At 41.6% G+C, this 288358-nt stretch overlaps 3 protein-coding genes and 4 long non-coding RNA genes across 10 annotated transcripts; 3 read left to right on the top strand and 4 right to left on the bottom strand.

The window, feature by feature from the left end:
* Nucleotides 1-60222: 60222 nt before the first annotated feature.
* On the bottom strand, nucleotides 60223-62037 carry LOC149978066 (uncharacterized). The gene is made up of 4 exons (XM_090200189.1): nucleotides 61290-62037; nucleotides 61026-61202; nucleotides 60874-60935; nucleotides 60223-60791 (listed from the first exon to the last, which is right to left on the bottom strand). The coding sequence occupies exons 1-4, from the start codon at nucleotides 61351-61353 to the stop codon at nucleotides 60693-60695; spliced, it is 402 nt and encodes a 133-aa protein (XP_090056315.1). The 5' UTR covers nucleotides 61354-62037; the 3' UTR covers nucleotides 60223-60692.
* Nucleotides 62038-63361: 1324 nt separating this feature from the next.
* Nucleotides 63362-64058, bottom strand: LOC149978065 (uncharacterized). The gene is made up of 2 exons (XR_016486709.1): nucleotides 63918-64058; nucleotides 63362-63603 (listed from the first exon to the last, which is right to left on the bottom strand). It is a non-coding gene; the product is annotated as an uncharacterized LOC149978065 (long non-coding RNA).
* On the top strand, nucleotides 63775-64723 carry LOC110490117 (uncharacterized). Its single transcript, XR_002468662.3, has 2 exons — nucleotides 63775-64219; nucleotides 64332-64723. It is a non-coding gene; the product is annotated as an uncharacterized LOC110490117 (long non-coding RNA).
* Nucleotides 64724-68101: 3378 nt separating this feature from the next.
* Nucleotides 68102-130211, top strand: alcama (activated leukocyte cell adhesion molecule a). 2 transcript variants are annotated; one of them, XM_021563296.3, is made up of 16 exons: nucleotides 68102-70570; nucleotides 92847-92953; nucleotides 95908-96127; nucleotides 96820-96884; nucleotides 107852-107939; nucleotides 111022-111192; nucleotides 118461-118585; nucleotides 118889-119021; nucleotides 119717-119829; nucleotides 120290-120416; nucleotides 120776-120897; nucleotides 125285-125414; nucleotides 126950-126979; nucleotides 127768-127882; nucleotides 128196-128313; nucleotides 128488-130211. In XM_021563296.3, exons 1-15 carry the CDS (start codon nucleotides 70513-70515, stop codon nucleotides 128278-128280), a joined length of 1689 nt encoding a protein of 562 aa, XP_021418971.1. In that variant the 5' UTR covers nucleotides 68102-70512; the 3' UTR covers nucleotides 128281-128313; nucleotides 128488-130211. The 2 variants fall into 2 exon arrangements, with proteins under 2 accessions (XP_021418971.1, XP_021418972.1); XM_021563297.3 differs by lacking the exon at nucleotides 126950-126979.
* Nucleotides 130212-130395: 184 nt separating this feature from the next.
* Nucleotides 130396-281227, bottom strand: cblb (Cbl proto-oncogene B, E3 ubiquitin protein ligase). Of its 3 annotated transcripts, XM_021563293.3 has the most exons (20): nucleotides 280294-281227; nucleotides 279872-279938; nucleotides 278549-278726; nucleotides 277947-278197; nucleotides 233045-233191; nucleotides 215035-215191; nucleotides 212587-212708; nucleotides 203609-203746; nucleotides 194342-194429; nucleotides 185883-186014; nucleotides 177351-177554; nucleotides 168206-168394; nucleotides 162779-163144; nucleotides 153339-153430; nucleotides 145940-146083; nucleotides 145500-145564; nucleotides 145036-145143; nucleotides 135610-135759; nucleotides 134778-134906; nucleotides 130396-132463 (listed from the first exon to the last, which is right to left on the bottom strand). In XM_021563293.3, exons 3-20 carry the CDS (start codon nucleotides 278714-278716, stop codon nucleotides 132204-132206), a joined length of 2910 nt encoding a protein of 969 aa, XP_021418968.3. In that variant the 5' UTR covers nucleotides 278717-278726; nucleotides 279872-279938; nucleotides 280294-281227; the 3' UTR covers nucleotides 130396-132203. The 3 variants fall into 3 exon arrangements, with proteins under 3 accessions (XP_021418968.3, XP_090056314.1, XP_021418969.3); XM_090200188.1 differs by lacking the exon at nucleotides 280294-281227 and having other exon boundaries at nucleotides 168206-168391; nucleotides 279872-280211; XM_021563294.3 differs by lacking the exons at nucleotides 135610-135759; nucleotides 280294-281227 and having other exon boundaries at nucleotides 279872-280219.
* A 1550-nt stretch (nucleotides 281228-282777) lies between these two features.
* On the bottom strand, nucleotides 282778-283806 carry LOC149978064 (uncharacterized). The gene is made up of 2 exons (XR_016486707.1): nucleotides 283339-283806; nucleotides 282778-283021 (listed from the first exon to the last, which is right to left on the bottom strand). It is a non-coding gene; the product is annotated as an uncharacterized LOC149978064 (long non-coding RNA).
* Nucleotides 283207-284134, top strand: LOC118938802 (uncharacterized). The gene is made up of 2 exons (XR_005036093.2): nucleotides 283207-283634; nucleotides 283747-284134. It is a non-coding gene; the product is annotated as an uncharacterized LOC118938802 (long non-coding RNA).
* The last annotated feature ends 4224 nt before the right edge of the window (nucleotides 284135-288358 follow it).

The raw sequence follows: 288358 nt of genomic DNA, 5'->3' as shown, positions 1-288358 counted from the left end.
GTTGCCATGCAGGTATAACATTATACAAGGCACGCAGAGTTGTGGCTCACAAGGTACTGTCGTGTCTTTGGCATCATTAAATTGAAGACTGTTATTTTATCAAAATCACTTCTCTGTAATTATTACGTGATCAAACAAATCATGTAAATGTAATTAACTAGGAAGTCGAGGCACCAAGGAAAACCTTCAGATTAGTTATAATTTTCCTAATGTAACTTTTCAGATATTTTAATATCTGATCAACGAGTATTCTAATTAATGAATTATTCTTTACCTTGCGTTAGTCTCATTCCAAATATCGAAAGTTATTGGTTATCTGCACAAACCCAGTGTCACGCCCTGACCATAGTTATCTTTGTTTTCTTCATTATTTTGGTTAGGTCAGGGTGTGACGAGGGTGGTATGTGTGTTTTCGTCTTGTCTAGGGTTTTTGTAATTCTATGTGGTTTTGGCATGTCTAGGTATATGTAGGTCTATGGTGGCCTGAAATGGTTCCCAATCAGAGACAACGATAAACAGCTGTCTCTGATTGAGAACCAATTCCAATCCTATTTAGGTTACCATTTCCCATTTTGGTTTTGTGGGTTATTGTCTATGTGTAGTTGCATGTCAGCACTAGTTGTTTATAGCTTTGTTTTGTTAGTGTTCTTTGTTTTAATAAAATAATGTATTCCAACCACGCTGCGCCTTGGTCTCCTCGTTACGACGAACGTGACACCCAGCCTTCACTATGAATCATCCATACATCAATTGTCTTAATAATTTATTTACTAACTAAATAATCACAGAAAATCATAACAAACAAACAGATATGGTTACAAGGAAATAATAGGGGAGGTTCCTTAGTGGGCTAAGCCGATATGACGGCTTGGTGGACAAAGGGAAGTGGGTGTGGACTGAGAAGGGTGCGACAGACTAAAGTCACTACACAGTTGATAATTCTAGGGATAGAAATGCTAATCCTTTACACATGAACGCTCACTCATTCGGGAATAATTGTAATCAATATATACAGTCGTGGCCAAAAGTTGAGAATGATACAAATATACATTTTCACAAAGTTTGCTGCTTCATTGACTTTTAGTAACATCTGACAAAAAATATCTATGGAATACTGAAGTATAATTACAAGCATTTCATAAGTGTCAAAGCCTTTTCTTGACAATTACATGAAGTTGATGCAAAGAGTCAATATTTGCAGTGTTGACCTTCTGGGCCACATCCTGACTGATGGCAGCCCATTCTTGCATAATCAATGCTTGGAGTTTGTCAGAATTTGTGGGGTTTTGTTTGTCTACCCGCCTCTTGAAGATTGACCACAAGTTCTCAATGGGATCAAGGTCTGGGGGTTTCCTGGCCATGGACTTAAAATATTGATGTTTCGTTCCCCGAGCTACTTAGTTATCACTTTTGCATTATATCAAGGGGCTCCATCATGCCGGAAAAGGCATTGTTCATCACCAAACTGTTCCTGGATGGTTGAGAGAAGTCGCTCTTGGAGGATGTGTTGGTACCATTCTTTATTCATGGCTGTGTTCTTAGGCAAAATTATGAGTGAGCCCACTCAATTGGCTGAGAAGCAACCCCACACATGAATGCTCTCAGGATGCTTTACTGTTGGCATGACACAGGACTGATGGTAGCGCTCACCTTGACTTCTCTGGACAAGCAAACAATCGAAAAGGGGATTCCTCAGAGAAAATTACTTTACCCCAGTCCTCAGCAGTCCAATCCCTGTACCTTTTGCAGAATATCAGTCTGTCTCTGATGTTTTTACTGAAGAGAAGTGGCTTCTTTGCAGCCCTTCTTGGCACCTGGCCGTCCTCCAAAAGTCCTCACCTCACTGTGCGTGCAGATGCACTCTGCAAGCTCTGTAATGGTGGTGCCCCGATCCCGCAGCTGAATCAACTTTAGTGCTTTATCCGGATAGCCGGAAGTAGAGCATAGCAGTAGTCTAACGTAGAAGTAACAAAATCATGGATTAATTATCCGGCATCATTTTTGTACAGAAAGTTTGATTTTGCAATGTTACGTAGATGGAAAAAAGCTGTCCTTGAAACAGTCTTGATATGTTCGTCAAAAGAGAGATCAGGGTCCAGAGTAACGCCGAGGTCCTTTACAGTTTTATTTGAGACGACTGTACAACCATCAAGATTAATTGTCAGATTCAACAGAAGATCTCTTTGTTTCTTGGGACCTAGAACAAGCATCTCTGTTTTGTCCGAGGTTAAAAGTAGAAAGTTTGCAGCCATCCACTTCCTTATGTCTGAAACACAGGCTTCTAGCGAGGGCAATATTGGGGCTTCACCATGTTTCATTGAAATGTAAAGCTGTGTGTCATCTGCATAGCAGTGAAAGCTAACATTATGTTTTTGAATGACATTCCCAAGAGGTGAAATATATAGCGAAAACAATAGTGGTCCTAAAACGGAACCTTGAGGAACACCGAAATTTACAGTTGATTTGTCAGAGGACAAACCATTCCCAGCGACAAACTGATATCTTCCCGACAGATAAGAACTAAACCAGGACAGAACTTGTCCGTGTAGACCAATTTGGGTTTCCAATCTCTCCAAAAGAATGTGGTGATCGATGGTATCAAAAGCAGCACTAAGGACTAGTAGCACGAGGACAGATGCAGAGCTTCGGGCTGACGCCATTAAAAGGTAATTTACCACCTTCACAAGTGCAGTCTCAGAGCTATGATGGGGTCTATAAAACCAGACTGAAGCATTTTGTATGTATTGTTTGTCTTCAGGAAGGCAGTGAGCTGCTGCGCAACAGCTTTTTCTAAAACTTTTGAGAGGAATGGAAGATTCGATAAAGGCCAATTGTATTTTATATTTTCTGGGTCATGGTTTGTGATGACCCAGAGGCTTTATTACTGCCACTTTTAGGGAGTTTGGTACACATCCGATGGATAGAGAGCCGTTTATTATGTTCAACATAGGAGGGCCAAGCACTGGAAGCAGCTCTTTCAGTAGTTTAGTTGGAATAGGATCCAGTATGCAGCTTGAAGGTTTAGAGGCCATGATTATTTTCATCATTGTGTCAAGAGATATAGTACTAAAACACTTGAGTGTCTCTCTTGATCCTAGGTCCTGGCAGAGTTGTGCAGACTCAGGACAACTGAGCTTTGGAGGAATAAGCAGATTTAAACAGGAGTCCGTAATTTGCTTTCTAATGATCATGATATTTTCCTCAAAGAAGTTCATGAATTTATTACTGCTGAAGTGAAAGCCATCCTCCCTTGGGGAATGCTGCTGTTTAGTTAGCTTTGCGACAGTATCAAAAATTTATTTCAGATTGTTCTTATTTTCCTCAATTAAGTTGGAACAATAGGATGATCGAGCAGCAGTGAGGGCTCTTCGATACTGCAGGGTACTGTCTTTCCAAGATAGTCGGAAGACTTCCAGTTTGGTGTGGCGCCATTTCCATTCCAATTTTCTGGAAGCTTGCTTCAGAGCTCGGGTATTTTCTGTATACAAGGGAGCAAGTTTCTTATGACAAATGTTTTTTAGTTTTTAGGGGTGCAACTGCATCTAGGGTTTTGCTCAAGGTTAAATTGAGTTCCTCAGTTAGGTGGTTAACTAATTTTTGTCCTCTGACGTCCTTGGGTAGGCAGAGGGAGTCTGGAAGGGCATCAAGGAATCTTTGGGTTGTCTGAAAATGTATAGCATGACTTTTGATGCTCCTTGGTTGGGGTCTGGCAGATTATTTGTTGAGTTTGCAAACGTAATAAAATGCTGGTCCGATAGTCCAGGATTATGAGGAAAAACATTAAGATCCACAACATTTATTCCATGGGACAAAACTAGGTCCAGAGTATGACTGTGACAGTGAGTAGTGAGGAACGCTGTATATGGCCCAGGAGGCCTGTAAACAGTAGCTATAAAAAGTGATTGAGTAGGCTGCATAGATTTCATGACTAGAAGCTCAAAAGACGAAAATGTCTTCTTTTTTTTGTAAATTGAAATTTGCTATCTTAAATGTTAGCAACACCTCCGCCTTTGTGGAATGCATGGGGGATATGGTCACTAGTGTAACCAGGAGGTGAGGCCTCATTTAACACAGTAAATTCATCAGGCTTAAGCCATGTTTTAGTCAGGCCAATCACATCAAGATTATGATCAGTGATTAGTTCATTGACTATAACTGCCTTTGAAGTGAGGGATCTAACATTAAGTAGCCCTATTTTGAGATGTGAGGTATCACGATCTCTTTCAATAATGGCAGGAGTGGAGGAGGTCTTTATCCTAGTGAGATTGCTAAAGCGAACACCGCCATGTTAAGTTTTGCCCAACCTAGGTCGAGGCACAGACACGGTCTCAATGGGGATAGCTGAGCTGACTACACTGACTGTGCTAGTGGCCGACTCCACTAAGCTGGCAGGCTGGCTAACAGCCTGCTGCCAGGCCTGCACCCTATTTCATTGTGGCTATAGAGGAGTTAGAGCCCTGTCTATGTTGGTAGATAAGTGGAGAGCACCCCTCCAGCTAGGATGGTGTCCGTCACTCCTCAGCAGGCCAGGCTTGGTCCTGTTTGTGGGTGAGTCCCAGAAAGAGGGCCAATTATCTACAAATTATATATTTTGGGAGGGGCAGAAAACATCTCATCAGCCACCTAGTGGAAGGGACTTTGTGGATCTGAGGCTCTTTCCCCTGTTGCCTCCATCATCCTCCAAATCCCACCAACATCAGCCACCTCAGAGCGCGACTGGTCCTTGTTTGGGAACACACACACCAAAGCACACAACAGGCTGACCAATACAAGGGTTGAAAAATTGGTGGCCGTCCGGGCAAATTTGAGTCTTTTTGAGCCTGACAACGAGCCATCCTCAACAAGGTTGAAAAGTGACAGTGAACATGAGTCCTCAGAGTCTGATGTTCAAGAGGTGGACATTGAGGAGGTCCAGGGAGAAAACATGGAAGCCTGAGAGGAAGACAACTAAAGCTTTAGTTTCTAGACTATCATTTTACAGATGTAAGTTGAAAAGGTTTTTGGGAGATGTGATGGATCTTTGGGGATTATTCAATATTCCATTTCTTTTGTTGTTCAGTGAAATCATCCCATGTGAAGAGTCAACTCACTTAATTAAAGTTCAAATCGTAACAAAATAGTTTTTTTTTATTTCTATTGGAAGGATTTAATCATTTGCAATCATGCCTACTTATCATAAGGTAAAAGGTTAATGTTTCTGTCTCCATATGATATGGTAAATATATCCAATGCAAAAAAACATCTCCATTTAAACGGTATTAACATTAATTTGCATATATTTCTGTTAATTCACATACTGTTGAAGTCAGAAGATTACATACACTTGGAGTAATTTTTAAAAAAATCAACCACTCCACAAATTTCTTGTTAAGAACTATAGTTTTGGCAAGTCGGTTAGGACATCTACTTTGTGCATGACACAAGTCATTTTTCCAACTATTGTTTACAGACAGATTATTTCACTTAAAATTCACTGTATCACAATTCCAGTGGGTCAGAAGTTTACATACACAAAGTTGACTGTGCCTTTAAACAGCTTAGAAAATTCCAGAAAATGATGTCATGGCTTTGGAAGCTTCTGATAGGCTATTTGACATCATTTGAGTCAATTGGAGGTGTACCTGTGGATGAATTTCAAGGCCTACCTTCAAACTCAGTGCCTCTTGCTTGACATCATGGGAACCATCTGTACAAACAATAGTATGCAAGTATAAACACCATGGGACCAAGCAGCCATCAAACCGCTCAGGAAGGAGACGCGTTCTGTCTCCTAGAGATGAATGTACTTTGTTGCGAAACGTGCAGATCGATCCCAGAACAACAGCAAAGGACCTTGTGAAGATGCTGGAGGAAACGGGTACAAAAGTATCTATATCCACAATAAAACAAGGACTATATCAACATAACATGAAAGGCTACCCAGACTAAGGTTTGCAACTGCACAGGGGGACAAAAATCATACTTTTTGGAGAAATGTCCTCTGGTCTGATGAAACAAATATTTGAACTGTTTGGTCATAATGACCATCGTTATGTTTGGAACAAAAAGGGGGAGGCTTGCAAGCTGAAGAACACCATCCCAACCGTGAAGCACGGGGGTGGCAGCATCATGTTGTGGGGGTGCTTTGCTGCAGGAGGGACTGGTGTACTTCACAAAATAGATGGCGTCATGAGGAAGGACATTATGTGGATATATTGAAGCAACATCTCAAGACATCAGTCAGGAAGTTAAAGCTTGGTTGCAAATGGGTCTTCCAAATGGACAATGACCCCAATACTTCCAAAGTTGTGGCAAAATGGCTTAAGGACAACAAACCCAAGGTATTGGAGTGGCCAACACAAAGCCCTGACCTCAATTCCATAGAGAAATTTGGGGCAGAACTGAAAAAGTGTGTGAGGGCAAGGAGGCCTCCAAACCTGACTCATTTACACCAGCTCTGTCAGGAGAAATGGGCCAACATTCACCCAACTTATTGTGGGAAGCTTGTGTAAGGCTACCCGAAATGTTTGACCCAAGTTAAACAATTTAAAGGCAATGCTACCAAATACTAATTGAGTGTGTAAACTTCTGACCCACTGGGAACGTGATGAAAGGAATAAAAGCTGAAATAAATCATTCTCTATTATTCTGACATTTCACATTTTTAAAATAAAGTGGTGATCCTAACTGACCTAAAACAGGGAATTTGAACTAGGATTAAATGTCAGAAATTGTGAAAATCTGAGTTTAAATGTATTTGGTTAAGGTGTGTGTGTAAACTTCCGACTTCAACGGTATATTCCTGTTAATTCCCATATATTCCAGTTAATTCCCACGGAAGGTTTCCACCTCTGAATATTCCCCAGAATGTGCAATCCTATGTATGACTAATGCATTTTCTTTCACAAATTAGTTTTACTGCTTGATTAATAATGTGTTTGAGGTCATATTGTGGTTGGGTATAACCTGTCAACGGTAGAGGAAGTGTTTCCTCTGTTTCACCCTGAGGCAAAGACCTGTCTGTCCTGTCTGACTATCCTGTCTAATGGTAGATGTAGTGTTTCCTCTGTTTCACACTGAGGTAAAGGCCTGTCTGTCCTATCTGACTATCCTGTCTAATGGTAGAGGTAGTGTTTCCTCTGTTTCACACTGAGGCAAAGACCTGTCTGTCCTGTCTGACTATCCTGTCTAATGGTAGAGGTAATGTTTCCTCTCTTTCACACTGAGGCAAGGACCTGCCTGTCCTGTCTATCCTGTCTAATGGTAGAGGTAGTGTTTCCTCTGTTTCACACTGAGGCAAAGACCTGTATGTCCTGTCTGACTATCCTGTCTCATGGTAGAGGTAGTGTTTCCTCCGTTTCACACTGAGGTAAAGGCCTGTCTGTCCTATCTGACTATCCTGTCTAATGGTAGAGGTAGTGTTTCCTCTGTTTCACAATGAGGTAAAGCCCCTCAGTCTTCTTCTGGAGATGCCCTGTCTGACTATCCTGAAGTGTGGCTGTCAAACATAGGGCAAGTTACAAACATGACTCCAATGACATCAATGCAATTACAAAGTTGAGAAACAGAGAAACATTTACCTTTCTACCTGTTTGATTCTGACTTGAAATATACTTATTCCTGTCATTATTTTAGAACGTATTGATTACATTACATGTATAAGAAATGTATATGTTAGGGGTCAATGAAGGGCGAATAGGAACTTTGGGTATGGAAAGTTAGGGGAAGTGCAAAAAGTTCATATTCTGTTCAAACATGTTATTGATTAATATTTCTAAGGAAGGAGACAAAGGGTAGCAGTCTGGTTTCAGTTCCTGATAAGGCAGGCCAGCTTCTGTGGAACTAAGACAATGAGGGATGTGGAACTCAACTCAAGATAAGTCAACAGTTGAAGAGAGAAGACACTGCTGGGAGGGGGGCCATAGGGGTCCACCCTGAAGACCATCTGACTACAGTCCTATCCCATATTCACACACTTCCACGCCCATGAGGGTCCTAGACTTAGGCAGGCCATGACAATGCCAGTTAGAGGAACATACTGAGTTTCTGCCTAACAACAGAGAAGGAGTATTTATATTAGACATGCAAGGTGGCAACTTTTTCTGGTTGTCTGTTTCAGTTTTTGCTCTATTAGTTCAGAACCTACAGTATTTGATCCCCTGCTGATTTTGTACGTTTGCCCACTGACAAAGAAATTATCAGTCTATCATTTTAAAGGTAAGTTTATTTGAACAGTGAGAGACAGAATAACAACAACAAAATCCAGAAAAACACATAAAAAATGTTAGAAATTGATTTGCATTTTAATGAGGGAACCAAGTATTTGACCCCTCTGCAAAACATGACTTAGTACTTGGTGGCAAAACCCTTGTTGACAATCAGAGTTTAGACGTTTCTTGTAGTTGGCCACCAGGTTTGCACACATCTCAGGAGGGATTTTGTCCCACTCCTCTTTGCAGATCTTCTCCAAGTCATTAAGGTTTCGAGGCTGACGTTTGGCAACTCGAACCTTCAGCTCCCTCCACAGATTTTCTATGCGATTAAGGTCTGGAGACTGGCTACGCCACTCCAGGACCTTAATGTGCTTCTTCCTGAGCCACTCCTTTGTTGTCTTGGCCATGTGTTTTGGGTCATTGTCATGCTGAAATACCCATCCACGACCCGTTTTCAATGCCCTGGCTGAGGGAAGGAGGTTCTCACCCAAGATTTGACGGTACATGGCCCCGTCCATCGTCCCTTTGATGCGGTGAAGTTGTCCTATCCCCTTAGCAGAAAAACACCCCCAAAGCATAATGTTTCCACCTCCATGTCTGACGGTGGGGATGGTGTTCTTGGGGTCATAGGCAGCATTCCTTCTCATCCAAACACAGCGAGTTGAGTTGATGCCAAAGAGCTCCATTTTGGTCTAATCTGACAACAACACTTTCACCCAGTTGTCCTCTGAATCAATCAGATGTTCATTGGCAAACTTCAGACGGGCATGTATATATGCTTTCTTGAGCAGGGGGACCTTGCGGATGCTGCAGGATTTCAGTCTTTCACGGCGTAGTGTGTTATCAATTGTTTTCTTGGTGACTATGGTCCCAGCTGGCTTGAGATCATTGGCAAGATCCTCCCGTGTAGTTCTGGGCTGATTCCTCACCATTCTCATGATCATTGCAACTCCACGAGGTGAGATCTTGCATGGAGCCCCAGGCCGAGGGAGATTGACAGTTATTTTGTGTTTCTTCCATTTATACTGCATCATTTTTGTACAGAAAGTTTGATTTTTGCAATGTTATGTAGATGGAAAAAAGCTGTCCTTGAAACAGTCTTGATATGTTCGTCAAAAGAGAGATCAGGGTCCAGAGTAACGCCGAGGTCATTTACAGTTTTATTTGAGACGACTGTACAACCATCAAGATTAATTGTCAGATTCAACAGAAGATCTCTTTGTTTCTTGGGACCTAGAACAAGCATCTCTGTTTTGTCCGAGGTTAAAAGTAGAAAGTTTGCAGCCATCCATTTCCTTATGTCTGAAACACAGGCTTCTAGCGAGGGCAATATTGGGGCTTCACCATGTTTCATTGAAATGTAAAGCTGTGTGTCATCTGCATAGCAGTGAAAGCTAACATTATGTTTTTGAATGACATTCCCAAGAGGTGAAATATATAGCGAAAACAATAGTGGTCCTAAAACGGAACCTTGAGGAACACCGAAATTTACAGTTGATTTGTCAGAGGACAAACCATTCCCAGCGACAAACTGATATCTTCCCGACAGATAAGAACTAAACCAGGACAGAACTTGTCCGTGTAGACCAATTTGGGTTTCCAATCTCTCCAAAAGAATGTGGTGATCGATGGTATCAAAAGCAGCACTAAGGACTAGTAGCACGAGGACAGATGCAGAGCTTCGGGCTGACGCCATTAAAAGGTAATTTACCACCTTCACAAGTGCAGTCTCAGAGCTATGATGGGGTCTATAAAACCAGACTGAAGCATTTTGTATGTATTGTTTGTCTTCAGGAAGGCAGTGAGCTGCTGTGCAACAGCTTTTTCTAAAACCTTTGAGAGGAATGGAAGATTCGATAAAGGCCAATAGTTTTTTATATTTTCTGGGTCATGGTTTGTGATGACCCAGAGGCTTTATTACTGACACTTTTAGGGAGTTTGGTACACATCCGATGGATAGAGAGCCATTTATTATGTTCAACATAGGAGGGCCAAGCACTGGAAGCAGCTCTTTCAGTAGTTTAGTTGGAATAGGATCCAGTATGCAGCTTGAAGGTTTAGAGGCCATGATTATTTTCATCATTGTGTCAAGAGATATAGTACTAAAACACTTGAGTGTCTCTCTTGATCCTAGGTCCTGGCAGAGTTGTGCAGACTCAGGACAACTGAGCTTTGGAGGAATACGCAGATTTAAACAGGGGTCCGTAATTTGCTTTCTAATGATCATGATATTTTCCTCAAAGAAGTTCATGAATTTATTACTGCTGAAGTGAAAGCCATCCTCCCTTGGGGAATGCTGCTGTTTAGTTAGCTTTGCGACAGTATCAAAAATGTATTTCAGATTGTTCTTACTTTCCTCAATTAAGTTAGAACAATAGGATGATCGAGCAGCAGTGAGGGCTCTTCGATACTGCAGGGTACTGTCTTTCCAAGATAGTCGGAAGACTTCCAGTTTGGTGTGGCGCCATTTCCATTCCAATTTTCTGGAAGCTTGCTTCAGAGCTCGGGTATTTTCTGTATACAAGGGTGCAAGTTTCTTATGACAATGTTTTTTGTTTTTAGGGGTGCAACTGCATCTAGGGTTTTGCTCAAGGTTAAATTGAGTTCCTCAGTTAGGTGGTTAACTGATTTTTTGTCCTCTGACGTCCTTGGGTAGGCAGAGGGAGTCTGGAAGGGCATCAAGGAATCTTTGGGTTGTCTGAAAATTTATAGCACGACTTTTGATGCTCCTTGGTTGGGGTCTGGCAGATTATTTGTTGAGTTTGCAAACGTAATAAAATGGTGGATTATGAGGAAAAACATTAAGATCCACAACATTTATTCCATGGGACAAAACTAGGTCCAGAGTATGACTGTGACAGTGAGTAGTGAGGAACGCTGTATATGGCCCAGGAGGCCTGTAAACAGTAGCTATAAAAAGTGATTGAGTAGGCTGCATAGATTTCATGACTAGAAGCTCAAAAGACGAAAATGTCTTCTTTTTTTTGTAAATTGAAATTTGCTATCTTAAATGTTAGCAACACCTCCGCCTTTGTGGAATGCATGGGGGATATGGTCACTAGTGTAACCAGGAGGTGAGGCCTCATTTAACACAGTAAATTCATCAGGCTTAAGCCATGTTTTAGTCAGGCCAATCACATCAAGATTATGATCAGTGATTAGTTCATTGACTATAACTGCCTTTGAAGTGAGGGATCTAACATTAAGTAGCCCTATTTTGAGATGTGAGGTATCACGATCTCTTTCAATAATGGCAGGAGTGGAGGAGGTCTTTATCCTAGTGAGATTGCTAAAGCGAACACCGCCATGTTAAGTTTTGCCCAACCTAGGTCGAGGCACAGACACGGTCTCAATGGGGATAGCTGAGCTGACTACACTGACTGTGCTAGTGGCCGACTCCACTAAGCTGGCAGGCTGGCTAACAGCCTGCTGCCAGGCCTGCACCCTATTTCATTGTGGCTATAGAGGAGTTAGAGCCCTGTCTATGTTGGTAGATAAGTGGAGAGCACCCCTCCAGCTAGGATGGTGTCCGTCACTCCTCAGCAGGCCAGGCTTGGTCCTGTTTGTGGGTGAGTCCCAGAAAGAGGGCCAATTATCTACAAATTATATATTTTGGGAGGGGCAGAAAACATCTCATCAGCCACCTAGTGGAAGGGACTTTGTGGATCTGAGGCTCTTTCCCCTGTTGCCTCCATCATCCTCCAAATCCCACCAACATCAGCCACCTCAGAGCGCGACTGGTCCTTGTTTGGGAACACACACACCAAAGCACACAACAGGCTGACCAATACAAGGGTTGAAAAATTGGTGGCCGTCCGGGCAAATTTGAGTCTTTTTGAGCCTGACAACGAGCCATCCTCAACAAGGTTGAAAAGTGACAGTGAACATGAGTCCTCAGAGTCTGATGTTCAAGAGGTGGACATTGAGGAGGTCCAGGGAGAAAACATGGAAGCCTGAGAGGAAGACAACTAAAGCTTTAGTTTCTAGACTATCATTTTACAGATGTAAGTTGAAAAGGTTTTTGGGAGATGTGATGGATCTTTGGGGATTATTCAATATTCCATTTCTTTTGTTGTTCAGTGAAATCATCCCATGTGAAGAGTCAACTCACTTAATTAAAGTTCAAATCGTAACAAAATAGTTTTTTTTTATTTCTATTGGAAGGATTTAATCATTTGCAATCATGCCTACTTATCATAAGGTAAAAGGTTAATGTTTCTGTCTCCATATGATATGGTAAATATATCCAATGCAAAAAAACATCTCCATTTAAACGGTATTAACATTAATTTGCATATATTTCTGTTAATTCACATACTGTTGAAGTCAGAAGATTACATACACTTGGAGTAATTTTTAAAAAAATCAACCACTCCACAAATTTCTTGTTAAGAACTATAGTTTTGGCAAGTCGGTTAGGACATCTACTTTGTGCATGACACAAGTCATTTTTCCAACTATTGTTTACAGACAGATTATTTCACTTAAAATTCACTGTATCACAATTCCAGTGGGTCAGAAGTTTACATACACAAAGTTGACTGTGCCTTTAAACAGCTTAGAAAATTCCAGAAAATGATGTCATGGCTTTGGAAGCTTCTGATAGGCTATTTGACATCATTTGAGTCAATTGGAGGTGTACCTGTGGATGAATTTCAAGGCCTACCTTCAAACTCAGTGCCTCTTGCTTGACATCATGGGAAATTCAAATGAAATCAGCCAAGACCTCAGAAAAAAATGGTATATCTCCACAAGTCTGGTTCATCCTTGGGAGCAATTTCCAAATGCCTATAGGTACCACGTTCATCTGTACAAACAATAGTATGCAAGTATAAACACCATGGGACCAAGCAGCCATCATACCGCTCAGGAAGGAGACACGTTCTGTCTCCTAGAGATTAATGTACTTTGTTGCGAAACGTGCAAATCGATCCCAGAACAACAGCAACAGGGTACAAAAGTATCTATATCCACAATAAAACGAGTACTATATCAACATAACTTGAAAGGCTGCCCAGCAAGGAAGAAGCCACTGCTCCAAAACCTCCATAAAAAAGCCAGACTAAGGTTTGCAACTGCACATGGGGACAAAGATCATACTTTTTGGAGAAATGGCCTCTGGTCTGATGAAACAAATATTTTAACTTTTTGGCCATAATGACCATCGTTATGTTTGGAACAAAAAGGGGGAGGCTTGCAAGCTGAAGAACACCATCCCAACCGTGAAGCACGGGGGTGGCAGCATCATGTTGTGGGGGTGGCAGCATCATGTTGTGGGGGTGCTTTGCTGCAGGAGGGACTGGTGTACTTCACAAAATAGATGGCGTCATGAGGAAGGACATTATGTGGATATATTGAAGCAACATCTCAAGACATCAGTCAGGAAGTTAAAGCTTGGTCGCAAATGGGTCTTCCAAATGGACAATGACCCCAATACTTCCAAAGTTGTGGCAAAATGGCTTAAGGACAACAAACCCAAGGTATTGGAGTGGCCAACACAAAGCCCTGACCTCAATTCCATAGAGAAATTTGGGGCAGAACTGAAAAAGTGTGTGAGGGCAAGGAGGCCTCCAAACCTGACTCATTTACACCAGCTCTGTCAGGAGAAATGGGCCAACATTCACCCAACTTATTGTGGGAAGCTTGTGGAAGGCTACCCGAAATGTTTGACCCAAGTTAAACAATTTAAAGGCAATGCTACCAAATACTAATTGAGTGTGTAAACTTCTGACCCACTGGGAACGTGATGAAAGGAATAAAAGCTATTATTCTGACATTCCACATTTTTAAAATAAAGTGGTGATCCTAACTGACCTAAAACAGGGAATTTGAACTAGGATTAAATGTCAGGAATTGTGAAAATCTGAGTTTAAATGTATTTGGTTAAGGTGTATGTAAACTTCCGACTTCAACTGTATATTCATGTTAATTCCCATATATTCCGGTTAATTCCCACGGAAGGTTTACACCTCTGAATATTCCCCAGAATGTGCAATCCTATGTATGACTAATGCATTTTCTTTCACAAATTAGTTTTACTGCTTGATTAATAATGTGTTTGAGGTCATATTGTGGTTGGGTCTTACCTGTCAACAGTAGAGGAAGTGTTTCCTCTGTTTCACACTGAGGCAAAGACCTGTCTGTCCTGTCTGACTATCCTGTCTAATGGTAGAGGTAGTGTTTCCTCTGTTTCACACTGAGGTAAAGACCTGTCTGTCCTGTCTGAATATCCTGTCTCATGGTAGAGGCAGTGTTTCCTCTGTTTCACACTGAGGAAAAGACCTGTCTGTCCTGTCTGACTATCCTGTCTAATGGTAGAGGTAGTGTTTCCTCTGTTTCACACTGAGGTAAAGCCCCTCAATCTTCTTCTGGAGATGCCCTGTCTGACTATCCTGAAGTGTGGCTGTCAAACATAGGGCAAGTTACAAACATGACTCCAATGACATCAATGCAATTACGAAGTTGAGAGACATAGAAACATTTTATTTTCTACCTTTTTGGATTCTGGCTTGAAATATACTTATTCCTGTCATTATTTTAGAACGTATTGATTACTTTACATGTATAAGAAATGTATATGTTAGGGGTCAATGAAGGGCGAATAGGAACTTTGATATGGAAAGTTATTGAGTGAGACAAGGGGAAGTGCAGAAAGTTCATATTCTGTTCAAACATGTTATTGATTAATATTTCTAAGGAAGGAGGCAAAGGGTAGCAGTCTGGTTTCAGTTCCTGATAAGGCAGGCCAGCTTCTGTGGAACATAGGCAATGAGGGATGTGAAATTCAACTTAAGATAAGTCAACAGTTGAAGAGAGAAGACACTGCTGGGAGGGGGGCCATAGGGGTCCACCCTGAAGACCATCTGACTACAGTCCTATCCCATATTCACACACTTCCACGCCCATGAGGGTCCTAGACTTAGGCAGGCCATGACAATGCCAGTTAGAGGAACAGACTGAGTTTCTGCCTAACAACAGAGAAGGAGTATTTATATTAGACATGCAAGGGGCATGTATGTTGCCCCTGTACATGTTGACGGCCTTGAGGAGCATGCCGTGTTGGCAAACTGCTATCTCAAGGCCTTCCTCGTCTCCATTGGCAGATGATGTTCCTGACGTCTCTTAGGCCGCTGTCCAGTCTAACATGCCACACACTCCTTTGCCTGGCTTCTACAACATGAAATGCACAATGAAGTGCAGAGATGAACTTAAAATAAACCATTTTTAAACTTGATGGCATTAAGCTATGTTAAAGAAACTGAGAATAATTACATGATTGGTCTTTGTATGGACGGATGACACATCATCTTCTTTCGCCAGGAAGACAGTCATAGAAGCCCTGAGTCAGACTGCAAGACGACATCACACAATTATACATCAAACCAAACCTCCAAGGTGTGGCAAGTAGCCTGAGATTAGAGAGCTTGGTTGCTGGTTCAAATCTGACTTTGTTGCTCCAACCTCTCTGTGTGTCTCAGAGGGGTTTGGACAAAGCAAAACGACAAATCACTGTCCCACAATTTTTCTTAATGGAAAATCCCCTTCTAGTTGACAATTAATCCTCTTCTAAAAAGAAGACCAATTTCAATGTAACATCACAAACATATACTTCATAACAAAATGACCAGCATGCACTTTAAAAAGGGTATAATTATACCCTGAAGAAAACATCAGCACATAAGAAGGTAATACAAACCCTGAGGATTTCCGGAAGCAGCATTGTTAGAGAGGTTGCATCTGTATTTTTCCTAGCTGTTTACATACAACCGCAGACTGAGGCTGGCACTAAGACCGCATTGAATGTATTCCGCCATAGCAAACAAGAAAATGCTCACCCAGAGGCGGTGCTGCTAGTAGCCGGGGACTTTAATGCAGGGAAACTTAAATCTGTCTTACCAAATTTCTATCAGCATGTTAAATGTGCAACCAGAGGGAAAAAACTCTGGACCACCTTTACTCCACACACAGGGACGCATTCAAAGCTCTCCCTCGCCCTCCATTTGGCAAATCTGACCATAATTATATCTTCCTAATCCCTGCTTTCAAGCTAAAATTAAAGCAGGAAGCACCAGTGACTCGATCAATAAAAAAAAGTGGTCAGATGAAGCAGATGCTAAGCTACAGGACTGCTGGCAAGCTACAGACCGATGGCATTGAGGAGTACACCACATCAGTTATTGGCTTCATCAATAAGTGCATTGAAGATGTCATCCCCACAGTGACCGTACGTACATACCACAATCAGAAACCATGGATTACAGGCAACATCTGCACTGAACTAACAGCTAAAGCCTCTTTCAAGGAGCGGGATTCTAACCCGGAAGCTTATAAGAAATCCCGCTATGCCCTCCAACGAACCATCAAAAAGGCAAAGTGTCAATACAGGACTAAGATCGAATTGTACTACACCGGCTATGACGCTCGTCGGATGTGGCAGGGCTTGCAAACCATTACAGAATACAAAGGGAAGCACAGCCGAGAGCTGCTCAGTGACATGAGCGTAGCAGACAAGCTAAACTACTTATATGCTCGCTTCAAGGCAAATAACACTGAAACATGCATGAGAGCACCAGCTGTTCTGGAAGACAGTGTGATCACGCTCTCTGCAGGCTAATGTGAGTAAGACCTTTAAACAGATCAACATTCACAAGGCCCAGGGCCAGACGGATTACCAGGATGTGTACAGTGAGCATGAGCTAACCAACTGGCAAGTGTCTTCACTGACATTTTCAACCTCTCCCTGTCAGAGTCTGTAATACCAACATGTTTTAAGCAGACCACCATAGTCCCTGTGCTCAAGAACACTAAGGTAACCTACCTGAATGACTACCGACCCATAGCACTCACATCTGTAGCTGTGAGGTGCTTTGAAACGCTGGTCATGGCTCACATCAACACCATTATCCCAGAAACCCTAGACCCACTCCAATTTGCATACCGCCCCAAAAGATCCACAGATGATGCAATCTCTTTTGCACTCCACACTGCCCTTTCCCACCTGGACAAAAGGAACACCTACACTACCGTTCAACAGTTTGGGGTCACTTAGAAATGTCCTTGTTTTTTAAAAAACAGCACATGTTTTGTCCATTAAAATAACCTCAAATTGATCAGAAATACAGTGTAGACATTGTTCATGTTGTAAATGACTATTGTAGCTGGAAAGCACCAGTGATTTTTTATGGAATATCTACATAGGTGTACAGAGGCCCATTATGAGCAACCATCACTCCTGTGATCCAATGGAACGTTGTGCTAGCTAATCCAAGTCTATCATTTTAAAAGACAAATTTATCATTATAAGACCCTTTTGCAATAGGACAAGTACATTAGTGTGTCTAGTTTGAGAAACCGACGCCTCACAAGTCCTCAACTGGCAGCTTCATTAAATAGTACCCTTAAAACACCACTCTCAACGTCAACAGTGAAGAGGTGACTCCGGGATGCTGGCCTTCTAGCTAGAGTTGATAAGAAAAAACCATCACTGACTGGTATGACACCTGCTCGGCCTCTGACCGCAAGGCACTACAGAGGATAGTGCGAACTGACCAGTACATCACCGGGGCCAAGCTTCCTGCCATCCAGGACCTCTTTACCAGGCGGTGTCAGAGGAAGGCCCTAAAAATTGTCAACGACTCCAGCCACCCTAGTCATAGACTGTTCTCTCTGCTACCGCACGGCAAACGGTACTGGAGCGCCAAGTCTAGGTCCAAGAGGTTTCTAAACAGCTTCTACCCCAAGCCATAAGATTCCTGAACATCTAATCAAATGGCTAGCCAGACTATTTGCATTGTCCCCCCTCTTTTACACCATTTTGTGGAAAATCTTGAGTCAAGTATTTGCACAGAGCCGAGCAATTTCATGAAACAGCTAAAATCTCTTATCACAGAGCCCTGCCTTTATAGTATTCTGTCTTTGCATAACGTATAGAGTCCCTCCCTCTATATGAAAATAACTCCCCTTGACCTTTCGCCACCATTGTCTTTCAGTCTCAGTTCTTGCTTGTTAACGCCCACATCTGACATCTGTATAGGTTATAATGGTAGCAGGGCCCTGGTCCTATATGTTCCATTCCTTATACAGCCATTCTGTCTCAGCACTTTACAGTGGACAGTCTAGATGCTGCTAATAACGGAAATGTTATCATAGTCATGAGTTTAGCTCCCACAACCACTGCTACTCTCTGTTGTTATCATCTATACATAGTCACTTTAATAACTCTACCTACATGTACATATTACCTCAACTAACTGGTGCCCTCACACATTGACTCTGTACCGGTACCCCCCTGTATGTAGTCTCGCTGTTGTTATTTTACTGCTGCTCTTTAACCTCTAGTGACTCCCCATCCCGCATGAGGGAGCGTAATCATCGACTGACACTAATTAGCATAACGCAACGGACATAAATATTCCTAGAAAATATTCCTATTCATGAAAATCACAACTGAAATATATTGGGACACAGCTTAGCCTTTTGTTAATCACCCTGTCATCTCAGATTTTCAAAATATGCTTTACAGCCAAAGCTAGACAAGCATTTGTGTAAGTTTATCGATAGCCTAGCATAGCATTTTGTCCAGCCAGCAGCAGGTAACTTGGGGGGGGGGGGGGGGTCTAAAAATACATGTAGTCCTGCTTTGTGACATTTCGTGAAGGCTCTATGTTATACTGATCAAACTACAGGTCTTTGTGTGTAGATATGGTTGTCCTTGTTCGATAGAGCCATTGGACGTCTTTCCTATCAACGGATTCAATAGTAGATATACAAGCAGAGGCATTTTTTTCCTGTCTCTGAAAGACTACAACTTGTGTTGGGTAGTGCTTCATGCTCTGGCCCAGTCCCCCCCCCCCCCCAAAGTCAGGCTTTTTTTTAAATAAGGCTCAACAACAGCCAGTGAAATTGCAGGGCGCCAAATTCAAAACAACAGAAATCCCATGATTAAAATTCCTCAAACATACAAGTATTATACACCATTTTCAAATCAAATCAAATCAAATTTTATTTGTCACATACACATGGTTAGCAGATGTTAATGCGAGTGTAGCGAAATGCTTGTGCTTCTAGTTCCGACAATGCAGTAATAACAAGTAATCTAACTAACAATTCCAAAACTACTGTCTTGTACACAGTGTAAGGGGAAAAAGAATATGTACATAAGGATATATGAATGAGTGATGGTACAGAGCAGCATAGGCAAGATACAGTAGATGGTATCGGGTACAGTATGTACAAATGAGATGAGTATGTAAACAAAGTGGCATAGTATAGTATAAAGTGGCTAGTGATACATGTATTACATAAGGATACCGTCGATGATATAGAGTACAGTATATACGTATGCATATGAGATGAATAATGTAGGGTAAGTAACATTTATATAAGGTAGCATTGTTTAAAGTGGCTAGTGATATATTTACATCATTTCCCATCAATTCCCATTATTAAAGTGGCTGGAGTTGAGTCAGTGTCAGTGTGTTGGCAGCAGCCACTCAGTGTTAGTGGTGGCTGTTTAACAGTCTGATGGCCTTGAGATAGAAGCTGTTTTTCAGTCTCTCGGTCCCAGCTTTGATGCACCTGTACTGACCTCGCCTTCTGGATGATAGCGGGGTGAACAGGCAGTGGCTCGGGTGGTTGATGTCCTTGATGATCTTTATGGCCTTCCTGTGACATCGGGTGGTGTAGGTGTCCTGGAGGGCAGGTAGTTTGCCCCCGGTGATGCGTTGTGCAGACCTCACTACCCTCTGGAGAGCCTTACGGTTGAGGGCGGTGCAGTTGCCATACCAGGCGGTGATACAGCCCGCCAGGATGCTCTCGATTGTGCATCTGTAGAAGTTTGTGAGTGCTTTTGGTGACAAGCCAAATTTCTTCAGCCTCCTGAGGTTGAAGAGGCGCTGCTGCGCCTTCTTCACGATGCTGTCTGTGTGAGTGGACCAATTCAGTTTGTCTGTGATGTGTATGCCGAGGAACTTAAAACTTGCTACCCTCTCCACTACTGTTCCATCGATGTGGATAGGGGGGTGTTCCCTCTGCTGTTTCCTGAAGTCCACAATCATCTCCTTAGTTTTGTTGACGTTGAGTGTGAGGTTGTTTTCCTGACACCACACTCCGAGGGCCCTCACCTCCTCCCTGTAGGCCGTCTCATCGTTGTTGGTAATCAAGCCTACCACTGTTGTGTCGTCCGCAAACTTGATGATTGAGTTGGAGGCGTGCGTGGCCAAGCAGTCGTGGGTGAACAGGGAGTACAGGAGAGGGCTCAGAACGCAACCTTGTGGGGCCCCAGTGTTGAGGATCAGCGGGGAGGAGATGTTGTTGCCTACCCTCACCACCTGGGGGCGGCCCGTCAGGAAGTCCAGTACCCAGTTGCACAGGGCGGGGTCGAGACCCAGGGTCTCGAGCTTGATGACGAGCTTGGAGGGTACTATGGTGTTGAATGCCGAGCTGTAGTCGATGAACAGCATTCTCACATAGGTATTCCTCTTGTCCAGATGGGTTAGGGCAGTGTGCAGTGTGGTTGAGATTGCATCGTCTGTAGACCTATTTGGGCGGTAAGCAAATTGGAGTGGGTCTAGGGTGTCAGGTAGGGTGGAGGTGATATGGTCCTTGACTAGTCTCTCAAAGCACTTCATGATGACGGATGTGAGTGCTACGGGGCGGTAGTCATTTAGCTCAGTTACCTTAGCTTTCTTGGGAACAGGAACAATGGTGGCCCTCTTGAAGCATGTGGGAACAGCAGACTGGTATAGGGATTGATTGAATATGTCCGTAAACACACCGGCCAGCTGGTCTGCGCATGCTCTGAGGGCGCGGCTGGGGATGCCATCTGGGCCTGCAGCCTTGCGAGGGTTAACACCTTTAAATGTCTTACTCACCTCGGCTGCAGTGAAGGAGAGACCGCATGTTTTCGTTGCAGGCCGTGTCAGTGGCACTGTATTGTCCTCAAAGCGGGCAAAAAAGTTATTTAGTCTGCCTGGGAGCAAGACATCCTGGTCCGTGACTGGGCTGGGTTTCTTCCTGTAGTCCGTGATTGACTGTAGACCCTGCCACATGCCTCTTGTGTCTGAGCCGTTGAATTGAGATTCTACTTTGTCTCTGTACTGGCGCTTAGCTTGTTTGATAGCCTTGCGGAGGGAATAGCTGCACTGTTTGTATTCGGTCATGTTACCAGACACCTTGCCCTGATTAAAAGCAGTGGTTCGCGCTTTCAGTTTCACACGAATGCTGCCATCAATCCACGGTTTCTGGTTAGGGAATGTTTTAATCGTTGCTATGGGAACGACATCTTCAACGCACGTTCTAATGAACTCGCACACCGAATCAGCGTATTCGTCAATGTTGTTATCTGACGCAATACGAAACATCTCCCAGTCCACGTGATGGAAGCAGTCTTGGAGTGTGGAGTCAGCTTGGTCGGACCAGCGTTGGACAGACCTCAGCGTGGGAGCCTCTTGTTTTAGTTTCTGGCTGTAGGCAGGGATCAACAAAATGGAGTCGTGGTCAGCTTTTCCGAAAGGGGGGCGGGGCAGAGCCTTATATGCGTCGCGGAAGTTAGAGTAACAATGATCCAAGGTCTTTCCTCCCCTGGTTGCGCAATCGATATGCTGATAAAATTTGGGGAGTCTTGTTTTCAGATTAGCCTTGTTAAAATCCCCAGCTACAATGAATGCAGCCTCCGGATAAATTGTTTCCAGTTTGCAGAGAGTTAAATAAAGTTCGTTCAGAGCCATCGATGTGTCTGCTTGGGGGGGGATATATACGGCTGTGATTATAATCGAAGAGAATTCTCTTGGTAGATAATGCGGTCTACATTTGATTGTGAGGAATTCTAAATCAGGTGAACAGAAGGATTTTTTAAAGATAAACGTCTTGTAAATCCAACCACAGTGTCTGATTTCAAAAAGGCTTTATGGCGAAAGCACACCAAATGATTATGTTAGGTCAGCGCCTAGTCACAGAAAACCATACAGCCATTTTCCAGCCAAGGAGAGGGCTCATAAAAGTCAGAAATTGCGATTAAATTAATCACTAACATTTGAATGTCTTCATCAGATGGCACTCACAGAACTTCATGGTACACAATAAAAGTGTGTTTTGTTTGATTAAGTTCATCTTTATGTCCAAAAACCTCATGCATTATGTTCAGAAATGCATTATCACAAACAAACATCCAGTGAAAGTGCAGAGAGCCACATCAAATTACAGAAATACTCATCATAAACATTGATAAAAAAAATACAAGTGTTAAACATACGATTAAAGATAAACTTCTCCTTAATGCAACCCCTGTGTCAGATTTCAAAAAGCCTTTACGGCGAAAGCACACTTTGCGATTATGTTAGGGTCAGCGCCTAGCCAACCATTTTCCAACCAAGGAGAGGTGTCACAAAAGTCAGAAATAGCTTTAAAATGAATCACTTACCTTTGATGATCTTCATCTGGTGGCACTCCCAGGTCTCCATGTTAGACAATGAATGTTTGTTTTGTTCGATAATGTCCCTCTTTATGACCAAAAACCTCCTTCTTCTCGTGTTTAGTCCAGTAATCCAAAATGCACAAGGCGCGGGCACTAAGTCCAGGTGAAAAGTTTTGAAAAAGTACAATAAAAGTTTGTAGAAACATGTCAAACGCTGTTTAAAATCAATCCTCAGGTTGTTTTTGTCATAAATAATCAATAATATTTCAACTGGACAAAAGCTTTGTCAATAGAAAAGGAGAAACAAGAAAGGCGCGCCCCCGATCACGCGCTTGGCTCATGTCTAGAAATTTCCACTGTCCACTCATTGAACGTGCTGTATCTTCCTCATTTTTCAGAGTAAAAGCCTGAAATAATGCCTAGAAACTGGCCACGTGTAGAGGAAGCCATAGAGATAGTGTACTGGGTCCTAAGTCTTTGTATGGTGGATAGGCTTTCAATGGAAAAACAGCCTTTCAAAATAATAGTACAGTGCCTTGCGAAAGTATTCGGCCCCCTTGAACTTTGCGACCTTTTGCCACATTTCAGGCTTCAAACATAAAGATATAAAACTGTATTTTTTGTGAAGAATCAACAACAAGTGGGACACAATCATGAAGTGGAACGACATTTATTGGATATTTCAAACTTTTTTAACAAATCAAAAGCTGAAAAATTGGGCGTGCAAAGTTATTCAGCCCCCTTAAGTTAATACTTTGTAGCGCCACCTTTTGCTGCGATTACAGCTGTAAGTCGCTTGGGGTATGTCTCTATCAGTTTTGCACATCGAGAGACTGACATTTTTCCCATTCCTCCTTGCAAAACAGCTCAAGCTCAGTGAGGTTGGATGGAGAGCATTTGTGAATAGCAGTTTTCAGTTCTTTCCACAGATTCTCGATTGGATTCAGGTCTGGACTTTGACTTAGCCATTCTAACACCTGGATATGTTTATTTTTGAACCATTCCATTGTAGATTTTGCTTTCTGTTTTGGATAATTGTCTTGTTGGAAGACAAATCTCCGTCCCAGTCTCAGGTCTTTTGCAGACTCCATCAGGTTTTCTTCCAGAATGGTCCTGTATTTGGCTCCATCCATCTTCCCATCAATTTTAACCATCTTCCCTGTCCCTGCTGAATAAAAGCAGGCCCAAACCATGATGCTGCCACCACCATGTTTGACAGTGGGGATAGGGTGTGTTCAGGGTGATGAGCTGTGTTGATTTTACGCCAAACATAACGTTTTGCATTGTTGCCAAAAAGTTCCATTTTGGTTTCATCTGACCAGAGCACCTTCTTCCACATGTTTGGTGTGTCTCCCAGGTGGCTTGTGGCAAACTTTAAACAACACTTTTTATGGATATCTTTAAGAAATGTCTTTCTTCTTGCCACTCTTCCATAAAGGCCAGATTTGTGCAATATACGACTGATTGTTGTCCTATGGACAGAGTCTCCCACCTCAGCTGTAGATCTCTGCAGTTCATCCAGAGTGATCATGGGCCTCTTGGCTGCATCTCTGATCAGTCTTCTCCTTGTATGAGCTGAAAGTTTAGAGGGACGGCCAGGTCTTGGTAGATTTGCAGTGGTCTGATACTCCTTCCATTTCAATATTATCGCTTGCACAGTGCTCCTTGGGATGTTTAAAGCTTGGGAAGTCATTTTGTATCCAAATCCGGCTTTAAACTTCTTCACAACAGTATCTCGGACCTGCCTGGTGTGTTCCTTGTTCTTCATGATGCTCTCTGCGCTTTTAACGGACCTCTGAGACTATCACAGTGCAGGTGCATTTATACGGAGACTTGATTACACACAGGTGGATTGTATTTATCATCATTAGTCATTTAGATCAACATTGGATCATTCAGAGATCCTCACTGAACTTCTGGAGAGAGTTTGCTGCACTGAAAGTAAAGGGGCTGAATAATTTTTCAGTTTTTGATTTGTTAAAAAAGTTTGAAATATCCAATAAATGTCGTTCCACTTCATGATTGTGTCCCACTTGTTGTTGATTCTTCACAAAAAAATACAGTTTTATATCTTTATGTTTGAAGCCTGAAATGTGGCAAAAGGTCGCAAAGTTCAAGGGGGCCGAATACTTTCGCAAGGCACTGTACTTCCTGGTTGGATATTCCTCAGGTTTTCGCCTGCCATATCAGTTTGGTTATACTCACAGACATTATTTTAATGGTTTTGGAAACTTTAGAGTGTTTTCTATCCAAATGCAGTTTAATTTGGGTACGCTTTTCATCCGGAGGTGAAAATACTGCCCCCTACCCAAGAGAGGTTAAACGAATTCCTGCCTAAATCTCCTCCATTCCTCTGTCACCTGAGCCATGACCACCTATTCACCTTCACTGTTGTCAGTCATCCTATCTGTCCAGCTACCCACACAGATTCCAATAATCTTTCAAAGGTCCTTTAAGCCAGATTTTTTATATTACTAGTTCCAAACTGGAGCAGTGGAAACGCGTTCTCTGGAGTGATTAATCACGCTTCAGCATCTGGCAGTCTGACGGACAAATTTGTGTTTGGCGGATGCGAGGAGAACGCTACCTACCCCAACCCATAGTGCCAACTGTAAAGTTTGGTGGAGGAGGAATAATCATCTGGGGCTGTTTTTAATGGTTTGGGCTATGTTCCAGTGAAGGGAAATCTTAACACTACAGCATACAGTGACATTCTAGACTATTATGTGCTTACATCTTTGTGGCAACAGTTTGGGGAAGGCCCTTTCCTGTTTCAGTATGACAATTCCCCATGCACTAAGTGAGGTCCGTAGAAAAATGGTTTGTTGAGATCGGTGTGGAAGAAATTGACTGGCCTGAACAGAGACCTGACCTCAACCCCAACCCATAAGTTAGCTAGCTAAAAAACTACTGGTAGCCATATCTATGACTAAACATAGAAGAGGTTTTACAATCTGAGATCTTTTGTATCTCAATTGTAAAACCTCTTCTCTTTTTAGTTGTATACATGGCTAGCTACTAAACAGCATGCTACAACATTACAACCAGCCACCTAAATGTAGGCTTACCAGCAAACAGTAGCACATAACTGGAGTTATGCGCATGCTAACTTGTTATGCGCCACACCTTGCACTTTTAACTTGTTAGCAAACAAGTGTAACATCAGAAACTGTAAATCATTGTACTAGCTAGCTACGTAACATAATTGAGGGTTGACATTGGTTATCATCAATCTCACAAAACTATGGGCATTAAGTAATATAGTATTCCAAACAGATGTAAATAACAAGTATTGCATATGCAGCAATCTAGCTAGCTAAGTTTACTACCAAAGAGTGTGAAACAATGGTGCAACAATTTAGTGTTGTAAATCTCTAAAACGGAAGATTTTTTACTATACAAATATTTGCCTAAGCATTCCTGATAGACATGGCTGTAGGCAGATACTGTCTGCTTACCTGCACAGGCTCATTTGTAAGGTCTGGTCACTGTGCAACAGTTGAGGGTTATTTCTTTCTGTTTGGCTAGATAATGTTGTAAATGTAATCTCTGTGCCAGTATGCATGTTCGTTCAGGCACAACTCTTCTTAAGTTGGACAACTGACTAGATATCCCCCTTTCCCTTGCTGTTGCTGCCCCATGATTTTTCCACAAGTCCTGACTATCTTGCCCAACCTATTTTTCTGTGCTACCTTGATATTCCCAAACCAGCAGGTCAAGTAGTAGGACAGAATTCTCTCAATTAATGATTTATAAAAGAGAACCATGATGGTTAGATCAATATAAAAAAGTGCAGTTTCTGTAGGAAATACAGTCTCTGTTGGCCTTTCTTAAAAATAGTGTCAGTGCACTGATCCCAGGACAGCTTGTTGTCAATGACTAGCCCAAGGTATTTGTACTCCTCCTCTATTTCAATGGGCTCACCTTTTATCAGTGATGGTGTGTGCATGGTAGTGTTCTTTCCAAAGTCAATCACCATGTCTTTTGTTTTTGATGTACTTAATATTAGACGGGATGACTGACACCAGAAAGTAAAATCATTCAGAGCCAGTCCGTGCTCTGTCTCATCCCCTTCAAGACGACTGCCCAAAGCAGTATGGTCAGCATATTTGATCAGGTAGCGCCCTGGGAACCTGGCTCCGGCAGCTGTCTGTATACAGTATGTACAGTACTGGTGAAAGAACACTGCCCTGTGGGGTTCCAACTGAGAGAGTGTTGCCAACTTGTACCTGCTGAGACCTATCAGTTAGGCGGTTGGTGTCCCATGTGATAAGCATAGCATCAAGTCCCAAGTCTCCTTTCTCTGTCCGCGAGGACCAACGGATTGATTGTGTTAAATGCTGAGGAGAAATCTGTGAACATGATACGCACATGGGTCTTACTGCCCTCCAAATGCATGTACAGCAGATGTAAGAGCGAGAGGATGGCATCATCTGTCCCTCTCTCTGATCAGTATGCAAATTGCAGGTGGTCAAGAAGGTGTCTGGTGGTGTTGATAATGTATGCCTTGATGATAGTTTCAAGAGATTTAATCAAGAGAGAGGTAAGAGTGACAGGTCTGTAATCATTTGATGCAGATGGATGAGAGGTTTTTGGGACAGGTACAACAATAGATTTTTTCCATAAAGATGTAATTTCCAATGTATCCAGGGACCGCTGAAAGAGAGATCAGAAGACACCTCTCAGCTGAGTGGAACAGTGTTTCAAGACACGACCACTGATGTTATCAGGCCGCGAGCTCTTTCGTGCTCTAGTGCTTTTGAACACTCGTTGTACCACTTCCTCATTGATGACAAGCACGCTCTTGGTTGCCATGACATCCTCCTCCAGACAGACCAGGGGAGCGTGGGCGACCAATGTTTCAAAGCGGGTTTAGAACTAATTTAGTTAATTGGCTGAAGGGAGGCACCACCCCATCCAGGCAGGGATCGATACGTTGCCTACCTTTGAAGGGGTTGTTTGTCATATTCTTAATTCCTAACCTGGCAGACCGAGAGTCTCCCTGTAACATTATCTGTTGCACCTTATCCTTGTACTGGCATCTCGCCTTTTTTATCCCTTTGTTCGCATCTCTCTGTACCTCTTTTCTTTCCAGTGGATTCCCGGAGGCTTCTGTTTCTTCTTATTAAGCACCACTTACAATTCTTTGGTCACCCATGGTTTGTTAGGAAATATCTTACATGTTTTTTTGGAGATCACCAAACCAACACAGAATTCAATATAGCCAGATATTACGTTAGTCAACTCATTCAGGTCAGCTGATGATTCTTCAAATATACTCCAAATCAAATCAAAGTTTATTTGTCACATGCGCCGAATACAACAGGTGTAGAACTTACAGTGAAATGCTTACTTACAGGCTCTAATCAATAGTGTAAAAAGGTATTAGGTGAACAATAGGTAGGTAAAGAAATAAAACAACAGTAAAAAGACAGGCTATATACAGTAGCGAGGCTATAAAAGTAGTGAGGCTACATACAGACACCGGTTAAACAGGCTGATTGAGGTAGTATGTACATGCAGATATGGTTAAAGTGACTATGCATATATGATGAACAGAGAGTAGCAGTAGTGTAAAAGGGGGGTTGGTGGGTGGTCATTAAATCTGGAAAATTTCAAGAACTTTAAAAGTTTCTTCAAGTGCAGTCACAAAAACCATCAAGCGCTATAATGAAACTGGCTCTCATGAGGACCGCCACAGGAAAGGAAGACCCATAATTACCTCTGCTGCAGAGGACAAGTTCATTAGAGACTCAGAAATTGCAGCCCAAATACATGCTTCACAGAGTTCAAGTAACAGACACATCTCAACATCAACTGTTCAGAGGAGACTGCGTGAATCAGGCCTTCATGGTCGAATTGCTGCAAAGAAACCATTACTAAAGGACATCAATAAGAAGAAGAGACTTGCTTGGGACAAGAAACATGAGCAATGGACATTAGACCAGTGGAAATCTGTCGTTTGGTTTGAGTCCACATTTTATATTTTTGGTTCCAACCGCTGTAAGACTTAGAGTGGGTGAATGGAAGATCTCTGCATGTGTGGATCCCACCGTGAAGCATGGAGGAGTAGGTGTGGGGGTGCTTTGCTGGTGACACTGTCTGGGATTTATTTAGAATTCAAGGCATACTTAACCAACATGGCTACCACAGTATTTTGCAGTTATACAACATCCCATCTAGTTTGCGCTTAGTGGGACTATCATTTGTTTTTTCCACAGGACAATGAACCAACACACCTCCAGGCTGTGTATGGGCTATTTGACCAGGAAGGAGAATGATGGTGCTGCATCAGATGACCTGGTCTCCACAATCACCCGACCTCAACACAATTGAGATGGTTTGGGATGAGTTGGACCGCAGAGTGAAGGAAAAGCAGTGAACAAGTGCTCAGCATATGTGGGAACTCAATACTGTTGGAAAAGCATTCCTCATGAAGCTGGTTGAGAGAAAGCCAAGAGTGTGCAAAGCTGTCATCAAGGCAAAGGGTGGGTACTTTGAAGAATCTAAAATCAAAAATATATTTTGATTTGTTTAACACTTTTTTGGTTACTACATGATATGTGTTATTTCATAGTTTTGATATCTTTTTCACTATTATTTTACAATGTAGAAAATAGTAAAAATGAAGAAAAACCCTTGGATGAGCAGGTGGGCTTTACTCAAGGCCAGTGGCATGTCATTAGTAAAGATTGATAAATGAAGGGGCCTAGACAGCTGCCCTGGGGAATTTCTGATTCTACCTGGATTATGTAGGAGAGGCTTCCATTAAAGAACAGCCTCTGTGTTCTGTTAGACAGGTAATTGTTTATCCACATTATAGCAGGGGGTGTAAAGCCATAACACATACGTTTTTCCATAAGCAGACTGACTGATAATGTCAAAGGCTGCACTGAAGTCTAACAAAACAGCTCCCACAATCTTTTTATCATCATTTTCTCTCAGCCATTCATCAGTCATTTGTGTGCCGTGCTTGTTGAATATCCTTCCCTGTAAGCGTATTGAAAATCTGTTGTCGATTTGTTTACAGTGAAATAGCATTGTATGTGGTCAAACACTATTTTTTCCAAAAAGTTTACTAATGGTTGGTCGGCTATTTGAGCCAGTAAAGGAGGCTTCACTATTCTTGAGTAGAGGAATGATTTTTGCGTCCCACTTATCCTGAGGGCAAACACTTTCTAGTAGGCTTAGAATATATGGCAAATAGGATTGGCAATATCGTCCACTGTTATCCTCAGTAATTTTCCATCCAAGTTGTCAGACCCTGGTGGCTTGTCATTGTTGATAGACATAAAAAATACACCCATTCCACACTCACTTTGTGGAATTCAAATTTACAATGCTTGTCTTTCACAATTTGATCAGTTATACTTGGATGTGTAGTGTCAGTGTTTGTTGCTGGCATGTTATGCTTAAGTTTGCTAATCTTGCCAATTAAAAAAAATAGGAAAGTAATTGGCAATATCAGTGGGTTTTGATTCATTGAATGATCGCGCTGAGTTTTTCCTCAAATGTAATTTAACGTGCTCCAAAGCTTTTTACTATCATTCATCTTTGTTTCATAGTATAGTTTCTTCTTTTTATTCCGTTTAATGACGTGATTTCTCAATTTGCAGTATGTTTGCCAATCAGTTGTGCAGACAGACATATTTGCCATTCCTTTTCCCTCATCCCTCTCAACCATAATATTCCTCATCAATCCATGGGGATTTAAATGTTTTACAGACATTTTCTTAATGGGTGCATACTTATTAGTAACTGGAATAAGCAATTTCATAAACGTGTCAAGTGCAGCGTCTGGTTGCTCCTCATTACACACCACAGAACAACAAATATTATTTACATCAAGAACATAGGAATCACTACAAAACTACTTGTATGACCTCTTATACACTATATTGGGCCGAGCCTTTGGAACTTTGGTTTTCCTAGGTATGGCTACTTGTGATCTATATTGTGATCAATGGATTTGGATACAGCTTTAAAGCATGTGATCGACGCATGTTGATGATTTCATTCCTTTCATGACTAGCTAAGTTATAAAGTACAATATTACAGTGTTAGACTTTCACAATGCAATTCAGGGATACCGATCATAATTTTGGTGCAACTAGAAAGGAGTCATGAGTGCATTCAGGTGTGTCATGGCTCTCCTTTGAGGATCCAAAGTGTCTATTTTGTGATGTCATTAAAAATGCTATAAAAGTGATATAACAATAATATTGTAACTTGAAGAGCTTTCACACTGTGCATGTCAGGTTCACATCCTTTACGTTGTTTAGGAAATATCAAGGATGAAGAGGATATTTCTGTTAAGATAGGAATGTGATTTCAGTTTTCGAACGAGATCATAGTTTTGATAATACTTTTCCAGTAAGTGGCCATGCCCGAGGGAGCTCAGAGAGCGTGTCAGCATGACAGCATCTAGTTTGTGCTCTCACTGTCACACCCTGATCTGTTTCACCTGTCTACGTGATTGTCTCCACCCCCCTCCAGGTGTCGCCCATCTTCCCCATTATCCTGTGTATTTATACCTGTTTGTTCAAGCCTACCAGCGGTTTGTCTCAGCTCCTGCCTTTCCCCAGTCTCTCTTTTTCTCGCCCTCCTGGTTTTGCCCTTTGCCTGTCCTGTCTACTAGCCCACCTGCGGACCACTCTGTCTGCCCCTGAGCCTGCCTGCTGTCCTGTACCTTTGCCCTACCTCTGGATTACCGACCTCTGCCTGACCTGACCCTGAACCATCCTGTACCTTTCCCCCACTTCTCTGGACTATTGACCCCGACTTACTGTCTATTTGCCTGCCTCTGTTGGATTATTAAACAATTGGTTATCTGACGTGGTCTGCATCTGGGTCTTACCTTCATATCTGATACTCACTGTCTTTATGGAGTGAAGTGACCTGCCATATAGCGTGCGCATGGCACTCATGCAGATGGACCCATGGCCTCTAAAAGGGTGTTTTAATAAGAAGCCTCTCCAGAACAGTACATAGTGAGTGATCCCCAGTGAGAGGGGGTGGGGGAATGACAGGAGAGAAAGAGAAAACGGTCACTCCTGTCGCCTCATGGGTCTGGCAGATATTGAAATTCATTGAACGTAGTATCTGAATTGTTTAATTCAAGTGGCAATCTGTAGTTGGAACAATAACAAAGCCATTACCCAATCACTGTTTTAGTAAACAGCTGAGCTGCCCTGTAATTAATGTGCATCCATCCTTCAATTACCAATAGTTATCTCCATGATATGAAAGGAATCCTACTGTTTGTAAAACAGCCTATATCCAAATATGAGGATGCACAATGTGCAGAATTCCCAAAAGCAACTGCTTCGAAAGACAACTCCACCATCACTTGTGTGTTTTTCAGATTATCCTTGGGAAAGTATTTATAAACAGCATAGTTTTTAGTTTTTTTGTACTTTTACCCCTTTTTCTCCCCTGAATTGGTAGTTACAGTCTTGTCCAATCGCTGCAACTCCTGTAAGGACTCGAGAGAGGCGAATGTCAAGAGCTATGTGTCTTCTGAAACACGACCCTGCCAAGTCACACTGCTTCTTGACACACTGCTCTCTTAACCCGGAAGCCAGCTGCACCAATGTGTCAGAGGAAACACTGTACAACTGGCGACTGAAGTCAGCCTACAGGCACCCGTCCTTCCGCAAGGAGTCGCTAGAGCATGATGGGACAAGGACATCCCGGCAGGCCAAACCTTCCCCTAACCCAGACGACGCTGGGCCAATTGTGCGCCGCCTCATGGGTCTCCCGGTCACGGCCGGCTGTGACACAGCCTGGAATCAAACCCGGGTCTATAGCGACACCTCAAGCACTGCAATGTAGTGCCTTAGACCGCTGTGCCACTCGGGAGGCCAATAAACTGCATTTTAGAAGAAATTAAAGTCCAACCAACTGAGTCCTCTGCACTCCTTGATATAGTTTGGTTCTAACGGCCTGAGGTAGACCATAACTTCAGATAAGACCTTGTTTGATTAAATATATAATTTCAGTGGCAGTGCATGTTGGTGCTCCACTCTAAATTGTATTGGCACAGAAGAGAAAAAAAATGTCATTGTCCTTTGCTCTCCTTTGATTTTGGGGCTCTCTGTTACACTAGAGAGGACAGATTCAAAGCATATCTCAAAATCAATCTAATCCCCTTAATCATCTACTGCAACACACAGGTCCTCAGTCCTTTTTTCTAACCCTCGGTACAGTTTGCAGCACTGATTTATGGAAGTATGGAGAGGATTCCATTTGTGACATACAGGACACCATAGTAACTGACTTTCTAAAGCCTATGATAGTTCAATGATGATGGAGAGTTAGAATATATGAGATGGGAAAGGATCCTTGGGCTAGCCAATTGTACTGTTTGGAAGGTCACACCTAGGTCTGAGCAGAGAGATATTTGTTGGGCTTTTGATTAAGACTATAGTGTGTTCTTTGTAGCTGTATTGCAACTCTACTGAATGAGTTTGCAAAGATGCAGTCCTGAACATGCTCTCGATATCAAAAGAAAGCGGTGCCTTCAACAACTAGTCATTACATTTTCTGTCTTTCTGTAAAACATTTTTATGAATCTTCCCTCATGAATCATTTAACTTCACAGCACAATTATTATGGCCCAAATCCGGCCCAAATGTCCAAGGTGGATGCGGTGCATTTACCACTTGGAACTATGGGGTAATGCAGGAACTCAGCAGTACTATTGTTGAAAAGACACTAACTCAAACTACACTGTATCAGTCAAATATTAAGTTAATTAGGCTGCAATGCAAATTTGTGATTGGAATTGTAACACCTCACAGTATTAAATGTAACACGTAATGAATTATGTGACCCACCGAAATAGTGTTAAAATTACCACAAGAGTGTTGGGTTGGGTGTTGCAAATTCTGATTTAAATGAACACTTTATTAGAGCTGATGCTGTTACACTTTCTCAGTGTTAGGGGATTAACACCACCTGGTGTTACAGTAACTTGCTCTTCAGTGTTGTTTTAGAACTGTAGGGTGCGGAGCCTTATTTGCATATTTATTTCCAAGGGTGCCTTTCAAGTGAATTTTAGAAGTACTAGTAACACCAATGACTGTGTTTGCTAGTGACAGAGACATGGTGTCACTGGTGTAGAGAGGAGTAGGCAGGAGGCAGGTTTAGAACTACTGACATTATTTAAGCACCATAGAGCAAAGTGGGACGAACCTCAAACGCTGTTGTGCTCAAAATGTATCTTCATAAACAAAAAGGCACAGGGCGAACCCAAGGTGCAAAATATAAAGTACTCAAGAAATAGAGAGATTCCTCTCGGGAAAACAAGTAACATTTACAATGACCGACATATACAAACGGCAGAGGGAGTATATGTACAGTGATTAAGTGGGGATTGGAACCAGGTGTGTGTAATGATGATGAGACAAGTCCGGGGGTTGATGAAGTGAAGGTTTGCCAGCAGTAGGTTCGGCAGCAGGTAGAAGGCCGGCTACACCGAACGCCTGAGCTGGTCAGGGGGGGGGAGCCAAAGTGAAGACGGGTGTGACACATGGTAGTTGCATTTGATGGCTTTCAGTCCTGTAGCCTTCACCAACTGAGTGCCTAAGTAAATATTTTATCATAAAATTGAATTATTTATGACAATACATAACTTTTTTTATAAATACCTGCAACGTGTACGCTAAGAATCGGGAAGCAATTACAGGGAGTGAATTTAATAAATAACAGAACAAAAAAAGACACAAGTAGTGTACAGACACGAAACACAGGAACAGAAATGCCTGAGGAAAGAACCAAGGGGAGTGACAGATATAGGGGAGGTAATCAGGAAGGTGACAGAGTCGGGTGAGTGTCATGAGGCGCAGGTAACGATGGTGGCCGGTGTGAGCACCGGAGAGGGGGAGCGGGAGTAAACTGACACTACCATACTTCAACAGCCTAACACAGTGGTCTGAAATTCCTGGTTTGCAGGCCACATCAACAAGTCATTTTATTCTGGCTTGAAAAGTATTATATAATTCCTATTGGAATCCAGCCAGAGTATAGATAGATATCCAACAATGAATTACCCGCAATCTGTGGTGGAAAAAGTACTCAATTGTCATAGTATAAGTAAAAGGTAAATGCTATACATCAAATGTCTTACATTAAGCAAACCAGACAGCACGATTTTCTTGTTTAAAATGTTTATTTACAAACAGAGACGGGCAAACCCCAACACTCAGACATCATTTACACACACAGTTTTTGTGTTTAGTGAGTCCGTCAGATCAGAGGCAGTAGGGATGACAAAGCGTTATATTGATAGGTTTGTGAATTGGACCATAATTCTGTCCTGTCTATGCATTAGAAATGTAACAAGTACCTTTTGGTGTAAGCAGCCGAGCAGCCGCACACAAGCCTAAGATCACTATACGCAATGCCAAGCATTGGCTGGAGTGGTGTAAAGCTCGCCGCTATTAGACTCTGGAGCAGTGGAAACAGGTTCTCTGGAGTGATGAATCATGCTTCACCATCTGGCAGTCCGGCGGACGAATCTGGGTTTGGTGGATGCCAGGAGAACGCTACCTGCCACAATGCATAGTGCCAACTGTAAAGTTCAGTGGAGCAGGAATAATGGTCTGAGGCTGTTTTCATGGTTCAGCATCCTTAGTTCCAGTGAAGGGAACTCTTAACGGTACAGCATACAATAACATTCTAGACAGTTCTATGCCTCCAACTTTGTGGAAACTGTTTGGGAAAGGCCCTTTCTTGTTTCAGCATGACAATGCCCCCATGCACAAAGTGAGGTCCATACAGAAATAGTTTGTCGAGATCGGTGTGGAAGAACTTGACTGGCTTACACAGAGCCCTGACCTCAAGCCCATCGAACACCTTTGGTATGAATTGGAACACCGACTGTGAGCCAGGCCCAACATCAGTGCCAAACCTCACTAATGCTCGTGGATGAATGGAAGCAAGTCTCTGCAGCAATATTCCAGCATCAAGTGGAAAGCCTTCCCAGAAGAGTGGAGGCTGTTATTGCAACATTGCCCATGATTTTGGAATGAGATGTTCATCGAGCAGGTGTCCACATACATTTGATCATGTAATGTATTTTCTTTGGGAATGTAGTGGATGTTGTACAAAATATAAACAGTAAAGTAAATAATTTTTTCTGAAGTACTTTACCCCATTGCCCGCAATCTGCAGTTAGAATGACTGCAAAGGTAGGAAAGGTTGATAAATGAGACTAGCTAAACCATCTAAACTGGCACAACCATCTCAATAATGACTGAAATAAGTCCAACCACTTAAAGATTGGATTAGTTTATGTTATTTATCTTTGAGTAGTTAACGATCAATTCATTGATCAATGTGCATGCAGAAACATAGACATAAAAACAAACCTGCAACAGTTAATGCTGGGAAATATGATAATGAGGCCCCACCCATGTCTTTTTCACTCTCAGAAAGTGAACAGAAATTAACGCAACATAGTAGAGTAATAACAACCACTGATAAACACTTTGTTTATTCACCCCTGGTGGAGTGAATTTCAATCCCGCAGGTGTTAACTCCATTAGAATCAACACTCAGATATAACACTCACAACGCTTTTCAACACAGAGATTTTAACATCCGCAAAATTGCTGTGTGGTGAGTTTTGCGTTAAACATATACAGTACCAGTCAAAAGTTTGTACACACCTACTCATTCAAGGGTTTTTCTTTATTTTTACTATTTTCTACATTGTAGAACAATAGTGAAGACATCAAAACTATGAAATAATACATATAGAATCATGTAGTAAACAAAAAACTGCTTTAGATTCTTCCAAGTAGCCACCCTTTGCAATGATGACAGCTTTGCACACTCTTGGCATTCTCTTAACCAATTCAATTAACAGGAGTGCCTTGTTAAAAGTTAATTTGTGGAATTTCTTTCCTTCTTAATGCATTTGAGCCAATCAGTTGTCCTGTGACAAGGTAGGGGTGGTATACAAAAGATAGCCATATTTGGTAAAAGTCCAAGTCCATATTATGGCAAGAACCACTCAAATAAGCAAAGAGAAACGACAGTCCATCCTTACTTTAAGACAAGAAGTCAGTCAATCCAGAAAATTTCAAGACGTTTGAACGTTTCTTCAGGTGCAGTCGCAAAAACAATCAAGCGCTATGATGAAACCGGCTCTCATGAGGACCACAACAGGAAAGAATTACCTCTGCTGCAGAGGATAAAGTTAATTAGACTTACCAGCCTCAGAAATGGCAGCCCAAATAAATGCTTCACAGAGTTCAAGTAATAGACTCGTTGCAACATCAACTGTTCTGTCACGCCCTGACTTAGAGATCCTTTAAATTCTCTATTTGGTAGGTCAGGGTGTGACTTGGGTGGGAAATCGTTGTTTATATTTCTTTGTTGGCCGAGTATGGTTCCCAATCAGAGGCAGCTGTCTATCGTTGTCTCTGATTGGGGATCATACTTAGGCAGCCCTTTTTCCCACCTTCAGTTTTGGGATCTTGTCTTTGGTTGTTGCATGTGTTTGCACTCCTAGCTTTACGTTCGTTGAGTTGTTTATTGTTTTTGGTGGAACATTTATAATGAAAAGAAAATGTACACCTACCACGCCACACCTTGGACTTCATTTAACGACGGACGTTACATGTTCAGAGGAGACTGCGTGAAACAGGCCTTCATGGTTGAATTGTTGCAAAGAAACCACTACTACAGGACACCAAAAAGACGAAGAGACTTGCTTGTGCCAAGAAACATGAGAAATGGACCTGTGGAAATCGGTCCTTTAGTCAAAAAAATTTTGGTTCAAACCTCCGCCTCTTTGTGAGACACACAGTAGGTGAACAGATGATCTCCACATGTGTGGTTCCCACCATGTAGCATGGAGGACAGAACAGCGATTAATCACCTCGAACTGGAAGAAGCTTTTTTCTTTAACGAGCCCGACGAGATGGATATACTACTGGGAGCAGGCCCAAATCCCCATCATTTGCATGAAGAAAAAATGGGGGCAGCCTTCTGAGAATTCGTGGGCGAGCGAGTTAACTCCCACTGCCGTCCGTTCTATTGGCCAACATGCAATCATTGGAAAATAAAATCGATGACCTACGATCAAGATTATCCTACCAACGGGACATACTGTAATATCTTTTGTTTCATCAGGTCGTGGCTAAACTACGACACAGATATTCTGGGAATTTTCCATGCACCGGCAGAACAGAGAAGCTACGTCTGGTAGACGAGGGGTGGGGGTGTGAGTCTATTTTTCAGTAACAGCTGTTGCGCAATGTCTAATATTAAAGAAGTTTGGAGGTATTGCTCACCTGAGGTAGAGGACCTTATGATAAGTTGTAGACCACACTATCTACGAAGAGAGTTCTCATCTATATTATTCGTAGCAATCTATTTACCACCATAAACCGACACTGGCACTAAGACCGCACTCAACCAACTCTATAAGGTCACAAGCAAACAAGAAAATGCTCATCCGGGCACCACTCCTAGTGGCCCGGGACTTTAATGCAGGCAAACTTAAATCTGTTTTACCTCATTTCTACCAAAATGTCACATGTACAACCAGAGAGGAAAAACAACTCTAGACCACCGCAGAGGGAGGTGTTTAGTCCCAGGTTCCTTAGCTTAGTGATGAGCTTTGAGGGTACTATGGTGTTGAACGCTGAGCTGTAGTGAATGAATAGTATTCTCACATAGGTGTTCCTTTTGTCCAGGTGGGAAAGGGCAGTGTGGAGTGCAATAGAGATTCCATCATCTGTGGATCTGTTGGGGTGGTGTGCGAATTGGAGTGGGTCTAGGGTTTCCGGGAGGATGCTGTTGATCTCAGCTTTGACCAGCCTTTAAAAGCATTTCATGACTACCGACGTGAGTACTACTGGGCGATAATAATTTAGGCAGGTAACCTTCGCTTCCTTGTGCACAGGGACAATGGTGGTCTGCTTGAAACATGTAGGTATTGCAGACTCGGTCAGGGAGAGGTTGAAAATGTCAGTGAAGACACTGGTCAGTTGGTCCGGAAATCCATCTGGCCCCGCGACTTTGTGAATGTTGACCTGTTTAAAGGTCTTGCTCACATTGTTTACCGAGAGCGTGATCACAAAGTCGTCCAGAACAGCTGGTGCTCTCGTGCATGCTTCAGTGTTGCTTGCCTCGAAGCAAGCATAAAAGGCATTTAGCTTGTCTGGTGGGCTCACGTCACTGGGTAGCTCGCGGCTGAGTTTCCCTTAGTAGTCTGTAATAGTTTTCAAGCCCTGCCACATCCGACGAGCGTCAGAGCCGGTGTAGTAGGATTCAATCTTAATCCTGTATTGAAGATTTACTTGTTTGATGGTTTGTCAAAGGGCATAGTGGGATTTCTTGTAAGCTTCCGGGTAAGAGTCCCGCACCTTGAAAGCGGCAGCTCTACCCTTTAGCTCAGTGCGAATGTTGCCTGTAATCCATGACTTCTGCTTCCCAACCGCACTGCTTCCCAACCAAGCTGCACTGCTTCTTAACACAGCGCGCATCCAACCTGGAAGCCAGCCGCACCAATGTGTCGGAGGAATCACCGTGCACCTGGCAACCTTGGTTAGCGCGCACTGCGCCCGGCCTACCACAGGAGTCGCTGGTGCGTGATGAGACAAGGATATCCCTACCGGCCAAACCCTCCCTAACCCGGACAACGCTAGGCCAATTGTGCGTCGCCCCCACGGACCTCCCGGTTGCGTTATTTTCAGGTAAATGTTCCACTTCTTCAGCCATTCCTGGACCTGTGACCAAAAACAAGCTACATATGGACAGTACCAGAACAAATGATCCAATGATTCTGTATCTTTGCAGCAAAATCTGCAGAGCTGGGATGGTTGTATCCCCCATATACAACATTCCATTGGTTGCAAGAATTTTTGTATAATTTAATTTGAAAAATTCAACATTTTGAGCCCGGCGTTGTTTTGCGTATCAGTTCATAAACCATATGCCATGGAATCAGAACATCGAAAATCTCCAACTATTTTTTGCAATCTATATGGTAGAGCTGTCAATTCTTTGGTCCTTAAATGAAACTGGTGTACTTTTTTATTTATCACAATTTTCTTTGACCAATTTTGGTCTTTAATGCAGAACCGAAAGACAATATACTTACTTTTTCCCACTTCCACTTGCCTCTTACATGTTTGCAGTAATGCTGCAATTAGTTGGTTATCATTTTGGGTAACGCAGACATTTCCATATATTTCTGTTAGCTGCATGTGTGACAACTCCACCAGTCCTATTTATGATATAGTTTACAAATATCATTATTATTATTATTATTATTTATATAATGGTTTCTTTTCAATTAGTATATTTGAGTTTAAAACTCTTTTGGCTGAGATCCCGCTAACGGGATCGATATGACAACAGCCAGTGAAAGTGCAGTGCGCCAAATTCTAAACAACAGAAATCCCATAATTAAAATCCCTCAAACATACAAGTATTTTACACCATTTTAAAGATACACTTCTTGTTAATCCCATCACAGTGTCCAATTTCAAAAAGGCTTTACAGAGAAAGCAAACCAAACGATTATGTTAGGTCAGAGCCAAGTCACAGAAAACACAGCCATTTTTCCAGCCAGAGAGAGGAGTCACAAAAAGCAGAAATATAGATAAAGTTAATCACTAACCTTTGATGATGTTCAGCAGATGACACTCATAGGACTTCATGTTACACAATACATGTATGTTTTGTTCGATAAAGTTCATATTTATATATAAAAAAAACATTGGCACGTAACGTTCAGTAGTTCCAAAACATCCGGTGATTTTGCAGAGAGCCACATCATTTTACAGCAATACTCATAATAAACATTGATAAAAGATACAACTATTATGCACCGAATTATAGATAAACTTCTCCTTAATGCAAGCCCTGTGTCAGATTTTTTTTAACTTTACGGAAAAAGCACACCAAGCACACCATCTGAGTACGGCGCTCAGAGACCAAAACAACACAAACAGATATCCGCCATGTTGTAGTCAACAGAAGTAAGAAATAGCATTATAAATATTCACCTACCCTATTGATCTTCATCACAATGCAATCCCAGGAATCCCAGTTTCACAATAAATGTTTGTTTTGTTCGATTAAGTCCATTTATGTCCAAATACCTTTTGTTAGCGCATTCAGTTCACAAATCAAAATTCATGACGTGCATTCACTAGGAGCAGACGAAAATTCAAAACGTTCCGTTACAGTCCGTAGAAACATGTCAAACAATGTATAGAATCAATCTTTAGGATGTTTTTAACATAAATCTTCAATAATGTTCCAACCGGATAATTCCTTTGTCTGTAGAAATTAAATGGAACAGAGCTCGCTCTCACGTGAACGAGCGTGGTCCGCTCATGGCACTCTGCCAGAGCCCTGACTCACCCCCCCCACCTCACAGTAGAAGCATCAAACCAGGTTCTAAAGACTGTTGACATCTAGTGGAAGCCTTAGGAAGTGCAATATGACCAAAAATTCCCACTGTGTATTCGATAGGCCAAGAGTTGAAAACCTACAAACCTCAGATTTCCCACTTCCTGGTTGGATTTTTTCTCAGGTTTTTGCCTTTAATTTTTTCTGGCTTGCCTTTCCAAATAAATGTCATATTCTTTACTCATATCATTTTTCAAACCAGATAGCTAGGTGTAGGCAAGACCATAAGCAAATAGGTAAACTGGGATATGACTAAAGAGTTCATTAGGGGGATTTTTCCACAAATGGACAGGTATTTTTCCTTTCCATGGTAGCAAAAATCGTATCTATTTTGCCAACTTTCTATTAAAATGTATTGTAGTACGATCATTTCTTTGTACGGAGTATGTCCACATCACCGTCATTGTAATGTAAAAGTATTTTTTTTTGTGATCCAATACGTAATATAGTACATTCATCATAATTTGGTTGTAATCCAGAGAGGTTAGAAAAAGTATCTAGATCCTCTGTGGAGGGGTCCAAATTGTGGAGGTCAGTGACCTGACAGTGTGGTGCCGGAGCAACAACCTCTCCCTCAAATGTCAGAAAGATGAAGGACCTGATCGTGGACTAAAGAAAACGGGGCGGCCACATCGACAGTGGAGCAGGTAGATAGCTTCAAGTTCCTCTGTGTCCAAATCACTAAACACTTAAAATTGTCCAAACAGTCGTGAAGAAGCCTCTTCCCCCTCAGGAAGTTGAATTTTGGCATGGGCCCTCAAATCCTGAAAAGGTTCCACAGCTGTACCATTGAGGGCATATTGACTGGCTGCATCACTGCTTGGTATGGCAATAGCACTGTCCTCGATCGCATGGCGCTACTGAGGGTTGTGCGGACAGCTCAGTACATTACTGGGGCCGAGCCATCCAGGACCTCTATATCAGGCGGTGTGAAAAGAAGTCCCGGAAAATAGTCAAAGACCCCAACCACCCAAAGACAAATACTCTTTTTTTTGCTGCCGCAAGGCAAAAGGTGCCGGTGCAGAAGGCTCTTGAACACCTTCTATCCCCAAGCAATACGACTGATAAATAGCTAACAAATTAGCTACACGGACCCAGTTTACCTTGTATCTCTATTGACCTTTAATTTCTCTATGCAAACTCACAGGGCCCTACACACAGACACACACACACTGTCACGCCAACACACACACAAACATTCACTCCATCATTTGCTCACTCACACATAATATGCACATACATTTATATTGACTCTACACACCCACTCACATACAAGCTGCTGCTACTCTGTCTTATATCTTGTAAATTATATATAGCCTTGTCACCTTACATACCTACCTCCATCACTCCAGTATCCCTGCACATGTAAATATGGTATTGGAACTGACTTTTTAAATATTTCCTTTATATAGTATGCTTATTTCACTTTATTGTGCATTTCTCATTCTTATTTCTCGTATTTGTTTTCTTCTATTAATACGTTGTTATTGATTATTGCATTGTTGGGCTTTGAGTTAGCAAGAAAGGCATTTCATTGTATTTGTGCATGTGACATAAAAACCAATAGCCCCACAGCTTACCTCTGTGTGACCTAACAGCAGCACTCTGACCTCCTTGCCGCATTCTTGCTGCTGGTTTTCCATTATATCCACAGCCTCCTTGGTACACTTTTAAAAAAGAAGTCACAGAGGGCCGGAGCAGTAAATAGCCTCACCAATGTTAAAATAACCGGACCCCCTACAAATGGGCTGACCAGATTTAATTAACATAAGCCTGTTGCTGTTAGAGTAATTAACTAGTTCTACAATGAATCCACTTGTGTGTCATTAAGCCTCATGGAAACAAAGCCAGGAGTCACACATTCCTCAGCTCACCCTTTTTGCCTCCCATCTCCCTTTGTGAAATACACTTGACTGTATAAGGCAAGTTCTGTCATCCTCCCACTCACCAAATCACAGAGCAGCACGGGCTGACCTTTAGCTAAGTCGAAAACGGCAACTTGCCTCTTCTGCATTCCAGTCCATGTCTAAGCACTGCTGTCTCTTATCAAATATGACAACGCCCCAGGTTTGTATCCAAACCATGGATCCTGTGACCAGCAAGCAGACCCCTCCTCCCTTCACCCTGATAGTCTCTCACACACCCCCACGCACACACACACTGGTTTTCATGGTATATGGGGGGACAATTTGTTCAAACAACACACCAACACACAGACACCCTAAATACCCCTGGCTGACAGCTGAGACAACAGGGTTTAAGCTTTGATGGGAAAAATTGTCCACATTGCCCTAGGATGAGCTGCTTCTGTATTCCCTAACACGCCTGCTAAATATCAGTAGGAATTTGCAGAGAGAGAGCGAGTATAGCTACAGTAGGGCCATTAATCAACCATAGTGGACCAGACTAACTACTCTTCAAACCCTCCTCTCTTTCCTGAGTCTCTCCGCTGTGGGGGAGAGATGAGAGCTCTGTTTTTAATTAGTCATCTAATCAAAAACAAGGCCCATAGAGATCTATTTTCAGAGAGGGGTTGAGGAAATTAATACAGTGGCATACAAGATGAGATGACAAACCACACATCGGCAGGTAAGCTGTGTGGCGTGATGAGATGGCCAGATTTAATATGAGCTAAATAAACTGGCTGCCAAACCCTTGTGAATGTAATCAGACTGCTGGAATTGATTGGGAAATGTTATAATTACCAACATTTTACCCATTGCACAATCTCCTTGATTTCAGCTCATTGATTTGTAACTTCTGAGGCTCTTCAGGAAAGTGGTGAAGTTGTATCTATGTTATTTGAAACAATGCAACTAACTGCATGGGAAAATGTTCCAGCCATGAATATAAACTTGGTTCCCGGAAGGAAGGACCAACAAATAATATGTACTGAGTGTAGGAAACATTAGGAATACCTGCTCTTTCCATGACAAACTGACCAGGTGAATCCTTGTGAAAGCTATGATCCCTTATTGATGTCACCTGTTAAATCCACTTCAATCAGTGTAGATGAAGGGGAGGAGACGGGTTAAAGAAGGATTTTTAAGCTTTGAAACAATTGAGACATGGATTGTATATGTGTGCCATTCAGATGGTGAATGGGCAAGACAAAATATTTAAGTGCCTTTGAATGGTAGTAGGTGCCAGGCGCACCGGTTTGAGTGTGTCAAGAACTGCAACGCTACTGGGATTTTCACGCTCAACAGTTTCCAGTGTGTATCAAGAATGGTCCACCACCCAAAGGACAACCAGCTGACTTGACACTGTGGGAAGCATTGGAGTCGACATTGACACCTTGGAGAGTCCATGACCCAACAAATTGAGGCTGTTCTGAGGGAAAAATGGGTGCAACTCAATATTAGGAAGGTGTTCCTAATGTTTTCTCCACTCAGTGAAAGTGTAAAGTACTCTTTGTCATTGGCTGAAGTAATAGCCTTTTAATAGAAAGGGAGACCCAAAATGAGAAATCATTGCCACAATATGGGAGAAATGGTCACAGCTTACAATTGAATTGACTTATAAGGGACCAGACCCAACGGTGCAGTTCTGTTTTTAAATATATTTATTTATTCATTTATTAGGGGTTTAGGAGCGAAGCTGGTGAAACCCTGTTGTGTTTGTTGGCATTGATTATTAGGGGTTCAGCAGCATATGCCAAATTTGATACCAATTGGTCCAGCGGTTCTGGAGAAGAAGACGTTTAAAATAGTCCACAGCATTGAAAATGGTCCAAAATACATTTTTAAAAAAGCATATTGCATATCTGTTCAAAGTTCTAATATTTGGCAATTGTGGTGAGGAATACAGGAGAAGCTCATCCTAGGGGAATGTATCCAATTTTTCATGATGGTGGCGCTTATGGGCAATTCCATGCCAAGTGGCCACATGTTAGCCCCATAACAGTTGATTTAAAATGCTAACTTTGATAGTTCACACCCCTCACCCCTGTGCCTAGAGTAAACAAATTACATAGGTCCCTCTCCTCACAAGAAACAAATTTGCCTCCAGGACCCGCTGTGATAGATTTTCCACCATTTTGAATTTGGTGTAAAACACATCTCCTCTGGAACCACTGTGACAATCTGTATAAAACTTGAGAGTCCTTGATCCATAGCTATATATCAACGCAATATGTTCCACGCTAGTATCTCAAATAACCCCAAGAAGTTCTGGAAAACAGTTAAAGATCTGGAGAATAAACCCTCCTCCTCACAGCTGCCCATGTCACTTAATGTTGATGATGGTTGTTACTGACAAGAAACATATGGCTGAGCTCTTTAATCACCACTTAATTAAGTCAGGATTCCTATTTGACTGAGCCATGCCTCCCTGCCCATCCAACATTTCATCATCCTTCACCCCTTCTAATGCGACTATCCTCAATGCTTCTCCCTCTTTTTCCCCTGCCCCACTCAAAGTTTCCCCCTGCAGGCAGTCACTGAGTCCGAGGTGCTCAAGGAGCTCCTTAAACTTGACCCCCAAAAAACATCTGGTCAGATGGTTTACACCCTTTCTTCATTAAGGTTGCTGCCCCTATCATCGCCAAGCCTATCTCCAACCTTTTTAACCTGTCTCTCCTTTCTGGGGAGGTTCCCATTGCTTGGAAGGCAGTCACAGTTCGTCCTTTAGTTAAAGGGGGAGAACAAGCTGATCCTAACTGTTATAGGCCTATTTGTATTTTGTCCTGTTTATCAAAAGTGTTGGAAAACTTGTCAATAATCAACTGACTGGCTTTCTTGATGTCTATAGTATTCTCTCGGGTATGCACTCTGGTTTACGCTCAGGTTATGGATGTGTCACTGCAACCTTAAAGGTCCTCAATGATGTCACCATTGCCCTTGATTCTAAGCAATATTGTGCTGCTATTTTTATTGACTTGGCCAAAGCTTTTGATACGGTAGACCATTCCATACTTGTGGGCCGGCTAAGGAGTATTACTGTCTCTGAGGGGTCTTTGGCCTGGTTTGCTAACTACCTCTCTCAAAGAGTGTAGTGTATAAAGTCAGAAAATCTGCTGTCTCAGCCGCTGCCTGTCACCAAGGGAGAACCCCAAGGCTCAATCCTAGGCCCCACGCTCTTCTAAATTTAAATCAACAACATAGCTCAGGCAGTAGGAAGCTCTCTCATCCATTTATATGCAGATGATACAGTCTTATACTCAGCTGGCCCCTCCCCGGATTTTGTGTTAAATGCTCTATAACAAAGCTTCCTTAGTGTCCAACAAGCTTTCTCTACCCTTAACCTTGTTCGGAACACCTCCAAAACAAAGGTCATGTGGTTTGGTAATAAGAATGCCCCTCTTCCCACATGTGTTATTACTACCTCTGAGGGTTTAGAACTTGAGGTAGTCACCTCATACAAGTACTTGGGAGTATGGCTAGACGGTGCACTGTCCTTTTCTCAGCACATATCAAAACTGCAGGATGAAGTTAAATCTAGACTTGGTTTCCTCTATCATAATCACTCCTCATTCACTCCAGCTGCCAAACTAACCCTGATTCAGATGACCATCCTACCCATGCTAGATTACAGAGACATAATTTATAGATCGGCAGGTAAGGGTGCTCTCGAGCTTCTAGATGTTCTTTACCATTCAGCCATCAGATTTACCATCAATGCTCCTTATAGGACACATCACTGCACTCTATCCTCAATTTTTTTCTTCCATCTGCGGTGGAAGGTGGCCGAGCTACAGGTCAGAACATGAGACATCCCGTAAATTGGGCTTCTCACGAAAATGTATGTAGCGTCGGAACAGGTTGGCCTACAAACTAATATGACCAGTCTATGGAAGGGTAAAACTCTCACAAACACGTCCAATTGCTCCAGGACACCCATAAGCCTCACAAGACTCGTCTGAAGGTAGCCCGGTACTAGATAAGAAAAAAGGAATGGAAGTATGTATTTTAGTGAATGGAAGTCATTTGGTGTCAAATATATATTTTTTTATATATGGGCAAAGAATTATAATAATATATATTTCCTGATCTTTCTTATATCTCTCAGATATAGTACAGACACTTTAAAACATACTTCCTTTTGATTTATTTTTGGACTTTCTGTTTTTCCATGTATGAATCTGTTATTCAGTGCGTTTCTATGGACTAATAGCAATAAGGCCAAATTCAATGTTTCATCAAAGAATATATACATATTGTTTTTTTGTACCTTAAAAGGTTCCAAAAACTCTAACTCAAATGCCTAAGTGATCCTTGGTATGACCATCTTAAAACAATTCCATATGTTAGCTTAGAAGAACCCCTCCCATAGATCAATTAATTACCTCCTTTTTGTTAACAAAGCCCTACTCTTATTGAAGCCACCCCCGGACTACAGCTCAGAAAATGGAAAAAGGGTTAGGGGACAGCCTTTATTTTAACTAATGCTCTCAGCTGTAAGGTCATTTCATTTGGTCTTTTGAGCATCATGCTATACTGTTTAAATGTCAGCCACCATTGCTGGCCATAGCCCTGAAGCACTGCCCCACTTTCATTACTGATTTATATGAACTATTATATTTTGCACTTGAGAACTACAGTATGATAAAATCATTGTGTTGGGAGATTTAAATATTCATGTTGACAAAGAGACTGACTCCAAGGCCATTGAATGTATGAATATTTTGTGCTCTTTGGACTTTTTCCAATATTGTACTGGCCCCACCCATACCCGCGGCCATACTCTGGACCTGGTTTCTATTGACACACAGTGAAACTCACACACAGTGAATTCTCCTCCACACACAGTAGAGCCCTCCTTGTCACTAATACAAGGTCTTCTTCACGCACAGTGAAAATTCACCCCTGTCTCTGACAAGATTATCCCTGCCCCTACAAAGATCCTAGTCAGAGATGTCCCTGCCCCAACAGGGCAACTCGTCCCAGAATTTCTCGTTTAACCTGTTGTGACTAGGGGGCAGTATTTTCATTTTTGGAAAAATAACGTTCCCAAAGTAAACAGGATATTTTGTCAGGACAAGATGCTAGAATATGCATATAATTTACAGCTTAGGATAGAAAACACTCTAAAGTTTCCAAAACTGTAAAAATATTGTCTGTGAGTATAACAGAACTGATATTGCAGGCGAAAGCCTGAGAAAAATCCAATCCGAAAGTGACTCATGTTTTGAAAGCTCTGCGTTCCGATGCGTCCCTATTGAGCAGTGAATGGGCTATCAACCAGATTACTTTTTCTCCGTATTCCCCAAGGTGTCTACAGCATTGTGACGTAGTTTCACGCCTTTATGTTGACCGATCGATTTCACAGCCAAACGTGAAGACCAAACGGAGCTATTTCGCCTACAAAAATAATATTTTGGGAAAAAAGGAACATTTGCTATCTAACTGGGAGTCTCGTGAGTGAAACATCCGAAGCTCATCAAAGGTAAACGATTTAATTTGATTGCTTTTCTGATTTTCGTGACCAAGTTACCTGCTGCTAGCTGAACATAATGCTATGCTAGGCTATCGATAAACTTACACAAATGCTTGTCTTGCTTTGGCTGTAAAGCATATTTTGAAAATCTGAGATGACAGGGTGATTAACAAAAGGCTAAGCTGTGTTTCAATATATTTCACTTGTGATTTTCATGAATAGGAATATTTTCTAGTAATATTTATGTCCGTTGCGTTATGCTAATTAGTGTCAGATGATGACAATAATCCCATTCACGGGATGGGAGTTACAACAAGTTAATGAAAGATATCCCTGTTCCAACAGAGTTTCCCCTATCAGAAATAACTCTGCTACAACAAAGTTACTAACTAGGGGTGTCTTTGCTTCAACAAAGACCTAGTGTGCACAACCTGTTCCCAGAACAGGATTTTCTATAATGTTTGAAAGAAAATCAGTCTCACCCTTATTTTATTTTGTCTGTTTGGAATGGTGTATCTGCACACTGACGCTCCCTGCCGGGTCATAGTCGGGTCCCTTCTGCACCTTTGAGTGGAGTGGGGGCCCCCTGAGTCACGCATAATGTAGCCCCTGTGCACAGTTAACCTCAGTGTCCCCGAGATCAATCAGAAAGCGAACTTAGCCATCCCATCCTCGTCACCAAGAATTGTCGTGGAAATTCTAATCAAAAGGAAGAGAGACTGCAGATTCTTCAATACAACAACTTTTTATTAGAAGATTTGCAAATCTGGAGCTGGTTAACCTCTCCAGGGTACGTGAGACGGTAGCGTCCCACCTCTCCAACAGCCAGTGAAACTGCAGGGCGCCAAATTCAAAACAACAGAAATCCCATAATTAAAATTCCTCAAACATACATGTATTTTACACCATTTTAAAGATACACTTGATAGGACCTCATGTTACACAATACATGTGTGTTTTGTTTAGTAAAGTTCATATTTCTATCCAAAAATCTGAGTTTACACTGGCGCCTAACGTTCAGAAGTTCCAAAACATCCTTTGATTTTGTAGAGAGCCACATCAATTTACAGGAATACTCATAATAAACATTGCTAAACGATACAACTGTTATGCATGGAATTTTAAATCCACTTCTCCTTAATGCATCCGCTGTATCAGATTTCAAAAAAGCTTTACGGAAAAAGCAAACCATGCAATAATCTGAGTCGGCGCTCAGAGCCCAATCAAGACACAAATATATCCGCCATATTATGCAGTCAACAAAAGTCATACATAGCATTATAAATCTTTACTTACCTTTGCTGATCTTCGTCGAAATGCACACCCAGGATGCCCACTTCCACAAGAAATGTTTGTTTTGTTCGGTAATGTCCATCATTTATGTCCAGATAGTTACTTTTGTTAGCTCGTTTGGTAAACAAATCCAAAGTCACGAAGCGCGTTCACTAAAAGCAGACAAAATGTCAAAAAGTTCCGTAACAGTCAGTAGAAACATGTCAAACGATGTATTGAATCAATCTTTCGGATGTTTTTAACGTAAATCTTCAGTAACGTTCCAACCAGAGAATTCCATTGTCATCAGAAGTGCGATGGAACAGAGGTCCCTCTCATGTGAACGTGCATGGTCAGCTCATGGCAGACCTTACTCATTTCCTTCTCCTTTGCCCCCACTTCACAGTAGAAGCATCAGACAAGGTTCTAAAGACTGTTGACGTCTAGTGGAAGCCTTAGGAAGTGCAACATTACCAATACCCCACTGTATATTCAATAGGAGCTGAGTTGAAAATCGACCAACCTCAGATTTCCCACTTCCTGGTTGGATTTTTTTCTCAGGTTTTTGCCTGCCATATGAGTTCTGTTATACTCACAGACATCATTCAAACAGTTTTAGAAACTTCAGTGTTTTCTATCCAAATCTAATGATATGCATATTCTGGCTTTTATGGCTTTGTAGCAGGCCGTTTATTCTGGGCATGCTTTTCATCCGGACGTGAAAATACTGCCCCCTACCACAAAGAAGTTAACAATCAGTCAAACAGTGCAGTGTTAAGAGCCCAACTAACAAGAGATGGATCTCAGCCTTTATTGGAAAATACAACCTCTGTCTATGAGGCAGTTTAGCAGGTGTGTAAGATCATAGTGTACAAAGAAGTGATAATGCCAGTTTTGTCACTCCTTTCTGCTGATAGAAATGTCACTGCTGCTCAAGCTAGCCTCTGTTCTCTTCATATCTCCACACAGCTCTGTGCCCTTGAAAGATACAAACATAACAGGATAGACCAAAAACTGGTAACTCTCAGAGGCTCTCTGTCTTTGGTCGCGTGACCAAGTTACATAAAGACAAGAGAGGAAAAATACTAGCTTGACAGAAACAGACAGTAGAAATGCACATGAGGACGATAAACTTCCAATTTGCGTTTTCCCCATAAGTTTGCGCAGAATTGAAATTTGCTTGCTAAGGAAAGCCACCTCATTCCTGTAATCCTCCGCAAGCATTGCCGCATTGGCACTCCGGATTGTCAATATTTTCCTGGACAAACTAGCTAGCTAGTTGGTAGCAGGTGTTGACACAAACAATTATGAACAATATACAACTAAAACTTCAGAAACAACAGGCTGAAACAACAGGTCGAGGCGCAGGAGGTATTCAAGCTCATGACAATAAAGCTTCTGAGCGAGCGAAACAACGTGTGTTGTGTGCCAATCAGATTAAAGATATCTAAAATTAGAAATGTGTTAATTGTTCATATTTAATTGTGTAGTCTTGTGTGTGTGTGGGGGTTTGTAGAAATCTTCTAAATAAAAATTGAAATATGTTTTGTTTACTTCATGCATCCTTATGAGAAACATTCAAGTAATTTTAAAGGGGAAGTTAACCCCAAAACACTTATGAGCCCTTTATAACACTTCCCTGGCCGTTTGTCAGTACCCCTAACAGTTTTTAGGTCCGTTGTTTGAGTTTTTAGATTTCTGTATTTTTATATAAAAATGCTGACTTTCTGAAATGACCTAAAATGTATTAAAAACAATGTACTTATTGTTGCATAAACAACAATTGGTGTCTTGCCACTGAATTTCCAAATAAGTTTTTTTAAACAAAGACCTTTAAGTTTTCCAAATCATCTGTAATCCGGTAGATACTGTTCTTCGTGCTTCTAAGATTGATCATTACAGGAGGTGGGACAAAGGAGGAATATCTTACTATTGGTCTTCAAGAAAAAAAGTCAGAATGAAAAACGCAAACAGAGATGATAACTAGCTAGACTAGTGGTTAGTAATCGCTGAAGAAAAGAAAGGCAAATAACGTTAGTAGTCGAGTAGCTGAGTAATGTTGGCCAAAATGAAGTGCCTTGTAACCGGGGCCAATAATGTTGCGGTCAGATACAAATAAACTGCACATTTACACTTTTCCAGACCATCCTGGAAACGGTCTGATGTGCATTCTCTGCATTCCGGCGGATGTTATTAATTGTCAGTGGAGCAGTCCACAACGCTACATTGGGGGTGCCGCACTAGGCTGAGTTGCGTTCTGAGGACAGCATTGCTTTTTTTCTAATCAAACTCGAAAATCTAATCAAACTCTTCATGAGAGCCCATGAGCTCATGTTGCGCAGCATTTCTATAGGCTATTCAAAAGCGGTAGAAAACAGAGTCAGGGCTGTTAATAAAAAGAGGATCCCATCAGCTTTCTATAGGCTAAGCCTACTACAGCTGAAGTCGGAAGTTTACATACACCTTAGCCAAATACATTTAAACTCAGTTTTTCACAATTCCTGACATTTAATCCGAGTAAAAATGCCCTGTCTTAGGTCAGTTAGGATCACCACTTTAAAAAATGTGGAATGTCAGAATAATAGTAGAGAGAATGATTTATTCATCACATTCCCAGTGGGTCAGAAGTTAACGTACACTAAATTAGTATTTGGTAGCATTGCCTTTAAATTGTTTAACTTGGGTCAAACATTTCAGGTAGCCTTCCACAAGTTTCCCACAATACGTTGGGTGAATTTTGGCCCACTCTTCCTGACAGAGCTGGCGTAACTGAGTCATCTTTGTAGGCCTCCTTGCTCGCACACGCCTTTTCAGTTCTGCCCACACATTTTCTATGGGATTGAGGTCAGGGCTTTGTGATGGCCACTCCAATACCTTGACTTTGTTGTCCTTAAGCCATTTTGCCACAACTTTGGAAGTATGCTTGGGATCATTGTCCATTTGGAAGACCCGTTTGCGACCAAGGTTTAACTTCCTGACTGATGTCTCGAGATGTTGCTTCAATATATCCACACAATTTTCCAGCCTCATGATGCCATCTATTTTGTGAAGTGCACCAGTCCCTCCTGCAGCAAAGCACTCCCACAAAATGATGCTGCCACCCCCGTGATTCACAGTTGAGATGGTGTTCTTTGGCCTGCCAGCTTTACCCTTTTTCCTCCAAACATAACGATGGTCATTATGGCCAAACAGTTCTATTTTTGTTTCATCAGACCAGAGGACATCTGTCCAAAAAGTATGATCTTTGTCCCCATGTGCAGTTGCAAACCGTAGTCTGGCTTTTTTTTATTGGTGGTTTTGGAGCAGTGGCTTCTTCCTTGCTGAGCGGCCTTTCAGGTTATGTCTATATAGGACTAATTTTACTGAGGATATAGATACTTTTGTACCTGTTTCCTCCAGCATCTTCACAAGGTCCTTTGCTGTTGTTCTGGGATTGATTTGCACTTTTAGCACCAAAGTACATTAATCTCTTGGAGACAGAACGCGTCTCCTTCCTGAGCGGTATGACGGCTGCGTGGTCCCATGGTGTTTATACTTGCGTACTATTGACTCAAATGATGTCAATTAGCCTATCAGAAGCTTCTAACGCCATGACATAATTTTCTGGAATTTTCCAAGCTGTTTAAAGGCACAGTCAACTTAGTGTATGTAAGCTTCTGACCCACTGGAATTGTGATACAGTGAATTAAAAGTTAAATAATCTGTCTGTAAACAATTGTTGGAAAAATTACTTGTGTCATGCACAAAGTAGATGTCCTAACCGTCTTGCATAAACTAGTTTGTTAACAAGACATTTGTGGAGTGGTTGAAAAACGTTTTTTAATTACTCCAACCTAAGTGTATGTAAACTTCCGACTTCAACTGTATATTTATTTCTTAACTTTCCTAATATTAAGCACATTGCTCATATTTACAACAGGAGTATAGCCTGCCTGGCTGGCATGAAAATAAACCACGTAGAAAAGCGTCCTCCGTTCGCTATTTAAGTGCATAGATGACATGTATTTTTTTCCTCTGTCCCGGTTTCGTGCATGATAATGGTCAATTCTAAATCAAAACAAATGTCACACCTATATTATTTTGTATATGTAAAGAAAATATTAAATCAAGAATAGTCTGATGGGTGACAATATTAGCCTATCACTTGTGAATGATGCCCAGAATAAGAAACAATGTTTTTTTTTGCCACTTGTACAAATCAGTTGCACACCTCATGTAGCCTAGCCCATAGGCCTATATGTTTTGATAAGGTTTGTATCACAACTAAATTGGCCAAATAACTTCTTAAAATTAAGCACATTAATCTGCTTTACAAGGGGTGTAGAGCCTAACTGGCATACCTACACAGCGCGTGAGATTCAAGTTTCAGGAAGATAATTTTCACCTAAAAATGCACCTTCATTTTTCTTATTTGACCTTCATTTACAGTGCCTTGCGAAAGTATTCGGCCCTCTTGAACTTTGCGACCTTTTGCCACATTTCAGGCTTCAAACATAAAGATATAAAACTGTATTTTTTTTGTGAAGAATCAACAACAAGTGGGACACAATCATGAAGTGGAACGACATTTATTGGATATTTCAAACTTTTTTAACAAATCAAAAACTGAAAAATTGGGCGTGCAAAATTCAGTTAAGAACTTTTTTTTTTTTACAATGACGGCCAAACCCTCCCCGATACCAGACAACGCTGGTCCAATTGTGCGCCACCGTATAGGACTTCCGATCACTGCCGGTTGTGATACAGCCCGTGATCGAACCAGGGTCTGTAGTGAAGAATCTAGCACTGATATCCAGTGCCTAAGACCGCTGCCCCACTCGGGAGCCCAAATATATAAGCAGCGTGTGAGTTTCAAGTTTGGGGAAGATAATTTTCACCATAAAAATGCACATTATAATAAAATCATGACATTTTGATAACGGTGTTGTACGCTAATGGAACATTTGTGCTTATAGCGCTTTGCTGCGCTTATAATGTGAAGAAATAGTTTAATAGTTTATCAACATTTTAAGCTAAATGTTCTGAACTGTTGTGTCAGCCACATTGCATGCTAGTGGTTGTGTTAATTTGGGATCTATCACATCCCACAACTGTCCCAGACTATGTTTGGAATACTTGACTTTTGGTTGACTTTTGTACTACGGGGGATAGTAGATTGACATTGGCTAGTGCTTTTGCTGTTCGTTAGGCCTACTCATCTTGTTGGCTGACAAAAAGTAAATGTGGACGGTTCTTCCAATATCTTCAATATGCACCTCGGAATTGGATAAGGACGTGCGCAGTTGTGTCCCTGATGTGTCTGTCTTCACTTGTAGCCTGTAAGAAAAACCTGACAGAGAGCTGTGTGAGTGAGAGACATATCAGATTGCGCAGCACATTCAGGGAGAAGGGCACAACGCAGCACTATAATTGCTTGACAAACACTGGCTGACGAAATGTTGTGACCGCCACAGCCCTACTTTTTATTAAAAAGCTTGATCTGCTTTCCCAATGAAAAGTATTTTGAAAATTCAAACATATAATTTATGGAAAATATGTTTCCGGATGATGCACCATGCTGCTATATTCCGGTGCCCTGGCTCAGCATATTCGAATCAGCCCACTCTATCTCTATGACCCCACGGTTCTCAAACCTTAAACCTAGAGCTCTACCGTCCCATAGGTTTTCACTCCAACCCAACCCTAAACAAGCTCACCTGTTGGAGTGAAAACCTACAAGACTGTAGCTCTCCAGGAACAAGTTTGAAAATCCCTGGTCTAACTAATGCCGAGTGAAAGTGTGATTGGCATAGTAACTGTGTAATTGTTGTGTTTATAATAACATTTTTAAGTGTTTATAATAAAAACTACTAAAGAAATAACGTTATTTCTTGAAAATGTTATTCGTATAAGATGCTATGAGCCTCCTCAACTTCCTGGAATCCAACATAGCTGTAGTTGGGATCAGGGTAGTTAGATCTAATTGCTGCCACCAAACAGACTGGGAGTACCCGTCTTTGGCCTCGACTTAGACGTTCTCCCCTCAGCATCCACTCCAGAGTCATCCGATAAGAGACCAGTCTGTATCGTCTAGAGAGACAGAAAATAAATACATGACAATGACAAATACAAAAATCAATAAAATAAATAGGCCTAAGCCTATACAATATAAAATATAACAGGCTCAGGCATCATTAATTGGTACTATCCCCAAGTTTGGAAAGCGGCCAATGTACTCCCCCTTCACAAAGGTTGTGACCCTTGTGACCTAAATAATTATTGGCCTATTTTAGAAGCTTTCTTTCCTAGCTAAAAATATTAGAATTTTTGATTAATTCTGAACTAAGAGCTTTCTTATCTGTGAATTTTTTTCTAAATGTACATCAGTCGAGTTTTCGACCAGGCCATAGCACTATCTCTGCCTCATCCCTGGTTAACTTTATGGATAAAACATTCTGCTGCCATCTTCATTGACCTGTCAAAGGCTTTCCATACTATTGATCACTCACTGCTATTTCAGAGGCTTTACTTTTTTCTGGTTACTACATGATTCTATATGAGTTATTGCATCGTTTGTATGTCTTCATTAAACAGAGTAAAAACTCAAACCAAGTTTATTCACCCACTGGGTCACACAGTTGCGTAAGACAAAAACATATTTACACAAGCACTGGTGTTTAAACCTACCTTCTATGCTGAGTCTCCTCCTTACACATCGGGATAGCCACTATATCTCTGTTGCTAGACATAACTTTAGTGTTGCCTGTTCTTTCTCACTTCATCTAACCTGACCTCTGCCCAAATTCCCCACTCCTCCCCAACTCACGGCTGTCCTTGTACCAGACTGTGACCCTTCTCCTTTCCATAGGATACCTGATGTCTAACAATAACATGTTCTGACGGAACATAAACATTCTACAATCCCCTCTCTCCCTCAGTAACATGAATAAAGATATTTCAAGTTTAGAACTCATCAGTTCCCCCTTTGAACATTAACTCCATGCTGTTCAACATTATATAAACTTGGAAATGACTTATAAATAAAACAAAAAAATATGATTAATATTCACAGTTGATGATCTATAATCACACTATGTACACTCTTATTTCCATCTCTCGTCAGACAACTGATAATGACATTTCAGCTGGAGCTTTTGACTTCCTCCATTTCAGCTGGAGCTTTTGACTACCTCCATTTCAGCTGGAGCTTTTGACTTCCTCCATCGGGTTCCTAAGAGATTGAAAGCACAAAACTTGAAAAACAAAAAGAAATACAAAACATAACGAGTATTGCCCCTGTCAGGCCACAGTTTCCATGAGGTGTTCCCAAGCCATATAATTTTCACTTTGTTCCCTTTCCCCTTCTTCCTCCATAGCCACTCAATATACACGTGCGGTGGCTTTAATCAACTTCACCTCATCTTGAGGTAACTCAACACTGTATATATGTTTCACATCAATGCCCTCAGAAGATGATATCCCAACAGTGCTACCAAGGTAACCCCTGCTACTACTAACACTGCCCTCAGAAGATGATATCCCAACAGTGTTACAGAGGTAACCCCTGCTACTACTAACACTGCCCTCAGAAGATGATATCCCAACAGTGCTACCAAGGTAACCCCTGCTACTACTAACACTGCCCTCAGAAGATGATATCCCAACAGTGTTACCAAGGTAACCCCTGCTACTACTAACACTGCCCTCAGAAGATGCTATCCCAACAGTGTTACCAAGGTAACCCCTGCTACTACTAACAGTGCCCGCAGAAGAATATGTGTGGACAGGTGTCTTTTATACAGGTAACGAGTTCAAACAGGTGTAGTTAATACAGGTAATGAGTGGAGAACAGGAGGGCTGTCACGCCCTGGTCTTAGTATTTTGTGTTTTCTTTATTAATTTGGTCAGGCCAGGGGCCTGTTGCACAAAACTAGGATAAGGGATTAAGCCAGGATATCTTGGTGATCCTGGCTCAATTGATCCGTAATCCGGTTGCACTAAAGATGGATAGGGGGCAGGAGGATATGTTATGGTATAAATTACCATGGAGATTTATTCTGTGGAGCTAGCCTGCTCCAGACCAGGCTAAATTCCAGGATCTATTTAATCTCATCCCTAATGTCAGTCAGCAGTCACCACAAATGGAAACCAATAGTTATTTCACTGCTCACTATACATTGTTATCACATATAACTAGACCCACTGTTATTTAAACGTTTGTGATCATTAATTTCAATGATTTTGGATAAAAAATGATTTTTAGATGTTGCTATCATTAGATAATTTACAGTTTCCCATAGACTATAAGGCTATATATAAAATGCTAGAATATTAGGGCCACAGAGGGGAAAAAAACACAAGTCATAATATTGTAACCAGTTGTTTTAAAGGAGGACAGTTGTTAAAATGACAGATGTGGGGCATTTCGTGAAATTGTACTTCAGTATGGTTTCATAAACAAAGACATGCTGATGTGCCAGAATATTAAGTATCACATTGTCATAAGTATCAAAACTGTAAAAACAATATGTAGCTTTTCTGCAGAAAGAACCAGCCTCATAAATTTATGACTTTATCCTTTTTCTTCAGTGTGGCCCTAGTACTCTGTCATATAAACAAATACACATTCCATATGAATATAAAAACACAATGTGTAACATTATGTTCCTTTATTGAATAAGGACAAAACAAAGCAGGTAAACCATCAGCTCCTTTCAAAACTGAAGTCACAGTGACTCTACAAGATGGAAAGCACAGAATCTAAGCATATTATACAAAATGATACATATACAGACCTTTGAATGTGTATAACACACCCTGCATGTCTGCACACTAAAATAAATGCAGGACAAATCCATACACATCAACTGAACAGACAAATGAATGGATGCAGTAGCCTCCCTGCAGCCTTGTATTACACACAGTATACCGCACAAACATCATAAGAGGCCAAATTCGTCAAAAAACAAACCCAAAAAAACCCAAATTCCTCTGCCACCGCAGGACATATTTAACCAAAATTGAAAGCACACATACTAACTAAAATAATTCAACACATATTGGTCCCTCAGCAGCCGACCACTGTCGTCATCAGGGAAGATTGCCGGATTGTCCCAGTCCATGGCTGGTGGCACTCTGGGGGCCCTCTCCTTCCTCAGGCAGGCCACATTGTGGAGGACAGCACAAGCCACAGTAATATCACATGCCCTAACAGGGCTGACCCTTAATTTGTGAAGGCAGTGAAAGCGTGCCTTCAGGAGGCCAAAGGTCATTTCAACTCTGGCCCTGGTCCTGGCATGGGCATGGTTGTAGGCCTGCTGTGCTTCCTGGGGGTCTGTGAAAGGTGTCAGGAGAAAAGGCTGGCAGCCATACCCCCTGTCTCCCAGCAACACACCAGAGAATTCACCTGTCAACACAAAATCTCATCATTACTACCTCATAAACACAGTGATATTCTTGACACAGCCATGATGGTTATAAATAGGGGTTGTGTGGCTTACCTTGTGATAGGCACTGATAGATTTCAGAGGCCCGAAAGATTCTGGAGTCATGGACTGAGCCAGGCCATTTTGCCACAACATTGCTGATCACACAGTCAGCATTGCAGACCATCTGAAATCATAAGATGAGGAATATTACACCAATCAATGCACATCACTGGCAATGCAGAGTGTTCGTCAATGGACAATATCAAAAAGTTATGTTCACCTGAACATTAATGCTGTGAAAGGATTTCCTATTCACAAAATCGGCCTCATGGGCACCTGAGGGGGCTTTTATCCTTATGTGTGTGCAGTCCACTGCACCAATGACATTGGGGAAACCTGTCACACAAAGTAATGAGTATCCTACTATGTGTTAACAGTTGTCCTGTAATTTGTAGATCCTCTTACCTGCAATCCTATAGAACTCCTCTTTGATGTCACAGAGTCTTCTGTGGCCAGGGAAGGAGATGAAGACATCTGCTAATGCTTTGATAGCCAGACACACACTCCTTATTGTGCGGCAAATTGTGGCCTTGTTCAGCTGTTCTGCATCCCCCACTGAGTACAGGAAGGCTCCACTAGCAAAAAAGCGCAAGGCCACACAAACCATTTGCTCCACACTCAGTGCATGGCTCCGTGCAGTGCGGTGCTTAATCCTGGGACCCAGTAGTCTGCATAGATACCTGATGCCATCTGCAGAAAACCTGTATCTTTCATATAGATGGTCATCAGGGAAGGCCAGTGGGTCCAACCGGTCCCTGAAGACCCTTTCTCACCTGAAGGCTCTCCTCAGCACAAGTGCTTCTTCATCCACCACATCTCGCACGAATGGGCATGCCATTGTCAGAGCAGAAAGGAACACACAATTTTGGGCCTTCATATAGGCTAGTGGCCACACCTGGTGCTGGGGGGGGTGGGCAAAAGAGGGCGATGCCTTATAACGATGACTTGGTTGTACTGATTGCTGGGAAAATAAAAAAAACCTTAGAAAGATGCCACCGTCCTGTGTGCTCACAATAAGAGCTCATATGTCATGGCTCACTTGACTTTACGAGAATATACCTAATTTTTATTTTGAGCTGTGTCATCTTCTTGGAGCTGGGGGAGGAAAGAAAAATAATGATTAATACATTTGTGTTACAGTTAGCATACAGTGTACATTGAAGGCATATCTCACCTCCCTCTCAAGTTTTTTTATTTCAAGGTCCAGTTTCCTAATTGTCCTCTTTTTTATTTCGAACTCCAGTGCAAGATTTTCCATCTTTTTCTTCTTGTACTGAATGTCTATGTCTGCCAGTTCTATTTGGCACCGGAGGTGGTTGCCATACAACTTTCTGATAGCTTGTGAGCTCTGTGAACACAATACAATTAGCGCAGCTGGAATTTGGCAGGATGTGGTGTCCTTTTATTAATACGCACTATGTTGCCAGGCTGGTTTTCCCACTGTATAGCATCTGGGTCCTGTAAAAGAAATTAGATTTTTTGATTTTGATGAGGACTCCTCACCATTGTAGAGTAAATAGTACTTTCACAGTCTTAACATGATACCTCATGCCTTCTGGAATCCAGAGAGATGGTCTCCTCCTCATCATCGTCTCCATCATGTGCTGTTGCTGCTGCACTGGGGCCTTCACCCTATCACATTTAATCGGATTCATATTGAAGCTAGTAGACAAGACATGCCAGGCCTACAGTATGCCTTTGATGGAGTACTCACTGGATCAGCATCGTCTGGTGCTTGTGCTGGTGGCTCTAACAGGAACACAGTGCTGCCAGACACTGCAAGGCAATAGGTAAACCAAAGTCAGACAGTCCAAATTGATTCAATATGAATGTGGTTGTATCCCATGTAGAGATGGAAGGACATACCTTGAATGAAGCGGGTGGCATCTTGGGAGGAACCTATGCTCGTCTCTTTCCCCCCAGGGATCCCCTCTAAGACGGGCCTGCCTTTATTTAGCTCCAAGGCCATGTCCTCTGCTGGGGTAAGGTCAGCCTTTGGTGACCCACCACCCGTGCCTTGTCTGTGGGTATTCTTTTTCACTGCTAAAACAGTACAGACAATGTGTGAGCAGGCACCTTCTGGGTACAATATATGCTTGTGCTTTGTTAAATATTAGTCAGGGACCATACCATTCTGCAGAATGTTCTTGTATTTGATTTTGACCTGCTGCCATGTCCGTTTTGGCCCGTTCATGTTTAATCTACACACACACACACACACACACACACACTTAATGGAGTCACACTGCAAAAAATTACTTGGTATTTTTGTCTTGTTTTCAGTAAAAATATCAAAAATTTTATCATAGCTTTATACAGTGTGATGGAGTTACTTTACACAATTTCACTCATATCTGCAGTGCATTTCAATAAAAAAAATTAACCGTTTCATAATTACAGTATAACTGCATTTTTGGAGATGTGAATTAAATATTTGAATTGTAATTGTGATGTTTCAGCGGAGCGGTGAGTGTGTAATTGTGCACTACTTACGCATTCAGGCGGTCTGCAATACTTTGCCACGCTTTTTCTCTTTGCTTTATCACTGTGGCGGTGTTGCCTTTCTTCTTAATTATATCTTTTACCTCCTCGTATGCCTCCATGAGGATTTGTGCTTCCGACGGGGAAAAGTACGCGGCTCTAGTTGCCATGGTAAATCAGTTAATCTGTGATCTGTGGCGGGGTCTATTTGAGTGAGCCGTGAGCGCGCACCTATCCAGGATTGGTTTCACCTGGCTTAATGAATCCGTGTCTGCTCATCCTGGCTTGGTCTTTGTGCAACCAATTAAGCCTGGACGCACATGTTTTGGCTTCATTGAGCTCAGCTGAGTCATTTATCCCGGATGTCTTAATTCTACTTTTGTGCAACAGGCCCCAGGGTGTGACATGGGTTTTGTATGTGGTGTGTTTTGTCTTGGGGTTTTTGTTAGGTATTGGGTTTGTATTATAGTAGGGGTATCTAGCATAGTCTATGGCTGTCTAGAGTGGTTCTCAATCAGAGGCAGGTGTTTATTGTTGTCTCTGATTGGGAACCATATTTAGGCAGCCATATTCTTTGAGTGTTTCTGGGGGGGGGGGGATTGTTCCTGTCTCTGTGTTTGTGCCAGATAGGGCAGTTTTGTTTTTTCACATTTCTTGTTTTGTTAGTTTATTCATGTATAGTGTCTTTATTAAAGTACCATGAATAACCACCACGCTGCGTTTTGGTCCGCCTCTCCTTCACCGCAAGAAAACCGTTACAAGGGCTTCTTAAAAAAAGACTTACAGGTCTGTGAGCTGGAATTCTTACTGGTTGGTAGGGGATCAAATACTTATGTCATGCAATAAAATGCATATTAATTACTTAAAAATTATACAATGTGATTTTCTGGATTTTTGTTTTAGATTACGTCTCTCACAGTTGAAGTGTACCTATGATAAAAATTAGACCTCTACATGCTTTGTAAGTAGGAAAACCTGCAAAATCAGCAGTGTTACAAATACTTGTTCTCCCCGCTGTAGTAGGCTACTTGGCTGCTACGTTGTGTTTGACACTTTCTCTCAATGTGTTCCAGTACCCAGAGCCCCCGGATATTGATAAAAGTTACCTTGTCTTAGAGAGTTAGACGGTTATCAAAACGTCACGACAGGGTAAGCCTACACAAAACACAGCCCTTTAAGTGTTTCTAAAAAACCCTATGGGAAAAATAAATGGTGGAAAAAAGATTGGAATGATATTCTTGTTTGGCCGTTAGGTTTTATGGGTATTATGACTCATACTATGGCCTTTCATTTCAAGTTGTGGGCACAGACATATGAACACCAACGGGGAAAAGACAGACAAACAAACGCCAAAGAGGAATATGCTGCTGAAATGAACCAGAATGAAGTAAATTCAAAGACGGATCACTTTAATTTACACCATACACTTTTACAACATTCATTTCATTGTAATGTTGAAGTACTCGAACTAACAATGGACTGTTCCTCAATAAAAATGTAAGAAGATTTCAAACGGTTGGCCCACCTCTGGTCACTAAAGAGGTCCCATGAGGGATACAGTGTATCAAACGGTATTCCTATCATGTAGTAATGTGTATACAATATCATGTAAAGGTTCGCATTTTCCGCTGGCTGCCCCACCACCACAAAAAGCACTGAACTAGGCTGAAACACCTGCATTTTGGAGCTGCCTTACTCAAGAAAGCAAAAAAGAGACCAAGTTTGTATGTGGCTATATTAAGTCAATTATTTTATTCATGTTTTTTTAAAGCTGATATGTGACAGGTATTGATGTCAGAATAACATGCAAAACATGTTGGGCCTCCCTCAAAACAGGTGGAGCTCCGCCCCACCTGCCTAGATTGACAGGTCACAGCTGGATGTGACCAGGTACCAGGATGTCCGGTCTGTCCCGATCGTCCTCTCATCTTCACTGGAGGATGGCTCCTTGTCCTCATCTGAACTGAGGTGTTGAATAAAAGGGACCCTCAGTCAGAAACTTTACAGGTCAGAAGCGACACACTCGGTCAGAATCGTTATTCTTAGTATAGAGCTCTTTATAAACCGGGTAGTTTGCATACTGGATGCTGATTGGCTAAAAACAGCATTTAGCCGTGTGTATGTGAGACTGTTTACGTTCACCATGATATCATTGCGCCTTTTCACCTCTATAAAATGGCTACAGCAATAATAGTTCCACATGCCGATGTAGAAAATAAAAGTTAAAATGAATTTGAGGGAAACTGAAACGAATTGTGAAACAAAGTGGGCACTTACCCGCTTCACTGACTGGTGCACCGAACAAGGGATACATTGTGAGTTTGTGAATACAACCAAAATGGAGCTGAAAGTCATTTTACGGGACTGTTATGGTTAAGTGAGAAACATGAATGGCGAAAAAGATGGGATTAGCAGCTAAACTGCCGCTGGACTTGAACCGAAAGATCAATGACCCCCTCTCAGTCTGGCATGGAATATACAGGACACCGAAATCACAACGCGCAACAATGTGTCGTCTCTCAGCGTAATTAAAAAGTTGAGGAAGAGGGGTGCGACAAAGCAGTGAATGGATACGTATGGTATGTAACTGTTAGTTAGCTAGTTACATCATTCTAAATGTACCCTGACAATATAACCGGTAGTTTTGTAGTCCTAACTATTAGCTAACGTTGTTTTCCCCTGTGTTTCAAGGTACACATGTCAAGAGCCGATAGGAGTGAACACCCTCGTAACAATGCTGCCAAAATCCTGAAAAATAGCTGGCTCGTCACAGATGTACACAAACTACTACCTCCGTCATCCATTTACAGTAGCGTGGAGCCAACAAACATGGAACATTTGTTTCATTTGTGCACAATAAATGACAACATTCAGATCAATGTTAATAAATAATTGTCATGTGTTAGTCATTCTATAAAGGGGCGCTAATGCTCGGTTTTTGCATACATGTAATGTAGGTTTGCCATCTTGCCTGTGGTTATGTTGCATAGCAACCAGTTTAGCGTTGATACTTTTGTCCGGACTACTTTTTCTGGCAGTATGTATTTATTGTGAATGTATTTATTAAAGCAACATTTTCAATATAGATGTGTAGTTTCTTGCCTTACTTTGTTGGCAACCGGTTTATAAAAGCAATAAGGCACTTTGGGGGTTAGTGGTATATGGCCTATGTACCACGGCTAAGGGCTGTATGCAGGCACTCCGCGTTGCGTCGTAGAAAGAACAACCCGTAGCCTTGGTATATAACCCATATACCACACCCTCTTGGGCCTCATTGTTTAAATAGACGCTCAGCGCTATATCAAATCGCAAAGGGCCTACACTGGAGCCGGTTCCAAATTTTCAACCGTAAACAATCATAACATTTTGTTCATCGTTATAATTGGTCATGGGAACATATCCATCGATCTAACTGTTGTATATAATGACCCTCGCTTGGTTAGCTGCCGAGACTCAATAGCGCCCCACGTCATGTGCCAGTACCACACCGCAGGTCTGGCATTGTAAATTGACCTTGTTTTTGTTCCTGAGGGAATACGCTAGAAAATAGTTAGCTAGCTACGTTACTTCAGCTGCATTCCATTGCAAATGTCGGCGGGAAGCGGTGAAAAATACAAACTTTGGACAACTATATGATTATCCAGAAATTATTAGAACATACAATGTTACATTCACTCCAGAGGAGTATCAAATGTAATAACATGTATATAAGGAAACTATGTCAATATGTTACTATTCCCTCTGCTAAAATGTACTGAAATGCAGCCCTCGGACAAGTGAACTGGAACAGTTTCGTTATCTGGTAAATATTGTACATCTAAGGTGAAAGAGGTATCATACAAACTCATTCATAGAATCTACCCTGAAATGACCTTTATTATACACAGATTTAAAATAGCTATTGATAACAAATGTGTATTTTGTGATTGTGACCCAGAGACTCTTGACCATTTATTTTGGGACTGCTCTTATGTCAGAATATTTTGGTGTGAGTTAGAATATTTTATTTTAAAAGAAACAACTATTAATGTTAATTTGAAAGACAATTTGAAAGACTAGATATTGTGTTTATTTTGAACCAAATGATATGGACCCTGATTTAACTTTCATTGTTAATTTGTTTATCTTTCATGGAAGATTATTTGTCCATAAAATGCAGTGGGCAGAGAACAAACCCCTTTTCACATTATTTAAGATAGAATTGAAATATTATTTTGAAATTCTCGGTAAATGAAAAAACAAAAAAGCAATTACGCACCATAAAAGTATTTAACAAATTGAAAATGAATCTGGATATGTAATACCCCTGTCTGTTAGGTTTATGTACTCTTGTTTGTATATTTCTGTTTTTTGTTGTTGTACTTGTGTTCATAATAAAAATAAAAATCACCAGCGGCGACGACCAATCATATCGAGTGATTCCCATGACGAAATACTGGGACGGGGGCAAGTGTAAGTGATTACAACGCTATAACGAAGCAGGCAAAACGTGACAGGAATATGTTAGTTAATGTGGAGACAAACGATTACGCATATTTTGTTGTCATGAAGTTAATTTAGGAAAATCGCGATTTAGCAAACTAGCTGACTAGATAGCCAGCTAGCTTAATGGGTGTTGTGACATGAGTATGAAATTGTAATTCTGGTTGTTTTAGGGACTCCTGAAACAACCAGCAACCCAAGCTGTTGTGAAATAGTGGATGTGAAGAATCTAGCTAGCTAAAGCATTTACTGCAAATGTAAGGTACAATTTTGTGATCTTGCTTTGCTGATATTTGCCATGCAATGCAGATAGATGAAGTAACGTAGCTAGCTACTGTAACTTTTTTCTTGCTTTTTGTGCACTGGAGGATACAAATGCCTGTATGCCTATGGGTGTGGTGTGTAGCTAACGTTAGCTATGTAGCCGATCTGTGTATGGACCGTAAAACGTTTGGCATCAGAACCTAGTTATGAACCTCAGCTATCATAGCCAGTTGTATCGACTTCAAACCTGTCTGAATGGCATTAATGAAGCCTATGGATTGAGTAGAATATAATATAACTTTGTGCCAAGGATGCAACTCGTATATGTATATATATACATGTAGTTATTACCAAGCATCCCCACATTGTAGCCTGTACATTTTATACATTCACTGATCATGTACTCTACTTTGGTAAATAAAGGTGCAGTTCAGGTATCAAATTCCAGTCTTTGATTGATGCTGTATCTGCATGTCTGTATTACAATTTAACACTTCAACAGTGTTTACCAATCTTGGTCCTGGGACATCAATGGTTACACATTGTAACTGCAATAGAGACAAGAAATATGATTTAACTAGTTAAAGGCTGATTTGTAATTCATATATACAGAAATGTAACTTAAAAAACAGTACACTACACTTCCTATGCGTCATGTAAATACTCTAAAACCGGTTCATCTCAATATCTAATTTCCTTCATCTGCATTGATCTGTGTTACGTACCCCAGTTTCTGTGTTGTGGTTTTGTTTGTATGTGTGTGTTTCAGGATGGCTTCCTGAAATTCCCCCAAGCAGCTGATTGGTCAGCCCCATTGATGATTGGAGCTGACCGCGCCCTCTTGTCAGAAACAGCTGTCTTCAATTACCGACTCCTTCTGAAGCTATATAAGCCAGTGTTCTGTTGCTTAGAAGAGCGATGATTAGTGTGTTCTGTGTTGATTGTTGTTATTAAGAGAGCTGAGGGTGATAGCCTGTGTTGGTTGTTTCTTAGAAGGAGCTTATTGTTATATCTTGTGTTGGTTGTTGCTCAAATAGTTTGTGTATAGTATTTTGTAGCCGGTTCTGCAAAGGTATGTGTATGCCAAAAGGACTCTGTAATTATTCTGCTTTTGTTCCTAGGGGGGGAAGGCACCTAGGGAGTGCTTAGGCAAGAGGCCTGTGGGCATACATAACCTGTAGTATTCACTGTCTATGCACACTAGGTAAGGCCTGGGTGGACCACCCCCTGTATTTTGGTTAGTGCACCAGGTGGTGCTGAGTTAAGTAGTGGGTAGGCAGGTAAGGTAGGAGCGGGGGACTTTGACATTTAGTTTCTTTGCTTTGGTTCCGTCCAGCCCCTTTTCCCCAAATTTACCATGTGAAGGAATCAATAAATTCCCTGTAAGCGGTACATTCTCTGCCTTTGTCATCCTTACTCGCACCTACAGTCCTGTACCTCTTCCACACCACGGGGAGTTGAGTTGTAGCAGGGTGTTGCGTTCCCTCTTCCTAGAGGCATATGTAACATAATGGGGGCTCATCCGGGATAATTCCTTTAAACCCACCGGACCCTGCTGCTCTGAGCTAGCTGTGGTTAGTGATTGAGGTGGGATGGTAGGTTGTGAGTTTGGATGACTTGTATAGTTTGTGTTCAGTAGACTGCAGTGTACAAAATGGCTGCCTCGGCCATCTCCAAATTTATTGAAGCGCCATCTGTTGATCGTTTGGTGGGGTTGCGGAAAGTAGACCTTGTCGCTATAGCTGACCATTATGGACTCTTCGTCCCTGCGAAAGCCCTAAAGGCTGAGCTTTTGGTGCTAGTCAGGGAGGGTTTAGTAAGATAATGAATTCTCCCGTTGAAAGATGAGGGAGGCTTCAGGAGAGGAGACTGATAGACCTTCTGATGCCAAGTCGGAGGACAGGGCGGAGGAAGGAGTTGCTCGTACCCCCTTTACATTGCCCCGATTTGACCCTTTATCTTCTGCTTCGGGTCGTTCAGACAGGACCGCTAGGCTGACTAGGCAAGTCAGTTAAGAACACATTTTTATTTTCAATGACGACCTAAGAACGGAGGGTTAACTGCCTCGTTCAGGGGCAGGACGACAGATTTTCACCTTGTCAGCTCGGGGGATCCAATCTTGCAACCTTACAGTTAACGCAATAACGACCTGCCTCTTGTTGCACTGCACTCCACAAGGAGACTGACTGCCTGTTACGCGAATGCAGTAAGCCAAGGTAAGTTGCTAGCTAGCATTAAACTTGTCTTATAAAATCAATCAATCATAATCACGAGTTAACTTCACATGGTTGATATTACTAGATATTATCTAGCGTGTCGTGCTTTGCATATAATCTGACTGAGCATACAAGTATCTGACTGAGTGGTGGTGGGCAGAAGCAGGCGCGGCGCGTGAACATTCATTCAAACAGCACTTTCGTGCGGTTTGCCAGCAGCTCTTTTTTGTGCGTCAAGCATTGCGCTGTTTATGACTTCAAGCCTATCAACTCCCGAGATGAGGCTGGTGTAACTGGAGTGAAATGGCTAGCTAGTTAGCGCGTGCTTATAGCGTTTCAAACATCACTCGCTCTGAGCCTTGCAGTGGTTGTTCCCCTTGCTCTGCATGGGTAAAGCTGCTTCAATGGTGGCTGTTGCTGGTTCGAGCCCAGGGAGGAGAGGGACGGAAGCTAAATTACACTGGCAATACTAAAGTGCCTATAAGAACATCCAATAGTCAAAGGTATATGAAATAAATGGTATAGAGAGAAATAGTCCTATAATTCCTATAATAACTACAACTTCTTACCTGGGAATATTGAAGACTCATGTTAAAAGGAACCACCAACTTTCATATGTTCTCATGTTCTGAGCAAGGAACTGAAATGTTAGCTTTCTTACATAGCACATATTGCACTTTTACTTTCTTCTCCAACACTTTTTTTGCATTATTTAAACCAAATTGAACATGTTTCATTATTTATTTGAGGCTAAATTGATTTTATTGATGTATTATATTAAGTTAAAATAAGTGTTCAAGTATTGTTGTAATTGTCATTATTACAAATAAAATAAATCGGATGAATAATCGGTATCGGCTTTTTTGGTCCTCCTATAATCGGTATCTTGGAGTTGAAAAATCATAATCGGTCAACCTCTACTCCTAATATTGGATATGACTGAAAAATTATGTCTCAAAGACATTCATATCTGAACTGCACCTTTATTTACCAAAGTATAGTACATGATCAGTGACTATATTAAATGTACAGGCTACAATGTGGGTATGCTTGGTAATAACTACGAGTTGCATCCTTCGCACAAAGTTATATTATATTCTACTCAATCCATAGGCTTCATTAATGCCATTCACAGGTTTGAAGTCGATACAACTGGCTATGATAGCTGAGGTTCATAACTAGGTTCTGAACTAATATGTATGCCAAACGTTTTACACAGATCGGCTACATAGCTAACGTTAGCTACACACCACACCCATAGGCATACAGGCATTTGTATCCTCCACTGCACAATAAGCAAGAAAATAGTTACAGTACCTAGCTACGTTACTTCATCTATCTGCATTGCATGGCAAATATCAGCAAAGCAAGATCACAAAATTGTACCTTACATTTGCAGTAAATGCTTTAGCTAGCTAGATTCCTCACATCCACTATTTCACAAGACAACAGCCTGGTTTTCTGAGGAGTCCCAAAAACATGAAACAGCACGAATTACAAGTTCATACTCGTGTCACAACACCCATAAAGCTAGATAGCTGGCTAATTTTAGCTAGTCAGCTAGCTTGCTAAATAAGGATTTTCAAAAACATATGCTTCATCATGAACTAACATGTTTTGCAGGACTCGTTACGACGTTATAAACAGGTACGTTTCCTTCCATGCTAGTATTTTTGTCAGACTACTTGGCTGAAGACATCTATCTAGCGTCAATTTCGTCATGGGAGCCAGCCCTCCCAAAACACACAGCCCTCGTACTCTCACCTGCTCATTCATACGTGTATCAAGCGCTTCTCTTTTCGGGTGTAGAGAAAACCGATCCTAAGCGACGAAAAACCTAGTCTTATTACTATTATAGCGTCAAGCTTATCACACACAGGTAAATTCGAGAGGAAGAAATCTTTCGAAGGATGGATTCGACTGGCCGGTTCTTGCTTTCCCTCGTCACTGCTGCTACTTTTCTACAAGGTATGTAGAGCGACTTACACAAGTTTCATATTTGATGTAGCCTATCTGAACACAAACAACATGGTGTAATACGTTTTTGTCCAAAGTGACACATCACACGTTGAATCAACGTTTTGTAGTCGGACCATTAAAAAAATATTGCAATATAAATTTGAATTGACATTTAAAAAAAAATCACATTCGTTTCTGAACTTTTAAATGAAACATTGTTTTTGGCCTAATAACGATGATTATAATAGACAAAGTGATACATAGCAGAAAGTCGACCACAATGAACACCAGCGGGAGTGCACGTGTGTTGCCTGTAAAGGAAGCCTATGTACACTAGGCTACAGTCGACTGATGAAATAAACTTCTGAAACGACACACTCGTCACATTTTGTGGTAGGGTCTAATTGTTGAACGTTACCGTTAAGTGGACTGAATGTTAAATGTTACGTTAGAGGGCCATGAACAGTACCTAGTAATGCCTAATGCGACTTAATTCCTGGTGAACTGCTCTCATTCATTGTTTATCGCTATGTGAACGTACAAGAGTTGGCTAGCGAATCTACTGATTCGTCTCGATCTCAGCTTTCATCTAATATCAAGTTTGTCCCTCCTGTAATGAACACGGGTTTTGTTTCACATCTTAAAATTGTGTGCGTTTTATTTTTAATTCGAAATAAAACGAAGGGACGTCTTCCATATCGCTGTGTTGACTCTTGCCTTTGAAGCTTGTTTTCCTGATATGTACCGTTTCGTCACAAATGTATGGACTCCCGAGCCTCCCATGGCTGTACATGTGTAACCCGATACCGCAGGGAAGCGGGGCTGTCAGTCACTACTGTAGTGAAGCGAGTTGGCCTAACATACGTTCATTTATAAGCGAATCACCTTGATACGCCTTGATAAAACAATGACGTTATAATGAAAGAATCAACATTTAAGGTTTTACAATCAGACGTGTATATAGGCGCACTCTGTTCTAACGCAAACCTACTTTGGGATGTTGATGTGAGCAAATCAACAAGTAATTTAGAACTTTATTTCAATCTGTCGATAATTTATCGTTATTTATACATTTTATTAAGTGTGGCTATTTTTGGTTGCGGCCACTTGTGCGTGTTCATATCTCCATTGTGTGCGTGTTTTTGGAAAGGAGGATATATATATTTTTAATAGCATTCAATATGATGAGGCATGTGATGTAATTGAAATGCAATGCTTAAGAATATACGTTACTACAGCAACATAGTGTGTCACGGAGACGAATTCATTTGAATACGTTAGCCCTAACCCATTTGTTTTGTGAAAAAAAGAGTTACAGCACCTATTTTCCATCCCTTATCATTGGCATCATCTGTCATTCCACACTCCTGCTGTTAACAGCACTGCTCTTTGTTAAAGGGAGAGGGGGTTGTCTGGACATGTGACTTATCAGGTTAACCAACTGACCCATGAAAGGTGGGCACCAGAAGTATTTTGGTTTGATTTAAGCTATGCTGAAAGCCACACCAGGCCACTGATGACACGATGGATGATGTTTGAAGTTGTTTGAAGTTGAGCCTCTCAAGAATAGTAATAGAAAAAATGTCACTTTCTTTTTTGTTGTTGTTGCTGAGAAGTTTCATGGCATACTGGCCTGATCTGTTAAGTTAGAGTTGCGTAGTGCCTTACAGTATTTCTAAGTTCAAATGACATTTGACTGACATGACATTTTATGTTACACTGAGGTGGTTGCATTTTCCATTGAAACTGGAAAAAGTATAACTACAATTCCTTTGGGATGTGTGTTAGTGGAAATATGTTACATAACCGTCACAGATGTGTCTCGTTGAATGTAATGGAATAAAACTTCACTTGACAAGGCTGCTGGTGATATGTTGTAGCTGACAAGATAATGGGTGTGTTATCCGGCTGCGTTTTACTGTACCGCCAATTGCTTTAGCCTCAGGTGGAAAGAGTGCTGGTAACGCCAGCCACCTCGCCCAGACATGTAAAATGGCATTGGTTTTCCGTTAAATAAAATCAAATAGTATTAGTCACACGCGCTGAATACAACCTTACAGTGAAATGCTTAGTGAGAATATATACAGGGAGTTACTGGTACATAGTCAATGTGCGGTGGCTTCCCTTTGTAGTCTGTAATGGTTTGCAAGCCCTGCCACATCTGACGAGTGTCAGAGCTGGTGTAGTGCGATTCAATCTTAGTCCTGTATTGACAATTTGTTTGATGGTTCGTCGGAGGGCATAGTGGGATTTCTTATATATGCCGGGTTAGTCCCGCTCCTTGAAAGCGGCAGCACTAGTCTTTAGCTCAGTTCGGATGTTGCCTCTAATCCATGGCTTCTGGTTGGGGTATGTACGTACAGTCACTGTGGGGACGACGTCATCGATGTACTTATTGATGAATTCAATGACTGAGTATTAATGCTAAACAGGACAGTGGGGGAGTTTCCATCAATCACTGGGGCAGTTCATGTGATGGTGTTGCTGGTATTTTACCTTAAACTCCCAGCACCTCTAGGAAAGTTTAGTGTCTTTTTGAAGCACCCTCCTGTCTGTCACAGGACTTAGAAATAATAGTTTCTGGCCTCTCAAATTGTTCCATGTTCTTAAACAATTGGGGAACCACAACCAACTTGACCACTATCTTGTCGAAACACCACTATTGATGTCATGTTCCTGGTAAGAATGGGGAATAACTAGAGGCATGGGCAACCCTCCCTCTTCCCTTCCCTTCATGTGAGCAAATGCATGATTCACCAGTAGCAAACTAGGAATGCACTTTGGTCTTCCATTCAGAGCGACAGAAAGTTTACTTTTGGTGATGTCATGGGTAAAATGTAATTTGACTGCCTGGGAACATGTGATTGTATCAAAGTGGGGAAGTGAAACACTTTGTTTGCTCATGTCTCTGGAGACTAAGCTTTGCTTAAGTCCACCATGCCAAGAAGCGACTCCGTGGGGAAATACAGGCTCCAGCAGCAGAATGGAGGCAGTGGAATGTACTCATGTTTTCATGCCACCTCATTTTGATTTGAGTATTGAATTGCTTCTGGGCAAAAAGGGACATGGAGTGAAACCCCTGGCCATCAAAGGCTTTTATAGTGAATTTCTTTGGCCATGTCACACACTCATCTGCGGTGATGCTCAACCGGTACCCCCCCCCCCCCCCCCCCCCCCCCCCCCCCCCCTCCGTTTCCATCAACGGCCAACCTGGCAATTAAAACAATGTTTTCAAAGTTTATAATACTTTTTCTTCACAGAGTCCATTGCTGTTGTACAGAAGAGGCTTAGAAATAGTTCTTGGGGGCAATTGGATTAATAGTGCTTCTTGGTGGAGCATTTTAACAGAGTCAGCGTTTGCTGAGTATTGTTCTCGAACTCTGAAGGTGCAAGGTTGTTCATCCATGGCTCCTCAAATCACACAATGGACAGAAGTGTGTTGCAATATTAAATGGGAGCAAGACTCATCTGAGTCCTACACACGCAGTGCTTTATCAGGTATTGTGGCCATCAATGACAGAAGTTTATAAAGTTTGCAGCCTTCCTACTTGCAGCTGTCACCACACACCTTCTCGGACTGCTGTTATTAGAATTGGATTGTGAAAACCTCAGGGCGACCTGTCAACGCACTTAAAAGGAAATCAATAGCCATCAACGAAATCTAAACTGGACATGGACTCCCGTGCTGTCGGGGAGGGAAAGGGCGTTTACTACTTCCTGGAGTGAAAAAAGTGGTGATTATCACAGTCTTAGACGTCAATCAACGGGTGAGCTTGCTATGAGCTGTTCTTGAACTGAGTGGGATTAATGAGGCACCTGCCACACACGGATCCTAACGAGAGACTGACAGGCAGTCAACAGTACTGCTCTCTCTGTGTTCCATGTCATGTTGTCAGTCTCAGCAGGCCAGCGACGCACACGTTTCCAGACTCAGGACTGGAGTTCAGTTGAAAGCTTCCTACATGGAAATTTCTAGTCAGTGGCTACATACTTAAAGTGCCCTGCATACAGGCTTTTAAAAGCATCTTTTAGCTCATTACAGGCCAGGTAATATAAATGTATTGATGTGGTTGGGTTGGAGGATTACCATTAATCAACTCAATGACCCTCTGGCACCGTCTGTTTGCTATTTTACCTAACCATTTCCTTGGCTCTCTTATAGTGTATCCATTGTTTTCAGTGTCATGATGTCATTGAGGAGCAGATTCAATGCATGAGCAGCACAGCCAATGAGTGTGATGTGAGGGTAGGACTCCACCACTCATCCACCACTCCACCTCTCATTTTAAAGAAAATGTATTTACATCGGCGTGGTAATTAGTCATGGTGCGATTGGACCAGTCAGTACAATTCAACATGTCTGAAGTCACCTTAGAACACAATTGTTTTTGTTCCTCTCTTTATGACTGTTAAAATGAGATTACTTTTGATTGCTTGATTTTTACATGGTCGGACACATCATAAATTATACACACTGTCCACATCCGCTTCTCTGAGCAAGAGACCATATGTCTGTAAGACCGGAAAGCCAATGAAGTGGGCACCTTTTACACCACATGCTTGTTACGGCCTCATTATGAGTGTGTTAAAAATTCACCAAAGTCAGAAATTCTTTACTCGTGAATTTCTTGTCAATTATTCATGAAATTTGATGAATCGTTGCTGCATAATTTTCTCAGAACTCCTGTCTCAGTCCTGTCTCTGTAAATAGCTGGACTGAAACGAGCGTTTTTTTTATCAGAGGCTGTGTGTGACTCATTATCCTGTCATATTACTGTTGCCAAAGTCTCTATAGGGTTGCAGCCAGGCACATTCAGCCACAAGTCTTGAAACAAGTCTACATTGTCAGACATTTGCCTTGAGCACAATTTTTTGTTTCTAAGCTGTTTTTGAGCAAACCCTTAAGTTTTGTAAACCTGTCACGCAGAAGAGGCATTTTGAAATAAGTGTCGTCACCTCAGAACCCTTCTGGAAGTACCTTGGATTCCCTCATTGTCTTCACCTTCCTGTCATGAGTCATGCTTTAAATGTGTTCTCTAACCAGAAATACCAATACTGCTACATTCTTGCCATCGTAGCCATGCACTCCTATCTTGTTGCACATTTTACATGCCACTGGTCCTCTCTCACTTTCTGACTAAAATGGTCTTTGTTAGAATGTTTAAGTACCAGTGCTATTAGAGAAATGACTGACAGAGTTATTAAATGCAGGGCCAAAAGGGACGTGTTCTGGATACGATGCATGGCACCTTATTTGCAATGCGGAAAATTAGATGTGCCTTTTGCCGATCTCAATCCCACTTCGGGCCTTGGCAACCATTAACTCCGCTATTGACTGTGTTGCCCTCTTATGGGAGTGCCTGGGTGCCGCAAAAGACTCACGCCAATGCCATAACCTCGGTTCAGCCCCGACCATGCGATAACAAATTGGATGGAACATGTTGCTCCACACAACATTCCACTGAATACATTTTGGTGCATAGGAAATGGCAGCTCAATATGAGAGAGAGCACAGCATAAATCTAGAAAAGTACATTTCCTGAAGAAATTGAGGTATGCTTGCTAGCTTGTTTTTAAAGTATTTATGGTTGTGAAATAAGTTGTAATGGTAGTGACTGATTTTTATAGTTGGAAAAAGTAGGTAGATGAAAAAGATGGTTAAGGTTTTAAAGAATTGGAAGTTAGGATACCTAAACGTTTGAATGTCGGTCTTGTAGCTTAAATGGCAAAGAATAGATGGATGGAGTGATCGATTGATTACTCAGCAAGCACACCTAATAAACCTTTGGGCATTTCATATTGAGTATTGGATGTGCCACGAGCCATTACAAAATCATTCCTTTTCCCGTCTTTCCTGTTGCTTAAGGCTGGAGGAGAAATTGTGGGCAATAAACTGTCTGATTCATAGATACCTCCACCGTTGCACATTTCATTCCAAGTGAGGGGTTTGATTATCTTTAAGTCTCATTGGTTTTCCTCATCTTTTTCCAAAGAATCCTGGAGTGATGAGCAGAGCTGTGAACTGGCTCTGCTTTTCTCCAAAGAGGTATACTACAAAGCTGGACTTATGCGTTAGCCAGCTAAATTGCCCAAATATTCTGAAATATATATTTTTTTTAAAGATAAGATTGAACTGGGGATGTTCTAATTGACTCAACAACCAAAACGCATATCAAAGTTGATCTTTCTTAATGAACCAGAAAATCAATAGTTTAATTCTGGTTTATCAAAGTTAGTTGACTAACTCATTGATCTTGCTTTGTAGTATACCCCTCTGAGCCGGTCTTCCTGTCTTCCCAAGCTAGTTTGCTTATAAATAGTCCTGGCAGAGGCAATACATCAAACTGTAGTGTGTGTGTGTGTGTTAGTCATCACACATTGGAAAGCCAAACACTCATGCTTTCAGATGTCTTCACACACATTGACATGGGAGAGCCAGCTCTGTCGTGGAATAATATTCTGGTCAGCGTAAGAATGTTTGAGTCCCATATCAAAGGCCGAGGCGCTCTGTTATTTTTTTACACCTTATTATCTGTGACCTAATCCTTTGTTGCACCAAATCGACATGGCCTTGTTGTTGTGGGGAGATACTGCAATCAGTTTGAGGACATGCATGAATGAAGAACGGGTTCTGGGATGAGATAAGAAGGTGATGGATGGTCAAAGGGGGATTATTGGTGAGTGTGTGTGTGTTTGTGCATGGTTCTAAAGTAAGTATGAACTACTGCTAGTGAAGGCTTGTATTTCCTCTAAAAATGTTAGCAATAATTCATTCATGCCAATAGTACCTCTTTTGATCCAGTGTCATTGTCTTCATATCAAAAATAGCTCTACCTTGGATCTATGTTGGTGTGCCACCAGTTTTATTAATGAACTCAATGCCACTTCACTACTCATGTTATCACACTCCGAGCATATCTTCCCAGCTCTCCCTGTCCTTGACTCACATTGTAAGATTCCAGGGAGTTTTTCTTCACTGGCGGGTCAGCAGCAGACTCTCCCTGGTGCTCCGTCGCTAAATCCTGTTTGCAGACCTAGAATTTAAAACGTGTTCCCGTCAACTAACAATGACTAGTGTTTTTTTTTTCCCCCACAGCTTCCCGAGGGTTGATTCATGTCGCTTCTCACTTTCACAATCTTTCATTGGGAATGACGCTCACCTGTATCAGGTATAGGTGTCTTTTAGGATTTTATCTTGGACTCAATGAGTACTGTTACTTGCACACGATAATGTGATTAGTCAGGTTAATATAATAGTTTGTTTAAAACGTTTACATGCTTTGCAAGAAGAAGGATTTCCCTAATAATCCTGTTTCCATGGACACATCTCAAATCAGGCTACTGAAGGGACTTTTGATAAAGGCTGTTTAAGCTGTTTATAGGGGCGGCAGGGTAGCCTAGTGGTTAGAGCGTTGGACTAGTAACCAAAAGGTTGCAAGTTCAAATCCCCGAGCTGACAAGGTACAAATCTGTCGTTCTGCCCCTGAACAGGCAGTTAACCCACTGTTCCTAGGCAGTCATTGAAAATAAGAATTTGTTCTTAACTGACTTGCCTAGTTAAATAAAGGTAAAATAAATAAAAAAATATGCCCAATTTTTTTAAAGATTGCTCAGAAAATCAGGTGTTTTAATTGGTGTATGCTAACTTCGATTATGACCTTAACACCAATTAAGAAAAGCAGAGGAAGGTGACTATTGCCATACTTGGCCTTAAGCCATAATCAGTTTAATATCGAGTTATTAGTGTGCATGTAAACGTAGTCAATGCATCTGAGGTTAAATGTCCAATGACAAATGCCCCATAATGAAGACTGTTTAGGCCTGAAGGCCAAGTATGGCAATAGTCACCTTCCTCTGCTTTTCATTTTTGAATGTGCACTCTAATTTAATAAATGCAACACTTTTGAGTGAGTCCTGTTGTAATTTATCGCAGGCTGTTGGGGAAACAGTCCTTCTTTTTAATTGACTCAGGCATGTTTGATATAAACATCTCATTAGCATATTTTTATTATATTTGGGGGAGTGCCTTTGCATAGACCCTGAGTCATTCAAGAGTGGGAGCTCAAATATAACCCCACCCCTCGTTACCCAAAACACAAACTCTCTCCACTTTACCTTAACGCCATTTCATGGGGCGTTGGCAGAGCTTTTTCTCCCCATGTTCTCAAGTACAGTCCCGTGTGGCTCGGTTGGTAGAGCTTTTTCTCCCTGTGTTCTCAAGTACAGTCCCGTGTGGCTCGGTTGGTAGAGCATTGCAATTGCAATTCCCATGGGGAACCAGTACGAAAAATGCAAGTCACTCTGGATAAGAGCCTTTGCTAAATGACTAAAATGTGGTTGTGAAGTTTGCATTGGGTGGTAACAGAGGCTATTTTCCCAGGGTCCCTGGGTCCCCCAGGGTCTTTTCCCAGGCCTCCATGGGTTTGTCTTTGTCAGCGTGAGCAGATGGCCCATTCTGATGGACCTCTGTCCCCTGATAAGTTATCGTCAGTGGGACTGGGGTAGGGGATTTGTATACTTGGGTTGGGTGTGAGGTTATGGGGATTCAGGGAGGTGGGTGCCGGTACTTTGCGATTGGATGACCTCTGTCATCAACATGTGCGCACACACACACACAGGGCTGCTTTGGCCAGTGTCAGTCACACCTGTCCCCTCAACGCCCCTTGTCCAGACAGAGGTGGGCATCTGAACTTAGAACTGAAGCCTGGACAACTATCAGCTGGCCCTGACAACCCCGCTCACCTCCCAATACTGATTTCATTCATGGCGTCCAGGCAAGGCCTCCGTCAGTCACACACCTCTCATTGTTCTGTCCTTGTCTTATCCGTCCCTCTCAAAGGCTCCTTTATGGGCCTCAGTGACAGCACTGTCTGGGGCAGGGGTCATATTCCCCTCGTCACTACACCCTCCCTCTCCCATTTGACCTCTCACTGTAAGCATGCCCTTGCTTTTAGATTGAGGTGTGAACAGACAAACGCACCCTGAAATAGATTGAGATTGCATTTCTGGGTATAGATACGAATATTGTCTGCTTTTTCCCCAGCTCCATTAGTTAATTTGATACAGGGAGTCATCTGATTAATCTGTGGTTCTCATGTCAACGTTGGTGTGAGTCCGGATTTTTGACCTTGGCCGCACGATCATAGGGGTTGGCTTTTGGAATCGTTAACTGTGGGGACTGAGTGATATCCTTGCTCGTACATTTTGTCAGGGTGGGATCTCATTCTGACATGGTCATCGATGCTAATCTTCTACCAGGGAAGCAGGGAAAAGACTGCGGTTCTCTCTGCAGTACTTTTCATTCTGCTAAGATTGATGTGGTCTCCAGGGTAAGATTTCTCAAAGTAACCCTCCACACTCAATTTGGTATAAAAATAAAAGAAACCAACAGACACATTTTTTTCCCCCCCGTAGTCTTTCAAGTCCCTTGTTTGTTATCGGTTGTCAGGTCCTAAGGGCTGGAGCTTCTTGCCGAGTTGATTTGAAGTCTGAGTGGGAGTTCTGAGGAGAACCATCCACAGTCCTGTCCGCAATGACAAGCGCTTGTTCCTCAACATGTAGGCTCTGTTTAGGCTCTTTAACAACTGCACACAGCTCAGATAGGTCAAGTAGACTGTTTGAGCTCCCCCGTATCTCCCTCCTCCTGGCCAGGGGCCCAGTGTCTCTGACGATGAACATGTCAGCGGCTTCAGCGCTCCGCCAGTGCAGGAAGCACTTTCACCTCTTGCTCGTTTGCTGGAAAGCATCACTTGGCAGCCCATTGCCCATTAATATCCACTCAGATTAACATGGAGCGCTAGCGTGAGTGCTTTGGACCTCTCGATGCGCTCTCCCCTTCCCGTAATGGCCCCTCCCCTGGGCGGATGCCCATGCGTACACATACAAACACATACACACACTTAAATGCATGCACACAAACAAACTAACCCTAGTGTTCCCTGAGGAGAAGTTTCCAGGGTGTATATGACTAATTAGAAGTCACCACAGAGACAGTGTATATATGGCTCTCCTTAGAGACTGTTTGGGTGGCTTCTAAGGTAGATAGTAGGAAGGTTATGTAGCTGGGTATCGAGTTCATAATTATAGCTCCAGATCGAGGCACTCACGGCTTTTTCTACACCACCTGGACGGTATATATTAATCACATCCTGATATGGGCTCCTCTGCTTCGAACTATCCTGACAAATCTGCGAACTGCATGGTGCCATGAGTGTTTGCATGTCCCTGTGTCTCGAGGTGATAAACCAAAATAAATGCTCAGTGTGTTCAACCTTGTTTTCCCCTCTCCTGTCTACTCCTCTCTCCTATCCTTTGTGTCAGTTTCAAACACTCATTGAAGAATAAGAGGCCGTTTCATCTCTCCGAATGGTAATTAGAGAGCATTCAGGTTTCACTTTCTTTTTTTTTCTTCTAGTAAATGAAGTGCAGAACGTGTCCCATTGCAGATCCGCATTAGTGTCCAGACATTTTGGTGCCTAGACATTTGAAGGCAACTTGCACTTGGCAGAGTATAAATGAACGTGCCATCTCCTGGGTATTCTACTACTCCTCAGGGCAGGGGGAAAGGACCGAGGAGGTCACATCTGTGTGTGTTCTCTTAAGGTGTGGTGAAAGTAACCGCAGCATTCCTACTTCATTCATGTTTGTATGTGTGTACATTTGCATATCCTGTTAGACACCGATTAGTCATACATAGCAGCACCTTCTCGATGTTCCTGGCGGTGGAGAAAAGGACTGCCTTAAAGTCCCCCCCCCCCCCATCTGTATTGCCAACCAGATGGAAAATAAGGAGGGTGAGCTGATGTTGTCTGAGTAGATGCTCGTTGAAAACACTGTCAGACAGGGGCACTTCACTGCTGCCGTTGGTTATTTTTTTTATTGTTGACCTTGTTGTTTTATATGTCCTGGGAAAGGTAACACGCCAACTTTAAATTAAATCCCAAGTTCAAGAACATTGGGAAACGGCGGCATTTCAAAATGAAAAAAATAAAAATAATAACACTAAAAGATGTGACCTCATTCACCTTTTTATTTTCGTCCAGGCATGCTAACACGCTTCATCAGAGCATTCAACGCGCCAGCTGTTTTCTAAACTATACCTGTCATTTTTTTTCTCCCTTTTTATAAATGCATTTCATGCAATTCTGTGTAATTTTACATGACTGCTGATGTTTTTAAATATCGCACTAATGATCAAAATGACAGGCTACTTTGACACTGTCACACCGAAAAGCTTCCCAGTTTCACTGACTCACCCAATGATACGCAGCTCACTCTCTGGCAATGCGCTCGTGCCAAAAGCCTACTTCTTTTTGCGCAATCGGCCTATTTGGAAGTATGTAAAAATATTTAGTCTTCACTTTTCATCAGGGGCGTTTTGCTTTCCAACCTGTGTTTTCTGGCTATTATATTTTAAATATGGCAAAAGCCTGGTTTTGTCTGCATGCTGTTCACTGACAGATTTTCTGCACGTTCCCGACTGTAGGCTATGTCTTATTGGCTATACACGCAATCCACAGCTCTGCATTTTTTTTAACAGACAGCAGTAGTTCTGTAACTTCAGCAAATGTATTTACATTTATAAAGGGTGCTGTGATTCTATAAGAAAATAAATGAGTGTTGCTGCACGTAGGCCAACCAGACAGAATATTGATGATGTTAATCAAATGTTATGCTGAAGTTGTAGTAATGTTCATATTTAAACTAGGTAGCGTGCATGTTTGGATGCCGGGCGGGCGTAATCTCCGTACAGGGTAGACTGGGGAAATAGGCACAACCGGCTGCATGCAAGCTCAGTACAGGGCAGTTGGCGAACTATATTACTATAACCTCTCTAGGGTATGTGGGACGCTAGCGTCCCATCTGGCCAACATCCAGTGAGATTGCAGAGCGCCAAATTCAAATACAGAAATACTCTTTATAAAAAATCAGAAAACAAAACACATTTTACATGGGTTTAAAGATGAACTTCTTGTGAATCCAACCACGGTGTCAGATTTTAAAAATGCTTTACGGCGAAAGCATACCTTACCATTATTTTAGAACATAGCCCAGTTGACAAATTATTACAAACAGTAACCAGCCAAGCAGAAGCGTTACAAAACTCAGAAATAGAGAGAATTAATCCCTTACCTTTGATCTTCATATGGTTGCACTCAAGACATTAATTTACTCAAATGTTCCTTTTGTTCGATAAACTCTCTTTATATCCAAAAAACTCTGTTTTGTTCAGTAATCCACAGGCTCAAACGCAGACAAAAAATCCAAATTGTATCTAAAGTTCATAGAAACATGTCAAACGATGTTTATATTCAATCTTCAGGTTGTTTTTAGCCTAAATGATCTATAATATTTCAACCGGACAATAACGTCGTCAATATAAAAGGTAAACAAGAAATGCACTCTCTCGGGGTTGCGCATGAAAAAGCTCTGTGACAAGTCAGGGTCCACTCATTCAGACTGGTCTTACTCCCTCATAAGAATACAAGCCTGAAACAATTTCTAAAGACTGTTGACATCTAGTGGAAGGCATAGGAACTGCAAATTTAGTCCTAAATCAATGGATACTGTAATGGCATTGAATAGAAAACTACAAAAGAAAATACTTCCTGAATGGCTTTTTCTCAGGGTTTCGCCTACCAAATCAGTTCGGTTGTACTCAGACACTTTTTTTTTTTTTAACAGTTTTGGAAACTTTAGAATTTTCTATCCATATCTGCATATAACGGCCCGAGTAGCAGGCCGTTTAATTTGGGCATGCTTTTCATTAAAAATTCGGAATGCTTTCCCCTACCCTAGAGAAAATAAACTATATTATACCCTTATCTGTGCGCGTGCCTGTTGACGGGTAAAGCACCAAACCAGGGGGGTGGTATACCAATCAAACCCCCCCTCAAAACATACAAGGAGTATCCGTAGCTAACAAACAGAAAATCATTCAGGAGCCATTGTGGTCCTGGTAATGGGGGTGGCTGACAGTAGTTCACCATTATCCAGATTTATGGCGAAAGGTAGAGAGAGTGGCGCTGACGCAGTGACCCTATATGACTCAGCTCTTTCTAGTGCTTGGTACCAGTCTACAGCAAACACCATTTTTTTTCAGCACTATCCTTCCCCCACCCATGTCCTCCTGCTCCTCTGCCTCGGCTTCTGTGGATCCCACCAAGACAGAGCTCGCTTGGTGCTAAAAGAACTGCAAGCTCTCTCACAATTACGAACGGCACGGTCTTGACAATGCACTTATAAACCTATCTACTCTTTTTAACACTCAGAGTGCCGGAATTCTATAACTACTAGAATGGCCATGTCGGTCATTCTGACTGTTAATCTTTAAATTGTGTATTCCATAATAATAAATTACAAAATGTTTGCATTTGTGTTAAAATATTTCATAAGAAACCTCAGGACACCAAATGTAAATTCTAATCAGTCCTAAAATATATTGATTGATCCAGAATCGCTTAGACTGTAAATTCTAAAATAAGACCATAGTGTATTTTATGATTTGTATAAGACAACAGTTGCCTGCCAAGCTAATCAAATGTATTTATATAGCCCTTCTTGCATCAGCTGATATATCAAAGTGCTGTACAGAAACCCAGCCTAAAACCCCGAACAGCAAGCAATGCAGGTGTAGAAGCACGGTGGCTAGGAAAAACTCCCTAGAAAGGCCAAAACCTAGGAAGAAACCAGGCTATGAGGGGTGGCCAGTCCTCTTCTGGCTGTGTCGGGTGGAGATTATAACTGAACACGGCCAAGATGTTCAGATGTTCATAAATGACCAGCATGGTCATATAGTAATCACAATCAAGCCTCCCTTCCAACTCCAAACTACACCTAAATTATAGCCTATTGAAACGAATTTCACACAAATAATAAGAATAGATGTGGCCTAAATGAAAATATAAAATTGATAATAGTCTGATGGGTGACTTGTTAATTGAGAATGAAGAGACTGATGACCAGCCGTGCGTTGGTAAAGAAGGGAACGGAGCTTACCAAAAAGCATCCTACAGAGGTCCATGGAGGCCAAACGTTTTGATTGCAGGCTTTAAGGTTCCTAATGAACCTAGTTTTGCCAATGAACAAAATATAACTTTTTCCTAGAATAACTGTGGCTCCACGTGTTCCTCATGTACTGGCTACAATCAGCAATAGCCATTTGGGGAAAATATCCGTTCTATTTTATGTTATATTCTTACAGTAAAATACTGTAGGCCTATTTTAAATGTGTATTGATGTAGCATCACCATCTATTTTGCAAAAACAATTACAAACATATGTTTAGACTACATATTCATTTGACAGAGGTAATGAACTGGGAATTGATAAAACAGGACCATGTTTACAAAACAAGTGGTTCTGAGCTTATGCCAGTATTACACAGGTAAGCTAATGGTTACAGAAATAAGCAATGCAGACAGGCTCTATAGAGTTCTATTATCTATGTGAGTGACTGTCCAACACACCACCACCTGTTGGTATGTTGGGCACCTACTGACCCAAAACATGTTTTTTTTTCTTTCTCAATAACTACGTTTCCATCCACAGTTTTTCTGTGAGAAAAGTCAGCAGCACCACCCTGCATTCCACTGTATTGTAATGTTTTTAAAATTGTGTAACTGCCTTAATATGGCTGAACCACAGGAAGAGTAGCTGCTCCATTGGCAGCAGCCAATGGGGATCCATAATAAATACCAAGATCCAGCAACCTCGCACAGCCATTGATATCCAGCAACTTCGCACAGCCATGGAAGAGGAGTGGGACAACATTCCACAGGCCACAAGCAACAGTCTGACAACATTATGTGAAGGAGATGTGTTGCGCTGCATGTGGCAAATGGTGGTCACCTCAGATACTGACTGGTTTTCTGATCCACTCCCTTACCTTTTTTTTTCAGGTATCTGTAACCAACCGATGCATATCTGTATTCCCAGTCATGTGAAATGCATAGATTAGGATCTAATGAATTTACTTAAATTGACTGATTTCCTTATATGAACTGAAACTCGGTAAAATCTTTCAAATTGTTGCATGTTGCTTTTATATTATTGTTCAGTGTAGTAACAAAAAGATCAGATTTTGAGGTCTCCAAAACACGTACCTTTGCCAAATGAAAATGGAAGAGATGAGCTCTGTCAAAATATCACAACCGCTGTTCCTTTGCGACCCATGCGTGAGCACGCAGCAGCATCACCTACAGTAACATAAACTAATTGAAATACTATTGTGTTCTGTGAAAGCTATTTTTTTTTTCATATTCTAATGTTACCGAAGTCTTTCATAAACACAACCAAAGGACAATTTTTCTGATAGCAGATATAAAATAATTGTTTGACTTTTAGAATGTTGCAGTCAAATGGCTGCTCATTGATGTAGTAGTAAGGGTTGTAGTGAGGCCCGGCAGTTTAAGTGTTAAAGCCTACATTTTGAATTCAGAAAATCCATGGCCCATAAGTTAAGACATGCAGGAAATGAGTCATTCTGTTTTTTCATTAACGCATGTTCATTTTGTGTGTTTGTGTGTGCTTGTGAGCATGTGTGTGTGCATGAGCATCCACATTGCTAAGTGCACATATTAAAAGACAAATACCAGACACTATGCAGGGCACCGGGCAGGTTCTGTGCATTTGGAGGGAGAAAATGTAACATTCTTACCCTCGTGGTATAGACCTTGTTATTTTTCCTCCCCTGTCTCTGGTTATGAGGGCTAGACTAAACAAACAGTGGGGATCATGACCTTCTGTGCCATTCGGCTACCAGCAATAAGTCGGGGCTTGATCACTGCAAGGCAGTCTTCTTCAGATGGTGCCCACACACAATTGAGGATGCCTGGTCATTCTTTAAAAGTAACTTCCTCACCATTTTAGATATGCATGCTCCGTTCAAAAAATGCAGAACTAAGAACAGATATAGCCCTTTGTTCACTCCAGACCTGACTGCCCTTGACCAGCACAAAAACATCCTGTGGCGGACTGCAATAGCATCAAATTGTCCCCGCGATATGCAACTGTTCAGGGAAGTCAGGAACCAATACACACAGTCAGTCAGGAAAGCAAAGGCCAGCTTCTTCAGGCAGAAATAGTGCATTCCTGTAGCTCTAACTCCAAAAAGTTCTGAGACACTAAAGTCCATGGAGAACAAGAGCACCTCCTCCCAGCTGCCCACTGCACTGAGGCTAGGTAGCACGGTCACCACCGATAAATCCATGATTATCGAAAACTTCAACAAGCATTTCTCAACGGCTGGCCATGCCTTCCTCCTGGCTACTCCAACCTCGACCAACAGCTCCGCCCCCCTCGCAGCTACTCGCCCAAGCTTCTCCAGCTTCTCCTTTACCCAAATCCAGATAGCAGATGTTCTGAAAGAGCTGCAAAACCTGGACCCGTACAAATCAGCTGGGCTTGACAATCTGGACCCTCTATTTCTGAAACTATCCGCCGCCATTGTTGCAACCCCTATTACCAGCCTGTTCAACCTCTCTTTCATATCGTCTGAGATCCCCAAGGATTGGAAAGCTGCCGCAGTCATCCCCCTCTTCAAAGGGGAGACACCCTGGACCCAAACTGTTACAGACCTATATCCATCCTGCCCTGTCTATCTAAGGTCTTCGAAAGCCAAGTCAACAAACAGGTCACTGACCATCTCGAATCCCACCGTACCTTCTCCTCTGTGCAATCTGGTTTCCGAGCCGGTCACGGGTGCACCTCAGCCACGCTCAAGGTACTAAACGATATCATAACCGCCTTCGATAAAAGACAGTACTGTGCAGCCGTCTTCATCGACCTGGCCAAGGCTTTCGACTCTGTCAATCACCACATTCTTATCGGCAGACTCAGTAGCCTCGGTTTTTCTAATGACTGCCTTGCCTGGTTCACCAACTACTTTGCAGACAGAGTTCAGTGTGTCAAATCGGAGGGCATGTTGTCCGGTCCTCTGGCAGTCTCTATGGGGGTGCCACAGGGTTCAATTCTCGGGCCGACTCTTTTTGCTGTATATATCAATGATGTTGGTCTTGCTGCGGGCAATTCCCTGATCCACCTCTACGCAGACAACACCATTCTGTATACTTCTGGCCCTTCCTTGGACACTGTGCTATCTAACCTCCAAACGAGCTTCAATGACATACAACACTCCTTCCGTGGCCTCCAACTGCTCTTAAACGCTAGTAAAACCAAATGCATGCATTTCAACCGTTCGCTGCCTGCACCCGCTTGGTGCTTGTTGCTGTCATTATGCCAATGGTCAAATGGGGGCCAGAGGAGGATTTTCAGATCTTCTGAAGTTAATTTGGATTGAGTGTTAGATATGAGTAATTACAGAGAGGACTGCAGGCTAGATGGTTGACTGACTTGCTAGAGTCTATCCGAACTAGTGTCAGGACACTGAAATGTGGAAATACAGGTAACTATCAAAAGAAAGGAAAGACCAGCATCAAGTGTCTTAAGGGCGTTGGGCCACCATGAGCTGCCAGAACAGCTTCAATAGATTCTACAAGTGTCTAGAACACTATTGGAGAGATGGTGGTGGAAAATGCTGTCTCAGGCCCCGCTCCATAATCTCCCATAAATGTTCAGTTGCGTTGAGATCTGGTGACTGACACACACACCATTTAAACCCCATATGCTCCTTTGAGAACCCTCTTTCAACATCACTGAGATCTCTTCTAACCATGGTAGCCAAAATAATGGGCAACTGGAAATGTTTATAAATGTCCCTTGTTGATGAGATGTTAATTGCTTAATTAACTCAAGATCCCACCTGTTTGGAAGCACCTGCTTTCAATATACTTTGTATCCATAATTTACTCATGTTTCTTTTTATTTTGTGACCAACCTTAGCAATCCTCCTCTCTCTTAGTTTGATCAACAAAAGCATGGCAGGGAAGAGGGTCTTTATGTCGGTAATGGTCTTGCAACCTTTGCTGAAAGATTTATCTTTGTGGAACGGTTTGACCCAGCATTATAGAGGGCATTCTGTGAGTCTATTGGCGGCATGCAAAGGAAAGTGATTGAAACTACTTTGAGTGTTGGAGGACAGGGAAAAACCCTTAGGAATTTACATTTTATTTACATATGTGACTCACCACCTGGATTCGGTCTTATGTAGTACAATTTGAAATGGTGTTTTTTACATTATATAAAAGTAGAGACTCAGAGCTACAAAATGGAATATAACGCACTGCATTGTTGAGGAACAATGGGAAAGTAATTCTGCTTTGAAGGTTGATAAATTTGTAAACTCACTTTTGAGAAAATGGCCTTTGAATGTTTTGGGATCTGCTGAAGAGCTCTTCGTTGTCTACACTCATTCAGCATCGTTCACACCCTCTTAAGCTTTAGCCCCACCCATCTCGTTTCGCCCTCGGAGCGTTCAGAGCGCACACTTGATTTGTGTACCTATGGATAACACGAAAACAGCCTAACCAGCTCTGCGGGCACATTATTCCATTTCTGTTAGTCACATGTCTGTGGAACTTGTTCAGTTTATGTCTCAGTTGTTGAATCTTGTTATGTTCATACAAATATTGACCTTTTTTTGCTGAGTTTATATGGCATACCAATCTGAACTCCTTTCTCGGCATGTCCAGCCCACTCATTATCTCAGCCAATCATGGCTAGTGGGAAGATTGCCTCCCTTGTGCAGCTAATCCCTTATTCCACATAGAGACACATTTTTATTTTGACAGGTGAAATCATTGAATTTGTTTTTAGTTATTCGCACACCTGTACAACCACATGAAGGCAAACTTCCATCATATTTTGAGCCTGTAATTAAATTATTCAAAAGCTGTCAAAGTACATTTCTCAGTATCGTCAACCTGAATAAGTTCTAAGAAATCACGAAACATTAATATTAGATGTGCGTGAAGCATGGAATGAGTTAAACTCTAGTTCTTTATACAAATCCATATAGTTTACTTGTAGTTTGACAGCAAAGAAAGATTGTCCACCGACACTTTCCTCATAGTACAAGTATAGTATGCGCTTGAGGAAGTAGTTTAAAGGGTATAGGCCATGGAAATAAACATCTGTTCCCAGGTCAAAAGCATTCAATCACCTGTACAAGATAACAACCATAGCACTTCTCAGCCAGAGCAAATCCGTTGGGCACAGACATCAGTTCAACGTCTAGTTTTGATTTACATTTGGTTGAGTCGTCAACTAACGTGAGTTCAACGTGAAATGAACAAAACACTTCACCAGGTCATTGGATTTAGTTAAACGTTGGGTAAAAAAAAAAAAAAAAGACAAATGCCCTTACGTTTTGAGTTTTTACAAATCCTATTAGTTTCCCACGTTGATTTAACGTCATCACACGTGGAAATGACGTGGAAGCAACATTGATTCAACCCGTTTTAAACCACTGGGAACAACCCCATTGCTGCAGGTCAGAATGAGTTGCCAGGGTTTGTTTTTGAGGAAGGGCAGTTACTAGTCGGAGAGTATTTTATTTTTATTTGAATGCACACACTTTCATGGGCTTACATGGAGCACTAGGCTGACTGCACAAGCTGCTCCTATCATACTTGGAGATTTTTCCCTCCAATTCCAGACAGCTCAGCATGGGGTTATCAGAGGGCAGCTTCATTTAATTCTCGGATGAGACTGGGCTGTTCAAACCAGACCAGCATTCCCGGTTCGCTACATTCATCAAGTGCACCTAAAGTATTTCGAAAGAACATTTTGAGCCAGGTCTGGAAAATGTCAAGGTCTTCTATTTTGTGAAATACGTTTTATTTTGTGTAAGTGGAATTAGGAGAAAAACAGTTGGTTAGAATCCATTTTGAGTCCCTCTCACATACTCACTTTGAAAGGTTAGCGTCTTCTCAAATTCCAAGCAATAAAGTTTGATGTATATCTTTGACTCAAACAATGAACTTATTGAAGGGACCTTGAGTCAGACACTCACACCACTTCCTCAATTGGCTCTTGTGCATTTTAGCAGTTATATTTAGAGTACTCTTAACTATAAGCTCTGTGCTGAATTGTCTTGTACCTCATGTCTTATATTAAGTGACCAAAATCACATGCGCCTATTTTCTTCATCAGCACCGTAATACACTTATGCATGGGATATTGAGAGTGTAAATAGAATGGGAACATGAGGCTACTTAGGCAAGTGCAAATGCCACTTTGTCTGTGTACTGTTGATTTGTGTTGGGATTTCCAATAGCTTATTGCTTTGGTATGACCAGAATTTGAACTCTGCCTTGCTCTGCTTCTTTGGCATAAAAGCAAGGAACCTATAGAAGTGGTTGGAGCGAGAAGATCCCTCCAGTCCTGCTCCCTGTGACCTGTGCCATTCATCTCCTCTCCTAAAGCTGTCCAACTCACTGCCTGGCGGGGCCTCATTGTCACCATGGCAACCTCTACCATAGGGCCTGCTGTTTTCCTGGAAAGAAATGGTTACGGATGGCAGTGTGGCTCAGCTGCCTCGTCGGGGTGTTGGACCCTAGCTTACCACTGTCACATATTACTCACAGAGAAGCACTTTGAAATGGGAACTGTTTGGTTGGGAAGGTGCTACACATAGGATTTGCACACACAATTTTTGCATTAAATTATATTGTTTCACAGTAATACTTACCAGCCAGTGTACTGTTTGACTGTGATATTTGCCTATTGATTTCTACCGCTGGAGTGGCATCTGTTGTCAATCTGGGAGCAAAACGAAAGTTACCTTCGGTTTAGGTCCACCAGCTTCCATAGTGGTTTTTGTCCATCAGCTTCAAACAGCTGTTAAAACTATATTTGTTATTGTAAAGATATTTTACAGGAATCTAGATGGTACAATGATTCCCTTCACTATTCAGTGCTTGTTTTCTCACATAAACTGAAATTGAGCGAACAGTGTAGAATTTTTGCAACCAGGAAATTAGTGATTTCCACTAGATAACACAGCCCCAAAGTCAGAACAGCCTTCTCAGTTTGACAGCAGATGCCGCTCCGGCAGGATAAATCAATAGGCGAATATCACAGCCAATCACAACACTGGTGGGTAAGTAATACTGTGAAACACTATCATTCCACTATTCGCGCCAGATACGCTACATGACCAAAAGTATGTGGACACCTGCTTGTCGAACATCTCATTCCAAAGTCATGGACATTAATATGGAGTTGGTCCCCCTTTTGCTGCTATAACAGCCTCCTCTCTTCTGGGAAAGCTTTCCTCTAGATGTTGGAACATTGCTGCAGGGACTTGCTTCCATTCAGCCACAAGAGCATTAATGAAGTTGGGCACTGATTTAGGTGATTAGGCCTAGCTTGCAGTCTGCTTTCCAATTAATCCCGATGGGGTTGAGGTCAGGGCTCTGTGCATACCAGTCAAGTTCTTCCACACCGATCTCAACAAACCATTTTTGTATAGACCTCGCTTTGTGCACGGGTGCATTGTCCTGCTGAAACAGGAAAGGGCTTTCCCCAAACTGTTGCCACAAAGTTGGAAGCACAGAATTGTGTTAAGATTTCCCTTCACTGGAAGTAAGGGGCCTAGCCCGAACCATCAAAAATAGACGCAGACCATTATTCCTCCTCCACTTAACTTTACAATTGCCATTATGCAAAACCCAGATTTGTCCGTCAGACTGCCAGCTGATGAAGCACAATTCATCACTCCAAAGAACGCGTTTTCACTGCTCCAGAGTCCAATGGAGGCAAGCTTTACACCACCCCAGCTGACAGTTGGCATTGCGCATCGTGATCTTAGGCTTGTCTGTGGTTACTTGGCCATGGAAACCCATTTCATTAAGCTCCCTACAAACAGTTATTATGCTGACATTGCTTCCAGAGACAGTTTGGAACTTCGTAGTGAGTGTTGCAACGGGGGACAGACAATGTTTTACGCACTACGTGGTGGTTCTGTGAGCTTGTGTGGCTTACCACTTCGAGGCTGAGCTGCTGTTGCTCCTAGACGTTTACACTTCACAAATAACAGCACCTACAGTTGACCGGGGTATCTCTAGCAGGGCAGAAATTTTACAAATTAAATTTTTGGAAACCTATGACGGTGCCACGTTGGAAGTGACTGAGCTCTTCAGTAAGGCCATTGTATTGCCAATGTTTGTCTATGGAGATTGCATGGCTTTGTGCTCGACGTTATACACCTGTCAGCAAGGAGTGTGGCTGAAATAGCTGAATCAGCTAATTTGAAGGGGTCCCCACATGCTTTTGTATATATAGTGTATGTATATTATGGACATTTTCTGAAATTACAATGCCATTTTTTGTGGAAAATCCTGTGTTGCACTTTCAACATATTCTTTAATTTTTTGTTTTTCAGTTCGTAGCACAGTAACTGTGATAGGCTTGTACGGAGAGACGATCGAAGTGCCGTGCAATAATGGAGCTGCCAAGCCAGTGGATCTTATCTTCACTAAATGGAAATATGTAAGTCGTCTTTTTACTGTCATTTGTCTCCCATTGTCTGTTCCAGATACAGATGTAGGTCATCCAAAAGCTGAAGTCAAACAAACAGATTTTAAATCAGCACATTTAACACACACACATTCCACATGATTATTATCCAAGAGAACATGACAACAACCGTAATGAATCATTAATGAGGCGGTCTAGACAGCGCCTAGAGACTGAACACGTTTTTGGTGGTTGAAACCCTGTTCCACTCCCCAAAAAACTATTTAAAAAAAACGGTTAAATCTCATATGTTGTAATTCAATCCAATCCACATACATATTATTTTTTTTTAATTCATCCAAAGTAATTTTTTATACACCTATTTATATTGAGAAGTGGCTGTCCCAAACCCTAACTCCTAAAATTCATAATTGAGAATGAATCAATTCATTATATATATATTTTTTATTTCAATAGAACATCTTGAGTTCTTCTATTATTACATTGAATGATAATGATCTAATTAGTAGTTTATTTTTAAACATCTTTCTCAAAAAAATGTACTGTACTTTACTGTGCTGTACTGTATTATACTCAAGTTTACTCTACTTGAGTTTCTTACAATTGAAGAAAGGGCCGATGGACTCTTGAGACCACATCAATTTAGTATTTAACTTGTCATGGTCTCTACTCACTGAGTCTGGGTTTGTATTTTGGGACCAATATCCTGGTATAAATCTTGGTCTTGAAATGTTAGATTCTGTGATAGAAATGTGAAGATCATTTCCGATTTAGCCGACATGCAGTGTTTATTGTGAATGCAGTCTGCCTTTAAATTTAATTGCGGATTAAATAAATCTCCTAGCCCCTATGCTCTCTGAGTGCATTGTCTGAGCAGTTCCAGCCCATAGGAATCCCCACCCAGTTGACTTTTAAATATTGGAAGACCTAAATGGCAATGTCTGTGCTAAAAGTAATTATATCCATCTACAGTCAGGGAAAAAAATATTTGATCCCCTGCTGATTTTGTACGTTTGCCCACTGACAAAGAAATGATCAGTCTATAATTTTAATGGTAGGTTTATTTGAACAGTGAGAGACAGAATAACAACAAAAAAATCCAGAAAACCGCATGTCAAAAATGTTAAACATTGATTTGCATTTTAATGAGGGAAATAAGTATTTGACCCCTCTGCAAAACATGACTTAGTACTTGGTGGCAAAACCCTTGTTGGCAATCACAGAGGTCAGACATTTCTTGTAGTTGGCCACCAGGTTTGCACACATCGCAGGAGGGATTTTGTCCAATCCTCTCTTTGGAGATCTTCATCAAGTCATTAAGGTTTCGAGGCTGACGTTTGGCAAATCGAACCTTCAGCTCCCTCCACAGATTTTCTATGCGATTAAGGTCTGGAGACTAGCTAGGCCACTCCAGGACCTTAATGTGCTTCTTTTTGAGCCACTCCTTTGTTGCCTTGGCCGTGTGTTTTGGGTCATTGTCATGATAGAATACTCATCCACGACCCATTTTCAATGCCCTGGCTGAGGGAAGGAGGTTCTCACCCAAGATTTGACGGTACATGGCCCCGTCCATCGTCCCTTTGATGCGGTGAAGTTGTCCTGTCCCCTTAGCAGAAAAACACCCCCAAAGCATAATGTTTCCACCTCCATGTTTGACGGTGGGGATGATGTTCTTGGGGTCATATAGGCAGCATTCCTCCTCCTCCAAACACGGCGAGTTGAGTTGATGCCAAAGAGCTCCATTTTGGTCTCATCTGTCCACAACACTTTCACCCAGTTGTCCTCTGAATCATTCAGATGTTCATCGGCAAACTTCAGATGGGCATGTATATGTGCTTTCTTGAACAGGGGGACCTTGCGGGGGCTGCAGGATTTCAGTCCTTCACGGCATACTGTGTTACCAATTGTTTTCTTGGTGACTTTGGTCTAATCCCAGCTGATCCTCCGTGTAGTTCTGGGCTGATTCCTCACTGTTCTCATGATCATTTTAACTCCACGAGGTGAGATCTTGCATGGAGCCCCAGGCAGAGGGAGATTGACAGTTATTTTGTGTTTCTTCCATTTGCGAATAATCGCACCAACTGTTGTCACCTTCTCACCAAGTTGCTTGGCGATGGTCTTGTAGCCCATTGGAATCTGATTGATTGTCTGTGGAGCATTTATTTGGGCTGCAATTTCTGAGGCTGGTAACTCTTAATGGTAACTCTTAATGAACTTATCCTCTGCAGCAGAGGTAACTGGGTCTTCCTTTCCTGGGGCGGTCCTCATGAGAGACAGTTGATGGTTTTGAGTCTGTACTTGAAGAAACTTTCAAAGTTCTTGACATTTTTCAGATTGACTGACCTTCATGTCTTAAAGTAATGATGTACTGTCGTTTCTCTTTGCTTATTTGAGCTGTTCTTGCCATAATATGGACTTGGTCTTTTACCAAATAGGGCAATCTTCTGTATACCACCCCTACCTAACTGATTGTCTCAAACGCATTAAAAAGGCAAGGAATTCCACAAATTATCTTTTAACAAGGCACACCTGTTAATTGAAATGCATTCCATGTGACTCGCTCATGAAGCTGGTTGAGAGAATGCCAAGAGTGTGCAAAGCTGTCATCAAGGCAAAGGCTAGCTACTTTGAATAATCTTAAATGAAATATTTTTTTATGTGTTTAACACCTTTTTGGTTACTACATGATTCCATATGGGTTATTTGATAGCTTTGATGTCTTCGCTATTATTCTACAATGTAGAAAATAGTAAACGTAAAAAAAAACTAGAATGAGTAGGTGTCCAACCTTTGGACTGGTACTGTACATAAAATACATTAAAACAATTACAGTGAAGGCTACTCTTGACTCAAGGTCAACACAAATCTGTGTACAAATCTGGCTCAAGATGAAAGTGTCTGATGAATTGCTGAAGTCTGACTGTGAAACTTAACGTGACGGTCCTCTGTGGCTTTGCTCAAATCAGAAGATGGATGACGGCACCTCCGGAGACCTCTTGGTTAAGCAGGCGCACAAGGAGCAGGCCCAGATCCAGGCCATGGACGGCTACAAGGACCGAGTGACCATCGCGGCCAACTCCAGCCTCATGATCCAGGGGGGTTCCCTGGTGGACCAGAGGACCTTCACCTGCATGGTTGTGTACGGCTCCAACCTGGACGAGCACCCTGTCGACGTCTTGGTCCACAGTAAGTAGTAGCTACATCTGGGTTCATTAGGTACAAAATAAAATGGATGTATCTTAAAGCTTCCCCTTGTTGTGGCGAGCTTGAGAAGCCTTTGAAAAGATTCAAAATAGTGGGTGGATTGAAATCAACATTTAATCTCAGACCTAAAGTGGAAGCTGTGATGACACTTAATGTAAAAACATGTCTCCCTAGGCACTGGATGACATATTCAAAGTCTAGAAAAGTTACAAACTTTTTGATGGAGATGCACAGGTACAAGGTTTCGCTTCACTTAGACAAACCTGTTCTCCCTTGGGAGGTCACTTCTGCTTCGGGGATAGCCTATAGGCGCAGGCAGAAAAAACAAATATATACGATCCTGATCGAAACATTGTCTTATGTGTGTGTCTCAGTGAATCACAGGGGAGCATTACAGAGTTAGGGACATTACCTTTTTCAAGGGAACCTTCAGGCCTGGTTTCGTGGGGTTGTCAGACACCACACTGAAGGCAGGATGAGAGTGTATAGATGGATTTATTTCCATAGAGAATGTAGTACTAATTCTATGCAACTTGTTGCCATATTGCCAACCAACCATAAGTCCAGCCTACGTCATCCACTCATTACACTATGTAGTAGTATTACTGGTTAAATTTGAGCATTGAGTAGAGCATTTACATTATTCACGGGTTTATTGTTTATCGTTTTTGCAGAGAAGCCGTTGCCACCACAGATAAAAGACAAAGCCAAAGAGCTGGAGAACGGCAAACTGACGTCGGTAAGTAGAACACATTTAACACAGAACATAGCAGACTTTTTTCCCCAACTCACCAACTATAAATACTGAACGAAATATCAACACAACATTAAAAGTGTTGGTCCCATGTTTCATGAGCTGAAATAAAAGATCCCATTAATGTTCCATATGCACAAAAGCTTATTTCCCTAAAATGTAAACACATTTGTTTACATCTGTTAGTGAGCATTTCTCTTTTGCCAAGATAATCCATCCACCTGACAGGTGTGGCATATCCAGAAGCTGATTAAACAGCATGATCATTACACAGGTGCAGCTTGTGCTGGGGACAATAAAAGGCCACTCTAAGATGTGCAGTTTTGTCACACAACACAGTGCCACAGATGTCTCAAGTTTTGAGTGAGCGTGTAATTGGCATGCTGACTGCAGGAATGTCCACCAGAGCTGTTGCCAGAGAATTTAATGTTAATATCTCTACCATAAGCTACATCCAAAGTTGTTTTATTGAATAAGGCAGTACGTCCAACCGGCCTTACAACTGCAGACCACATGAAACCACGCCAGCCCAGGGACCTCCACATCCAGCTTCTTCACCTACGGGATGGTCTGAGACCAGCCACCCGTCTCGCTGATGAAACTGGGTTTGCACAACCGAAAAATTTCTGCACAAACTGTAATGTGTGCTCTCCTTCTGTTCTTGATCAGTACCCTTGCTGCAGTATTCGGTATGTTTTGCAGTTGACCAATGGCTTGTTTGAGTAGACCAAACAGGAGAGCATTATAGTAGTCAAGCCTGCTGTAATAAAAGCATGGAGGAGTTTCTCTGTGTCAGCCTGAGAGAGAAATGACCGCACCTAGGCAATGTTTCTCAGGTGGTAAAAAGCTATTTTGGTCACATTCCTAATGTAGTTCTAAAATGTTCTAAAATAACACCTCGTTTTTTTACCTGGTGTTTTATCTTTATTGCCCGTGAATTAAAATGTGCTGCCAGATTCTCTCTCTGTGCTTTGGCTCCAACAATAAGTACCTCAGCCTTGTCTTGATTTAGCTGGAGGAAGTTGTGAGCCATCCATGTATTTAAATCACTAAAACAGTCTAATCATTTATCCGTGGCGCTAAAATCCTCAGGAGACACAGAAACGTAAAGTTGTGTATCATCTGCGTAGCAGTGAAAATCAATGCTCTGCTTTCTGATAACACTGCCAAGGGGTAACATATATAAACTGAACAGTACCCAAACCAAAATCAAACCTTATGGAATGCCACATGTGATATGCATTTTCTCTGAGTTATGTTCACCAAAGGTGACAAAAGACTCAACCTGTTAAATAGGTCCTAAACCAATTTAGACCAACCCACCTCTCCAGTCTGTCCAGATGGACATCATGGTCAACAGTGTCAAATGAAGCACAAGGACATAGAGCTGTTTGGCATCTGTGTTGGCTTAAAGATAATTTACTACTTTAACTAAGGCTGTCTCTGTGCTGTGGTGGGCCTGAAAACCAGATTGGGAATTTTTAAAAAATACAGTTGGCACTTAAAAAATAATTTTGCTGTATGAAAACCAATTTCTCCAGAATTTTGCTTAAGAATGGAAGGTTGGAGATTGGCTGAAAATTGCTAAGAGCTGAAGAATCAAGATTAATTTTCTTCAGAAGGGGTTTCAAGTTAGAAGTTTTTAGTGCTGTGGGCAAAGTGCCTGTGAACAGGGAATGATAAACAATAGCTTGCACTTATTTAGATATGTAAAAACTGTTTTGAAGAAATTGGTGGGGATCGGATCGAGAAGGCAGTTAGAAGGCTTAAGTTGTGAATGTGATATCACTTTCCCGAACATGTTTGTGTCAACCAGGGACAATAAATCCATAGCGCCTTTGCGTGGTAGGCTAGGGCACATATCATCAAACTTCTCATCAAGTCTTGCTTGACTGATACCCAGCATAATGTTTGTTATCTTATCTCTGAAATATGGGGTAGGATTTATCAGATCATCAATGGTCGAGAAGAGCACTCTCAAATGATTCTGATTAATAGTGATCAAGTTAGAAAAATGAGCCCGTCTGGCATTTCTAATTGACTTGTTATATATGCCAAGTTGCTCTCTCAGAATATGATAATGGTCCTGCAACTTTGACTCTATCCACTTCCTCTAAATAGGTCCTAAACCAATTTAGACCAACCCACCTCTCCAGTCTGTCCAGATGGACATCATGGTCAACAGTGTCAAATGAAGCACAAGGACATAGAGCTGTTTGGCATCTGTGTTGGCTTAAAGATAATTTACTACTTTAACTAAGGCTGTCTCTGTGCTGTGGTGGGCCTGAAAACCAGATTGGGAATTTTTAAAAAATACAGTTGGCACTTAAAAAATAATTTTGCTGTATGAAAACCAATTTCTCCAGAATTTTGCTTAAGAATGGAAGGTTGGAGATTGGCTGAAAATTGCTAAGAGCTGAAGAATCAAGATTAATTTTCTTCAGAAGGGGTTTCAAGTTAGAAGTTTTTAGTGCTGTGGGCAAAGTGCCTGTGAACAGGGAATGATAAACAATAGCTTGCACTTATTTAGATATGTAAAAACTGTTTTGAAGAAATTGGTGGGGATCGGATCGAGAAGGCAGTTAGAAGGCTTAAGTTGTGAATGTGATATCACTTTCCCGAACATGTTTGTGTCAACCAGGGACAATAAATCCATAGCGCCTTTGCGTGGTAGGCTAGGGCACATATCATCAAACTTCTCATCAAGTCTTGCTTGACTGATACCCAGCATAATGTTTGTTATCTTATCTCTGAAATATGGGGTAGGATTTATCAGATCATCAATGGTCGAGAAGAGCACTCTCAAATGATTCTGATTAATAGTGATCAAGTTAGAAAAATGAGCCCGTCTGGCATTTCTAATTGACTTGTTATATATGCCAAGTTGCTCTCTCAGAATATGATAATGGTCCTGCAACTTTGACTCTATCCACTTCCTCTCTGTCTTGCCATTCATCCGCCGCCATCATCTCATGTTTCAGCATAATGCACAGAAAATTGCCCAGTTTTTAGCATGGCCTACATACTCACCAGGCATGTCACCCATTGTGCAATCAATCAATCAAATGTATTTATAAAGACCTTTTTACATCAGCCGATGTCACAAAGTGCTGTACAGAAACCCAGTCTAAAAACCCAAACAGCAAGCAATGCAGATGTAGAAGCACGGTGGCTAGGAAAAACTCACTAGAAAGGCCAGAACCTAGGAAGAAACCTAGAGAGGAACCAGGCTCTGAGGGGTGGCCAGTCCTCTCTGGCTGTGCCGGGTGGAGCTTATAACAGAACATGGCCAAGATGTTCAAACGTTCATAGCAGCAGCACGACCAGGTGGACTGGGGACAGCAAGGAGTCATCAGGCCAGTTAGTCCTGAGGCATGGTCCTAGGGCTCAGGTCCTCCGAGAGATAGAGAGAGAGAATTAGAGGGAGCATACTTAAATTCACACAGGACACCGGATAAGACATGAGAAATATTCCAGATATAGCAGACTGACCCTAGTCCCCCGACACAAACTATTGCAGCATAAATACTGGAGGCTAAGACAGGAGGGGTTGGGAGACACTGTGGCCCACCCGATGATAGCCTCGGACAGGGCCAAAGGCAGGATATAACCCCACCCATTTTGCCAAGGCACAGCCCTCACACCACATGAAGAATATCTTCAACCACCAACCTACTATTCTGAGACAAGACAGAGAATGACACACGAAGACCTCCCCCACAGCACAAACCCGAGGGGGGCACCAACCCAGACAGGAAGATCACGTCAGTGACTCAACCCACTCAAGTGACGCACCCCTCTAGGGACGGCATGGAAGAGCACCAGTAAGCCAGTGACTCAGCCCCTGTAATAGGATTAGAGGCAGAGAATCTCAGTGGAGAGAGAGGAACTGGCCAGGCAGAGACAGCAAGGGCGGTTCGTCGCTCCAGTGCCTTTCCGTTCACCTTCACACCCCTGGGCCAGACTACACTCAATCATAGGACCTACTGAAGAGATGAGTCTTCAATAAAGACTTAATGGTTGAGACCGAGTCTGCGTCTCACATGGATAGGCAGGCCATTCCATAAAAATGGAGCTCTATAGGAGAAAGCCCTGCCTCCAGCTGTTTGCTTAGAAATTCTAGGGACAGTAAGGAGGCCTGCGTCTTGTGACCGTAGCGTACGTGTAGGTGTGTACGGCAGGACCAAATCGTAAAGATGGGTAGGAGCAAACCCATGTAGTGCTTTGTAGGTTAGCAATAAAACCTTGACATCAGCCCTCAACAGGAAGCCAGTGTAGGGAGGCTAGCACTGGAGTAATATGATCCAATCTTTTGGTTCAAGTCAAGATTCTAGCAGCTGTATTTATTTACTGCTTTATCCGGGTAACCGGAAAGTAGAGCATTGCAGTAGTCTAATCTAGAAGTGACAAAAGCATGGATGAATTATTCTGCATAATTTTTGGACAGATTTTTGCAATGATACGACAATGGAAAAATGCTGTCCTTGAAATATTCTTGATATGTTCGGCAAAAGAGAGATAAGGGTCCAGAGTAGCGCCAAGGTTTTATTTGAGATGACTGTACAACCATCAAGATTAATTGTCAGATCCAACAGAAGATCTCATTGTTTCTTGGGACCTAGAACTAGCGTCTCTGTTTTGTCCGAGTTTAAAAGTACATTTGCCGCCATCCACTTCCTTATGTTTGAACACAGGCTTCCAGGGAGGGCAATTTTGGGTCTTTCATCAATGTACAGCTGTGTATCATCCAAATAGCAGTGAAAGTTAACATTATGTTTCCGACTGACGTCACCAAGAGGTAAAATATATATTGAAAACAATAGTGGTCCTAAAACGGAACCTTGAGGAACATCGGAATTTACAGTTGATATGTCAGAACACAAATCATCCACAGAGACAAAATGATATCTTTCTGACAGATAAGATCTAAACCAGGCCAGAACTTGTCCATGTAGACCAAGTGCAGTCTCAGTGCTATGATGGGGTCTAAAACCAGACTGAAGCGTTTTTGTATACATCGTCTTCAAGAAGACAGTGAGTTAATGCGCAACAGCTTCTTCAAATTTTTTGGAGAGGAATGGGAGATTTGATATAGGCCGATTTTTTTGTTTTTTATATTTTCTTGGTCAAGGTTTGGCTTTTTCAGGAGAGGCTTTATTACTGACACTTTTAATGAGTTTGGTACACATCCGATAAATAGAGAGCCATTTATTACATTCAACATAGGAGGGCCAAGCACAGGAAGCAGCTCTTTCAATAATTTAGTTGGAATAAGGTCCAGTATGCAGCTTGAAGATTTAGAGGCCAAGACCATTTTCATCAATATGTCAAGAGATATAGTACTAAAACACTTGAGCGTCTCTCTTGATCCTAGGTCCTGGCAGTATTGTGCAGACTCGGGACAACTGAGCTTTGGAGAAATACGCATATTTAAAGAGGAGTCCGTAATATGCCTTCTAATGATCATGATCTTTTCGTCAAAGAAGTTCATGAATTTAACACTGCTGAAGTGAAAGCCACCCTCTCTTGGGGAATGCTGCTTTTTAGTTAGCTTTCTGACAGTGTCAATAATACATTTGGGATTGCTCTTATTCTCCTCAATTAAGTTGTAAAAATAGGATGATGGAGCAGCAGTGAAGGCTCTTCGGTACTGCACGGTACTGTCTTTCCAAGCTAGTTGGAAGACTTCCAGTTTGGTGTGGCGCCATTTCTGTTCAAATTTTCTGGAAGCTTCAGAGCTCGGGTATTTTCTGTATACCAGGGAGCTAGTTTCTTATGACAAATGTTTTTTGTTTTTAGGAAGCGACTGCATCTATGGTATTACGCAAGGTTAAATTGAGTTCTTCAGTTAGGTGGTTAACTGATGTTTGTACTCCGATGTCCTTGGGTAGGTGGAGGGAATCTGGAAGGGCATCTAGGAATCTTTGGGTTGTCAGAGAATAGTAGAATATTATCTGCCATGACTACAAGATCCGATAGGAATTCAGGGAACTCTGCGAGGAACGCTGTATATGGCCCAGGAGGCCTGTAAACAGTAGTTTACAAAGTGATTGAGTAGGATGCATAGATTTCATGACTAGAAGCTCAAAAGACGAAATACAGTCATTTAAAAAAAATGTTTTATTGAAATTTGCTATCATAAATGTTAGCATTGCAGGCTACCTGGCCTGCACCCTATTCCATTGTGGAGCTAGGGGAGTTAGAACCCTGTCTATGTTCATAGATAAGATGAGAGCACCCCTCCAGCTAGGATGGAGTCCGTCACTCCTCAACAGGCCAGGCTTGGTCCTATTTGTGGGAAAGAGAAAGAGGGCCAATTATCTACAAATTCTATCTTTTGGGAGGGGCAGAAAACAGTTTTCAACCAGCGATTGAGTTGTGAGACTCTGCTGTAGAGCTCATCACTCCCCCTAACTGGGAGGGGGCCAGAGACTATTACTCGATGCCGACACATCTTTCTAGCTGATTTACACGCTGAAGCTATGTTGAGCTTGGTGACCTCTGACTGTTTCATCCTAACATTGTTGGTGCCGATGTGGATAACAATATCTCTATACTCTCTATACTTGCCAGTTTTAGCTTTAGCCAGCACCATCTTCATATTAGCCTTAACGTTGGTATCCCTGCCCCCTGGCAAACAGTGTATGATTGCTGGATGATTCGTTTTATGTCTAATACTGTGGGTAATGGAGTCACCAATGACTGGGTGTTAAATTTGTCAGAGCTAATGGTGGGAGGCTCAGACCCCGTAACGGGAGGAGGAGAGACCAGAGAAGACTCGGACTCTGACTCCGACTCATTGCTTAATGGGGAGAACCGGTTGAAAGTTTTTGTCGGCTGAATGAGCGACACAGGTTGAGCATTCCTACAGCATTTCCTTCCAGAAGCCATGAGAAAGTTGTCTGGCTGCGGGGACCGTGCGAGGGGATTTATACTACTAATCTGTACTGGTGGCACAGACACTGTTTCATCCTTTCCTACACTGAAATTACCCTTGCCTAACGATTGCGTCTGAAGCTGGGCTTGCAGCACAGCTATCCTCGCTGTAAGGCGATCGTTCTCCTGTATACTATGAGTACCGCGAATTAGAAGGCATCATGTTAATGTTACTACTTAGCTTCGGCTGTTGGAGGTCCTGACGAACCATGTCCAGATAAAGCATTCGGAATGAAAAAGTTGAATGAAAAAGGTTGTTTAAGTTAAAACCGTAAAGTTGGCAGGTAGCAAAAAAACATTAGCAACAAACCGCACAGCAGCACGTCAACAAGTCTACAAGTTGTGACCTGAAATGACAGAGACAGGAACACAATGGTGAGGCAGCAATTACACTTCCTGCAATTCTAGGACGAGCATGTTTGTGATGCTCTGGATTGACGTGTACGACAGCGTGTTCCAGTTCCCGCCAATATCCAGCAACTTTGCACAGACATCGAAGAGGAGTGGGACAACATTCCTCAGACCACAATCAACAGCCTGATCAACTCTATGCGAAGGAGATGTGTCGCGCTGCTTGAGTCAATGGTGGTCACATCAGATACTGACTGGTTTTCTGATCCACGCTCCTACATTTTAAAAAAGGTATCTGTGTCCAACAGATGCGTATCTGTATTCCCAGTCTTGTGAAACCTATAAATTAGGGCCTAATGAATTTATTTAAATTGACTGATATCCTTATGAACTGTAACTCAGTAAAATCTTTGACATTTTTGCATGTTGCGTTTATTTTTGTTCAGTGTAGATGTAAACTGTTGGGAGTCAATCCACCAGAATGCAATGTACATTTCTTTTGGATCTCGAGTCGCCTTTTTTATTACTATTCTCGCCTAACAATTGAAACATTATTGAAGAGCTTATTGCACTTTTGGTCTGTGTGTGAGAGACGGAAAGCGAGAAAGACGTCTACACTGATAGCCCGTGAAAGGGATGAGGTGAGGCATGCGTGGTTCATACACCAATCTAATTACAGAAGTTAGAGTCAAAATAGGACTTTGAATGATGTAGAAATAGGTACTGTACTTTGCAACACCTGAATTAAAAGAGGTTGTCCTTTTGTCTAAGAAACTTAAGAATGGAATGAAATTGTAGTGCCTAGTTACTATGTCTGATAATAATAGATAATATTATAATGTGCGTGTGTGCATGTGCCTGTGAGATTTGTGTCTGGTTTCAGTGGTGTTGGAGATTTCCATTTGGTTGCGGAGGCTTACTGGTTCCAGACTCTTTTTCGTTGTAGTTCCACTTCTTGCAGTATTTGTATTAGCAGAGACTGAGGGATGGTATCCAAGGAGAGGAAAAGGTGGGGGGGACTCTGTTTTGAGACAACGCCCACTGAGGTATGTCATGTTCAAAGGGCTCTCTCTCTCTCACGCTCTTTCTTTCACTTGCTTTCACACTCGTTCTCTCTCTCTCTCTCGCTCTCTCTAACATGCACATGCATACGGAATGGAGCGCCTTCTCAGACAGCTCACTTCGAGAGCAGTGAGTCACTTCAAAGCCAAAACACTCCAGTTTCAGACTTGATATACGGTGTTACCATGTGCGTGCGTGTCATCAAAAGATGTCTGCCATGTGAGGGTTCACAGCCTTGACTTATTGCTGTCTAAAAACCGATCGTTTTTTAGTGTCACAGAAGACGGAGATCCCCACTGCCCTGTATAATGTCTGTTATTTGTTAGTGTCTGGTTTGTGTGAGTGTGGGTTTCTTTAGGACAGACAGACACATTTAATGAAGTTGTGAACAGCAGCTCTGCCACCAGTGGTGGGGGGTGTGGCATGATGTATTGTAGCAGGATTATTTCCTAGGGCCTTGTCCATTATCTGCTGTTGACGGCCCGCCCAGTGGGCCCCCCGCTTCCATCCTTCTGCCTCGCTCCTCTGGAGGGGGGTTCGATTCCTCATGCCACCCCACACGCCCGAAACTATGCATCATCCGACATATTTACACTGCCTGTGGCTCACACAGCCTGCAAATACTCCTCAACCCACTTTGAGCTTTATCCCCCTGCCTAGCGGATGCACGCACACACACACACACACACACGGTTGCCTGCACATCACCAAATGTGTCACATCTTTATTGATGAGGCTCACACTTTTCCTGTGATGGACTTTTTGCGCCTTCATTTTTCTCCATCCGATCCAGGTTGGCAGTGTTTGTTTGGGGATGCGTTGCTAAAATAAGGCCTCTGCAGTCCGGTGCCAACTGTCACGGTGAAACTTTTAGAACCTTCATGGTTAGACCGGAGCTAGCTGTACCTGTCAGGTATACAGCCCATCCCATTTCCAGGAAATGACATGTCCTTAGATCAGTCCGACAGGCCACTTTCTTCCAAAATGGAATGTAATAGTAGGGGAGTCGATCGAAAAGGTAATCACAGCCTTATGTTGTCATGATAACGATAAGGATTGTTATTATAGATCTACAGTGAGCTCCAAATTGGGACAGTGACCATTTGTTTTGGATTTGTCAGCTTTAATTTAAAGTTATTGTCTTACATCGGATGAACCGTTTAGAAATTACAGCACTTTTTGCCCATCGTCCCCCCATTTTAAGGGACCACTTATATGTGTATTAAAGTAGTAAAACCTTTATATCATAAGTAAAAAATGCTAATCTCCCCTGTCATTGTAATGGTGAGAGGTTAGCATGTCTTGGGCATGATATTTGTGCGTCTAACTTTCTCACTCATTATTATTCATGATTCATTGAGGATTATCCGTGATCATGGTAGCATCCACATTAATGTAGAAGTGTTTCGAAACATATTCTTATTTACAATGAAAGTGACTCCAAAATGGCACAAAAGATTATTTACCATTCTATTCTATTGGGCACAAAATAATCTGAAACACAACCAAAACAAACAGGAATGGCATCCAACACATTTTTAGAGTAACAAGCTTGATGCGTGCTATCAATATGGGATCAAATACTTAACTTTTTATTACACATATAAGTGAATTTGTCCCAATACTCTAAAAGAGCTGTACATTTCTTAGCGGTTCACCCGATATGGATGAAAGAATCCTCAAATTAAAGCTGACAGTCTGCACTTTAATGAGTGGCACAGCTGTCTAAGGCACTGCATCTCAGTGCTAGAGTTGTCACTACAGATCCTGGTTCGATTCCAGGCTGTATTACAACCGGCCGTGATTGGGAGTCCCATAAGGCAGCGCACAATTGGGCCAGCATCATCCGGGTTAGGGTTTGGCCGTTGTAGGCCGTTATTGTAAGTAAGACTTTGTTCTTAACTGACTAGCCTAGTTAAATAAAGGTTAAATCATTTTTTAAATGTTGTTTACCTCATAGTCATTGTATAATTTAAAATCTAAAGTTCTGGAGTACAGAGCCAAGACAACAACAACAAAATTCACTGTCCCAATACTTTTGGAGCTCACTGTATAAATGCATACAGTCATAATCAACATTCCTACCGTGGTCGATTACCAGGAAATGTTCCAAAGTACTACAAACATTTCAATGGGCAGATACACAGGTTCTACACAGGTATATGCAGATTATAGACTGATATATAACAACCATATAACGTGGAAAGAATCTGGCTATCTGGACCAATGACTCAGCTTTTATCAGTGTGGTAGGAAATGACACATGACACCAGTATTTAAAGGGCACTAGTCTCCTTTGTTCTCTCGGTTTCTCTAGTCATGCCCCTGAATGCTGTTTACTCTGACCGTCATACAGTAACCACTGGGCTCCAGGAATAGAGATTCAGCAATGAACTCTCAGTGCATCCATATATAGACTGTACACTTTCACTTTAGTCTCTTAGGGCTGGTTCCCCGGACACAAATGTAGTAGCCTTGTCCTGGATTAAAAAGCATTCTCAATCTCCAAAAGATCTCCAAAATAATCTGTGTCTAGGGAACCAGTTCTTAATAACGGAGCTGCTTTTGGTTTGATTTGTTATGTTGTTTTTTGTCTCTTTCAGCTAGGCGTGTGTACGGCCGCAGATGCAAACCCTGCCGCCGTAATCATGTGGTCCAAAAACGGCAAGCTGCTGGTGGCTGATGGAAAGAGTATGTCATCACGTCTTGTCCCACCAACAGCCGCACAAACAGTCAGACAACAGTCTTTGAATCTTTGTTTTCATTTCAACAACTCCCTACTTGTGACACCTTTTGCTAGATTTATGTAGAAATATCCACTGGGGCTGATTTGCTTGATCCTTTCTTGCTGCAGCTTTCTGCTCCTCTGATTGTAGTATTTTTAAAACATCTGTTTAACCTTTCAATTATTTCTGGTACCAGTGTGACCTAAATAATTATCGCCCCATTTCCAAACTCTCTTGCCTAGTAAAGATTCTACAATCATTGGTAAATACTTAACTTAGATCCTTTTTTAACTACGAAATGTATTCTAAATGTACACCAGTCAGGTTTCAGACCATTTCATAGCACCATCTCGGCGGCTACTTTGGTTTAAAATTATGTTCTTAATTGTTTGGATAAGAAGAATCACCGTGCAGCCCTTTTTATTGACCTGTCTAAAGCCTTCGACTCTGTGGGTCCCAAATGACTTATTTCTTAATTCTGGACATAACAAAGGGTGTCATACAAGGGGTGTGGTGTATGATATTGCCCCCACAGCTGACCAGGCTCTGTCAAAGCCTTTTGTTGAACTGAAATTGGTACTTAATGCAGGTAAAACTAAGTATATGTTATTTTCCAAATCACAAACATTTATCTGATGATTTATGCATGATAGTGCTTTCAGAAAGTATTCAGACCCATTTACTTTTTCAAAATGGTGTTGTGTTACAGCCTGAATTTAAAATGGATTAAATGTTTTTTAAAAATGTCACTGGCCTACACGCAATACCCCACCCCATAATGTCAAACTGGAGTCATGTTTTTAGAAACGTAAAAAAATTCATCACAAATGGAAAGCTGACATGTCTTGAGTCAATAAGTCTTCAATCCCTTTGTTATGGCAAGCCTAAATAATTACAGGAGAAACGATGTAAATAGCTTGCATGGACTCACTGTGTGCAATAATAGTGTTTTAACATAGGCAATTATCTGTAAGCTCCATCAGTCGAGCAGTGCATTTCAAACACAGATTCAGCCACATCGACCAGGGAGGTTTTCCAATGCCTCGCAAAGAAGGGCACCTATTGGTGGAGAGGTAAAAAAAATTTTTTTTACAAAAGAAACAGACATTGAATAAACCTTTGAGCATGGTGAAGTTATTCATTTCACTTTGGATGGTGTATCAATACACCCACTCACTACAAAGATATAGGCGTCCTTCCTAACTCAGTTGCCGGAGAGAAAGGAAACCGCTCAGGGACTTCACCATGAGGCCAATGCTGACTTTAAAAAAATACAATACAAAATATTACTGAGTACCACTCCATATTTTCAAGCATAGTGGTGGCTGCATCATGTTATGGGTATGCTTGTAATCGTTAAAGACTGGGGAGTTTTTCAGGACAAAAAATTAACGTAATGTATCTAAACACAGGCAAAATCCTAGGGGAAAACCTGGTTGTGTATGCTTTCCACCAGAAACTGAGAGATGTATTATCCTTTCAGCAGGAAAATAACCTACAACACAAGGCCAAATCTACACTAGATTTGCTTACCAAGAAGACAGTGAATGTGGTTGAGTTTTGAGTTAAATCTACTTGAAAATCTATGGCAAGACCTGAAAGTTGTCTAGCAATGATCAACAAACAATTTGACAGAGATTTTGAAAAGTATAATGGACAAATGTTGCACAATCCAAGTATGGAAAGCTATTATAGACTTACTTCTAAATATTCACAGCTTTAATCACTGCCAAAGGGGCTTCTACAAAGTATTGACAGGGGTGTGAATAATTATGTAAATTAGATGTTTGTATTTAATTTCCAATACATCTGCAAACATTACAAAAAAATGCGTTTTCACTGTCATTATGTGGTATTGTTTGTAGATGGGTGAGGGGAAAAAATGCTTTAATTCATTTTGAATTCAGGCTGTAGCACAACAAAATGAGTCAAGGGGTATGAATACTTTCCGACGGCACCATACGTACACTGAACAAAAATATAAACTCAACATGTAGTGTTCGTCCCAGGTTTCATGAGCTGAAATAAAAGATAGCAGAAATGTTCCATACACACAAAAAGCTAATTTCTCTCAAATTCTGTGCATGTGGCAGGTAGCCTAGTGGTTAGATCATTGGACTAGTAACTGAAAGGTTGCAAGATCAAATCCCCGAGCTGATAAGCTAAAAATTGGTTGTTTTGCCCCTGAACAAGGCAGTTAACACAATGTTCCTAGGCTGTCATTGAAAGTAAGAATTTGTTCTTAACAGACTTTCCTGGTTAAATTTTAAAAAATGTACATCCCTGATAGGGTGCATTTCTCCTTTGCCAAGATAATCCATCCCCCTGACAGGTGTGGCGTATCAAGGAGCTGATTAAACAGCATGATTATTAAACGGGTTCACCTTGTGCTGGCCACTCTAAAATGTGCAGTTTTGTATTATAACACAATGCCACAGATGTCTCAAGTTTTGAGGGAGTGTGCAGTTGGCATGCTGACTGCAGGCTGTATAGGGTGGCGCACAATTGGCCCAGCTTCGTCCAGGTTAGGTGAGGGTTTGGCCGGGGTAGGCTGTCATTGTAAAATAAGAATTTGTTCTAAACTGACTTGCCTAGCTAAATAAAATAAATTAAACAAACATCTGACGTTGATTTTCCATTAGAATTTGGTTATGCTTTTAGATGGTTGAAAGCATAGTGATAACACTTCAGAAATTCAACAAACTTTTAACTGTCTTTTTGAGGGGGTGAAAATAGATTGTAATCTCATTGATCAACATATCAACCAAATATGACCCAATTCTTCTTGTTGGAATGAGGTGGAAAAGGTCAAGGGGTCTGAATACTTTTCCGAATGCACTGTACATACGAAATTAATAGGATAAAATATTCACCACCTATTGACAGTTGTAAATCTCAGTCTGGATTCAGGCTATCCCATATTGATACACTTCACCTTTAGACTGTCATTTGCTTCATCTGTCTCTCCTCTTCTGACCGTGACAACTCTTACCACCAGTGAGTGACTCATCCTCTTATTTGTTTGCTCTGTTTGTTTGCACTCTCAGCCATCATCATCACGCCCAGTGTGAAGATGGATCCGTCGACGGGCCTGTCCACTACCACGTCCGGTCTGCAGTACACAGCGGTGAAAAGCGACGTGGGAGCCAAATTCACTTGCACCGCCAAACACAGCCTGGAAACACAGGTGTCCGCTCCCGAGACCTTCATCATTCACTGTGAGTGGACCACACTGCCCCCTGGAGGTCTTTGACCTGCAGTAGATGTACATGAACCTGTCACAGAATGAGTGATAATCATGTATTAATATAGTCTGTTTTAGGATATTCAGCACATGCTTTAATCAAACCTACAGCCCTTGGACGTATCCAGTAGGAACAAAATGGACGAAAATTGAGTATAATGGGAAAAGACCCATACGGTAGAAGAAAAAAAAATATATGTTTAGATTAATGTCTTTAGGTTACATGTGAAGTATTTAAAATCGGACAGATAATGTATCTTTTCAAAACTATTTAATACATTATTGAATGTATTTAAAATACATAATTGTACGTACAATTTATATCACAGTATATGTTAACTGCATCCCAAAAAGTATTTAATGTATTTCAAAAATGTTTTCTGAAATGCATTAAAGAATATATTTTCACATGTATTTATCAATATACACTACCGTTAAAACGTTTGGGTTTACTTAGAAATGTCCTTGTTTTTGAAAGAAAAGCAATTTTTTTTGTCAATTTTTAAAATAACACCTAATTGATCAGAAATACAGTGTAGACATTGTTAATGTTGTAAATGACTATTGTAGCTGGAAACGGCTGATTTTTAATGGAATATCTACATAGGTGTAGAGGCCCATAATCAGCAACCATCACACCGGTGTTCCAATGGCACGTTGTGTTAGCTAATCCAAGTTTATCATTTTAAAAGGCTAATTGATCACTAGAAAACCTTTTTGCAATTATGTTAGCACAGCTGAAAACACTATTGTTCTGATTAAAGAAGCAATACAACTGGCCTTCTTTAGACTAGTTGAGTATCTGGAGCATCAGAATTTGTGGGTTCGATTACAGGCTCAAAATGGCCAGAAACAAAACTTTCTTCTGAAACTCTTCAGTCTATTCTTGTTCTGAGAAATGAAGGCCATTTCATGTGAGTAATTGCCAAGAAACTGAATATCTCGTACAACGCTGTGTACCACTCCCGTCACAGAACAGCGCAAACTGTCTCTAACCAGAATAGAAAGGAGTGGGAGGCCCCGGTGCACAACTGAGCAAGAGGACAAGTACATTAGGGGGCGGTAGGTAGCCTAGTGGTTAGAGCGTTGAGCCAGTAACCAAAAGGTTGCTAGATCAAATCCCCAAGCAGACATGGTAGAAATCTGACTTTCTGCCCCTGAAGAAGGAACTTAGCCTAGGAACAGTGGGTTGTCATTCTAAATAAGAATTTGTTCTTAACTGACTTGCCTAGTTAATAAATAACATTTAAGAGTACAGAACTGTCAGTGTACAACCTTGAACTTTAACCTCAGAACACAACATTACACATTAACTGGCGAGACAATCCGTCTCATGGGATGCCAAAAAGCACTAAGATAAAGCCACGCTCCCCAACAAGCCACGCATCCAAGGCCTTTAATATGCTGCCGCCGCAACAATATATTTTGCCAAAATGCCCTTTTATTGTGCTTGGCACATACCAAAAGCACTAACATGCATTTAAATGACTACAACAATGACTACAAACATGATACATTATCAGTAGTGGCCCCTACATCATGTAGTGACCCCATGTCTTTCATGTGCATGCTCTCGTCAAGTTTGTTTATTCATTTGTCATATTATGAGCATTGCAACCAATGTTCAATGGGGAGAACTTTACGTGTACTGGGTTGTTCCATGAAACGAGCGCCTTTGCATACCTTTTGATATGTTAAGTAGAAATTATGCACCAATATTGCATTTTAAAATCCTGTTATATGAAATGTAAGTACCCTTTAATATAGACCACATGGAAAATTCAATACATTTTTGTGCATTCTCTGTGACTTACAGGAAGATTTTAAGCCACTAACCCCCAAAAATACTATTTCATTGCTTTGACTAAGTTATTTCTCAAGATCATGATTTATTAGTGATTCATGTCCCTCATTTTAAGGTCAACCTTGAACTGAACTGTTTTAATATGGTGAAACTATTCCTTCTTAAATATTCCTTTCAAAAGACACATTGAACATCTAATGGTCAAAAGTAGGTGCGCTGGTTCTACTCTTTGTGGCAGTTCTCTGGCGCCATAACACATCCTGTATACACATCGATAGATAGACTAGACATGTTTTAAGAATAAAATAAAAAAATGTGTACTTGTTGTGTGTGAAAAGTACAGTAAATGTAAAATGCACATAAAATCAACAGTGTAATGTTTGGATTCAGTCTTGTCAAGTATTTCTATTTATTAGGAATCCCCAGCAGCTACTCTTCCTGCGGGTCCAAACACACCAAAGCACCCACATTAAATATAAAACAAAATAAAAAACAGTGAACTATGTTTGTACTGAATGAGCTAAAGATAAAACAGTCCATCATATAACATCCTTACACCACCACATGTCCACAACACAAAATGTTCAATACCACCATACAACAATATCACATTGTATGTGTATGCATGTGTCCATACCTGTGTGTGTCTCTTCACAGTCCCCGCTGTTCCATAAGGTGTATGTATTTTTACCTGCTTTTTAAAATCTGATTCTACTGCTTGCATCAATTACCTGATGTGGAATAGAGTTCGATGTAGTCATTGCTCTATGTAAACTCAGCAAAAAAAGAAACGTCCTCACTGTCAACTGCGTTTATTTTCAGCAAACCTAACATGTGTAAATATTTGTATGTACATAACAAGATTCAACAACTGAGACATAAACTGAACAAGTTCCACAGACATGTGACTAACAGAAATGAAATAATGTGTCCCTGAACAAAGAAGGGGGAGTCAAAATCAAAAGTAAGTCAGTATCTGGTGTGGCCACCAGCTGCATTAAGTATTGCAGTTCTTGCTGTGAGATGTTACCCCACTCTTCCACCAAGGCACCTGCAAGTTCCCGGACATTTCTGGAGGGAATGGCCCTAGCCCTCACCCCCCGATCCAACAGGTCCCAGACATGCTCAATGGGATTGAGATCCGGGCCCTTCACTGGCCATGGCAGAACAATGACATTCCTTTCTTGCAGGAAATCACGCACAGAACAAGTAGTATGGCTGGTGGCATTGTCATGCTGGAGGGTCATGTCAGGATGAGCCTGCAGGAAGGGTACCCTATGAGGGAGGAGAATGTCTTCCCTGTAACGCACAGGGTTGAGATTGCCTGCAATGACAACAAGCTCAGTCTTATGATGCTGTGACACACCACCCCAGACAATGACGTACCCTCCACCTCCAAATCGATCCCGCTCCAGAGAACAGGCCTCGGTGTAATGCTCATTCCTTCGATGATAAACGTGAATCCGATCATCACCCCTGGTGAGACAAAACCGTGACTCGTCAGTGAAAAGCATTTTTTCGCCAGTCCTGTCTGGTCCAGCGACGGTGGGTTTGTGACCATAGGCGACGTTGTTGTCGGTGGTCTGGTGAAGACCTGCCTTACAACAGGCCTACAAGCCAGTCCAGCCTCTCTCAGCCTATTCCGGACAGTCTGAGCACTGATGGAGGGATTCTGCGTTCCTGGTGTAACTCGGCAGTTGTTGTTGCCATCCTGTATCTGTCCCGCAGGTGTGATGCTCAGATGTACCAATCCTGCGCAGGTGTTGTTACATGTGGTCTGCCACTGCGAGGACGATCAGCTGTCCGTCCTGTCTCCCAGTAGCGCTGTCTTAGGCGTCTCACAGTACGGACATTGCAATTTATTGCCCTGGCCACATCTGCAGTCCTCATGCCTCGTTGCAGCATGCTTAAGGCACGTTCACGCAGATGAGCAGGGACCGTGGGCATCTTTCTTTTAGTGTTTTTCAGAGTCAGTAGAAAGGCCTCTTTTAGTGTCCTAAGTTATCATAACTGTGACCTTAATTGCCTACCGTCTGTAAGATGTTAGTGTCTTAACGACCGTTCCACAGGTGCATGTTCATTAATTGTTTATGGTTCATTGAACTAGCATCGGAAACAATACTTATACCCTTTACAATGAAGATCTGTGAAGTTATTTTAATTTTTACGAATTATCTTTGAAAGATAGGGTCCTGAAAAAGGGATGTACATTTTTTTGCTGAGTTTAGTACTGTGCGCCTCCCATAGTCTGTTCTAGACTTGGGTACTGGGAAGAGACGTCTTGTGGGGTATGCATGTGTGCTAGTATTTTAAACAGACAGCTTGGTACATTCAGCTTGTCAACACCTCTTACAAAAACAAGTAATGATGAAGTCAATCTCTCTTCCACTTTGAGTCATGAGAGATTTGACATGCATATCATTGTTAGCTCTCCGTGTACTTTTAAGGGCCAGCAGTGCTGCCCTGTTCTGAGCCAACTGCAATTTTCCCAAGTCCCTCTTTGTGGCACCTGACCACACGACTGAACAGTAGTCCAGGTGTGACAAAACTAGAGCCTGTAGGACCTGCCTTGTTGATAGTGCTGTTAAGAAGGCATAGTAGCGCTTTATTATGGAAAGACTTCTCCCCATCTTAGCTACTGTTGTATCAATATGTTTTGACCATGACAGTTTACAATCCAGGGTTACTCCAAGCAGTTTAGTCACCTCAACTTGCACATTTTCCACATTAACAATTACGAGACGTAGTTGAGGTTTAGGGTTTAGTGAATGATTTAGGCCAAATACAATGCTTTTAGTTTTGGAGATATTAAGGACTAGCTTATTCCTCGCTACACATTCTGAAACTAACTGCAGCTCTTTGTTAAGTGTTGCAGTCATTTCAGTCGTTGTAGTAGCTGACATGTATAGTGTTGAGTCATCTGCATACATAGACACACTGGCCTTACTCAATGCCAGTCGAATGTCGTTAGAAAAGATTGAAAAAGCAAGTGGCCCGAACAGCTACCCTGGGGAATTTCTGATTCTACCTGGATTATGTTTGAGAGGCTTCCATTAAAAAACACCCTCTGTGTTCTGTTAGACAAGTAACTCTTTATCCACATTATAGCAGGGTGTGTAAAGCCATAACACATACGTTTTTCCAGCAGCAGACTATTATCGATAATGTCAAAAGCCGCCATGAAGTCTAACAAGAGCCCCCACAATAGATTTATCATCAATTTCTCTCAGACAATCATCAGTCATTTGTGTAAGTTATGTGCTTGTTGATTGTCCTTCCCTATAAGCTTGCTGAAAGTCTGGTGTCAATTTGTTTACTGTGAAATTGTATCTGGTCAAACACCATTTTTTCCAGAAGTTTACTAAGGGTTGGTAACAAGCCGATTGGTCGGCTATTTGAGCCAGTAAAGGGGGCTTTACTATTCTTCGGTAGAGGAATGACTTTTGCTTCCCTCCAGGCCTGAGGGCACACTTTCTAGTAGGCTTACATTGATGATTTTTTTTATTATTTCACCTTTATTTAACAAGGTAGGCCAGTTGAGAACAAGTTCTAATTTACAACTGCAACCTGGCCAAGTTAAAGCAAAGCAGTGCGACAAAAACAACACAGAGTTACACATGGGATAAACAAACGTACAGTCAAAAACACAATAGAAAAATCTATGTACAGTGTGTGCAAATGTAGTAAGGTTAGGGCGGTAAGGCAATAAATAGGCCATAGTGGCAAAATAATTACAAAATAGCATTAACACTGAAGTGATGGATGTGCAGATGATAATGTGCAAGTAGAGATACTGGAGTGCAAAAGAGCAACAACAACAAAAAATAGCAATATGGGGATGAGGTAGTTGGGTGTGCTATTTATTAATGGGCTGTGTACAGGTACAGTATTCGGTAAGCTGCTCTGACTGCTGATGCTTAAAGTTAGTGAGGGAGATATAATTCTCCAGCTTCAGTGATTTTTGCAATTCTTTCCAGTCATTGTCAGCAGAGAACTGGAAGGAACGGCGGCCAAAGAAAGTGTTTGCTTTGGGGATGACCAGTGAAATATGCCTGCTGGAGCGCGTGCTACGGGTGGGTGTTGCTAAGGAGACCAGTGAGCTAAGGCGGGACTTTACCTAGCAAAAACTTAGATGACCTGTAGCCAGTGGGTTTGACGACGACTATGTAGCGAGGGCCAGCCAACGAGAGCATACAGGTCGCAGTGGTGGGTAGTATATGGGGCTTTGGTGACAAAACGGATGGCAATGTGATAGACTACATCCAATTGGCTGAGTAGAGTGTTATTTTGTAAATTACATTACATTGCGATATCATTGATAAATACAGAAAAAGAGTAGGCCCGAGAATTGAACCCTGTGGCACACCCATAGACTGCCAGAGGTCCAGACAACAGGCCCTCCGATTGGACACACTGAACTCTATCTGAGAAGTAGTTGGTGAACCAGGCGAGGCAGTCATTTGAGAAACCAAGGCTATTATGTCTGTCGATAAGAATGCAGTGATTGACAGAGTCGAAAGCCTTGGCCAGGTCGATGAAAACGGCTACACAGTACCGTCTTTTATCTATGGCGGTTATGATATCGTTTAGGACCTTGAACGTGGCTGAGGTGCACCCATGACCAGCTCGGAAACCAGATTGCATAGTTGAGAAGGAACGGTGGGATTCGAAATGGTCGGTGATCTGTTTGTTAACTTGGCTTTCGAAGACTTTAGAAAGGCAGGGCAGGATGGATATAGGTCTGCAGAAGTTTGGGTCTAGATTGTCTCCCCCTTTGAAGAGGGGGATGACCGCGCAGCTTTCCAATCTTTGGGAATCTCAGACGATACGAAAGAGAGGTTGAACAGGCTAGTAATAGTGGTTGCAACAATTTTGGCGGATCATTTTCGAAAGAGAGGGTCCAGATTGTCTAGCCCAGCTGATTTGTAGGGATCCAGATTTTCCAGCTCTTTCAGAACATCAGCTATCTGGATTTGGGTGAAGGTGAAGCAGGGGTCTTGGGAAAGTTGCTGCGGTGGGTGCAGAGCTGTTGGTCGGGATAGGGGTAGCCAGGTTGAAAGCATGGCCATCCGTAGAAAAATACTTCTTGAAATTCTCGATTATCGTAGATTTATCGGTGGTGACAGCATTTCCTAACTTCAGTGCAGTGGGCAGCTGGGAGGAGGTGCTCTTATTCTCCATGGACTTTACGGTGTCCCAAATCTCTTTGGAATTAGTGCTACATGATGCAAATTTCTGTTTGAAAAAGCTAGCCTTGGCGGTCCTAACTGACTGTATATTGGTTCCTGACTTCCCTGAAAAGTTGCATATCGCGGGGGCTATTCAATCTATCTTTCTCTTCCCCTCTCTCTTTCTCTATCCTTACTCTGTCTATCTCTCTTTTTTCTCTCTCTCTGGTCTCTCCACTCCCTTTATACCTCTCTGAATCTGGCTTTTAGATCCAACAGAGAAGTTGAGCCTCCAGGTGCTGGCGAAGGCTCCCATCAGAGAGGGCGACAACGTGACGTTGAAGTGCAATGCGGACGGCAACCCCCCTCCAACCAGCTTCTACTTCAGCATCAAGGCAGGTTTCCCTCTGTAGTGTCTGGGGGAATCAAGGATTGAGATACCAATATTTATATAGAAAATCTCTGGGTTCAATTTAATTATGTGGGGCCAAGCCATGTGGACAGTACCCCACTGTTTGTGACAGAATCTGTCACCGTTACCTTAACCATCCTTCACCCACCTCTCCCTGTATCTCTCCACTCCTTCTTCCTCTTTCCCTCACCACTCCTTGTCCCTCTACTTTCTTTCACTAGTGGCTGTCTGCCTGTCACTTTTGGTGTGGTAACACAATGCAAACCTTTCCCCCTACCCTCAACAGGGCCAGAAAGTGACGGTGAAAGATTCCGACACCTTCACTCTGACTGCCGTTACGCGCAACAGCACCGGAGACTACAAGTGCTCGCTGGTCGACGATGACAAAATGGAGGCCTCGGAAAAGGTTGTCGTGAGCTGTGAGTATAGACAACATAATTGTTGCACTGTGGATTTAAACAAAGCTTCAAGGATAGTGTTGTGAGCTCTCGCTGAGACTTGAAAGGAGTGGGCAGACAACATCTTCAGTGTTTCAATATTTATTTTGCACTTTCTTAACAAGCTCCTTTATCCACTGTAAATGAAGTCACAGGAGCAAGGGAAGGTAATCAAATATATCTTCAAGAGGATTAGCTGGGAGGGGAGTGCAGTTTGGGTGGGCAGTGGGAAGAACTAATAACCTTAACCCTAAACCTAACTCTAGCGCCAAACCTTAACCCTAAAATTAACCCTAAACCTAATTCTAATCCTAATACTAATTCTAACCTTAACTTTAAACCCCCTAGAAATAGCATGTGACCTTGTGGGGACCAACAAAATATCCCCAGTTGGTCAAATTTTGGGACTTCTGGTCCCCACAAGAATAGTTAGACACTCACTCACTCACTCACTCACTCACTCACTCACTCACTCACTCACTCACTCACTCACTCACTCACTTCTTCTGAGGTGTGTTTAGTTCTTAGTTCAAAAGGGCCTTAGTTCAAAATGGCACTGGGACGTGAACCCATAACCTCTGCGGTTTTGTGGGGGCTTTGTTACCAGTGATAGGCACACAAAAAAATGAGTGTACAGGAACTCTGAACAATCCTTCTCTCTCTCTCCTCTCCCCTAGACTTGGATCTCAGTCTCAGCCCAACAGGAAAGGTCCTTAAGATGGTCAGGGACACCTTGCTGGTGAAAATGGAGCAGGACGCCTCCGGCGATGCTAAAGTGTCATGGACCAAGGTAAAAAAATAAAAAAAAACATTTTGCTAGAAGGCTGAATAGTTACTGAAATCCAATAACATCATACTAACAATGGCATCTTCTGTCGACAAAACAGCCTTTGCAGTATTCAAATTGCCCCCCAAAAAAGGTCTTCATTCAATCTGTGTCGCGGAAGATCCACGGTGTAGTGTGATTGAAACGAAAAGGTCCTTTCTGATTGAGCTGACATATACAGCGTTACCGTGAATGCTTGGGAATATTGCCTTTAAATTTAATCACCCTATAGCACGGATCTTCCGCGATATGGATTGAATCGAGCCCTAATTAACATTTAAAACAAAAAGACAACGCAGTGAGTTTCGAATACTACCCATGATTATGCCCAGTGACATACTGCATATATGAAGTAAATGTGTGTATAAGCCAGGATTTGACTGTTGCTTGATCTAATGAGTCTGGGTTCACTTCACTCTACCAGGACAACAGAAAGCTGGACGAAACGCCTAGGTTTGACAATGTGACGTACGCTGATGCAGGGTTCTACGTTTGTGAGGTGTCCGTTGCAGGCATCAAGCGCAGCCAGTCCTTCCAACTGGTAGTAGAAGGTGCGCATCCCTTTTCTCTCCCTCTTTGATATTGGTTCCCAGGTTCACATTGCCTCCAGTTTGAGTGATTGATCTCTCACATGTTTTCAGGCCTCGAAGGTGGCCTAATGTCAATCTGTTATGAAGTTTCAACTGTATGCCTCAGTGCCAAAAATGGAAAGATAGGCACTATTGAAAATTATAGAAATGCTATGGTGTCTAAAATGTTATTGTCATGTAAATGAGCCATATGCTGTAAGTCAATTTACACAACAGAACTTGTGGTGACATCTCAACATTTAACCACTTTCTGGGACTGAACTGAAAGCAAGTCATTCAGTAAGCTGTGCACAACCAACCTGGTGCTGTGTGTCCAACAGGCACACCAGTCATCAAGAAGATGACCGAGCACCATAGCGAGGATGGCAGACACAAAGTTCTGACCTGCGAGGCCGAGGGTGTGCCCCGGCCCAGTGTCCAGTGGAGCGTCAACGGCACAAATGTAAGTCTGCCGTGTGTGTTTTGTAATTTACAGACACGCTTGTGCCTCTGTAGTGATGTCCCACTAAGTGAAGCCGGTAAGGAAGCCTTGTCTGAGACAAAACGGCCCATAGGGGCAGGAGCCTATCTCTTGTTTCTGTAGCATGAGGCAGCTTGATGTACAGGACCGCTAGTGCCAAGAAAAGAGGCATCAGGTCCCATTTTTAAAGTCTTTGGTACGACTCGGCCGGGGATCGTATCCCCAACTTTTCAATCTCTGGACATACACTCTAACCACAAGGCCACAGAGTCTGACACAACTCGCTTATTATATCATATTGTACAAAAATATAAATTCAACATGCAACAATTTCAAAGATTTGAGTTATCTGTGGCATTGTGTTGGGTGACAAAACTGCACATTTTATTGTCCCTAGCACAAGGTGCAATTGTGTAATGATCATGCTGTTTAGTCCGCTTCTTGAAATGCCACACCTCAGGTGCATGGACCACAAATTTGTGCACAACATTTGAGAGAAACAAGCTTTTTGTGCATATGGACAATTTCTGGGATCTTTATATCAGCTCTTGTAACATGGGACCAACACTTTACATGTTGTGTTTATATATTTTTCAGTGTATATGATATGATAAGCAAGATGTGTCAGACTCTGGTATCATTACTGACAAAAATGAAATACAGTGCCCCCAGAAGTATACCCACCCCTTAATGTTTTTTTCACATTTTGTTGTTACAGCTTGAATTTAAAATGAATTACATTTAGATTTTTTTGTCACTGGCCTACACACAAAACACTGTAATGTCAAAGTGGAATTATGTTTTTCTTAATTTTTACATATTAATATAAAACGAATAGCTCAAATCTTGAGTGAATAAGTATTCAACCCCTTACTCCTGAACTTATTTAGGCTAACAATTTGCTTAACAAGTCACATATTAAGTTGCATGGACTCACTGTGTAATAGTGTTTAACATGATTTTTTCATCTCTGTGCCCGCCACATACAATTATCCGTAATGTCCCTCAGTCGAGCAGTGAATTTTAAACATAGATTCAACCACAAATCCCTGGGAGGTTTTCCAATGCCTCGCAATTTTTGTTAAAACCTTTTTTTTTTAACCTTAGTTAAGAACAATTTGTTATTTACAATGACTGCCTAGGAACAGTGGGTTAACTGCCTTCTTCATAAGCAGAATCTCCAATCTAACAACCTTTCGATCACTGGCCCAAGGCTCTAACCACTAGGCTACCTGCCGCCCCAAAGAAGGGCAACTATTGTTAGTCACTACAAAGATACAGGTGTCCTTCCTAACTCAGTTGCCAAAGAGTTGCCAAAGAGGTGACTAAAACAGTTAGAGTTTAAAGGCTGTTATAGGAGAAAATTGAGGATGGATCAAAACTTTGTAGTTACTGTACAATACTAACCTAATTGACAGAGTGAAAAGAAGGAAGCCTGTACAGAATATAAATATTCCAAAACATGCATCCTGTTTGCAACAAGGTACTGTTAGGTTCTAATTTTCAGAGTAAAAACCTCAACGGGCACTATGAAAGTTTAACCAAGTTTATTCTCCCAGACAAAACATGTTTCCACCAACACAAGTATATATACTCCAATTTAGATGCACTCCTCCTTCTCTCCAACCCTTACCCATCCATGTGGCATGAGTCCTCATAAACTGATATCCCTACAATGCTACTAAAGTAACCCCTGCTACTACTAACATGGCCCATGACTATAACCTCCTTCAATTACTGTCCCTACAGCGACTGCCATGAGAATAACTACTGCATGTAATCTGTCAAGTGTTCGCTGGCTGTTAGGTTGGATATTCTTCCAATTTCTAACAAAACTCTGAGTCACAGTTGTCTTGAAATCTTATCATAGTGTCTGAAATGCCACCACTATCTCTTCTACTCACCATGATCTGGGTATGAGTAATGTTCAATTTCACTTTATAATAGTCCCTATATTGTGCACAGTTAGCTGTCCTCCCTCTCCTATGAGCTATCTCCTGTAACAATCTACATAGTGGTATCATTCCCAGACTATCACCACAACCTTAATTTATGAGCCCCCACAGATCTCCACCGCAGTCACGTTCCATCCCACGTAACAACCTTATGTAAACATTCTGTCTCAAACACAGGCCTCATGTGTACCTCACCTCCTGCTACAGATACATTTACACACATATCATTCCATCTAACCCATAACACACTAGTCACTACTCCTAATGCACTTCTACAGTTATAAACATACTAACACATTCTCAAATCAGTTAGTCAACATACATCAGTCCCTCCTCTGGAACAATGATCACTCTGATGTTCCACGGAACCTAAAAACATATTGACTTGAAAAGGAAAGAGAACAAAAGTACATGTTTTAGTAACTTCACACTACCCTTGATGCAACTAAAACTGGGAAAGAACCGTCCATCCGTTATGTTCTATACCCATGTTATGCTGGTCTCCCATGCCGTCTCCTTCATTTTCATCCTTGGGTGTTGTTACAAAACACAGACTATGAGCCGTGTATGCAATGAATTATACCGCGTCATCCAGCCATCTCTATGCATCGATGTGATTTAACATAAACATTCTGATGACATAGTAAAACAAAAGAGAACAAAATAAAACCTTCATGGTTGACCCAAGCTATCATCCAGTGAGTTCTCTAATAACCTCCCTGTCGGAGGAGAGATAGAGATAAGGTTTCTGGAGCCTCCCTAGGCCTAATAACTTTTAGCAGTGCCCCCACCTCTCATCGTATGAAAGCAAGTCTCTCTCGCTGTATCCGAATCATAACTAAAACATTTTATAAATGATCCAACCCAAATTTAGAATGCCAGTCCTTAGTGCTTACTTTGAGTATGACTCAGATTCCAGCTTCTCAACCTGGCACACATCATCCCGGTTAGAAGGTACATTTATAAAAGGAACCTTTTATAAAAGCAATAACTCTTCTCATTACAACCCCCCTTTGTCCCTGTTTTCCTGTCGCGAGTGGCCTGGTAATGAAAGATCGGTATCTCAATGCACTCTTAGTCTAAATTGTTTGCCGTGTGTAGACCAACCCCCCCCCCCCCCCCCCCCCCCCCCTCCCAGCACTTATCATTCTAGCGTGTCTTCTTCGGATAGCGTTACAGTTCATCTTCCCAACGGCACATATAGCTTTTGCCTGTCACATTTGATGGCCCTTGATCATGTCCCGATTTCAATATCCAAATGGATACATCCGTTTCTCCCACGTACACAAGTCTCTCACCTGAGCCATTATCTCTCTCCACACTGACTCCATACGCGCGGTCTCAGCACTACTGCCGACTGTACCCAGTTTTGGCTCAGACTCAGATGGGAGAGTTAAAAGTCACTGTCGCATTGAATGCCTTTGTTGCTCTTTCTTCAGCCGGTTAGGGAGGGTTTTGAGGTTCACATACACTGTTTGTTTGTGGTCAAATTATTCCTACCATGCATTAAGACGCGATCTGACATCACCTTCCATGATAACCTCAAGAGAGGACAGATCAGAACAACAGTTTAGTTCAATTCATTTCTGTTTCAGGAAATGCAGACAAGCATTGACATTGCAAATCCTCTAGCTCCGCTTGGAGAATCGGGCCATATGTCACCATATCAGTAGTTATTATTCCCAAACCTCTCTCATCGGTGTCCAGGGTGTTTTAGATTTCTTCACTCCCGTCTCTAATAGACACCTTCTATTAACTATTTTCCAAGGTAGCGACTTTTTCAGGATAAAAAAAAAGAAACGGAATGGAGCCAAGCCAAGCATGGTGAAATCCCAGAGCAGTTTCCTTCCTCTCCAGCAACTGAGTTAGTAAGGACTCCTGTATCTTTGTAGTGACTGGGTGTATTGATACACCATGCAAAGTGTAATTAATAACTTCACTATGCTCAAATAGATATTCAATGTCTGCTTTTTAAATTTGAGCCCTTCTTTGCAAAGCATTGGGAAACATCACTAGTCTTTGTGGTTGAAACTTTTCTTGAAAATCACTGTTCGACTGAGGGACCTTACTTATAATTGTATGTGTGGGGTACAGAGTTGAGGTAGTCATGTAGGTAGTCATGACTTGTGAAGCACATTTTTACTCCATAACTTATTTTAGGCTTGCCATAACAAAGGGGTTGAATACTTATTGACTCAAGCTTTTCATTTTTTATTAATTTGTGGTGCCAATATATTTGACCACAGCTGTAGATTTAGACATTTGTTAAAAGTTTAAATGCGTATGTTTTAATGTGGTGTAGGCATACGTGTGTACATGTTAGAAAAAGCGTGACCGAGGGTCTATTGTTGGACTTTTGTTCATATGCCTGTGTGTGCTCCTTCTAAACGCCCCAAATGGCTTTGTTCTATCAGGAGGAGAATTCCTATATCAATGGCAAGGCAACTCACAAGATCACGGTGGTGCCCACAGGAAACCTGACCATCACCTGCATTGCGACCAACAAGCTGGGAAATCACTTCATGGCCCTCAACGTCTCCTCCTGTGAGTGCACCTATGGCGACTGCAGCTAACAAGTGCCAAATGCTAACCTACAGTAGCGTACTGTACCTACACTAACTCCTGGTCACTTGTCTGTAACTGCTTCTCTCTAACACTAAATTACAGCCCACTTCCCTCTTAACTGCTAACCTACAGTAGCGTACTGTACCTACACTAACTCCTGGTCACTTGTCTGTAACTGCTTCTCTCTAACACTAAATCACAGCCCACTTCCCTCTTAACTGCTAACCTACAGTAGCGTACTGTACCTACACTAACTCCTGGTCACTTCTCTCTAACACTTAATCACAGCCCACTTCCCTCTTAACTGCTAACTTACAGTTGCCTACACAACACCCTTCCCACTTGACTAGTGCAAGCCTACAGATGAATGTCAACTTTCCTCGTGGCTACTTCTCTTTTAAAAGAGTATAATACATCAGTTAATTCAATGCCTGTAAACTGTTCATGGTTCTTATTGATATGCATTCTTATTTTGACTTTATCCATAATGAAGGCTAGTGACGTGAAAGTTTAGTGAAACTAATCACATGGGAATCGTCCATTTGAAAAACGGACATGGTGGGGTAATAATTACATAACCGATGTTCTATAGTAATACTAGTCCTGTGTAAAGGGGGCTTTATGGGGCCCTATGATGTTGGATATTTGGGGATGATAGAAGTGGAAAAAGTCACATGACTTTCCACTTACCTTGGTTGTCAATTTGTAGATGCATTGGCCTATACAGAGGGTAAATAAGTAAAAACCAATCAACAACCGCCAAGTAAAGCGAAGTATAATTTAAATGTTGTTTTTTTTTGCTCTTTAAACATAGATGATTAGATTAATGTCACCATGGTAGGTATGCTGAAGGCTAATGCTGGACTTTACAGATTAACTTCATCCACTGAACATTGTGCCATTGGCTGTTCCTTTCTCATCCCTTCTCTCTCTTTCCTTCACTGTCTCTCTTTCTGCTCTGCATCGGTTTAGTTTGGTTTGGTTTGTCTTTGTCGAGCATAGAGAATGATAGAGGCCTCTAGTGGCCAAAAGACAGTTTTAGCATGGGCAGTGCCATCGAGGGCTTCCACCATTTTAAAATAGTCAATGTAGTCAACTGGGTGGGGATTCCTATGAGTTGTAACCTCAATGGCACTGCCCATACTGTATAAATAGATGAGTCCTCTATCTATCTCTATGGTGTCAAGGTGCTGGACTGTCCCCCCTTATCTCTTCCTCTCGGGGTCAAGCTGCATTACATTTCCTTCTCACTACTTCTGACAAAATGGACTACTGTTAGAGTATACAAAGCAAAATAAAAGTGCCTAATTTCCACTTGCTTGCTCACCAAATCTACACTCTTCTGGCTGATTTGGAATGGTTAGGGTTTGTTTGACTTTTTTATATAGCAATTTCAGCTGTTACAGTTTTTCTGCTTTTCAACTCATGGAAACAGTACCCAGTTTAATTTCTATATATAATTAATAATGTATATTATTAATTGGAAGTTAATTTCATTTTATATCTGATTTCAGTAATTAAGGACGAAAAAATACCAGGAAAAGGTAAGATATCCCCCTAACCCCCCAATTTGAATTATTTGGCTTGAAAATGGCTGCCCAACTAATATAATAAATAATAATAATAGGTACCGTTTAGCAGACGCTGTTATCCAAAGCGACTTAGTCATGCATACATACATTTTACAAATGGGTGGCCCTGGGAATCAAACCCACAATCCACAAACTGAACCATACAGGGCCACCAACTACCAGGGTTGGTGTGAATTATATATTTTTTCCTTTTAAAGCCCATCATTTTCTATGAGTATTACTTAATTTGAAGCGATAACAACCCTGTTGACTATTGTGTAGAGGTGAAAGCATCTGGTACTGGATTACACTGTATCTTCTGATACCTAGACTCCCGAGAGCCTTTTATTTATTGATTTAACCTTTTATTTAACTAGGCAAGTCACTTAAGAACAAATTCTTATTTATGGGATCCCAATCACGGCCAGTTGTGATACCACCTGGAATCAAACCAGGGTCTGTAGTGACGCCTCTAGCACTGAAATGCAGTGCCTTAGACCGCTACGCCACTCGGGAGCCTTGGATGGCTTTGTTGACGCTCTTGGGGATTGAACAGCCCGGCATGACAAACCCTTCTCAAATGTCATCCCCATAAACAACCAAACTAACAGCAGTAGTGCTCATACAAACATGGCTCCCACATCTTCATTTAGTTTTGCTTGCTCACTCATACAGTACTATTCATCTTTGTGTGTGTGAGAAAGAAAGAGTAGACAGTGTTTTTGCTGGTGCACTGTTTGACATGTTGTTTTTGTTTGTAGGGGCACAGGATGACAGTTCGGACCAGGCTTTACTGATTGTGTTCATTGTTGTTGGGCTCATCATAGCTGCTGCTTTTGTTGGGCTGTTCTATTGGCTTTACATTATGAAATCAAGGTACACACTTACACGTATCATTATATTTTAGTTGTATAGTATGATCATATTCCTGCCCAAAACAAAAAGGGACAGATTTATTAAGCATATGCACTTATCTTTTACAAACCTAAATCTTGAGGGACGTAAACGTTGAGGGCAGAATAAAAAGGTATATTAAAGATTGAGAACGTATAAGACATTGAAGTAAATGCAAACTTTGCTCCTGGTGCATTGGCTTAGTAAGTCTAGCCCAAAGTGTAATAAGTATATTACAATCAGGGAAGAATTACATAAAAATAGGAGTTTTAAGTAAAGTGAATCTCTTCTTCAGACGAGGGACCTGGAAAACAGGAGAGAAGGAAGCCGGAACGTCCGAAGAGAGCAAGAAACTGGAGGAGTGCAATGCTAAGGTGTAGGGACAGCCGGGCTGTACTCGAGAGACGAAGAAGGTATGCACTGACTTGATCATTTTTTAAATATAATTTGACATTTACCTTGCCTTGTTGGTGGCGAGACAAGTTTTTCTGTTTTGATAAGAAATCTTGTTTTTATAGGACTCAAATATACAGTTCGATGCTTGATTATTTTCCTGTTAAAAATGAGTGCATTGATTTCTGTTTCAGGAAATAAGTAGAAGAGCCCTAGACTTTTGGAACGACACCGAAACGCAGGCATTTGATTGGCTTCCAAATGAGCAGCATGTATTGCAGAATGCTTCCTAATCCAGATTAACAGTCCCACCCACAGTCTCAGAGGAAAAAAAGATAAACATTTTGTGTTCATTGATTTTCAGTCAGCACTGAAGATTGCTTCTCATTTTCTTTTTGTGTTCCTGGTGAATGCTCAATTGTTTAGCGTATTGTGATGGTGTGGTGGGTTTATGTCTTCTCTTTTTTTTTTCCTGTTTTAATTTAGTAAAATAATGTCAAATTCACTGTACACTTTTTAGGTGAGCTAGCTGCTCTACACTGCGGTTACCCTTCTGTTCCTCGAGGTTACATTTCAAATCTTTGCACTCAATTTTTTTTTTGAAGCTGCACCTTTTTTTGTTACTCCCCTAAATGTTCTTTGTAATCCCCCTGGGGGAAAGTGGCAAATGGAAATATCTGGACATTCTTCTTTTAGTGTGGCGGCCAATTGCAAGTCTCACCAATTCAATTATTGGGGTTACACTTTTTGTTGTGCTGGACAATCAGAAATTGGCTGAATCACAATTACGAGTTTTATTTTAGAGCAACTTGTCTTAGCGTAAGCCATTGGGTCTCACTGACTAGCTACAAACTAAATAAGGTGAGGAAAATGTCTCATCCCAATTTCTAAGATACAGAATAATATATATATATTATGACTGTTGGTTGTCGGTGTAAGTTTGGAACCAATAAACTGAATGACGCTAGCCTCAAACATCTCCACAAAATGCAAAATCAGCTCACTTTTATCTAATTGGTTGATGGAGTAACCATGCAAGACATTTGCAGGTCAGATTTGCCAGCCGTTCTGCACAAAAATGTAGCTACCTTTTTTTGTTTTTCTGAAAAGTTTTGCCTGACTTGAGTTACACATGTTGTTGTGAACTGTTATAAATGTGAGAAATGGAGCATTCATATGAATCTGCTGACGTTGCCCCTTCTTTTAGCTGTTCAATCAGATAGTCATAACACTAATATATTTTATTGTGCATCTCTCTCAGATGTCAGTTAAAACGGTGTTGTCTCCGGTGTCATACTGTAGTGAAAGGCCATTTACTAGTGTATTTATTCATGTTTCTGTTTTGCCGTTTGAAGGGGTTCACTGTAAATACGTCAGGTGTGAATGTCCAGCTTGTGTTGTGCTCTATTTATACTGTGTGAGACATGTCAGGTTAGCTGCACTTCGGCTTACTAGAACCACCACATTCTGATTTCAACCTCAAACGTGCATTATTTAAACGGTTGAAAATGTACTGTATGGTGGAATGAGTTTCATGGAAAGAGAGGCGTATAAAAACAGTAGAGATTTTTGTGTGTTTTGGTTTTCTTTTTAGGGTCTGAAGGACTGTAATTGAAACGGTGAGGATGATGATAGGAAAGTATGATAGGAAAGTTGTTTCCATGCATTTAGTTAATTTAGTATAATCAGGTCAGTGAAACCAAAGAGGGTAAGATGAGAAGGCCATAAAAGTATTGTGAATACTGAATTTTGTTTTTGTACTTTTGTTGAGAATAAAGTGTACATTTTTAAGTAGTGTTTTTTTCTCTCCAAGGTATGTCAGCACCAATTTAAACAAAACCACATTTCCATCATGTTTTGTTGTTTGAGATTCTTGCTGTAATGAAAAGCGCTATGCAAATTAAATGTATTAAAGCTACACTGGTTACACGTTTCATATATGTTCAAGTCAGACAATCACAGCAAATTTAAGCTTCAAGTCAGACCTTCCAATATTATGCCAGCGTCGTTTGGCCGGGGTAGGCCGTCATTGTAAATAAGAATTTGTTCTTAACTGACTTGCCCAGTTAAATGTAAAAAATGAAAGACATGTTAATACTGGCTTTTATGAAAAAAACTTTTTTTTTAAACAAAACAAATCACTGGTTACTTTCATTACTGAACAATGACAATAATCATGAAGTGAAGGCTTTCATAATGTATAAGTTAATTGCACACATCACAATGCTTAACACGTTCCACAATTCATTTTCATCAAACAAAATTTATGGCAGGAGAGAGAGAAACAGAATGAGAGAACCTCCCCATCTAACCTAATGAAGGCCACTTCACTTCCATTTTTAGGAACCAGATGGAATAAAACATGTTCAGTTTGAGACTTTCAAGTTTAAAGATGAAAAAAGAATTAGACCAGTGCAAAATGAAGCTTTGAAGAGGAGAGGAGAAATAATGCAGTTATTGTATGGAAACTGACAAAGCCAGGGTTGGTACCGTAATAGGTAGTTGACACAGGGGAGTGAAGGGAAAATGCCTCCTTTGTTATTAATGGCTTTTTGGGGCATTCCTCTTGATATCGAATTGAAGCCCTTTAAAATTCCTGATTGTGGCTAACGACGCAAGAGTCACATTAGGAGCAGTGTAGTTGCTCAGAGGTTTTCTCTGAAAGACACCCTTGTCAAAGCAATGCACCCTGGAATTCGGACGTACAGTTTGTCTCCGGTTGTGTGGGAATGCGTCTACATATTTCAGCGTATAATAACTAGGCAACAAAAGGACAACGGGATTTCAAAATAATATTGGCTAACACTAACAACACAATGTATATTAATTTGTAGAACCAGTCAACGCAAAGGTATTGGCTCGGTGGTATCATTATCTTAATTTTTTTCACATAAAAAAACAAATACGTTTTTTAATAATCTAAGAGCAAAAGTGTACTGATAACGGTTTGTGCCTTGAGCGGAATGTCTCGGGAATGCATGTGCCCCCTCAAGTTAACATACTTTCAGTGAGGTTGTTGTCTTTCACTGAAGAAATCAAAACAAACACACACGTATGCACATGCACGCACACAAGGCTGCATCTGGTTTCACCTGTGGTTCTGAGACGAGAGGAACCGTTAAGGGTCATGTTACTGTCCCGCCAGGTTGCTTCTGGAGGAAGGAAGTGGAGAAGGTAATAGTTGACCTCCAGAGTGGCTTAATGGTGCCTCTGCTACCGACCTGGGAGCTTCTGGGAGTCAATAACAACACTCAAAAGCCTCCCTCTCCCAGCCTCTTCCTATAACAACAACAACTGCAGCAGCTCATTAAGGGAGAGAATTCAGCTAGGGCACCAGGAACACCATCATTACTGGACTGCACACTAGAATACCTCTCAGAGAGATGGAGAGAGAAGGATAGAGAGAGAATTAGGGGATTGAGAGAGATGGATGGGTCTTTAGGTGTGTTTGAGACAGATGGAATAAGGACCATAGGCAACAATGGCAATAAACATAGAAGAACATAAGCCAAGGCCAGTTTGTTACAGACACCCCACCCCTGATTGGCTGATTATGAAAGGCTGGGAGGTGGGGAGGGGGATCAGCAGCAGTGGTGGCAGGAGCAGAAGGGTAACGCAGAGGCCAGCACTGGCAAAGCTCGCCTGAATTCTTTCCTTCACAGGATTAACATGCTGGTAGACAAACTCTGTTCTCTGTCTCTCTGATTCGATTTAGCTTCGAACAGATAGTTGTGGATGGACTCCCGATCTGTGGAAAAATGCAGTCCACGGATCAGCGTTTTCCAAGCTTACCATCTTTTTTTGGTCAGAACGAGCTAGCGAGGGATAACAAGGTAAAATAAGCCCTTTCCTTCTACCCTAGCGCACACAGAGGCACAAGTTGTCTCCTATTTGGGTCCCCTTCTCAGAGTTATAGTTTGAGTCTAGGGGCCACTAAGGCAAACTCTCTGAGAATGTTCCTTGCCACGTCCACTTTGTTCTGAGCAATCATGAGTGCCCTCTTCACATCCTCGAAAGAATAGCCCTCTCCCATGAGTTTGGCGATTTTGGCGTCTGTACTCTCACTGGCTGAGTCCTGCCCATGATTCTTCCTCTGATGGATGTCCGGAGGGGTCTTCCGAGGGAGCGGCTTAGGCGGCCTGGCAGGTGCCTGCAAATAATCTACGTCCACTGCAAAGAAAATTGAATGGATAAGTCAATGGATGAATGGTAGGTAAAAAGCTTCTTTCAAGTGGCTTTTAGCATAAGTGGTTTTAAGAGCTATTCAAAAAAGTTTAAATAATTATCAATAATAGATTCATGCATATGCATTTATTATTTACTATGCCAAGGCAGCAGCTTCTCTTCCTCGGCAGTAATATACACTATAATACAATTTTGAAACATTAAAATACATTTTACAAATGATTTCACAATACATTAAGTGTGTGCGCGCCCTCTGGCCACTACCCTACTACAACACAATCCAGGTGTACACGTGTGTATAGTCTGTATGTTATGTGTGTTTGTATGTGTGTGTTTCACAGCCCTCACTGTTCCATATGGTGTATTTTTAATCGGGTTTTTAAAAAATCTGATTTTACTGTTTGCGTGAGTTACTTGAAGTGGAATAGAGTTTCATGTAGCCATGGCTCATAGTCTGTTCTGGACTTGGGGACTGTGAAGAGACCGCTGGTGACATGTCTTGTGGGTTATGTATGGGTGTCTGACCTGTGTGCTAGTAGTTTAAACAGACAGTTTATTAGTTTAAGAAGTATCAACATGTCAATATTTTTGACGAAAACAAGTAGTTTGAGTCATGAGAGATTGACATGCATATTATTAATGTTAGCTCTCTGTGAACATTTAAGGGCTAGCCGTGCTGCCATGTTCTGGTCCAGTTGTAATTTTCCCAAGTCCTTCTTTGTGGCACCTGACCACACATGTGACTAAACTAGGTCATGTAGGACCTGACTTGTTGATATTGTTGTTATGAAAGGAGAGCAGTGCTTTATTATGGACAGACTTCTCCCCATCTTAGCTACTGTTGTATCAATATGTTTTGACCATGACAGTTTACAATCCAGGGTAACTCCAAGCAGTTTAGTCACCTAAACTTGCTCAATTTCCCACATTATTATTCATTACGAGATGTAGTTGAGGTTTAGGGTTTAGTGAATGATTTGTCCCAAATACAATGCTTTAAGTTTTTGAAATATTTAGGACTGGCGTATTTCTTGCCACCCATTCTGAAACTAACTGCAGCTCTTTGCAATCAATTCAGTCTCTGTAGTAGCTGACGTGTATAGTACTGAGTCATCTGCATACATAGACACACTGGCTTTACTCAAGGCCAGTGGCAGGTCATTAGAAAAGATTTTTTGAAAGTAAGGGGCCTAGACAGCTGCCCTGGGGAATGTCTGATTCTACCTGGCTTATGTTGGAGAAGCTACCATTGAAGAACACCCTCTGTGTTTTGTTAGACAGATACATCTCAATCCACAATATAAGAAGGGGGTGTAAAGCCATAACATCTACGTTTTTCCAGCAGCATACTATGATCAATAATGTCAAAAGCCACACTGAAGTCTAACAAAACAGCTCCCACAATCTTTTTATTATCAATTTCTCTCAGCCAATCATCAGTCATTTGTGTGAGTGCCGTGCATGTTGAATACCCTCCTATAATCAGGCTGAAAGCCTGTTGTTCATTTATTTAATGTAAAGTTTACAAAGGTTTGGTAACATGCTTTATTGGTCAGCTATTTGAGCCAGTAAAGGGGGCTGTACTATTATTGGGTAGCGGAATGACTTGTGCTTCCCTCCAGGCCTGAGTGCACACGCTCTCTAGTAGGCTTAGATTGAAGAGATGGCAAATAGGATCGTCCGCTATCATCCTCAGTAATTTTCCATCCAAGTTGTCTTACCCCGGTGGTTTTTTATTGTTGACAGATCACAAAAATGTGTTCACCTCTTCCACACTCACTTTATTGAATTCAAAACGACAGTGCTTGTCTTTCATTATCTGGTCAGTTATACTTGGATGTGTTGGTTCGGCGTCTGTTGCTGGCATGTCATGTCTAAGTTGCCAATGAACAAATCATTAAAGTAATTGGCAATATCAGTGGTTTTTGTGATGAATGAGCCATCTGATTCAATAAATGATGGAGCTGAGTTTGCCTTTTTGACCAAAATTGTATTTAAGGTGCTTCAAAGATTTGTACTATCAATCTTTATATAATTTATCTTTGTTTCATAGTATAGTTTCTTCTTCTTTTTGTTCTGTTTAGTCACATGATTTCAAAATGTGCAGTAGGTTATGCAGCCAGACTTATTTGCCATTCCTTTTGCCTCATCCCTCTCACCCATAACATTTTCTAACAATTCCTCATAAATCCACAGATATTTAACTGTTTTTTTTCATATATTATTGTTTGTTGTATTTTAAATAATTCTAAAAGTGAAACTATTAAATAATAAAAAATCCTACAGTATTAAATTGTACCTTGGGTGGGGGGTAATGGGTCGTACTCCTGGGACTGTGATGTCCGGATAGGGCTCTTCATGTTGTCCCCCGTTTGTCTCCTCACAGGGGGCAGAGGGGCCACAGCGCTCAACATATCAAACACAGTATCTGAAACCAAACCATTTACAACTGTGAGGGGAAAAGATTGTCTACACTTCAAACAATAACTGCATGTTTGTCATCTATTCACGTAGAATTGTGGACTTTCATTTTTTAAATTACAGTGTATGAGAGTGATAGATGCACAGACCTGGCAGATGTGCAGACCAGGTGGCACAGCGAGAGGAGCTGTGACCCACTGGTCTGGACATGCTGTCGCTATAATTCCATATTCCGTTCTCATCCAAAGCGAATGCATATATTGGTTCTCTCAAATGTTATTTTTTTCCTGGGGAGTTGAGAACGCTGGTTGTTTAGATTTGAAAATCAAACAGTTGTAATGAACGGGGGGGCTGTGTGTGTCTGTGTGTGGGTGTTTGAGTGAGAAAGACAGGGAAGAACCAACCAGTACAAGCAGAGCCCCATTCAGTATTGGGGCTTCGTGCCGACAACATCAAAACTAACTCCCTAGACTCTGAAGTCAGGAGAACTTCCGAGTTTGGTATCAGAGATATGCATTTTGTAGAATCAAGCTTTTTTAAAGGACAGTGGAATAGGGAGGTGGCAGATTTGTGGCCATCTGATGGATCTAACCCTTGCCACTGAGGGTATATGTGGTTCAGAGTTGGTAGTTTTATCACTAGACCAGATTCTGGCACTCAAACTGCTTTTCTATTGCTATTCTCGAGTTTGGAGGGAAGAAACAGCTCACCGGGGGTTAACAGGAAATGGTCATGCCCGGAGGCAGGCCGGGGAGCTCGTGAGCAGGAGGGTGACGAGGAGAGGCCTGTGAAGCTGTGTCTGACGAGTGCAGGGGGCGAGGGCTGTGAGGGAGGCAGGTTGTTGAACAGCTCCTCTGGTGCTGAGACACAATAGTGAGAGGACAAGCAGATAATGGGCTAGGGTTAAAAGGTAATGTTACCATCTTGGTAAACACTGCATATGTTGGCTTAATCGGAAATTACCTTTAAAAGGAGCATAGACGACAAAGCGAGATCGTATTGAATCGGCCAAACTTAATTCCTGGAGGGCCGTCTGTCTGCTGTTTTTGTTATTTCCTCCCAATTAATGTAAATTAAGACCTAGACAACCAGATGAGGGGAGTTCCTTACTAATCAATTACCTCAATTGAAAAAACAAACAAGGAGCGAAAACCCGACTCGCTGAGACATCAGTTTGACACCCTTGGTTTATGCAGTTACTTTCCAGTGAAGGCTTGTTCAGACCTTAGATAATTTAGTTTTACCAATGAGAAGGGAAATGTACACAACAGTGTGACAGATAATCTAAAGATGTCCCGGGGGTAATTAATATATTTCCCAATTTTACACATTTACTGTCACAGATACATTCACTACTATGGAAGCACATTTTGGGGAATATTCAGAGGTGGAAACTTTCCAAGGGAATTAACGGGAATATATGTGATCTAATACCATTTAAATGTTGATGTCTTTTGCATTGGATATTTTACCATATCATATGGAGACAGAAACATAAACCTTTTACCTTATCATAAGTAGACATAATTGCAAATGATTAAATCCTTACAATAAAAATCTAATAAAACATTTAGTTACGAATTTAACTTTAACTAAATAAGTTGACTCTTCACATGGGATGATTTCACTGAATAACAAAAGAAAGAGAATATTGAATGATCCCCAATGATCCATCGCATCTCCCAAAAACATTTTCAACATACATCTGTAAAATTATAGTTTAGAAACTAAAGCTTTGGTTGTCTTTCACTCAGGCTTCCATGTCTTCTCCCTGGACCTCCTCAATGTCCACTAGAGGTCGACCGATTATGATTTTTCAACGCTGATACCGATACCAATTATCGGAGGACCAAAAAAACCGATCCCGATTAATCGGCCGATTTGTATATATATATTTGTAATAATGACAATTACAACAATACTGAATGAACAATGAACACTTATTTTAACTTAATATAATACATCAATAACATCTATTTAGTCTCAAATAAATAATTAAACATGTTCAATTTGGTTTAAATAATGCAAAAACAAAGTGTTGGAGAAGAAAGTAAAAGTGCAATATGTGCCATGTAAAAAAGCTAACGTTTAAGTTCCTTGCTCAGAACATGAGAACATATGAAAGCTAGTGGTTCCTTTTAACATGAATCTTCAATATTCCCAGGTAAGAAGTTTTAGGGTGTAGTTATTATAGAAATTATAGGACTATTTCCCTCTATACCATTTGTATTTCATAAACCTTTGGCTATTGGATGTTCTAATAGGTACTTAAGTATTACCAGCCTAATCTCGGGAGTTGATAGGCTTGAAGTCATAAACAGAGCAATGCTTGAAGCATTGCGTAGAGCTGCTGGCAAACGCAGTAAAGTGCTGTTTGAATGAATGCTTACGAGCCTGCTGCTGCCTACCACCGCTTAGTCAGACTGCTTTATTAAATCATAGACTTAATTATAATATAATAACACACAGAAATACGAGCCTTAGGTCATTAATATGGTAAAATCGAGAAACTATAATTTCGAAAATAAAACATTTATTCTTTCAGTGAAATACGGATTCATTCCGTATTTTATCTAACGTGTGGAATCCATAAGTCTAAATATTTTTGTTACATTGCACAACCTTCAATGTTATGTCATAATTCCATAAAATTCTGGAAAATTTGTTTGCAACGAGCCAGGGGGCCCAAACTGTTGCATATACCCTGACTGCGTGCAATGAACGCAAGAGAAGTGACACAATTTCCCTAGTTTAATATTGCCTGCTAACATATATTTATTTTAACTAAATATGCAGGTTTAAAAAAAGATTATTCTGTGTATTGACTTAAAAAAAATGTATGTCCTGTAAAATATATTCACCCCAACCAGTATTGTAATCAAAACTTACCAGAAGGCATGTAGTGGCTCAGACAGTGTAAAAGTGTGTGCTCAATACCGTGTGCTCAATAGCATCTGGTTCCTGTGAAAGATCTTGACAATCAGCTGTACATGTGATGGAAGAATGCACTGCACATGTGATGGAAGAATGCACTGTGCCTGCAGAGGGTGGCAATTCCATTGATTTGGGGTCAGTTGAACCAAAATATGCCGCAAGACATGTATATCCCACAAAAAAGGTTCACTGTCCCCAAATTCCAGGGCTTAACCTTTTGCGTGTAGGGGGCAGTATTTTTGTTTTTGGCTACAAAACGTACCCATTTGAAACTGCCTATTTCTCAGCCCCAGAAACTAGAATATGCATATAATTGTCAGATTAGGATAGAAAACACTCTAAAGTTTCCAAAACTATAAAAAATATTGTCTGTGAGTATAACAGAACTGATATCACAGGCGAAAACCTGAGGAAAATCCAATCAGGAAGTGCCTCTTATTTTGAAACCTCTCTGTTCCTATGCATGCCCATCCTCCATTTAAAGGGATATTAACCAGATTCCAGATTCCTATGGCTTCCCTAAAGTGTCAACAGTCTTTAGACATAGTTTCAGGCTTTTATTTTAAAAATGAGCGTGAAAGATCACATTGCGTAAGTGGATAGGTGGGGGCTCTCAGAGTGAGTTTTGCGCTATAGAGTAAAGCGGCCATTGTTTCTCCCGGTGTTATTGAAAAACCTACCCCCCCGGTTGATATATTATCAAATATATATTTTAAAAACAACCTGAGGATTGATTATAAAAAACATTTGACATGTTTCTGTGGACATTATGGATATTATTTGGAATATACGTCTGCGTTGTCGTGACCGCTCTTTCCTGTGGATTTCTGAACATAACGCGACAAACAAACAGAGGTATTTTGGGTATAAAAATACTCTTTATGGAACAAAAGGAACATTTGTTGTGTAACTGGGAGTCTTGTGAGTGAAAACATCCGAAGATCAAAGGTAAACGATTCATTTGATTGCTTTTCTGATTTTTGTGACCTAGCTACTTAATGCTTAGTGTACATAATGTTTTGTCATGCGATCGATAAACTTACACAAACGCTTGGAATGCTTTCGCTGTAAAGCACAATTTCAAAATCTGAGACGACAGGTGGATTAACAAAAGGCTAAGCTGTGTTTTGCAATATTGCACTTGTGATTTCATGAATATGAATATTTTTTAGTAATATTTGACTGTGGCGCTATGCTATTCAGCGGTTGCTGACGAAAATGATCCCGCTAACGGGATGGGTAGCGTCTAGATTAACTTCCCATGGAATATATCCGGAAAAGTTCCGGAACTTTACTGGAAAGTTTCCGACCCTTTGCAACCCTATTCACTACACATGATATTTTCCTTTACAAAACTGAAGGCCGTTCAAACATTTCTAGCTGTGCAGTTATCTGCTGTTCTCATAATAATTACATTACTCATATTGTTGATATAATATCACTACTAGATATACATCAGGGCCGGCGCCAAACCAAATCTGTTGGACAGGCCTTGGATTTCCTTAGGCGGACATGTTTTTGCAATGGGAGCAATGAGAGGTGAAAATCATTTGAATGTGAGTGTCCGGAAAGGGCAGCATTTTACGACATTCCAATGTCATAGTCTTGTGAATCTCTCATGCATATCATATTTTTTGATTGAAAATGGGAACAAATGGGTGAGATGGACAAATACTGATTTCAAAGCAAAATTGACTAAATTCTCATTCATAAAAACATGAGGTGAGTATCAAAATAGTTTTAAAAGATGCTCATTACTTAAAGTTGAATCTTAAGTATAATATCCTTTACAGTCAACTCAAAATATGATATTTTGTTCTTTTGAACTAGCCTACATTTTTCATATCATAATGAGACTAAATGAAATGACATAGGCCAAATGAATTTTGTGATGTTTTCTAATTTTGTTTTGTATTTTAACGCCACTTTAAACGTGTACATGACACTGCAACAAAATTTCCCCATGGGGACAGTTAAAGTCAGTAAGTAAATTGATTTAGAAATTCTATCTTTCTTTCTCTCTCGGAGGAGGACCTGAGCCATAGGACCATGCCTCAGGACTACCTGTTATGATGACTCCTTGCTGTCCCCAATCCACCTGGCCATGCTGCTGTTTCAACTGTTCTGCCTGCGGCTATGGAACCCTGACCTGTTCACCGGACGTGCTACCTGTCCCAGACCTGCTGTTTTCAACTCTCTACAGACAGCAGGAATGGTAGAGATACTCTGAATGATCGGCTATGAAAAGCCAATTGACATTTACTCCTGAGGTGCTGACCTGTTGCACCCTCGACAACCACTGTGATTATTATTATTTTACCCTGCTGGTCATCTATGAACACTTGAACGTCTTGGCCATGTGCTGTTATAATCTCCACCCGACACAGCCAGAAGAGGACTGGCCACCCCTCAGAGCCTGGTTCCTCTCTAGGTTTCTTTCTAAGTTCTGGCCTTTCTAGGGAGTTTTTCCTAGCCACTGTGCTTCTACACCTGCATTGCTTGCTGTTTGGGGTTTTAGGCTGGGTTTCTGTACAGCACTTTGAGATATCAGCTGATGTAAGAAGGGCTATATAAATACATTTGATTTGATATGTCGCTCTGACATTGCTCACCCAAATATTTATATATTCTTAACTCCATTCCATTACTTTAGATTTGTGTGTGCTATGTGTATTATTGTGAAATTGTTAGGTATAAGTTGTTAGATATTACTGCACTATTGATTTGGCCTTGTGTTTTAGGGCATTGTCCTGCTGAAACCTGAACATGGTTTTCTTCTAGGATTTTGCCTGTGCTTAGCTCCATTACTGTAACGCAGCGTGGTAAGTGTCCATATTGATATTGATAATTTATTATCATGAACACAAAACAAAATAACGAGAACGAAACGAAACAGTCCTGAACGGTGAATACAAAAAACACTGAACAGAAAATAATCACCCACCACTCAAAGGTGAAACCAGGCTACCTATGTATTGTTCTCAATCAGGGAAAACGATTGACAGCTACCTCTGATTGAGAACCATACCAGGCCAAACACAGAAATCCCAAATTATAGAGAAAATAACATAGACTGCCCACCCCAACTCACACCCTGACCATAATAAAACAAAGACAAAACAAAGGAACTAAGGTCAGAACGTGACAGTACCCCTCCCCAAAGGTGCGGACTCCGGCCGCAAAACCTGAACCTATAGGGGAGGGTCTGGGTGGGCGTCTGTCCGCGGTGGCAGCTCTGGCGCAGGACGTGGACCCCACTCCACCATAGTCCTTGCCCGCCTCTTTACCCGCCTCCGTGGCCTCTTTAGAGGGGCGACCCTCGCCGCCGACCTCGGACTGGGGACCCTAGAAACGGGTCCCGAATGGACGGGAGATTCCGGCAGCACCAGACAGGCGGGAGACTCCGGCAGCTCCGGAGTGAAGGGCGATTCCGGCAGTGTCGGAGTGACGGGCGATTCCGGCAGCTCCGGAGTAACAGACGGCTCTGGCAGCACCTGACTGACCGGCGGCTCCGGCAGCACCTGACTGACCGGCGGCTCCAGCAGCACCTGACAGACGGGCGACTCCGGCAGCTCAGGACAGACGGGCGACTCCGGCAGCTCAGGACAGACGGGCGACTCCGGCAGCTCAGGACAGACGGGCGACTCCGGCAGCTCAGGACAGACGGGCGACTCCGGCAGCTCAGGACAGACGGGCGACTCCGGCAGCTCAGGACAGACGGGCGACTCCGGCAGCTCAGGACAGACGGGCGACTCCGGCAGCTCAGGACAGCCTTTGGTTTCCTTGTGCCTTGCATGTGGAATGATCTACAATGCACTTTAAAACTGGAGGAATTAGTGCATCTAGGGCATTTCAGACGGTTAGGAGACCTTTTTACTGAATCATTTTTTATCATTTTGTTTTGCGTATTGTTGTGCATAATAACGTGTATTTGAATGTGTATATAAATGTGTAGTTTAATGTGTTTATTGTACTTTGATGTGTATTTTGGTGCTATACAGAGCTCATCTGGAAAAGAGACCTTGGATCCTGGACTTCCTGACCGGCCACCCCCAGGTGGTAAGGGTAGGCAACATCACATCTGCCACGCTGATCCTCAACACTGGGGCCACTCAGGGGTGCGTGCTTAGTCCCCTCCTGTACTCCATGTTCACCCAGGACTGCGTGGTCAATCACAACTCCAACACCATCATTAAGTTTGCTGACGACACAACAGTGGTAGGCCTGATCTGAGAGCCTATATCGAGGAGGTCAGAGACCTGGCAGTGTGGTGCCAGGACAACAACCTCTTCCTCAATGTGAGCAAGACAAAGGAGCTGATCGTGGACTACAGGAAAAGGCGGGCCTAACAGGCCCCCATTAACATCGATGGGGCTGTAGGGGAGCGGGTCAAGAGTTTCAAGTTTCTTTGTGTCCACATCACCAACAAACTATCACGGTCCAAACACACCAAGACTGTCGTGAAGAGGGCACAACAACAGCTTTTCCCCCTCTGGAGACTGAAAAGATTTGGCCTGGGTCCCCAGATCCTCAAAAAGTTATACAGCTGCACCATCGAGAGCATCTTGACCAGTTGCATCACCGCCTGGTATGGCAACTGCTCGGCATCTGACTGTAAGGCACTACAAATGGTAGTGCGTACGGCCCAGTACATCACTGGAGCTAAGATTCCCGCCATCCAGGACCTATATACTAGGCGGTGTCAGAGGAAGGTCCAAAAAACTGTCAAAGACTCCCATCACCCAAGTCATAGACTGTTCTCTATGCTACCGCATGGCAAGCGGTACCGGAGCGTCAAGTCTAGGACCAAAAGGCTCCTTAACAGCTTCTACCCCCAAGCCATAAAACTGCTGAACAATTAATCAAATGGCCACCCAGACTATTTACATTGATACACCCCCCCCCCCCCCCCCCCTTTGTTTTTACATTGCGGCTACTCGCTGTTTATTATCTATGCATAGTCACTTTACCCCGACCTACATGTGCCCCTACCTCGACTAACCTTTCCCCTCGCACATTGACTCGGTACCGGTACCCCCTGTATATAGCTTCGTTATTTTATTGTGTTACATTTTTATGTATATTTTAAACTTTAGTATATTTTGTAAATATTTGGTTGTTATAGTTGTAGTTATAGTTGGTTAAGAGCTTGTAATTTGTCACGTTCTGACCTTTATTTCCTTTGTTTTGTCTTTATTTAGTATGGTCAGGGCGTGAGTTGGGATGGGCAGTCTGTGTGTGTTTTTCTATGTTTGGTTTCTGTTTCGGCCTAGTATGGTTCTCAATCAGAGGCAGGTGTCGTTAGTTGTCTCTGATTGAGAATCATACTTAGGTAGCCTGGGTTTCAATTTTGAGTTGTGGGTGTTTGTTTCCGTGTGAGTGTTTGTTGCCACACAGTACAGTTTCGGTTTTCGTTCATGTTTATTGTTTTGTATTTCATAGTGTTCTGTTTATATCTTATAATAAACGTTATGGACATTTACCACGCTTCGCATTGGTCCTCCGATCCTTCTCGCTACTCCTCGGAGGAGGAGGAGGAATGCCGTTACATAATTAAGCATTTCACGGTAAGGTCTACATTGTTGTATTCGGCGTGTAACAAATAACATTTGATGTGATTAGTATATCTGTATAATCACATATTGTTGCCCTATTGTGTGGTCTGAACGTAGTAAAAAGAGGATATTTTAAAATTAGAAATCGTACGTCCTGCCGCTTGCACAGCTTATTACAGCTGTGAGATTTATGTATTTATGTATTTTGGAACACTAATCAACATGGCAATGCTTTTACTGATGGCACATAAAGGAAGATACATGATAGAGTGCCTGCTTTGTTATCCAACTGAACCCCCGATCATTGCTGCTAACAGCTATGTTTTATATTTGCCATACAGTTTCATAAAACTAAAATATATTTCTTACAAATACATTTAAAAGCATATTGGAATATATTGTACAAAACATTTCAAATACATTTAAAAATATATTTACCAAATATGTGGATAAATGTAAAAAATTCCGGAGGCATTTAACATATATTGTGATCAATGTCCCCTCTAAGCTGAGCGAGTGTGCGAGCGCGCAGTAGCCTGAGGCTGCAGTGCAGCTCCCAATATCAGCCCATGGAGAGAAGCACCAGATTGAACTTCACTCAATTTTCTAGAGTTTTCCCTGTTAGTTAACCCTATCAGCGTTTCCCTTTACTGTGGCAATTGTGATCAAATCAACACAATATTACCCACTTTCAATGCAAAATACACGAAACAAAACAAACTACGTAAGATATTTTGTTGTAGGCAGAACACATTGAAGTAGGATTCTATTCCATTGAAGGACAGATTTAACCAATCAGAGCTGTAGTAGGCCTATATGCAAATGAACCATTGCCATATACAGTATGGATCTGTGCCATTTACTTTGAACTGGACTGTGTTTCCACTACAGCATGGGCGGTCATGAGTAGATGTGCTTGTTTTGAGATCAAAGTGAGGGCTGCATGAAGCCAGGTGTGTACATTTTGTTAATATCCTTTTACTAGTTAGTGAGTTATTAGCCCAGTCATAGATCATTTGTAGTCAGCAACAGGGGAGTGATTGCTTCTTACAAAAGCACAAAACGTGTACATTTCTAGACTTTTAAAAAGCAAGGAAGGTAAATAGCTTTGTTTTGTCTTAAAGGGACAGTGTTGTATTTTGAGAGAGGCTTGAATAAGCTAAGTAGCCAATAGGCACATGGGGGCATAATTTGTCTGATTCTCTGTAGAAATAGTATGGGAATAATAAAGCATTTTAATTTGTAAGTGGTTTCTTGCATCAAACAACACAACAACATTTTCAGTCACCTCTGTGTCTGAAGGACAAGTGGATAAACAGGTTAATGTGAAGCCCTGCATGTTTTTTTTTTCAAAAGTGTCATGGAATGTAGGCCCATACTGAACACCATACATTCATTGGCTGCTACTGTAGGCTGAATGACAGAACAGCTATTTCCATGATAAATGTTATGAGATGCATTTTCTCCTTTGTTTTTGATGGTAGGCCACTCTGGTAGACCTACATGATGATCAAATAGCCACAGAAGCCTACTTGGCCACTGTTAAAACTGTAACTTAAATTGTGTACAGCCTCAGGGTTCACCGTAAATACGCGCGCTGGAAGTTGCACAGAATTTTCATAACGTTCAAGTTTGCCCTCAGCTTACCTTGAGGGGGAAGTAGAATGTCGTAGTCTGAGGGCGTCCTGTTGTGGAAGGGACAGAGGGCGGCACGAGCTGCCCCAGAGAGCAACACCCCCGATTCAAAATGCCCACCTGAGAATCACAAGGACAGGTTAACGTGATCGGGAATGGCAGGCTAGGCACCAACTGCTCATAAACCGAAAGCACACTGCAGCAAAACTATTTTAGGCCAGTACCTCCTCTTTCTATGTTTAAGATTGTACTCTGTGGGGGTATTGGCCAATGTATGAACACAAGAACGCATTCGTGGATCGCACACACATGCACACACTCGTGGGGATGATGATGATAATGAAGATGACACTGAGCCCTAAGTATTAACAACAGTGTCAGCTTTGATTTCTTTCACACAAAACACTTCCAGTAACAAGCAGAGCCAACTACTGGTAGATCAGGTCCAGAACGTGACATCACCACTTCAGCCTTACCATACTCAAAGGGCTTGTGCTTGTTTTCCCCTGCAGAGGACTCCGAGGACCCATTCTCCAGATTTCTGATTAAAAAAAGGCAAAACATAGAGAGATATTACATTTGTTCCCCATTAACATTTGTCCATACATTTGTCCATATATTTTGGGCTTTTTACCAACTCAAGACTGTTTATACTGCACAGCACCCGCAGGTTGCACTTTGCTGAGTAACAGTTGAAATCCAGCTTGATCCAGGAATTCATTCTTCCCTTTCATGCAACTCCTACAAGTTTGACCAAATCTACATTTGGCAGCCTTTTCACTTATTTATTGTATCTCTATTACAGAATAAAAAGTTACGTCCCAAATGGCACACTATTCCCTATGGGCCCTGGGCAAAAGTAGTACATTATTTATGGAATAGGGTTCCACTTGGGATGCATCGTCTGTGCTGGTACCTGTTAGGGATCCGGACGGAGACACAGACTGGGGAATGGGATAGGCACACCGGGTAGGATGAAGGGATCTGATACTCGTCTTCAACATGCTCGGTTGTTCCTCTTGCTCTCCCAACACCAGGTGTGGTGAAAGGATTGAGGTGTCTGGAAGACATTTTTAGACCACACAGGTTTTAACGATAAAGTATAGATTTTTCCAAGCAAACTTCCATTGTGCTACAAATAAAGTATCAGTCAAAAGTTTGGACATACCTACTCATTCAAGGGTTTTTATCTTTATTTGTACTATTTTCTACATTGTAGAATAATAGTGAAGACATCCAAACTATGAAATAACACATATGGAATCATGTAGTAACTTTTTTTTTTTTTTTAAACAAATCAAAATATATTTTATATTCTTCAAAGTAGCCACCCTTTGCCTTGATGAAAGCCTTGCACACTCTTGGCACTCTCTCAACCAGCTTCATGAGGAATTATTTTCCAACAGTCTTGAAGGAGTTCTCACAAATGCTGAGCACTTGATGGATGCTTTTCCTTCACTCTGCGTTACAACTCATCCCAAACCATCTCAATTGGTCAGGTGATTGTGGAGGCCAGGTCATCTGATGTAGCACTCCATCACTGTCCTTCTTGGTCAAATAGCCCTTACACAGCCTAGAGGCGTGTTGGGTCAATGTCCCGTTGAAAAACTAATGATAGTCCCACTAGGCGCAAACCAGATGATGGGATGACGTATCGCTGCAGAATGCTGTGGTAGCCATGTTGGTTAAGTGTGCCTTGAATTCTAAATAAATCATTGACAGTGTCACCAACAAAGCAACCCCACACCATTACACCTCCTCCTCTATGCTTCACGACGGGAACCACAAATGCAGAGATCCTCCGTTCACTTACTCTGTGTCTAACAAAGACACAGCGGTTGGAACCAAAAATCTCAAATTTGGACTCATCAGACCAAAGACAGATTTCCATCGGTCTAATGTCCATTGCTCGTGTTCCTTGGCCCATGCAAGTCTCTTCTTCTTATTGGTGTCCTTTAATAGTAGGTTCTTTGCAGCAATTCGACCATGAATGCCTGATTCACGCAGTCTCCTCTGAAAAGTTGATGTTGAGATGTGTCTGTTACTTGAACTCTGTGAAGCATTTGGGCTGCAATCTGAGGTGCATTTAACTAAAATAACCTATGCTCTGCAGCAGAGGTAACTTTGGGTCTTACCTTCCTGTGGCGGTCCTCATGAGAGCCAGTTTCATCATAGCGCTTGATGGTTTTTGAGACCGCACTTGAAGAAACTTTCAAGGTTCTTGAAATGTTCTGGATTGACCGACCTTCATGTCTTAAAGTAATGATGGACTGTTGTTTCTCTTTGATTATTTGAGCTGTTCTTGCCATAATATGGACTTGGTCTTTTACAAAATAGGGCTGGCTCTTCTGTATACCACCCCTACCTTGTCACAACACAACTGATTGGCTCAAATGCAATAAGAAGGAAAGACATTCCACAAATTACCTTGTAACAAGGCACATCTGTCGATTTAAATGCATTCCAGGTGACTACCTCATGAAGCTGGTTGAGAGAATGCCAAGAGTGTGCAAAGCTGTCATCAAGGCAAAGGGTGGCTACTTTGAAGAATCTCAAATATATACACTACAGTTCAAAAGTTTGGGGTCAGTTACAAATGTCCTTATTTTTTAAAGAAAGCATTTTTTTGTCCATTTAAAATAACACCAAATTGATAGAAATACAGTGTAGGCCTTGCTAATGTTGTAAATGACTATTGTAGCTGGAAAAGGCAGATTCTTTATGGAATATTTACATTGGCGTACAGATGCCCATTTTCAGCAACCACCACTCCTGTGTTCCAATAGCAAGTTGTGTTAGCTAATCCAAGTTTATCATTTTAAAAGGCGAATTGATCATTAGAAATCCCTTTTGCAATTATGTTAGCACAGCTGAAAACTGTTGTTCTGATTAAAGAAACAATAAAACTGGACTTCTTTAGACTACTTGAGTATCTGGAGCATCAGCATTTGTGGGTTCGATTACAGGCTCAAAATGGCCAGAAACAAAGAACTTTAGACTCGTCAGTCTATTCTTGTTCTGAGAAATGATGACTATGCAAGAAATTGCCAAGAAACTGAGGATCTCGTACAAAGCTGTGTACTACTCCCTTCACAGAACAGCGAAAACTGTCTCTAACCAGAATAGAAAGAGGAGTGGGAGGCCACAGTGCACAACTGAGCAAGAGGACGGTTTGAGAAACAGATGCCTCACAAGTCCTCAACTGGCAGCTTCATTAAATAGTACCCGCAAAACACCACTCTCAACGTCAACAGTGAAGAGGTGACTCTGGGATGCTGGCCTTCTAGGCAGAGTTCCCCTGTCCAATGTCTATGTTCTTTTGCCCATCTAAATATTTTATTTTTATTGGCCAGTCTGAGATATGGCCTTTCCTTTGCAACTCTGAGTCAACTCTTCACTGTTGACATTGAGACTGGTGTTTTGCAGGTACTAAACTTCACGACTTAAACCTGCTGTGTCAGCTTTTATTGCTGCTTATTTGGGAAATGACCTCAACAGTTCCATGGCTGTGTGTGAGAGTGAGTGTTTTGTGTGCCCAGATGTGGAGGGAGACAAAGCTTCACCCTGTGGCCTCACTGTTCAGTGTCCAGCAGTTGCCATTATAGCTTCACTGCACTATTGCCCATAACATCCACTGTGCAACACAATAGAAAAATACCAAATCAAATGTCTTTGTCAGCTAAAAGGGAATTGGATATTCTGCCGCCAACATTCACAGAACCACTCTCAATCATGACAGGACCCTTCAGCAACCATATTACATTATTGGTACAAGGCCATGTGTTTCAGCTGCAAAACACTAAGAGTGGGAGGGGAAGAGGATGTAAGAGAAAAGGCCTGGAATTTGATGGATTTCCTGACTCCTCGATTAGGATCAAGTTTTCCCGACATACACTACATGACCAAAGTATGTGGACACCTACTCAACCAACATCTCATTTCAAAATCATGGGCATTATTAATTTGGAGTTGGTCCCCCCTTTGCTGCTATAACAGCCACAACTCTTCTGGGAAGGCTTTCCACTAGATGATGGAACATTGCTATGGGGTCTTGCTTTCCATTCAGCCACGAGCATTAGTGAGGTCGGGCACTGATGTTTGGCGATTAGGCCTGGCTCGCAGTCAGCATTCCAATTCGTCCCAAAGGTGTTCGATAGGGTTGAGGTTAGGGCTCTATGCATGCCAGTCAAGTTTATTTTAAAGGTACTTTTTTTACCCCCTTTTCTCCCCAATTTCATGATATCCAAATTGGTAGTTACAGTCTTGTCCCATAGCTGCAACTCCTGCACGTACTCGGGAGAGGCGAAGGTTGAGAGCCATCTGTCCTCTGAAACACGACCCTGCCAAGCCGCACTGCTTCTTGACACACTGCTCACTTAACCCAGAAGCGAGACACACGAATGTGTCGGAGGAAACACCGTACAACTGGCGACCGTGTCAGCATGCATGTGCTGGCCCACACAGGAGTCGCTAGAGCGCAATGGGACAAGGCCATCGAGGCCAGCAAAACCCTCTCCTAACTCGGACGACGCTGGGTCAATTGTACGTTGCCTTATGGATTTCCCGTTCGCAGCCAGCTGCAACACAGCCCTGGATCGAACCCGGATCTGTAGTGACGCCTCAAGCACTGCAAGTGCCTTCGAATATTGCGTCACACCGATCTCGACAAACCATTTCTGTTTGGACCTAGCATTGTGCACAAGGGCATTGTCATGCTGAAACAGGAAAGGATCTGCCCCAATCTGTTGCCACAAAGTTGGAAGCACAGAATCGTCTAGAATGTCATTGTATGATGTAGCGTTAAGATTTCCCTTTACTGGAACTAAGGGGCATAGCCCGACCATGAAAAACAGCCCAGGCCATATTCCTCCTCCACCAAACTTTACAGTTGCCGCTAGGCATTGGGCAGGTAGTGTTCTCCTTGCATCCGCTAAACCCAGATTTGTCCATCGGACTGCCAGATGGTGAAGTGTGATTCATCACTCCAGAGAACGTGTTTCCACAGCTCCATAGTCCAATAGCGGCGAGCTTGGCATTGTGCATGATGATCTTAGGCTTGTGTGCGGCTGCTCGGCCATGGAAACCCATTTCATTAAGATTCAGTAAGATTTCATTAAGATTTCATTAAGATTCAGTTCTTGTGCTGACGTTGTTTCCAAGGCAGTTTGGAACTTGGTAGTGAGTTTTTGTAACTGAGGACAGACAATTTTTACTCGCTACGTGCTTCAGCACTCAGCGGTCCTTTCTGTGAGCTTGTGTGGCCTACCATTTCGCGTCTGAGCCGTTGTTGCACCTAGACGTTTCCACTTCACTATAACAGCACTTACAGTTGACCGGTGCAGCTCTATCGGGGAAGAAATTTGATGAACTGACTTGTTGGAAAGTTGGCATCCTATGACGGTGCCACGTTGAAAGCCAGTGAGTTCTTCAGTAAGGCCACTAGAACAGACTGGAATTTGTTCTGGGATTCATCCGATGGCATTGAGGAGTTTACCAAATCAATCACTGGCTTCATTAATAAGTGCATTGATGACATTGTCCCCACAGTGACCGTACGTACATATCCCAACCAGAAGCCATGGATTACAGGCAACATCCGCATCGAGCTATAGGCTAGAGCTGCCGCTTTCAAGGAACGGGACACTAATCCGGACACTTATAAGACATCCCGATACGCCCTCAGACAAACCATCAAACAAGCAAAGTGTCAATACAGGTCCAAGATCCAAGATAGAATCCTACATCGGCTCTGAAGCTTGTTGGATGTGGCAGGGCTTGCAAACTTTCATGGATTACAAAGGGAAACCCAACCGCGAGCTGTCCAGTGACATGAGCCTACCAGACGAGCTAAATATCTTGCATGTGCGCTTTGAGGCTAGCAACACTGAACTGTGCCTGAGAGCACCAGCTCTTCCAGACCATCACGCTCTGCATAGCCAATGTGAGCAAGACCTATTCATCGGTTAACATTCACAAGGCTGCATGGCCAGACGGATTTCCAGGACGCGTACTCAGAGCATGCGCTGACCAGCTGGAAAGTGTCTTCACTGACATTTTCAACCTCTCTCTGACCCAGTCTGTAATACCTACAGTACATGTTTCAAGCAGACCATCATACTCCCATCATACTCCCTGTGCCCAAGAACGCCAAGGTAACCTTTCTAAGTGACTATTGCACTAAAGGAACACCTATGTGAGAATGTATTTCATTGACTAAAGCTCAGTGTTCAACACCATTGTGCACTCAAAGCTCATCACTGAACTAATGACCCTGGTATTAAACACCTCCCTCTGCAAATGGATCCTGGACTTCTTGATGGGCTGCCCCCAGGTTATATATCTCTGTGCTCCATTTAGTTAGTACGCAACAACACATCAGCCATGATGACCCTCAACACGGGGGCCCATCAGGGGTGCGTGCTTAGTCCTGTACCACGACTGAGAGGCCGGGCATTTGTGAAACACCATCATTAAGTTTGCAGATAACACAACGGTGGTAGAACTGATCACCAACGACGATGATTGTGGACTACAGGAAACGGAGGGCTGAGCATGCTCGCATAAACATCAACAGGGATGTTGTGGAACAGGTTGAGAGTATCAAGTTCCTTAGTGTCCACATCACTAAGGAACTATCATGGTCCACACACATCAACAGTCATGAATAGGGCAAGACAACGCCACTTCCCCTTCAGGAGGCTGAATAGATTCGGCATGGGCCCTCAAAAATCTCTGCAGCTGCACCATTGAGTGTTTTATGAATTATCCGTAGAGCTCCGAGACAGGATTGTCTTGAGGCACAGATCTGGAGAAGGGTACCAGTAAATGTCTGCAGCATTGAAGGTCCCCAAGAACACAGTGGCCTCCATCATTATTGAATGGAAGAAGTTTGGAACCACCAAGAGCTGGCCACCTGGCCAAACTGAGCAATCGGAGGAAAAGTGCCTTGCTCAGTGAGGTGACCAAGAACCCGATGGACACTGACAGAGCTCTAGAGTTCCTCTGTGGAGATGGGAAAACCTTCCAGAAGAACAACCATCTCTGCAGCACTCCACCATTCAGGCCTTTATGGTAGAGAGGCCAGACGGAAACCACTCCTCAGTAAAAGGCACATGACAGCCCGCTTGGAGTTTGCCAAAAGGCACCTAAAGGACTCTCAGACCATGAGAAACAATATTCTCTGATCTGATGAAAGCAAGATTGAACTCTTTGGCCAGGATCGAGGGAAGATTAACGGAGCAAAGTACAGAGAGATCCTTGATGAAAACCTGCTCCAGAACACAGAAGTGGCTTCGGGACAGGTCTCTGAATGTCCTTGAGTGGCCAAGCCAGAGCTTGAATCCGATTGAACATCTCTGGAGAGACCTGAAAATAGCTGTGCAGCCTGACAGAGCTTGAGAGGATCTGCAGTGAAGAATGGGAGAAACTCCCCAAATACAGGTGTGCCAAGCTTGTGGCGTCATACCCAAGAAGACTCGAGGCTGTAATCGCTACCAAAGATGCTTAAACAAAGTACTGAGTAAATGGTCTGAATACTTGTGTAAATGTGATATTTCCAGGTTTTATAATTTATTATAAATGAATTTATAAATCTGCCAAATAATTTTAAAAAACTGTTTTTGCTTTGTCATTATGGGGTATTGTGTGTAGATTGATGAGGAAAGAAATATTGAATAAATTGTAGAATAACGCTAACTAACAAAAGGCATATATACCTCAATTATCTTGTACCCCTGTACATCGACTCAGTACTAGTACACCCTCCCTGTATATAATCAAGTTATTGTTACCAATTGTGTATTTATTCCTTGTGTTATAACTATGTGTTTCTCTCTCTGTATTGTTGGGATGGTCCTGTAAGTAAGCATTTCATTGTTAGTTTACACCTGTTGTTTAGCTTCTTAACAAAGAGCAATTTCTCAAGCAAGAATTTTGCTAGAACTGTCTGGTAGTGGTCTAGGAGGGGAAAACTGAAAACTAGCTGTTATTGGCAGAGGTTTGGAACTCTCTTTCTTATTGGTATATTAACAAATTTACCACCTGGTGATGTCAGCAGGCAGGCCAAAACTTCATCCCACCAAAACAGGCAGAAATTTCAGGCGGTGTTTCAAACAGCTCTTACACTAAAAGGGCATTATTATAATTTTCATAATTTTATAGTATTATTCCAACCTCATAGTGTGAAAATATATATAAAACACATATTGTACACCCATTCATAAAGCTTGCCCGCAACAATTAACAGACTAACAGAAAATCAATAGTCCATCTTTCAACGTATGTGTGTGTGTGACAGTATTGCGGGAGAGACTCACTTGTGGCTGCTGTTGAGAGCGGGCAAGGGAGCGGAGTGTCGGAGAGGAGGAATGTCGTACTCATCACTGACATGGAGACCATTTGAGTAAGGCTGCAGACAGACATACAGACCAAGAGAGACACACAGACTGACAAGGAGGAAACATCAGTATACAAAAGTGCACAAGAACAAAGTCTACGGTAATCCACTTATTTTCATTCATACAAGCAATCTCCATAGACAAACATTGGCATTAGAATGGCCTTACTGAAGAGCTCAGTGACTTTCAACTTGACACCATCCAACAAGTCAGTTCGTCAAATTTCTGCCCTGCTAGAGCTGCCCCGGTCAACTGTAAGTGCTGTTATTGTGAAGTGGAAATGCCTAGGAGCAACAATGGCTCAGCCACGAAGTGGTAGGCCACACAAGTTTACAGAACGGGACCGCCAAGTGCTGAAGCGCGTAGCACGTAAAAATAGTCTGTCCTCAGTTGCAACACTCACTACCGTCAGCACAAGAACTGTTGTCCGGAGCTTCATGAAATGGGTTTCCATGGCCAAGCAGCCGCACACAAGCCTAAGATCACCATGTGCAATGCCAAGCATCGGCTGGAGTAGTGTAAAGCCTGCTGCCATTGGACTATGGAGCAGTGGAAACGCGTTCACTGGAGTGATGAATCACGTTTCACCATTTGGCAGTCTGACAGACAAATCAGGGTTTGGCAGATGCCAGGAGAACACCACCTGCCCCAATGCGTAATGCTGACTGTCAAGTTTTGTGGAGGAGGAATAATGGTTCAGGGGTAATGGTTCGGGGTAAGCCCCTTAGTTCCAGTGAAGGGAAATCTTAACGCTACATCATACAATGACATTCTAGACGATTCTGTGCTTCCAACTTTGTGGCAACAGTTTGGGGAAAGTCTTTTCCTCTTTCAGCATGACAATGCCCCTGTGCACAAAGCGAGGTGCATACAGAAATGATTTGTCGAGCTCGGTGTGGAAGAACTTGATTGGTCGGCACAGAGCTCTGACCTTAACCGAGGACAGACCCCATCGAACACCTTTGAATTGGAATGCCGACTGCGAGCTAAGCCTAATTGCCCAACATCCGTGCCTGACCTCTCTAATGCTCTTGTGGCTGAATAGAAGCAAGTCGCCGCAGCAATGTTACAACATCTAGCAAAAAGCCTTCCCAGAAAACTGGAGGCTGTTATAGCAGCAAAGGGGGGGACCAACTCTATATTAATGCCCATGATTTTGGAATGAGATGTTCAACGAGCAGGTGTCCACATACTTTTGGTCATGTACTGTCGACACCACTTTAGCTTCCAAACCTACTCAGCCAGGATTCAATCCCATTGCAGGTTATAGCCATTGCGGCTTTGAAAGACCATATCTGATTGAGCTGACATATGCAGAATTTACCAGGAATGAGATCTCCGAATTGAATCCCGGCCTTAAACTGCAGGCCACAGTCCCTCGTCAAAATGAATGACAACAAAAATTTGCTTTTTGGTGTTAATTTAAGGTTTGTGTAAGGCATAAGGTTATCAGTGTGGTTAAGGTTTAAAAGATTTTATGACTTTGTCTGTGCCAGCTAGTGACTACCCTGCAGAGCTGTCCTCCCAATAAATTCCAACCTGCCAATCCTTTCCACATTGGGCTGGGTTGGCATGCCCCCTGCAGACAACCACTTGGACACTGTGCCCACCTCATATCCCACACATATCCCACACTACCCCAGAGGACGCTATTTTCCATCCATGGGTTCTGAGTAACCCATCTGGCATGTGCTCACCTGGGTTGGAGTCAATGTTGAATCATTACAATTATATTTTCAAATTGATATTATGCCATTATTTTCTATGAGGTTTTTTCAATTGATGAATTTATCATAGTTCAAATGGAATTGACCTAGAGATCTTCTTGGGTCTAAAAAGTGAAACCCGAACAGACCAGAGGACAATCAGACCCGGACCAAAACAGACCTGAGAATAATCAGACCCGAACCCAAATGGACCCGACGACAATCAAATTGACCAACCCTGGTCTAAATTGACCAACCATTCTGCGAATGATGCCAGAACTCTACACTGCAAAATTGGCTGTAGGTGGACTTCAGTCACTCTGGCACAACCTGCATGGATAAGGCAGTATCTGGCTGCCATCCACACCGGTTCAGTTAGGGCAAGGCTAGCAGAGCGGGGCTATGAGGGCAGTAAATAGAGATAATATGAGAGAGAGAGAGAGACATATCAGACCTATGCCCCTTCTTCCCACCCCACGCCCCCCGACCCTGTGGCGAGGACCTCTATGACAGCAGGACATATGACCAGGCCGTGAGAAGAGCAACAGGCCCAACCCCCACTATTACATCCGCCAAAGCCCCGTCCTGCGACCTAAGAGGTATGTATCAGATACTCAACATGCTCTGCTCACACTTACAGTAATGGTCCGGGCCTAAACAACACAAAAACACTATGGACACTATGGAACACAAAGCTTTCACTATCTCATCCTGGAATATACAAGGTCTGAGGTCATCTGCCTTTGCCCTAAAGAGCAGGAACCCAGATCTTCAAATACATTAGATACATTAAATACATTAGAAAGACATTGTCATCCTACAAGAAACATGGTATAAAGGAGACGGACCCACTGGTTGCCCTCTAGGTTACAGAGAGCTGGTAGTCCCATCCACCAAACTACCAGGTGTGAAACTGGGAAGATACTCAGGGGGTATGCTAATATGGTTTTGAGCAGACCTAACCCACTCTATTAAATTAGTCAAAACAGGAACATTTTACATCTGGCTAGAAATTAATAAAGAAATGATCTCAACAGAGAAAAATGTCCTCATGTCTGCTACCTATATCCCCCCAATAGAATTACCATACTTTACCGATGACAGCTTCTCCATCCTAGAGGGGGAGATCAACAATTTCTAGGCCCAGGGACATGTACTAGTCTGTGGTGACCTAAATGCCAGAACTAGACAAGAACTTGACACCCTCAGCACACAGGGGGACAAACACCTACCTGGAGGTGACAACATTCCTTCCCCCATATGACCCTCTTTGAAAAGCAGATACTTAGATTGAATATGTAACCAAATTGCACCAACATTTTATTTACATTTTTTACTAACTTCCAAGGCTCCGTGAAGTCCAAACAACTGCTGGTTGATTCCCCACTGGACCAGTGAATGATCTAGGAGGCCTAAACCTACCCCCTACCAGTTTGATTACAATGTTGGAATTCAACCCAGGCCCCCAAAACACATCCCATTCAAAACCGTTTCAACAGGCTGTCCTCGTCCACATACATTGTGATGTGAAGAAGGGCTGTGGCGATCACGGAATTTCGTCAGCCGGTGATTGTCAAGCAAATAACTGTCTGTCTCACGGTAATTGATCACTAATTAACATAAACACAATTAGCATCTCCTGCCTTCCACACATAGCCTACAAGCCATTTTAAAAAGTATTATAAATTCATGTGATATAGCCTACTGTCACGCCCTGGCCTTAGTATTTTGTGTTTTCTTTATTATTTTGGTCAGGCCAGGGTGTGACATGGGTATTTATGTGGTGTGTTTTGTCTAGGGGTTTTTTGTAGGTTATGGGATTGTGGTTAGTGAAGTAGTCTAGGAAAGTCTATGGTTGCCTGGAGTGGTTCTCAATCAGAGGCAGGTGTTTATCGTTGTCTCTGATTGGGAACCATATTTAGGCAGCCATATTCTTTGAGTGTTTCGTGGGTGATTGTTCCTGTCTCTGTTGCACCAGATAGGACTGTTTCGGTTTTTCACGTTTATTGTTTTTGTATATTGTTTGTATTTTCATCTTTAATAAAGATGTTTATAAATAACCACACTGCATTTTGGTCCTCTCTTTCAACAGAAAACCGTAACACCTATACTTTCCCAATAAATCCATAATTTATTTTAGACAGGTCTAAAGAAGCATGATATAAAGAAAATGTAGTCTATTTCAGAAGAAAAGAATAGCATACTCTGAGTTGTCCTTATGTTAGGTCCTGATGTGGCTACGCCAATTGGCTGTGGGCTACACTAGTTCATTTAGCAGACAAGATTAGCGTATAATTCCATAGCATTATTTTACAGTATGAAGAATACAATTGAACAAAGCTGAATAAAATATAAATATTTTCTCCAAACGATTTGAGGGAATGCGCATATGCGGTGAACAAAGAAATCGGTATTCCTATATGCTTAATGTAGAGTTAATGTAACTTCAGTTATTCTACAAACGCTGGGCTATATGTTTGGATTTTTAATACATTGTAAAGCTGCATGAGATTCTAATGATTTGAAAACATATATGTTTTTTTTTGCGCAGGCTTTACACACTCCAATAGTCTCTCATTCACAATTTGACAAGCACTTGATAATGCCTCAAATTTCACAGTGGGATCCATGTCTTTTGTGGGCATGCGTTGTGCCCTTCTCCCTGAGTGCTGCACAATCCGAAGTGTCTCTCACTCACACGGATATCCTTCAAGTGATCGGGTCTTTCTCACAGGCTACAAGTTAAGACAGACACATCGGGGACTGCATGCGTCCTTATTTTTATTTCACCTTTATTTAACCAGGTAAGCTAGTTGAGAACAAGTTCTCATTTACAACTGCGACCTGGCCAAGATATAGAAAAGCAGTGTGACAAAAACAACAACACAGAGATATACATGGAATAAACAAACATATAGTCAATAATACAATAGAAAAAGTCAATATACAGTGTGTGGAAATGGCGTAAGGAGGTAAGGCAATAAATAGGCCATAGTAGCAAAGTAATTACAATTTAGCAAATTAACACTGGAGTGATAGATGTGCAGATGATGATGTGCAAGTAGAAATACTGGTGTGCAAAAGAGCAAAAAAGTAAATAAAAACAATATGGGGATGAGGTAGGTAGATTGGGTGGGCTATTTACATATGGGCTATGTACAGCTGCAGTGATTGGTTAACTGCTCAGATAGCTGATGTTTAAAGTTAGTGAGGGAAATATAACTCTCCAGCTTCATCGATTTTTGCAATTCGTTCCAGTCATTGGCAGCAGAGAACTGGAAGGAAAGGCGGCCAAAGGAGTGTTGGCTTTAAGGATGACCAGTGAGATATACCTGCTGGAGCACGTGCTACGGGTGGGTGTTATCGTGATCAGTGAGCTGAGATAAGGCGGAGCTTTACCTAGCATAGACTTATAGATGACTTGGAGTGGACCTGGCGACAAATATGTAGCGAGGGCCAGCCGACTAGAGCATACAGGTCGCAGTGGTGGGTGGTATAAGGGGCTTTGGTGACAAGACGGATGGCACTGTGATAGACTGCATCCAGATTGGAAGCTATTTTGTAAACGACATCGCCGAAGTCGAGGATCAGTAGGATTGTCAGTTTTACGAGGGTATATGTTTGGCGGCGTGAGTGAAGGAGGATTTGTTGCAAAATAGGAAGCCAGACACCTAGGTATTTGTAGTTGTTCACATATTCTAAGTCAGAACCGTCCAGAGTAGTGATGCTAGTCGGGTGGGCGGTTGCGGGCAGCGATCGGTTGAAAGCATGCATTTGGTTTTACTAGCGTTTAAGAGCAGTTAGAGGCCATGGAAGAAGTGTTGTGCGGCATTGAGGCTTGTTTGGAGGTTTGGTAACACAGTGTCCAAAGAAGGGTTAGATGTATGTAACAGATGTGAAACGGCTAGCTTAGTTAGCGGTGCGCGCTAAATAGCGTTTCAATCGGTGACGTCACTTGCTCTGAGACCTTGAAGTAGAAGTTCCCCTTGCTCTGCAAGGGCCGCGGCTTTTGTGGAGCGATGGGTAACGATGCTTCGAGGGTGACTGTTGATGTGTGCAGAGAGTCCCTGGTTCGCGCCCGGGTATGGGTGAGGGGACGGTCTAAACTTATACTGTTACATGTATACAGAATGGTGTCGTCTGCGTAGTGGTGGATCAGGGAATCACCCGCAGCAAGAGTGAAATCGTTGATGTATACAGAGAAAAGAGTCGGCCCGAGAATTGAACCCTGTGGCACCCCCATAGAGACTGCCAGAGGTCCGGACAACTGGCCCTCCGATTTGACACACTGAACTCTGTCTGAGAAGTAGATGGTGAACCAGGCGAGGAAGTCATTTGAGAAACCAAGGCTGTTGAGTCTGCCGATAAGAATACGGTGATTGACAGTCGAAAGCCTTGGCCAGGTCGATGAAGACGGCTGCAAAGTACTGTCTTATCGATGGCGGTTATGATATCGTTTAGGACCTTGAGCGTGGCTGAGGTGCACCCATGACCAGCTCGAAAACCGGATTGCACAGCGGAGAAGGTATGGTGGGATTCTAAATGGTCAGTTATCTGTTTATTAACTTGGCTTTCAAAGACTTTAGAAAGGCAGGGCAGGATGGATATAGGTCTATAACAGTTTGGGTCTAGATTGTCTCCCCCTTTGAAGAGGGAGATGATCGAGGCAGTTTTCCATTCTTTAGGGATCTCTGACGATACGAAAGAGAGGTTGAACAGACTGGTAATAGGGGTTGCAACAATTACGGTGGATCATTTTAGAGAGGGTCCAGATTGTCTAGCCCGGCTGATTTGTACTGGTCCAGGTTTTGCAGCTCTTTCAGAACATCTGCTATCTGGAGAAGCTGGGGAGACTTGGGCAAGTAGCTGCGGGGGGTGAGGAGGTTGGGCTAGCCAGGAGGAAGGCATGGCCAGCCGTAGAGAAATGCTTATTGAAATTCTCGATTATCATGGATTTATCGGTGGTGACAGTGTTACCTAGCCTCAGGAGGTGCTCTTATTCTCCATGGACTTTACAGTGTCCCAAAACCTTTGGAGGAAGAGCTAGAGGATGCAAATTTCTGTTTGAAAAAGCTAGCCTGACTGAGTGTATTGGTTCCTGACTTCCCTGAAAAGTTGCATATCGCGGGGACTATTCGATGATAGTGCAGTCCGCCACAGGATGTTTTTGTGCTGGTCGAGGGCAGTCACGTCTGGAGTGAACCAAGGGCTTATCTGTCCTTAGATCTAAATATTTTGAAAGGGGCATGCTTATTTAAGATGGTGAGGAAATTACTTTTAAAGAACGACCAGGCATCCTTGACTGACGGGATGAGGTCAATATCCTTCCAGGATACCCGGGCCAGGTCGATTAGAAAGGCCTGCTCGCAGAAGTGTTTTAGGGAGCCTTTGACAATGATGAGGGGTGGGTGTTTGACCGCGGACCCATAGCGGATGCAGGCAATGAGGCAGTGATCCTGATTGAAAATAGCAGAGGTGTATTTGGAGGACAAGTTGGTCAGGATAATATCTATGAGGAGGCCCATGTTCGTTGATAATTTGTGTGAGATTGAGGGCATCTATTTTAGATTGTAGAACTGAGTGTTAAGCATATCCCAGTTTAGGTCACCTAACAGAACGAACTCTGAAGATAGATGGGGGGCAATCAATTCACATATGTTGTCCAGGGCACAGCTGGTAACTGAGGGGGGGGGGGGGGGGGGGTCTATAACAGGCGGAAACAGTGAGAGACTTATTTCTGGAGAGATTCATTTTTTTAATTATGAGCTTGAACTGTTTGGGAATAGACCTGTTAAGTATGACAGAACTTTGCAGGCTATCTCTGCAGTAGATTGCAACTCCTCGCCCTTTGGCAGTTCTATCTTGACGGAAAATGTTGTAGTTGGGAATGTAAATCTCAGAATTTTTGGTGGCCTCCCTAAACCAGGATTAAGACACAGCAAGGACATCAGGGTTGGCAGAGTGTGCTAAAGCAGTGAGTAAAACAAACTTAGGGAGGAGGCTTCTGATGTTAACATGCATGAAACCAAGGCTTTTTCAGTTACAGAAGTCAACAAATGACAGTGCCTGGGGGCACGCAGGGCCTGGGTTAATCTCCACATCACCAGAGGAACAAGGGGGAGTAGGATGAGGGTACAGCTAAAGGCTATCAAAACTGGTCGTGTGGTGCATTGGGGTCAGATAATAAAAGGAGCAGATTTCTGGGTGTGGTAGAATAGATTCAGAACATAATGTATAGACAGGGGTATGGTGGGGTGTGGTTACAGTGGAGGCAAGCCCAGGCACCGAGTGATGATAAGAGAGGTTGCATCTCTGGATGGGCTAGTTAAGCTGGGTGAGGTCGCCGCATGTGTGGGAGGTGGGACAAAGGAGGTATCTGAGGCATGTTGAGTGGGACTAGGGGCTACGCAGTAAACTAAAACAATGATAACTATGCTAAAACAACAGTGTTCAAGGCATATTGACATTTGAGAGAGACATAAAGCGAGGCATAAAGCAATCACAGGTGTTGATTGGGAAAGCTAAGACAACAACGGCTAAGACAACAACAGCTAATCACCACGACAACAACAACAGGTAAAATGGCGATGAATGGGCAGAGGGTCAGTTAACTACACACATGGCCTGAGTTCGAGGCTGGGACCGACAGATAAACAAAAAATAAACAAAATGGAGTACCATGATTAATGAACAGTCCTGCAGGCATCAGCTATGTAGCCAAGTGATCCAGCAGTGGCTAACAATGACTAAATAGCTAGTAGCTAATTAGATGGTTAGCTTCTGATGGCTAGCTTCTAATGGAGGTTCTGGCTATAAGGTCTAAAAAAGAATTGCGGATCCGTGTTACATTGGGTGCGGCGGGTTACTGGAAGGCATATTTAATTTAAAAATGAAAAAAATTGAAATGTATACAAAAAAGATGAAAAACACAAAGTAAACGAGAGGACGACAAACCACGTCTGCACTGCTACGCTATCTTGGAGTAATTCCGAGGTGCATATTGAAAATATCGGAAGAACCGTCCACATTTACTTTTCGTCAGCCAACAAGATGAGTAGGCCTAATGAACCGCAAAAGCACTAGCTATGTCAACCTACTATCCCCCATAGTACAATAGTCATCCTATTCTATTTTTGTGGGTGTATTTGAGAAAGAGAGTTCAAATGAGTGAGCGAGAGACACACAGAACAAATGTGAAAATCAGCTAATATTCAGCAAACCACTTTTCTATGTAGCAAATGCATAAATCAACTCAATCATCTCACAAACCCCAACACTTGCAAGAACAGTCACTGTTGTGGTGAATGGCGCACAGTACTACATAGAGCCATGACAACATGGAGCTCTATTCCACATCAAGTAACTGATGCAAGCAGTAAAATTTGATTTAAAAAAACAGATACAATTACACATTATGGAACAGCGACTGTAAATAGACACGAACACAGGCACAGACACATGCACACAACCCCACGATAACATTTACACTATACACACACGTACACATGGATTTTGTGTTGTAGATATGTGGTAGTAGAGTAGTGGCCTGGGGGCACACACTTAATGTGTTGCGTGAAATGTGTTGTGAATGTATTGTAATGTTTTAAAAATGCTGTATAGCATGTGCGCTAACAGAACCCTAGTGATTCTTACCTTGGGGTTCTCCATGAGGGCCTCTATTCTAGGATGCGAGCTGCCAATGCCTGCATCCGCCAAGGGCCAGCTGAGTGGTCTACCGTTGCCATCAGAGGGGGCAGAGTGGGCCAGCTTGGAGAAGCGGTCAGCCCCTGTCCCCGTTTTGTGGGGGTCCACCAGGGGGCTCTCTTTGGGACACCAGGCCTCAGGGGGCAGCGCGGGGTCACAGGGCACACCGTTGGTGGACGAGGGGACCAAGGAGACACATCCATCTGGTGGGATGGGTGGTGGGCGCTCAGGAGGTGGTGGGGGTGGAGGGTCCCTCTTGGGGGGCGGGGGAGCAGGCAAAGGCTTGTCTTGTTTTCTGGCCAACCCTGGAGAGGACTTGGGGAGGAGGGCATGTGTTCGTTTTACACTACACAGAAATAAACTGTGTTGAAGCAGGCTGACATATCAATCAAATGCATTTTATGAAGGAAGCATGTTGTTTTACTTCACACACACACATGCCTGCACACACACACACATCCTTTGACAGTCTACTGTTGTATTTGTGCTGTTGCTAGTGTCTTCTGTCTATGTTATTTCTGTCTTACATTGTTTTTTGACGTTTTTATATCAGCGCCTGTTCCCACAAGAGGCCTTTTGCCTCTTGCTAGACCATCATTGTAAATACAAATCTGTTCTTAACTGACTTGCCTGTTTAAATAAAGCCTTTTTATATCAGCAGTTATCTCAAAGTGCTAACCCCAAAAAGTCTGGGGGGGCGGGGGGGGGGGTGTTCTACTAAGCTAACATATGGAATTGATTTGAAAAAATCATACCATGGATCATTTAGCTATTGATTTACAATTTTAGGACCCCTTTAGGTTAAAAAAAAACAACATTTTGGGGATGAAACATTGATTTAGCCTTACTGCTATTAGCCCATAGAAACGCACTGAATAACAGATTCATACATGGAAAAACAGAAAGTCCAAAAATAAATCAAAAGGAAGTATGTTTTAAAGTGTCAGTCCTCTGTCTGAGGTGGGAAGGACCATTTTTGTGATGTCTCCTGGTATGGCAAACACGGCTGTAGCCTTGCCACCTTCCACCGCAAATTTGCAAGGCCGATATCGGCGGATGTGGTAGATTGAAAAAAAAAAAAACAGATATCACTAGTTTTAAAAGACAGATTTTTCTGGACATTTTTTATTATGCTAATTCAATGTCTGCCCGGGCGCACACATCGATTCTAGGGGATACCCAGCCTGAAACCCCAAAGAGCAAGCAATGCAGAGGAAGAAGCTCACTGGCTCGGAAAAACTCCCTAGAAGGCAGGTACCTAGGAAGAAACCTAGAGAGGAACCAGGCTCCGAGGGATGGCATCAACCAGCACCAAAACATTTAACTTTAGAGATTTCTGGAGATCATTCCACAAGTTGCAAAAAAACACAACGCAGATCTACCTAACTTAGTGGAGACTGAAGGGATCTCCAGAGTTAGCCATCCCTATGATCGGGTCAGGTGACGCATATGTCTGAAGTGTGCACAAGAGGGCTTTATAAACAAAAATAGAGCAGAGCATTTGTATTTATATTTGTATTTAAGGATACTCAGTAGTGATAAAGTCAATCTCTCGTCCAATTTGAGCCATCGACATGAATATTATTCATGTTACCTCTCTGTGTACATTTAGGGGCTAGCCGTGCTGCTCTGTTCTAAACCAGGACCTGGATTGTTGATAGTGTTGTTAAGAAGGTAGAGCAGCACTTTATTATGGACAGACTTCTCCCCATCTTAGCTACTGCTGTATCAATATGTTTTGACCGTGACAGTTTTACAATCCAAGGTTGCTCCAAGCAGTTTAGTCACTTCAACTTTCCACATGATTTATTACAATATTTAGTCGAGGTTTAGGGTTTAGTGAATGATTTGTCTCAAATACAATGCCACCCATTGTGAAACTAACTGCAGGTCTTTGTTAAGTGTTCCAGTGATTTCACTCTCTGTAGTAGCTGACGTGTGTAGTGTTGAGTCATCCTCAGACATAGACACACTGGCTTTACTCAAGGCCAGTAGGCATGTCATTAGTAAAGATTGAGAAAAGTAAGGGGCCTAGCTGCCCTGGGGAATTCCTGATACCACCTGCATTTATCTATGAGATTGAAGAGGGCCAACATACTTTCTGATACAGAATGCAGTGATGTGTAATGAACCTATCACACGTAATAAAATGTGATAAACTTTTCCTATAAAAGGAAGGCCACTTGTTAACTAACTCATCAATATGCTTTTTGAAAGATAGCTTTTCGTCAATCCAGATACCCAGATATGTATAAGCAGGGACACAATCAATCCAATATACATAAGCATAAATCATTAGATAAATGTTTAAGCTTTTTGAAAAATAACATATAATTAGTTTTACCTGAAGGAGGAGTCATGAGTGCATTCGCGTGAATTTACTTCACAATAAAAAAAAAACAGGCTCATTCTATTCAGAACATCAGGGTATGATGCCATGTCATCTTGTAACTGTACATAAAACATAGTGATAATAAACATTAACACTGTATATGACATGAGTTTTATGATTTGGAAATGTGAAGTGCACATCTGGACTGACGGGTGTTTGACTTTCTTGTATGTATGAGATCAAAGCAGCATTTATAATCCTCAACGTCTCATCTTACAAAATACATCCTGTCATCTAAATTTGCAGCATTTCCCTCATTCAGACAGCAAACGTTTTTCAAAATGTCCTCAATTACCGCAAAGGATGGGGTATAGTGTTGTCCTGCGCGGTGCTCAAGTTCAGAACGGGTGTCAGTCAAAACCCATATAGCGCTGATGATGCGTAGAGCCAGAGCACTGACGTCACGTATAGCATGTTACTGTACAGCCACTACGTTCAAATTTAAAAGTGGCCAAATCTGCCATTTTCAACGTGTATACAGGTACGAGTGTTAGAAATATAAAATATATAGCTAAGTGAAAAATTCCAATCTGGTTTTCATGCCCACCACAGCACAGAGACAGCCTTAGTTAAAGTGGTAAATGATCTTTAAGCCAACACAGATGCCAAACAGCTCTCTGTCCCTGTACTCTTTGATTTAAGTGCTGCATTCAACACCGTTGACCGTGGTGTCCTTCTGGACAGACTGGAGAGGTGGGTTGGCCTCTACGGTCCAGTTCTAAATTGGTTTAGGACCTATTTAACCGGTCAAGAGTTTTTTTGTCACCAATTGTGAACATAACCCAAAGAAAATAGATATCACACGTGGCAAGGTATCGCAAGGTTCAATTTTAGGGCCCTTGGCAGTGTTATCAGCGTGCATGACATTGACTTTCACTGCTACACAACTTTACATTTCTGTGTCCCCAGAGGTTTTCAGCTCCACGGATAAATTATTAGACTTAAATTATTAGACTGTATTAGTGATCTAAATACTTGGATGTCTCACTTCCTCCAGCTAAAGGCCGAGGTACTTATTGTTGTAGCCAAAGCACAGAGAGAGAGAATCTGGCAGCAGATTTTAATTCACAGGCAATAAAGATAAAACACCAGGTCAAAAACGTAGGTGTCATTTTAGATTCTGAACTCTATTTCGAATCCCACATTAGGAATGTGACCAAAATAGCTTTTTACCACATGATGAACATTGCCAAGGTTCGGCCGTTTCTCTCAGGCTGATACAGATAGACTTATCCATGCTTTTATTACAAGAAGGCCTGACTACTGTAACATGCTGACCAGACCGGACACGTCACGTGCGTGAGCATTGCAAAATACATGTAGAAATCCATGTTATTCAATTATTACGTCTGCGTTGCCAAGGGCTAAAATATAAGCCATTCCTATTTCTGATGCAGATCGCGCTGCAAGTCCTGCCTCTCCCATCTCCTCATTGGTTATACCCACGTGGGTGATTGAAAGACAAACTGTTTTGCCGGTCGTTGTGGCAATACTATGAAAGTTTAGATGCCAATCACCATACAAGTTCAAATATGAAAAAGCCTGGAAGGAGGAGAGATGACTAGAAACAATTTGGTTGTCCGTTTTATGTGTGGATTAATTGTCGGAGTACAGGTCCTTGTGCATTTCAGGTAAAATAACAACTCAATGTTTATATCCCATGACAAATTAGCTAGCAACAGCAAGCTAGCTAAATAGGACAAATTAGCTAGCATGTGCAAGCTAGCTAGCTAAATTGCCATACATGTTTAATGCTTTTCAACCTGTCCCCAAATTAATGTAATTGGTTCAGAGTTTGCTTTGATATATTAACCTGTGTGTCGTGATCGCGTTTGGTGTGGGGGGACAAAACAAATTTATGCACGATGGCGCACGCACGCTGCCGGTTTGGGTTCCGTGTAATGCTCTCCTGTCTGGTCTACCCAAGAAAGCCATTGGTCAACAACAAAACATACAGAATGCTGCAGCAAGGGTACTGACCAAGACTACCAGAGAACCTGAGGGGGCCCGAAACTGTGGACATTTTTAAAAGAGATCTTAAAACAAACCTCTTTAGCGTTGTTTTTGTTAGGGTGCCTTTTTTGTCTTTCAGTTTTTGTTATTCTTTTGTGTAGTAAATATTTCAGTTTTTTATTTATGTATTTTCCTGTGAAGTGCATTGCGTTGCATTCATGTCTGAAATGTGCGCTATAAATAAAGCTTGATTTCAAGTGTTTTAAAAAGTATAAAACACTGAAGCACTGTATCGTCAGTCCAAACTTTCCGGTTCCTACTTCCTGGTCAAATTCTGCTAAAGTGAACACAAAAGTGAGCCAAAAGAGTTTGGGTCAGCACAATAGTATGAAAAGGGTGTCGATGTGGAGTGCAAACCTGCAGTTTCAGATTTTCACTGTGCCCTACAATCACACCTGCAACCCTGTACATGTGACTATTAAACAATCTGAATCTGAATCAGTACCTCTTTGGTGTGCTGAATGAGAAACAATAGATCACACCAAACCAGTTTGAAAGGGGGTTTAGGCTGTACACCCCATAGACATATGGTACATGCTGATGGGTTCTGAGATCTAAACTTGAAAATATGAAGTATCCTTATTCATGTCACTGAGGGAGAGAGGGGAATGTAGAACGTTTACATTCTGCCAGGATATATTATTGTTAACCATCAATGGGAGGAGAATGGCCACAGTCTGGTACAAGTCAACAGGACAGCCGGGAGTTGGGGAGGAGTGAGAAATTTGGGCTGAGGTCAGGTTAGATGAAGTGAGGAAGAACAGATATCACTAAAGTTCTGAATAGCAACAGCTGTGTATTGGCTGTTCAGATGTGTAAGGAGAGGGCTCAGCATAAGAGAAAGGGTTAAATACCAGTTCTTGTGTGAATATGTTCTTTGTCTGTTCAGCTGTCTGACCCTTTGGGTGAATAAACTTGGTTTGAGCATCGGTTTGTACCCTGTTATTTAGAACCTAACAACCCTGACCCACCTTTGGGGAGCTGGAGGGGCTGGCAGAGGGGGATCGGATGACGCCCTTCTGGATGAGGTCCAGGCGAGGGGGTACGGGGGGCAGGCTGAGGTGCTGGATGCTGAGGGCCTCACCATGGGCTTTCCTCCTCTGGGCCACCGGGGAGGAGTTTGGCGACATCACGGGGGAGTTCTGCTGTTCGGCACACTGCTGATATGGAAAGAACAAAACAAGTTCAGGTTTTTAATAATACCCATGTGGCAGTCATAGACACTGAAATACATGGATGTAACATTTATAACAGGGTTTCCGGTAGCCGGATTTTGGCCTATAAAATGATGAAAAGTAGATTTTAAAAAAACTGCCGCTGGCCAATTGTCCCCAAAAAAGAGGGGAAAATCATGTTACAAAATAATTTTCATTGATGGAAATAACAGTTGATGGAAATGCATTTGACCGGTCATGCTTATCGGTCTACAGGTTAATTTGCATCATTTAGTGGAATTAAATTGGTGCGTGTGTATTTTCGTTAGTCGTTATGTTTATATAATGTGCACGAGAGCTCCTGCTACAGCTTGCTGCTGGAGTGAAATGTGCTTTTATGCCATTCGTTTTGTCACCAAAGCCCCATATACTACCCACCACTGTGACCTGTATGCTCTCGTTGGCTAGACCTCGCTACATATTTGTCGCCAAACCCACTGGCTCCATTGACATCTATAAGCCTTTGCTAGGTAAAAGCTCCACCTTATCTCAGCTCACTGGTCACCATAGCAACACCCACCCGTAGCACGCGCTCCAGCAGGTATATTTCACTGGTCATCCCCAAAGCCAACACTTCCTTTGGCCGCCTTTCCTTCCAGTTCTCTGCTGCCAATAACTGTAACGAATTGCAAAAATCACTGAAGCTGGAGACTTAGATCTCCCTCTCTAACTTTAAGCATCAGCTGTCAGAGCAGCTTATCAATCACTGTACCTGTACACAGCCAATCTGTAAATCGCACATCCAACTACCTCATCCCCATATAGTTATTTATCTTCTTGCTCTTTTGCAATCCAGTATCTCTACTTGCATATCATAATCTGTACACCTATCACTCCAGTGGTAATGCTAAATTGTAATTATTTCGCCACTATGGCCTATTTATTGCCTTACCTCCCTAATCTTCTACATTTGCACACACTGTACATAGATTTTTCTATTGTGTTATTGACTGTACATTTGTTTATGTGTAACTCTGTGTTGTTGTTTTTGCTGCACTGCTTTGCTTTATCTTGGCCAGGTCGCAATTGTAAATGAGAATTTGTTCTCAACTGGACTACCTGGTTAAATAAAGGTGAAATTTAAAAATAATAATAATAATAAACCAAGCGTGTGCAAAGTTGTCATCAAGGTAAAGAGTGGCTACTTTGAAGAATCTCAAATATAAAATATATTTTTATTTGTTTAACACTTTTTTGGCTACTACATGACTCCATATGTGTTATTTCATAGTTTTGATGTCTTCCCTATTATTCTACAATGTAGAAAATAGTAAAAATAAAGAAAAACCCTGGAATGAGTAGGTGTTTCCAAACTTTTGACTGGTACTGTAAGTGCTGAGGCAAACTCGGCATTCCGGGGTTGGACGACACTTACTCTATGGCTAATCAGCAAATTGTAGCATTATCCACTTAATCACCAGAGTCTGTAGCATTGAACAGGATTCTTTCCCTTCCTGGCACAGCATGATGTTTCATGACATGACAAGTACTGTTTTGAATCCTGAAATGTGGCATTTCTGAGATTGCGCTGACTTTACTTTTTTTTTAATACCAGAGAGCAATTGAACTGACGCTACATTTTTTTAATACCAGACAGCAATTGAACTGACAGAATGCTTAGTAACTCATCGAAGTTTGACCAGACCTGCATAAAAAAACACAAAATACAACTATCCTCTTCTGTGATTCTGACACACAAGTTCAACGTCCTGCATATTTAGTTAGTAGATACGTAGATAAATGGCAGTAGTCCATTTAATTAATCGCTGGGTAATTCTACTTGACAGCATGTGAGTTAAGTTGACTGAGCACAGAGGCCATAGTCACACTGTCACGGACGTAAAATGTAGACCAATGCGCAGCGTGGTGTGAGTACATATTCCTTTTTATTAGGATGACGCCGACAAAAAAAATAAACAATACAAAAACAACCGTGAAGCTTAATTAAGGGCTATGTGCCACAAACAAAGTTAACTTCCCACCCTGAAAGGAGGGAAAAGGGATACCTAAGTATGGTTCCCAATCAGAGACAACGATAGACAGCTGTCCCTGATTGACAACCATACACGGTCAAAACATAGAAATACACAATCATAGAAAACAAAAACATAGAATGCCCACCCCAAATCACACCCTGACCAAACCAAATAGAGACATAAAAAAGACTTTGTCCAAGATCACACTTTTAGACCGTTTCACATTGGCGATAGCAAAGGGCCATTTTCGAGAGGCTCTCGAGAGTTATCAGTTCTGGAGAGACAATACCGTTGTGTGAACTTGCGAAATGATCACGTCTTGAGCGCCCCCCTCCAGTGTAAAAATAATTGTGTCAAACGCAATACTCTTACAGTATAAATGGTAATAGCAGAGCAATGTTTTTGAACCAGCTAAAATAGTTTTACCTGAAAGTGCAGTAACAGCCTGTTACATTCTGAAATTGTCACAGTAGCTGCTGTCAGTAGGCTTCACCGAGATACGTAAAACTATGGAAGCCCATATTCCCCCACCATTTTTTTAAAATGCAGATACTATCTAAAAATGTTTAGATACGTAAGCCAAAATGGTGAATATGAATACAATAGAATATAATATGTTTTTTAATTTCTAACATTGTCTGGTAATTTCAGAGGTGGCACAACAAGTCCCAGAGTGGTGGGGGGAAATGTTTTTCCTGGGGCCCAGAGTTTCTCCTTATCTGGGAACCTAACCTAACCAAGTAAAACTCCAAGTATGCCATAGGAATAAATCACCTGTAAAAAACTGTTTTATACAGGCTGTGATGGGATCAGAATTGTTCTAATGGTTAAAAAAAAATCCTGGAAAGGATGAAAACATAAAAATCTAAACAACATTACCTTGTCTCTCTTTCCAACGCTTTTGTGTCAATATTTTTTATTAAACCAAGTCAATTGTGGTGGGGCAAATGCCGGCACGCCACACGTTTGCCGGCGGCCCTGCTGTGCTTGTTACTTTTACCCTAATAAAGTTAAGCGACCTTTGTGAAGGTTTGGTGTGGTATGGCTATTATTAGGCTTAGCTACTGCAGGCCTATGAAGGCAGTGCATACTGGCACTCCAACTGACTCTGGTAGTTGAACTTAGCCTCCTGTACGCCTGCCTATACAGTGGGGCAAAAAAAGTATTTAGTCAGCCACCAATTGTGCAAGTTCTCCCACTTAAAAAGATGAGAGAGGTCTGTAATTTTCATCATAGGTACACTTCAACTATGACAGACAAAATGAGAAGAAAACAAATCCAGAATATCACATTGTAGGATTTTTAATGAATTTATTTGCAAATTATGGTGGAAAATAAGTATTGACATGACAGCCCGCTTGGAGTTTGTCAAAATATGCAAGTTGCAAGTTGTTGTTGGAATGGGTGTGTACATAGGCAAGTTGTCGTTGGGATGGATGTGTACATAGGCAAGTTGTCGTTGGGTTGGGTGTGTACATAGGCAAGTTGTTGATGGGATGGGTGTGTATATAGGCAAGTTGTCGTTGGGTTGGGTGTGTACATAGGCAAGTTGTCGTTGGGATGGGTGTGTACATAGGCAAGTTGTTGTTGGGATGGGTGTGTATATAGGCAAGTTGTTGTTGGGATAGGTGTGTATATAGGCAAGTTGTCGTTGGGTTGGGTGTGTACATAGGAAAGTCTTCGTTGTGCATTTATTCCTTTTTCTATTTTTTATTTTATTTATCTCTCTGTATTGTTGGGAAGTCCCACATGTTGCTTAGTCTACACAAGTTGCTTACGATGCATGTGACAAATACAATTTCATTTCATTCTTGTGTATTTTATTCTTGGTGTTACTACTTTTATTTGTATCATTATTTTTCAACTTCTTTCTGTCCCTCTAATCAGGGGAATGGGACCCCAGGTGTGTGTGGATTCTCTGACCAAATTCTCTTCCGAAAATGTAATTCCTGAAGGACGTGTCTCAAATACTGAAGTAGTTGTGAAACAAAAATCTGTCTAAAATCAAATCGTTGTTGGCTTTCTATTTCGTACAAAGCCTCCTTCACTCACGCCGCCAAACTTACACTAGTAAAACTGACTATCCTACCGATCCTCGACTTCGGGGATGTCGTCTACAAAATAGCTTCCAATACTCTACTCAGCAACTGGATGCAGTTTATCACAGTGCCATCCGTTTTGTTACTAAAGCACCTTATACCACCCACCACTGTGACCTGTACAGTCTAGTCGGCTGGACCTCGCTACATATTCGGCGCCAGACCCACTGGCTCCAGGTCATCTATAAGTCCATGCTAGGTAAAGCTCCGCCTTATCTCAGTTCACTGGTCACGATGGCAACACCCACCCGTAGCACGCGCTCCAGCAGGTGTATCTCACTGATCATCCCTAAAGCCAACACCTCATTTGGCCGCCTTTCCTTCCAGTTCTCTGCTGCCTGTGACTGGAACGAATTGCAAAAATCGTTGAAGTTGGAGACTCTTATCTCCCTCACCAACTTCAAACATCTGCTATCTGAGCAGCTAACCGATCGCTGCAGCTGTACATAGTCCATCGATAAATAGCCCACCCAATTTACCTACCTCATCCCCATACTGTTTTTATTTATTTACTTTTCTGCTCTTTTGCACACCAGTATCTCTACCTGCACATGACCATCTGATCATTTATCACTCCAGGGTTAATCTGCTAAATTGTAATTATTCGCCTACCTCCTCATGCCATTTGCACACAATGTATATAGACTCCTTTTTTTCTTCTTTTTTTTCTACTGTGTTATTGACTTGTTTATTTTTTACTCCATGTGTAACTCTGTGTTTTTGTCTGTTCACACTGCTATGTCTTATCTTGGCCAGGTCGCAGTTGTAAATGAGAACTTGTTCTCAACTAGCCTACCTGGTTAAAGAAAGGTGAAAAATAAAATGTCATCCGGAGACAGGTGTTTTCTCCATCTCCTTAGCTATCATACTCAAATTCCATTGATTTCAAAACTCAGAAAGTGGAGAGCAACACTTACGCAGTTTTTCTACGCGATACATAAAAAAAGCCGCGTTAGACAGGATTACCTACACATACTGACCAGCTCAAATAGACAGAAGCGTGCAATATGGCAGACCAATCCAAACTCATCTTTCGGCATGTCCAGCCCACTCATTATCTTAGCCAATCATGGCTAGCGGGAAGGTTGCCAACCAGGCTCGTAATTTAACAATTTGGACAATTGGTATTTGTATTTACAGATGGCATACAAGTTGGTTATTAACCTCTTGAGACTAGGGGGCAGTATTTTGATGTTTGGATGAAAAACGTGCCCAAATGAAACTGCCTATTTCTCAGGCCCAGAAGCTAGAATATACATATAAATGGCAGATTGGAATAGAAAACACTCTAAAGTTACCACAACTGTCAAAATATTGTCTGTGAGTATAACATAACTGATATTGCAGGCAAAAACCTGAGGAAAATCCAACCAGGAAGTGCTGTTATTTTGAAACCTCTGTTCCATTGCATGCCTACCCTCCATTTATAGGGATATCAACCAGATTCCTTTCCCTATGGCTTCCACATGGTGTGAACAGTCTTTAGACATAGTTTCAGGCTTTTATTCTGAAAAATTAGCGAGAATGATCACATCGCGTCAGTGGATAGGTGTGTGTCCCCAGAGTTTTGCGAGGACGAGGGGCTAGGAGCAGACATTTTCTCTCTCTCTCCTATTAAAAAAGCTTCGGTCCGGTTGATATATTATCGATTATTTATTGTAAAAACAACCTGAGGATTGATTATAAAAAACGTTTTACATGTTTCTACAAACTTTACGGATACTATTTGGAATTGTCCTCTGCCCGTCGTGGCCTGTGAATTACTCAACAAAACGCACCAACCAAATGGAGGTTTTTGGATATAAAAATAATCTTTATCGAACAAAACAAACATTTATTGTGTAACTGGGAATCTCGTGAGTGCAAACATCTGAAAATCATTAAAGGTAAGCAATTCATTTTATTGCTTTTCTGACTTTCGTGACCATCTACTTTGCTGCTAGCTGTTTGTAATGTTTTGTCTGCTGAGAGAGCTGTGCTCACATAAACGCTTGGTTTGCTTTCGCTGTAAAGCTTTTTTGAAATCTGACAATCTGGTGGATTAACAACAAGCTAAGCTGTGTTTTGGTATATTGCACTTGTGATTTCATGAAAATTAAATATTTTTAGTAATTTAATTTGAATTTGGCGCTCTGCAATTCAGCGGATATTGATGAAAATGATGGGTAAAGGGATCGGTGCGCCATGAGGTATTTTAAGACACATGGAAGTTCAAATGTTCGAGAAGGCATTTCTGCCCCCCAAAAATGTTTTGTTTTAAAAAAAGCTACGTTCAAACTGCTCTCCTGTGAAGTAGTGACCCGCAACATACAAATAGTTTCCTGAAACGGGTCACATATATGTTGGTAATGGTTGACAGTTACTCCAAATGGATTGAGGTTTTCCCCAGGTCAAACACTTTCTTACAAATAGCTAGTAATGTCTCTGTACCACCGAATCAGATTGTTGGGTATGTGGATTGTTACCAGACAGTGCTGAGACTATGTCATGTGGACCAGAGCAGGTAACCTTACAGACAGAGAGCTTGATTGGCTAAAGGACAACGTGTTTTATATGAAGAAGTGTACAGTCGTGGCAAAAGTTTTGAGAATGAAACAAATATTCATTTTCACGAAGTCTGCTGCCTCAGTTTGTATGATGGCAATTTGCATATACTCCAGAATGTTATGAAGACTGATCTGATGATTTGCAATTAATTGCAGAGTCTCTCTCTTTGCCATGCAAATTAACTGAATCCCCCAAAAACATTTCCACTGCATTTCAGCCCTGCCACAAAAGGACCAGCTGACATCATGTCAGTGATTCTCTCGTTAACACAGGTGTGAGTGTTGACGAGGACAAGGTTGGAGATCACACTGTCATGCTGATTGAGTTCGAATAACATACTGAGAGCTTCAAAAGGAGGGTGGTGCATGGAATCATTGTTCTTCCTCTGTCAACCATGGTTACCTGGAAGGAAACACATGCCGTCATTATTGCTTTGCACAAAAAGGGCTTCACAGGCAAGGATATTGCTGCCAGTAAGATTGCACCTAAATCAACCATTTATCGGATCATCAAGAACTTCAAGGAGAGTGGTTCAATTGTTGTGAAGAAGGCTTCAGGGCGCCCAAGAAAGTCCAGCAAGCACCAGGACCGTCTCCTAAAGTTGATTCAGCTGTGGGATCGGGGCACCACCAGTAGAGAGCTTGCTCATGAATAGCACGTACAGTGAGGCAAATACTTTTGGAGGATGACTTGGTGTCAAGAAGGGCAGCAAAGAAGCCACTTCTCTCTAGGAAAAACATCAGGGACAGACTGATATTCTGCAAAAGGTACAGGGATTGGACTGCTGAGGACTGGGGTAAAGTCATTTTCTCTGATGAATCCCCTTTCCGATTGTTTGGGGCATCCAGAAAAAAGCTTGTCCGGAGAAGACAAGGTGAGCACTACCATCAGTCCTGTGTCAAGCCAACAGCAAAGCATCCTGAGACCATTCATGTGTCATTCATGTGTCGGGTAGCTTCTCAGCCAAGGGAGCAGGCTCACTCACAATTTTGCCTAAGAACACAGCCATGAATAAAGAATGGTACCAACACATCCCCCGAGAGTAACTTCTCCCAACCATCCAGGAACAGTTTGGTGACGAACAATACCTTTTCCAGCATGATGGAGCACCTTGCCATAAGGCAAAAGTGATAACTAAGTTACTCGGGGAACAAAATATTGATATTTTGGGTCTATGGCCAGGAAACTCCCCAGACCTTAATCCCAATGAGAACTTGTGGTCAATCCTCAAGAGGTGGGTGGACAAACAAAAACCCACAAATTCTGACAAACTCCAAGCATTAATTATGCAAGAATGGGCTGCCATCAGTCAGGATGTGGGCCAGAAGTTAATTGACAGCATGCCAGGGCAGATTGCAGAGGACTTGAAAAAGAAGGGTCAACACTGCAAATATTGACTCTTTGCATCAACTTCATGTAATTGTCAATAAAATATTAGACTGATCTAAAGAGTGACTGCAATCCACACTTTGGTTTTGGTAGAAAAGTCACAGTCAAGAAACACTTATGTTAGCATTTTGGGACTAAAACATTGTTTTACTCAGCATTAAGAGTGTCTGAAGTTACAAATCACACTTTTACAACAGTGGGACTGTTTAGGAATAAAAACAAAGACATCCTCTGTATTGTATGCTTATTGTTTAACCATTGATATGTTCAAAGGGACATTTTGAGACCTTTAGGAGCATCAGTTACTGTTTGAATGTCTACCAATGGCATATCCATATTTTTGTATGAAATTACACTGGTCATTGAAAACAAGCATTTCGCTACACCCGCATAAACATCTGATAAATATGTGTGTGTGACCAATAAAATTTGTTTGATTTAAAGTATTTATAAACTAAAAATATCACACACTTTAGATGAGGCCACACAAAAAGACTTGACTAATGATTAGTTAGTAAATGGTTTATAATGTAAGGACCTATATAAAACATCTTATTAATGATCTTATGAATCATTCATAAATACTTTAAAGGTTGTTTATGTGTGAATAACTACGCTACTAGCATTTACCAATGTGGGAGTAATGATTAATACATGATAAAGAAACGATTTACTAATCCATTATAAATGCTTTATTTACGTGGAATTATTATGAAGCGCTACCTTGATTTTTAAATCCTCTATAATGTTTTATGTGTGTATTTTGTTGTACTCACATGGCTGAGGCAACTCTATATGTATTTTATATTTTTCAAATAAATAAATGAATTCACACAATTACGGAGTATAATGATTGACTAAAAGTGATAGTAAATGAAGAGTGTGAAGTACCTTCCTGATGGAGGCCAGTCTGTTCATGACCAGAAAGTCCTCTCTATCCTCGTCCAGGTCGTCCAGGTCGAGCATAGGCAAGCTAAAGTCATCCAGGAAGAAGCACTTAGCCCCTGTGTTGCGCGGGTCAAAAGGGTCCACGATGATAGGCTCTGTGCCTTTGATCTCACACCGGCAGAAAGGGCACCCTTGTCCGTCCGACTCCTGTCGAGAAACACACATCAAGCTTTAGTACATTTGCAGCTAAAAGATGCACTGTAGTATATAGGCCTACATACATAAGTAAGTAAGTAAATGAATCAAACATTCAAATAAATGCAATCCCACATGCACATGCCCAGAAACTATACACATTCAGGCATACAACACACACACGCACGGACACAGTGGGATCTAAAGCAAGAGAGGCAATTGTAGACAGCTGGGACACATGGTTTCATTCAGAAGAACCTGTAGGCCTTGGTAAGACATCTTTCCATTCCCCCCTTAAAAAGAGCACTGGCAGAGTAAAGTGAAGACATGCACACACATTAAGAAGGAAGCCATTTTGACAATCTACAAGCCTCAGTGCCCCGAATACAGATTTCACATGGCAGAGGAAAACAATCAGCACTAAAAATAAATAAATAAAAGGCTTCCATCTTTCATGATGAGGTTTCCCTCTGTTTCAACTTTAGTGAATCAAAGGCAGGCGATATTTACAAGAACAAAAGCCTGATTGTGGCAGACATATCTGGTTGGGGACTTGCGAAAGGCATCAAAGCATTTTTGGAAACCAATCCTAATTAGAGTGGGAGGCTGGTCAGGCTCACTGACACTGCAGAAAAATCCCCTGTCCTCAAAAACTGGCCTCCCGTGAGCCTGTCCATCCACGGACAAATTTCACGCAGGCAGCCCTAAAGACACATTCAGCATCAGCTGACAACGCAACACATTGTTTCTGGTAGTATAGATTCCCTGGTTTTGCCAAAATTCTGGTTGGAGGATTCCAGTGGTGTAAGTCCAGTAGTGTAAAAATACTGGGATAGGGGGTAGCATTTTCACTTCTGGATGAATAGCGTGCCCAGAGTGAACTGCCTCCTACTCAGTCCCAGATGCTAACATGTGTATATTATTATTAGTATATTTGGATAGAAAACACTCTGAAGTCTCTAAAATTGTTTGAATGATGTCTGTGAGTATAACAGAACTCATATGGCAGGCGAAAACCTGAGAAAAATCCAACCAGGAAGTGGAAAATCTGAGGTTTGTAGTTTTTCAAAGCTTGGCCTACCAAATACACAGTGTCTATGGGGTCAAGCTGCACTTCCTAAGGCTTCCACTAGAGGTCAACCGTCTTTAGAAACTTGTTTCAGGCTTTTGCAATAAAGGAGGGGGGGATTGGAGCTGATTGAGTCATGGGTCTGGCAGAGTGTCTCAGGCTCGTGAAGCGCGCTCCCGACAGAGTTGGCTCTCGTTCCAGTGCTTTTCTACAGACAATGGAATTCTCCGGTTGGAACCTTTTTGATGATTTATGTTAAAAACATCCTAAAGATTGATTCCATACATCGTTTGACTTGTTTCTACGACCTGTAACGGAACTTTTCGAGTTTTTGTCTGGACGAAGTGCTCACGCCTCATGAAAATAGATTACTGGGCTGAACACGCTAACAACAAGTGGCTATTTGGACATAAATGATGGACTTTATGGAACTTTATGGAACAAATCAGTAATTTATTGTCGAACTGGGATTCCTGAGAATGCATTCTGATGAAGATCATCAAAGTTAAGTGAATATTTATAATGTTATTTCTAACTTCTGTTGACTCCAACATGGCGGATATTTCTTTGGCTGGATTGGGCTCTGAGCGCCGTACTCAGATTATGTTTTTCCTTAAAGTTTTTCTGAAATCTGACACAGCGGTTGAATTAAGGAGAAGTCTATCTTTAATTCTGTGAATAACACTTTTATCAATGTTTATTATGAGTATTTCTATAAAATCACTGGATGTTTTGGAATCAAAACATTACTAAACGTAACGCGCCAATGTAAACTGAGATTTTTGGATATAAATATGCATATTATTGAACAAAACATACATGTATTGTGTAACATGATGTCCTATGAGTGTCATCTGATGAAGATCATCAAAGGTTAGTGATTAATTTAATCTATATTTCTGCTTTTTGTGACTCCTATCTTTGGCTGGAAAAATGGCTGTGTGGTTTTTTGACTTGGCTCTGACCTAACATAATCATATGTTGTGCTTTCGCTGTAAAGCCTTTTTGAAATCGGACACGATGTGTAGATTAACAAGAAGTTTCTTTCATTTGCCTTATTGGACTTGTTAATGTGTGAAAGTTACATATTTCAAAAAATATATTTTTGAATTTCGAGCACTGCCTTTTCAGCGGAATGTCGTCGAGGGGTTCCGCTAGCGTAACGCCTGCCCTAGAAAGGTTAAAGGAATACTTAAGTATTTTTTGGGGGGGGAATCTGTACTTTACTTTACTATTTATATTTTTGACAACTTTTATTTCACTACATTCCTAAAGAAAATAGTGTACTTTTTACTCCATACATTTTCTCTGACACCCAAAAGTAATCCTTACATTTCGAATGCTTAGCAGGGACGGAAATGGTCTAATTTACACACTTATCAACAGAACATCCCTGGTCATCACTACTGCCTCTGATCTGGCGGACTCACTAAACACACATGCTTTGTTTGTAAATGATTGTCAAAGTGTTGAAGTGTGCCCCTGGCTATCCTTAAATTTAAAGAAAAAATGAAAATAGAGCAGTCTGATTTGCTTAGCATAAGGAATGTGAAATTATTTGTACTTTTACTATTACTTTGATAATTTAGTATACAGTGCCTTGCGAAAGTATTCGGCCCCCTTGAACTTTGCAACCTTTTGCCACATTTCAGGCTTCAAACATAAAGATATAAAACTGTATTTTTTTGTGAAGAATCAACAACAAGTGGGACACAATCATGAAGTGGAATGACATTTATTGGATATTTCAAACTTTTTTAACAAATCAAAAACTGAAAAATTGGGCATGCAAAATTATTCAGCCCCTTTACTTTCAGTGCAGCAAACTCTCTCCAGAAGTTCAGTGAGGATCTCTGAATGATCCAATGTTGACCTAAATGACTAATGATGATAAATACAATCCACCTGTGTGTAATCAAGTCTCCGTATAACTGCACCTGCACTGTGATAGTCTCAGAGGTCCGTTAAAAGCGCAGAGAGCATCATGAAGAACAAGGAACACACCAGGCAGGTCCGAGATACTGTTGTGAAGAAGTTTAAAGCCGGATTTGGATACAAAAAGATTTCCCAAGCTTTAAACATCCCAAGGAGCACTGTGCAAGCGATAATATTGAAATGGAAGGAGTATCAGACCACTGCAAATCTACCAAGACCTGGCCGTCCCTCTAAACTTTCAGCTCATACAAGGAGAAGACTGATCAGAGATGCAGCCAAGAGGCCCATGATCACTCTGGATGAACTGCAGAGATCTACAGCTGAGGTGGGAGACTCTGTCCATAGGACAACAATCAGTCGTATATTGCACAAATCTGGCCTTTATGGAAGAGTGGCAAGAAGAAAGCCATTTCTTAAAGATATCCATAAAAAGTGTCGTTTAAAGTTTGCCACAAGCCACCTGGGAGACACACCAAACATGTGGAAGAAGGTGCTCTGGTCAGATGAAACCAAAATTGAACTTTTTGGCAACAATGCAAAACGTTATGTTTGGCGTAAAAGCAACACAGCTGAACACACCATCCCCACTGTCAAACATGGTGGTGGCAGCATCATGGTTTGGGCCTGCTTTTCTTCAGCAGGGACAGGGAAGATGGTTAAAATTGATGGGAAGATGGATGGAGCCAAATACAGGACCATTCTGGAAGAAAACCTGATGGAGTCTGCAAAAGACCTGAGACTGGGACGGAGATTTGTCTTCCAACAAGACAATGATCCAAAACATAAAGCAAAATCTACAATGGAATGGTTCAAAAATAAACATATCCAGGTGTTAGAATGGCCAAGTCAAAGTCCAGAACCTGAATCCAATCGAGAATCTGTGGAAAGAACTGAAAACTGCTGTTCACAAATGCTCTCCATCCAACCTCACTGAGCTCGAGCTGTTTTGCAAGGAGGAATGGGCAAAAAAATTCAGTCTCTCGATGTGCAAAACTGATAGAGACATACCCCAAGCGACTTACAGCTGTAATCGCAGCAAAAGGTGGCGCTACAAAGTATTAACTTAAGGGGGCTGAATAATTTTGCACGCCCAATTTTTCAGTTTTTGATTTGTTAAAAAAGTTTGAAATATCCAATAAATGTCGTTCCACTTCATGATTGTGTCCCACTTGTTGCTGATTCTTCACAAAAAAATACAGTTTTATATCTTTATGTTTGAAGCCTGAAATGTGGCAAAAGGTTGCAAAGTTCAAGGGGGCCGAATACTTTCGCAAGGCACTGTATTTTAGCAATTACATTTACTTTTAATACTTAAGTATATTTAAAACCAAATACTTTTAGACTTTTATTCAAGTAGGATTTTACTGCGTGACTTTCACTTTTACTTGAGTCATTTTCTATTAAGGTATCTCTACTTTTACTCAAGTATAACAATTGGGTCATTTTTACACCACTGGAGGGTTCAGTAATCAGGCGGGAATAAGCAGGAAATCCAGAATCCTCCAATCACGATTTCTGGAAAACCAGGGAATTTATTGAAAGTTCCCAGAATTTTGCAACCCTAGGTATAGTAAATGCAGACGATCCCAGTCATTGGACATGTACATTTTGGTCCTAGGTTAGATATTAATCTGATCAATCAAATCAGAAGATTCAGAGTTGCAGAGCCATATATGTACATACTGTACATTACAGTAAATGTGTAAAAATATATGCATCACCGCTCTTGGCCAAAAACAACCACATCTGATCACAACAGAAGAGAAGCCCCGCAAACACGTCCTTTCCAAAAAACAGAATGGCCATTCAAATCCCCCCAGGGCCCACCCCTTCTGCCTTAAGAAACTTTCGTAAGTTCAAATAACAGGATGTGATCAAGAATCTTTGAGTAATGGCAGATGTTTGAACTTTTTTAAATAATAAGTGGTACCAGAAGTCCTTGTTGAGTAGGTTAATGTGACGAGGGAACCCCCCCCGTTTTTGACTCAACTGGAACATATCTGGGGTTTTCAGTTAGTCATAAAATAGAGAGAACGGAGGTTCCCTCTATGACTTACACGGCCCACACCTGACATCACTGCGCTGACAAAGACACACACACACACACATACACACAGATACGTGCCCTTGGGCCCACTTCAGATAGAGCCATGGGAATCACTGGTGGAGCAATAGACATAGAAATATTAAGGGATGTGCTTAGCCATTCTACCATTCTAAAACCATCACTAACTTGACATCAACCTTTCAAAGGGCACTATAAAAATGGGTGAATATTTTCTCTGTTTCTCTTTGTTTTTTCAGATATTTGCTCTCAAAATCACACTTTTTAAATAGAAAAACAAAATTCGATGTTCTAAGTCCACAACAATGCTTAAACTACTCCAGGACACAACTTTTGAGTTCAATACATTTTTCAGTATCGTCGAATTCCGTTTTTAATGTCTGGATTCCGTGATTCTGTCCGCATTCTTTGTAAAGCGGATTTTTATAGGGCCCTACATACAGGGAGGAGATGGGTAAGGCTTGTGTACTAAAACAGAACAAAAACTAACTGTGCCCAAGATCATTTCTTATGTGTCTCTGTATCTCCTGCATTACCAAGTTCATAGGTTTATATTACAGTATTTGCACATGATACATAGCTGTCTGTTTGTGATGTGTACAGACAGTATCTATAGATGTGTATCTGTAATTACTGTATATCAGGACCACCTCCAATATGAAAGGGTTATTAACACACATCGCTGAAAGAAATAAACAAATGAATCCACCACACATATATGACACCCAACAGTGCAAAACAGTACCTCCTGTAAGCAAGTCTGTGTTTCTGCTGAATATCAATAAGATGACACAATAGATTGTTTACTTGGGAAAAGCAGCACAGATGTCCCACTACGGGAGGAGGCCAATAGAGACTTATTAGGACAGTAATTACAAACATACACACATTGCCGTCCCATCTGATACACACACACACACACACACACACACACACACACACACACACACACACACACACACACACACACACACACACACACACACACACACACACACACACACACACACACACACACCAATGTTCCATTCAAGCAGGGTTTTGCTTTATCTGCAGATGTACCACCTACTAAGGATGAATATTTTCAAGAAAATCTACCAAATTTCAATACCGGTAATAATTCATAGTTATCCTGGAAGTGCCCATTTAAAGCGTTTAAAATCAAGATATGGTCACTATGCCAGGGTTCTCCCCAGATAAGAGGGGCGCTGTGCCACCCTGTCAGCTTGGCTGTACAGATTTCAGATCAAATTAAACGGTATTTACTAATGATAGAGTAACTATCTTTGTTCGGCAGCGCATTTCAGCAGTAGGCTATCTCAATGCACAAGAGCGCACTCCGAGTATAGCGTTGTATAGTCATTCTTACTCAGTCAAACGAAAGTGAAAAGACCAAAGTTGCTAAACTTGCTAGATAACCTCCAACGAATTACAGAATATCTCCTATATTTGGCTAAATCGAGTTGATGATTATACAGATAGCAGACAAGCTCACGAATAACTGGGAGATGAAGAGTGGAAATAGTTATAGCGATATTTTGACAGGCATACACGAGAGACGTGCTCTGATAATGCAACCTATGGATTACATAATAAAGTTAAGGATTTTCATGCGAGACATGAGTCAAGATTTTGGGACTGGATAGGAAAATAGCCTAGGCTCTAGGACAGGAGAATATAGAATTTTCCCTCATGACTCTCTGAATTGATAACAGACTTCATGTGACAGTGAATTGTGCATAGGCCTATCAAATGTGTGACTGCCTGAAGATTCACAATGACAGCTCAAAGAGGGGTTCCCTGTAGGATTTATTAATTGCATTTAGGTCGCGTGTGCAGTCCGGCATTGTCAACTATGCATGCGCTTTGAATTTATGGCGACTTTGTGTGATGTAAAAGGTTTCCATGCAAAAAGCTGTTTGGATAATGTGCTCTTTTATTTGTTGCTAATCTGAGGTTGCGCATGTTGTGTAGGGCCTGCATTAGTGCTGACATTGGATATTTGTTTTTGTAATTTCTCGGATCTTGTCATTTTATTTTTTCGGGAAATGTAAAGAGTGTTACCGGGACAGTCCCGGGATTCCGGTTACCCATGTTAATCACTAGCACCTACTGTAGCACCTGATATACTAATGGTCGTTTGATCGGAAAATGTTCTTATTTTCTCGTCTTCCTTAGAATGGATCCTTCAAAGGTACACACGCGGTGGTCCTCAGTTGAGTTTACTAGACTAAAGTACTTAAACAGCTGCAGACTGAATTTTCCGATGTAGTCTTTATCTTCTTAAGTCGAGAGTTTGAGGGTCTTACCATTTTCTGGTTTGGTAGAGTCTAACTATTTTACACCCCAGTAGCAACCTGGCCATGTACTGGTCTAAATGGTTGATTATTCAGGTTACAGCTATGACCACTGTCCTCACCGGCAGCAACCCGGCATGTTTTGGTCTAATATGTTAATTCTTCAGCTAGTCCTTTTAAGCACTCGGCTTGGAGGGCGGTTCCATTAAGTTGCCACAATGTCTGTGCTCTCGTGGGCATGGTTACTAACTTGGCAAAGTCTATATGAAAAACCATTATCTTATCTAGAAGGCTAAAATCACATCTTCTCAACAATAGTTTCATATTTAATCATATAAGTTTTATAACATTTAGATGTGACTCTGACATGTATATTGTGAAAGTTACAATGTTTCCATTATAACATTTTTAATGATATCACCAAACAACAACTGGTTTGACATTATTATTGTTTGGACCCCACCATCCATTTCCCACATTAATTAGGTAAGAAATATTGTTTCAATGTCCAACCTTTTGATGTTACACTACTGCAAAATCTCTCTGCTGTAACAATGGGATTTTTAACTTCCATTTCTGCAAAGTGGGAAAGAGAGTTCCTGCAAGGTATTGGCCAACTTCCCCAACTTCCTCTCTGTTGGAGGGGGGGGCTCTCTCTGATTCTCACCCAGAAGGGAAAGTCATGACAACTAAGTAGACATGAAGAACACTGTTGGAAAAGCATTAACAGTGGAAACAGAAATGCCTTGTTTTGCACCACAGATGCTGAAATAAATTGTGGCTCAATCGAACAAATACGGGAAAGGCTGTTTGGTTTTCTGTGCACTAGCCTAGCAATTGGCACGCATGCAATGCCAAGATAGATTGTGCTAGTGTAACATGATCCATCCCTGTCATGTAAACCTGAGATTCAAACCCTACTCACAATGACAAAATACACTCTGCAATGCACCGTCAACATTTTATTTGATTACCTGCCAGGCAGTCAAGCAGGAGGTGCACATGAGGTGTCCGCAGGGCTCGATTTTTACATCCTTGTCGTTCTCTGCGCAGATCTTGCACAGCTGGAAGGTGGAGCCCATCTCGCAGTAGAGCTCGTACTGCTCCTTTAGGACCAAAGAGGGGTCAGTTATGAGGCAGCACACACAACTCATGAATTAAAATAAGAATTGGTCACACATGAAGCAGAATATTAATTGAATTTGAATTAAAGGAAGTGAATTTGAATCAAGTGAGATGTATAGTGCATTCGGGAAAGTATTCAGACTGCTCGACTTTTTCCACATTTTGTTACGTTACAGCCGTACACTAAAATGGATTCAATTGTTTTTTCCCCTCATCAATCTACACACAATACCCCATAATGACAAAGCAAAAACATTTTTTGTTTACTTTTTTGCGAAATTATAATAAGAAAAACAACAGAAATATCACATTTACATACAGTACCAGTCAAAAGTTTGGACACACCGATTCAGGAAACTAGGCATATGTCGCATGTTACGACTTAACAGGAGAGCCGTTTGAACGTAAAAAAATGTTTTTAATCAAAATGCGTTTTTGGGGCAGAAATGCCTTCTTGAACATGTGAACGTTCATGTGCCTTACTAACAAACTCATATGCCATCTGTAAATATGAATAAAATTGTTAAATTACAAGCCTTGTTGTTTTAGCCACAGAAAACATTAGCGACCTTCCCACTAGCCATGATTGGCTGAGATAATGAGTGGGCTGAACATGCCGAGAGAGGAGTTCGGATTGGTCTGCCATAGAAGCTTGTCAGTCTGTGTTGGTAATCCAGTCGAACGCGGCTTTCTAAAAAATGTATTATGTAGTGGAGCTGCATAAGTGTGGCGTCCACTTTCTGGAGGTTCAAGTTTTGAAATCAGTGGAATTATAGCATGATAGCTAAAGAGATGGAGGAAACACCTGTCTCCATATTTCATCTTCAAACTAAGGGCAACCGTGATATGGCATTCCTGACAGGGAGACAAATCCATGCACGATGATGCATACAGGTAAGAAAGTCTAGCGTTAGCTAGCTAACGTTACATTTTCAGATATTACACGTTTTCTAATTTTTGACAGAAAGTGGTTTCATTTCAAGCTAACGTTAGCTGGTTGGCTCCCTAGCTGATGTTATTATTTGTTTCTCAGAGCCGTTTGCTGTTCTAGCTAGAGCCTAATGTTAGCTAGCTAACATTGAACATGGTTAGTTAGCACTATTCATTGTTGTTTGACTAGCTAACGTTAGCTGTCTGGCTCGTTAGCTAACGCGTTATGTGACATGTGTGAACTTACACTTTGTTTACCAAGCTAGGTACATTGTTTACCTAGCTAGCAAGCTTTCTGAGTGCCAGAGCGCAGAACAACTGATGAATTTACAAACGCTCAATGTCCGTTGAATCTGGCCGGTGTCAGTAAACATTGGCAAAAAAAGGTAACTAAATTGTTGCCAGCAACACAGTTAACATGAAAACAGCCTAACCAGCTCTGCTAGGGCGAGTAAAATGGTCAGAGTGGGGTGTTCTCTCAATTGTGTCTGGAAGTAGCTAGCAAGCTAGCCAATGTTAGCCAGTTAGCTTGAGTGCTTGACTGCCGTTGTGAGGTCAGAAAGTTCGGCCAGAGCGTCCAGTGTGTGCTCTGAACACTCAGAGAGCGAAACACTCTGAATTTACAAACTGAAAATCTCTTACAGTTGCAGTCACCAACAGCCTAACCAGCTCTGCTAGGGAGAGTAATGTTCAGTGAGCTGTTCTCTCATTTGTGTCTGGAAGTAGCTAGCAAGTTAGCTTGAGTGCTTGACTGCTATTGTTAGGGGTGGGGCTAAACCTTGAGAGGGTGTGAACGATGCTGAATGGGTGTAGACAAAGAAGTGCTCTCCAGTAGTAGTACCAAAACATTTAAAGGACATTTTCTCGAAAGTGAGTTTACAACTTTATCAACTTTCAAAGTAGAATTATGTTCCCATTGTTCCTCCACTGTAGTCTATGATATACCATGTTGTAGCTCTGAGTCTCTACTTTTATCCAATGTGAAAATGTTCTACACAAGACTGATTTGAGCCAGTCGGTCACATTTTACATTAGTTATCTTTTGTTTGTTTTTAGTCCCATCCTTCAGCTCCATGAAACCGCTCCCATCTATCTCTGAATACCGTCCAGTTTTGAATTCTATTTGATATATATTTTTCAATTGTGCTGTGATGTTTCACAAACGTTCTGAACCTTTCTATTCTCATAGTTTCTACAGATTGTAAATGTAAGTTAAACATTTTTGCTAAGAGTATTATTATATTATTGGTCAATTGACAATGACTTGTCAGATCATCCAGCAGTGCTATTTGTAGAGTTAACTCCAGGTAAATGTTGCAATTCTTCAGCCATTCCTGAACATGCAACCAAAAACAAGCTACATATAGAGAGTACCAACACAAATGATCTAACGATTCTGTCTCTTCGCAGCAAAATCTGCAGAGCTGAGACGGTTGCATCCTCGATATATATATATATATAACATCCTATTGGTTGCAAGAATTTTGTATAATAATTTAAATTGAAAAACTCAAAGTTTAGAATCCGGCGGATTCATTTTGTGTATTAGTTCATAAACCATGTGCCATGGAAACGGTACATCAAAAAACTCTTCTCAACTATTTTGCAATCCGTAAGAAACAGCTGTCAATTTTCGGTGCTTAAATGAAACTGGTTTACTTTATCACAATTTTTTCCACAAATTAAAGGTCTTTAATGCAGGACCAACAGACAAATGCCTTACTTTCTTCCCCTGTTTTGTCATTTACCCAGAAAGTAATCTATGGGGGCAGGAGAGACAGTCATCCATGGTTCAGATTGGTATCAAAAGCCACTGCCAACTTGAGTGAACTGTAGACAAAATAACCAAAAAACTAAGGGTGATGGTGGCAAGCTCACCATGTTCAAAAGTTATGGCCTAATCACCTCTAAGTAACTTCAAACCAAGTCATTGAGTTGATTTGGTCATGTCATTTTGAACATGGTAAGTTTGCCCCTATCCATAGTTTTTGGTTAAAGCTCAACTTGAACAAGATATTGTTTCATAACCTCAGCATATGATCGACGGACTTATTGACTTATTGGCTGATTCATGTGATTTAGGCTGCATTTTGTGATAATGTTGGTCTATCAGGTTTGACAAGCTCTGATTGATAACCACTTTTTAGGGATGATGAGAGACAGAAACAGATGTGGCAGACCTTTACAATGTTGAAGTACAGTGAATTCCTCGGAATACTAAGTGTTTTCTTTATTATATTACTACCCTATTAACACATATTTGTTTTAAGTTGGTGATAACATGGACCATCAGACTATTTTATTCTCTACTTTAGAACTCTTGGGGGTATCCGAAACAAATGTGTAAAAAGTACTTTATGAAAATGTTGAATCTGGCCTTATAAATAACACAAAGACATGTCAAATCAGGTAATGCCTAAATTAGTCTAAATGAAGTAGGCTTTGAAGTGATTGAAATACATCAGACAATTATTGGAAAGTTCATGAAACCCACAAATGTCGCTGAGTTAAAGCAGTTCCACATGGACGAGTGGGCCAAAATTCCTCCACAGCAATGTGAGAGACTGATCAACAACTACAAGAAGCATTTGGTTGCAGTCATTGCAGTTAAAGGTGACACAATCAGTTATTGAGTATAAGGGGGCAATTACTTTTTCACACAGGGGTATTGACTGTTGCATACTTTTGTTAATTCAGTAAATGAAATAAGTATCAACATTTTGTGTTATTTGTTCACTCAGTTTCCTTTTATCTAATATTCGGTTTGGGTTGAAGATCTGATAACATTCAGTGTCAAAAGTATGCACAAATCTGAAAGGGAACAAATACATTTTCCACGGCACTATGTTCCTGAGAGTCTTAGCTTTCTGCAATGCGGTCACAATTGCCATTATAAAACAGGTTGTTTGGATCCTAGATGCTGATTGTAGGAGCAGCGTTCCAAGCTGTGCTGTATTGGCTGTTACAGGCACACTATGCCTGCTAACAGTTCCATCAATTATCATTGCACTACCATCAGAATTTCACCATCATAAGAATTTGCATCTATTCTATTTATCTCAACTCGCACATTATTTCCCCTTGATTGTAGCCTAGCATTTCGTTTGGTACAGCTGGGGTAATATAAGCTGGCTGCCTGTCCGACCTCTGAAGATTTGTTTCACTTTTGAAACGCAAACTCCCCTGGACCCTACCACAAAGTGTGTGCCCTCAGGCCTGGAGGGAAGCTAAAGTCATTCCGCTACCCAAGAATAGTAATGCCCCCTTTACTGGCTCAAATAGCAGACCAATCAGTCTGTTACTAACCCTTAGTAAACTTTGTGTTTGACCAGATACAGTAAACAAATTGACAATAGACTTTCAGCACTCATAGGGAATGACACTCAACAAGCACGGCACTTACACAAATGACTGATGAGAGAAATTGATAAAATGGTTGTGGGGCTGTTTTGTTAGACTTCAGTGCAGCTTTTGACATTATCGATCATAGGCTGCTGCTGGAAGAATGTATGTGTTATGGCTTTACATCCCCTGCTATAATGTGGACAAAGAATGACCTTTTTCATTTTACCTTTATTTAACTAGACAAGTCAGTTAAGAACAAATTCTTATTTTCAATGACGGCCTAGAAACATTGGGTTAACTGCCTGTTCAGGGGCAGAACGACAGATGTCAGCTCAGTCCAACGCTAGTCCAACGCTCTAACCTCTAGGCTACCCTGCCGCCCCAGATCACAGAGGGTGTTCTTTAATGGAAGCTTCTCCAACAGAATCAGGAATTCCCCAGGGTAGCTGTTCAGGCCCCTTGCCTTTTTCAATCTTTACTAACGACATTCGACTGGCATTGCGTAAGGCCAATGTGTCTATGTATGCGGATGACTCAACTCTATACACGTCAGCTACTACAGCAACTGAAATGACTGCAACACTTAACAAAGATCTGCAGTTAGTTTCGGAATGGGTAACAAGGAATAAGTTAGTCCTAAATATTTCCAATACCTAAAAGCATTGTATTTGCGACAAATCATTCACAAAACCCTAAACCTCAACTACATCTCGTAATTAAAATTGAGCAAGTTGAGGTGATAAAAACTGCGTAACCCTGGATTGTAAACTGTCATGGTCAAAACATATTGACACAACAGTAGCTAAGCTGGGGAGAAGTCTGTCCATAATAAAGCACTGCTCTGCCTTCTTAACAACTCTATCAACAAGGCAGGTCCTACAGGCCCTAGTTTTGTCGCACCTGGACCCGTGTGGTCAGGTACCACAAAGAGGGACTTGGGAAAATTGCAGTTGGCTCAGAACAGGGCAGCACGGCTGGTCCTTAAAAGTACACGGAGAGCTAACATTAATGACATGCATGTCAATCTCTCATGGCTCAAAGTGGAAGAGAGATTGACTTCCTCGTTACTTGTTTTTGTAAGAGGTGTTGAGAAGCAGAAGGTACGGAGCTGTCTGTTTAAAATACTAGCACACAGCTCGGACACCAATGCATACCCCACAATCCATGCCACCAGAGGTCTCTTCACTGTCCCCAAGTCCAGAACAGACTATGGGAGGCGCATAGTACTACATGGAACTCTATTCCACATCAGGTAACTGATGCAAGCAGTAGAATCAGTTTTAAAAAGCAGGTAAAAATACACCATATGGAACAGCAGGGACTGTGAAGTAACACAAACATAGGCACAGACACATGATAACATACGCACTATACACACACGTACACATGGATTTTGTGTTGCGATATGTGGTAGTGGAATATGGGCATGAGGGCACACACTTAAGTGTGTTGGGAATTCTGTAATTAATGTATTGTAATGTTTTTAAAATTGTATAACTGCCTTAATTTTGCCGGACCCTGGGAAGAGTCTTGGCAGGAGCTAATGGTTATCCATAATAAATACAAATAGAAATATAATAGAGAGGTGTCCAGACAAGACAAAACCTTTTCTGAGCCAGGCCGAAATCACCCATCATCATCATTATTATGGATATATCCAAGTAAATGACAATAAAAAAAAAAGCTCAAACAGACGAAAATGCAGCTAGTGGGCTGTCATTCCAGGTGCAATGTTTGACGTGACGGAGTTAGCTGAAGTTGGGAGTGACAAGAACGTTAGTCAGCCTGCATAGCAGCCACTTTTGTTAGAACGGAAGACCAGCCCTCTACAGGATGGGTGTTCCTATTCCGGGATGGTTGAGCTAACGTGCGCTAATGTGATTAGCATGACAGTTGTAAGTAAAAGCAACCTTTCCAAGACATAGACATGTCTTATATGGGCAGAACGCTTACATTATTGTTAATCTAACTGCACTGTCCAATTTACAGTAGCTATTACAGTGAAAAAATGCCATGCTATTGTTTGAGGAGAGTGCACAACAGCAGAACTTTTATCACGGCAACTGGTTTAATACATTCACCTCTGAAGGTAAATAATGTACTCACATTCAGTAATATTGCTCTGATTTGTCATCCTGAGGGTCCCAGAAATAAAATGTAGCATAGTTTAAGTATAAGCTAATGATCCATCATGTATGATATTCCTGGGAGTGTGTAAACTTAAATGTTGTATTACCATATCATTTTGTATGTTCTCTGTAGTCACGTACTTGAAAATGAATCAATTTACCAATCCGGCACATTTGGGCAGACTTGATACAAAATATTCACTAGTATTGCCATGCTTCACTGGCTCAATCTGAAACTTTGCGCGCACACTGCTGCCATCTAGTGGCCAAAATCTAAATTGTGCCTAAACTATACATGATTGACTTTCTCTTGTATTTCAAAGATTATTTAAAAAAATTATAAACGCCTGTTTTTTTTGTTTGTATTATCGTTTACCAGATCTAATGTGTTATATCCTCCTACATTCATTTCACATTTCCACAAACTTCAAAGTGCTTCCTTTCAAATGGCATCAATAATATGCATATCCTTGCTTCAGGTCCTGAGCTACAGGCAGTTAGTTTTTGGTTATGTCATTTTGGGAAAAAAAAGGTACAGTTCTTAACTTCTTTGGGACTGGGGGGGCAGTATTGAGTAGCTTGGATAATAAGGTGCCCAGAGTAAACTGCCTGCTACTCAGGCCCAAAAGCTAGAATATGCATATAATTAGTAGATTTGGATATAAAACACTCGTTTACGTTTCTAAAACTGTTTGAATGATGTCTGTGAGTATAACAGAAATCATATGGCAGGCAAAACCCTGAGAAAAAAATAGGAAGTGGGAAATCTAAGGTTTGTAGTTTTTCAAGTCATTGCCTATTGAATATACAGTGTCTATGGGGTCATATTGCACTTCATAAGGCTTCCACTAGATGTCAACAGTCTTTATAACCTTGTTTCAGGCTTCTTCTGTGAAGGGGGAGAGAATGAGAGCTGTTTGAGTCAGGTGTCAGGCAGAGTGCCATGAGCTAAATCATGCGCACGGCTGAGAGAGGTAGCTGCGTTTCTTTTCATTTCTAAAGACAAAGGAATTGTCCGGTGGAAACATTATTGAAGATTTATGACAAAAACATCCTAAAGATTGATTCTATACATCGTTTGACATCTTCCTTCGAATTGTAATATAACTTTTTGGACTTTTCGCCTGAAATTTCGCCTGGACTTGCCCACACCTCGTGAGTTTGGATTTGTGAACTAAACGTGCGAACAAAAAGGAGGTATTTGAACATAAATGATGGACTTTATCGAACAAATCAAACATTTATTGTGGAACTGAGATTCCTGGGAGTGCATTCTGATGAAGATCATCAAAGGTAAGTGAATATTTATAATGCTATTTCTGACTTTTGTAACACCTCTCCTTCTTTGGAAAATAGCTGTATGTTTTTCTGTGGCTAGGTGCTGACCTGACATAATCGCAAGGTGTGCTTTCGCCATAAAGCCTTTTTGAAATCTGACACAGTGGTTGCATTAAGGAGAAGTTGATCTATAATTCCATGCATAACACCTGTATCTTTTATCAATGTTTATGATGAGTATTTCTGTAATTTGATGTGGCTCTCTGCACTTTCACCAGATGTTTGTTTGAGAAAATGCATTTCTGAACATAACACACCAATTTCAAATGAGGTTTTTGGACATAAATATTAACTTTATCGAACAAAACACACAGTTATTGTGTAACATTAAGTCCTGTGAGTGCCATCTTATGAAGATCATGAAAGGTTAGTGATTAATTTAATCGCTATTTCTGACTTTTGTGAGCCCACTCCTTGGCTGGAAAATGGCTGTATGATTTTCTGTGACTAGGTGCTGACCTAACATAATCGTTTGGTGTGCTTTCGCTGTAAAGCAATTTGCAAAAATGCAATATTCTCTCTCTCTCTCTCCCTCTCTCTCACACACACACACCCCACACACTGACCTGTGTGACTTTAATGTGATCATGGATGGTGGGTTCACACAAGCCTTTAAGGTCAGGGTTGTAGCTGCGTCCGTCAGGAAACAAGTAGCTGAGGACAGAAGATAGACAGCTTAGATATCACAGCATTCTTTGCAGACTGCTGACAAAAACTAAGAACGACACAGAGATGTCACAGAAGGCACAACAAGCTACATTTATTCATCTATTATCAAACATCTTCATAACACAGTCATAAAAATGACATTGCATGGCATCTCAATTTAGGACCACTTTAAAAGAGACTCAGCATTATCCTGACACAGAATACTTTTTGGGAGAAATATTTTTGTTTCATGGAGCATGGCACATGAATGCATTGGTGACCTTTATTTAACTAGGCAAGTCAGTTAAGAACAAATTCTACAATGACGGCCTACACCAGCCAAACTGGGCGACACTGGGCCAATTGTGCGCCGCCCTATGGGACTCGCAATCACGTCTGGTTGTGATACAGCCCGGATTCAAACCAGGGTGTCTCTAGTGATACCTCTAGCACTGAGATGCAGTGCCTTAGACCACTTCACCACTCGGGAGCCCAAGGTAGTTTGTTTCTGCAATTTGTATTTTACCGCAATACATTTCTTATGACAGCACTATGAAGAGTGAAGTCATGAAGTGCTCTCTCCAAATCGAGTCCCCATGATCTGACTGCTTTGTCCACCGACACACACAGGCAGTGAGCCTAATGTGCTTTCATGCATAATTGTATCCTAGGAATCCTCCATTAGAATATTTGCAGAAGTGGGCCACCTTTGCTCGCCTCCCAAAGGCGCTCTGAACCGAAACCACTCAAGTGTGGCGAAAGAGATCAAACTACATTTACAGAGGTAATCATCCCTCGTCGCCTGAGCAGTCAAGACAGAGAGGAAATAAGACTGTGTAAATGGCTACATCCCAATTCCCCACCTTTCTCCCAAAATGTGCACTTGCATTGCAGGCCCCAATTCCCTCCCTACCCCGTCAATGATTGTAGATTTGTAGTAGAAGCAAAATAATAAGGTTTAGTTTTTGTCACAGTGTACAACACTGGCAGATAAAACCTTTGCAGTCCAACACTGGCAGATAAAACAATTGCAGTCCAAACATACAGTACCAGTCAAAAGTTTGGATGCTCCTACTCATTCAAGGGTTTTTCTTTCATTTTTACTATTTTCTACATTGTAGAATAATGAAGACATCAATACTATGAAATAACACATATGGAATCATGTAGTAACCAAAAAAGTGTTAAACAAACCAAATTTATTTTAGATTTTAGATTCTTCAAAGTAGCCACCATGCTTTTCCAACACTCATGAAGGAGTTCCCACATATGCTGAGCACTTGTGGCTGCTTTTCCTTCACTCTGCGGTCAAACTCATCCCAAACCATCTCAATTGGGTTGAGGTCGGGTGATTGTGGAGGCCAGGTCATCTGATGCAGCACTACATCACTCTCCTTCTTGGTCAAATAGCCCTTACACAGCCTGGAGGTGTGCTGGGTCATTGTCCTGTTGAAAAACTAATTATAGTCCCACTAAGTGCAAACCAGATGGGATGGCGTATCGCTTCAAAATGCTGTGGTAGCCATGCTGGTTAAGTGTGCCTTGAATTCTAAATAAATCACTGACTGTCACCAGCAAAGCACCCCCACCCCAACACACCTCCAACTCCATGCTTTACGGTGGGAACCACACATGCGGAGATCATCCATTCACCATTTCTTCACCAAATAGATGGTCTGCCTGTACAAGCCCCACCTGGACTAGACACAGCTAGACAAACGTATCTTTTTGAGAAGATCAGAGAGTTTTGCGATGAAGAGGCTATGGACATCACATGCCCTGCACCAAAGTCAAGGGCAGGACAGAAACAGGTTCTCCGAATATAGATTGCCTTGTTCATGCGTGGTTCTGACGGACCAGTCATCAGCACAATCTGCAGTGCCTCTATTCAAATGACTCTCTGTCACGCCCTGGTCGAAGTATTTTGTGTTTATCTTCATGTTTTGGGTCAGGCCAGGGTGTGGCATGGGGTTTTTGTATTGTGGTGTGTTTTGTCTTGGGGTTTTGGTGTGTATGTATTGGGATTGTAGATAGTGGGATGATCTAGCAAAGTCTATGGCTGTCTGGAGTGGTTCTCAATCAGAGGCAGGTGTTTATCGTTGTCTCTGATTGGGAACCATATTTAGGCAGCCATATTCTTTGAGTTTGTCGTGGGTGATTGTCCAATGTGTCGTTGTTCCTGTCTCTGTGTTAGTTTACACAAGTATAGGCTGTTTCGGTTTTCGTTAAGTTCTTTGTTTTGTAGTGTTTGTTATTGATTCGTGTTTTATGTTCGTTCATTAAACATGGATCGCAATCTACACGCTGCATTTTGGTCCGACTCTCTTTCCTATACAGAAAACCGTGACAGAATCACCCACCACAAAAGGACCAAGCAGCGTGTCAACAGGCAGGAGCAGCCCAAAGAGGAGATGCGCAATAAGGATTTCTGGACATGGGAGGAAATCCTCGACGGGAGAGGACCCTGGGCTAAACCAGGGGAGTGTAGCCGCCCAAAGGTGCAGCAGGAGAAGAGGCAACAGGAGCAGCCCAAAAAGGAGTACAGTATGGACTATACCTCTTGGGAGGAGATAGACAGGTGGGCGGTCGACCCAGGGAGAGTGCCGGAGCCCGCCTGGGATTTGATGGAGCAGTGCGCGGAAGGATATAGGAGAATGGAGTTTGCGAAGCAAGAAAGGCGGCGCGGACGGAGGCCCGAGAGTCAGCCCCAAAAATGTCTTGGGGGGGGGGGGGGCTCAGGGAGAGTGTGGCAGAGTCAGGGTTCAGACCTGAGCCAACTCCCCCTGTTTATCGTGAGGAGCCAAGGAGGAGACCAGAAACAGAGCCGGTGTTGGAGGTGAGCGAAGCAGAGACTGTGAAGAAGTTAATGGGGAAATTGGAGGAGAGAGAAATGAGGGAGTTGCTGTGTTGGTGCTTTTTGCATGGAATTCGCCCGACGGAACGTGTCGGGGATTTGATGGCACCTGGGTTAGCGCTCCATACTCGTCCTGAGGTGCGTGTTAGTCGGCTGGTGAAGTTGGTTCCAGCCTCACGCACCAGGCCTCCTGTGCACATCCCTAGCCTTGCACGTCCTGTGCCAGCACTGCTCTCAAGATCTCCAGTACGCCTTCACGGTCTAGCCCATCCTGTGCCACCTCCACACCCCAGCCCTCCGGTAGCAGCTCCCCGCACCAGGCTTCCTGTGCGTGTCCTCGGCCCAGTACCACCAGTGCCAGCACCACGCATCAGGCCTACAGTGCGCGTCGCCTGTTTAGCGCTGCCAGAGCCTTCCGCCTCTACAGCGCTGCCGGAGCCTCTCTCCTCTTCAGCGCTGCCGGAGTCTCCCGCCTGTTCAGCGCAGCCAGAGCCTTTCTCCTCTACAGCGCTGCTGGAGTCTCCCGCCTGTTCAGCGCAGCCAGAGCCTTTCTCCTCTCCTGCGCTGCCGGAGTCTCCCGCCTGTTCAGCGCAGCCAGAGCTGCCAGCCTGCATGGAGCAGCCAGAGCTGTCAGTCTGCATGGAGCAGCCAGAGCTGTCAGTCTGCATGGAGCAGCCAGAGCTGTCAGTCTGCATGGAGCAGCCAGAGCTGTCAGTCTGCATGGAGCAGCCAGAGCTGTCAGTCTGCATGAAGCAGCCAGAGCTGTCAGTCTGCAAGGAGCTGCCAGTCTGCAAGGAGCTGCCAGTCTGCAAGGAGCTGCCAGTCTGCAAGGAGCTGCCAGTCTGCAAGGAGCTGCCAGTCTGCACGGAGCTGCCAGTCTGTAAGGAGCTGCCAGTCTGTAAGGAGCTGCCAGTCTGCAAGTAGGATCTATCCTACTCCTCATCAGACGAAGAAGTTTGTTACACTAAGCTTGGAATGTGTTGAGTGCAAGGAAGAGATTACATGTGGCAGGCATTGATAAGGGGAGACGGGTGGAGATCTTAGAAACTAACAATGTCACTGAGGGAGAGAGGGTGATGTATAATGTTTACATTATGTCAGGATATGTTATTGCTGGCCATCAGGGATACTCTGGGAGGAGAAGAGACACAGTCTGGTATCAATAAACATGAAAGCCTTGAGTTGGGGAGGAGTGAGCACTTTGGGGTAGAGGTCAGGTTAGATGAAGTGAGGAAGAACAGATATCAATCACTAAGGTTCTGTCTGGCAACAGAGATGCATTGGCTGTTCAGTTGTGGAGGAGGAGACTCAGCTTAGGAGAAAGGATTAAATATCAGTGCTTGTGTGAAATGTCGGTTTGTCTGAATCCAGCGGTATCAACCCTTTGGGAAGAATTCAACTTGGTTAAGCTTCTAGGTGTCCGTGAGTTATTTACTCTGAAAATTAGAACTTAACAGTATCAAGTGTCCACCACATAAATATATGGCGCATCCACATAAAAATATGGCGCATGCATCTGTTTATGTACTGTACATGTGCACCTCACTCAGGTTACAACTCAGGTTGCATGGCCTTAACCTCTCTGGGGTAGGCGGGACGCTTGCGTCCCACATGGCCAATAGCCAGGGAAAATGCAAATACATATCTATAAAAATCTAACTTTCATTAAATTACACATGCAAGATAGCAAATTAAAGCTACACTCGTTGTGAATCCAGTCATCATGTCAGATTTCAAAAAGGCTTTTCGGTGAAAGCATAAGATGCTATTATCTGATGATAGCACAACAGTAAACAATGAGAGAGTAGCGTATTTCAACTCTGAAGGCGTGACACAAAATGCAGAAATAAAATATAAATCATGCCTTACCTTTGACGAGCTTCTTTTGTTGGCACTCCTACATGTCGCATAAACATCACAAATGGTCCTTTTGTTCGATTAATTCCGTCTATCTATCCAAAATGTCAATTTATTTGGCACGTTTGATCCAGAAAAACACTGCTTCCAACTTACGCAACGTCATTACAAAATATCTCAAAAGTTACCTGTAAAACTTCAAAACATTTCAAACTACTTTTGTAATACAACTTTAGGTATTTCTAAACGTATATAATCGATCAAATTGAAGACGGGATGATCTGTGTTCAATACAGGAGCAAAACAAACTGACGCTACTTTTCTGGTTTACGCGCCTCTATCAAAAGGTACACATGAAGTGACGTTCGTTCACTTAGGGGTGCACTCACTTTTGTTGCCAGCGGTTTAGGCATTAATGGCTGTGTGTTGAGTTATTTTGAGGGGAGAGCAAATTTACACTGTTATACAAGCTGTACACTCACTACTTTACATTGTAGCAAAGTGTCATTTCTTCAGTGTTCTCACATGAAAAGATATACTCAAATATTTACATAAATGTGAGGGGTGTACTCACTTTTGTGATATACTGTATATACAGGTGATACAGTCTTATACTCAGCTGGCCCCTCCCTGGATTTTGTGTTAAATGCTCTACAACAAAACTTTCTTAGTGTCCAACAAGCTTTCTCTCCCCTTAACCTTGTTCTGAACACCTCCAAAACGGGCGGCGACTTTGGACTAGTAACCAAAAGGTTGCAAGATCAAATCCCTGAGCTGACAAGTGCACAGTACTAAACAGAGCCATGGCTACATGGAACTCTAATCCACATCAAGTAACTCACGCAAGCAATAAAATCAAATTTAAAAAAACGATACAAATACACACTATGGAACAGCGAGGACTGTGAAGAGTCACACACAAATAACATACAGTGCATTTGGAAAGTATTCAGACCCCTTCACTTTTTCCACATTTTGTTATGTGTTAGAGGAATTCTAATAAATGTATACATAATTAATCATTTCAACTATAATTTCCTCCAACATTATGTTACAGCCTTATTCTAAAATTGATAAAATGTTTTTTTTTTCACATCAAACTACACAATACTCCATAATCACAAAAACTGAAATATCACATTTACATAAGTATTCTAACCCTTTACTCTGTACTTTGTTGAAGCACCTGTGGCAGCGAATACTGCCTCAAGTCTTGTTGGGTATGATGCATAAAGCTTGGCACACCTGTATTTGGGGAATTTATCCCATTCTTCTCTGCAGATCCTCTCAAGCTCTGTCAGGTTGGATGGGGAGCGTCACTGCACAACTATTTTCAGGTCTCACCAGAGATGTTCGATCGGGTTCAAGTCCGGGCTCTGGCTGGGCCACTCAAGGACATTCAGAGACTTGTCTCGAAGTCACTCCTGCGTTGTCTTGGCTGTGTGCTTAGGGTTGTTGTCTTGTTGGAAGGTGAACCTTCGCCTCAGTCTGAGATCCTGAGCGCTCTGGAGCAGGTTTTCATCAAGGATCTCATTACTTCTCCATTCATCTTTCAATTGATTCTGACTAGTCTCCCAGTCCCTGCCGCTGAAAAACATCCCAACAGCATGATGCTGCCACCACCATGCTTCAACATAGGGATGGTATTGGCCTGGTGATGTGCTGTGCCTGGTTTTCTCGAGATGTGACGCTTGGCATTGAGGCCAAATAGTTTAATCTTGGTTTCATCAGACCAGAGAATCTTGTTTCTCATGGTCTGAGAGTAATTTGCCTTTTACTGAAGAGTGGCTTCCGGCTGGTCACTCTACCATAATGGCCTGATTGGGAGAGTGCTGCAGAAATGGTTGTCCTTCTGGAAGGCTCTCCCATCTTCACAGAGGAACTCTGGAGCTCTGTCAGAGTGACCATCGGGTTCTTGGTCATCTCCCTGACCAAGGCCCTTCTCCCCCAACTGCTCAGTTTGGTCGGGCAGCCAGGTCTAAGAAGAGTCTTTGTGGTTCCAAACTTCTTCAGAATGATCGAGGCCACTGTTTTCTTGGGGACCTTCAATGCTGCAGAAAGGTTTTGGTACCCTTCCCCAGATATGTGTGAATATTTTCCGAATGCACTGTACGCACATGTACACCTGAATTGTGTGTTTAAGTAGAGTAGTAATCTGAGGGCACATACTTAATGTATTGTGAAATCTGTTGTAAAAATGTATTTTAATGTAAAAAAGATGTAATATAATGAGAGGGATGAGGCAAAAGGTATGGCAAATAAGTCTTGCAGCCCAACTGATTGGCAAACATACTGCAAATTAAGAAATCATGTGACTAAGCAAATAAAAATAAACTATACTATGAAACAAAGATACAGTTGAAGTCGGAAGTTTACATACACTTAAGTTGGAGTCATTAAAACTCGTTTTTCAACCCCTACACAAATGTATTGTTAACAAACTATAGTTTTGGCAAGTCGGATAGGACATCTACTTTGTAAATGACACAAGTCATTTTTCAAACTATTGTTTACAGACAGATTATTTCACTTATAATTCACTGTATCACAATTCCAGTGGGTCAGAAGTTTACATACACTAAGTTGACTGTGCCTTTAAACAGCTTGGAAAATTCCAGAAAATTATGTCATGGCTTTAGAAGCTTCTGATTGACATGATTTGAGTCAATTGGAGGTGTACCTGTGCATGTATTTCAAGGCCTACCTTCAAACTCAGTGCCTCCTTGCTTGACAACATGGGAAAATTTTAAAAAATCAGCCAAGACCGCAGAAAAAAAATTGTAGACCTCCACAAGTCTTGTTCATCCTTGGGAGCAATTTCCAAATGCCTGAAAGTACCACGTTCATCTGTACAAACAATAATACGCAAGTATAAACACCATGGGACCACACAGCCATCATACCGCTCAGGAGGGAGACGCGTTCTGTCTCCTAGAGATGAATATACTTTGGTACGAAAAGTGCAAATCAATCCCAGAACAACAGCAGGGGACCTTGTGAAGATGCTGGAGGAAACAGGCACAAGTATCTATATCCACAGTAAAACGAGTCCTATATCAACATAACCTGAAAGGCCGCTCAGCAAGGAAGAAGCCACTGCTCCAAAACCTCCATAAAAAGCCAGACTATGGTTTGCACATGGGGACAAAGCTCGTACTTTTTGGAGAAATGTCCTCTGGTCTGATGAAACAAAAATAGAACTGTTTGGCCATAATGACCATCGTTATGTTTGGAGGAAAAAGGGGAGGCTTGCAAGTCGAAGAACACCATCTCAACCATGAAGCACTGGGGTGGCAGCATCATGTTTTGGGGGTGCTTTGCTGCAAGAGGGACTGGTGTACTTCACAAAATAGATGGCATCATGAGGTAGGAAAATTACGTGGATATATTGAAGCAACATCTCACAACATCAGTCAGGAAGTTAAAGCTTGGTTGCAAATTGGTCATCCAAATGGACAATGACCCCAAGCATACTTCCAAAGTTGTGGCAAAATGGATTAAGGACAACAAAGTCAAGGTATTGGAGTTGCCATTACAAAGCCCTGACCTTAATCCTATAGAAAGAACTGAAAAGGCGTGTGCGAGCAAGGTGGCCTGCAAACCTGACTCAGTTACACCAGCTCTGTCAGGAGGAATGGGGCAAAATTCACCCAACTTATTGTGGGAAGCCTGTGGAAGGCTACCCAAACGTTTGACTCAAGTTAAACAATTTAAAGGCAATGCTACCAAATACTAATTGAGTGTATGTACATTTCTGACCCACTGGGAAAAGCTGAAATAAATCATTCTCTCTACTAATTATTCTGACATTTCACATTCTTAAAATAAAGTGTTGATCCTAACTGACCTAAGACAGAGAATTTTCACTAGGATTAAATGTCAGGAATTGTAAAAAACTGATTTTAAATGTAATTGGCTACGGTGCATGTAAACTTTCAACTTCAACTGTATTACTACCACAATTTTTACGGGACCCCAGCAGCTAATGGGGATCCATAATAAATACAATTACTAAAATATATTAGAAAATACAAAAATACACAGAAAATAAATATTTAAAATAGAATTCTTAAATATGCATGTCTTTAAATTAGGTCTGTCAAACGATAAAAACATTTAATTGACTTAATCACAGGATTTGATGTGATAAATCATAAATAATCGCAAATTCAAAATTTGCTCAAATTGAGCAGTAATTTAAGATTTTTTATACAAGAATACTCACGTCTTGATTTTGTCCAAAGTAACGGTTATCAAAATCAGGTAAATTGATGAAGCAGTCTTTCTTTAAACTCAATGAAAACTTGTTTTGACATCACATTGTTGTTTTTAGCTGTATAGATTATGTATTTGGATGTTTTCATTATATTTGGAACGCTTCAGCTAGATTTATTTTATTAGAATTTAGATGGAATGCAACTTGTGCTCCAGAAAAATGCAATATGAAGAACTTAATTCCCAGGTTTTTACGTACAAGCCTTCCCTGCATCCGTCAATGAGGGCCAGGAAGAGGGGCTTGTTGTGGGGGATGGTCTGCAGGATGTTCCCGTTGTTGGTGACGTAGCCAATGGCCCACTGGCCCAGTCGTGTGCAGCTTTGTCTGAAGATGTAGCTAGAATGAGAGATGGGAAACAGGGAGGTCAGACAAATCAAACATTAAAACAGTAATATTGTCACTGTCGGATGGAAACCTTGTATCTCCAAAAAGGCCATTTTTAAAGAACTGAAAAAATAGACATTATTTCAACAAAAAGTTCAGAATTTGACAACATTCTGGGTCAGATATTCACACGTCACTAAAACATTGCTGTTTTCAACAAAAAAAATCTATGTTAAATTGGAATTACACATTTTGAGCACATTATACGTGGTGATATGTGATTTTATTATCATTGATTAGAACGGGCAGCGTCTGAACCTGTGAACGCATTGCCATATTTGCATTAATTCTCCATTAATTGACAAGCTTGAAAGATTATTTTATATGTGTATTTATCTTTTATGAGTGTAGATTCACACTTTGTCTGAATTAAACCCAGCTTGTCTGCTTACTTTACCCTGCTCTTTCGCTCGTTCTCCCAATGGACTACAGCATACCGGTGGAACACATAGCCTAATTCGTCTCTCCTTGGCACAGGATTAATTACATCTATCGACTGATCTGTTAGTGTGTGCACAAACAGAATAAAACAGCTTTGAATTCTGTAATGAACGTATTGTAATATTTTAAAAATTGTATATCTGCCTTCATTTTGCCGGACCCCAGGAAGAGCAGCAGCTAATGGGGATCCATAATACATACAAATGAATGGATTCGGCTACTTCAGCCACATCCGTTGCTGGCAGGGGTAAAATATAGAGCACACGGCCATGCAATCTCCATAGACAAACATCGGCAGTTGAATGGCCTTACTGAAGAGCTCAGTGACTTTCAATGTGGCACTGTCATAAGATGCCGCCTTTCCAACATGTCAGTTCAACTGTAAGTGCTGTTATTGTGAGGTGGAAACATCTAGGAGAAACAACGGCTCAACCGCGAAGTGGTAGGACACACAAGCTCACAGAACATAGCACATAAAAATGGTCTGTTCTCTGTTGTAAAACTAACTACTGAGTTCCAAACTGCCTCTGGAAGAAATGTCAGTACAATAACTGTTCGTAGGGAGCTTCATGAAATGAGTTTCCTTGGCCGAGCAGCCGCACAAAAGCCTAAGATCACCATGAGCAATGTCAAGCATTGGCTGGAGTGGTGTAAAGCTCGCAACCTTTGCACTCTGGAGCCGTGGAAACGTGTTCGCTGGTCGCAGGCCACCATCCCTGTGGAACGCTTTAGACACCTTGTAGAGTCCAGTCCCTGGCCAATGGAGGCTGTTCTGAGGTCAACAACGGAGTGCAACTCAATATTAGGAAGGTGTTTCTAATGTGTAATACCTTCAGTGTACAGTATATACATAGTTTTTGTTAAAATTGCTTAAGCTCAGTAAATTTGGGAATTATGGATGGACAGCAATATTAAAACATTGTCTCTGTTTTTTAAAGCAGGTTTAAGTCAGAATGGAGACTGGAACATTCTGGAACAATCAACACCTCCTGGAAAGCCATTCTGGTGTGTCTTTGGCATTACAATTTGGGTAATAGAACCGTTGAAAAATAAAACTCTATCCTAGGGTTAGATTTTCAGAAGACTGAGGTGGGTTTTCCTATAACTTTTTTACCTTCCTAGTAAAGCAATACAAAACCATCAAGCATCCCAGAAAAGTGCTAAAAATAGCCCATGTTAACATATGTATCTTAAGAAAGTTTATGAAATCAATCATTTGCAAGTAACAGATGACATTCATAGTCTCTCATATAATCTCTGAAACTCACTTAGATAACACCTTTGATGATAGAGTGGTAGCAATACATGGTTATAAGATCTACCGAAAAGACAGAAGGTGGAGGTGTGGCCATTCATATTCAGAACCACTTTCCTGTAAAGCTTAGAGAGGATCTTGTGTTAAATACTGTTGAAGTAATATGGCTACAGGTTCATCTGCCCCACCTAAAGCCCATTCTGGTGGGAAACTGTCACACCCTGAACTGTTTCACCTGTCTTTGTGCTTGTCTCCACCCCCCTCCAGATGGTGCCCATCTTCCCCATGTATTTATACCTGTGTTCTCTGTTAGTCTGTTGGCTGTTGACTCTGACCTGGTTAACTTCTTGGAGCACCCATCCCGTTAGCGGGATCATTTTCGTCAACATCCGCTGAATTGCAGCTCGCCAAATTCAAATTAAATTACTAAAAATACTTAATTTTCATGAAATCACAAGTGCAATATAGCAAAACACAGCTTAGCTCGTTGTTAATCCACCTGGCGTGTCAGATCTCAAAAAAGCTTTACAGCGAAAGCAAACCAAGCGTTAATGTAAGGACATCTCTCTCAGCAGACAAAACATTACAAACAGCTAGCAGCAAAGTAGATTGGTCACGAAAGTCAGAAAAGCAATAAAATGAATCGCTTATCTTTGATGATCTTCAGTTACACAATAAATGTTCCTTTTGTTCGATAAAGATTATTTTCATATCCAAAAATCTCCATTTGGTTGGCGCATTTTGTTTAGTAATCCACAGGCTCGAGCGGTCACGACGGGGCAGATGAAATTCCAAATAGTATCCGTAAAGTCCGTAGAAACATGTCAAACGTTTTTTATAATCAAACCTCTGGTTGTTTTTACAATAAATAATCGATCATATTTCAACCGGACCGTAGCTTTTTCAATAGGAGAGAGAGAGAAAAAATGTCTGCTCCAAGCTGTTGGCGCATGTAAAACTCTGGGGACACCCAGCCGTCCACTGACGCAATGTGATCATTCTCGTTCATTTTTCAGAATAAAAGGCTGAAACTATGTCTAAAGAGTGTTCACACCATGTGGAAGCCATAGGGAAAGGAATCTGGTTGATATCCCTGTAAATGGAGGGAAGGCATGCAATGGAACAGGGAGGTTTCAAAATAAGAGGCACTTCCAAGTTGGATTTTCCTCAGGTTTTCGCCTGCTATATCAGTTCTGTTATACTCACAGACAATATTTTGACAGTTTTGGAAACTTTAGAGTGTTTTCTATCCTAATCTGACCTTATATCCTTATATGCATATTCCAGCTTCTGGGCCTGAGAAATAGGCAGTTTAATTTGGGTATGTTTTTCATCCAAACATCAAAATACTGCCCCCTACACTCAACAGGTTAATGAACTTCTGCCTGTCCTCGACCTGCCTATTGCCTGCCCCTTGTATTCTAATAAATATCAGAGGCTCAAACAATCTGCCTCCTGTGTCTGCATCTGGGTCTCGCCCTGTGTTGTTATAGTGTGAAACTGGCCATGACTGACCCAGCAGCCTCGGACCGGCTCCGCAACGCTGTCTCCCTGCAAGGAGCCACCATTGAAAAACATGAGGAGCTACTTCAGAGCCTTATGGAAGGTCTCCGTAAGACCACTGGTTCCCTCCTGGTTTGGAGCTCGTTTTGCCACTCACATTGCCTTAAGGCGGCACAGGACGTTCTCCTGCAGGCTCTGGTAAATGCTTGGATTTCTTCCCCATTCCCGCGGAATACCAGGACCTCCTGGAGGTGTTCAACAAGGCTTGCGTCACCTCCCTCCCTCTGCACCATCCCAACGATTGTGCTATTGATCTCCTCCCGGGCACAACATCGCCTCGTGGGGGGCTATATTCCCTGTCTGGCCCTGAAACCAAGGGTATGGAGGAGTACATTGAGGACTCTGGCTGCTGGGAGCATTTGTCCTTTTGCCTCACCTGCCGGCACAGGGTTCTTCTTTGTGAAAAAAAAGGACAAGACCCTGCGTCCATGTATCAACTACCGGGGCCTCAATGATATCACGGTGAATAATCACTACCCTCTACCACTCCTCTCCTTGTCTTTCAAACCTCTCCAGGGGCCACCATGTTTTCCAAGTTGGAAACTTCGGAATGCCTACCACCTAGTTCGGATACGCGAAGGAGACGAGTGGAAGACGGCTTTCAACACAGTTAGTGAACACTATGAGTACCTGGTCATGCCGTTTGGACTCACCAACGCTCCCGCAGTGTTCCAGGCTCTGGTCAACGATGTGCTCCGTGACATGTTGAATGGATCAAGATTGCGTTGAAAGAGCGGGTGCACTGACTGGAAGGGGCGGAATATCAATTTTTGGCGTGGACTGATCATAAGTACTTAGAATATCTCCGCACCGCCATGCACCTTAATTCTACTCAGGTCCTGGAATGGGCTCATTCCTCCAAGCTTACCTGCCATCCCAGCTCCCGTCGGACCCTGGCCTTCCTCGGACAATGCTTCTGGTGGCCCACTATTGTTCCTGACGTCTCAGCCTTTGTTGCCGCATGCACGGTGTGTGCTCAGAATAAGACTCCGCGGCAAGCTCCGGCTGGCCTTTTTCAATCCCTCCCTGTTCCTCATCGCCCCTGGTTTTATGTATCCCTGGATTTTGTCACTGGGCTTCCATAGTCTGATGGCAACACCACTATCCTGACAGTAGTGGATAGGTTATGTAAAGCCGCCCATTTCATAACTCTCCCCAAGTTACCTTCAGCTAAGGAGACGGACCAGCTCATGGTGCAGCACGTCTTCGGAATCCATGGAGTCCCTGTCGACATTGTCTCTGATCGTGGTCCTCAACCCCTCTCCAGGTATCACCCACCTGGGGCGGCAGTGTAGCCGGAAGGTTGCAAGTTCGAATCCCCGAACTGACAAGGTACAAATCTGTCGTTCTGCCCCTGAACAGGCAGTTAACCTACTGTTCCTAGGCCGTCATTGAAAATAAGAATTTGTTCTTAACTGACTTGCCTGGTTAAATAAAGGTTTAAAAAAAAAATCTTCCCCATTATATTTATACTTGTGTACTCTGTCTGTTGCCAGTTTGTCTTGTCTTGTCAAGCCTACCAGCATGTTTTTCCGTGCTCCTGTTTTTCCTAGGGTCTGTTTTCTAGCCCTCCCGGTTCTGACCAGTTCTGAAAGCCCTGACCTCGAGCCTGTCTGCCCCCCTGTACCTTTCGGAATCTGACCTAGTTAATGAACTTCTGCCTGTCCTTGCCCTGTCTATTGCCTGCCCCTTGTATTGCAATAAATATCAGAGACTCAAACCATCTGCCTCCTACGAACGCATCTGGGTCTCGCCCTGTGTCATTATAGGAAGCTGCTACAGACCACCAAGAACTAACAGTCAGTATCTGGATAACATGTTTGAAAATATACAGTGCTTTGCGAAAGTATTCGGCCCCCTTGAACTTTGCGACCTTTTGCCACATTTCAGGCTTCAAACATAAAGATATAAAACTGTATTTTTTTGTGAAGAATCAACAACAAGTGGGACACAATCATGAAGTGGAACGACATTTATTGGATATTTCAAACTTTTTTAACAAATCAAAAACTGAAAAATTGGGCGTGCAAAATTATTCAGCCCCCTTAAGTTAATACTTTGTAGCACCACCTTTTGCTGCGATTACAGCTGTAAGTCGCTTGGGGTATGTCTCTATCAGTTTTGCACATCGAGAGACTGACATTTTTTTCCCATTCCTCCTTGCAAAACAGCTCGAGCTCAGTGAGGTTGGATGGAGAGCATTTGTGAACAGCAGTTTTCAGTTCTTTCCACAGATTCTCGATTGGATTCAGGTCTGGACTTTGACTTGGCCATTCTAACACCTGGATATGTTTATTTTTGAACCATTCCATTGTAGATTTTGCTTTATGTTTTGGATCATTGTCTTGTTGGAAGACAAATCTCCGTCCCAGTCTCAGGTCTTTTGCAGACTCCATCAGGTTTTCTTCCAGAATGGTCCTGTATTTGGCTCCATCCATCTTCCCATCAATTTTAACCATCTTCCCTGTCCCTGCTGAAGAAAAGCAGGCCCAAACCATGATGCTGCCACCACCATGTTTGACAGTGGGGATGGTGTGTTCAGGGTGATGAGCTGTGTTGCTTTTACGCCAAACATAACGTTTTGCATTGTTGCCAAAAAGTTCAATTTTGGTTTCATCTGACCAGAGCACCTTCTTCCACATGTTTGGTGTGTCTCCCAGGTGGCTTGTGGCAAATTTTAAACAACACTTTTTATGGATATCTTTAAGAAATGGCTTTCTTCTTGCCACTCTTCCATAAAGGCCACCCTGAACACACCATCCCCACTGTCAAACATGGTGGTGGCAGCATCATGGTTTGGGCCTGCTTTTCTTCAGCAGGGACAGGGAAGATGGTTAAAATTGATGGGAAGATGGATGGAGCCAAATACAGGACCATTCTGGAAGAAAACCTGATGGAGTCTGCAAAAGACCTGAGACTGGGACGGAGATTTGTCTTCCAACAAGACAATGATCCAAAACATAAAGCAAAATCTACAATGGAATGGTTCAAAAATAAACATATCCAGGTGTTAGAATGGCCAAGTCAAAGTCCAGACCTGAATCCAATCGAGAATCTGTGGAAAGAACTGAAAACTGCTGTTCACAAATGCTCTCCATCCAACCTCACTGAGCTCGAGCTGTTTTGCAAGGAGGAATGGGGAAAAAATTCAGTCTCTCGATGTGCAAAACTGATAGAGACATACCCTAAGCGACTTACAGCTGTAATCGCAGCAAAAGGTGGCGCTACAAAGTATTAACTTAAGGGGGCTGAATAATTTTGCACGCCCAATTTTTCAGTTTTTGATTTGTTAAAAAAGTTTGAAAAATCCAATAAATGTCATTCCACTTCATGATTGTGTCCCACTTGTTGTTGATTCTTCACAAAAAAATACAGTTTTATATATTTATGTTTTAAGCCTGAAATGTGGCAAAAGGTCGCAAAGTTCAAGGGGGCCGAATACTTTCGCAAGGCACTGTAAACAATGATAGTAAAAACTTTAGAAGACCTTAAATAACATTTTGGGCAAAAAAGCTAACTCAGCTCCATCATTCATTGAACCAGATGGCTCATTCATCACAAAGCCCACTGATATTGGCAGTTACTTTAATTTTTTTTAATTTGCATGATTAGCCAATTTAGGCATGACATGCCAGCAACAAGCTCTGACTATATCTGACCAATTTATGAAAGACGAGCATTGTAATTTAGAATTCCGTAAAGTGAGTGTGGAAGAGGTGAAAAAACAATTGTTGTCTATCAACAATGACAAGCCACCGGGGTCTTACAACTTGGATGGAAAATTACTGAGGATAATAGCGGATGATATTGCCACTCCTACTAGAATGTGTGTGCCATCATGCCTGGAATGAAGCAAAAGTCATTCCGCTACCTAAGAATAGTAAAGCCCCCTTTACTGGCTCAAATAGCCAACCTATCATCCTGTTACCAACCCTTGGTAAACTTTGGGAAGAAATTGTGTTTAACCAACATCTGCTAAATATGTGTACGTGACCAATACAATTTAATTTGATTTGATTTGAGCTGCCCATCCCTGCCCTAGAGTCTAAGCCACTAGATGGCGATATATAGGCTAACATATGGAATTGTTTTAACTAGACAGAAGATGGTCATACCATGGACCATTTAGCAATTTACATTTTAAGACCACTGTAGGTATGAAAAAATTATTTTAAAAAATTATTTGATGAAACATTGAAACTGGCCTTACTAATATTAGCCCATAGAAACACATTTATACATGGCAAAATAGATTAAATTCCCTGCCCACTTGGTTAAGCCACAGAAAAGGACAGCAACCTTACAGCTAGCCATGATTGGCTGAGATAATGAAGGGACTGGAAATGCAGAGAGATGAGTTTAGATTGGTCTGACATGTAGCACGCTTCTGTCTATTTGAGCTGGTCAGTATGTGTAGGTAATCCTGTCTAACACTGCTTTAAAAAATATGTATTGCATAGTAGAACTGCATAAGTGTTGCTCTCCACTTTCTGGAGGACCGAGTTTTGTAATTAGTGGAATTAGATTATGATAGCTAAGGTGATGGAGAAAACCCTTGTCTCCGGATTACATCTTCAAACTAAGGGCAAACACAGCATCTGTGACAGAGAGGGAAAATCGTCCATCCATGTATATGGGTGAGAGAGTCTAGCTAGCTATATTTTCAGATATTACACGTTTCTAATTTGGTCAGAAAGTCATTTTCAATTCAAGTTAAAGTGTACTGTTAGCTGGCGAGCTAACGTTACGTGTATGATCTGTGCAGTAATGTTGTTCATATCTCAGAGCCATTTGCTTTGCTAGTTATAGCATAATGTTAGCTAGCTAACATTGAACCTAGCAGGGACAATGACCCAACACACCTCCAGTGTGTGAAATTGCTATTTGACAAAGAAGGAGAGTGATGGAGTGCTGCATCAGATGACCTGGCCTCCACAATCACCCGATCTCAACCCAATTGAGATGGTTTGGGATGAGTTGGACCGCACAGCAAAGGAAAAGCAGTCAACAAGTGCTCATCATATGTGGGAACTCCTTCAAGACTGTTGGAAAAGCTGATTTAGAGAATGCCAAGAGTGTGCAAAGCTGTCATCATGGCAAAGGGTGGCTACTTTGAAGAATCTCAAATCTAAAATATATTTGTTTAACACTTTTTGGTTACTACATGATTCCATATGTGTTCTTTCAAAATGTTGATATCTTTACTATTATTCTACAATGTTGAAAATAGTCAAAATAAAGAAAAACCCTTGAGTAAGTAGGTGTGTCCAAACTTCCAAGCTTTATAAAAATAAAATGTTTCCATGTCACACCTGCCCATTGATGGCCAAAAATTCAGGCAGGAGTAGTCTGTCTGAGAGTAAATCAAGAGGCCCGGAGAATCAATCACGGATAAACAGATAGATTTAAAAGAGCGTAAACCTGTTTCCAATAAGAGCCCTACTTACCCTCACCACATGTCCCTAAGAACACACACGCAAGCACACATGTTTACACACGCACACCAACACACCTTCCTGTGGCATGTACATACCTGCCGGGTTTGTTGGTGTATTTCTGTAGCCGTGCCTTAACCTCGTCATAGGTCAAGAAAGCCATGTAACCAGGGTGAGTCACAGCCAGGAAGTTCCAGTTTCTCAGGATGGAGCCCCATGGCTGATAGGGAGGAGAGAATAAGGAGAGGAGTCACACACACACCCAGATACTTCCATTTGGATCAACAATGAAACATTGTGCAAGCAAGGACTCCTAATTCTTGGAGGTCACAGATGGTCCACTCAAATAACACAATACCTTATCAAATAAGACAACTTAAGTGATGAGGAAGCATCATATTCCATCCTGTCTTCCATTCTTATAGTGTACTAAACCAGGATCACTTGTACAGAGTATGCATCAACTTCAAGGGAACTATTTCTTGGAGCCGGGAGAAAGCCAAATTATTAATAATAGTGCATAGAAGGGCCTCCCGAGTGGCGCAGCGGTCTAAGTCACTACATCTCAGTGCTTGAGGTGTCACTACAGACCCAGGTTCTATCCCAGAGGGCATCCGTAGCCGCGTCCTCAGAACATGCGCAGACCAGCTGTCTGGAGTGTTTACGGACATATTCAATCTCTGCCAATCCCAATCTGCTGTCCCCACATGCTTCAAGATGTCCATCATTATTCCTGTACCCAGGAAAGCAAAGATAACTGAATTAAATTACTATCACCCCGTAGCACTCACTTTTGTCATCATGAAGTGCTTCGAGAGACTAGTTAAGGACCTCTACCTTACCCTAGACCCACTTCAATTTGCTTACCGCCCCAATAGATCCACATACAATGCCATCGCACTGCACACTGCCCTATCCCATCTGGACAAGAGGAATACCTATGTTAGAATGCTGTTCATTGACTATAGCTCAGCATTAAACACCATAGTACCCTCCAAACTCATCATTAAGCTTTGGGGCCTGGGTCTGAACCCCGCCCTGTGCAACTGGGTCTTGAGTTTCCTGACGGGCCTCTCCCAGGTGGTGAAGTGTAGGAAACAACCTCTCCACCCCGCTGATCCTCAACACTGGGGCCCCACAAGGATGGGTGTTCAGCCCACTCCTGTACTCCCTGTTCACCCATGACTGCGTGGCCACGCACGCCAACAACTCATTCAACAAATTTGCAGACGACACAACAGTAGTAGGCCTGATTACCAATAATGACGAGACAGCCTACAGGGAGGAGGCGAGGGCCCTAGGAGTGTGGTGCCAGGAAAGTAACCTCTCCCCCAACGTCAACAAAAAAAAGGAGCTGATTGTGGACTTCGGGAAACAGCAAAGGGAGAAGCCCCCTATCCACAGCGATGGGACCGCAGCATCAAGTTCCTCGGCGTACACATCACTGACAAACTGAAATGGTCCACTCACACAGACATTGTGGTGAACAAGGCGCAACAAAACCCTCACAAACTTTTACAGATGCACAATTGAGAGCATCCTGTCGGGCTGTATCACCGCCTGGTACGGCAACTGCACCGCCCTCAACCGCAGGGCTCTCCAGAGGGTGGTGCGGTCTGCACAACGCATCACAAGGGGAAAACTACCTGCCCTCCAGGACAACTACAGCACCCGATGTCACAGGAAGGCCAAAAAGATCATGAAGGACAACAACCACCTGAGCCACTGCCTGTTCACCCCGCTATCATCCAGAAGGTGAGGTCAGTACACGTGCATCAAAGCTGGGACCGAGAGACTGAAAAACAGCTTCTATCTCAAGGCCATCAGACTGTTAAATAGCCATCACTAGCACCTTAGAGGCTGCTGCCCTGTATACATAGACTTGAAATCACTGGCCACTTTAATAATTGGAACACTAGTCACTTTAATAATGTTTACATATTTTACACTACTCATCTCATATGTATATATTTTAGTCTATTCTATCTTAGTCTATGCCGCTCTGACATTGCTCGTCCAAATATTTATATATTCTTAACTCCATTCCTTTACTCGAAATGTGTGTGTATTGTGTGTATTGTTGGGAGATTTTTAGAAATTACTTGTTAGATATTTTTAGACTGCTGGAGCTAGACACACAAGCATTTCACTACACCCGCAATAACATCTGCTAAACATGTGTTTGTGACCAGTAACATTTGATTTGATGATTTGAGGCTGTGTCATCAACTGGCCATGACCGAGAGTCCCAAAGGGCGGCATACAATTGGCCCTACATTGTTTCTCTGAACGCACCCGGCTTGTCGCTTTGATCTATATACATTATTGTCTTGCTTTATGAAATGGGGTGGGGGAGGCGAGTGTGGAGTGAACCCTCGTTTCAGTTTTCATCTTTCTCAAATGGCTATGACAGTCTATTTGTGTTATTTGGGTAACCCGAGGAGGAGGAAAGGGGGAGGATCATTCAGAATTCTACTAAAAGAGAAAGAACGTGGGTGGGGGGATGTATTAAAAAAGCACAAGAAAATTAACAAAGTGAAATTTACCTGGAACAGCCTGGTGAAGATGTCGAACTCAAAGACAGATATGTAGTCGTTGCAGGTGAGGTCGATGGTGGACTTAAGGGCCATGGCCTCTAGGCTAGAGCTGATGTGATGCACTTCGTGAAGGCACTGTCGGAACACTTTCCAAGGCACGATGGTCCTGGAGGGCACAACCAGACCACAAACCAAAAGTCAGTGGAGCTAAACAACAGTCTAAAGTCACCAAAATAAACCGAGTGGTAGCTCATAATAAGAAACAGGGTTTTCTAGTTTTTACTGATAGCAATGACCTTCTGTGGAATATCACAATAAAGACAGAGCTTTTCATGCTATGTGCAGTGCCTTCAGAAAGTATTCATCATACTTGACTTATTCCACATTTTGTTATGTTACACCCTGAATTCAAAATTGATTAAATATATTACATTTTCTCACCCAGCTACACACAATACCCCATAATGACTAAGTGCAAACATGTTTTTAGACATTTTTGAAAATGTATTGAAAATGAAATACAGAAATATGTCTTCAAACCCCTGAGTCAATACTTTGTATAAGCACCTTTGGCAGTGATTACAGCTGTGAGTCTTTCTCTGAGTTTTTCACACCTGGATTGTATAACATTTGCAATTTATTAATTAAAAAATTCTTCAAGCTCTGTCAAATTGGTTGTTGATCATTGCTAGACAACCATGCTCAGGTCTTGCGCTAGATTTTCTAATAGATCTAAGTCAAAACTGTAACTCGGCCACGTTCACTGTTTTCTTGGTAAGCAATTCCAGTGTAGATCTGACCTTGTGTTTTAGGTTATTGTCCTGCTGAAAGGTGAATTCATCTCCCAGTGTCTGGTGTAATGTCACGCCCTGACCGTAGATTGCTTTGTATGTTTCCATTTTTAGTTTGGTCAGGGTGTGATGTGGGTGGGTATTCTATGTTGTAGGTCTAGGTTTTCTTTTTCTATGTGTTTGGCCTGGTATGGTTCTCAATCAGAGGCAGCTGTCTATCGTTGTCTCTGATTGAGAGCCATACTTAGGTAGCCTGTTTTCTCATTTTGAGTTGTGGTTGATTATTTTCCGTTTCAGTGTTTTCACCATACGGGACTGTTTCGGTTTTCCTTTATTCTTTTGGTCATTTGTATTCGGTGTTCAGTTTATTAAAGGCATCATGAACACGTACCACGCTGCGCTTCGGTCTACTCCTTCTTCCACCAACGAGAATCGTTACATGTAAAGCAGACTGAACCAGGTTTTCCTCTAGGATTTTGCCTGTGCTTAGCTCCATTCCGTTCCTTTTTTTATCCTGAAAAACTTCCCAGTCCATTACAAGCATACCAATAACATGATGCAGCCCCCACTATGCTGAAAGTATGGAGAGTGGTTCTCAGTAATTTGTTGAATTGGATTTGCACCAAACATAACACTTTGCATTCAGGACAAAAAGTTAATTGCTTTGCCACATTTTTTGTAGTATTACTTTAGTGCCTTGTTGCAAACAGGATGCATGTTTTGGAATATTTGTAATCTGTACAGGCTTCCTTCTTTTCACTCTGTCATTTAGGTTGGTATTGTGGAGTAACTCCAATGTTGTTGATCCATCCTCAGTTTTACACTGCACAACCTTCAATGTTATGTAAAATTCTGGCAAATTAGTTCGCAACGAGACAGACGGCCCAAACTGTTGCATATACCCTGACTCTGCGTGCAATGAATGCAAGAGAAGTGACACAATTTCTCTAGTTTAATATTGCCTGCTAACATAAATTTATTTTAACTAAATATGCAGGTTTAAAAATATATACTTCTGTGTATTAATTTTAAGAAAGGCATTGATGTTTATGGTTAGGTACATTCGTGCAACGATTATGCTTTATTCTCAAATGCACTTTTGTTAAATCATCCCCCGTTTGGCGAAGTTGGCTCTTTGTTAGGAAGAAATAGTCTTCACAGTTTGCAACGAGCCAGGCGGCCCAAACTGCTGCATATACCCTGACTCTGTTGCACAGAACGCAAGAGAAGTGACATAATTTCCCTAGTTAAAAGAAATTCATGTTAGCAGGCAATATTAACTAAATATGCAGGTTTAAAATATATACTTGTGCATTGATTTTAAGAAAGACGTTGATGTTTATGGTTAGGTGCACAGTGGTGCAACGACAGTGCTTTTTTCGCGAATGCGCTTGTTAAGTCACCCGTTTGGGGAAGTAGGCTATGATTCAATGATAAATTAACGGCCACCGCATCGATTATATGCAACGCAGGACAAGCTAGATAAACTAGTAATATCATCAACCATGTGTATTTAACTAGTGATTATGTTAAGATTGATTGTTTTTTATAAGATATGTTTAATGCTAGCTAGCACCTTACTCCTTGCTGCACTCGCATAACAGTTAGTCAGCCTGCCACGCAGTCTCCTCGTGGAGTTCAATGCAATCCGCCATGATCAGTGTCCAAAAATGACGATTACCGATTGTTTTGAAAACTTCATTCATTATAGGCTACTACACCAGAAAGCATGATTTGGCTACAGAGGATCATTAGCTTCTTAAAAAAGAAAATTGTTTTAAACCTACAGTCGGAAGGTCCCACAATTTGGGTAGCGCACAGCAAATACCAAATACACCATTGTTGCGACTGTCAGTGAAAAGCAGAGAGTCCCAGCCAGGCATATCATCATTTTTTTATATACAATCGCGGAAAAACTGTTTGTAAAGTGAATAGCTATTGCTGTAAAGAGATGAAAATGAAAGGTCTCCAATATTTCTTTGAGTCATCAAAATTACTAAAACCAGCGGAGAACATCGACCATATCCCTGGTGGGTGTGCATATTCACCGTTTTTGTCATTGGGTCAATGCCAGTTTTGTTTGTTTTTGGACAATCATTTCCTCCTCCAGGTTAGATGGACGTCATATTGTATTTGAGTCTCCCCTTTACATAAGCCAAATATATGGATCATCGTTTTTATTGATCTGTTTGTCAGTGTCAGCAGAATAGGCTACCCTGTCATTTTTGTAGTATAAAAAAAATGCATGCACACACTTGGGTGTCCCGTACCTTTAAGAAATTAAATCTACTTTCACCCCTGACCATAATAAAACTAATTAAATGGGCTTGATCATCCATTTTTATTAAACTTTTAAATGAATAGTATAGACATTGATTCTTGAAGAAAATAACTGGTAAATAAATGCCTCACAAGCTTTAGTTCAATTGCCTTGCTCATTCACAACCCAAGCTTGTTTTACTTAAACAATGTCGTTATAAACAAACAGAGTATAGCTTCAAATATAGAGTCAGTCCTTGCATCCAAAGCTCCACCAATGAATTTGAGAGTGATTTTATTTCTCCAGCACCACCCCTCACTGCTTAACAAAAACAAAATGGGGGGAATGTTGTCATCCTAAAAAACTAACAGTAAAATTTGGCGTGCTGAACACTACGGCTGTCACTTTAGAACATAATGGAAAAACGGCAGTCACCCATGACCTTTCTAAATCAGCCAGCAATAAAACAAGGGGAACCAAAACCAAAACTGTGAGGTAAAACGGCTGCGTGCTGTGAGACAGACAGAAAGGTGCACTTCCTGTCACAAGACAAATAACTCTCAGTGTAATAGATACAGAGTTGTGTGAGCATGGAAAGATAGTTCACAATACACCCTAAACAACCCTCAAGGGAGGTTTCGGTGGTTGGCCCCTTTAGGGGAATTGGAAGCTAACAAGAAAACATTACACCTATACTGAGCCTTTTGTCACGAGTAGCCCTGCTTATACGACTGTTACACGGTGGATTATAAACAGTCAGATCGCTGTAATTCAATATCTATGTCATTTTTTTATAGGTGGTAGGCTATTGGCTATTGTCATGCTGAAAGACCCAGCCTTGCTGATGGAAGGAGGTTTTCACTCAAAATCTCACGATACATAGCCCCATTCATTCTTTCCTTTACACGGATCAGTCGCCCGGGTCCCTTTGCAGAAAAACAGCCCCAAAGCATGATGTTTCCACCCCCATGCTTCACAGTAGGTATGGTGTTCTTTGGATGCAACTCAGCATTCTTTGTCCTCCAAACACGACGAGTTGAGTTTTTACCAAAAAGTTGTATTTTGGTTTCATCTGACCATATGACATTCTCCCAATCTTCTTCTGGATCATCCAAATGCTCTCTAGCAAACTTTAGACGGGCCTGGACATGTACTGGCTTAAGCAGGGGGACACGTCTGGCACTGCAGGATTTGAGTCCTTGGCGGCGTAGTGTGTTACTGATGGTAGGCTTTGTTACTTTGGTCCCAGCTCTCTGCAGGTCATTCACTAGGTCCCCCCGTGTGGTTCTGGGATTTTTGCTCACCGTTCTTGTGATCATTTTGACCCCACGGGGTGAGATCTTGCGTGGAGACCCAGATCGAGGGAGATTATCAGTGGTCTTGTATGTCTTCCATTTCCTAATACTTGCTCCCACAGTTGATTTCTTCAAACCAAGCTGCTTACCAATTGCAGATTCAGTCTTCCCAGCCTGGTGCAGGTTTACAATATTGTTTCTGGTGTCCTTTGACAGCTATTTGGTCTTGGCCATAGTGGAGTTTGGAGTGTGACTGTTTGAGGTTGTGGTCTTTTATACTGATAACAAGTTCAAACAGGTGCCATTAATACAGGTAACGAGTGGAGGACAGAGGGCCTCTTAAAGAAGAAGTTACAGGTCTGTGAGAACCAGAAATCTTGCTTGTTTGTAGGTGACCAAATACTTATTTTCCACCATAATTTGCAAATAAATTCATTAAAAAACCTACAATGTGATTTTCTGGAGAAAAAAAAATCTAATTTTGTCTGTCATAGTTGAAGATTGAAGAACTTGCACAATTGGTTGCTGACTAAATACTTTTTTGCCCCACTGTATATTTAAGCCAGGGATAGCTGCAGCCATTGGGGAAAGTCACAACAGAATTGTCACCAGGAGTATTTTCTGATGTTTATGATCACAGGTGTCATTTTCAAAATGAGTGGCACCCACTGAGTGACACAGTCAGTCCATGCAGGCTTTTGAGGGACACTAAGATGATGAAACCCCATGCCTTTGAATAGTCTGGGTCTCATTCAGTCAAGGTTCCCTGGGAAAACTTCTAAATAAAGCTAGGTAACATATGTCACCATCAGCATCACATTTCACTTGTCATAAAGCAGTCTTTTTGGGATATGATGACATAATGGATTATGTCACATTTGGCAAATCACCCTAAACAAGGCCCTGCTATGTGGAAGTAATTAAGTTTACTGTGGTGCCTTCAGAAAGTATTCACACCCTTTGACTTTTTCCATATTCTGTTGCATTACAGCCTGAATTTAAAATTGATTTAATTGAGATGTTGTGTCACTGATCTACACACAATACCCCATAATGTCAAAGTGGAATTATGTTTTTAGAAATGTTTAAAAATTAATTTAAAAAATGAAAAGATGTAATGTCTTGAGTCAATGAGTATACAACCCCTTTCTTATGGCAAGCCTAAACTTCAGGAGTAAACATTTGCTTAACAAGTCACATAATAAGTTTTATTGACTAATTATGTGTGCAATAATGGTATTTAACATGATTTTTGACAATCCCATCTCTGTACCCCACACATAAAATTATGTGTAAGGTCCCTCAGTCGAGCGGTGAATTTCAAGCACAGATTCAACAATAAATACCAGTGAGGTTTTCCTATGCCTCACAAAGAAGGACACCTATTGGCAGATGGGTAAAAAGCAGACACTGCATATCCCTTTGAGCATGGTGAAGTTACTAATTACATTTTGGATGGTGTATCAATACACCCAGTCACTACAAAGGTACAGATGTTCTTCCTAACTCAGTTGACGGAAAGGGAGGGAAGTGCTTAGGGATTTCAACATTAGGCCAATAGTCATATTAAACCAGTTAGAGTTAAACAACTGAAATAGGAGAAAACTGAGGATGGATCAACAACATTGTAGTTATTCCACAATATAAACCTAAATGACAGAGTGAACAGAAAGAAGCCTGTACAGAATAAAAATAAGGCAAATAAATGACCTTTTTGTGCTGAATATAAACCATTATGTTTGGGGCAAATCCAACACAACACACCATTGACTAGCACTCTTCATATTTTCAAGCATGGTGGTGGCTGCATCATGTTATTTATATGCTTGTCATCGGCAAGGACTAGGGAGTTTTTAAGGATAAAAAGAAAAGGAATAGAGCTAAGCACCGGCAACACCCTAGAGGAAAACCAGGTTCAGTCTGCCTTCTAACAGACACTGGGAGACAAATTCACTTTTCAGCAGGACACTCCCAGAGTCCTATTAAAATTCTTGCTTGAAAAATAGTTATTAGCTCAAAAGCTATTTTTGCCCATTTTAATGGAAATCTATTATAGTAAGGTCCTAAATTGATTTGATATTGATATAAAAACCTTTAAAAACAACACCAAAGGCCACTGGCCAAAATTGTTGACCTGCTTCCTTTTTTCTTCCAAGTGGAATTTGTTTGGGAGGTGGAAATGGTATGGTAACATATTATCTATGTACTGGGACCGTACACAGTGAAACCATCATTGTAGATTTGGGTGATTTACCCTCTTTGTTCTTTTTCTTGTTTGACTCATACTTCATGAGTACTTCTCCACAGTCAGTGTTTTCTTAGGGGGTGCATGTGGGTGTGCGTGTGGGGGCAGACATTACAGTGTCTGCATATGACTGTTTTAGAAACTAACACAATGTTATTGTAGATGTAGACTATTTTCAGACTGCCTAGAATACATACATTAGGGCATTATATCATTAAACATGAGAGTTTCATTTAAAACCAAGTCAATACTACTGTAAACCTCAATTTACATGAACTGCAGGCTCACAGGCACATTTTTATTTTTGTCCCTTTATTTATTCAGGGAAACCCATTGAGACCAGGGTCTCATTTTCAATGGGGCCCCGAGGACAACACTTCATAAATATTTTCCCAATCACAATAAAAACAAACAAAATTATAATTTACAATTTCAGCACCCCAATCACCACAAAAACTAAAGGCGGACCCACATATGCTGAGCACTTGTTGGCTGCTTTTCCTTCACTCCGCAGTCCAACTCATCCCAAACCATCTCAATAGGGTTGAGGTCGGGTGATTGTGGAGGCCAGGTCATCTGATGCAGCAACTTGAAAAACAAATGATAGTCCAACTAAGCACAAACCAGATGGGATGGTGCATCGCTGCAGAATGCTGTGGTAGCCATGCTGGTTAAGTGTGCCTTCAATTATAAATAAATCCCTGACAGTGTCAACAGCAAAGCACCCCCACACCATCACACCACCTCCTCCATGCTTCACGATGGGAACCACAAATGCGGAGATCATCCGTTCACCAAAGTCTCACAAAGACAAGGCGTTTGGAACCAAGAATTGTGAATTTGGACTCATCAGACCAAAGGACAGATTTCCACTGGTCTAATGTCCATTGCTCGTGTTTCTTGGCCCAAACAAGTCTCTTCTTCTTATTGATGTCCTTTAGTAATGGTTTCTTTGCAGCAATTCGACCATGAAGGTCTGATTCACGCAGTCTCCTCCGAACAGTTCATGTTGACATCTGGCTGTTACTTGAACTCTGTGAAGCATTTATTTGGGCTGCAATCTGAGGCTGGTAACGTATCCTCTGCAGCTGTCCTGTGGCATTCTTAATTAGAGCCAGTTTCATTGTAGGGACTGCACTTGAAGAAACTTTCAAAGTTCTTGACATTTTCCGGATTGACTGTCCTTCATGTCTTAAAGTAATGATGGACTGTCGTTTCTCTTTGCTTATGGTAGCTGTTCTTGCCATAATATGTGCTTTATCTTTTACCAAATAGGGCTATCTTCTGTATACCACCCCTACCTTGTCAGAACACAACTGATTAACTCAAAAGCATTAAGAAGTAAAGACATTCTACAAATGAACTTTCAACAGGGCACACCTGTTAATTGAAATGCATTCCAGGTGACTACCTCATGAAGCTGGTTGAGAGAATGCCAAGAGTGTGCACAAATGTCATCAAGGCAAAGGGTGGCTACTTTGACAAATCTCAAATATCAAATATATTTAGATTTGCACTTTTTTGGTTCCTACATGATTCCATATGTGTTATTTCATAGTTTTGATGTCTTCACTATTATTCTACAATGTAGAAAATTGTAAAAAATAAAGAAAACCCCTGGAATGAGTAGGTGTGTACAAACGTTAGTAGTATAATTGCCTTACTGAAGAGCTCAGTAACTTTTAACTTGGCATCGTCATAGGCAGGGTTGGGGAACAACAACATGTAAGGGATTACACAAAACGGTCATTCTAATCCGTTATGTTACCAGCAAAAAATAATGTAATCACATTACAGATACTTCTGAAAAACTAGATGATTACTTTGAGGATTACTTATAAATTCAGTTTCTGGTAATTGACACTTGTTTTCTCAATGACATTGAAATCAGCATTGAAAAAAGGCGCAAGTTTAAGTTTGTTCCACCTGAGCGAGTCTGACCACAAGTCAGAGACCACTATGATGACACACTAAATGTGTTTGATAGATCGCGGGAAAAGAGCAGGAATAGGCTTTTGTAGGCTACAGTCCAAGCTATGTCTTCCAATGGTGCGACTGCTGTCGGCATCCAAAGATTATCCAACTTGACTAACCGCTTGGAGGTAAGGATGACAGCAGTGGTGTAGTCTACTGTGATATGGATATCACTTATTATTGATATCTACATAGCGCATTGACGTGAATCACACTGATGCTCTCTCATTTAGCTATTTGCGCCTTACGGATTGTGTTTGTTGTGGATGGCTGTTCACAAATCTAAATGTGTATTTGAACCCACTAATGGTTGAATTTAAGAAGTTTAAGCTGCCTATCAGTCATAGTTTTTGAAACTAGTGGACAACAAGTGAAACATGCGCTCTTGCAACAGCTCCATAGTGCAGATCCCAACCTATAGAATAAAAGTGGGGCTTTAATTTCTGAATCTAATTCATGGTGATACATTTTTTTTTTTATCAATAGGCCTAATGGACACATGCTCACACTCAAGACACTTTCGATAGACTTAAAGGGGCAATCTGTAGTTGCTACATCCATTTTTGGACTTTTTTATATATATATATATATATATATATATATATATATATATATATATCCATTGATTCTTGAAGAATATAAATGCCTCATGAGCTTAGTTCAACTGTCACACTCCATGAGAACCCAAAATAGAAGCTTGTTTTTCTCTAATATTTGTAAACATTATAAATGTAAACAAACAATGTATAGCCTCATAACATGGTTAAAACAATCATTTTGATATCATGGATGGTCAGTCCTTGCATCCATAGCTCGGTTTCTGAGTGGTTACATTTCTCCAGGCCCATCCCTCCGCTTTTTTACCAAAACAAAGGAGGGGCATCCGTTTTGTTATTGTTTCATCTGTGGATTTGCCCTTTAAACAGCTGCATATTATCAATATATCAAAGTGTTGCCAACAAAAAGGTAAACAATAGGCCTTTAGCAAATGCAGCATATGGCATTCATTTTTCACATGTAAATAGCACTTTTCATTAGTGCTCAAAGCAAGCCATTCCATGAGGGCAGCATGTATTTTTTTAGACTCGAATGAATGAGCATAATCAGCAGTCCATGATAACAAAATCACTTTGGTTTTGAATGTGAAGATATAATTTAATCGTATTATTTGTCACGAATATTACCGAAGGTGGCTCCCCTTCTTGTTCGGGTGGCGCTCGACGGTCGTCGTCGCCGGTCTACTAGCTGACACCGATCCGTGGTACTATGTTCGTTTGGTTTTGTCTAATTGGTTTCACCTGTTCATTGGTTGGTTGTTAGGGTGAGGTTATTTAAGTTCGGGCTTGTTCTTCTGTATTTGTGAGAGGTGTTAGTGTTTTGTTGGGTTTTCTCGCTGTCCTAGTATTTCACAATAGGGTACTATTTTTGTTTTATAGTTACACCTGTGTTGGGTATACTATTTTGTTCCTGTGAATTTTTGGACATTAAAGCGTGTTTTTTCCCGCATCCTTTGCTCTCTGCGCCTGACTCCACACCCACTCACTCATTGAGCTTTACATTATTATATGAAGTATAAAGCGATGGGTTAGAAGATGCCTACATAACCAACCCATAAAGTAAAATTTAACATCCAAATTTGGCCAGCTATGTAAACTTTAACATTGATTTATCCTGCAATAGACGTCGTTCAATTGATAACATACATTTTTGTCTTCTTCAACTGCCTCTTAAGGAGAAAGTAATCTAAAAGTAACTGAATGTAATCAGATTACGTTACTGATTACTATTTTGGACAGGTAACTGTAACAGATTACATTTAGAAAGTAACCTACCCAACCCTGGTCATAGGATGCCACCTTTCCAACATATCAGTTCATACAATTTCTGCCTTGCTTGTGCTGCCCCGGTCAACTGTAGGTGCTGATATTGTGAAGTTGGAAACATGTAGGAGCAAAAACGGCTCAGCTGCGAAGTGGTAGGCCACACAAGCTCACAGAATGGGATTGTCGAATGCTGAAGCGTGTAGCGTGTAAAAATTGTGCATGGTTGCAACACTCAATACCGAGGTCCAAACTGCCTCTGGAAGCAATGTCAGCACAAGAACTGCTTGTCTGGAGCTTCATGAAACTGGTTTCCATGGCTGAGCTGCCACACACAAGCCTAAGATCACCATGCGCAATGCCACGCGTCGGCTGTAAAGCTCATTGTCATTGGACTCCGGACAGTGGAAACGCGTTCTCTGGAGTGATGAACCACGCTTCATCACCTGGTAACGGACGAATCTGTGTTTTGCGGATTTCAGGAGAACGCTACCTGCCCCAATGCATAGTGCCAACTGTAAAGTTTAGTGAAGGAGGAGTAATGGTCTGGGGCTGTTTTTAATGGTTCAACCTAGGCCAGCATACAGCATACAATGACATTCCAGATGATTCTGTGCTTCCATCTTTGTGGCAACAGTTTGGGGAAGGCCCACGTCAGAGACATCGATGCCTCACTCCTGGAAAAGCTAATCACCTTCTTCGCCTGCTTCAAGGAAAACAACACTTAGCCGCCGACTTGGGCCCCCGCCACTCATGAGGACTGTGTGCTCCCAATCTCCATGGCCACCGTGATTAAGACATTCAAGCGTGTTAATCCTCGCAAGGCAGCCGACCCAGACGGCATCCCAAGCCGCGTCCTCAGAGCATGTGCAGAACAGCGGGTGTTTATGGACATATTCAATCTCTCCCCACCCCATTCAGTTGTTCACACTTGCTTTAAGACATCCTCCATTGTTCCTGTACCAAAGTGAAGGTTACTAAACTACACTGAACAAAACTATAAACGCAACATGCAACACTTTCAAAGATTTTATTGAGTTACAGTTCATATAAGTAAATCAGTCAGTTGAAATAAATTAATTAGGCCCTAATCTATGGATTTAATACCTTAAAGATACCTGGTCACAGATATCATAAAAATACAAAATAAAGTAGGGGCGTGGATCAGAAAACCAGTCAGTAACTGGGGTGATCGCCATTTGCCTAATGCAGCGTAACACATCTCCTTCGCATAAAGTTGATCAGGCTGTTGATTGTGGTCTGTGGAATGTTGTCACGTGAGTACATCAGCGAGTACGTGATTGTGTTGTGTGACAAAACTGCATATTTTAGAGTGGCCTTTTATTGTCCCCAGCACAAGATGCACCTATGTAATGATCATGCTGTTTAATCAGCTTCTTGACATGCTACACCTGTCAGGTGGATGGATTATCTTGGCATAGGAGTAATGCTCACTAACAATATTTGAGAGAAGGCAACATTTCTGGGATATTTTATTTCAGCTCATGAAACATGGGACCAACCCTTTTACATGTTATGTTTATATTTTTGTTCAGGGTAAATGACTATCTCCCCATAGCACTCACTTCTGTCATTAAGTACTTTGAGAGGCTAGTTAAGGACCCAATCACCGCCACCTTACCAAACACGCTAGATACACTACAATTTGCATACTGCCTCAACAGATCCATGGACGACGCAATCGTCATTGCATTTCACACTGCCCTATCCCACCTGAACAAGAAGAATACCTATGTGAGAATACTGTTAATCGACTACAGCTCAGCCTTCAACACCATAGTGCCCTCACAGTTCATCTCTAAGCTCAGAGCCCTGGATCTCAACCCCTCAATGTGCAATTGGGTCCTAGACCTCCTGACGGGCCGACCCCAGGTGGTGAAGGTAGCCCACGCTGATCCTCAACACGGGGGCCCCACAGGGGTGCATGCTCAGCCCCTTCTTGTACTCGCTGTTCACCCATGATTGCTTGGCTATGCAAGTTTCCAACTCAATCACGAAGGAGCTGATTGTGGACTACAGGAGACAGCAGAGAGAGCATGCCCAGATCCACATTGACCAAAAGCTTTAGGTTCAGAGGGTAAAGAACTTCACATCACTAAGGACCTGAAATGGTCCTTCCACACTGACACCGTGGTGAAGAAGGTATAACGGCTTGGCCCCTAAGATCCTCACAAACTTCTCCAGATGCACCATCGAGAGCATTCTGTCGGCTGTATCACTGCCCGCAACCGCAGGGCTCTCCAGAAGGTGGTGCGGTTGGCCCAACACATCACTGGGGGCACACTGCCTGCCCTCCAGGACATCTACAGTACCTGGTGTCATGAAGCTTACCGTAGTTCCCCAGAACAGTTTAACCAATCACATGTTTGTTTGTAAATAGCACAACTGGAGAAAGTGGGAGCTTTCCAGATGTGTATTGACAGGGGTAATGTTTTATATTCAATAGATTGATCAGGGACGTACACCTATAGTTTTCCTGCACAGAAAACACATTAGTGCAACACATTCGGCAGCAAATAGCTTCATTTTCATTAGATGACAAGTGCAAAATATTTGGCTGGCAGCCACACAAGTAGGCTAAATGAGCTTACAATGAAAAAGCAAGGTATTTCTGCAAAACCTATGCGTGGCCATAATATTTATGTTAATCATAGACAGAAGGTAGCCAGCTACATTTCCTAATGTTTTTCTTAAAGTTAATCTTGCATTTTGAAAAATAAAGGAGAGCCGCATACCCTAGAAGCACAGATGCAAAAAAGTGATGTCCAACGTTTCGACAGACAAGCTGTCTTCATCAGGGTATAATCTTGCATTTTACCAGAGAAAAGCAGGCTGGCTAAACCAAGAAAAGTAGCTACACATCAGTCAGATTACTGTCTGCTGATTGAATGCCCGTTCGTGAATTCTCATCCGAGTAGAGAAGTGCAACTGAAGCACAGAATTTGTCTGATGCCGAGCAGAAATTACAATAAGAAGCATTGTAGCAGCAAAATATTTATCATGCGTTTTTATCTTTTTTTCCTGCGTGAAAAACAAAGAATTCTGCACTAACACGACCCCTAAGTTTAACTTGTTAGTTATCTAAGTAAGTGGCTGAATTAATGACGGGGCATCATATTGTGTTGGCTTTCTACTATGTTTGTGAAGTCAAAGCCCTTTGGATGAGTTATCTGTACAGCTGCCACTGCTATCTTTTGATTTCCTTGCATTTTTTTCAATTTTTTTTCTTTTTTCCTATGCACTTGTTAGCATATTTAGCTAGCAGCCTCCATGGAAATTCGTTATTACATGTGTTCATTTTGTTAGCATTCTCGTTAAAAGACGCTCAATCGGCTTCTTATGTGTTTTTTGGCACCCTCTTGTGTACTAAGCATCAAAGCTGGGACAAAGAGAATGAAAAACAGCTTCTATCTCCAGGCGATCAGACTGTTAATCTGTTATTAGCCGGCTTCCTCACCGTAAACAATGCTAGATTGTTCTGTTAAAATGTAATTTGATCTCTGAAAAATGTAACTAATTGATTACTCACTTCATATGTAAATACTATATATACTATATATACTGTATTGTTAGACATTTACTGCACTACTGGAGATAGAAACAAAAGCATTTCACTGCACCTGCTTTAACATCTGCTAATCCGTGTATGCAACAAATAAACTCTGATTTGATTTGCACCCAGCACACTAAGCACATCATCACTACTAACCAAGACACTTCTTTGTAGTACACCAAACACATCATGGCCTTACTGACCATGTCAAAGGCATTTTGATACACATTCTGGATTAATTGGCTAAACAAAAGCTAATCAAACTAGAAAAGTGAATTTCCTGAAAAAAAATGTAGTGTGCTTGTTTTAAAGTATTTATGGTTTTAAAAGTTGTAATTTTTTTTACGTTGTTTTAATGTTTGTAGCTGAAATGTTCGAAGAGCAGTCACATGTAAAGTGTCTACCACTTTGTTCTTATTTTTGGTATTGAAACCAGGAATTTTTATACTAATTTATGATAATTACCACTGTTCATATTTTATAAAGGTTTTGAAGAATTTGAAGTGAGGATAGCCTGAACAGGTTAAAGTTGGTTTGGCGTCTCAAGCTTGAACAATTCAATAGTTACTATTGGTGGGTAATTTTACGCTAATTTATACTAATGTATAACATTTTGTTTAACCCATGTTAATTTATGCAAATGTTAAATGGTAATTGTTAAAAAAGTATAAATAGTATTATAAATCTGTTTAATAGCACTCTGAGCTGGGTCAAACTGAACATGTCAACGTTGATTTGGTGTTAATAGCTTGAACGGTGTAGAGCAGTAGCAAATTGAAATACTTCCCATTCAAACCAATGGAGCTTTTATGAACATTTAAAATGGTTATACTTAAAAACAAATAAATGTTATCAAAATTCTGAATGCAAGCAATCTAAATTGGGTCAGTTTGAACATCTCAACGTTTGTTTGGTGAAAGAGGAGATGTGTCACGCCCTGGCCATAGAGAGGCTTTTATTCTCTATTTTGGTTAGGCCAGGGTGTGACTAGGTTTGGCATTCTATGTTCCTTTTTCTATGTTTTTGTATTTCTTTGTTTTTGGCCGGGTATGGTTCTCAATCAGGGACAGCTGTCTATGGTTGTCTCTGATTGAGAACCATACTTAGGTAGCTCTTGCCCACATGGGTTTTGTGGGTAGTTGCTTTCTGTTTTGTACCTGACGGAGCTGTTTCGGTTGTTACTTTGTATTTAGTGTTCAGTTTTGCGCTTTGGTCCTCACCTTCTTCCACCAACGGCCATTACAAGATGGTTATAGATTATCAAATTTTTAAATAATTTTTAACCAAGCCTAGGGGCCTTTTTTTGCTACTGAAATGCATTGGGAGCTAATTTAAATATTATTGTAGTTCAAAAAGTATAAATTAAATCAAATATTTTCTCAAGCAATCTAAGTTGGGGCAGTCTGGACATTTCGAAGTTAGTTTCGTGTTGATAGCTTAAATCTTCTTAAGCTCTAGAGTGGGCTGAAGAAATATAATCATAACTAGATGGTGATTTTCCATGAACATTTTTGTGACTTGTTCAGCTCTTTGAAAGTATTTTTGTAGCATAGGATACAGTGTTGCCAACTAATTTTCAGGTTAAGTTGCTAGAGGCAGGTTGATTTGTTGCTAAATGATGTTGTGATGTCATTGCGTGATAACGTATAACTGTGTCATTAAGTTGAATACACAATAACGTTACTCCAATTGATTGGCCAGCTTGGCAAAAAATATGATTTGACATTTGTTCAGGTACAGACTCCCACTCTTTTCTGTATATCTGGCTGTACAATTTTGATTGAGACATTTTGATTGATGTTGTAAATTCTGTTCAAGATCAAACATTCGTGAGCAACTATATTCATTGGGTTTGGCTCGTCGAACCCGTACTGCTGCTGCAGTCAGCCAACAATAATTTGCTGAAATTGCTGCTGGCCTGCTGCTGCCTGTGCACGAGCTGAGCGCCTGCTGCTGACGTCACTCACAACGCATTTTTGCAGCCAGGCACATGTGGTGTGACCGAGAACATCGTTTTTGTGTCATTTAGAGGGAAATTGCGTGCATTTTAGCGTTTGAGTCACTTTTCAAAAGATGCTAAAAGTTCCAAATACATTTCTAAAAGTAGCTACATTTGTTGCTAGGTGCTGTTTGAAACAAAAAAGTTGCCAGGGTAGTCTGAAGTTCCTAAATCTTGTTGGCATCACTGATTTGGAGAGCAGTGGAATTACTGTTGATGGGTTATCTTGTATATAGTTATAATTGATACAAGTTTAAAAAACATTTTTGTTAGGATAGCCTGAACTTGTAAAAGTCGGTTTGGTGTCTGTAGCTTGAACGGTTCAAGAATAAAGATTCTAAGACATTTTATACACTTTTTAAATGGTTATAGTTCAAAAAGTGTATATATAGCATTCAAAATATTTTGACAAAAAAATCTAAGGTCAGTCTGAAAATCTTAACATTGGTTTGGTGTTGCTAGCTTAAGTAGTGAAAATAGAGGATATCATTTTTTTTTAACCTTTTATTTAACTAGGCAAGTCCGTTAAGAACAAATTCTTATTTACAATGACGGCCTACTTGTAAAGCCCCCCGCCAAGCCAAATCCTCCCCTAACCCGGACGATGCTGGGCCAATTGTTCGCCGCCCTATGGTATAAGATCACTTTCTGAGTCAAAATATATTTTTACCTGACTTAAAAAACCAACGCCTATGAAACATTAACCAATTAAAAACAGTTCTGTAGCAACAAGGTTTGTGCCATTGGCTATAAGCCCAATACATTATCAGAGCATATTAGCTGTGCTTGATTTGCCCTACCAATGTGTTTTTTCTCATTTTGAAATTATATATTTTTTAAAACGGTATACGATCACACTTGTAATAGATAACAGGCTGCCTCTCACCGTCCTTCCGCTCTCCCTCTCTCCATTAAGAAAAGGGGGCACAGTCTTTTAGCTGATGGCAAAATTCCAGTTGCACTGCATTATCTGTATGTAGCCTCGCAAAGGTATATAGCCTGTCTTTTACTGTTTTATTTATTTACTTACCTATTGTTCACCGAATACCTTTTTTACACAATTGGTTAGAGCCTGTAAGTAAGAATTTCATTGTTGTATTCGGTGCACGTGACAAACTTTGTTTTGATTATCTCTGCCTCAATATTAATAAAACACTAACAACGCAAGCTTATCGGAACACGTTGCCGTATAAACTCAGCAAAAAAGAAACTTCCCTTTTTCAGGCCCCAGGTGCAGAACTTTTGATAAAAAAAGAAAAAAGATTTTATGGCCCTTTTTTGCACACTCAAATGCATTGGTATCCATAGCAACAGCTCCGTTTCGACTGCTGAATGACGAGACATGAGAGAGATGTTAGTTGGCGTTAGCTACCTACTTTTTGTCACTCAACTCCAACAAACAGCTGTAACTTTGATTGGTAGCAGATCATTTTGTTCTGATTCCAGATCTGAATAGCAGAGAAGTAGACAAATGTCATACCAAAGACAGTATGAAGATATGCAGAAACTGCTCCTCCAATAGAAATCCCCGTTCACGCTTGTAGGGATGTCATTGCGACATTAGCTAGCTAAGCTCATGCGCAGAAACACGTCATTGGATCTAACTGTCCTCTCGGGCCAAACTGCGCATGTTCAGGCCGTCAAATCAAAGACACTCGTTCAATATAAAGTTGTTTTTTGACGAAAATTAAAATGTTGCCTTCAGCAAGCACATCTAATAAATATAGTTGCAAGCAGCAATGTTGGGGGTTCAACCTGTTGGCCCACTGTGCCACCATCAGCAAAAATTGGACACAACACCCAGGTATGTCATGACACAGCACAAGTGTGGGGGTGGGGGGGGGGAGTTGTCTAAATAACACTAATTTGCTCAAAGCATATTTATTTTACCCTTTAGTGTAAACAACCAATCCAATGGTACAACCAATGGTAAAATTTCAGTCACAAAATTGTTGCCATTGGTACACCACATTTATGGTGGATGAGATTTTGATGTTTTATTTATGTAATTGAACTGATAACTTGCATACAACCACAAAATAATATAAGGATGAAACATACTTTTCTCCAAAAAATCTCCTCCAGAATTCGCCGGCGTCTGCTTTGGTGATGCGGAACGTGTTACCCTGGAACTGACCCCCAGGAAAGATGGCCTTGATCTCTGCCAGGATGTGGCTGAAGATGAGTGAGAGCTTGGTCAGGTTACGCCTGTCAGTAGAGACAGAGAAGGAGAGATGAGTAACCCTGTAAAATATTAACATGAGTAACCTTGTCTGAGACTTGAACCCCGGAAAGTCAAACTTACGTGGTACAATTATGATGACATAATAATGACCAAATAATCAATTCTGTGCTGGCCTATTACTAGGTTGTAACTCATTGCATTGAATTCTTAATACAGAAAGTAAATACCCAAAAGTACCCATTGTTTCTACACAATATCAGAAAATACCAGCTGAAACAGGACTGTAACACATAATGTATTCCATGGAAAGGTGACTCGGAATACACAATGTATTCCATGGAAAGATAACTGGGAATATGGCCGAATATAAACAGTGTAGTTATTCCCTCCGTAAGGCAATCAAACAAGTGAAATGTCGGTACGGGGACAAAGTGGAGTCACAATTCAATGGCTCAGACACGAGATGTATGTGGCAGGGTCTACAGGCAATTACGAACTACAAAAAGAAAACCAGCAATGTCACGGACACCGTCTTGCTTCCAGACAAACTAAAACACCCTCTTTGCCCTCTTTGAGGATAACACAGTGCCACCGACGCAGCCCGCTACCAAGGACTGTGGGCTCTCCCTCTCTGTGGCTGACATGAGTAAGACATTTAAACGTGTTAACCCTAGCAAGGCTGTTGGCACAGACGGCATCCCTAGCCTTGTCCTCAAAGCATGCGCAGACCAGCTGGCTGGTGTGTTTACAGACATATTCAATCAGTCCTTATCCCAGTCTGCTGTCCCCGCATGCTTGAAGATGGCCACCATTGTTCCTGTACCCAAGAAAGCAAAGGTAACTAAACTAAATGACTATAGCCCCTTTAGCACTCACTTCTGTCATCATGATGTGCTTTGAGAGACTAATCAAGGATCGTATCACCTCTATCTTCCCTGACACCCTAGACCCATGTCAACTGAAAAAGTGTGTGCGAGCAAGGAGGCCTACAAACCTGACTCAGTTACGCCAGCTCTGTCAGGAGGAATGGGCCAAAATCCACCCAACTTATTGTGGGAAGCTTGTGGAAGGCTACCCGAAACGTTTGACCCAAGTTAAACAATTTAAAGGCAATGCTACTAAATACTAATTGAGTGTATGTAAACTTCTGACCCACTGGGAATGTGATGAAAGAAATAAAAGCTGAAATCATTCTCTCTACTATTATTCTGACATTTCACATTCTTAAAATAAAGTGTTGATTCTAACTGACCTAAAACAGGGATTTTTTTGTGGGATTAAATGTCAGGAATGTGAAAAACTGAGTTTAAATGTATTTGGCTAAGGTGTATGTAAACTTCTGACTTCAACTGTATGTTGTGTAAGGTGCTGTAAAAGCGAATTCTTTGCTCGTTGTCTCAGCTAAAGCTGGAAAACGCTAACATGATCACAGATAGTGCTGCTGCAAGTTTGTTTTGTTTTATATTTTATTTAATTATATTATTTATGTCTGTCACAATATGTGAATGTGGAATGTCTTGTATGTTGATTGAAAAACAAGAACTTTATATTAAATTGGTACATTTTTTCCCCCCCATATTCCATTCAGTTCGCTTTATTTTTATAAGATATTACACTTGATCTTTCTTGAATAAGTTCCCCCATTTCTTTTTGATTTTCCTCTAACTTATTCTGTGCCTCTATGCTACAGTTTTATAACTATCTGTTCAGTTAGTCCATTTCCTTTGTTAATACGGTCTCTTTTGACCTAAAGTGCTTTTGTTTTAGAGAGGAGTACAGAATGGCATGACCTCTAAAGACACATTTAAGTGTCCCATACAGTAAGGGGATCTGTTGTTCCTATGTTGTCGGAAAAAGTCAGTTATGGATTATTCTGTCCTAGTTATAAACAAGTTATCATCTAATAGGTTTTGATTACATTTCTAATATCCTCGCACACGTGGAAATTCTGTAAGAGTAATGTATATGCCTATTATTTGATGACCCGACCTCATTTTGTCCCCTATAAACACTTTTTAAACTTTTGGTGCCAGCGAGAATGACAAAAGAAGATGACTAGCTTGATTGAGCCTCTGCTATGTATATCTAACTAGGTCATTATATTTAAGCCTCCATATAGCCACTAGTTCTATTATATCCATGACATTCATGATTTCCTTAAGTGCATGAGGGTGATAGTTTAATGTGATTTCCTTTACGGTCCATTGAGGTATTTAAAACCATATTATAATCTCCCACCATAATAATAGTATTGTATTGCTTGTAGGGTTGATACATTATTTATTTTCAAAAAAGTGTGGATCATCATTATTCGGACTATATAGGTTAATAAGCCATATCTGTTTATGGTCCAATAACATATTTAAAATCGACCATCTACCTTGAGGATCTGTTGGACAATTTGCACATTTGGATCAAAATTATTGTTAATGAATATCCTCACCCCTTTTGAGTTTCTTTGCCCATTTCCACACAACTTAATCTAAAATTGTTGAATGAGTTTCCTGTAAACAATAGATATCAGATTCCTTCTCTTTTAATCCAAGTAAATACTGGTCATCTTTTCTTATTATCTTCTAAGCCATTACAATTATAACTGACTATACTTTCACTATTTACCATAATGAGATTCAAGTTTCTAATCTATTTATCATAATATATGTTTGTAAACTTACCATTAAAAAGTACCATAGTGATTGAGTGTCCATATAGCTGTACCATGATATTAGCAAACAGTTATTGTGATTCATCCTATATTGTCCCTAAAGTCAATACCCCAAAGCAACAGATGTGGGATACACACACACACACACACACACACACACACACACACACACACACACACACACACACACACACACACACACACACACACACACACACACACACACACACACATTCACACTCAACCCGTATCCCCCAAAAACAACCACAAGCTCAGCTGTTCAACGGTTCCATCTACGAGCCCAACTCAAGAAAAGACTTGATGTGCGAATGCATATACAGTTGCAGCTGTTTGAGAAGGCCTGCAAAGTTTAGCAAAAATTGGGAAATTTGATTAACCAATGTGAAGTCCTAGCCATGGGTTACTGCAGCTAGTGTTGCCAGCACTGCCACTACCTGGGTGGCAGTGCCTTGTATATTCCTTGTATATTGGCTTTGTAGGACCAACCCTGCCAGGCAGGCTCAGAATCATGAGGGGGCAGTACTGCTTTAGTAGGCCTCTGACCACATTCATCTTTCTGATTTGGCTGTATATAGGCCACTTACAGTTGGCCCATAAAACAAGGACTTCTCCTTAGTGTATGGGTCTCTAGGGTATTTTTTAAATTTAATTTTACCTTTATTTAACTAGGCAAGTCAGTTAAGAACAAATTCTTATTTTCAATGACGGCCTAGGAACAGTGGGTTAACTGCCTGTTCAGGGGTAGAACGACAGATTTGTGCCTTGTCAGCTCAGGGATTTGAACTTGCAACCTTCCGGTTACTCTAACCACTAGGCTGCCGATCCCAAACACACTGCCCGGGCAACGAAGGAGTGGCTTCGTAAGAAGCATTTCAAGGTCCTGGAGTGGCCTAGCCAGTCTCCAGAGCTCAACCCCATAGAAAATCTTTGGAATGAGTTGAACGTCCATGTTGCCCAGCAACAGCCCCAAAACATCACTGCTCTAGAGGAGATCAGCATGGAGGAATGGGCCAAAATACCAGCAACAGTGTGTGAAAACCTTGTGAAGACTTACAGAAAACGTTTGACCTCTGTCATTGCCAACAAAGGGTATATATAACTTTTGTTATTGACCAAATACCTATTTTCCACCATAATTTGCAAATAAATTCATAAAAAATCCTACAATGTGATTTTCTGGATTTTTTTTCTCATTTTGTCTGTCATGTCTGAAGTGTACCTATGATGAAAATTACAGGCCTCTCATCTTTTTAAGTGGCAGAACTTGCACAATTGGTGGCTGACTAAATACTTTTTTGCCCCACTGTATTTCAAATAGCCATGGAGTGGTCTTGGTGTCTAGGAACATGTGGTTCAATATACAGTATACAGTTTATCGACTATGAGAGCTACACGTTTCCATTTGAATCTATTATAAACATAGAACTCTGCGACGTTCTGCAATTTCCTTCGGGAACTGATCATTCATCCCTATTTTCGTTCCAGCGAGTCGTTTACCCAGGCTTTTAACCTTTATTTTATCATGGAAGAATGCAAATTTGGAAACGATTGGGCTCTCATATCTCTGTCCTCTGTCCGAAACGGTGTACACGTTCGAGGATCTTCACCCTCTTTTTCTTTGATACCAGAAAGTACCAGATTTTCACTCATAGATCTAGTCTGTATGTCAAGTAAGGCTTCTCTCAGAAACATGCTCTCCTTTTTAAGTTTATTAACTTCCAAATTTCAGTCATATTGACTGTACCTTTTAGCTTGTTTGTTTCTATCTCCATTGTCACAGCTGTTCCTTTCCTTACTACACAAGCTGGGCATCATTCACAAGTCATTCACAAGGGATTCCAAATCATTCACAAGCGATACCACATCATTCGCAAGTGATACTACATCATTCACAAGTGATACTACATCATTCACAGGGGATACTACATAATTTGCAAGGGATACTACATCATTCACAAGCGATACAATATCATTCACAAGTGATACTATATCATTCACAAGTTATAGGCTAATATTGTCACCCGTCAGACCATTCTTAATTGAATGTTGTCTTTACATATACAAAATAATATATGTGAGATTAGTTTTGATTTAGAATGGACCATTTTCATGCACCTGTCTCTGAGCAGGGGCATAAATACACACTTAAATAGTGAATGGAGGATGCTCTTCCTGTTGTTCATTTTGATGACAGCCAGGTAGGCTATACTCCTGTTGTGAAGAGAAGCAATGTGCTTAATATTAGGAATGTTGAGAAATAAATATAGTAGGCCTAGCCTGTAGAAAGCTGATGGGATCACCCTCCTTTTATTGGCAGCCATCACTGTTTTCACACAATTTTATAGCATATTCTATAGAAATGTTGCGCAACTTGGGCTTATAGGAACACGTATTTAAATCCATGCATTAACCAGATATGAGGAGCTGTCTCTCGCTGTGCAACAGGTGATCCTATTCTGCTCAAACTCTGAATGCCAGGGCTCTCAAGTGTTTGATAAGAATCTCGATTGGATTTGCATTGATGTCAGAGTAATTAAGGGACAATAGAGCATTGAGTACTGGGCCATTTCTGACTGGAAGCTATAGCAAGTTTGGAAGCCTAGTTACCGTGACGAGTCACATGGAATTTGACTGCGGTCATGACTCATAACAGCCCTAGTCCCACCTGCCCAATTAGCTTTCAGAGTCAAATCACATTGACCTGGGTTGTACAGATCAAGCTCAAAGTTCTCCTCTGTTTGAGAGTCAGAGGAGGTTATAAGTTAAGTCGATACAAGACAACGCTTTACCATCACTGTCGCGGTGACACCTGCGTTGGTGTAGCTTAACAGTCGATGTGATATTTTCCTGCTTTCCTGTCACCTGTGAGACGACACTACCCAGTCTCTGTGACTAGCATGTTCCCAACGAGGTCACTGCGACATACATTCCCCCCACGATAACAGGAGCTGGAACCCAATCAAACATGGCACAGCAATGTTTACACAGTGACTTTATTTACAAATGACTGTCCATGCACACACTTTCTCTTCCTGAAAATTGTAATATGATACCAGCAGCAGCAAATACACATTTGATATCCAAAGTGCATGGACACCTTTCCAGAAACAAGTCTCTCACCGTTGCCGCTTGCTATAGACCACCCTCTGCCCCCAGCTGTGCCCTGGACACCACACGTGAACTGATTGCCCCCTGTCTATCTTCAGAGCTCGTGCTGCTAGGTGACCTAAACTGAAACAATAAATAAAACAAAAGGTCTATGAGAATTTCAATAAGCACCTTTCTACGGCTGGCCATGCTTTCCACCTGGCTACCCCTGCCCCGGTCAACTGCCCTGCACCCCTCACAACAACTGGCACAAGCCTCCCCAATTTGTCCTTCACCCAAATCCAGATAGCTGATGTTCTGAAAGAACTGCAAAATCTGGACCCCTACAAATCAGCCGGGCCAGACAATCTCGACCCTCTCTTTCTAAAATGATCTGCCGAAATTGTTGCAACCCCTATTACTAGCCTGTTCAAACTCTCTTTCATATCATATGAGATCCCAAAAGATTGGAAAGCAGCTGCGGTCATCCCCCTCTTCAAAGGGGGAGACACTCTAGACCCAAACTGCTACAGACCTATATCTATCCTACCCTGCCTTTCTAAGGTCTTCGAAGGGCGAGTTAACAAAACAGATCACCAAACATTTTGAATCCCACCGTACATTCTCCGCTATGCAATCTGGCTTCCGAGCTGGTCATGGGTGCACCTCAGCCACGCTCAAGGTCCTAAACGATATCCAGCCATATTCATCGACCTGGCCAAGGCTTTCGACTCTGTCAATCACCACATTCTTATCGACATCTGGCAGTCTCTATGGGGGGTTCAATTCTCGGGCAGACAGGGTTCAATTCTCGGGCAGACTCTCTTCTCTGTATACATCAATGATGTCGCTCTTGCTGCTGGTGATTCTCTGATCCACCTCTATGCAGACGACACCATTCTGAATAAATCTGGCCCTTCTTTGGACACAGTGTTAACTAACCTCAAGATGAGCGTCAATGCCACACAACTCTCCTTCCGTGGCCTCCAACTGCTCTTAAATGCAAGTAAAACTAAATGCATGCTCTTCAACCGATCGCTGCCCGCACCTGCCCGCCCGTCCAGCATCACTACTCTGGACGGTTCTGACCTAGAATATGTGGACAACTACAATTACCAGGGTGTCTGATTAGTGTAAACTCTCCTTCCAGACTCACATTAAGCATCTACAATCCAAAATGAAATCTAGAATCGGCTTACTATTTCGCAACAAAGCATCCTTCACTCATGCTGCCAAACATACCCTCGTAAAACTGACTATCCAACCGATCCTTGACTTCGGCAATGTCATTTACAAAATAGCCTCCAACACTCTACTCAACAAATTGGATGCAGTCTATCACAGTGCCATCCGTTTTTTCACTCAAGCCCCATATACAGTGAGGGAAAAAAGTATTTGATCCCCTGCTGATTTTGTACATTTGTCCACTGACAAAGAAATGATCAGTCTATAATTTTAATGGTAGGTTTATTTGAACAGTGAGAGACAGAATAACAACAAAAAAAATCCAACAATGCCAACAAGGGTTTTGCCACCAAGTACTAAGTCATGTTTTGCAGAGGGGTCAAATACTTATTTCCCTCATTAAATTGCAAATCAATTTCTAACATTTTTGGCATGCGTTTCTCTGGATTTTTTTGTTGTTATTCTGTCTCTCACTGTTCAAATAAACCTACCATTAAAATTATAGACTGATAATTTATTTGTCAGTGGGCAAACGTACAAAATCAGCAGGGGATCAAATACTTTTCCCCCTCACTGTACTGCCCACCACTGCAGCCTGTACGCTCTCGTTGGCTGGCCCTCGCTTCATACTCGTCGCCAAACCCACCATACTTATTTTCCACCATAATTTGCAAATAAATTCATTAAAAATCCTACAATGTGATTTTCAGGATTTTTTTTCTCATTTTGTCTGGCATAGTTGAAGTGTACCTATGATGAAAATTACAGGCCTCTCTTATCTTTTTAAGTGGGAGAACTTGCACAATTGGTGGCTTGACTAAATACTTTTTTGCCCCAATGTAATAAATATTAAGCAAGTTTGAAAGGGGGAGAAATGGAAACAAGAGGAGCCCACCTTCAATGGGTTTTTTTTTTTATCTCCATTGTCTGCCTGGACCATTGGACCATTCATTAATGGGGGTATGAAGAGGAAATGCCTGGGTTCTCTCTTGCTGGAAACAATACACCTCAACCAGACCAGACGAATAGACTCCCTCTCTCAGTGATACTGTGCCACATGTCAACTGGATAACTCATAGATACACCTTGAAATAAGTCTTACCCTTGCATTTTAGGGAAATCCAGTCCCCAGTACAAATGGGCATTATCATCAACAGTGTATTATTGGTGGGCAGATCAGGCATTTCAGATGTCCATCATTGTGGAGTTCTGACAACATGAAGACATCTGGGTGATTACGGACACATGGCAACACAATATGTTCACCCATTTCCGTCTCGTGCAAATAACTTGCTCTCAGATGCTCAGAGCATATCAAGAAATATGCAAATCCTTTCAACATATTCATCCACACACCAATGTTTTGTCTAAAAAACAATGTCCTCATTTTGATCACGACCGTGTCACGGTAAATAAAACGTTGAATACAAACACATCCCAAATACTAACTGTCAAATTCTGCAACAACCACAACAACATGACTATCACTTGGCAAGACGGCTTAATCAATCACATTGAAACAAAATGGGGCTAGTTTGCTTATGTGTGTGTTTGTATTAAAGCTATTTGTGCCAAACCATGCTACATGCCATCCTAATTGAAGACGTGGAGAAGGTAGGATGGTCCCCAAGGGCGATGGATGGATGGATGATGCTGGCTGCCCCACAGCTCCCTGTCCAACACTCACCATATGCTTGACATTTCAAGCTCATTACATAAGCTGTGACAGAGAGCGCAACTATGAAAGGCATGCTTGGGACTGCTCACTGTATGCCTTCTTAGACATTGGTTGACGTTTAATTTGCTTCTCCATTCATTAACACAAAAGGGGAAGACATGTCATAAACACTACATGCTCATAGCTTTATTGATTAAATAACTGAATACTGTCCAAACGTAATCAGGAGTGCTCTCGATACTGTCTTGAGAGGCAATTGGATAGAGCAGGGATCATCCACTAGATTCAGCCACAGGCCAATTTCTTTTCCTGAGCAGATGGTCAGGGGGCCGGAGCATAATTACAAATCATTTGGAGACTGCAAATTGACCGTAAGAAGTCCAAACATATATGTTTGGCTAAAACATAATTATTTCAAACCTTGCTTACATTTGTACACTCAGATCTGTTTCAGCTGTCCTTGTGCTTGTCTCAACCCCCCTCCAGGTGTCGCCCATCTCCCCATTATCCCCTGGGTACTTATACATGTGTTCTCTGTTTGTTTGTCAAGTCAACCAGCATTTTTGTCTCAGCTCCTGCTTTTCCCAGTCTCTCTTTTCTCACCCTCCTGGTTTTGACCCTTGCCTGTCCTGTCCCTGAGCCCGCCTTCATGACCACTCTGCCTGCCCCTGACCCTGACTGCCGTCCTGTACCTTTGCCCCACTACTCTGGATTACCGACCCCTGCCTGCCTTGACCTGTCATTTGCCTGCCCCTGTTGCTGTAATAAACATTGTTACTTCAACAGTCTGCATTTGGGTCTTACCTTAAAAGCCTGACAGCTCCTTTTTCAAAGAGTGTATCTAGAACCTAAAAAGGATTCTTCGGCTGTCACCTTAAGATAACCCTTATAATAACATTTTGGTTCCAGATAGAACCTGTTTGGGTTCCATGTAGGACCCTTTCCACAGAGGGTTTTTACATGTAACCCAAAAGGGTTCTACCTGGAAACAAAAAGGGTTATCCTATGGGGAAATCCGAAGAACCCGTTACGAACAAATTTTGGAACAGTGTACACGTTCACGTCTCTCTATTATGCAAGGGAATACTTGGAAACAAAATCACTTGGAGCTGATCTCCTGGTATTTTTACAGTCTTTTATGACCAACAATGAAAGAGAACTTGAGGGGCTCAAATAAAACACAGTTGGGGAACCCTTGGAAACAGGATATTTGATTTGATTTATTAGGATCCCTATTAGCTGATGCCAATAGAGACAGCTAGCTATACGAAGGAAGAGAGTTCCATGCACTCATGGCTCTGTATAATACTGTACGTTTCCTTGAATTTGTTCTGGTCCTGGGGACTGTGAAAAGACCCCTGGTGGCATGTCTAGTGGGGTTAGTGTGTGTGTCAGAGCTGTATGTAAGTTGACTATGCAAATTTGGAATTTCCAACACATGAATTTCTTTAAAAAAAACAAGAAGTGATGTAGTAAGTATTTCCTCAACTCTTAGCCAAGAGAGACTGGCATGCATAGTATTAATATTAGCCCTCTAACTACAATGAAGAGCAAGATGTGCCACTCTGTTCTGGGCCAGCTGCAGCTTAACTAGGTCTTTCTTTGCAGCACTTGACCATATGACAGGACAATAAACCAAGATAAGACAAAACTAGAGCCTGCATGACTTGTTTTGTGAAGTGTGGTGTCAAAAAAGCAGAGCATCTCTTTACTATGCACAGACATCACCCCATCTTTACAACCATTGAATCTATATGTTTTTACCATGACAGTTTACAATCTAAGTTAACACCAAGTAATTTAGTCTCCTCAACTTGTTCAACAGCCACACCATTCATTACCAGATTCAGCTGAGGTCTAGAATTTAGAGAATGATTTGTACCAAATACAATGCTCTTAGTTTTAGAGATGTTTATGACCAGTTTATTACTGGCCACCCATTTCCAAACTGACTGCAACTTCTTGTTAAGGGTCAATAATTTCAAAGGCTGTACTGAAATCTAACAGTCGTTTGTGTCAGTGCAGTGCAGGTTGAGTGCCCTTCTCTATAAGTATGTTGAAAGACTGTTGTTCATTTGTTTACAGAGAAGTAGCATTGTATTTGATCAAACACAATTTTGCTAAGAGCTGGCAGCAAGCTGATAGATCTGCTGTTAGAACCAGTAAAAGCCGCTTTACCATTCTTGGGTAAAGGAATTACATTGGCTTCCCTCCAGGCCTAAGGACAAATACTTTCCTCTAGGCTCAGATTAAAGATAGGACAGATAGCTGACTCTATAGGCACTCCTACCATCCTCAGTAGCTTTCCATCTAAGATGTCAATGCCAGGAGGTTTGTCATTAGTGATCGATAACAATACTTTTTGCACCTCTCCCACACTAACTTAACAAAATTCTGACTTGCAATGCTTTTTTTCATTGCTAGTTTTTTTTTATACATGAGTACGACTGCTTACTGTTTGTCGTTGGCATTTCCTGCCTAAGTTTGCCCACTTTGCCAATGAAGTAATCATTACAATAATTGGCAACATCAAATGGTTTTGGGATGAATAAGCCGTCTGATTGGATGAAAGATGGAGTCGATTTTGTCTTTCTGTCCATAATTTCATTTAAAGTTTTTTTCCATCAATCTTTTTATCATTGATCTTGGCTTCATAATAGAGCTCCTCTTTTTTGTTGAGTTTAGTCGCATAATTTGTCAATTTGCAGTATGTCAACCAGTCAGATGTGCAGCCAGAATAATTAGCCACTCCTTTTGCCCATCCCCTTCAACTATACAGTTTTTAAATTGCTCATCATCCATGGAGCCTTAACAAAAATTACCAAAAATGTGAATGTTTTTTAATGAATTCATCAAGTGCAGCGTCTGGATTCTCCTTATTAATCACATCACAGCAACAAATATTTTCAACATCATCCACATAAGAGTCACAGCTAAATATTTTGTATGACCTCTTATACACTATTTTAGGCCCAGCTTTTGGAACTTTCCTGGATGTAGCCACTATATTGTGATCACTGCATCCAACGGGTATGGATACAGCTTTAGAACAAAGTTCTACAGTGTTAGTAAAAATGTGATCGATACATGTGGATGATCTTGTTCCTGTAGTGTTTGTAAACACCCTGGTAGGTTGATTAATAACCTGAACCAGATTACAGACACTGGCTACAGTGAGAAGTTTCCTCTTGAGCGGATAGTTTGATGTAAACCAGTCAATATTCATGTCACCAAGAAAGTAGACCTCTGTTTAAATCACACACCCTATCAAGCATTCCACACATATTATTTAGATACTGACTGTTAGCTGTCAGGACCCGGTTGCGAACCCGGGTCTCCGGTGTGAGAAACAGTCACTTAGCAAACTGAGCCACAAATAGTCGGCAGAACCCAGAAAATGAGGCAGACACAGCAGTACTTGAGACGGTGTTTTAATAAAGTAAAAAGGAAAGTTCTTCAGGCAAAAATATAAATCCACAACGTCAAAAGTAATTCCAAGAGAACAACGGTAATCCTCCAAGTCAAAAAGGTAAATCCACAAGGTGGTAGGTACAGCAGAAGAAAGCCTCAAAAGATAATCAAAAATAAACAAACAAGAACAAAAACAGAGTACCACAAGAGAGTCCAACAGGCGCAACAAATGTTCACAGCATCACTGGGGCTGGGTGCTAACATTCAAACACAGAGCAAAGAACTGAGGAAAACTAAGGGTTTAAATACAGTCAAGGGAAACGAGGCACAGGTGCAAATAATAACTGGGAACAAGGGAAAACAAAAGGGTCAAAAAGCACAATGGGGGCATCTAGTGACCAAAACCGGAACAACCCTGGCCAAATCCTGACAGTTAGCACTTGGTGGCATATAGCAACACCCCAAAAGAAAAGGCTCTGGATGTGCCAGGTGAACCTGTGGGGCAAAAAAGTATTTAGTCAGCCACCAATTGTGCAAGTTCTCCTACTTAAAAAGATGAGAGAGAACTGTAATTGTCATCATAGGTACACTTCAACTATGACAGACAAAATGAGGGGAAAAAATCCTGAAAATCACATTGTAGGATTTAAAAAAAATGTATTTGCAAATTATGCAGATCGCACGGTTAGCCAATGGGCGGGAGCACTGGTTGGTCGGGCCAATTGAGGTAGTATGTACAAGAATGTATAGTTAAAGCGACTATACACATAAGATAAACAGAGAGTAGCAGCAGCGTAAAAGAGGGGTTGGGGGGAGGGGGCACACAATGCAAATAGTCCGGGTAACCATTCAGGAGTCAAATAGTCCGGGTAACCGGTTCAGGAGTCTTATGGCTTGGGGGTAAAAACTGTTGAGAAGCCTTTTTGCCCTAGACTTGGCACTCCGGTACCGCTTGCCATGCGGTAGTAGAGAGAACAGTCTATGACTGGGGTAGCTGGGGTCTTTGACAATTTTTCCTGGATGGCAGGCAGCTTTGCCCCAGTGATGTACTGGACCGTACGCACTACCCTTTGAAGTGCCTTGCGGTCGGAGGCCGAGAAATTGCCATACCAGGCAGTGATGCCACCAGTCAGGATGCTCTCCATGTTGCAGCTGTAGAACCTTTTGAGGAGCTCAGCACCCATGCCAAATCTTTTTAGTTTCCTGGGTGGCTAAGTGTGTGTGTGTGCTTGAAGCTACGAACCCATAGGCTTGGCTCTCTCATCCCTTCCAGGCTTCTGGGAGGGAGGGTGGACAATGAGCCTGTCATAGCGGATGTAAGCAATGTCCCCATGCGCTCTAGAAGCTTTGATGGCTGAGATAAGTTCTCTCCTCTTCCGGCACACAGCTTCAGGATATATGTTCCTCTCAAATTCTTGGCTCTTTCCAGAACAGCTACCTTGTCCTTGAACCTCAGGAACTTGGCCACTATCAGCCAGGGCCTATCACCTGGGCCGGTGGTGGGTTTTCCAGTCCTGTGGGCTCGCTCCACCTCAATCTTCCTGTGGTCTCTTCAGTTTCTCCGAGATCATTTCCCTCACTTTGTCCTCAGACTCCGTCCAGGTCTCGTGGGGATTCTGCAATTTCGTCCACAACCATGTTATTCCACCTTGATTATCCCTTGAGATAATCTGATTTCTCCATCATTGTTATCATGGACTCACATACAGAACTGATGTCCTCTCTCAATGACTTACAGATTGCTGTCATCTTTCAGTTCTCCTGTTTAAACTCATTGATATGACCCTGGGAGAACTGCATTCTGTTCTTCAGGTTCTGGACCTCTCTGGTCAGGTCGTCCATTCTTTTATTAGTTGACTCCATCAGTATTTGAACAAAACACTATGTTCTTGTTGTTGTAACAACTGCTTGTAGAACTATTTTAGTTTGTTTAAAATATCCTTCACCTGGGATCGAGAGACCCCACTGTCCTCAACGGTACTCTCCCCAGCTTTGGTCTTTGGCATGGTAACAATGTAGGTTACGCTGTTACTCCTCGCAGTTCCAGACAGGGCAGTTCGCAAGGAAGATTGAAAACAACAACAAACAGCAGGGATCTAGACAGCCACAAGCAAGAGACAGTCCACGGTCCCACCACAAAACCCTGCAGCTTGATAGGCAGCGTCGCGGGATCCAAACTCAAAAGGTAGCTAGCTAGTAACCAAACTTTTTCAATAGACTTTCAAAACTTCCCAAAACAACAAACCGAGCTCTCGCTCATCCAGCGGTCAACAGGAAGTGACGACAGTTGTGAGAGAAAGAAAAGGGTGAGAGAGAATTGTGAATGAGAGAATATCAATGTGAATGAAGAAACAAGGCCTTTATATATGAATAATTAATGAGAAGTCACTACGCCACCACAGCAATTAGCTATCTGCAGGGGGATGTGCATGGTTTAAAAAGTTCTGTATCAGATTTACTTCAAGGGCCTCTGTCAGTTGTTTTGGTCAATGTGAACATGAACTTCAGATGAATAAATACATGGTGGTTAGGTTAGGTGACCCCACTTAGCTTGAGAGAAAGAGAGAGAAAGAGAAAAACATGGCTACTGTTTTCGCAACGAAGAGGAGAAAGCCAGTATTCATCGTGTGTGGCCATGTTGACTTTTACCCCCAAATTATAAGGACCCAGAAAACACGGGGCTGTCATATTGCAGACCTCCGACTAAAGAGGATGCGACGATTATTTCTTTATTGGGAGTCATCTGTTGCCAGATGAATGACAACAAATGACGATTGTCATTCAAAATTAAAAAAAACGGTCCATCTTTTCATGTATGCTAATCTAACAATAGTTGACTTGACTTGTACTTTTGACGGAAATAAATTGGACAATGATGTAGGTCATATACCATTTTCAGCGATGTTCATGCGTCTCATTATGTTCCCAGCCTTTCCTAAAAAGCTGATGCTAATGCTAACAAGCCCCATATTGTTGGGTTGTCCGGGTGCATACCTCCAATCCACTGCATTCATATTTTATTTTACTTTAATAAAAGCAAAGTATCCCTTCAAGAGCCACCCACACAGAAATATAGAATCTACAAATGTGGCGGGTTCAAGCGAGCCATGGCTCGACTCGTCACTCAAGTATAAAGGACTTGGACTCAAACACTAGGGACTTAGGACTCGACTCGGACCTGAGGTTTAGTGACTTGACTACATCACTGCTTACAGTAGCAATTTGACTCAACCACCTCTTTGAAAGAGAGAGTTTAAATCATCAAAAAACTGCAGGAGCATCAGACAGCGAGTTATTCCTCACTAACCGCTTGGATGTGCCACTCCATACTTTAATCTAGGACTATTGTCTTTGAATCATTCAGGACTCTTCAGGACTATGTATTAATTGAGAACTATTCATTCATTGCTCTCTTTTATCCACATATTCATCTGTGACTGAGCTGTAAAACCTCTAATTGAAACACAGAGGATGGCCGTTTATAGGAGGCTAATTGTCTGCAAGAGAAATGGCTCCACTGGATCCTACAATATATAGTCTCTTCTTCCTCTGACAATACTCCAGGGAAGGGGGGTAGGGAATCAGTTCATGTTCACTGAGGGGGAAGCATTCATGGCTTTTCAAGAGAAAATGCAACTACTGCAAATGCAAAGGAGAGAGAGAGGGCATTAGGAAGTGTAGGGAATTAACAGGATATAATTTTCACAGCTTGAAGTCGCAAAGAAAACAACACCTCCACCTGCCTTGATGTGATAGGAAATCAACTTCTGTTCATATTCCAAAGCAATAATGCGCCTGCCAGAAAGACCTGTGAATTATTGTTTGGTAATGTAGGTCTTCAGTTGCGTAAGAGATCTAGAAACAATATTATTATTTTCTCTTCAAAACCCCAACACATAATAACCTTGAGAAGGAGGTCAATTGTAGTTCACTCCATTGATAAAAAAAAAAAACATAAAGTTGGTTAGTTAATCAAAAGTGAAGCCAGGTGTCAAATACCATGTCAACCAGTGTAGCACAATACAACAGTGCAGAATATAGTGACGTAATGGGACCATGAAATATGTGATAATCATGTTGATAGAATGTATGGGAAATAGTATTGAATAGTATACATGAATAGTATTTTTGGTTACAATATTAATGATATATTAAAAATATTAGTTATTTCACCAAGTTCATGAAAGCCAAGGTCTAGGGCAGTGGCGGCTCCTCAGAGGAGGAAGGGGAGGACCATCCTCCTCAATTTTTTATTTTTGTAATTTTTTTATTGTGAAACATTAAAAAAGTGATCCTTTTTAGATAAAACTATACTAAATATATTCATATGTCACCAAATAATTTATTAAAATACACTGTTTTGCAATTAACCTCTACGGCAGTGGTTCCCAAACTTTTTATAGTCCCGTACCCCTTCAAACATTCAACCTCCAGCTGTGTACCCCCTCTAGCACCAGGGTCAGCGCACTCTCAAATGTTGTTTTTGCCATCATTGCAAGCCTGCCACACACACACTATATGATACATTTATTAAACATAAGAACATAAGTGTGAGTTATGTCACAACCCGGCTCGTGGGAAGTGACAAAGAGCTGTTATAAGACCAGGGCACAAATAATAATATAATAATAATCAACCGTTTTGCTCTTCATTTAGCCATCTTACATATAAAACCTTTGTGAACAACTCACCACAGGTTAATTAGAAGGGTGTGCTGGAAAGGATGCACATAACTCTGCAATATTGGGCTGTATTGGAGAGAGTCTCAGTCTTAAATCATTTTCCACACAGTCTGCGCCTGTATTTAGTTTTCATACTAGTGAGGGCAGAGAATCCACTCTCACTTAGAAATGGCCTTGATTTTGAAAGAAAAGCAACTTTTTTGTCCATTAAAATAACATACAATTGATCAGATATACAGTGTATACATTGTTAATGTTGTAAATGACTATTGTAGCTGGAAATTGATGATTTGTTATGGAATATCTACATAGGCGTACAGAGTCCCATTATCAGCAACCATCACTCCTGTGTTCCAATAGCACGTTGTGTTAGCCCCGGACACCATATATGAATTGATTGCGCCCATCTATCTTCAGAGATCGTACTGTTAGGTGACCTAAACCAGGATATGTTTAACACCCCGGCCATCCAACAATCTAAGCTAGATGCCCTCAATCTCATACAAATTATCAAGGAACACACCAGGTCAAACCCTAAATCCGTAACCTCTTAGATATCATCCTGACCAACTTGCCCTCCAAATACACCTCTGCTGTCTTCGACCAGGATCTCAGCGATCACTGCCTCATTGCCTGCGTGCATAATGGGTTTGCGGTCAAACGACCACCCCTCATCACTGTCAAAAGCTCCCTAAAACACTTCAGCGAGCAGGCCTTTCTAATCGACCTGGCCCGGGTATCCTGGAAGGAAAAAGAAAAGCCATTCTCAGACTGGCCAATAAGAAGAAAAGATTAAGATGGGCAAAATAACACAGACACTGGACAGTGGAACGCTGCCTAGAAGGCCAGCATCCCAGAGTCGCCTCTTCACTGTTGACGTTGAGACTGGTGTTTTGCGGGTACTATGTAATGAAGCTGCCATGACTGGAAGAAAACAAAAAGTTGAAAACCCATGTTTTTTACTTTGTATTATCTTTTTAATGTGTTATATTCTCCTACATTTCCTTTCAAGTGGTATCAATAATATGCATATCCTTGCTTCAGGTCCTGAGCTACAGGCAGTTAGATTTGGGTATGTCATTTTAGGCGAACATTTTAAAAAAAGGGTCTGATCCTCTTGTAACTACCCATCCCGGATCCGGGAGCTTTGTCATCAACTGACACTAATTAGCATAACGCAACAGACATAAATATTACTAGAAGATATTCATATTCATGAAATCACAAGTGAAATATATTGAAACAGAGCATAGCCTTTTGTTAATCACCCTGTCATCTCAGATTTTGAAAATATGCTTTACAGCCAAAGCAAGACAAGCATTTGTGTAAAGTTTATCGATAGCCTAGCATAGCATTATGCCTAGCTAGCAGCAGGCAACCTGGTCACGAAAATCAGAAAAGCAATCAAATTAAATCATTTACCTTTGATGAAATGTTCCTTTTTTCCCAAAATATTATTTTTGTAGCCAAAATAACTCCGTTAGTTCTGCACGTTTGGCTGAGAATTCGACCGGAAATTGCAGTCACGACAACACCGAAAAATATTCCAAATTAGCTCCATAATATCGACAGAAACATGGCAAACGTTGTTTATAATCAATCCTCAAGGTGTTTTTCAATTATCTATTCGATAATATATCAACTGGGACAGGTGGCTTCTTAGTAGGAAAGAGAGAAACAATGGCCGCATTTGTCTTTTACGCACAAAACACTCTGAGAGACTCCAGCTGACCACTGACGCAATGTTGACGTTCAGGCTCATTTTTCTAAAATAAAAGCCTGAAACTATGTATTGTGACACTAGACACATTAGGGAAGCCATAGAAAAAGGAATCTGGTTGATATGTCATTCACTGCTCAATAGGGACACATAGGAACGCAGAGCTATCTAAATAAGAGTCCCTTCCTGATTGGATTTTTCTCAGGCTTTCGCCTGCAATAGCAGTTCTGTTATATTCACAGACCATATTTTTACAGTTTTGGAAACTTTAGAGTGTTTACTATCCTAAGCTGTCAATTCTATGCATATTCTAGCATCTTGTCCTGACAAAATAGCCCGTTTACTTTGGGAATATTATTTTTCCAAAAATGAAAATAGTGCCTCCTAGAATCAACAGGTTTAGAGGTTTAAAGGTCTACAGTAACTTCAACAGCACTGTCTGGGAAAGCACCATGGTGTAGCCAGAGGACAGATAGCTTCCGTCCTCCTCTGGCTACATTGACTTCAATACAAAACCTAGGAGGCTCGTAGGCCTGACCCCCTTCCATAGAGATACTAACTTCCATAGAGGTCCTAATGGTAATTAGGACCACTTCCGGAGGACGTCCTCCAACCAATCAAAGCTTTTGCAGTATGAATTTATTTAGGATCAGAGAATGAACCTAGTGTGTTGTATTGGGATTGTGCCACAGTGCACTATGGGGGATCTATGTGTTGAGAAGCTTGTTTACATTGTTGAATAGAGATTAAGAGTGAAAGTTTAGCCTTTTTTGGATATTATGACATTCAAATTAATTTTTTCAAATTACTGGAGATGGAGGAGGTATATTATAAATTATTTTCTTGGTTTTAGAACTTTATTTTTGTGTCCAGTTAGTGCAATTTATTGAAATTTGCCCTGCTAACTTCAGTAGCTAGCTAGCTACCAGTGCGAGTGTGCAGTTTTCTCTGGCAGAATGGTCAACACTGCCGAAAATGTTGTGGACATTTTGTTTAAGAACCCCTTTCATTCTCTGGGGTACACGGAAAAGGTGTGAATTAAAAGTGAGGGTCGACCTCTGCCTGAGATCAGTTTCATGAAGAAGGATGAAAAGGTGAGGGTGTTCAATACCAACTGGTATCAAAACTATATAGGTATATCTGGTTAACAGGGAACCTTTCATCAAGCCGCCTGTATTGCTGGCCTTGCCTGCTTTTTGGAAAGCCTTGGTCGAAAGGTGGGTACAGTGACCTGAAGAACATCGATCGTTCAGCTAAATGGCAAAACAAAAGCATGGAGAATAAAAATGCTCACATCAAATTCAAGCTTCTGGGAAAAAGCTGCATTGATTATGACGAAGGTCTGCGTATTCAAACTGCGCAACGAGAAAGTAAGAAGAAACAGGGATGTTCTCAAGCGTCTTATCAACACCACTGCGTTTTTGTGCATGCAATAATTTGCTTTTAGAGCTCACGACGAGAGGGAAAGTTCTGCCGACAAGGGCAACTACAAGGAGCTTGCAGAGGTAATTGCACGTCACAATGCTTTACTTGCTGAACGTATCAAACTTTTGACTGCCTTTTCTGTCGAAAACAATTCCGAATGATTTGATAGCTTCCATGCATCATCCATTAAAAGATTAAAGAGAAGATGGCGCAGTGGTTAAGGGTGCTGTACTGCAGCGCCAGCTGTGCCACCAGAGACTCTTGGTTTGCGCCCAGGCTCTGTCGTAACCGGCCGCGACCAGGAGGTCCGTGGGGCGACGCACAATTGGCCTAGCATCGTTCGGGTTAGGGAGGGCTTGGCCAGTAGGGATATCCTTGTCTCATTGAGCACCAGTGACTCCTGTGGCGGGCTGGGTGCAGTGCGCGCTAACCAAGGTTGTCAGGTGCACGTTGTTTCCTCCGACACATTGGTGCTTCTGGGTTGGATGCGCGCTGTGTTAAGAAGCAGTGTGGCTTGGTTGGGTTGTGTATCGGAGGACGCATGACCTTCAACCTTTGTTTCTCCCGAGCCCATACGGGAGTTGTAGCGATGAGACAAGAGAGTAGCTACTAACAATTGGATACCACGAAATTGGGGAGAAAAAAGGGTCAAATTTAAAAATTAAAAAAGATTAAAGAGAGAGGTTGACGCAGAGCATTTTTTTTGCTATTTATTTAGATGATAACACAATCACTCTGGACAGAAACCAGCAAAAATAAATGTTACGGCAGCCTAGGATACACCTAAACATTAGAAATCTGACGCGCTGTATGTGTTGAAAATAATACTATTTTTTCAGTCTGATCAACCGTAGGTTACTAATAAGAGCAGCTGCATACAGCCTATGCGCGCTGTCCATCCGGTCAGGGTAACTAATTGGTAACGTTATGTATTTATAGTCCATTTGTGTGTCAGGAGAAAACGTGAATGTGATCAAATTTAGTTTATATTCAAAATTGGTCTGGCTAGACTGCCTATACGTTTTTAATACCAAATTATTAACTGGAATTAATCTATCAACATAATAGTGATGACAGATGTGAGTAAATGTTTTATAAGGCCTAAAGTTTCATCGGCCTGCATGATGCAAACATGCATAAAGCAAGCTCAGCCCTGTGGGTTCTATTGTCTGTCAGTTGTTGTCTATGTGTCTGGGTAGAGGTAATCCCCCTCCTAATCTAGTCTAAATATAATTTATATGAACAAATATAAGGTAGCTGTAGTTTGACAGGATTTTCATCCCTGTCAGGGCCAGGAGTGTTTTTCAGGAGTTTTTTAAAACCATTTGACCTGATCATGAAAAACTGGTCCCATTATAGCCCATATAAAACCTTTTTACAATTCATTACTCACTGCCTTCTAGGGTCCAGAGTTTTCCTAGTTAGGTTAACATAAGAAAACATCCAGACACCAGGGGGTAAAAATTGCTTTGGGACCTATGGTGCGACCAGTCTGCTTGCCGTTGTCAGTTATCATCGGGTATGTGGATGATCAGGGCTTTATTCAGGAACGTTTCTAGGGATACTTTGATGTGTCAAGTGGACGAGATGTGAGGTCTGTGTTGGACTTTATGAATTTTGAGATGTTTGAGTTTAACTTCAAAGTGAAAATTGTTGTCCAATCCTCCGATGGCGCAACTGTAATGGAATGTATCTGCTATTTGTATTTACAGCTCCTGTTTCCTGATTAAGAGGTGATGACTACTCCCCTCCACGACCATTGTCAACTTTCTCCTGACATGAACTGAAGCCACGTCTCATGTGCCCGCTTATCCACTGGCACATTGAATATTTCCCCTCCAAGCACTGTAAGCACACCAATCAATTTTGTCTCATTAATGTATGTAGAGTCAATCACAAACACAATCTCATTATTACACATCAATGATTTTACTCGTTGTTTGGACTCATTCTTAGCTATTTTGTCTAACTGTATAGTGTGTTGTGTTATTGTTTTTTGTCTTCCCAGTCAAATCCTGTCCTGCACTGAGGTCAAGCCTCTGAACCCCTCAACTCATGCCTCATACACTCATTCAATCACTGCTGTGAACCCTTTCCAACACGGTGTAAGTAGCCCTCTCATTCCAGTTCCCATAATATTGTACTATAAATGCTTTAGATTAAAAAATTGTCAAAGACTAATTATTTTAATCACACTTTGTCGTCTCCGTGCGTTCAGCGCCTATACCATATGTCTCCCATGGTCCGCAATTTTTCAAGTCACCAACCTCCACTGGTCTAGGGGTATGGATGGATAGGTGACCATTTGCAATGATGTGCAAAGGTAAGAGGAGGATGAGGAGGTGGAAAGCAGTGAAGGAGAGAGTGAGGCTAGGATTGCCTGCTTGCAGTGATACACTGCTTTGTCATCAGATGGCTTTGGTGAGAGTGAGTAAGTGGGAATGTTTGGTAAAGTCCTGCTGTTTCCTACTTGGCTGGAGGGAATAGGGAAACTCATTCCATAGGCCTGCGCCCGTATCCACAAAGCATCTCAGAAAAGGTCCTAGGAATCCTGTTAAAACCAGTTTTAAGACGACAACAAAAACTCCCAGCTTAGAATAGGTTTTAGGATGACGTTAAGACAAACTAAACCAGAAGTAAAAATCAACTCATTAAAGTTTATCTTAACTAGTAATCACAACAGTTTGAGGTACCGCAAAGGAAAGATAGTGATGACGCTCATTGACATGTTGCAAATGATGGGGAATAACCAATCGCCAGGAGGCATCGCCAGCTGTGAAATGTATAGGACATTTCAAATATTACAATGGTAAAACGTTGGATATCATTTTAATTTTGCCTACTCTTAATTCATTCCTAATATGGCATGCATAACCTGTTACCAATTCTGATATTTTGAATAATGTGATCTGCATTTTGCACGGAATCGTACAGTAGAATTTTTATAATATTACAATTATATCCACACACTCATCACTCCCGTTAAACAACTCTAAAATACTTTGAATTGACACAGTAGTTACTTGCAGATAATGTTGCAGAAAACATTTGAAAGGTATAAGATTTTTACAGAACACAATGAAATGCTTTTAAATGCCCACTTATGGGAATAACCAATTTACGCTTCTTTTTTAACAAGGTGATATTCTGCTTAAGATAACATGATGTACTGTAGGTTAATGAAATAATTGAAAGAAAAATGTAGTTATTTGTTAGCCTAGTGGTTATAAGTATCTATGCATATATCATGTGAATTAGGAATTAAGCGCAAGAGGCTAAGCGCAAGAGGTACTGTTGCATGTAGGTCTAGATTAATTATGGGTTGATCATATAGAAATATCAAAATATTCTTCCAACTCCAAAGCAATTGCCTGTATATGGTGCAGGAACCACTGACTCGCTGTCGTTTTCTATAATCAAGACATCTGCTGGTAACGCTTAACTGGTTAGAACAGCTCATGACATGTCCTAAATATCTGTCTACTAGGTGTGACTCTTATGACTAAAGAGGCTTCGTACATAGCTTTTATTTTTACCCATAAGAGTAGGAGTAAAATGTCTATGTGCAGCATTTATGAGCAATTGTTTACTCTGAGACAGTGCACTGCGACCGTGGGGCCTTAGTCAGAGTGTGAGGGAGGGATTGAGTAAGAAGAGTGTCCGCCCCTATGCATCCTGGGCCCTGGCTGGGCTCGATCACTTCCACTTCTGGTCCCACAATATCTCCCCAGAAGCAACAGGTAAAGTACATTTCAAGAGACTGTTAGGATAGGTGAATGTCATCAATACATTCTGCCTACTATTCTTGTCAGCATTCAAACAACAATCCTTGCTGCTGTAAAATATTGTGTTCTCCTGTGCACACAGCTTTGCTTAATAAGCTTAAATATAAACTACTTTGCAATGAAGTAATTGAGAATCAGCTGGACACAACACAGGAAATGACATCAGTCCTCTCAGGATTACAAATTAGAATATCTGAAAGCCCAGTATACTGAAGAGAGTAATATTCATCCATTCTGAGGATATTCTGATGTAAGGGATATCCTTAAAAGGAGTGATTTGCCATCACTTCCACACCACTATTTCATGAGTGGTGTGGAAGTGTGGAAGCTCTCTTTAAAATTGACAAATTATCCTCTGTGGACATTCTCCTAAATGTGGCTACTGCCTATATTTGTGACAGTGACTTAAAAAATAAAAGGATTAACTTGTCAAGACTTCAAAGGGTTATTCCTAGCAGGCTATTTCAAGTAGCGTATTTGTAACTCGAAAGACTAGTGTTAGTTGAAACCTTACAGATAGACGCAGTCACACAAAGTCCTGGCCCCATACTTAATCAGTAAAACACTGGAATTCCACTGGCTCCCTATTGAAGCCACAGAGTAGGGGGTGGTTTATACTGTATACGGCCATTTCACAGTCAGCCTTGAGAGAGGTCAAAACAGAGAGCAAGTCCTGTTCCCCCACAGCAACATTCTACTTCCAGTCAAAAACACAGCACTTCAAATCCAGACGATTCTATAACAGCCTCCAATCTTCTGGGAAGGCTTTCTACTAGATGCTGGAATATTGCTGCAGGGACTTGCTTCCATTCAGCCACAAGAGCATTAGTGAGGTCGGGCACTGATGTTGGGCGATTAGGCCTGGCTCGCAGTCAGCTTTCAAAATCATCCCCTAGGTATTCGATGGGGTTGAGGTCAGTTCTGTGCAGGCCACTCAAGTTCTTCCACACTGATCTCGACAAAGCCTTTTTATATGGACCTCCCTTTGTGCACGGGGGCATTGTCATGCTGAAACAGGAAAGGGCCTTCCCCAAACTGTGGATACAAAGTTGGAAGCACAGAATCGTCTCGAATGTCATTTTATGCTGTAGCGTTAAGATTTCCCTTCACTGGAACTAAGGGGCCTAGCCCGAATCATAAAAAACAGACCCAGACTATTATTCCTCCTCCACCAAACTTTACAGTTGGCACTATATATTGGCGCAGGTAGCATTCTCCTGGCATCCGCCAAACCCAGATTTGCCCGTCGGACTGCCAGATGGTAAAGCGTTATTCATCACTCCAGAGAACGCGTTTCCACTGCTCCAGAGTCCAATGGAGGCGAGCTTTACACCACTGCAGCCAACACTTTGCACATGGTGATCTTAGGCTTGTGTTCAGCCATGGAAACCCATTTCATGAACCCGACGAACAGATTTCGTGCTGACGCTGCTTCCAGAGGCAGTTTGGAACTCGGTAGTGAGTGTAAAGCTACGTGCTTCAGCACTCGGCTGTCCCGTTTTGTGAGCTTGTGTGGCCTAGACATTTCCACTTCACAATAACAGCACTTACAGTTGACCGGGGCAGCTCTAACAGGGCAGAAATTTTACGAACTGACTTGTTGGAAAGGGCATCCTATGACGGTGCCAGGTTGAAAGTCACTGAGCTCTTCAGTAAGGCCATTCTATTGCCAATGTTCATCTATGGAGATTGCATGACTGTATGCTCAATTCTATACACCTGTCAGCAATGGGTGTGGCTGAAATAGCCGAATCGACTAATATGAAGGGGTGTCCACATTCTTTTGTATATATAGTGTATGTCAGACAAACGTTTTGTGTAGTCCACTTGTTTCTTTTTATTTAAACCAGCAGTTCCCAACCTGTGGTCCGCGGACCACTACTGCAGGTGGTACACAAATTAGTGTTTTTTTTTGTGTGAAAAACTATAAAAGTTGGGATTAGTAATGGTATCATGACCAATTTTATACATTACTTTTCACAATGCAAAATATTTAACAAACATCCATCTGTAATAATAGGCCTTTCATCTTGTAAATTCACTGGTAAATTTGACTCCCTTTAAGATTTGTTATTTTAAAAGATTCCGCGATTCCAACTGCGCATGGCGGACCTCAAGAGCTTTTGACAGTGATCTGGACATCCCGGTCCCGGGAAAATAAAAAGTTGGGAACCCCTGCTTTAGACTTTAAAGATACATTCTAAAAGCCACACTGATCTTAGTTGGGTATCATTCCATCAGAGAGAGAGAGAGAGAACTATAACATTAAAGACATCAAACCTAAACATTCATAAAATACAAGTGAGCTAATTGTTCTCAGACACATCTGGACGTCTATTTGACAACAGTTGGTCCCCATGACCTTGATTTAGGTTGAGCAGTATTTTTGACCATATTATGTATAAATCAGGTTCACAGCCCTACACAAAATTACAACAAGAATGGATGACACAGTCAACATTTAACAGAGCCCTCAGAAAGTATTCGCAACCCTAGACTTTTTCCACATGTTGTTGTGTTACAGCTTGAATTTAAAACAAATTACATTTAGATTTTTTTGTCACTGGCCTACACACAACACCTCATAATGTCTAAGTGGAATTATGTTTTTAGAAATGTAATAAAAAAAATGACATCTTTCTTCATCCCCAACATACTGTACATTCCAGTGAGCGCACACAAGTCGCGATAATGCTTTAACCGAAGGCCCACGAGACAAAATAAGGTATTCTCAGGTTTCAAAGACTAACGTTTGGAGTGCTACGGAAATAATGATGACATCCGCCCACATGAGGTATGAATACAAGAGGAACCCAGAGTACCTGAAACTGAGGACACAGAGAAATTGATAGATTAGCAGGTTGGGGGGAGTAAGATAATGAAAGAAAGACGGCTAGAAAAGCCCGAAAAGGAAGAGGGCAGGACATGAGAACCGATGTTCATGACACTCAAAAACCCACCAGCATGAAACAAATAAACCTCAACATAAATCATTACTTAATGGGATATACATATGTACTTCTTCAAAATGTGTCTACAGTGTGAGCTTTTGTATTGTGGTCAATCTAGATGGCTTCCGCAAAAGGCAGATAGCCCTTTGGGGAAAAAAATAAGCGGGTGGGTGGCTGATGATGGGAGGGGGGAGGTGTTTGGCTCTGTCTGCGAGGGGAGGAAGGCACCAGTCCCTCAGACTCGAGAAGAAGAGACAGATCAGAGGCCCAGTACAGACCCTTCTTTGTGATGTGATCATTAAGAGAGTGAATGCAAAAAGGAAACACATGAACAGGATGTAACTACGGCTTTTCTACTCCCCCCTTCATTAACTCCATTTCTGTCTCGGAGATATTAAAGAAGAATAAAAACAGCACAAATTGTAAAAACAGAAATCTTATGAAACCTCTGTCTTAGCTATTTAAAAAGTTTCAAATAGACGAATCCATGTTGATTGTGACAGCCATGTGGTCCTATAGCATATTTGTATTAATTATGGATCCCCATTAGTTCCTGCCAGTAGCTACTCTTCCTGGGGTCCAAACATAATAAAGCACTTACATTACATATAAGACAAAAGATAAAACAGTGCAACATTATTACATCACTACCATACAACAATATCACATTGTATGTGTATGCATGTGTCCATACCTGTGTGTCTCTCTTCACAGTCCCTGTTGTTCCATAAGGTGTATTTTTACCAGAATAAGAATAAATTTGCAAAATGTTCTGAAAATCTGTTTTTGCTCAGTCATTATGGTGTATTGTGTGTAGATTGATGCGGGGGATTTTATCCATTTTTGAATAATGTGGAAAAGGTTGAGGGGTCTGAATACTTTCCGAATGCACTGTATAATGTGGAAGAGCCCAAAAAAAATGTGTCCATCAACAATGACAAGTCACTGGGTCTGACAACTTGGATGGACAATTTCTGAGGATGACTGCAGACTATTTTACCACCTCTTAAATCTAAGCCTACAGGAAAGTGTGTACCCAGGGGTGTCTCTCGATCCCAGGTGAAGGATATTTTAAACAAACAAAAATAGTTCTACAAGCAGTTGTTACAACAACAAGAACATAGTGTTTTGTTCAAATACTGATGGAGTCAACTAATAAAAGAATGGACGACCTGACCAGAGAGGTCCAGGACCTGAAGAACAGAATGCAGTTCTCCCAGGGTCATCTCGATGAGTTGAAACAGGAGAACGGAAAGATGACAGCAATCTGTAAGTCATTGAGAGAGGACATCAGTTCTGTATGTGAATACATGACAATGACAGTAATTCGATTATCTCGAGGAAAGATCAAGGCGGAACAACATTATTGTAGACGGAATTGCAGAATCTCCACATGAGACTTACATCCGATATGACAGGCTCATTGTCCACCCTCCTTCCCAAAAGCCTGGAAGGGATGAGAGAGCCAAGCCTATGGGTTTGTAGCTTTAACCCCGCTGCGCACACACACACACCAACGGATGAATGGACTGCTGAATGTATGTTTTATTTTCTCTTGTTTTGTTTGCTCTTTTCCATATTATGTTGATCTCTGAGAAGCTACCCAGGAAAGGGCTGAAAATAGCTCATAATATATGTAGCCTCAGAAATAAGGTTCATAATCAATAACTTGATAAAATTAGATAACATTAACATATTAGCAATTTCTGAGACTCACTTAGATAATTCCTACAGCAGTAGCAATACAAGGATATAACATCTATAGAATAGACAGGAATGCTTATGATCGATAGATCGATAGATATACACACATACACACATATACTACCGTTCAAAAGTTTGGGGTCACTTAGAAAGGTCCTTGTTAATGAAAGAAAAGCACATTTTTTGTCCATTAAAATAACATCAAATTGATCAGAAATACAGTGTAGACATTGTTATATTGTAAATGACTATTGTAGCTGGAAACGGCAGGTTATTTATGGAAAATCTACATAGGCGTACAGAGGCCCATTATCAGCAACCATCCCTCCTGTGTTGCAATGGCACGTTGTGTTTGCTAATCCATGTTTATAATTTTAAAAGGCTAATTGATCATTAGAAAACCCAGAGTAACTTTGCTGTATCATGGATTGAGAGCTATCTAATGGAACTCAGATGGTTTTCTACGCTCAGGGCTAGGGGGCAGTGTTCGTAAGTTTGGATAAATGATGTGCCCAAAGTAAACTGCCTGTTACTCAGGCCCAGAAGCTAGGATATGTATATAATGGTAGCATTGGATAGAAAGCACTCTGATGTTTCTAAAACGGTTAAAATAATGTCTGTGAGTATAACAGAACTGATATTGCAGGCAACAACCCAAGGAAAATCCATCCAGAATTTCCTTTTTTTAAGTCACTGTCCATTTCACCGCTTGTCAATGGGATATACAAATAAATAGCTCCCAGATTACAGTTCCTATGGCTTCTACTAATGTCAATAGTCTTTAGACTTTAGACAGCTCAGACACCCATGCATACCCCACAAAACATACCACCAGGGGTCTCTTCACAGTCACCAAGTCCAGAACAGACTATGGAAATGCACAGTACTACACAGAGCCATGACTAAATGGAAGTCTATTCCACATCAAGTAACTCCTGCAAGCAGTAAAATCAGATTTAAAAAAACATAAAACTACACCTTATGGAACGACGCGGACTGTGAAGAGACAAACACACAGGCACACACACGCTACACACACTCTACACACACTTATGTATGGTGGTATAATAAATGATGTATTGTCGATGTGTAGATATGTGTTTAAGTCTTACTTTGTTTGTGCTAACACACTATAATAAAACACATAAAACAAAACATTAAATATATTTAAGAAAAGCAATCCTATTCTGTAACACAAGTCTCCAATCAATAATGTAAAATGCTTGAAAAGCACCAGAATATCTAATTACAAGGAATTCTGCATATTGTTCCACACAAGGGGCAAAAAAACTAAAAGCAGATTTTCCCAATTCTGTGGGATCTCCAGAGTTATCCATCCCTGAGAACGGGTTTGGTAATTTGTACGTCTAATATGAATCAATGAAGTAATGTACAGAGAAGGTTTCTGCAAGACCGCTTTGTAAATAAATAAAAGAGAGCACAGCTCTTCTTACAGACAGAGAGGTCCATCCCACATGTTCGCAAAGGAGTCGAAAAACCATCCACAGCGATAAAACGTATTGCTGAATGGAATACTGAGTCCAATGGTTTCAAAACAGAGGCTGCCGCGTGCATATAAATCATGTCACCATAGTCTATTACAGGGAGAAGTGTTGAACAATGTTCCTTCTATTTTCAAAACTGAGGCTGGATTTATTTCTAGATAAAAACCATCATAGATCTCAGATTCTTTGTCAAGTTTTCAAAGTGTGTTTCAAAAAACAACTTGTCATCAAACCAGATACCCAAGTACTTATAGTGAGAAACTTGCTCAATTTGGGCTCCATTTGGAGTGTAAATACACAAGTCCTCAGGGCCAAGACCTAGAGAACAGCATAAACTTGCTTATATTTGCATTTAACACTAATTTAACATCAGTAAGTGATTTTAGGATTGATGCTGAAGGTCACATGCTGAAGGTCACAAATGGCCTGTCGCACTGAATAAATATCTGTCATCTGCATAGAGATGAATGTTACAGGTGTTAACAGTATTTCCAATGTAATTTATATACAATGTGAACAACAATGGCCCCAAAATCGAACCCTGGGGTACCCCTTTAAGTACTTCAAGAAATGTGGATTTAACCCGGTCTATCATAATAGCTTGGGTTCTGTCACTAAGATCATTCTGAAACCACAAACAGGCATCAGTGCCAAGGCCTAACACAGACAACTTACTCAATAAGATAGAATTATAAAATCTATAACTAGGGCAGCAAAATTCATACAGTTCACAGATAAAAACAGAACGAAGTTGCACATTCACCAAGGTTTCAAGAATCTTAGCTAGACCAGAACGCCTTGATATGAGACGATAGTCGTCAAGATCACAACAATCACCTCCCTTATGTAGGGGCAGCACATAAGCTGATTTCCACACTTTAGGAACATTTCCTGATAAATATTACATTAAAGATGTGAGTTATTGAACCAACAATAAGGAACGCTGCACACTTGAGCAGACGTGGATCCAAATGGTCGGCCCCTGGAGATTTCTTAATGTCTAATGTCAACATCACAGCAAGGATGTCTGTCTGAATAGCCATAAGGAAAAACCCTATCTGATTTTCAAATAATAAATAAATAATAAATAAATAATTTTCAAAATTATTCAGTAAAATTCCCCCATCAACATCCAGCACATTGTCACAGTGAGTAGCTTTTTGAATTATATCAAAGAGAGAGCCTGCAAAAGTAAAATGTTGATTAAATTAATCATATCACTTTAATCAGTAATAGTGTCAGACGCTACATTCATTTGTAAGGGAAGAGAGTTTCCCAGAATGTATATGGATTTCCAGTACAGTCAGCTAGAGTGTTAATATAATAATTAGACTTCGGTTTTTCAAAGAAGTTTTACACATAGATTTCTGAATTTTCGTAAGGATTGCCAGTCCCGGCCAGAGTAAGTACTTCTAGCCATGGCCCAGGCAACATCTCTTTTGCGTATGAACTCAGATATTTCAGGTGTGAACCAAGAATTCAATCTATTTTGAACTCTCCATTTTTTAAATGGGGCATGCTTATCTACAATGTTGTTAAAAACAGTTTTAAAGTCACCTGGAGCCTATTCAGAATCCGGTATTGTCACATGCTCTCTCCGGCCTCTAGGTCACCATGCTCTCGAGACTCAGCCGGATTGACAGGTTCCCTGATCCCAGGGAATGTCCCTTGGTTGGCGTCCTGTGGATGAAGCGTCTGGGAGGGGGTACTGTCATGTGTGTTCTCTCTCCGGCGCTCTAGGTCACCATGCTCGCGAGACTCAGCCGGATTGACAGGTTCCCTGATCCCAGGGAATGTCCCTTGGTTGGCGTCCTGTGGATGAAGCGTCTGGGAGGGGGTACTGTCATGTGTGTTCTCTCTCCGGCCTCTAGGTCACCATGCTCGCGAGACTCAACCGGATTGACAGGTTCCCTGATCCCAGGGAATGTCCCTTGGTTGGCGTCCTGTGGCTGAAGCGTCTGGGAGGGGGTACCGTCATGTGTGCTCTCTCTCCAGCCTCTAAGTCACCATGCTGCTCATCCATCCATCATGTCCCCATCATTACGCGCACCAGCGCCTCATGACACTAACCTGGACTCAATCACCTCCTTGATTACCTTCCCTATATATGTCACTCACTTTGGCTCCTTCCCCAGGCGTTATTGTTTCTGTTTCATGTCTGTGCATTGTTCATGGTTTGTATTGTTTATTTATTGAATCACTCACTCCCTGAACTTGCTTCCTGACTCTCATCGTTACAGGTATAGCTAAGATACCATTAAGATCACAATGGTAGACATCATGTAAAAAAGCTTGTTCACAAAATAGTTTAAAATGTATCCTGGTAATAATACATGTTTTTTCCCTATGAGTCCTAACATCTCTAATACAAACAATAGTGATCACTAATATCAAGGGAGAAAACACCACTAGCCACAAATCTCTCTGGAGTAATTGACAACACAAGGTCAATTATTGTTGATTTAGTAGAATCCTTCAGATTTGGACATGTGGGTTTAGTAATCAACTGAGTAAGGTTTAGGTTATTACAAAAATCTTTTAAACAGTCTGAGTCTTGAGTTCCCCAGGACAGGTTAAAGTCACCCATGACCAACATTTCAGAAGTAGAAAAGGAAGCTATTTAGTCAGTGCGACTAGTTAACAAACATTTCTTAGCGGAGGGAGGGTTGTAGACTCCCAGAACAGTTACTTTAGAATTAGAACCAAGTTGAATACTTAAAGCTATACATTCTAATTGTTTAGGACTGGACAAAGCCTTTAAAAGAGACACAGAAAGGTTACTTTTAGTATAGATAGCAACACCACCACCTTTGCCCATTCTATCAGCCCTGAAAACTTTAAAACCATCAATAGTAAAACCTCATAATCCACAATTCTCAGAAAACCATGTTTCTGATCAAATACAAATATCTGGATCCCCCTGGTCAGCCCAGATCTTGATGTAGTCCCTTTCTGGAAAAAGGCTGCAAACGTTTAGGTGCATGAATTTCAAACCTTTTCGGGCTTTGAAATCACCTGGAGTGTCAACAAAAGCTGGGTCATTACTTTCCAACCTATTATTGATAACCAAAGGCTGCATAGCAATGGAAATGTAATTGTCAAAATTGACCCCAATCCGCCCTATATATTGTGTATCTGTCACTGTTGGCATTGAGATGTAATAATAGTATGCATTAACTGAGACAGCAGCGGCTTCAATTTACAATACAAATTGGTAAAAATGCTAGGCAGTATCCTCCTTTCTAGCCATAGCAGGGCTAGCAACACTCTACGAGAGGTCGACCGATCATGAATTTTCAACTTTCTTATCCAACACATTGTTTTTGCATTATTTAAACCAAATTGAACATGTTTCATTATTTACTTGAGGCTAAATAGATTTTATTGATGTATTATATTAAGTTAAAATAAGTGTTTATTCAGTATTGTTGTAATTGTCATTATTGCAAATATTCTTTAAAAATCGTCCGATTAATCGGTATCGACTTTTTTGGTCCACCAATAATCGGTATCGGTATCGGCGTTGAAAAATCATAATCGGTCGACCTCTAGTGGATATATTGAAGCAACAATACATCAGTCTGGAAGTTAAAGCTTGGTCGCAAATGGGTCTTCCAAATGGCCAAGCATACTTCCAAAGTTGTGGCAAAATGGCTTAAGGACAACAAAGTCAAGGTATTGGAGTGGCCATCACAAAGCCCTGACCTCAAGTCTATAGAAAATTTGTGGGCAGAACTGAAAAAGCGTGTGCGAGCAAGGAGGTCCACATCCTGACTCAGTTACACCAGCTCTGATTTATTGTGGGAAGCTTGTGGAAGGCTACCCGAAATGTTTGACCGAAGTTAAACAATTTAAAGGCAATGCTACCAAATACTAATTCAGTGTTTGTAAACTTCGGACCAACGGGAATGTGATGAAAGAAATAAAAGCTGAAATAAATCTCTCTCTACTATTATTCTGACATTCAACATTCTTAAAATAAAGTGGTGATCCTAACTGACCTAAGACAGGGATTTTTACTAGGATTAAATGTCAGGAATTGTGAAAAACTGAGTTCCAACTTCAACTGTATGACTTCTACTTCATTACTTCAATGATGCAAAATAAACTGGTGTCCACATACAATGACAGGGATCATCAACTAGATTCAGCTGGCGGCTTATTTTTCCAGATACTGAAAACCCTAAACCAAAGAAGTCGTTCAGGGATTCCTGACGAGACTATGTTAGCGAGTGGATAAACCACCTCCACCATCCATTCTATATGGCAGGGCTTGTAAACTATCCCGGGTAACAAGGAAATCAAGCCGCAAGCTGCCAAGTGATGCAAGCCTACCAGATGAGCTAAATGCCTTCTATGCTCGCTTTGAGGCTACCAACACTGAACCATGCATAAGAGCACCAACTGTTCCGGATGACTGTGTGATCGTGCTCTCTGTAGCGGATGTAAGACATTCAAACAGGTTAACATTCACAAGGCCGCAGGGCCAGACACATTATCAGGACGGATAATCAGAGCATGCGCTGACCAGCTGACAAGTATCTTCACTGACATTTTCAACCTCTCCCTGACCCAGTCTGCCAGTCTGTAATACCTACATGTTTCAAGCAGACCATCTCTATTGCAATCCACACTGGATTTTCCCACCTCGACAAAAGGAACACCTACATTAGAATACTGTTTATTTACTACAGCTCAGCATTTAACACCATAGTGCCCATCAAGCTCATCACTAAGCTAAGGACCCTGGGACTGAACACCTCCCTATGTAACTGGATCCTGGACTTCCTGACGGGCCGTCCCCAGGTTGTAAGGGTAGGCAACAACACATCTGCCACGCTGACCCTTAACACATGCCTGCTTAGCCCCATCCTGTTCTCCCACGACTGTGTGGCCGTACACAACTCCAACATCATCAATAAGTTTGCCAATGACACAATCGTGGTAGGCCTGATTCCCAATGACACCGAAACAGCCTATAGAGAGGTCGTCAGAGACCTGGCAATGTGGTGCCAGGAAAACAACCTCTCCCTAAATGTCAGCAAGACAAAGGAGCTGATAGTGGACTACAGGAAACGGAAGGTTGAAGCACACCTAGACCTGTGGCGGACATGACACATTTAGCATCTCCTGGCTTCCACGCACAGCCTACAAGCCACTGATACAGACCTTTGGAACAGCTACATTTTAAAAAGTCTAATAAATCCATGTAATATAGCCTACACCATCACAATAAACCCATTATTTATTTTAGACAGGTCTAAAGAAACATGATACGAAGAAAATGTAGTCTATTTCAGAAGAACGGAATACTCTGAGTTGTCCTTATGCTAGGCCCTGATGTGGCTATGTCAGATTTGCTTAGAATTCCATGGCATTATTTTATATATGTATATTGAGCTATATGCTCCTATATGCTTAATGTAGAGTTATTCATGTAACTTTAGTTGTTCTACAAACGCTGGGCTATATTTTCTGATTTTTAATACATTGCAAGGCTGCATGATGCGACTCTAATGATGATCTGAAAGTTGCATGAAAGGCATGAGCTCTGCTTTGCTTTTGCGCAGGCTGAACACAATTAACATTCTGAACATAGTCCAGGACAGTTGTGGGATGCGATAGATCCCGAATTAATACAACCACTAGCATAAAAAAAAAGATTTTAAGCAATGAGCCTGACGCAACAGATGGGAACATTTAGCTTAAAATGTTGATAAACTAATAGGCTATTTCTTCACATTATAAGCGCAGCAATGTCCACACAGCAATAAGAGAAAATGTTCTATTAGCAGGAAAACACCATGAACACAAATGTGATTATGCATGTAATGCTTTTATTATAAAAGGGGCATTGTTATGGTGAAAATGATCTTGCCCAAACTTGAAACTCACGCGCTGCGTTATGTATGCCAGTTAGACTCTACACCCGTTCTAAACCGGATTAATGGGCTTCCTTTTAAGAAGTTATTTGGCCACTTGATACAAACCTTATCAAAACATATAGGCCTATGGGCTAGGCGACATGAGGTGTGAAACTATGATTTGAAAAAGCATGCACTGTTTGCCTTCACAAGTGATAGGCTAATATTGTCACCAATTACACTATTCTTGATTGAATCTTGTCTTTACACATACTAATTAATATGTGTGTGAAGTTTGTTTTGATTTTGAATGGACCATTATCATGCACGTATCTCGAATCAAGGGCAGCGGGAAAAAAATACATGTAATCCATAGCGAAAGGAGGACGCTGTTCCCGTGGTTAATTTTCATGCCAGCCAGGTAGGCTATACTCCTGTTTTAAAGAGAAGCAATGTGCTTAATATTAGGAAAGTTGAGAAATAAATATAGTAGGCCTAGCCTATAGAAAGCTGATAGGATCCTCCTATTTTTAAGAGGCCATCGCTCTGTTTCCTAACACAATTGTATAGCCTATAGAAATGTTGCGCAACATGAATTCGTGGGCTTTCATGAAGTGTTTGATTAGATTTTTGATTACATTTGCAGTGATGTCAGAGTGATTAAAGGGACAATAGAGTGCTGAGTACAAGGCAGTTAGCAAGTTTGGTAGTCTACTAATGACCATCAGCAGCATCAGAGCTTGGAGAAGACTAATTACCGTGACTAAACGGTCACATGGAATTTGACTGCCATCATGACCCGTGACCACCGGTGTGGCGGAAATACAGTCACCGTAACAGCACTAAACACGCCCCCATTCACATTGAAGGGGCTGTAGTGGAGTGGGTCGAGAGCTTTAAGGTCATTAGTGTCCACATCCCTAAGGATGTATCATGTTCTAAACATACCAACATAGTCAAGAATAGGGAACGACAGGAGGCTGAAAAGACTTGGCATGAACTCTCAGTAGGGTTGGGCGGTATCCAGATTGTCATTCTGTTTCTGTACCATACCAGGTATACGGTATTACCAAATGTACACACAAGGTTCACCATTTTTTTAATGGACAAAACTGTTTAAGCAACAGGGATCTTGATCCAGGAGAGGACTGAAGGTCTCTGCTGTAAACAAGAAGCTTGATTTTGACATCTAGACACTTATCTAGCAAGTTAGCAAACCAAATGCATAGCTGGAGCCCTGGGCTCCAAATAAATAATGTATTTATCTTAGACTTCTTATAGTTATATTTAACATATAATTAGAAGCGGTGGCATAGCACGCACCCCCACAGCCTGTGGTATTGAAAATCATAGCGTCGGTATTTCGAAATACACCGGTATAGGGTATAAACATTACTTCGCCCAAGGCTAGCCCTCAGATCCTCAAAAAGTTATACAGCTGCACCACGGAGAGCATCTTGACCGCTGCATCACCGCTTGAATGGCAACTCCTTGGCATCCGACCGTAAGGCACTACAGAGGGTAGTGCGTACGGCCCAGTACATCACTGGGGCTGAGCTCCCTGCCATCCAGGACCTCTATACCAGGCGGTGTTAGAGGAAGGCCCTAAAAATTGTCAAAGACTCCAGCCACCCAAGTCATAGACTGTTCTCTCTGCTACCGCACGGCAAGCAGTACCGGAGAATCATGTCTGGGACCAAAAGTCTACTGAACAGCTTCTTCCCCCAAGCCATAAGACTGCTGAACAGTTAATCAAGTGGCTAACCTGAATATTTGCACTGACTCTCTAGCTCCGGCTCTATGCACACTCACTGGACTCTACCCACATGTGCTACACTGACACTCCAACACACAAACCCACACACAGAACATGCACACATAGGCATATTGACATACGCTTCTGCTACTCTTTATTATCTATCATGATTGCCAAGTCAATTTTACCCCTACCTACATGTACAGTACCAGTCAAATTTTGGACACACCTACTCATTCAAGTTTTTTTTTTATTTGTACTATTTTCTACATTGTAGAATTATAGTGAAGACATCAAAACTATGAAATAACACACACATGGAATCATGTAGTAACCAAAAAAGTGTTAAACAAATCTAAATATATTTTATATTTATGTTATTCAAAGTAGCCACCCTTTGCCTTGATGACAGCTTTGCAGACTCTTGGCATTCTCTCAACCAGCTTCATGAGGTAGTCACCTGGAATGCATTTCAATTAAACAGGTGTGCCTTGTTAAAAGTTCATTTATTTCCTTCTTAATGCAATTGAGACAATCAGTTGTGTTGTGACAAGGTAGATATCCCTATTTGGCAAAAGACCAATTCCATAGTATGGCAAGAACAGCTCAAATAAGCAAAGAGAAACGACAGTCCATCATTACTTTAAGACATGGTCAGTCAATACGGAAAATTTCAAGAACTTTGAAGGTTTCTTCAAGTGCAGTCGCAAAAACCACCAAGCGCTATGATGAAACTGGCTCTAATGAGGACCGCCACAGGAAAGGAAGACCCAGAGTTACCTCAGCTGCAGGGGATAAGTTCATTAGAGTTACCAGGCTCAGAAATTGCAGCCCAAACAAATGCTTCACAGAGTTCAAGTAACAGACACATCTCAACATCAACTGTTCAGAGGAAACAGGGTGAATCAGGCCTTCATTGCCAAATTGCTGAAAAGAAACCACTACTAAAGGACACCAATGAGAAGAAGAGACGTGTTTGGGCCAAGAAACACAAGCAATGGAAATATGTCCTTTGGACTGAGGAGTCCAAATGAGAGATTTTTGGTTCCCTCCGCTGTGTTTGTGAGACGCAAAGTAGGTGAACAGATGATCTTCGCATGTGTGGTTCCCACTGTGAAGCATGGAGGAGGTGGTGTGATAGTGTGAGGGTGCTTTGCTGGTGACACTGTGTGATTCATTTTGAATTCAAGGCACACTTAACCAGTATGGCTACCACAGCATTCTGCAGCGATACGCCATCCCATCTGGTTTGCAGCTAGTGGGACTATCATTTGTTTCTCAACAGGACAATGACCCAACACACCTCCAGGCTGTGTAAGGGCTATTTGACCAAGAAGGAGAGTGATGGAGAGCTGCATCAGATGACCTGGCCTCCACAATCACCCAATTTCAACCCCAGTAAGATGGTTGGGATGAGTTGGACCGCAGAGTGAAAGAAAAGCAGCCAACAAGTGCTCAGCATATGTGGGAACTCCTTCAAGACTGTAGGAAAGGCATTCCAGGTGAAGCTGGTTGAGAGAATGCCAAGAGTGTGCAAAGCTGTCATCAAGGCAAAGGGAGGCTACTTTGAAGAATCTAAAATTAATTTTTTAGATTCTTTATTATATATTTTAATTATATATTATAACACTTATTTCATAGTTTTGATGTATTGACTATTATTCTACAATGTAGAAAATAGTCAAAATAAAGAAAAACCTTTAATGAGTAGGTGTACAAACTTTTGTACCAATTACCTCAACTACCTCGTACCTCTGCACACTGACTCGGTACTGGTAGTCCTTGTATAAAATCTCGTTATTGTTATTTTGTTCCTACTTCCTTTTTGGTTAATTTTTTATACTTTTTAAGTTTGCATTGTTGGGAATGGGCTCATAAGCATTTCCCGGTAAAGTCTACACCTATTGTATTCGGCACATGTGAAAAATGAAATTTGATTTGATGAGAAGCTGCTGCCGAATGGGGATCCTTACAAAGGAATGAAATTACATGAGGGAAACAGTTTTGTTGATGCTAAGAATGGAATGTATATGTTTTTAAATAACATCCTTAAACATTTTTGAACATTATTAAAGTTTTCTTCATGTTCTGAGAAATGTTTTAAAGTGAATTGTGTGGAATATATATATTTTTTACATTCCCAGAATATTGCCAACAACTGACATTAAAGAGAATCTACAACCTCTGAACATTCTGAGAACTTTGCTTAAGTCACACCATTTTTGTGAACATTCCCAAAATGTAGTAAAATATGACATAAAACTAAAACTACTTTGGAACTTGTGTGGAATGTTCTGTGGAAGTACTGAAATTCCCACAGAATGTTGTTTCTTAACGTTCTCAGAACAATTTAAGAACATGACTTTAAATAGAACCATAGATTACCCACAACCAACAATGATGAGACAGCCGACAATCACGCTTTCACCAAGCTCTAAGAAACATATGGTTCTCGGAACAATATGTGCTAGCTGGGAGTTTGCTCTACCCAGCCAGCCAGGTGCTTCCTGTTTCACGATTGGATCTTGTTTGCTGAGGTTAAAAATATACTAGACCCGACTTCATGTCCCTGTAACGGAGCACCTAGCGATCAAGATGATGCACTCACTAGGCAGACTCAGGGTTGCTGTATGTTTGAAAGCTGCGGGTTTGAACAGTAGCATCCAAAAATGTCTGAAAACCTATTTCTTCAAAGCGCACCTTGGTGTAACCCCCCCCCCCCCCCCCAGAAAACAAAATAATATTAACTTACTGTTGCACTTCTAAATGGGTCTGAACAGGTGTGCAATAGTGCTTGTTGATGTTACCGTTTAAAAAAAACACCCAGCCAGTGCTTAATTTGTAAATCGGTAGGTGCCGGAACAAAAAGTGAGCGTGAGAGGGGGTGACCTGGGGAGCTCTGAAGTACCGGAATGTATGATAAAAATCGCCTTTATAATAAAACATTGCATACATGTAATTAAACTTGCGTAGTGCCAAAGAGCAATAGAGTAGTGGCACTTACAGAAGTTGCACACCACGGGGAACATTTTTCGTAGTCTTTTTTTAAACACATTTCATGCAATTCTATGTCATATTACACGACTGGAGACCTTCGCAGAATCTTATTCAATATCCCACATCGAAATGACAAGACAACTTTGACACTAAGAAACTGAGATCAATGAAAACGACGTGGCATTGAATCCATCAATAGCCCAGGCCTAGGTGTGTGGAGACACATTGTAGGCTACAATATGAGGAGGAAATTCTAGTCTTAAAAAAGCTTTCCAGTGATGCACAAAACAAAAGCCTCTCTCTCTCTCCAGTTTTACTTTGTAAAACAATATTTGGAAGTTGATCAAATATTTTGATAGCCTACAGCACACTGATTAGAGTCTTCCCTCTCATCAGGAGCCATGTGCTTTGCAACCTTAGTTTTCCCGCGATTGTATTTGAAATATTGCGAAAGGCCTGTTTTTGTCTGCATACAGATTTGCCGCCCAGTGGAATGGAACACTGGTGTTACAATTGCAAAGCAGAATTTGCGTGGCTCAACCAGTTGGAACGTTGTCAAGGAGGGCGGTCACGTGTGTTGCGAAACTTAGGATCACTGGTTTGAGCGCCATATGGGACAGTTACCAGCACACTGACCCCGATACAAAATAATTGCTCCTGGTTTTCCCCCAAAAATGTAACGACTATCAGGGTCGATATGATCAATACAATCACACAGTTTGTATTCTTCTGCAATAAATTGTATTAATACAAGTCTATTTGATGTAAAGACTGGTTGAAGTGCATAGTAAAAGCCACTTGTTTTCTCAGTATTTTCAATTGTGGTGTCACAAGGGGGGGTTCTGACCAAAGATGGCCACCAGCTACAGCTCCCATAATCCTTTGTGCTACAGGTCACCTGACCTAGTTATGGGCTAAGTTGGCAGCGGCTGTGCAGCACTGAGAGCTTGGCACCAGAACACTAGCATGGCCTGCTGAAGGCTCTCCACAGCTCAATTAACTTTAGTGTTTGAGTCAAGTGTTGATGATTAAGTCATTTTATACCCAGACAGAGCTAGGCCTTTTAAGGGAAGTTTAATCATGTACACTATATATACAGAAGTATGTGGACACCCCTTCAAATTATTGGATTCGGCAATTTCAGCCACACCCGTTGTTGACAGGTGTATAAAATCGAGTACACAGCCATGCGATCTCCATAGACAAGCAATGGCGGTGGAATGGCCTGTACTGAAAAGCTCAGTGACTTTCAACATGGCACCGTCATAGGATGCCACCTTTCCAACAAGTCAGTTCGTCAAATTTCTGCCCTGCTGGAGCTGCCCCGGTCAACTGTAAGTGCTGTTGTGAAGTGGAAACATCTAGGAGCAGCAACGGCTCAGCCACGAAGTGGTAAGCCACACAAGCTCACAGAACCGGACCGCCGAGTGCTGAAGCACGTAGCGCGTAAAAATCGTCTGTCCTTGGTTGCAACACTCACTACCGAGTTCTAAAATGCCTATGGAAGTAATGTCAGCACAATAACTGTTTCAAGGGCTGAGCAACTGCACACAAGCCTAAGATCACCATGCGCAATGACAAGCGTCGGCTGGAGTGATGAGTCACGCTTCATCAGGCAGTCCGACGGACTAATCTGTGTTTGGCGGATGCAGGAGAACTCTACCTGCCCCAATGCATAGTACCAACTGTAAAGTTTGTGGAGGAGGAATAATGGTCTGGGGCTGTTTTTCATGGTTCGGGCTAGACCCCTTAGTTCCAGTGAAGGGAAATCTTAATGCTACAGCATTCAATGAAATTCTATATGCTGTGTTTCCAACTTTGTGGCAACAGTTTGGGGAAGGCCCTTTCCTGTTTCAGAATGACAATGCCCCCATGCACAAAGCGAGGTCCATACAGAAATGGTTTGTCGAGATCGGTGTGGAAGAACTGGCCTGCACAGAGCGCTGATCTCAACCCCATTGAATACCTTTGGGATGAATTTGAACGCTGACTGCGAGCCAGGCCAAATCAACCAACATCAGTGCCCGACCTCACTAATGCTCTTGTGGCTGAATGAAAGCAAGTCCCTGCAGCAATGTTCCAACATTTATTTTATTTATTTAACCTTTATTTAACTAGGCAAGTCAGTTAAGAACAAATTCTTATTGACAATGACGGCCTACCAAAAGCCAAAAAGGCCTCCTGTGGGGACGGGGGCTGGGATTTTTTTTTTAATCTATATATCACGACAAGAGAGACAACACAACACTACATAAAGAGAGACCTAAGACAGGAAAGTCTTCCCATAAGAGGCTGTTGTAAGCAGCAAAGGGGTACCAACTCCATATTAATGCCCATGATTTTGGAATTAGTTCGACGAGCGGGAGTCCACACACTTTTGAGCATGTAGTGTATTTCTATGTTTTTAATTTAAAGCCTTTATTTTCACTGAAACCTGTCTCAATAGCATTTGTGCAGTTATCATCCTGCCTATTTACGGTCCCTGTGTGTTCGGGTCAACGCCTACACCACACAATTGTCAATTATTTCACTAGTAACTGCAGATCATGGAGTGAAGTCCAGTTAAATAATTTAGTATTTATGGGAGGTAACATCTCACTTGACACAGATGTCAATTCAACGTCTATTCCACATAGATTCAACATAATTGCATTGAAATTACATGGAAACAACGTTGATTAAACCAATGTGTGCCCAGTGCGATGCACAAATTAGCTGTTTTTGCGTAGCACATTCCATAAGAACAATTAAAGTGGGTGACACTGCTCATACGTGGTGGACCACTGGCTCAAACCAGTATTTCCTTTCGCAATTTAGGCCTATATTCCCTGTCACTGTCCATAGAACTTACTCTACATTTAAGACAAAATATCCACAGGAAAGTATCATTAAACCAACATTTCAAAACGCTGGCACTTACTTCTTTCTTTCTATCATCTGAGGCATGCGCACACGATATAAACACGTGCACGAGCTCTGCTAGTGTTAATCACACTGCATACATGTAATGTGCCTACAGAAAGTATTCACACCCCTTGACTTTTTCTACATATTGTTGTAGCCAGATGCTGGATATCGAAAAGAAGGGCACCTACTGTATTGGTAGATTGGTAAAAAATAAAATAAGCCAACACTGAATATCCCTTTGAGCATGGTAAAGTCATTAATTACACTTTGGATGGTGTATCAATACACCCAGTCACTACAATTATACAGGCATCCTCCCTAACTCAGTTGCTGTAGAGGAAGGAAACCTCTCAGGGATTTCACCATTAGGTTAATGTTTAATGGCTGTGATAGGAGAAAACTGAGGATGGGTCAACAACATTGGAGCTACTCCACAATACTAACCAAATTGACAGACAGAGTGAAAAGAAGGAAGCCTGTACAGAATAAAAATATTCCAAAACATGCATCCTGTTTGCAATAAGTCACTAAAGTAAAACTGCAAAAAAAAGTGGCAAAGAAATTAACTTTATGTCCTGAATACAAAGCGTTATGAATGGAGCAAATCCAACACAACACATCACTGAGTACCACTCTTCATATTTTCAAGCATGGTGGTGGCTGTATCATGTTTTGGGTATGCTTGTCATCGACAAGGGAGTTTTTTTATGATAAAAAGAAATGGAATAGAGCTAAGCATAGGGAAATCCTACAGGAAAACCTGATTCAGTCTGCTTTCCAACAGACACTGGGAGACAAATGTACCTCTCAGCAGGACAATAACCTAAAACCAAATAGGCCAAATATAAACTGGAATTTCTTACCAAGACCTAATTGAATGTTCCTGAGTGGCCTCGTTACAGTTTTGAGTCAAATCAGCAAGACTTGAAAATGGCTGTCTAGCAATGATCAACAACCAACTAGACAGAACTTGAAGAATTTTTGAATTAATAATGTGCAAATATTGTACATTCCAGGTAAGCAAAGCTCTTAAGAGACTTACCCAGAAAGACTCACAGCTGTAATAGTTGCCAAAGGTGATTCTAACATGTATTGACTCAGGGGGTTGACAACTTATCTAATCAAGATACTGTATATTTGTGTTTTATTTATTTTTTATAAATGTTAGAATTTCTTAGACTTTGATATTAGAGTATTGTGTAGATCGTTGACGAAAAAATGACAATTAAATCCATTCTAATCCCATCTTGTAACGCAACAAAATGTGGAAAAAGTTAATGTGTGTAAATACATTCTGAATGCTCTGTATTTACACCATGTGCGCCTGCCTCAAGTGATGGAAACAACACCAATAGCAACAGTAACATAGGATATTCACCAAACAGAGGCATCGTAAACTTATACTCAAAACACACGTAGACCTTCTTTTCCTTACCTGTCCTGGGACTGCTCCTCATACATCCTCTCCTTGCCTTCTTTGAAAAGCCGGATAGCCCTTTTCGATTTCTTCATTAGGCTTTCAATGTAGACCTTAAAGTAATCATTCTCGCTGAGCTGAGTCAGTCTCTGGCTCTCCTCATATTTGCACTGAATTAGCCGCAGATGCTGGTACGTGTCAGGTAAGATATCCAAGATGTATGGGGGGCTGTTTTTCAGCTGTAGTCTAGGGTTCTGACAGAGACGAACCTGCAGAGAGAAGTTTGCAATACCATGAGTTATTAGGAGGATAGTTCAGACATGTTAATTCTGTTTGTTGCATTCTGCCTAACTGAGCTACAATTGCAATTTCCTTTTGACTCATGTTCATCCCAATATATTAAATCTTAACTAAAATAACAACATTGTATTTTGACCAATGCTTAAAACCTAATGATTAAACAACCCCTAATTTGCCTGCACACATAGGGAGAAAGGCAATTTAGGTTTACGTTATTGAAACTGGAAAGCATTCGATCAAATAGGGAGGAAAAGTCAGTCTACTGCAGGTATAAGCTCATTCGAAGCATAAATTATGCAATTGAATTCAAACAAACGTACCACTTTGTCCATAAGTTTCCAAGTTTTTTCAACTGTTCGGCGGTCAGCAGCAGCCTGTTTTGGTGGTCCGACTGCATCCTGAATGGCATCAATAATGCCTAAAATCCGACCTTTGCGTTGGTTTGGTCCGCGTCCACCTGGGTTATGGCCACTTAGAGCAGTTGCCATTGTCTATACACTGAGATAAATACAAATAATCTTAGGGTCTACAAGATGGTGACACTTTACTGCAGGTATTATGCATTATGATGTGGTTATAATCCTGTGTCTTGATACATAGATACTTTACATATCATGAACCTTATAATAATTGGCTCATACTGCTTATAACAAATGATAAAGAATAGTTTTAAGAAAAGTGATACCTCTTTGCAAGGTGCCACTAATGCAAAAGTACAACGCAAGACAACCATGCAAATTAGAAGGCCAAGTAGGCTATGCATTAGTCTATGTGTAGTAGCCAAAGCTATTATCACGGTCACAAAGTGGCATGCCTGACTAGTGACCTCCTGCTGAAAACTTCAATTTAAGGCCGGCTCCTTAACTCGAAAAACAAAAAAGAGCAGCCCCGCCACTTGATTTGCCATAAAGCTGAGGGATAGAGCTGAATAAATGTAACCGATCTCAAATTCATAGATGGCTATGAATGCAAGGACTAGCAGTCCATTAGGTAAACATGAAAGTTTTAACCATATTTTGAAACTACCCTCTGGGCACAGACATCAAATCCACTTCAATTCCACGTTGGTTCAACGTAATTGAATTGAAATGACATGGAAACAACGTTGATTCAGCCAGTGTTAGCCCAGTGGGTAGTTCGTTTTTATTTTTTCTAAGCCATAATATTTGGGTTATGATGGGGTGAACAAAGACCATGGGGAATGTATTATGGTGGGGTTAAACAGTTGAGCTAAAATCATCGAGCATTATCTAGTATGCTATTCAATAATCAAAATGGGTATATCATTAGGCTAATTTAAATGATCAAAAACGGCACAGAGTAGGCCTAAGTTTTAAATCGTCAGCATATAGAAAGAGTAGACGAGTCTATTACACGAAATGAAAGTAGGCTAGCTCCCAATTCTGACAAAAGTGTGGCGACTGTGTCTTTATCATATGCAACCAATTCATGAGCGCATTTGACGTTCACAAATGCATAGGCTGTATCAAACTTTAAGACTACAACAGAGTCCTGTGCGGCTATAATAAATACAAATAGGCAACATAAGACAATGGTTTCGTAAAGCGTAGTGCTATGACTTGTATTGATGATCGTGATAATAATGTTTTTTTAAACTACAGAAAAATAAATCATTGACTTACTGCGCACCACGCAGGAGAATGTCGACGGAATGATCCTGTTTCGAGGCTCGTGGAATAAACAACCCGACTGAAATGACAAATGGAGAGGAAATGTACGTGGAAACTACCACAGATCGCGTGTGACGGTCATTGCTTATCAATCATCCCACTTTTTGCTTTTCCAAAATCAATGTTTATAGATCAAATCAAATTTTCCCGAACTGAAGGAGCCAGTTGGCTCTACGTGGAAATGTAAAATGGTTGTGGGCGACAAAAATTATTATACGTCCCACTCTGCCCTGACATCCAGTAGGAGCTGTAACACTTAGCTGGATGTTCCATCCAGAATAGCATCCAAGTCAGAGTTACAATATTCAGCATCCGGCTCAGAGTTACATCCAGCTCAGAGTTACATTAACATCCAGCATCATTCACATACTTACATCCAGCATCTGGCTGAGAGTTACATCCAGCATCCTGCTGAGAGTTCCAGCATCTGGCTGAGAGTTACATCCAGAATACAGCTGAGAATTATATCCAGCTTCCGGCTCAGATTTACATCCAGCATCTGGCTCAGATTTACATCCAGAATACAGCTGAGAGTTACAGTGGGGCAAAAAAGTATTTAGTCAGCCACCAATTGTGCAAGTTATCCCACTTAAAAAGATGAGAGAGGCCTGTAATTTTCATCATAGGTACACTTCAACTATGACAGACAAAATGAGAAAAAAAATCCAGAAAATCACATTGTAGGATTTGTAATGAATTTATTTGCAAATTATGGTGGAAAATAAGTATTTAGCCGGATGGTGGCTGTTGTCGGTGTGTTGCTGGTTCGAGCCCAGGGAGGAGCGAGGAGAGGGACGGAAGCTATACTGTTATACTGGCAATACTAAAGTGCCTATAAGAATAATCAAAGATTAATGAAATACAAATGGTATAGAGGGAAATAGTCCTATAATTGCTATAATAACTACAACCTAAAACTTCTTACCTGGGAATATTGAAGACTCATGTCTTCAAGGAACCACCAGCTTTCATATGTTCTCATGTTCTGAGCAAGGAACTGAAACGTTAGCTTTCTTACATAGCACATATTGCACTTTTACTTTCTTCTCCAACACTTTGTTTTTGCCTGACAGCCAACAAGACAACAAGACAGCCAACAAGACAACAGCCAAGGCTTTACCCTACAGTGGACATGACCTGTAACGCTTTGATGTCTTGTGCAGTCAGCTGGTGTCTAGTTGTCAACTTGGTCAGGGTTAGACCTATATTTACTGTTGGACTGAACTTTTGCGATGATGGGTGGAGGTGCTGCGATGTTGGATGGTACTCTGTCTGGCTTATAGCGAGGCACCACCATGGCCAGGGCTTGGAATGTAATTTGTGGAGCCTGTTTGGGTTAGGTAAGATGTAAGGAGATATTACAAAAGTATATTTGGTATCAACATGTGGTGTCAATACAACTCCATCCAGACAAATAAACAAACATGTTTGTAGAAGTACAATAGTTGTTTGTCTTTTATTAAACCAGTGGTCCCTACCTGAGAGGTGTCATGTGAGGGGGGTATGAGCTGCTATAGGTCTGGTTCGGGGACCAACAGGATGTTGTTGGGGTAGTTGAGGAGGTAGGAAACCACAATGGTGTGACCACCCTTAGCACCTCCTCTTCACTCTCCTTTCCTTCCGTGTCCTCCTCGCTGCTGGATGATTCTAAGATCTCACTCATGTCCATCATCCAACTGTCAGGGATCAACTTGATTTTGCGGAAATGCACTGTTCCGTCCAACCATGTTATACATGTGGGATACAACTATCCCAGATCTGCAAATTTTGCTGCGTAGACACAGAATCATTAGATCATTTGTTTTGGTTCTGAGTCCATATACAGTGCCTTGCGAAAGTATTCGGCCCCCTTGAACTTTGCGACCTTTTGCCACATTTCAGGCTTCAAACATAAAGATATAAAACTGTATTTTTTTGTGAAGAATCAACAACAAGTGGGACACAATCATGAAGTGGAACGACATTTATTGGATATTTCAAACTTTTTTAACAAATCAAAAACTGAAAAATTGGGCGTGCAAAATTATTCCCATTATCAGCAACCATCACTCCTGTGTTCCAATGGCACGTTGTGTTAGCTAATCCAAGTTTATCATTTTAAAAGGCTAATTGATCATCAGAAATCCCTTTTGCAATTATGTTAGCACAGCTGAAACAGGCTCAAAATGATTACAGGCTCAAAATGGGCAGAAACAAAGTACTTCCTTCTGAAACTCGTCAGTCTATTCTTGTTCTGAGAAATGAAGGCTATTCCATGTGAGAAATTGCAAAGAAACTAAAAAGATCTTGTACAACGCTGTGTACTACTCCCTTCACAGAACAGAGCAAACTGTCTCTAACCAGAATAGAAGACGACAAGTACATTAGAGTGTCTAGTATGAGAAGAGTATCCTCTAGTATCCTCAACTGGCAGCTTCATTAAATAGTACCTGCAAAACACCAGTCTCAACATATACATATATATATATATATACATATATATATATATATATATATATATATATATATATATATATAAATTAAAGGTACTCTGCATTCTGCTTCCTCCTATAGGAAAACCACGCTACTGTAGATATAATGTAATTTGACGTCATTGTATCTGTGGCCAATAACCTTGAGCCTACTTGGATGGGTACTTAGATTTTGCGGTGATGTCGTGTCCCCATGAGACAGAACACTGAGCCAATCACGGCGCAACTGGAGAACATTCCCCAATCACGGCGCAACTGGAGAACATTACCAAGCCCTTCGCTCCGCATTTTCCGCTGGCTGCCCCACCACCACAAAAAGCACTGAACTAGGCTGAAACACCTGCATTTTGGAGATGCCTTACTCAAGAAAGCAAACAAGAGACCAAGTTTGTATGTGGCTATATTAAGTCAATTATTTTATTCACATGTTTTTTTTAAACTGATATGTGACAGGTATTAATGTCAGAATAACATGCAAAACATGTTGGGCCTCCCTCAAAACAGGTGGAGCTCCGCCCCACCTGCCTTGATTGACAGGTCACAGCTGGATGTGACCAGGTACCAGGATGTCCGGTCTGTCCCGATCGTCCTCTCATCTTCACTGGAGGATGACTCCTTGTCCACATCTGAACTGAGGTGTTGAATAAAATGGGCCCTCAGTCAGAAACTTTACAGGTCAGAAGCGACACTCTCGGTCAGAAGCGTTATTCTTAGTATAGAGCTCTTTATAAACCGGGTAGTTTGCATACTGGATTCTGATTGGCTAAAAACAGCATTTAGCCGTGTGTATGTGAGACTGTTTACGTTCACCATGATATCATTGCGCCTTTTCACCTCGATAAAATGGCTACAGCAACAATAGTTCCACATGCCGATGTAGAAAATAAAAGTTAAAATTAATTTGGAGAAACCGAAACGAATTGTGAAACAAACAAAGTGGGCACTTACCCGCTTCACTGACTGGTGCGCCGAACAAGGGATACATTGTGAGTTTGTGAATACAACCAAAATGGAGCTGAAAGTCATTTTACGGGACTTCTATGGTTAAGTGAGAAACATGAATGGCGAAAAAGATGGGATTAGCAGCTAAACTGCCGCTGGATTTGAACCGACATATCATTGACCCCCTCTCAGTCTGGCATGGAATATACAGGACACCGAAATCACAACGCGCAACAATGTGTCGTCTCTCAGCGTAATTAAAAAGTTGAGGGATGCGACAAAGCAGTGAATGGATACGTATGGTATGTAACTGTTAGTTAGCTAGTTACATCATTCTAAATGTACCCTGACAATATAACCGGTCGTTTTGTAGTCCTAACTATTAGCTAACGTTGTTTCCCCCTGTGTTTCAAGGTACACATGTCAAGAGCCGATAGGAGTGAACACCCTCGCAACAATGCTGCCAAAACCCTGAAAAATAGCTGGCTCGTCACAGATGTACACAAACTACTACCTCCGTCATCCATTTACAGTAGCGTGGAGCCAACAAACATGGAACAATTTTTTTCATTTGTGCACAATAAATGACAACATTCAGATCAACATTAATAAATAATTGTCATGTGTTAGTCATTCTATAAAGGGGCGCTAATACTCGGTTTTTGCATAAATTTAATGTAAGCTTGCCATCTAGCCTGTGGTTATGTTGCAACCAGTTTAGCGTTGAGACTTTCGTCCGGACTACTTTTTCTGGCAGTATATATTTATTGTGAATGTATTTATTAAAGCAACATGTTCAATATAGATGTGTAGTTTCTTGCCTTACTGTGTTGGCAACCGGTTTATAAAAGCAATAAGGCACTTTGGGGGTTAGTGGTATGTGGCCTATGTACCACGGCTAAGGGCTGTATGCAAGCACTCCGCGTTGCGTCGTGAAAGAACAACCCGTAGCCTTGGTATATAACCCATATACCACACCCTCTTGGGCCTCATTGTTGAAATAGACGCTCAGCGCTATATCAAATCGCGGAGGGCCTACACTGGAGCCAGTTCCAAATTTTCAACTGTAAACAATCATAACATTTTGTTCGTCGTTATAATTGGTCATGGGAACATATCCATCGATCTAACTGTTGTATATAATGACCCTCGCTTGGTTAGCTGCCGAGACTCAATAGCGCCCAAGTCATGTGCCAGTACCACACGGCAGGTCTGGCATTGTAAATGGCCATTGTTTTTGTTCCTGATGGGACTTCGGAGGAAGTTTAATTTGCTTGAATGCTCTAGTAGTTAATCTATGTGAAGACATTTCAGTGTCTGTGTTTGCAAGACATGATCTGTAGAAAACGTTATGCTTAAACTTTGACATTTTAAACCTGGATGTGCCAGGTGAAATTGGCTGTGCCCTTGTTGCGCTAATATTCTGCAGGCTGGATGCTAATGTTAATTTCTATAATGCTTTATTTGTTAGCGATTCATGCTGGGCGATCTAAATGCGGCAGCTGTTTACATTGAGATACACTACATGACCAAAAGTATGTGGACACCTGCTCTTTGAACATCTCATTCCACTATTGTTAGGGTTGCATCAATTCGAATCTGGCATCAGGATAAGTATGACACTGAGTCACCGATTGTATACTATGTATTTTTTATTAGCTAAGCAATAAGTGGTAAATGTAATTTTTGTATATACGGGCTCTCTGTTCCACCTCGCAGGGCAAACAGAGAACTGACTTGTTCCTGACAAAGATATTATAAATATACTCTGACAGAGGTAGTTCCTGCTTCCGAGCCGGCCTGTCAGAGTAGAGACTGGGCGTGGTTTAGACTATCGTTGTTTGTTGGCGCAGAGCTGGTCCCGGCCCCCGGGGCGCTTCAGCGGCCAGTCGTTGTAGTTGTGTAGAATATACAGTTATCAGGCACCTGGCTCCTGTTATCTAACAAAAGACCGTTTGTTCTCGCAACACTACCTTCTGAATGTGCCACCCCCAACTCATTGCACAGTTCCTGTCTTCATGTTATTCTGTATTTTTCCATCATGAGAAAGGCCCATGACCCTGAAACTGTTAACAATGTCTCAAGTCAGCAATGTTGCATAACTCATACATCCACACAAGCCAACAGCAGATAATATTCAATCACATATATGGTAACGGGCTATAGTGCATAATTCAGAACCTCACACTATTAGCGCCAGATACACTACATGACCAAAATAATGTGTACACCTGCTCGTTGAACATCTCATTACAAAATCATGGACATTAATATGGAGTTGGTCTCCCCTTTGCTGCTATAACAGCCTCCACTCTTCTGGGAAGGCTTTCCACTAGATGTTGGAACACTTCTGCGGGGACATGCTCCATTCAGCCACAAGCATTAGTAAGGTTGGGCAATGATGTTGGGTGATTAGGCCTGGCGTTGATTAGGCCTGGCGTTCCAATTCATCCCAAAGGTGTTAGATGGAGATGAGGTCAGGGCTCTGAGCAGGCCAGTCAAGTTCTTCCACAACGATCTCAACAAACCATTTCTGTATGGACCTCGCTTTGTGCACGGAGGCAATATCATGCTGAAAAGGAAAAGACCTACCCCAAACTGTTGCAACAAAGTTGGAAGTACAGAATCGTCTAGAATGTCATTTCATGCTGAAGTCTTAATATTTCCCTTCACTGGAACTGAAGGGTCTAGCCCGAACCATGAAAATAAGCCCCAGACCATTATTCCTCCTCCGCCAAACTTTACAGTTGGCACCATGCATTCGGGCAGCGAGCGTTCTCCTGGAATCCGCCAAACCTGGATTTGTCCTTTGGACAGCCAGATGGTGAAGTGTGATTCATCACTCCAGAGAACGCATTTCCACTGTTCCAGAGTCCAATTGCGGCGAGCTTTACACCACTCCAGCCGACACTTGGCATTGCGTATGGTGATGTTAGGCTTGTGTGTGGCTGCTCGGCCATGGAAACACATTTCATGAAGCTCCCGACTAACAGTTATTGGGCTGACGTTGCTTCCAGAGGCAGTTTTGAACTCAGTAGTGGGTGATGCAACCGAGGACAGACAATTTTTACACATACTCGGCAGTCCCGTTTTGTGAGATAGTATGGCCTACCACTTCACGGTGGCTGAGCCGTTGTTGCTCCTAGACATTTCCACTTCACTATAACAGCACTTACAGTTGACCGGGGCAGCTCTAGCAGGGAATAAATGTAACGAACTGGCTGGTTGGAAAGGTGGCATCCTATGACGGTGCCACTTTGAAAGTCACTGAGCTCTTCAGTAACGCCATTTACTGTCAATGTTTGTCTATGGAGATTGCATGGCTGTGTGCTCATTTTTTTTTTACACCTGCCAGCAACAAATCCACTAATTTGAAGGGGTGTCCACAAACTTTTGTAGATATAGTGTTATAAGAGGACGGAGTTGAGCTTTCCTCAGCTATGCATAATGAAGGCAAATTATTTGTCTACTTTATTACTTAAACATGACACTGTAGAGGTGGAGCAGCTTGAGGTATCAGAAGACCCTAATATTTGTATTTATTAAGGATCCTCATTTTCCCCAAGGATCCCTACTCTTCCTGGGGCAGTTATATGCAATAAAAAATATTACAGTACATTCCATAACACTTTACCCAATTCATTTAGTGTGTTCCCTCAGGCCACTACTCCACTATCACATATTTATAATACAACATCCATGTGTATGTGTGTGTCTTATGTGTATATCACTAACACACAAGCCCCCAAAGCAGAAACCCCTACTCCAGACACGCTCACCACAGGAGCAGGTAGTCACTAATATAGAGGAGGATAAGTAGGAGGTAGGTCCAGTCCATAGTTACCGTGCTGGAGGAGGAAAAGGAAGGGAGAGATGCACCATTTCCCAAGAAAGCCTTGACTACTGTGGCCTGTCTTCCCATTTCTTGCTCCTGCTCAGCCTCCCTCCAGAAGTATCTCCTCCACCAATGTTCCTTTCAGAAGAACTGCACTAGCCAAGAGAGGGAGCCAGAGGCACCCCCAGCCCTAGGAAACATCACCACCCCGTCACAGCAGTTTCCCATCATCCCCATGGCCATCCAGACCCCCGAGCAGCCCCACACTCAGGGGGAACAGTCCCAGGAGAGAGCGCCCAGCTCAGCGTCCGGGGGAGAGGGGAGCATGGCCCACTGACACCCCACCTGGATTCCAGCCAGACCTCCACCCTGCCCGGACCCAGCTCCATTGACACCTCCTCCAAAGACCTACCTGGCAAGAAGCACCCCGTCACCGTTGCAGAGATGAGCCCGGAGGAGTACAGACGGCCTGCCCCCATTTTTGCCACCAGCACCTCTAGCACCAGTGGCCCATTGGAGCAGAGCTGGGGAGCTTCTCTAGAGGAGAGGCCCTGTCTGGAGGTCCAGCCTGCAGAACAAAACAACTTCCCGGTCATCCACACCCCACGAGGCCCATCCATTCCCCCCCCCCCCCCCCCCCCCCCCCCCTTTAAAATAAGTTGTGGGTTGTTTTAAATCACATTGCCTACAGTCAAAGGGAAAGGCAGCGAGCACGGCAAATACCAAATAGATTGTCAGTGAAAAGTAGAGGCCTAGCCAGGAATATCGCAATATTTCAAAATACAATCGCGGGATAGCATAGTTTGGAAAGCAAATGGCTATTGCTGTAAAGAGAAGACAGTTACATTTAGTAATCAAAATTCTCAACTTAATTCAGCGAACAACAGTATATCTTATTGGCACCAGTTGAGAGCCATCGGCCATTACCCGATGAGTGCGCACACTGCGCATATTCACTCTTTATCATTGTTGGGTCAGTGCCACTTAGTTTTTGGACAATCATTTCCTTCAGCAGTTTAGATGGACGTCATATTCTATTTGTGTTTTCCCTTCTCACAGTGCCTTCAGAAAGTACTCACACCAATTGACTTTTTCCAAATGTTGTTTGTTGTATTACAGCCTAAATTTTAAATGAATTAAAATTGAGATTTTTTTGTCACTGGCCTAAGCACAATACCCCATGATGTCAAA

This window comes from Oncorhynchus mykiss, chromosome 15, assembly GCF_057628025.1.
Source record: "Oncorhynchus mykiss isolate SJ-2025 chromosome 15, ASM5762802v1, whole genome shotgun sequence".
NCBI lineage: Eukaryota > Metazoa > Chordata > Actinopteri > Salmoniformes > Salmonidae > Oncorhynchus > Oncorhynchus mykiss.
This window is presented reverse-complemented; position numbering and strand designations above follow the sequence as displayed.

What these genes read in the sequence shown, in the direction of transcription:
- cblb (XM_021563293.3), bottom strand. Translation starts at nt 278,716, where the DNA reads ATGGCAACTGCTCTAAGTGGCCATAACCCAGGTGGACGCGGACCAAAC. An exon ending in AGGAGATTTTTTGGAGAAAA is followed by an intron (nt 215,192 to 233,044) that starts GTATGTTTCATC and finishes TGTGCCCTCCAG; the next exon opens with GACCATCGTGCCTTGGAAAG. An exon ending in GCACAAGCCCTTTGAGTATG is followed by an intron (nt 145,144 to 145,499) that starts GTAAGGCTGAAG and finishes TGTGATTCTCAG; the next exon opens with GTGGGCATTTTGAATCGGGG.
- alcama (XM_021563296.3), top strand. Translation starts at nt 70,513, where the DNA reads ATGGATTCGACTGGCCGGTTCTTGCTTTCCCTCGTCACTGCTGCTACT. An exon ending in TGTCGACGTCTTGGTCCACA is followed by an intron (nt 96,128 to 96,819) that starts GTAAGTAGTAGC and finishes TCGTTTTTGCAG; the next exon opens with AGAAGCCGTTGCCACCACAG. An exon ending in CGAGACCTTCATCATTCACT is followed by an intron (nt 111,193 to 118,460) that starts GTGAGTGGACCA and finishes TCTGGCTTTTAG; the next exon opens with ATCCAACAGAGAAGTTGAGC.
- LOC149978066 (XM_090200189.1), bottom strand. Translation starts at nt 61,353, where the DNA reads ATGAACGGGCCAAAACGGACATGGCAGCAGGTCAAAATCAAATACAAG. An exon ending in CAAGAACATTCTGCAGAATG is followed by an intron (nt 61,203 to 61,289) that starts GTATGGTCCCTG and finishes GTACTGTTTTAG; the next exon opens with CAGTGAAAAAGAATACCCAC. An exon ending in TGCCACCCGCTTCATTCAAG is followed by an intron (nt 60,936 to 61,025) that starts GTATGTCCTTCC and finishes ATTGCCTTGCAG; the next exon opens with TGTCTGGCAGCACTGTGTTC.